Raw genomic sequence first — 224,944 nt, forward strand, 5'->3', positions numbered from 1 at the left:
ACACAACATTGCAGTTTTTTGTTTGTTTTGTTTACAATTCTTATGTTTTTTGTCTTGGATGTTGTCTGCTTTATTGTCTATGACAGACAAACAATTTTGGACATTGGTTCTGCAATTGCACACCGTAAACCAGTCTTCAAATTCCTCAATGCCGACCTGCTGTTTACAAACACGGCAGCGGAGCCCTTTGTCTGGGCAGCCCGGCCGCGGAAACGCAGAAGGAAAAGGGAAAGGAGAGCCGGCGTTCTCATCAGAGTAAGACATCGCGCAAATTGACCTATGCTACCCACTATTCTACTGGCAAATGTTCAGTTTCTGGACAACAAGCTCTGGGAGCTGAGAGCGCGGATCTCTTTCCAACAAGAGATGAGGGACTGCTGCATTATCTGCCTTACAGAAACTTGGATGTCTGCTGTGATTCCAGATTCAGCCATCGAACCCACTGGGTTCTCCATGCACCGAGCAGACAGAGCAAAAGACCTCTCAGGTAAAAGCAGAGGTGGTGGTGTATGTTTTATGATCAACAAATCCTGGTGTGATCAGAGGAATGTACATTCTATCAAGCCTTTCTGCTCTCCTGATCTGGAATTTCTCATGCTTCTGTGTCGACCATTCTGGCTACCGAAGGAATTCACAGCGGTCATTATCACTGCTGTGTAAATCCCGCCACAAGCCGACACAGACCGGGAACTCAAGGAACTGTATGGAAGTATAAGTGAGCAGGAAACTGTGCACCCTGAGGCCGCATTCATTGTGACCGGGGACTTTAACAAAGCCAATTTCAAATGAGTCGCACCAAAATACCACCAACACATCAGTTTCAACACACGAGGGGACCGGGTTTTGGACCATTGCTACTCTCCCTTCCGGGATGGCTACAAATCCCTCCCCCACCCACCATTTGGCAAATCAGACCACTCTTCCATTTTGCTTGTGCCTGCTTACAGGCAAAAACTGAAACAGGAAGCACCCACCCTCAGAATGATCCAGTGCTGGTCGGACCAATCAGATTCTACGCTACAAGACTGTTTTAATCACGTGGACTGGGAGATGTTCCGGTCCACCTCTGATGACAACATCGAGGTTTACGCTGATAGTGTAACGTGTTTCATCAGAATGTGCATAGAGGACGTTGTTCCGACCAAAACAATACGGATCTACCCCAACCAGAAGCCATAAATAAATAGCGATGTTCGCGCGGCACTTGATGTGCGGACCTCCGCTTTTAATTCCAGGAACGCGGAGGAGCATAAACAAGCCAGTTATGCACTCCGCAAAACTATCAGAGCAGCCAAATGCCAGTACAGGGACAAGATTGAAGGACAGTTTAACACCACCAACTCTAGAAGAATATGGCAGGGAATTAATATCATCACGGACATTAAAGGGAATAAAAACTCCGCCATGAACACTGCTGCCTCTCTCCTGGATGAGCTAAATACTTTTTATGCTTGTTTCGAGGGAAATAACACTGCTCTCGTGGAGAGAGTTCTCGTGGCCAAAGCGACAGAGGTTAGTTCACTCTCCGTCTCTGTAGCGGATGTAACCCGAATATCTGTAAAGCCGTGGGTCCAGACGGCATTCCCGCATCATCAGAGCGTGCGCGAACCAACTGGCTGGTGTTTTTACGAACATTTTCAACCTTTCCCTCTCCTTGTCTGTGGTCCCCACATGCTTTAAAACATCCACCATTGTGCCTGTACCAAAGCAATTCAAAATCACTTGCTTAAATGACTGGCGTCCTGTTGCTCTGACCCCCATCATCAGCAAATGCTTTGAGAGAGTAATCAGAGATTTCATCTGCTCTGTGCTGCCTCCCTCACTGGACCCATTGCAGTTTGCTTACCGCAACAACCACTCCACTGATGATACCATTGCATCTACACTACACACTGCTCTCTCCCACCTGGAAAAAAGGAACACTTATGTGAGAATGCTGTTTGTAGACTACAGCTCAGCATTCAACACCATAGTGCCCTCCAAGCTTGATGTGAAACTCCGGGCTCTGGGCTTAAACAGCTCACTGTGTAGCTGGATCCTGGACTTCCTGTCAAGCAGACACCAGGTGGTTGTAATGGACAGCAACATCTCCTCATCACTGACCCTCAACACTGGAGCCCCACAGGGCTGTGTTCTCAGCCCACTCCTGTATTCCCTGTACACACATGATTGTGTAGCAACACACAGCTCCAATGCCATCAAGTTTGCTGATGATACGACGGTGATAAGTCTGATCACTGACAATGATGAAATGGCCTACAGAGAGGAGGTGCACACTCTGACATGCTGGTGTCAGGAGCACAACCTCTCCCTCAATGTCAGCAAGACAAAGGAGCTTGTGGTGGACTTCAGGAGAAAAGACAGAGAACACAGTCCCATCACCATCAATGGAGCACCGGTGGAGAGAGTCAGCAGCTTCAAGTTCCTCGGTCCACATCACTGAGGAACTCACATGGTCCGTCCACACTGAGGCCGTTGTGAAGAAGGCTCATCAGTGCCTCTTCTTCCTGAGACGGCTGAGGAAGTTTGGAATGAACCGCCACATCCTCACACAGTTCTACACCAGCACTGTATAGAGCATCCTGACTGGCTGCATCACTGCCTGGTACGGCAATAGCACCGCCCATAACCGCAAAGCTCTGCAAAGGGTGGTGCGAATTGCCAGATACATCATTGGAGGTGAGCTTCCCTCCCTCCAGGACATATATACAAGGCGGTGTGTGAAAAAAGCTCGGAGGATCATCAGAGACTCCAGCCACCCGAGCCATGGGCTGCTCTCACTGCTACCATCAGGCAGGCAGTATCGCAGCCTCAGGACCCGCACCAGCCAACTTCATGACAGCTTCTTGCCCCCAAGTAATCTTACTTTTGAACTCTTGATCTCTCACGATCAACATACATCAGCACTGCACTTTATTAATCTTATTATCTCACACTGGACTGTCATAAATTATATTCTCTCTTAACAACACACTGGCAACTGACTATCAACTGACAGCCTACAAACCTACTGTATATTTTATATATACTATATATACTATTTTTATTGTATAATGTGTATTCTATATTGTGTGTATGTGTATTCTATTTTGTGTGTATTGTATACTGTACATTGTATATTATTATTTGTATATTGTGTTGTGTGTAATTATGTGTATATTATATATGTAAATTGTGATGTGTAAATCTGATGTTTATTGTAAATTGGTATATGTCTCATCACTGTCATGACTGCTATATTGCTCAGAACTGCACTCAAGATTTTCACCCACTATTGCACTTGTGTATATGGTTGTGTGACAGTACAAGTGATTTTGATTTTATTTTAAAGGTTAACATGAATGACAGATGCTTACATTGTAAAACCATGCAAGCTTTTATCATGGGTTTAAGCTCTGAGGCATTTATAACACTATTTCATTCATGATATCTTTTGGAAAGATTTAGCATTTTAATGTGGGTATGACATTGTGGAGGCAGAGGCGTGGTCAAGCGCCAAGGGAGATCGCCCTGGAGATCGCCATGGAGTCATGGAGTCCTCTCTGCAGGCTGAAATCGTAAAGACACTCGCTGGCATCCACCAAATGCAACATCAGGCCCTCCTGGAGCTGCAGTTGGAACAGGAGCAACGGTTCCGACAGGTGATCCAGAGCTTGCTGCCACAGGGGGTACTCCAGCAGCGACCACAACCACTCCCGCCATTCCCCAGATCATGCTAGCAAACATGTTAGTCCCTGCCTCACCAATCTGCTGATTTTGGGTATGAATTGGCCAGCATTTCAGACATTACTGAGGGGAATGTGTGCAGATAGGTCCTGCAATAGTGGAATTTGGTGTGGGATTCATGCAGTGCTGGTTAGGGAGGCATTGCCTGAGCCATCGACGTCAGCTCTACATCAGGGAAACCCGGAGGGAAGTGAGTGTTCCGCCCATCCAGCCCTCTGGGGAATCTCCATGGGGGATTTCCCTCTGGAGCAGACAAGAGATGAGACTCTCAGGCTCGCCTTTGACCAAGTGAGAGTAATTGATGGTCAGCAGCTTCAGCCAGGCATTGCACTCTCCTATCCCTACTTTTCAATTATTAAAGACAGGTTGTATCAGGTGATGCATGACACCCAAACAAAAGAAGATACAGCACAGTTGTTAATTCTGGTCTTCCTGGTCTTCCAGGTGGCTCATTATAATCAGATGGCTACTTTTATTGGCCAGGCATTCACGGGGATGTACATAGGTGGTGTGGAACATGTCGCGAATGTCAGTTGTTGAATCAACAGGTCACCCCAAAAGCGCCATTGCGCCCTCTTCCATTGATCAAGGTTCCCTTTGAAAGAATTGGCATGGACCTTGTCGGGCCATTAGAACAGATGGCATGGGGGGCATTGCTTTGTATTAGTCTTTGTGGATTATGCAATGCAATACCTTGATGCAGTGCCCCTGCGCAACATGTCAGCACGCAGTGTTGTGGAGGCACTCTTCAAAATTATCTACCGAGTTGGGATCCTGAAAGAGATCCTAACTGATCAGGGCACCTCGTTTATGTCACATACACTCCACAAACTTTATGAACTATTGGGGATTAAGTCAATCCACACCAGTGTTTACCATCCTCAGAAGGATGGCCTGGTCGAACAATTTAATCTGACCCTTAAAAACATGGTTAGGAAGTTCATACACGAAGATGCGTGAAATTGGGATAAGTGGCTATAACCCCTGTTATTTGTTGTACAAGAGGTCCTGCAAGCCTCCATGGGGTTTTCTCCTTTGAATTACTCTATGGCCATAAGCCTCGGGCATCTTAGATGTTCTGAGGAAAAATTGGGAGGAGGGACCTTCAGAGAGTAAGAATTAAATTCAATATGTTCTGGACCTGAGAGCAAAACTCCACACATTGGGGCAACTAACATAGGAGAATTTGCTCCAGGCCCAGGAAAGGCAATCCCAGCTGTACAACAGGAGCACTCCGCTACAAGAATTCTCACAGGGAGATAAGGTCCTCATGTTATTACCCACATCAAGCTCTAAAATTTTAGCCAAGTGGCAAGGGCCCTTTGAGGTCACACAGCGAGTAGGGGAAGTCGACTATGAGGTAAAACGAACAGATCTCTTAAAACCATGGAGAGAAGTGGTACCCCTATCTTTGGCGATGGTCATTCCAGAGAGGGTAGAGCTAGGACTGGAGGTGGACTTAAAAACCACCCTGGTCCCCTGTGGAGACCACCTTTCACCATCCCAAGTCAATGAGGTTGCCAGGTTGCAAAAGGAATTTTCTGACGTGTTTTTGCCTCTACTCGGTCTTACCAACCTCATAGAACACCACATTGAGATGACCCTGGGAGTGGTGGTACGTTCCCACCCCTATCGGTTACCGGAACACAAGAAAAAAGTGATCTGGGAAGAACTTGCAGCCATGCTCGATATGGGGGTAATCGAGGAGTCCCACAGTGACTGGTCCAGCCCAGTGTCTTGGTCCATAAGGCCAACAGATCGGTCCTGTTTTGTGTGGACTATAGAAAAGTTAATGCGGTGTCTAAATTTGACGTGTACCCAATGCCTCGCATTGACAAAATGCTTGATCGGTTAGGTGCGGCTTCCTTTTATTCGACACTGGATTTAACAAAGGGATATTGGCAAATCCCCTTGACTCCCATATCCCGAGAAAAAGCAGCCTTTTCCACACCCATTTGTTACCCTTCCTATTGCTTTGTTTGGGGCCCCGGCTACGTTTCAGCAACTCAATGACAAAATTCTCCGCCTACACACCGCATATGCTGCTGCCTATCTGGATGATATTATTATTTATAGTAATGATTGGCAGCGGCATATCCAGCATCTGAGAGCCGTCCTGAGATCACTGAGATAGGTGGGACTCACAGCAAATCTAAGGAAGTGTGCAATTGGATGGGTGGAAGTACGGTATCTGGGTTTCCACTTGGGTCATGGACAAGTGCATCCCCAAATTGATAAGACAGCAGCCATTGCGGCTTGTCCGAGACCCAAGACCAAAAAGGAGGTGAGACAGTTGCTGGGGCTGGCTGGCTATTATCGCAGGTTTGTACCTACCCTAACTAATTTAAATGTCACCAGCCCGCTGACTGATCTCACTAAAATGGGAACACCAGATCAAGTACAGTGGATGCTCCAAAGAGCCATGTGCACAGAGCCTAAGCTAGGTAAGTGTGCCTTGGCCTGCTTCGCCAGATGGCGTAACGCTAATGAACTACTGCAAATCTCAATGTGTGTCTGGGCCAGCTTGGCCGAATGGCTTAAGCAGCCAGTGATCTGACTCATAATGTGTACCTGGACCAGGAAAGACCAGAGCTTATTTAACTAATGACTTAGCCTAGCTATTTGTGAATTTATTTAAACTAATGACCTAAGACAGTGATGTGTGCCAATGCCTGATTTTGCTATGGATTACCTTGATAAAGATGCCCTTCTATGTGTCATGGCCAAAATCAGACCTTACCGTGCAAGATGATAGAAGAAAAAGCCCTAGCAACCACCTGAGCAAATAGCATTTTCCAAACAAAACAAAAAACTCGGTGACTTGCAAACTGAGCAAATTTAATTGATAGGCAAAAGAGAGTATGCAACTTGATATGCTACCCGATTACACGTCAAAGGACCTATCAGCTTACACCATGTGAGCCGATTGGCCTAACATACCACATGTAAGTGAGACGATTGGCTTACAGACAAGAAGTTCAACTAAACGTGACTAAATTTAAAAGGTTAAAACTTTCAAATATGTAATGAACATTATTTCATTAAAGGATCCAGATGAACACTGATCTTGACTTATTAACTGATCAGTATAGGTTATTAAAAAGGATTAATTTCAAATAATTATGTCAGTCCCAATAAGACTTTTGCTTTAAATACATATAATCCCTTTCATGACAGATTAAAGAATTAGTACCATATAAAAAGCAAAAACTAGTAGTTCCCTATCTGTCACTCACTCGATGTTGTTTCGATGTAGTGACACTAGGGGTCACTCTTGGGAGCCCGAAACACCTCTGGTCTTTGAAAAAAGGCCAATGAAAATTGGCGAGTGGTATTTGCATACCACTCCCCCAAACATACAGGTATAAAAGGAGCTGGTATGCAACCACTCATTCAGATTTTCTCTTCAGAGCCAAACAGTCGATGCTCACTGAGCTGAATTCTTACGGATGTTCATACACCTCTGCTGGATCTGACGGCGCATTTCAGTGGTTTCTCCCCCTCTGCACTGGTACACTGCAGAGAACGCCCCTGGGCGCTTCGGCAGAAATAAAAGAGTATATTCTAAAAGAGTATATTTCTCTAAAAGAGTGGCACATACGGAATGTCTTTTTAAAGATGCCCTTCCGTTTGTGTGTTATTCCTGGTTGCGGTCGTTATTTCTCACCTTCTGACATTCACAATCGCTGTCTTTCGTGTCTGGGCGCTACCCACACAGAGACAGCGTTCGTGGATGGATCATGTACTCATTGCAAGAACATGACCATGGCAACTTTGCGGTCGTGGCTTGCCTCGGTCCTTCTACCTACGGGTATGAGGCCAGCGCGGCTAGCACTGGGGGCGATTTGGGGACCCCAATGGGACCACCTCTGCTGGGTATCCCCCCACGGACCTCCCATTCCCCAGCACGCTCGTCTGCCCCGATTGGGCTTCCGGATGAGTCCGCCGGCTCATCTCACAGTGAGTTCGACCTCTTGTTCGGAGCCCGCGAAGGTGATGAGTTCTCGAGCGCAGCATCGGTGAGCGGGCTCGTCCAGTCGGACACGGAAGCCTCAGCTGGTCTCCCCCCTCAGGAACGGTCGCCCAGTCACAGGCTGACGCGGAGATGACGGACATGCTTTCCTGGGCAGCCGCAAGCGTCAGGCTAGAGTGGAACCCTCCGCTCTCCCCTGAACCCTCACGGCTCGATGATTGGTTCCTGGGCTCGTGGCACCGCTCACAGCCACACCCTGCCCCAGTTCCTTTCTTCCCAGAAGTGCACGAGGAGCTGACAAGGTCGTGGGAGGTACCTTTTACTGCCCGGTCCCGATCTTTCAGCTCCCCTGCCCTCACTACCCTCGATGGTGGGGTGGCCAAGGGCTATTCAGCGATCCCCCCGGTGGATAAGGCACTCGCGGTGCAGGGGTGGTCACAAGGAGCCAGGTAAGTGCTTCGATGTCCCTGAACTCAGCACGGCCACGGCACGACGTGGCACCCCAGGCTTCGCCCTGCCGCGAGGCCCCACCCGCCGGTTCGTCCGACGAGATTGTCCCCTTGGTCCCCCTTGCCCGGAGCTTGGACGTGTGGCTTGCGCTTTCCAACCCGTCGCAATGGCTGGTTCGGACCGTCCGACTCGGCTACAAGATTCAGTTCGCCAGGCATCCGCCCAGGTTCAGCGGCATCCACTTCACCTCGGTGAAGGTAGAGAACGCCGCTACCTTGCACGTGGAAATCGCTACCCTCCTACGGAAGGGTGCGATGGAGCCTGTCCCTTCGGCCGAGATGAAGAAGGGGTTTTTACAGCCCCTACTTCATTGTACCGAAGAAAGGCGGTGGGTTGCGGCCAATCTTGGACCTGCGAATACTGAACCAGGCTTTACACAGTCTCCCGTTCAAGATGCTGACGTAAAATCGCATTCTAGCGAGCGTCCGGCATCAAGATTGGTTCGCGGCAGTAGACCTGAAAGACGTGTACTTCCACATCTCGATTCTACCTCAACACAGACCCTTCCTGCAGTTTGCATTCGAGAGTCAGGCGTATCAGTACAAGGTCCTCCCTTTCGGCCTGTCCTTGTCCACTTGCGTTTTACAAAGGTCGCAGAGGCAGCCCTTGCCCCTTTAAGGGAAGTGGGCATTCGCATCCTCAACTATCTCGATGACTGGCTAATCCTAGCTCACTCTCGGGATGTGTTGTTTGTGCACAGGGACCTGGTGCTCTCGCACCTCAGCAACTAGGGCTTCGGGTCAACTGGGAAAAGAGTAAGCTCCTCCCGGTTCCGAGCATCTCTTTTCTCGGCTTGGAGTTGGACTCACGAACTCACAAACAAGCGCACACAGTCGGTGCTGACCTGTTTGAAGGCATTCAGACAGAAGACAGTGGTTCCACTGAAACTGTTTCAGAGGCTCCTGGGGCATATGGCATCCTCAGCGGTGGCCACTCCGCTCAGGTTGATGCATATAAGACTTCTTCAGCACTGGCTCCAGACTCGAGTCCTGAGATGGGCATGGCACCACGGGACACATTGCGTAGCCATCACGCCGGTCTGTCGCCGCCTCTTCAGCCCTTGGACCGACCTCACATTTCTACGGGCAGGCGTTCCCCTAGAGCAGATCTCCAGGCGCGTCGTGGTTATGACAGATGCCTCCAAAACGGGCTGGGGTGCTGTATGCAAGGGGCACGCAGCCGCCGGCTCCTGGACGGGCCCGCGGCTGCGTTGGCACATCAACTGCCTCAAGTTGTTGGCAATTCTGCTCGCCCTGTGGAGGTTTCGGCCGTTGATCCAGGGCAAGCATGTGTTAGTTCGGACAGACAACACGGCAACGGTGGCATACATCAACCGTCAAGGCGGTTTACACTCCCGTTGTATGTCACAACTCACCCGCCGTCTCCTCCTCTGGAGTCAGCAGCACCTCAGCGGACGCGCTGTCATGACAGGTTACCCTCAGGGGAGAGTGGAGACTCCACCCTCAGGTGGTCTAGCTGATTTAGAGTCGATTTGGGCAAGCACAGGTAGACCTGTTCGCTTCCCGAGAATCCTCCCACTGCCCGCTCTGGTACGCCCTGACCGAGGCACCTCTCGGTATAGATGCGTTGGCACACAGCTGGCCCCCTGGACTATGCAAATATGCATTTCCCCCAGTGAGCCTACTTGCACAGACCCTGTGCAAGGTCAGGGAGGAAGAGGAGCAGGTCGTCCTGGTAGCACCCTACTGGCCCACCCAGACGTGGTTCTTGGACCTCACGTTCCCCATGGTGGTAAACATGATCACTCAGGCTAGGGCCCCCTCTACGAGGCACCTGTATGCCTTGAAGTGGCGTCAGTGTTCTTCCCGATGCGAAGACCCCCAGAGATGCACAGTCGGGTCAGTGCTTTCCTTCCTGCAGGAGAGGTTGGAAGGGTGGCTGTCCCCCTCCACCTTGAAGGTGTATGTGGTCGCTATAGTGGCACACCACGACACAGTGGACAGTAAGTCCTTAGGGAAGCATGACCTGATCATCAGGTTCCTGAGAGGCGCTAGGAGGTTGAATCCCTCCAGACCGTGCCTCATTCCCTCATGGGACCTCTCTGTAGTTCTTCAGGGTCTACAGGGAGCCCCCTTTGAGCCCCTGCAATCAGCTGAGCTTAAGGCACTCTCTTTAAAGACTGCCCTCCTGACTGCGCTCACTTCCATCAAGAGGGTAGGAGACCTGCAAGCGTTCTCTGTCAGCAAAACGTGCCTGGAGTTCGGTCCGGGCTACTCTCACGTGATCCTGAGACCCCGACCGGGCTATGTGCCCAAAGTTCCCACGACCCCATTTAGGGATCAGGTGGTGAACCTGCAAGCGCTGCCCCAGGAGGAGGCAGACCCAGCCCTGATGTTGCTGTGTCCGGTGCATGCTTTACGTATCTATTTGGATCACACGCAGAGCTTTAGAGTCTCTGAGCAGCTCTTTGTCTGCTTTGGTGGACAGCGGAAAGGAAGCACTGTCTCCAAGCAGAGGATCGCCCACTGGGTCATTGACTCCATAGAAATGGCATATCACGCTCAGGACGTGCCGCCCCGGCAGGGCTACAAGCCTATTCTACTAGGAGTGTGGCGGCCTCCTGGGCCTTGACCAGTGGTGCCTCTCTAACAGACATTTGCAGAGCAGCGGGCTGGGCAACACTCAACACCTTTGCAAGGTTCTACAATCTCCGGGTGGAGCTGGTTTTGTCCCGTGTAGTGGCAGGCACAAGTAGGTAAGTCCGGGACAGCTGGCCGGGTGTATTGTTTGCACATAGCGCCTTTCACCTCCCCTAAGCTGAAGACGTGCACTGTTGACTCCCAATCGTGTTCACAAACTGTGTTCCCTGGATGACTTCCTCCGAGCCCTGTGGCAGACGAGTTTGTGGAGAAACTCGCTGCCGGCTCAGTACATGTGCTAACTAAGCCCTGTACTGGGGTAGGTGCTCCACATGTGTTGGTTCCCCACAGGTAACCCCATGCGACGTATATCTTCCACTAATTAGTTTCCCTGTTGGTAAACTGCGTCTTCCTTGAGCAGAGGCCCCTCTGCCCCAGTTACCATGTTTGAGGAAACTCCTCCCCCGTAGGGTAGGACCTACGATGGGACTTCTCCACATGACATACTTACGAGAAGGCTTGGCAAGACCATGTGACATATTTCCACTCAAAATACCCCCCCTCTCTGGGTGGGGTGTGGTCTCCGTGGTGTCTTCCCCTTGGGAGTGACACCCCCCCCCCCCCCAACTAGAACCTGGTGGCCCCAGTCAGTTAACAAATTTCACTCTTTTTTGACAAGGAAAAAAAAGAGGATAAGAGGCCACGACCGGGCTAGCCTGTCTCTATCTTTTGGGCAGTCGAATTGTCCCCGAAGGGCCGTTCGACACTCATAACAGTGTTGGGGGAGGTTACGTGTCGGCCTGGTGCACTGGCTACGTAGCACACAGTGGTCTGCCAGTCACACACCGCCAGTTCACGTAACACAGTTCAGCCAGTTGTGGCGTTTCGTATAGGGACCCCTAATGTCACTACATCGACACAACGTCGAGTGAGTGACAGATAGGGAACGTCCTGGTTACTTTCGTAACCTCCGTTCCCTGATGGAGGGAACGAGAGGTTGTGTCCCTCCTGCCACAACGCTGGACTACCCACTGAAATGGCCGGGACCTTGTGTCAGCTCCTCAGCACAAAATCTGAATGAGTGGTTGCAAACCAGCTCCTTTTATACCCGTATGTTTGGGGGAGTGGTATGCAAATACCACTTGCCAATTTTCATTGGCCTTTTTTCAAAGACCAGAGGTGTTTCGGGCTCCCAAGAGTGACCCCTAGTGTCACTACATCGACACAACATCTAATTCCCTCCATCAGGGAATGGAGGTTACGAAAGTAACCAGGATGTTTTTTGTACCTAAAAAAGTACAAAAGCAAATATTATTATTTTGAGGTGTGTTTTTATTTTAGATATAGTGGGTTATAATCATTTTGTTACAATTGCCCCCAACCACTGCTAAGGAACAAGGCAATTGTAACACTCTAACTTCTTGTAATATAGTTATTACAATATTATAATCTATTATTTCTCAATTTAAATATTTTATGGTATTATCACTATTGACATACATGTATGTTTCTTACACCAAGAGTTGGCAGACATTTGTAGTCATCTGTGAGATTTGAAGGAAAATGTGAAAATAAACTTATGTTTAAAATGTTTAAATATTTATAACTGCCTTGCCATGATCCATTTAGGTTTGATCTTTTTGTATAACACACAGTTGGATGCCCACATTACCAGCTGCTTTTATGTATTACTATCCAATCAAATGTAATAAAAAAAAAAACTACAAGCTAAGATTTGTCCTCAAATACCTTCAGCCTCTCTAAATCTATTTCCACAGGAAGTGTTGACATGCTTTCTAAACATTACAATTTCATATAAAACATTCTTAATTATACATATCAGTATTATTAATCAATACTAATTCCATTCCAAAATGACTGATATTTATCAGTTACATAACATCCACAGCTGCTGGGAGGCTGCATTACTGAGATTGACTTTACTGTTTTTATACTTTATAATGGAGTTCCAGAGACTCCAATGATGTAATATAAAAATATTAATAGTAATTTAGAAATTTACTTACGGCCGGAATTATTGAAGCTGTTTTACTGCAAAGCAGATATGCACTTTTTATATTGGTATTTTACTGGTATCCCCTCTAGTAAAATTTCTAATTGGGGTCAATTAGATCGCACCAAAAATATTCTGTGGGGAAAAAATTATTGTAAAAATTTAAATAAAGTAAAATAAATTAAAATGTAATAAAGAAATTAAACTGAATTGAACTGAATTTAATAAAATAAATAAAAGTACTGAAAAAAAAACTGAATATTATCATGTGAAAAGCCTTTACATCCATGTTTTAAATCAGTGTCTCTGAGACCAGAAACATAAGTAATGCAACATTTTTCATGGAGGACTTTTGACATGTGTTATTAAAGCAGAAGTATGTAACTTTTTCAGTGTTAAAATACTTTCTCCTATCCCAGCTTAATATGTAGAAATAGCTGTAAGTAAGCTATTCATAGGTTAATTTTCTTGAAAACTGTAAACACTGTGTTTCTGTGGCGCTATGATGGGCTGGTTTGAGTATCTCCTGGGATTTTCACACACAACAGTCTCTAGAATTTACTCCGAATGGTGCCAAAAACAAAAAACATCCAGTGAGTGGCAGTTCTGCAAATGGAAACGCCTTGTTGATGAGAGAGGTCAACAGAGAATGGTCAGAGTGTTTCGAACTGACAAAGTCTACGGTAACTCAGATAACTGCTCTGTTCAATTGTGGTGAGAAGAATATAATCTCAGAATGCTATTCTGAGATGTGGGTTGGCACTGTTTTGGCAGCACAAGGGGGACCTACACAATATTAGGCAGGTGGTTTAATGTTGTGGCTGATCGGTGTATATAGTATGTAGTATATATACATTTATAGGCTACGCTATACAAAGTATTTATTAGTCTGTGCTTACCGAAATTCTAATCACTGTTCCCAGTGGCCGAAGCTGGAACTGTTTTTGAACGTATGGGAGCTCCAGTTTCAGGATGAAATGTCCACAGAGTGGCACCAAAAGCAAGCTGTATTTTTAGTTGTAAAAGATGTAATATAGTTAATAAGAATGCATATTTAAATAACTTTATCCCCTAACCGTCAGTGGAGTGTCATTTTAGGGCAAAAATACAATCTCCGAATCATGCTCACCATTGTTTTTGTTAATGCGATTACTTCCTGGTTATAATGGCCCTTATCAGTAATTTGGCAGAATGGGGTTAATTTTAGGATCATGAATTTTCAGAAGCAAACATAATTTTTGGCTAGAAATTACTCTTAGACAATAAAATTTGTATAAAATTACCTTTAAAAAATATATATCTAGTTATCAGAAATGACTGGAAGAGTCATTGAAATTATTTGGTCAAAAATATTGGTACAAAAACAGAAAAAACAATTCCCTGATTCCCAACCACATTCATCCTGCACACTTCTATTTAACGTGGTTAATTACATCAGGGTTAATGGCAGATAATAAACTGCTTCATGATCAGGAGCACTGTGGTGGGAAGCTTTGAAGATACTGCTCTCCCTGAGGAATGGAACTGCAAGCTCCACATTTTTCTCTCTCTGGGTGAGGATGAGCTTTATTGCATGTTTAGGACACTCAGGAATGAAACATGGCTCAATTTCTTTTTGTCCAGTCAGCACTATTCAAAACCACTGCAGAAAAAGACGCTTTATCCCATGACATTTTTGATCATCTCTTACAGACCCTAAAGGGGATGTGGGAGTGGAAGTCATAGCATGTTAAAGACTAAATATTACTAGCTGATTCTATCAGTGCTGCAACTTTAATATAAAAGCAAGAAATGCGGGATATTAACTGCAGTCTTACATCAATTTCATTATATGTTTGCTGTATCATAAGCATTTCAGTGGTGTATGAAAAAAATCTACTTATAAATGCATTCATTCCATAAAGAGGACAAGATTTCTGGTGAATCACAGTTGAATTACCTGTACTGAATACTGATACTTTACTGGACCAATACTGAAGTATATACTCTTTAATATACTCTGCAAGTGAAATGGTATACTCTTTTTAAGTGCATTTGGCAGACACTTTTTTCCGAAGCAACTTACAGTGCAGTCAAGCCATGCTACAGTACAAGTCTTATGTCTTCTGAAGTCATATGATAGCTTTGTGTGCAAAATAAACTGAAATGTAAGTTGTCATTCACTGAATATCATCAGATGATATTCAAGTTAGTGAACCGAATCTGTCTGATTTGTGAACAAATAATTCAAAACAATTTTGTGAACTAGATTCACTGGTTCATCAAATAGATGCAACTCAAAGGAACGATCTGTGGCAGGTTTACGATTTCTGAGGCCCCAAGCAACCGACCAACCCGGGGGCCCCATTTTGAATATGTTACTTAAAAAATTACATAAACTTTATTTTAAATCATAATTTTAAATTCATCCTAACAGCCATTGTAGCAAGTACATTCAAAATGTTTAATGAAATAAAATTCTAGTTTAAGATAATTAATGCATGTTTCCAGTTTTTTCGACAATACAGTGATTAAAAAAAAAGCACATATATTTTTACAAAACACTTTTTTTTATGAACAGGGTGTTCAAAATCTACTACTTCACTCACTAACATTTTGGAATTCAGTTGATATTTATTATTATTATAACCTAACAATTATTAATTGTTGTCCAGTTTTTCATAATAATACAGATTGATACAGTATTATTATTACTTTGATGATTTGTTGTATACAATAGTAATATATTTGTCTTATATACTTTTCTTTCACCTGGGTCTTATATTCTAATGCTGCAGTGTATTGTTCATCATGTTGAAAATTGGCTGTATTATATGTAAGCATTGTAGGCAATATTCATAACAGTAACCAGACATAGTAAACATACAAGGCATGGCAGCCTCACAGCACACTAGAGCAGAAGGGGGAAAAAAACATTGCCGTTTATCACGCGCTGAAACTTTGCTTAGTGCAGAATAATCTGGAATAATGTTAAACATTGTAACAGTCACCTCTTTGCAACCTGAACTTTTTTAAAACGTTAAATCTTTGTGACTCATACACTAAAAACAGTCTAGATGCAGCGAAGTGAATGAAACAGAACGCAGGTGTCTCGACGTGTGTTTTTGAGACCTGAAGTTATTTTTAACTTGACGGTGTATAAAAATGTGCCGGTCCTGTGTGAGACACTGAAGAAACAGCGAGACACAGTACAGCAGACAAGGACATTTGTCCAGCGTTTGTGTACATAGAAAAACAATGGAAAATCAGAGCAGACGCGTGCAAAAACTAATTCGGTGTGAACAAACAAGTTCGGAAGTCCTGTATATTTTTTCATAAATTACAAATCCGAATCCAAGGTCCTACTTGAAAAACTGACCCGAACCTGGCCTACCTCTAACGTGAACCACTCTAAGAACGCTGACAACAGCTTATTCGTGCATGAACGACATGCCACCCCTCAATCGGTTTTTGCGGAGCTTTCCTACCGGGGCGGGGGCCCCCCAACGTCCGGGGCCCCACGCAAATGCGTGGTTTGCATAGTGGTTAAAACCGCTACTGGGAACAATTCATTCTCAAACTCTCTAACTCGCTCGGTTCAGCTGCTGTTGATGAAAATTGTGCAGTTTTGCTTAGCAGAAATACAAATGTTTGCTTTTGCCTCACATGTTTAAACCTTCATACACTAAAAAAAAACCAATAGCTCTTTGGCTGAACTCGAGTCAGTCGTGGACAGTAGTTCCACGTGTTATTTATTTAATAAGATATCAACACTCAGCATACAAAATTTAATGATGGTGACAATTAACAAACACTGTAAAAAAAAAACAACATATGATCATTGAGATTCTACAACACAGCACTGCTACACTACAGTAATTTCTTGGTCCTGTTCACTGTAAATTCACAGTATACAGTCGTCTTTTAATTGTAATAAATTGTAGAAATACTACTGTAAAATATACTGTGAAAGTCAGGCAACTAGTAGTCAGGAATTTACTGGCTAATGTGTGTTCTCAAGTTGATTGACAGGCGATGTCTGTATCTAAAAGGTGATTGGCTCTTTTACCTGTAAGGTAGGTCTTCCTTTCTACATCCATTGACCGTTGGGCATTCCAGTTTCTTACATTCATTTTAATAGAAGTGGTCAGTCTCTGCTAAATAGTCTCTGACATACTACAGATTGTTTTATAACTATGCTATGGATAGCACATCATTTGCTTAATGAGTTAGCAATCAATTTCAAATGTGACATCTACCTGTCCTCATCGTTAGCTCATGCTCCACTCTTCACCATAACAGTAACCCCCAAAACTGAATAGAATCTCTTCTAAATCTCAACATAAAACAATGAACACTAACAAATATCCCCTTTATATTCATCTTCCACAAAAACACAAATTTTAACATTTACTCTCCCTATCGAGTTCCATGCAAAGCATGTCGGGAAATGGAAACCCCCTGCCCAGTTTAATCAATGTTACATTAAAGGTGCACTCAGTAATTTTTTTCCTCATTAAAAAAGTTTAACTCCTAAAGACATTAATTGTAATTTTTGTAATATATGTAGGAAATCATGACCACTCACATTAAAATGAAGACTCCAGTCATATCATTAACCTTATAAAAGCTGTTTTATTCTACATGGAGAGGGTCCACACATGGGGGCGCCATGTTAGAATCACATGACCAGCCGAATATTACTCGCTTATTCTCAGTAACCGTCCTGTTATTTGACACTTTCACTCATTAATCATGGCTGACTGTGAATACAAAATTTCTACAATGGCATCTGAAACTGAAAACTATTGACTTTAAATTATGCTACATCCAAACCTCTAGGTGTCAGTGTCCAAAGTCCAAGATGTCACAAAGACAAAAGTTCTCCTTTAACACCACAAAAAGTATTCATCTACAGTAGTCCCTACTTAAATGGATTAAGTAAACTTCCATTTTACAAATTTAAATATACTGTAGTGAGAACGCAATGAAATTAAGTTGTGACAAAATGTTCTAGAATTGTGTTGCTTTAGTTCATTTTAATTAAGTAAATTGAAGAAGCAGCAAAAAAAAAAAGTTAATTTATAAAATTACAACTGCTCGTTGTTAGTTCTTTTAATTTTAAAAAGACTTCATAAATTGAAATTTCCATTTACCAAGATTAATAAGTGCTGTAAAAGGATTGTTTATTTTTACTTGATTAATGTTAATTAATGTTGTTAACTAATGTTAACAAATGCAACCTTTTAGTAAATTGTTACCGAATTGTTAATGGAATCGTTAAAGAACCAGAATTGCAAAGTGGAATCGGAATTGGAAGCAGAATCATTACATTCCTTACGATTCCCACCTCTAATCATAAATAGGCTCAGAATGTTTAAGGCATGTACTGTATAAAGGTCTGAGCTATGACATTAATTAACTGAAGAGAGCAAGAAAATGTTTTACGTGAAAACAAAGAAAAGACCAAAGAGATAGCTCATAAAGAAGCAGAAAGTTTCTTTTAGGGGTAGGGTTAGGGTTTAGGTTCTGCATTACATTCAAATTCAGCATTACAAGAAAGATTTGAGTTAACCAATAATAAATCATTGACAAAAAGGACAAAACAATATCTGGGCAGATGAATCAGTGCATTGAGACTCATGTCAGTTTTAATAAAACTCTTATAGTTTATTGTTTATATAAAATGGCTAATTAGAAATTTGTTTTCTGGCTAATTTGAAAGATTGCCATATATGGTGGAATTTTGTTATCATTTCAGTTTATCTGGAGTCTGATCATGACTTAAATAACTCAAATATCAAGTTATCAAATTAATCATGCACCAGTCCTGTTGCATTAATAACATAATTCTTTATACATAAAATTACATATAGAGTCATGAGTCTTAAATGCCTTTATGCTATAGTTACAGTCTTGCATTTGCGCAACTGGGATGCATGTAGGGCCAACTCACTTTACTTCTTGTACGAAGGCTTTCAGGTGTAAAATGGATCAAATTCTCTGGAAAGCTGCATATTGAGTGAAAAAAGAAAAGATAAAAAAGAACCAGAGAGAAAATCACTGTTGTGCTTTTATCTGCTCATTAATGGTAGCTTTTCAAGGTTGGTCAAATCACGTCTGCTGTATTGATCTTTGTGGATCACAGCAACAGATATCTGTATTAATTTGTCCATATCTCACTGACACAGATTGCAACTTTGTGAAATATGTGGACCGAAAAGAGAAAGACTAAGAAACAACACAAAGCCAACTTGACACAAACAATTAGAGAGAGGCGACCCAACCCGAACGCCGACTGAACATAACAGCAACACACATTTGGAATGCTCTACTTAAGAGGTGAAGCTAATACATGATAGAGGTTTAGCAGAGGCAAATAACTGCAGCTGGATAGCAGTGTAGAAAACACTGTCAGAGATTTAGTGTGGCCGAAGAATGTTCAAGAACTGTTACCAGAACTGAACTTAATGAAAATAATTTGGTTCCAGTTTTTTTTTTTTTTTCTTTAATGCAACTGAATTCCTAACTGTATTCATGATCTAGTGAGAGATCCATACTGTTTTAGCACTTCCTTGCACAATATTGGTCATCTTTTGCATTAAAACACAAGTTTTGATGGGGAATTTCTCTTCCATATGCTGTAATCACAATAAACACCTTATGCCTGGTGACCTCTCCCCATCTAAATATCCTGGAATTTCAGGGAACAAAACTCACACTTTGAGTTGAGCAGTGGAGTTGTTTGCACTCCGCAAGCTGTCTGCCATGACCATCTATAATCTCTGTGATTTGTTAATCCCTTTTTCCTCTTTTCTCTGTCTCCCACTCATGCTGCATTCTTTGTGCTATAAGAGGTCAAGATTTAAGCATCCAAGTGATTAGCCCTCCATACGCTGCCGATGAACTCTTAAACCCGTGAACTCTTGAACTTGGACTCATTTGATCAAACAGTTACACCCAGTCAGTGCCACTCAGGGTCGGTCCTGGGCGCTGTTTCAAAACAAGGGCTGAGACTGAGGTAAATTAATTCACATCTGAGAGTAGACTTTTGGTGCCTGATCATGTACTGTATTCTCTCAGGAGGGAGCATATACAGTATGTGTTTGTCATGCATATGTTTTTCATGGTCACAAATCAGAATCAGAATCAGAATGAGCTTTATTTCCAAGTATGCTTACACATACAAGAATTTGTCTTGGTGACAGGAGCTTCCAGTACATAACAATACAAAACAGCAACAAGACTTTAAAAAAAGAATTATAAATTGAATAAAAAAAAAAAATATATAAGAAAATAAGTATATATAGAATACACAATAGACAATATATATATATACACACACACACACACACACACACATACATACACAATATATATATATATATATATATACACACACACACACACACACACACACACACACACACACATTTATATATATATATATATATATATATATATATATATATATATAAATATGTATACATATACATACATATACATACATATATACACATACACACATATATACATACATACATATACACACATACACACACATACACACACACACATATATATATATATATATATACACGCACACATACATACATACACACATACACATACATAGTGCAAATCTAAATTGAGATCGATGACAGTGGTGTCGTCTGCAAACTTCAGGAGCTTGACAGAGGGGTCCTTGGCGATGCAGTTGTTGGTGTAGAGGGAGAAGAGTAGTGGGGAGAGCACACATCCCTGGGGGGCACCAGTGCTGATTGTATAGGTGCTGGAAGTGAATTTCCCCTGTCTCACAAGCTGTTGCCTGTCTGTCAGAAAGCTGGTAATCCATTGACAGATAGACGTGGGAACAGAGAGTTGGTGTAATTTAGTCCGGAGTATAGCTGGGATGATGGTGTTGAAAGCCGAACTGAACTCCACAAAAAGGATTCTTGCATATGTCCCTGGTCTGTCCAGATGTTGCAGGATATGATGCAATCCCATGTTGACTGCATCATCCACAGACCTGTTTGCTCGATAAGCAAATTGAAGGGGATCTAGAAAGGGTCCAGTGATGTCCTTCAGGTGGGCCAACACCAGTCTCTCAAATGACCACAGACGTCAGGGCAACAGGTCTGTAGTCATTAAGTCCTGTGATTTTTGGTTTCTTTGGGATGGGGATGATAGTGGAGCGTTTGAAGCAACATGGGACTTCACACTACTCCAGTGATCTATTGAAGATCTGAGTGAAGATGGGGGCCAGCTGGTTAGCACAGGATTTAAGACATGCAGGTGAAACGCCATCTGGGCCTTGTGCTTTCCTTATCTTTGTTTACGAAAGACACGGCACACATCATCTTCACAGATCTTAAGTGCAGGTTGAGTAGCAGGAGGAGGTAGGAGGAGGGGGGTTGCAGGAGGTGTTGGTGTTTATGTGAAGTGAAGGTCAGAGCGGGTGTGGGGTGTGAGATTGGGACTTTCAAATCTACAGTAGAACACATTCAGGTCGTCAGCCAGTTGTTGGTCCACCACAGGGTTGGGGGCAGGAGTCCTGTAGTTAGTAAGTTGTTTCATGCCACTCCACACTGATGCAGGGTCGTTAGCTGAAAACTTGTCTGATTTCCTTATTCAGTGTGTTCCTGGCCTGATTGTACAAGACTTTATCCCCACCGCTGTAAGCATCCTCTTTGGCCTAACGAAGCTGCTTCAGTTCCGCTGTAAACCATGGTTTATCGTTGTTAAATGTTAAAAAAGTCCTAGTAGGGATGCACATATCCTCACAGAAACTGATATATGATGTAACAGTATCTGTGAGCTCGTCCAGATTGGTGTCTGCAGCCTCAAAAACACTTCTATCAGTGCAGTCAAAGCAGGCTTGTGGTTCCAGCTCTGCTTCATTGGTCCATCCCTTTACAGTCCTTACTACAGGCTTAGCAGATTTTAGTTTATGTCTGTAGTTTGGAAGAAGATGAAACAGACAGTGATCAGAGAGTCCCAAATCTGATTTAGGGACAGAGCGATATGCATTCTTTAATGTTGTGTAGCAATGATCCAGTATATTTCTGTCTCTGGTTGGACATGTAATGTGCTGTTTGTATTTGGGCAGTTCACTTGTGAGGTTTGCTTTGTTAAAATTCCCAAGAATAATAATAACTGAGTCCGGGTATTGTTGTTCCATGTCTGTGATTTGATCAGCTAGCTGTTGCAGCGCGGCATTCAAACACGTGTTTGGCGCGATGTAAACACTCACCAGAATAAATGAGGAAAACTCCCGCGGCGATTAGTAAGTCTTACAGTTAATAAAGAGCGCTTCCAAATTAGGACAGCACATCTTCTTTAACGTTGTTACATCTGTACACCAACTTTCATTGATGTAAAAGCATGTTCCACTGCCTCTCGTTTTCCCCATTAACTCCGCAATGCGATCTGCTCTGAACAGCTGAAAGCCCGGCAGATGTAATGCGCTGTCCGGAATGGCTTCACTCAGCCAGGTTTCTGTGAAGCACAAGGCAGCAGAGGTTGAAAAGTCTTTGTTTGTGCGGGTGAGGAGATGTAGTTCATCCGTTTTGTTAGTAAGAGAGCTAAGATTCTCTAGATGAATGCTTGGCAGCGCTGTTCGAAAGCCACGCCGACGGAGCATTGACAAACAAACAAAAACAACAAAACAATAGGAGTGCTCCACACCGAGGCTGCCATCCGCGGCACCATCATGATGTATCTGAATGTAAATGAAAACGACAATTAGGGATAGTTCACCCCAAAATGAAAACTTGTCATTTATTCACTATCATGTTGTTCCAACCCCATATGACTTTTACTCTCCCATGGAACACAAAAGGAGACGAAAGTCATACAGGTTTCAAATTTCGTATTTAAGCACCAAACATGGAAATTGCCCATATTTCTATTATACAGATTTTTTTACACTGTCAGCCAAAATCGAGATTTCCCCTGGGTCTTTTTTGGCCCACATATGCATTTAAGGGGGGTTAGGTTGCATGTGCGTTCTAGGGTTAAGCTTGAAAACAATCCCTTAGAAAAGAATCAGGTTGTTTTAACAATAAAAAAGGGCATTATGGGATAAGTATCTTGGTTTTTACGAATCTATTCAGACAGTTTACATCAAAAGTCTTCTATAGTTACCATAAAGCTTAATATAGATTTACTCATTAAAACTATAAAGAGTTATGTTGCCAGAACGTAAGATAAAACTTAAAAGTAAACAGAGGCTTCTATCAAGCAAGTACTATGATAAAACCTCAGTTGAAAGGTCTTTATCTTATGCCGAGTGTAATATCTCTGCCATGCATACATTAGCAATCAGTATGACAGCATGATAGAAAGGCAAGGCTATTTTTTATACTGGCTCTCATGGATGGCTGATTGCCAAGTGTTGGCCAACTTATGCTATACAGCCAAAAAGTTACCCTTCAACCCTTCCAACAACCTCTGAATTCATATGATCACACCAGTGTTTTAATCAGTGCTTGAAAAAGACCAGAGTGCTTACATAAGATGGTAGAGAGAAGTAAATAAGAAAGAGTGAAAAAATTTAATCAATTTTTAAAGATCTATGAAGATAAGACATTCTGCGCATAATCCACAATAACATAGGATTCCAAAGGTATTCAGTTGATGCATGAATCAGTCTTGTTAGTGCTTGCAAATGCACTTTGTGCACAAAGTTGTTGATTTTTTTGTCTTATTTTGGTTCTACAAAAATATGACAACATGACTGTGACAGATCACTAGCTCTCTTGGAGGAAGCATGGACAGGGTAAACGGTCCAATGTAAGTCTTTATTTGACGCAATTATTTGTACAGTTCGCATAGTGTATGTGACATAAACGTAGTGCCCTGATCAATCAAGATTTCTTTTGGAATCCCCACTCAGGAGATAATTCTGAAGAGTGCTTCCGTAACACTTCACGATGAAATATTGCGCAGAGGCACTGCTTCTGGATACCATAGCGTAGTCCACCAGAGCCAACACAAAGTGATGCCCACATGCCATCCACTCTAATGGCCCTACGACATCCAAACCAATTATTTCGAAGGGGACCTCGATCAATGGAAGGGGGTGCATGGCGCTTTTGGGGTGGGGGGATTCACCAGCTGACATCCACAACATGCCGCACACCACCTGCAAACATCCCCGTGAATGCCCGGCCAATAGAAACGGGCCATCAGATGGTTCAGTGTTTTTCCTGCCCTAAGTGAACCGCCATCGGATTATAATGAAATAACATTTCCTGACAGTTCTTCAGTACTAACAACTGGGTTGTATCCTCCTTTGTCTGAGTGTCCTGCGTCACTCGATACAACCGTTCCTTGATAATCTAAAAATACGGATATGCGAGTGCAATGTCTGGTTGGAGGCATGGACCATCAATCACTCCCACTTGGTCGAAGGCGTGCCTAAGGGTATCGTCTCACGTCTGTTCCAGAGGAAAATCCCCTGCAGGGAATCCTTTAAGGGCTGGGGGAGCCGAGACTTCCCCCTCCCTTACGTCCTCCTGACCTAAGACTGACGTAGATGGCTCTGGCACCGCCTCCCCAGCTAGCGAATCACACACCACACACCGATACATTTTGTTGCAGGACCCATCCACACATGTTCCCCTCAATAAAGTTGTAAATTCCAGCCAATTCGTACCCAAGATTAGTGGATGAGAGAGGCGGGGACAAACCGCAGCCTCGACACTATGCTTTTGTCCCCGAAATTGAAAAGTGTCCTTAACTAAAGGGTAATTTTGAATATCCCCATGCACACACCTTACCTTCACCTGTCGGCTTGTATTGAAAGCCTCGGATTGAACCAAGCTTTGGTGAATGGAGGTTTAATTACATCCTGAATCCACCAAGGCTTGGTATGTACCCCCCTTAATACTCACAGGTATCTGGTATGCTCCTGCTCGATCAGGGGTGGCCTATGGCACGTCGGGGATCCGGACAAATGTCTCCACCTCCAACGTGGAGTATCGGTCCTGGAAGTGTGTTTGGGTCATAATTCCCTGTTTCCAAGAAATAGGAACAGGACAGGGAGAAGGGGAGGGGGAGGAAGGAGAGAGAGAGGGAGAGAAAGAAGGAGAGGGCTCACCGGCCTCCGAATATGCCGGCATATGGTCCTCAGCCAGCTGGACCGCCTCATCCAGCAATACCGATCAGTGGCACTGGACCCACTCCGCTGTCCCTTTTGGTAGCCGCATGATGAACTGCTCCAGTACCACCAGATCGAGTACCTCCTCGGCGTCACGATCTTCAGCCAGCAGCCACCTATGGCAGGTGTCATGGAGCTGTCGAGTGAATGCGAATGGGCAGCCGAGCTCGCCAAGTGTCAGTGAGCGAAAGAGTTGCCGATGTTGCTCTGGGCTTCAGCCAAGGTTGGACGCAGGAAGTTGTTGGGCCACGAGGTAGGCTTCCCCAGACAACAGCAGCAGGAAGCGGTCTGCTCGAAGAGCTCAAAGAATGCCTCTGGGTCATTCTGAGGTCCCATCTTCACCAGTGTGACATGTGGCACAGCCATAGGTGGGTCCAGGGTCACGGTTGAAGACATTTCCTGTTGTACCAAGCTCCGTAGCACCTGGCGGTCCTCAGCTTGAGCCTGGAAGAATGCCAGGAACCGCTGCTCCTGTTCAATATGCAGCTCACATAGAGACTGATGTTGCGCTTGGTGGATGCTGGCGAGGGTCTTGAATACTTCGGCCAGCAGCGAGGACTCCATGACGGCGTTCACTTCCTCCTAATCTCAGGTTTCGGCACGCACACTATTATTACCAACGTAAGTCTTTATTTTACACACTTTTCAGTGCAACACAAAAGGTTTGCTTTTCTGCACAATAGATGTACACGCACACACGAACACTGTTGCGTGCATCTCTTTCTCTCACCTCCGGCGGTCTGGACTGCCATTTTATCGCTCTCCAGCTTCACTGCAATGCAAAACAGCTGTTAGAGATAATTTTCCACAGGTGTCAATCCTTACCGCTCTTCCTCTCCCGGCCTCGCTCTCCACAGACGTTGCCCATCTCCACAAAGACATTGAGAGATACTCTTTTGGGAGGGAAAAGAGAACAAAATATAATGCATTATTTGCAAAAAGCTGTGTCTTATCTATTTATGTTGGGCTGTTTTCCCTACAAAACTATAACCATTAATCCTTCAAAAGGAATGTCAGAAGATTGGTAAGGAAGCAGCCATACATAAAGATGATCTGACAGGAGTAGGACAAGGTTATTTAAAACGAAGAAATAAAAGGTCTCCCATGCCCACATGTTCAGCATATCAAATCATTCAAGGAAAAGCAATTCTTTGAATGCTTATGTGTAAAGCATAGCCATGCATTTCTAGTTCTATTGCTTCTAAATGCATATGGTACAGAATCAGTGTTACTATACAGACATCTTGGTTGTTTGTAAGGCTTCACAATATATCCTCTGTGTATGATGTGACAATGTCTCTGTGGAATGAATACATCAAACCTCCATGAGAAAAGATAAGGAGGCATGCAGAGGGGTATTAAAAATTATGGATGTGGTTGAGGTAAATAATGAAAGAAGGATGGGTTAGTATCAATTGGATAGGTTGGAAACAGACTGTACTGTATAAAGAGGGGATTTCTCACTACTTCTAATGGAATTGATCAGTGTAGTCTTGTAGCATGGCTGTGTGTGTCTGTAATTCAAGGGCAATTCTCAAAGAAGCAACTTCCACGTATACACTCTCAGTTAACCTAAAAAGTGTGCTTCATGTGGTAACATCTAATTAACTGGATTTATTAAATTAAATATTTTGACTGAACTTACCTGACAAAAATGTTTACACCAATTAAATAATTATTATGGGTTAGATCAAGTAGAAATCAATCCTTGAGGTAACAACTGCAGGTTACCACTTCTTTCAGTGTACACTGAAAAAATGTCAACCTAAAATTGTGCTTCAAGTGGGAACATCTAAATTAACTGGTTTTATTTAGGGATGTCCTGATACTGGTATCGGAATCTGGTCTGATACTGTGCTCATGTACTTGTAATCATGCTTGTAAAAATTCTCAGTTCGCAAAAACTGATACATGTGACATACGAATGTCATTCCGTAAACATTCAGTGCACAAATTAAAATCACGTTATGTCATGTTATGTTTGGATTTAAATAAGCAGATACTTAAGAGCCTATGATTGGATCATTATTGCAGTGATTAATATGTTTCAGCTGGCAACAATTCTTTTAACCCTAACGGATACAGTGTGTAGCTTCTCATTTCTTAAACAACCATGTCGGAAGACGTATCCCGTGGTCGTGGAAAAGATGTTACTGTGTTTCAGAATGGGCAAATTATTGGCCTGCAACAAACAAAGAAAACAACTAAGGAGATTGCTGAAATCACTGGAATTGGGTAAAGAACTGTCCAACGCATTATTAAAACCTGGAAGGATAGTGGTGAACCATCAGGTTCACGGAAGAAATGTGGTCAGAATTTTCTTTATTGAATTATCGTGATTGGAGATCACTAAAACATCACATCGTAAAAAATCAACAGTAGTACTCAATGCAATGAGAACCTACAGGATTGGGACTAAACAGCTGTGTGGCCACAAGAAAGCCACTTGTTAGTGAGGCTAATCAGAAAAAACTACTTCAATTTGCTAGGGAGCATTAAGATTGGATTGTGGAGCAATGGAAAAAGGTCATGTGGTCTGATGAATCCAGATTTACCCTATACCAAAGCGATGGGCGCGTCAGGGTAAGAAGGGAAGCGTATGAAGTGATGCACCGGTCATGCACAGTGCCCACTGTACAAGCCTCTGGAGGCAGTGTTATGATCTGGGGTTGCTTCAATTGGTCAGGTCTAGGTTCAGCAACATTATGCAGCAATAAAATGAAGTCAGCTGAATACCTGAATGTACTGAATGACCAGGTTATCCCATCAATGGATTTTTTCTTCCCTGATGGCACGAACATATTCCAGGACGACAATGCCAAGATTCATTGGGCTCAAATTGTGAAAGAGTGGTTCAGGGAGCATGAGGAATCATTTTCACACATGAATTGGCCACCACAGAGTCCTGACCTTAACGCCATTTAAAGTCTTTGGGATGTGCTGGAGAAGACTTTACAGAGTGGTTTGACTCTCCCATCATCAATACAAGATCTCAGCAAAAAATCAGTGCAACTCTGGGTGGAAATAAATGTTGTGATGTTGCATGAGGTTATCGAAACAATATCATGATGAATGTGCACCGTAATCAAAGCTAAAGGCAGTCCAATGAAATATTAGAGTGTGCGACTTTTTTTTTTTTTTTTTGGCCATGCAGTGTACCTGAATATTTAATTAAATAGCAGAATTTTGTGGTTTAATAATCACTTGAGTCACGTATTATATGGTTTTCTGGATTGAGAAGCTACCATCATAAAAACATAGAAACACTTCAAAATAAAAGCTCTGCCAAAATAAAAGCTCGATTTAAAGGAAAAATGTATGACAGAAATAGATCATTACTGTATAGTTATGTAATATTCACTGTAATACTATTATTAATAATAATAATAATAAATCAATAGTAATTGTATTATATTTAAGCTATATCTCACAGTGCTGCTCTGTTATGCAGCACTTTATTTGACAAAATATAACTCCAGTGTTGTATTTTGGACTGTGCTGTGAGGTTCTGTATAAAAGCTCTTCATTTGATAAAAATAATTAATTTTAATACAAATGAATGGTTGTATTTTCATTTTATTAAAGTTTTAATGAATGCATTTATTAAAGCATAATTTTGATGGTAAAATTTAAATAAACTGTTGATATGGAATTAAGTATAAAAAAAAGAAAAACAAGAAACAGGTATCAGTACTCGTTCTCAAAAAAATTTTATCTGGATATTCCTAGTTTTATTGAAATCAAAGACATTATTTAACATCACTGAATTAACCTGAATACAGTAGGTTACTGTAACTAAACTAGGTTTTAAAGGTTAGATCAGGTAGCTCTTTAAGGTTACAATTGCAGGTTACTATTTTTTATAGTGTAGGCCTACATAGTGAACATCATTAATACACATTATCTTTGGTACAGGGCTTGGTGGAAATAATAGGCCTCATTCATGTAACACAAGCAACAAATTTCAGTGTAAATTGCTTTTTTTACAAACAGTTTACAACCATTCTGTTTTTATGAATGATTACATAGGAATTTGTTCTGCTCGAGGTCCATGAATGAGTCCCAGTGTGTATATGGCGCAGAATATTTTTTAATTTTTTATTTTCTTCATTATTATTGTCATGTTTGACAAAGTTTGTAATAATGTTCCACCCTTTGGAAAGAAGTATCCTGTAGGAAAAAAATTTTTTTTCCACGAGCACAATAAAGGCTCAACCAATTATTAAGCACTGACCATGTTTCAAAACAGAGCCAACTGTCTTTTGACCCAGAGAGGAAGTTTGTTTAACAGCATGAATATATACAATATGAGACTTTGAGAACAACTCTGAAAAGGCCTTGATTACACACACACACACACACACACACACACATACACTGTATATACACACACTGAAATCAGTAACCTAGTGGTCATTATCCTCTCATGTCATCTCCAGTAATTAGAACCCTCTTAAAGTGTCCCTTTGACAAACTCCTCCAGTTATAGGGCTTTTCTAAACCTCTCTTTCCCACATTAATTACCACTGGTATACAATTAGTAACCCACCTTCCATTCCAGTGATTCCCAATCCCAATCTATTTCCGATTCTAAATGCTTCATCGGAGCCCACAGGAATTGTGGCTTATCGAGGAGTTGCCTGGATAATGAAGGGAGGAGGCTGTATTAGTTTGCTGATGAGGTATTAGTGGTATCAGGATCTCTTTATCGCTCTCACACTCACATCCACAATTACTGCCTCTTTCTTGTGCTTTATTCCTCACCATATACTGTATTTGCACTGCAACTTGCTCAATACTAATATGTTTTCTAAAGTATATTGGAATGGTAAGGCCAAGAGCACTGTGTTAACCTACTGATGTTTGCTGGGTAGCATATGGACTAGTTATCATCACCATATAGCTAATTAGCCGTTTTTCCACTATTGGGCCAGTATGAGCCAGGGCTATCAACTGGCCAGCCGGGACCAATAGCCTCGGACCTGGAGTTGCGAGACCAAAAATGTATCTGCATTCCCAACATCGGGCCAATAGCCCTGCAGCATTGCCCTGAACCTGCCCTTAACACACCTCCCTGGTGCTAACGTCACACATTCCGCTTATTTCATAAGCAAAAGGGAAGCTCAAGCTGAGGTATCATGTTGTCTAGTTATCTAGAGTATTGAGTTTATATAATTTGTAAACATTAGCTAGCTAGCAAGATAAGTTAGTGTTGACAACTCACCGACTGTAACTGCACACCGTCCATGATCTCGAACTATGGAAAGTAATTTTTTGGGCACTGCTTTGTCCATTGTGCGTTTTAACGGATTTATACTGTACCCGCAATTATTGGGAATATTTTGCCAAACCTCTACCGTTGTGCGCTGGATACAAAACCTGTCAAATTCGACGAAACTCTGCATTTGATACTGACATTGCCTCACTCCCCAGTTGGCCTTGTTTGGCCCAAGGCTGTTGAAGCCCCGGAAGTGACAATGGGAACTCAACTGGCCCAGGCATGCACTAGCACGCCTAGTGACATGCACAGGCCTTAGCAGGAAAGGGACAGAAGGATAAATAAGGGCACTGATTTTTTTTTCTTTGAATGAATAGTAATTATAAATACTTAACTAATTTCTTTGCTTTTTGAGTATTTAACCATTTTCTTGTATATATAGTATATACTATACATAATGTTTTCCATTTCTGCTTTATCACAAATAATAACCTATTCTGTTATATTTCTCACAAAAAGCACCATGGTAATACTTGTTTATTTATTTATTTTCAGACATGGTCTGTGATAACCCCATGTTTATGACTTGTGTCATAGTAAAACCATGGTATTTTTTAAGGTACCTTGGAGTACCATGACAGTATCATGAAATATGAACATGATCAATCATTCAGTAACATGGCATTACCCTGGTAACGTGGTGCACTGTGTGAGGCGATCGAATGTGTACCGCAAATACTACAGGGTCCTTGAATAACGTATAACATGCGAGTAAGGCCAGCTGGTGACCCCCTAGGGTATGATGTTGCCCCCCTAGGGAGTTGGTGCCCTATGCAGACTGCATAATATGCGTATAGGGAGCTGCGGTACTCTGGTAGCCTAATGGTATTTTTCTGAAAGTGATTAGTCTAATGGCTTATTAGTTTCAACAAATCCAAACCTGAACCTGACAGCTCCTTCAGTTTATGTCAATATTCTATATAAGACTAATTTAATTTATATCACTGAAACTGACACGACCGCTCCCATTATAATTAATAAATCTGTCTGCACTAGTGGTACTCGAAGTCGGAAATGCGGCAGCAATCAAGTATTATTCTTTTGATGAACTTACCGCACAATACATGGAGTGGACTTTTTATCTGACCTGTTACTCATCTGAGGTAATAGCACTTTGATGTTCTGGGGCGAATTCAAAACTGCATTTTTTGCTTCTTTGAAGGGCACTCCTGCAGGAGGGGATGCCACTCGAAAGCTCATTCATAACGAAAGTGAGAAAATGAAACTTTTCTCGGAGGGCCCATACACAAGACTGTTAGCAAAGGGTACATTCGTACAGTAATGCCATGTTTCCTTCAGAGTACCCACTTCAAGGGCTCTGTAGTTCAGAGTGAGTATAGGGCATAGGGAGGATCACTTTCAGTTAGAATCTGCCCCCGATCTGCTGTAGCGCACACTCTTAAAGGCACCTCCGCTTAATTTTCTTTAACACGTATACGATTTACAAAAAAATCTCATAATAACACATTATTACTGTTATTGTGAGATTATGACAAGATTTTAATTTTGTTTTATTGAACTATTTTAATTCTCCCCATTTTCTGGATGACCAAAAGGGCACCTTTAGATTTGTGAATGAAAGGGGCTTGCACCCCTGCTGCCCCCGTTCTGTGCACGTCAGTGAGCACGCCCTAATTTGGCCCGATAGTGGAAAAGCGGCTATTGTGTGGGTGCAGCCTTATGCTTGCAAATGCATTTCTCAGTAACTTATATCTGCTAATGTTTTCTTTTCTGTATAACTGAATTCCATATGAATCTGTCTTTATAACATGTAAGCCCACACTCATTACACACTGTCAGCAACACCAGTAGCTATCAATGGGCACAGGATAAGCCTTTTTATTGGCCTTCCAATGGCTGCTTCCTTAGTGACTTTATTGGAGATTCATTTGTTGGGCTGTCTGCAAATGTTTCAAGCAACAGCTCATTTCAATGGATAAAAAAGGAGTCTGGGTGGCTTTTATTGCAACCCACAGATTGCAATAGTACATAATTTACCTGATGAAAGCAGAGTGGACAAGAAGGACATTCTTTCTAATCATGCCTTAGACTGAGTTTAGAAATAATTAATACATAATAAACAACTTTGTTTGCCTTTATAAAGTCAGTAGTACCCAAACCTAAATGAGCATTGAAAATTGTTGTTGAAAAAATGCTTTTTTTTTTTTTTTTTTTTTCTGAATGTGAAGCTTATATCTACAAACGTGGGTGACAATTAATGTTTTTGGAGAGGGAGGAAAAACTGCAGAGTACAAAGTGCTTTTCTATACATAAAAAGCAAAAATCACTAAAAGGTCCAAGGGTGAGGAGAGAAAAAGGTAAAGAGAAGAGGCAAAAGAGAGAACATATTGTTATTTCCAACAGACCGGGGTCATATTTCATTTGTAAGCACCCACTTTTACACCTACATGTGCATACACAACTATATGAGCTCACATTGCAGTAAACACACATATTCAGATAGTTGTGTAAAAGGTACAAGTGTACCTGTACTTTGCAAAAAATAAGCCTCTAGGAGAGTGTCTGTTGTTGACATCATGTAATTTCCTACCAAATTATTGTTCATTGAGAGCGTTACCTATATAAAAGTACATAGACGCTATAGATACACACTCACACATATATGAAATTGCTCATAGCACTTCAGCTTTTTTGAGGCCTCTTTGGCTCATATCTGCACTAGGTATTTGTGTAGTGCTGCTGTCCTTTGAACCACATACGGATGTCTTGGCCCTGAAAGGACCTTTCAAGGTAATTGGCTTTAGGTTCACCACTTTGGGGGAAGGCGAATATAAGTATGAAATACATACACAAGTAATATACTTTAGCATAAATTAACTCCTAAATGCATTCAGAGTTCTTTAGTGTGGTAATTTTCCATAATAAAACAAAACATTTGAAGAACTTTAATCTACTGGAAAAACTCTTCTAAAACTTTCTCTAAATCATTTTGAACTAATCTATTTAATTTCATTAGTGCTACTAACTCCTTTGCTTTGTTGTCTTTGTATTATAATCACCAAGATTCTCTTAAAATCTGCAGGTATAATTCAGGTAAATCCTATTTCAATTACGATACGTCAAAAGATAGTTCTGTAAGTACTTAGAGAAATCAGCAGGTCTAATCTCTAATATAAATGTAATCCTGCTTTGCCTATAATAATACATCCACTACAATCTCAGGCTTTTAAGTATTAGGTTTTGGACTGAAATGAAACAGTGTTTGTTAATGCAATCAGCGAGTATCTCTTATTACCTAGGCAACTGGCCTTTTATGTATCAGGTGACATTATCTTAAGCCAAAGGATGGCACTGTATCAAAAGAAGAAAGCCTCAGGACAATCCATAGTGATTTTTTTATATATATATATATATATATATATATATATATATATATATATATATATATATATATATATATATACTGTATATACAAAAACCTTTCCAAATGATTTAATTTCTTATGTCTTAAAATTAAATGATCAGTTGGCTTGAAGTGAGGTGAAGTGATGGTAACATTACAAACACTTTCCAGCCTGATCAAAGGTTATAAAATGCAGATCTGACTGAAAGAACTTTTCACCATTTCCTGGAAAGGCAGGCAAACATAATGACTTATTCAACATCAGGACATCTGAACCAGCACGATCCTGTTCAAATAATAAGAACAAGAGGCAGAACAAATACAAAATGTCAAAAGAAAAAGAAAAAATGTGAACAGAATGACAAAAGAAGAGAATACAGCAGGGAGTGAAGATGTTTTTGGGTTTGTCAAAATAAAGTGGAAAAGAGAATAGTAGAAATGATGGATACTGAGGGTCATAGATCAGATACTTGGGGAGCACATTGTGAGCTTAAAGAAAGTTGTGAGACTGACAGGCAGGTAAAGTTAAAAGCTACACATACACATAGACGTTAAAGCAAAGACTACAGAGGTTATACATTTTTATAAATCACAATTTTATCTATCTATATTTGGTTCATCATCTATTCAAAGATGAATTTGAAGTCAGTTTTGTGATTGAAAGCAGATGAATGCTCATGTTGTTTAAAAGGACAGTGGTGGAGTGGTGGTGGCATAGTGGGCTTAAGCACATAATTTGTAATCAGAAGGTTGCTGGTTCAATTCCCACAGCCATCACCATTGTCCCTGTAATAAGTGCACTGTAAGTTGCTTTGCATAAAAGTGTCTGCTAAATGCATAAATGCAAAGGGACAGTTCAAATGAAAATTCTCTCATCATTTACTCACTTTCATGCCATCCCAGATGTGTATGACTTTCTTTCTTCTGCAGAACACAAACAAAGATTTTTAGAAGAATATTTCAGGCCTCGTTCAGTCCTGAAATATACAATGCAAGTGAATGGTGACCAGAACTTTCAAGCTCCAAAAATCACATAAAGGCAGCATACAAGTAATCCATATGTAATCCAGTGGTATAATATATGTCTTCTGAAGCGATGCAATCACTTTGGGTGAGAAACAGATCAATATTTCAATACTTTGTTACTATAAATCTCCACTTTCACTTGCACATTCTTTTTACATTCTGAAAGTGAGTGGAGATTTGTAGTACAGAAGGTCTTAAATATTGATCTGTTTCTCTCCCAAAGTGATTGTATCACTTCAGAAGAAATATATTAAACCACTAGAGTCATATGGATTACTTTTTTGCTGCCTTTATGTGATTTTTGGAGCTTGAAAGGTCTGGTCACAATTCACTTGCATTGAAAGGACCTACAGAGTTGAGATATTCTTCTAAAAATCTTTGTTTGTGTTCAGCAGAAGAAAGAAAGTCATACACATGTAAGATGTCATGAGTGTGTGTAAATGAGGGAATTTTCATTTTTGGGTGAACTATCCCTTTAATTGAGAACAGTAATGTATCCTCATCTATAGGGGGCGATGTTGGGCGGATGAGCTCAAACTATCATTAATTGCTGCAGGTGAGGTAAGTCATGCGGTTCTTTGTTAGCGTTACTTAAGCAAAATACTGTTAAACAAAAACAAAAGAATTAACAATGTGAAATATTAGTCGATTTTCCTGAACATTAACTTTATATTCATGTTGATATTTAGCCTTGTTTTTTTCCATATAAACTTTAAATGCTGTATCACCATTGTTTTCTGAAGCCTCTTAACATTATTGAGTGTACCCGAGAAGATTTTGGGGAAATTATTATTATTATTATTATTTCTTCCAGTCCTAAATCTCCATAATGGACGACAGCACTTAAAGGAAGTCGCAGCCTTGTAACAGCCAAGAAACCAGGCGAACAGATGTTTCGCGTCATAGATGTAATGACCAATCAGTATCCAGAACCTGAACTATCCGTTTTATAATATTTTATTCGCGTTATCAATAATACAGTATTATCAAGCATTCAACGGGTGAGTGAATGTTTGTGACTATAACTTTTAATAAGCCTTTGTTGATGTGCAGTAATTGTGTGCGTGCATAACCTCTCTCACGCGCTTCAGATGCTCATGAGCTCATAAGTCTGGTGAGTGATGCCACCTGTGTGGTCGGTTTAAAAAAAAACGCGCTTTTTGTCGATATGTCAGTTTTAATTTAATTGAGTAAGGAGACAGCAACAGTAAGCCTACTTATACATTATGTTGGGGTACCAAAAGCACGTTCTGATTCCATTTGGGGTAACTTATGTGTGCCATGAAACCCAAAATGCTGTCTGTTTAGGCAACTCGCTAGGTTTAATGGATGCAGCCTCTTAACTGACAGTGACGTCTTTTCTCTCCGTGTCATTTTTGTAATGCAGATATTGTGCAATGGAGAAAAGGAGTGAAGAATGGAAGCAAGAGATATGGAGATGCTTGCAATAATTGTAGCTACAGGGGCAAAGTTTGATGAATAGTGAGGGTGCCAGAGTATTCTGCAAGGACACTCAGCTATAGAGAGGGATAATTAAATTTTTGGGGTGGAGGAGAGAATGGGATTTTAGGGCCTGGTCTTGTTCATGCTTGGAGAGAGAAAGCTCATTGTCAGGATTTCAGTAATAATAAGCTTGTTCTCAAGAGTTGTTGCCTTAAATACATTGGGCATTGTTTATGAAATACAAGTAGAATGATTTTCTGTGAAAACGTGCACACATTTATTCGCATTTAATTCAATGGGACAGTGTAGGTAGAAAATGAATTTATGCACAATTTATACAGAGATTTGTTCAGCTCGTGTTGCATGAATGAAGCCCATAGAATTGTCCGTATTAGTAATGAGTGTATTGTTGTATCTCAAGACTTCTGATAATTTCCTTTAATGAACTGGACATTTTTTATTTTCATTGAAAGATGTGCACTGACTCTTTTTTTTATTTTTTTATTTTTAAGAGTTTGTGTCTGTGTGAGTATCGTGTAATTTTAGGCTGACTCACTTGGAGATTGACGTTGAAGTCTAGGGGTGGGCGATATGACCAAAATCTTATCACAATATGAGTAATTTTATATCATGATAACAATATATATATATATATATATATATATATATATATATATATATATATATAGATCACGATATAGTATTGTTTTTTTCTGGAAAACCAATAAAAATCAGTTAACATAAATAACCATTTTGTAATGCCTAGTTTTGGAAAATCTACTTCCCCTTTTATAATTTTCTCATTATTTACAACTTGACAGTCAAAGTAAAAAAATAACATAAACACCAAGCAGCCATCACACCGCTCAGGAAGGAGATGTATTCTGTCTCCTAGAGATGAATTGGTGCGAAAAGTGCAAATCAATCCCAGAACAACAGCAAAGGACCTTGTGAAGATGCTGGAGGAAACAGGTAGACAAGTATCTATATCCACAGTAAAACGAGTCCTATATCAACATAACCTGAAAGGCTGCTCAGCAAGGAAGAAGCCACTGCTCCAAAACTGCCATAAAAAAGCCAGACTACAGTTTGCAAGTGCACATGGGGACAAAGATCTAACTTTTTGGAGAAATGTCCTCTTGTCTAATGAAACAAAAATTTAACTTTTTGGCCATAATGACCATCGTTATGTTTGGAGTAAAAGGGGTGAGGCTTTCAAGCCGAAGAACACAATCCCAACCATGAAGCATGGGGGTGGCAGCATCATGTTGTGGGGGTGCTTTGCAGCAGGAGGGATTAATGCACTTCACAAAATAGATGGCATCACGAGGAAGGAAAATTATGTGGATATATTGAAGCAAAATCTCAAGATATCAGCCAGGAAGTTAAAGTTTGGTTGCAAATGGGTCTTCCAAATGGACAATGACCCAAGCATACCTCCAAAGTTGTGGCAAAATGGCTTAAGGACAACAAAGTCAAGGTATTGGAGTGGCCATCACAAAGCCCTGACCTCAATCCGATAGAAAATTTGTGGGCAGAACTGAAAAAGCATGTGAGTTACACCAGTTCTGTCTGGAGGAATGGGCCAAAATTCCAGCAACTTATTGTAAGAAGCTTGTGGAAGGCTACCCAAAATGTTTGACCCAAGTTAAACAATATAAAGGCAATGCTACCAAATACTAACAAAGTGTATGTAAACTGACCCACTGGGAATGTGATGAAAGAAATAAAAGCTGAAATAAATAATTCTCTCCACTATTATTCTGACACTTCACATTCTTAAAATAGTGATCCTAACTGAACTAAGACAGGGAATGTGTTCTACGATTAAATGTCAGGAATTGTGAAAAACTGAGTTTAAATGTATTTGGCTAAGGTGTATAAACTTCTGACTTCAAATGTATATTGTCATATCACCCAGCCCTATTGAAGTCTCAAAGCTACTATCTTAATAAACCGTACACACTTTAATTTTGATTTAATAAAAGACACATCTATTTCTTCTTTAGGTTACCTCCTGATGGTGGGGCAGTAAACTGATCCTAAGAAACATGGACCTGGCCAGTGGAAATACCTCCAGTGAAACTGCCCATGCTTTCCAGCCCAAACGCCCTGCGGTAAGACCTTTCACTTCACAAAACACAATTCACTATATCATATGAGGTTAGAACAGAACAGATGTCCAAAACCTACAGAAGTTTTAGATTAGATGCAAGTAACTTCAGGCTAAGACTGCTATCTCTAAATCTACAGAGGTTAAAGTTAAAATTGTTCTGAAGACAGAGTGTTTTCTTCATCTTGGCAGTGTCTTGGAATTAACTAAAGCTGTACTTCATCTCATCAATAATCTTGTATTTTTCAGACCATGTAAGTCATTTTTAGACTCCATTGTCAATTTAAAGGAATATTCCGGGTTTAATACAAATTAAGCAAAATCGACAGCATTTGTAGTAGGGCTGAACGATTAACCGAAATAAAATCGAAATCGCAATATGACCCAATGCGATTTTCAAACCATGAGGGCTGCGATTTAATTAAATAAATAAACAATCTCAATGTGCTGCCCACTTTGCTGTGCCTATGTGCACGGCTCTTTTGTCTGTAGTGTGTAGTACTTTCTTAAATACAATGGGACCATTGTATTACACATGTGGTTTCAGAGTGGTTCTGTGCTCCATACACACAAACTCAATCTATCTGGTGCCCTGAGTGACAGATGTGCTCTGAGTTCAGTTAGGTCTGCTATTGTGATTTGAGCGCATTATTTAAAGCACCCCAGATTTACTTTAATTGCACATTTGTGTAATTTCACATACTTCTATGTTTGGCCACTACAATTTACTGTACGCATTTAAAATAATCCCATGAGAGTGGGTTTTTGTTGACAACAAGGCAGATGAGAGCATTTCACTGCATTAAAAGGCTGTTGTCAACTCAATTTCGAACAGCAGAAACTTCCGTCCCTTCAGTTTTCAAAATAAAAGCTTCTGCCGAAATTGGTTTGAAAAAAGGCTTGAGGGTTTACTGGGACTGCATAGTAAGTTAAGAAATTATAAAATAAATAAATTATAATAGTAATAATGATAAATATTATTATACACTAATATATTTCTATAATGATTTCTTAACATTATTATTATTGCAATAATATTATATTCAAGTTGACTGGGTTTCAAAAAAATAATGATGAAAAGTGAACGATTAGTAAATTGGACAAATTTTTTTTTTTTTTTTTTACAAAGTAGACAGATGCAATGTGATGCTTTCCTCCACCCCCTCTGTTTCACTCATTTATTTATTAAGTTTGGTTCTTTTTAGAGGACTCAAGTGTGAACACCCTTTCTTGAACAGTATTTCTAGTTGGCAGTAAAGCATGGGCAAAACATGGTTTAATTTTGGTTAAAAGGAATCGCACGTGTTCTTTGTTTTATGTTTATCATATCGCAGTTCAAATCGCAATAGTAATTTTCTTCAAAATAATCCCAATTACATTTTTTGTCCAAATCATTCAGCCCTAATTTGTAGGATAAAAGCAATTTTGAAATGTCCCTCCTTAAAAAAAATAAAAAATCTGTTACAGTAAGGCACTTACAATGAAAGTGAATGGGGCCAATCTTTGGAGGGTCTAAAGGCAGAAATGTGAAGTATATCATTTTATAAAAGCACTTGTGTATTATTTAAGCTGTAATGTTGTTATGAAACCCCCGTAGTTCAGCACCAATCATTCACACCTCAGTCTGAAAAAAGACTAATGGAACTGTCGTGAGCACAGATAAAAATGTGGGCAGTTACGGGGAGGGAAGGGGGACGACAGGAGGTGGTCAAGAGCTACTTCTAAAACATACATAACAGAGATGGCTGAACCTTAAAGCATGAGTGTATATGAAAACAAAAGTGTTTTGGGGATCTTTGCTCATTATCAATTATGGGAGTGAAAACGATAGAACAGTTTGCAAATCTGCAAAAAGATTTTGAATGGTTTGTTGAAACTTTTGAGAATGAAGTGAGAACAGCAGTCAGTGCAGACATTACCATCAGAACCAGCACTTCGCATTACACACTGTTTTTCAAAAGTATAGCCAAAATACTTAAGCATAATACGTGTTAACATGACTATAGTGTGAATAAATCGTTTACTATCCTTGTCTGTGTAAAGTTATCCAGTATTTTAACTCCATTGTCATGATGTCGTAATGCTGGTAAACCATGTGGGCGTAAATCCCAGAAACTTTTGCGCATTGTAAAGCAGGTTTCTCAACCACTGGGTCACCACCCAAAAGTGGGTCGTGGATCATTGTCTGCTGGATTGCGATATTTTATCTGTCACGAGTACAAATTACCAATCAGAAGGATAGAACTGTACATTTGCAATGTTTGGGGCTACAGTGACCTCTATTGTCGAATCCTGTTCAGGTTTATGTAAAACGACCGTAAGAGGCTGCATTTCTCTGACATTATTAGATGTCCAGTCCCAATAATCCATCAATGCTACGAATCGTTCGTTTTAGACAAGGTCTCTTTACATACGTTGCATGCACTAACTCAATGCATTACCATGCTAGACTGAATGCAATCCAATCCCTGGACATAATCATTTCAGAGTGGCAGTCCCAAGTAGGGTTGCTACCTATCTTGTAAAATACGGGATTGTCCCATATTTAAAGATGAAATGATGCGGCCCGTATAAAATCAGTACGGGATACGATTTGTCCCGTATTTAAGCTGGTCCGACAGCATCACAGCGAAATCATTCAAGATTATTAATTTAACATTGATATTCATTGTAAATTTTACCTACAGTGGTAAGGGACTATCTGAAAAGTCCTCAAATTGTGCTAAAACATGCTAAAACTGTGAAGGGTGTGGTAAGGGACCATCTGAAAACTTCATCCAGCAGCACCAAAGCTACAAAAACTGGGCTATAGATATTAAGCCGCTATATTATATGCATATTATATTATATGCCTCACTGTAACGCAGATTTTTGCTTTTTTAAAAGAATAGGAGGGACAAGTACAAATTCAGTTTTGTGGTAATCAACATTATGCCACAAATGCTGTTGACTGGGCTTAACATGTATTGAACCTGGAATGTTCCTTTAATTAGACCGGACAGTATCAGGACAGTGTGAATACATAGATGGCATAATATCTGCAAACATTACATTCATATCTTTGCTCTTCCCACCTCTCTCCATCTACATTCTAGAACATAATTAAATTCATAACTCAGACCAGGTGCAGACAATTATTCTTAAGCGCCAACCCATCTTCTCCCAGCTGTTGTTGGCAGTGTTGGTTTACCCACTAAGAGCTGCTGACTTCCTCTTAGCCTAAAGAATACTTATATGGAGATTAACTCGGATTCAGTCTACTTCAGGCTTCTTGATTCACAGTTCCACAGAAGCTCCTTTCCCGGAAACGCTGATGAAAATGACCTCAAATGTATTCCATTTTTGATTGGTTCATTAGTGTCTCCGTATCAGGTTTTATCTGTGTTCATGATGATGGTGATTATCCCAATCAAATTCAGAGCACAGCACTAGGTAAGCATAAGGTAACATGCGCTGCCATTAATGAATGCATATACACGACTGTATCATCGAAAACACTTATCTCGTGGAGCATTTGTGAGCTCAAAACGTTTACTTTTTTTTATAATCGGCACAAGACATAAATGTACTCACCTGGTCAGAAGTAAGGTTTTAAACACTTTCTCCATGAAGTAATAACCTTGGATGGTGGATCTACTAAATACTGAATTACATGGAAATTCACGTAGCTTTCTGAGCAAGGATTCAACAAGCAATTTCCCCCTTTTTTTCACACTCTATTAAGGTTGGAGAGAAAATGTTCTGCATGGTGCCATAACAAATCCTTGCTAATACAAGCATGTGTATAACTGCGCAGACAGAATACAGAATTTTTTTCATCCAAACTGAGTCCTCTAAAGTTCGATTTCTAAAATGTAAACAATCTCTTTTTTTTTTTTTTGTCCTACCCCTGATGAGTTTTTGAATAATTTTAAAAACTCACATTTAGTTAGTTTGAATTATTTAATCACTCTCTCTCTCTCTCTCTCTCTCTAATATTTCTTCTTAACCCTTAAAACCAAAGCATTTGATTCACATCTGGTCTGAAATTTGAGTAGAGCTGGAATGAATTTTAATAAAAATATTACAGCCTAGTACAATTCCTCTGCTTGTTAGACTATAATCTTGTGCTTTTATTACACTTGACCAAAGGAGCCCAAGCAGAGACTATTTAGTAGAGATGGGAGACTTCTATTCAAATGAATGGAAGAAATTGGAATGCCCAACCAAGGAGCTCTTGAGCCCAATGGTCAACCAACGGATGTAGAAAGGAAGTCCTACCTTGCAGGTTAAAGAGCCAATCACCTTTTAGATAGACATCGCCTGTCAATCAACTTGAGAACGCGCATGCACATTAGCTACACAAACTGGGACAATTGCGCTTTTTTTGCATAATATGAAGTAAAGAAACACCATTTATGATACCAGTTTTGTCAGATTTTACTGCTGATTTAAAATATGCTCTTCGATCGTAATCTTGAGCAACCATTTTTGAGATTTCAGAGTTCCTCTATTCAAGTAGATAGGAGCTGCACTGGCATGACTGAAAATAGCCTCCCGAGAGCATTCCAAAGATGTCCGACAGTTGACTGACTTGCTAGAAAGACTTTGCCCAAGCTAATGAAACATTATCAGCAGAAATTATTTTCCATTGAAAAGGAGATTCAATTAATTAATCTGGTTGCTGGAGCCCCCTATCTATTATGCAGCCTTATTTAATAATTGATTACTCTAAGTGATATTTCCCACACAGATGATTAGAGACTTTGTAATAGCATCCGTTGTCGAGACACCTTTAAATTATAAATCAATTCTGCTGTCTCCAGCCTTGTCTCGTATCTGTCTGCTAAAATGTTATGATTGTTATCAATTTGAATTTATGTCTTCAGTGGAAATCTATCAGGAGACGTTTGGTTCAGTGCAACGCCTTTGTCACAAAGGCCCAAATTGCTTGTGATTCAATTGCAATACTATTGTAGTAACCACTCATGAATAGATTTCATATATCCCTCCCCTCCCTGTGCAGTTTGAACTCAAAGGCCTTTGATGTAGGAAAATGTGAAACAAATTGAGGGATGATAGAAGAGAGAAAATTTAAACTTGTTACATTCCTAGCATGGAGAAAAAGGGCCTCGCTATTGGCTGGAGTATTGTTTCTTATCTCAGCTTGAAATATGTGGGAAAAGTGCTGACACTTTTATCACGCTCTGTGTAGGTTTCAAATCATCTGTTTATTCTTTCCTTTGTGTTCTGGCAAACCCTTTTATATGTATCTCTGTGTGTTTGTGTGTGTGTTTTCTTTGATAGCTGTCCTGGGGTGTGAAAATCAGGAGGAAGTTGAAAAGTGTGGCTCCTTTCATGGGCAGGTTCAGACCGCTGGTTGGACAGTGCTGTCACCAATGCACCCCAGAGAGTCTGGTGAGAAAACGAGAGGGATGAAAGGATTAATTGAAAATAATAAAAGGAAAAACAGGGAGAGCTAGATGGGGAAGTACACAGGTTTACGCTCACCTGAAAACCCAGACATTGCTTTCACAAACCCATAACATGAGGGACGATCAAAGGGATTTCAGACCGCATGTGAACATGTGATTTACGGTAGGAATAGCAAGAAAAAGGGATTAGGAGTGAGAGAAAAATAATGAACACTCAAGAGCATACTTTCCCCTGTGCTATGAAGAGCTTTTCAGAAAACTGCAGACGACTAAGCTTGTTTCCAGCAGCACTGGTCCCAGCAGACAGACTGTGCTAAGAGCTGGGGTGCAGGGCTAATGGAGCAGTAATCACAGCATTATTGGATCGAATACCCTCCTGAATTGATCTATTAATCTAAACAATCTCAGACCAGCCACCTAGATAAAATACATAACTGTCCTGTATTGGAGTTTTTATTAAAAGTAATTTAAAAACATGTACATGCATGTTTTGTTTTTTTACCGCCATGGCAAATAAATCGGTAACAATTTACAATAAGGTTCCATTTGTTAATATGAACTAATAATGAACAATACTTTTACAGCATTTATTAATCTAGGTTAATGTTAATTTTAACAGTGCATTCATAAAGTATTCAGACCTATTCATTTTTTCACATTTTGTTATGCTGCGGCCTTATGTAAAATGCTTTAAATTATTAAAAACATTCCACATAAATTTCACACTCCATACCGCATAATGACAAAGTGAAAAACAGATTTTTGATAACTTTGCAAATTTATTAAAAAGAAAAAACTATGACACTTGAAATTTTGTTCAACTCTGTGAATGTCCTTGAATGGCCTAGCTAGAGCCCAGACTTTAATCCAATTGAACATCTCTGGTGAGACCTGAAAATGGCTGTCCACCGATGGTCCACATTCAACCTGACAGAGCTGGAGAGGATCTGCAGATAAGAATGGCAGAAAATCCCCAAATCCAGGTGTGCAAAGCTTGTCGCATCATACCCTAAAAGACTTGAGGCTGTAATCGCTGCCAAAGATGCTTCAACTAAGTACTGAGTTAAGGGTCTGAATACTTATGTCAATGTGATATTTCAGTTTTTTCTTCTTAAAAGTTAAAATGATCAAAGTTATCAAAAATCTGTTATTTTGCTTTGTCATTATGAGGTATGGAGTATACATTGATGTGAAAAAAATAATTTAAAACATTTTAGCATAAGGCTGCAACATAAATGTGAAAAAATGAAGGGGTCTGAAAACTTCATGAATGCACTGTATACTAATACATTTTTAAAATCAAAAGTTGTAGATGTTAACATTAATGCACTATGAACTAATAATGAACAATTGTATTTTTGTTAACTAACGGTAACAAAAATGAATAAATGCTTTAAACAATAACATGCAGTATATTGTTCATTGTTAGTTCATGATACCTTATGCATTAATTTGAACAATTGGAACCTTATTTTAAAGTGGTACCAATAAATCTATAGTATACTATTCACAGAATCCAGAGGCGTAGCAACAATTATAATTACACTTATTTATTTATTTTTAGAAAATTCAACAGTAATCCAAGTTTTAAGGAGATAAACATTAATAAAATAAAATAAAAAAACCATGCCATAACCATTTAAGCTCTGATTGTCCCTCAGAAATAAAGAAAAAAAAAATCAAAATATTAATAACTACAGTATTGACCAACAAAAAAATAGGTATTGTTTTTAAGCTTTGAAGCTGTACTTTACAGTTTATGTAGGCATTATGACCAAAACTGAACAAGTGTTTTGAAATTTTGCAAACAAATCTGAAGTGTTCCATTTTGATAATTTATTAAAAATGTTGCACTGTACATATTATTGTAATCAGTAAAAACATCAAGCTCAATATACCCATGTTTCAAGTGTTGTTGGAAAGCTCTCAAAGAGTAGAATACAACCAGCCTATTTGTTTTACTGAAAAATATAGCAAGTAATAGCTAAGTATATGTCTTTGACATACATGTTACATGTAAACAGGTGTTGCTTTTAATCCTCGTTTTTGCTTATAACTTCATGAAAAATAAACCAAACATATAATATCACAAAACATTACTTAGGGGAGGGGATTCCCATTAAGACGAGCCCACACACAGCGTTATCGGATGCAAAGATCATTCGATAATCCGCACAAAGCACAATGTGCACACAGCACATAATGTGCTATCTGGGTAAAAACACATTAGCTTTCCTGGATCAGACGACTATATCAGAAATGATTTAGTACGTTGTCCAGCATCATGAAACACTAAACCAATCATATTGGGATTCAGATTGCTGAAACCAGAGGTGGAAGTCATCCAAATATGGGCAGAGAGGATCGTTCACTCCAATTACATATGGCCACCAGGAGATGGCGCCAAGAACATGACACAGACTCATGATGACTCAAACGATACAAAATGGAACTGAATGAAATCTCGTTACTCATGCCTGCATGCTTTGGAGAGAGATCATATCTTTAGTCATTGTTGTATTTGCATGTGTAATTAGTACTTATGCACAGTTATTATGTTTTATTTTTTTGGAGTGGCTTTTGGACACATGGAGTAATGCTATAACTTTTGATTTTTTTGTCGTATCAACACAAAATTTTACTCCGTTACGGGTGTCATGATTGGGAACAAAATAGAAGCATTTTTTCTGAGCTTTACACCCTGAGAGATATAATGTCAAATCAGAAAAAAAGGGAATTTATCACAATCTTTGTAATTAACCCCCTTTTGACCCTCTTTGGTTTTTTGTAGTTATAAGCCTTTAATTTTGAGCATGCCACTGAAACAGGAAATCTTTAAAAACAGCTTTAGAGCTAAAAGGGTTGAGCACAATGAAAATCCTGTCATTTACTCACTCTCTTGTTGTTCCAAACCCGTGTGATTTTGTTTCTTCCATGGATCACAAAGGATATGTTAAACAGAATGTAAGCGGGGCTCTTTTGTCAGGGCAAACATAAAAAAAACACACCAAAAAAGTACCATAAAAGCAGTCCTTATAGGAATATGATATAAAAAATTACGTCGTTATTCACTGAAAATCTTGCCCCCTGCCATAACTTTTCCTGTCTCATTTGCACATATTCAAACTTGCTGCAATGAGAGTGGTCATGAAACACACAATCAGTGGCTTCTGGCATCATTAACGTAAAACCTGTCGTCTTTACATGGAATATTTAAACGTACGTGACCACGAATTAGGTTTGAGAAATATTGCTGAGGGGGTAAATTGTCAGATTTATGCAAAAATGTTAGGTCTGTTCCATACATAACATACATTTTCATTTTGGGGGAAAACTAACCATTTAATTTTAAGTTGTCCCTACATCACTGCACAGAACAGATTTTACAACTGTTATATCGTTTTGCAAAGTTATTCATTTGTTTAGGTTTTTAAATTGCTTGTGATCTTTGTTGAATCTGCGAAGGCGGTGATTTTGTTACATATTATTCATGGTTGACCTAAATGGCGGCAAAGCATTAGAATGACAGCCAAGAAATCCACATCATTAATTCTCACAACCTATATATTCCTATACAGCCCTCTCAAATATGTCACTTTTAGCTACTTTATGGAAATGAATTGTGCAAAGCTTATGCAGTGGCTTGGAAAAGACAAATTGTATGGTAGTTAACCAACCCTGTCACAGAGTTTAAAGATCCTTTTGCCTGTTTTTCTTTACCAAGATCATAACCAAAAAAAAAAAAAAAAACAAACACAAAAATCATGCTGAAGAAGTGGTGCAGTGGTTATAGCACATGCCACAGAAACATAGAGCAGTGCATATTAGAGTGATGCAGTTTTCTGTCCAGACATTTCCCCCTCTCACTCTCAATAATTTCATGCCACTTTCCAGATAAAAAGGAGCCGAAGGAAATAAAAAAAAGTCTCCAGAACTAGTGTTTTTAGTTTTGTATTTTATCAGTTACCAACTGAAGTGCATGTCAACATATTTTGAGAAACATTTTATTCTGAAGTATTTTTATTTAGTGTGCCACGACTATGATTTATAGTGGAATTAATAATGTACTATTTTGAACTTTGAAAGCTTTCCATAAAGTGTGTTATTATCTCAGTCTATATAGGGCATCAAAACAGACTCTCTGAACTTTCTGATGGAGGCTGGTTAGAGCACTCTCCATTGGATTGATCAAATATCCTCTTGCCACTCAGGGTCTGAAGTTGCTGCGAAACACTCCTCCGCTAGGCTTTCAGAATTTGACGTGTGTGAACGAGAGACACACCAGGTAAGCACATGTCCTTCACTCAACTCCTGCCCTCCCCATCCCAGCCAGTAAAATAAAATGCATCTCAAAACTCCAGCTGAAAACTACTCGAGTGTAATTACTGTTTGTATTTCTACCTCACAATCCTGGTACTTCAGGTGCAAAATAAAAAACACTAGATTACACTGGGGTATTTTTTGCATTTTTTTTTTTTTTAAAGCACATGATGTAGAGCACAGTTCCCTGCCATGTACGTTTGCTTTTGTGAATGGTCTTTGAATCGCATCAATAAGAGATCCTGGCGTGCAAATACAGTGTTGCCCTGAACAAAGGTCTCACATGAAGCTGTGTTTCTAACATTCTAGAAAACACTTTATTAGGGCAAATAAATGGGATTTGGCTCTCACACATCTAAACACACAAATGGCAATCTCAGTGAGCACCCAGTTTGTCTTCTCAATCACACCCACTTCAAAAAGCTTTAGAAGCTGGGCACTACCATTCCTGCCAAGGCATTTGATTTGTCCTGATTTAAAGGAATAGTTCACCTAAAAATACAAATTGTATCATCATTAACAACCCTCATGTGGTTCCAAACCCATATGGCTTTCTTATATGGAACACAAAAGGAGATGTTAGGCAGGATATTCGGTCTCAATCAACTTTAACTTTCAGTGCTTTTTTTTCTCCATACAATGAAAGTGAATGGTGACTGAGGCTAACATTCTGCCTAACATCTCCTTTTGTGTACAAGGAAGAAAAAAGTAATAAAGGTTTGGAACAATATGAGGGTTGAGTAAATCATGACAGAATTTAGGTGAATAACCCCTTTAAGAATGAATGGGCCCAAACCATTGTTGGAAGCGAATAAACATTTCACAGACCGATTATGTCACCTATTGTTTATTAGTTAGTGATTATTTCAATTGTGCCAAGGTAAGAGAGACAATATATGTCTACCTAATTGTTCCTTTTTATTTTACTAATTGGGTAAAAGTCACAGAGCATACACATGTGTACTCATTTGTGTGTGTTTTCAGGTACCGTGGCTGGTTAGTAAGGAGGGTTTGCTGTGTGCTGTTTGTATGGGGTCGTGAAGTTCAGCCCAGCCCTGCTGGGGAGAGACTGCACAGAGTTCACAACAGTGAGAGGTACGGCTCACTCGAGCACTCTTCACTGATTAGATGACATGCCACGTGTCACTGAAGCTTGGCAAGAAACATGCTACTCTTTGCCCCATATCAGGGTTTTGCACCATACAGAATTTAATATAGAATGCCAGTTCAGTTCCAATTCAATTGAGGATGCAAAAAGGAAGAAGAATTGTAAATTTAATTTGAAAATAAGTAATAAAATGGAAAGAAATGAATATAACTGGTGTAAGTGTAGTTGTAATGATACATTTAATTATTCATTATGAATGCCCCATAAACATGCATTATCACACAAGGAACATGGTGTTTCCAGATTTCCAGAAACATTAAATGTAATTAATCTGTGTTTGAAATGTCACCTATAGGAAATTTTAATTGCTTTATTTGTGTTTCTTTATATTTAATAAATTAACTTTCTTTTTTGGACCATGGTGGAATGCATTAATTTACTAAATATATAAGCAATAGATTCAAATGAAAGGCCATATATACACGCACTTATCACTTTATTAGGAACACTATGGTCCTAGTAAAGTTCCCGACGTGGTCTTCTACTGTTGTAGCCCATCCACCTCAAGGTTCGATGTGTTGTGCATTCTGAGATGCTATTCTGCTCGCTACAATTGTACAGAGTGGTTATCTGAGTTGGAGAACAAGGTGTTTCTGTCTGCAGAACCGCCCCTACTGGATGTTTTTTTACACCATTCTGAATAAACTCGAGAGATGGTTTTGTGTGAAAATCCCAGGAGATCAGCAGTTACAGAAATACTCAAACCAGCCCGTCCTGCACCAACACTCAACAACAACCATGCCACGGTCGATATCACATTTGCCATGGTTGAATTTTTTTTCCCCCATTATGATGGTTGATGTGAACATTAACTGAAGCTCCTGACCCGTATCTATGTGATTTTATGCACTGCTGCCACACGCATTGCTGATTAGATAATCACATGAATAATTAAGTGTACAGGTGTTCCTGACATATACACAACCCCAATTCCAAAAAAGTTGGGACAAAAATGAGTGATTTGTGAATTATGTTCACCCTTTCCTATATTGAAAGCACTACAACTACACATCATATGATGTTTTTCCTTGTTTATCCTTTTCCCTGTTTTCTTTTTTAAATGTACAGTCATTTCAAAAAGTTGGGACAGTTGAGTGTTTACCACTGTGAAACATCATCATTTCTTTTAATAACACTTATTAAGCATTTGGCCACTGAAGACACAAGCTTGTTAAAGGTGCAGTATGTAAGATTCAGAAACCCTTGTTATTAATGACACCTGTGGCCGTTAAGTGAACTGCAGCCTGTTGCGTGATCGCGCGCACACATTCCATAGGGACGCGAGTGAGCATGACCAAAACAAAGAGACTGAACGTGATTCACCGGCATCATGATGAAAGATAAGATGGCATAATTACAATTACACAGTTATGATTGTTTTACTACAAACTTTGAGATTGTATATTATATACTCCAGTGCTGGAACAGGGCTAAAACAAAGTGTGGATATAGGTCTGACTATGTGAGACTGAGTTTGAAGTAATCACTTTTCTTTGCATGATACATTGACTGCATTTATCCGATAGCCTATGTCAGCGTTAGCTAGCTAGCCAGCTTTATCAATAGCTGTTAGCTAAATTTGGTGGATGATGACAGTAGCTGTTTATAAAATAGACTGTACATTATAAATATGTTGACACAATTCAGTACTGATGTGATTCCATCACAACTGTCATTTTGATATATCGATGCGCTATTGTTTTATAACAACAGAATGTATATATTTTCTGTATAACCAAGTTACGTTACACTAATGAATGGAGCTTTTTGCATTATCTTGAACATTGTCTAGTATTCATTTCTTGTGTTATTGTAGTTTACCTTGCTGAATAATAACAGATTAACATTATGTCTGTTACTGTGAATCAGCATACCTGATTTTTAGTATAAAGAGAAGATCGTTGAAATGATTTGAAAGTTACAAAGCAAGGTAGCTTGCCATTCGTCAGCGTTAGCAGGCAAGATCAAGTTAGCTAAAATTACACAGATCAATCCTTATGGCGCTATATTTCACATGCTTTGCAGTTATGTAAGCTTACCTGTCCAATAAGAAGAACATCAGTTCTGATCCCCAAAACTGAATGAAGGTCCCTCCAGGAATCAAATGTCCTGACGATGCTCACTCTAGTTTTCTCTCGACCACGATCACGTTCCCGCTTAGCCAGACGGGATTCAGTACATTTTTTTTTTTTTTTTTTTTTTTTTTGCTTACTCAGAGTTTGTGTAGGAGTTGGTGTTGTGTTTGGAGCTGGCCGTTTGCTGGATTCCATCTCTAAGATAACGTTACCTAGTGTTGCAGACTGTCTGTTGACACTGTTGAATAGCGGAAGCACTGAGGCAAGGCTCTCTAGAGCGCGCAAAACATCACATCCTTTTTCCCGGCAAAAGTGACCCGCTCCTTTCGCATGAAAATCAGTCTACAGGCTTTAATAGGCAACCTAGGAAGTCCGGGAAGGGCTCGTTTTTTAAGTTGCGTTACAAGCCGTTCACACATTGGCAAAAAAAAAAAAGACGAATATTACATGAAAAATGTTACATATTGCACCTTTAAGTTTAGAAAGTGGAATTTCCCCCCAATAATCCATTATGTAGGTCTTTAGCTGCACAATTGTACGGGGTCTTCGTTTCCATATGGTGTGCTTCATAATGTGCCACACATTTTCATTTGGAGACAGGTCAGGACTGCAGGCAGGCCAATCTAGCACCCACACTCTCTGCTAGCACAGCCATGCACTTGTAATCAAGGCAGTATGTGGTTTGAAGTTGTCCTGCTGGAAAATGCAGGGATGTCCCTGGAAAAGACAGTGCTGGATGGCAGTATATGTTGCTCCAAAATGTTTACATATCTGTCTGCATTCATGGTGTTCTCACAGATGTGTAAGTTACCCATGCCATGGGCACTGACACACCCCTGGCCCATACAGACACTGGCTTTTGGACCTGATGCTGATAACAGCTTGGATGGCCCTTTTCCTCTTTAGCCCAGATAACTTTGGCTTTGTTTTTCAAAAACTTTTTGAAATGTGGACTCTTCAGACCAAAAAACACAGTTCCACTGTTCTACTTTCCATCTAAGATGAGACCGAGCCCAGAGAAGTCGGCAGCGTTTACGGACAGTGTTGATGTAGGACTTCTGATTTGCATAGTAAAGTCTTAACTTGCATCTGTGGATGCAGAGGTGAGTGGTGTTGACTAACAAAGGTTTACTAAAGTTATCCCAAGCCAATATTCATGATATCCATTACAGATGAATGACTTTTAAGACAGTGACGTCTGAGGGATTAGAGATCACGCGCATTCAGAAATTCTTGAATGATCCTTGCTCTTGAAGGCCTAGGCTGTTTTTGGAGGCTCCTTATACAGTATACAGTATTATGACACGATTGCCTCACCTGTTTAACATCTCCTGTTTCACATCGCCTTATTTCAACTCATCAAATTGTTATTAGTCTTAAATTGCCCCGTCTCAACTTTTGGAGTGTGTTGCAATCATCTGATTTGAAATTACATTTTCAAAAAACTGTGAAATTCTCAAGGTAAAACATCATATTATGTGTAGTTGTGCTTTCAATATAGCAAAGGGTGAATATAATTTACAAATCACTCCTTTTTGTTTTTATTAGCATTTTTCTTACTGTCCCAACTTTTTTGGAATTGGGGTTGTTTGTGTGTGTGTGTGTGTGTGTGTGTGTGTATATATATATATATATATAATATATTTATATATATACACACACACAGACAGACAGATATATACATACATATATCCAAAAACTTTGTGGTGGAAATTTTGTGGTGCTTATTTGATGGCTGTGTTAATTACTTTGACATTATTAAAGTTAGATTAGAGAACTGTGTCTAATGTGTTGGACTAATGAAATTCCTCAGTTGTGTGGGTTGAATTGGAATTTTAGAAAAGTCAGTAAATTTGTCTTTGCAATTTGAATTCCTATTCAGTAGTGGGTTGTGGCTAATTTAATTAAAATTCCAACTTATCAAATGAAAGGGAGCCAAAGCTTAAACTCTGCCCCAAATGCCATGATAACATTCCTCTTATCCTGGTCACCTTGGTCCAACCCTTCTGCCACACCTTCCCTCCAGTCACCTAACTCAATTTTGTGCTCTAACATTTAAATAATCTTTTATAGTCCCAAACAATTTAAGGGGTTTTTACTTCGGAGGCTTTGTGTTTGTGTGGTGTTTATGTGATGATCCATCACACATAATATCCTCTTTGTTTACATAGCGGTCTGTTGTCCTGTGACTCTGTGTGTGTATGTTTTATCCAGAGTGAGGCAGGCTCTTATGACGGCATGTTCCCCAGATGAAGCCAAAGCAACGGAACCGGTGATGCCTGTGGTCAGACGTCATTTTGGCAGACTGCTGGCCCTCACTGAAACCTTCATCTCTCCCACCCTAGTCCGGTCAGAAATTCTGAAATTTCATTCTGGAGAAATGTTTTTGTTCCTTTTTAAGATCAAAAGACATCTCAGCTGCTTTTCCAAGTAACTGGGCTTCCGGTCAAATGTTTGGATACACTTGACTTGTTTCTCATGATCCTAAAAACTTTTTGATCTAAATGCTTGTGCTGAAATGCTTACAAATCAGTTTCTGTAGAATTTTCATTTTATTTTATTTTTTTTTTTACAAAACTTCAATGCTCTTTACTCATTCAAACAACAGAAATAAATATTCATAAAATACCAAACCCAGATTCTGTTTCTCAAAGTAAATAAAATGGAAAAAAATAAGTAATAACAAGGAATAAGTAGGTGTGTCCAAACTTCTGACTCGTTGTGTATGTGGGTGATTCACATGACATATCAAGCAGTGACAGCTGTGTCCTGCGGTTTGACATCCTATACTTCAGTATCAAACTATATATAAAATAATAATAATCATTATTATGCATGTGCATTTTTAGGACCTCATATTAATTAAGAGACTGTGTGAAATATTTACATGTTAAAACAATTCACACTGCTGGACTATTTATGTAAACTGCAATAAAGCTAAAAGGTGATTAAAGTTTTCACTTGTAAAAGTGCCTAAAATATACCCTTTTTATATACCCATTTATATTTACATATATACATATACACACATAATAATCATACTCACTTAAAAACTATACTACAATACTCTCTCCACATCCCACCCGAGAGCCCCCCAAAAATTCCAAATACCTGCCCCATTTGTGGACAAACAAATCTAAATCACCCCGTCTACCCAATGACACCTCCTCATAAGCCGCTACCCTCCCCATCTCCGTGCAACACTCCGGATATGGGGGCGCACCAGCTGACCTCCAACCCCTCAAAATAACCTGCCTGGCGATCATTACACAGGTCAAAACCCAGTTCTCAATATGGCCATCTCCCACATTGATGACCATCCCATCGCCCAGAACACAAAGTCTGGGGCGAAACGAAACCCGAGTGCCCACCATGTCGCACACAAAATTCTGAACCTTCGACCAGAATTTCTGGATCTTGACACACCACCAAAAAACGTGGGCCATGTCTCCATCCTCCGATTGGCATCTCCAGCAGGAGGGTGTGTCTTGAAGACTAAGCCTATACAGTCTAGAGGGGGTCCAATAAAATCTATGCAAAATTTTGAATTGTATAAGACGCACCCTTGCATCTCTAGATGCAGACTTGATGTTTTTAAGAATCTTAGCCCACACTCCTCCCTCCCAATGCCAAGTTGAAATCTTTCTCCCATACTCTCTTGAGAGAAGTTAAGGCTCCGTCCCCCAGACTCTGAATTAACAGGGAGTAGTACATTGATGCCTCATGACCTTTTCCAAAAGCCACAATCACCTCTCCCAAAACATCTGCCTCCTTAGGGCGGTGTGTGCTACTCCCAAAAATAGTACAAAGTAGGTGGCGCAGTTGTAAATACCTATAAAACTGAGGTCTGCGGATCCCAAAATGTTGGACCAAGTTTTCAAACGATCTCAACACTCCACTTTCATATAGGCCACCAAATTTAGCAACCCCCCTCACAATCCACTCTGGCCAGCAGAAAGGGGACTTGCCAATACACAATCTTAGGTTCGGCCATATGCTCGAGGCAACATTTAAATAAGTGTCCAGTTTAAACAATCTGGACACTTTAGTCCATACCGAGTGTAAATGCGAAATAACGGGGTGTAACTTAACTTTTCCATTAGTTTGATAGAGAGGCTTTGTAATGGCGAAATAGGAGCAAGAACTGCCTGTTCAATAACAAACCAGGGAGGGGCTCTCTCAGGTGGAAGAGACAAATGAGCCAAATGTCTGAGACTGAACACATAGTAATAAAACAAATTTTGGGTAGGCCTAGCCCACCTGTGTCTATCGGCCTGTGTAACTTATTAAAATGCAATCTGAGACGTTTACCAGTCCTTCATTTGGAATTCGCTATGCTATCAAATTGCTTGAAATAAGAGAGGGGGACATCTACAGGGAGAGACTGTAGCAGGTAGTTAAATTTTGGAATACAATTCATTTTAATAACATTAACCTTTCCAATCATTGATAGATGTAATGAAGCCCACCTGCCCACATCGCTCGAAAAACTTTTTATTAATGGGTCAAAATTAACACTAACTAGATCAGGCAAATTTGCTGGGAATAAAATCCCCAAATACTTAATGCCCTGTTTGGGCCACTGGAAGGCGCCCGGCTGGAAAACCGTCACTGGACATTATGCTGTCAGAGCCAAAGATTCAGATTTAGACCAACTGACTTTGTATCCTGAGAACTTGGAAAAGGAATTAATAATTCTGTGGAGGAAAGGCATAGATCTAGTAGGTTCAGAGAAAATATCATCTGCGTAAAGCAGAAGCTTATGCGCCACACCTCCTGCCACCACCCCTGGAAAATCATCCTCCTATCGCGGCTGCTGATGGTTCCAGGGCAAGACGGAACAATAATGGGGAAAGAGGGCAACCCTGCCGGGTGCCCCTATCCAGAGTAAAATAATCTGAAATTAATCCATTTGTTTGTACCGCTACTACAGGGTGTCTATAAAGTAACTTAATCTACCAATAAATGTACTCCCGAACCCAAAATTTCCCAAATCTTAAAAAGATAATCCCATTCTACCATATCAAATGCCTTTTCAGCGTCAGGTAAGATGGCAGCGACCGGAGACTGATCATTCGCTGCTGACCACGTGATATTGATGAGATTCCTAATGTTATCAGAAGAGCTGTGGCCCCGAATAAACCCCACCTGATCTATATGTATAAGAGATGTTAATACCTTACTTAATCGGTTAGTCGATTATAAACGTCTAACAAAAGTGGAGCCAGTTCTGTAGCATAGGATCTAAAAAAATTATGCGGCAAAACCATCTGGCCCCGGAGCCTTGCCAGTAGGTAGGGCCTTAATTACTTCGTCAAGCTCCTCCAAGGTTATCTCAGAATCAAGAGTTTTTTGCTCAGTCTTCAGTTTAAGAAGATCTAATGGTTCCACAAAGTTTCTAATATCTTCATCAGTAGACGAAGACGTGGAACTATAAAGATCAAGATAGAATTCTTTAAAGGCATTATTAATATCAATGGCTGAGGTAAATATTTCACCACCAGCAGATTTCACTGAGGGAATGATAGAAAGAGACTCTCTCTGCTTTATATATGTAGCCAAAAGCTTCCCTGCTTTGTCACCCGACTCAAAGAATGACTGTCTTGCCCTGAATAACCAAAACTCCACTTTCTGCAACAAAATAGTATTATATCTATATTTCAACCGGGTCAATTCTCTGAGGCCATCAGATGACATACGTCGCTTCAGCTCTGCCTCTGCGCTTTTAATATTTCCTTCCAACTCCACGAGTTCTCGTGCTTTGGATTTTTTGATGAATGAGGCATACTGTATGATCCGACCCCTACGAACTGCCTTAATGCCTCCCAAGCCACGCCCACAGAGGATACTGAGTACCAGTTGGTCTCCATATAAACACTGATTTCAGTCTTTAACATTTGTTGGAAATCAGGATTTTGCAAAAGGGATACATTAAAGCACCAACTATATGATTTCTTTTTCTCTATATGTGGCAACATCTCTAAGCTCACCAGGGCGTGATCTGAGACTAAGATGTTTCCAACTGAGCAATCAACAACAGATGAAATGAGGGATTTGGATATTAAAAAAAAAATCTATTCTAGAATAAATCTTAAGGACTGATGAAAAAAAATGTATAGTCTCTATCAGATGGGTTCAAAAGTTGCCAGGTATCTGCAAGACCAAGATTTTTACACATCCTGTGAAGCGTCAATGTTGCTCTAGGGGGTTTACACACTTTTGCTTCACTGTGATCAAGGACTGAGTCTCCTCCCAATATTATATCATGAGTGGTGCCAGCGGCTTGCAACATCCCTTAAAGATCTATAAAAAAAGCCCTGATCATCAGCGTTAGGTGCATAAATATTAGCCAAAATCAGACTTTGCCCCTGAATTTCTGCTAAAACAATAATTACTCTTCCTAATTTATCTTTAATCTGTTTGAGACATTTGAATTGTAGATGTTTATTAATCAATATAATGACGCCCTTGCTCTTACTTGAGCCAGCACTAAAGAAAACATGTCCACACCATATCTTCCCAAATTTTTCAGCTTCCTGCGGGGAAAGATGCGTTTCTTGAAGAAACACTATATCATATTTCTTATGTTTAAGAAAAGAAATGACCTTCCTTCTTTTTGTGGGGTGCCCCAACCCATTCACATTCCATGTGGATTGAGATAGTACACTCATATTAACATTTGACATTTTGATATAATAGAAAACATTTATTGGGTGCCAAAATAAAAGTATATCCCATGATTTACACAGTCTGCCAACTTTATAAAAGACATCCTTTCTGTGGGCATGTAGATATTTTGCGGTCATCCGTAGTGTCTATTCTCAATCTGCCCAGGAACTTAATTGTAAAAGTGATCTTCCGTCAATGCAAAAGTTTCTTTAAGGAAAAGTGTTAATCCACAAAACAAACTCCAGCCTATTAGATTTAACACAACTTCTTTAGGTTCGTCATACTCAATTTAATAAGGTTTTATTCAATTAATTTTATTATGTTGGCCCAACTTTATTTATTTTAGCAGTCATTATTAGTACATGCCAGGTAAGCGAGTGTAAGACTGTGAAACTGTTGCACTGTCAATTTAATTGCAACTGCTTATAGAGCTTAGTAGCTCTCAAATCAAATATTGCTTGACAATAAAAGTCCATTCTCAAGCTGAGCACAAGCTCCTATCTTCACCACAATACTAACCCCCAGAACACTAGAATAACAGACACACTTTTTAAATACCAATATAACTGGAGATTAAGCAATAACCAATCTCTTCAAATTCTCATCTTGCTCAAAAATGCATAAAATAACACTTAATTTCAACACTTATTCTCCCTATCCAGTCCAATGCAAAGCATGCTGGGAAATGGAAATTCCCTGCCCACTTTCATCAGTGCTATAAAATTATTAATGTACAGAAGTCCAAACTCAAATGGATTAAGTAAACTTAAATTTTACAAATGAAAATGGATAGAACGCAATAAAACCACAACAAAATGTTCTAGAATTGCTGCTTTTGTTCATTTTAATTAGATTAATATTCCAGGTTCAATACAAGTTAAGCTAAATCGACAGCATTTCTGGCATAATGTTGCTTACCACAAAAATTAATTTAGACCCGTTCCTCCTTTTCTTAAAAAAAAAAAAAAAAAAAAAAAAAAGCAAAAATTCTTGGTTACAGTGAGACACTTATAATGGAAGTGAATGGGGGCCAATTTTGTAATGTTAAAATACTCACTGTTTCAAAAGTATAGCCACAAGACATAAACAATATGTGTGTTAACATGATTTTAGTGTGATAAAATCACTTACAAACCTTTTCTGTGTAAAGTTATAGACAATTTTACATTACCATGTCGATGTAATGTCAACAAACCCTAAAATGACTAAAAATTACGATTTAAACAACTTTACAGCTCAAATAATACACAAGTTTTCACAGAGGAATTAATGCAAGTGCTTTTACAAAATTATAAGCTTTAAATTTCTGTTTGAACCCTCCAAAAATTGGCCATATTCACTTCCATTGTAAGTGCCTCACTGCAACCCAGATTTGTGCTTTTTTTTTTTTTTTTTTTTTTTAAGAAAAGGAGGAATGGGTCAATTTTTTTGTGGTAATCAACGTTATGACAGAAATGCTGTCGATTTACCTTAACTTGTATTGAATCTGGAATATTCCTTAAGTAAACTGATCAAAGATCAAAATATTTTTTTTTTTTTTTTTTTTTTTTTGCGTGTTCTCTCAAATATATACGGTCATGAAAATGGCATGTATAATAATTAATACAAAAATTAGAAAGTGTTTTTTGAAGTAGTTATAAAGTGGCTTGTCACAGTACAGTACACTGCACATCTACACAGATAAACTGGTTTCTCACCAAACATCCTTTCCCTCTTTCTCTCAGGCTGGTGAGCTGGGTATTGCTGAAGTTCTTGAGTTTAATGTTCTGTAGTGTGCAGGTTAACCTCAATCAGCTGGCAGCTTTACACCGTGCCACACGACTGGTAACAAAAAAATGCCCTTTTTTACTCCCATCACTCTCTCCATCACCTTCCTCATTCCTTCGCCCCATTCTATCACACCATTTTTTCACCTTGTTGTCTTCTCCGTGTGTGCCCCAGCCTTTATGCATTCATTGCCTTCATTCTTTATATATCTTATTGGCTTTTGCAGACTTTCTTCTTTTGCTGCTATTTCCCTTCATCTCACATATTTTCACAATTGCAGTGCTTTTCTGACACAAACTCAATTATTCTTGATTTCTCTCTTTAATGTTGTGAATTAAACACATGAAGCTGAATGCATGAAGGCTGCTCTCTATTTCAGAATGGTCTTTTTGTGTCTCTTTCTCCCTCCCTTTCTCTCATCCCTTTCTTTCTTTTATCCTGTTTACACATTCGTTTTTATTGCAGTCAGGTTTTTCACCCCAGGCTTTTGGTCACACATAACCCTTTATATGCCTGTTAAAGCACAGTCTTGATAAGCTTTTTGTACCATATGATATTTTTTGGGGTTGTTTCGTCTGTGTGATTCCTCAATTTAGTGCAAATGGAATCATGAAACACAACATCAGAGAACAGATTTTCAGACATCATAAGAACATTTAATCTGCAGTCTGATTTTAAAACCATGTTATGCAACAGTTCTGAAAATATTGAGCTCACCTGCAGTTCAGAAACTTGCCATCCACTTGAACCACACCTGAACACATTGTACACTGATGGACTCCTGAACCACACAATCTAACTCCACAAAAAGACAATGTGGAAAAAAAACTCAATAAATACACTGCAAAAAATCTTTGATCAGTGTCTTTGCCTTGGTAAAATATCCAAAGCCTAAAACAAGATGAATGTAACTGAGAAGCCAAATTGGATAAGAAATTAAGAGCATTTCTTGATTTCAGAGAAAGTATGTTGAATTGTGGTAAACAAACATATGAGCTTGGGCAGTGAAATCAACCAAAATATGGCCATTTTTAAATTACAGTATCTGCATTAACTGATAACTATGCCCGATTGTTTGATTTCATGAAAATCTACCAAAAGATTTGTTAATGAATAATGGACAATTTCTATTTTGAAATATTATTATATCATTTTGTGTGTGTGTGTGTGTGTGTGTGTGTAAAAAAGAGGGGTTGTTGTTTAAATTAAACAATTTTGTGGACAACTCATTTGCTGTTATTTAATTATATTTTATATATAACGGCTTTATATTGGTCATCAGCCACCCTGCTCTCTAGATTTCGGTATCACCAGTAGCTAAAAAATAATATGGGTTGCCTACTAATCTTTTTTTATTTTTTTATTTATAAGAGTATTTTGTTTTGTTCCATTGCCAGATTCCCCCCGCTTGTTACCACAAACCTCACAGCATTTAATATTTAATTTTTTTATTTTTTGGCAGGATAGACTCGGGAGTCATGGTATACATAATTTATGATTGTTTTGCTTTCTCAGTTTTTTGGGTTGAATATTTGCTCAGAGTTTAGATGGAAAATATAGTTTTTACCATAATGTGGCTGCCTACACAACTGGGTCTGAATGTGTTATATAAAGAGGCACCAGCAACTGTATTTGATCGCAGAAGTTCAGGGATATTACACAGTCTGCAGTGTGAGAGCCATTCTCTGAAGTACAAAAACAGTTCATTTACGGGTTCATTTTCAAGTGTGCACTTAACACTGAACTGTATTTCTCCCTGCACTGAAGTGTCCTCTAATTTTGTGTCTGCGTGTTGCAGAAAGCTCCGCTGGTCTACGTGTGTGTTCGGCAGAGCGCCGTTGATCATGCTTTGATTTGTCTGACTCTGTTCTGCCACAACTTGAGGGTTCCTTATACTCTCTACCCATCTAAGGTCCGACAAACCTGGCTAAGGTAAATACACATACACTGTAAACACATGCATAGTTTGCTTGGAAACCTTTTTTGGGTCGGCACCGCATATGGCTGGATGATATATTGGAAGTTCATGATATATTTACAATGATTTTGCTGGAAATATAAAATTTTGCAACAATGTTAGTATTGTGATATGATTATTGCGCTGTTGTGTCCAATTTTAGTGTGTCCTTTGACTAGTTTAATGACCCGTTCCTCATCTCGTGATTGGCGAGTATGTGATTGTAATGACAGACATTTAAATAGAGTCTCTCATTTTAGGTGCACTCAGTGATTTTTTTTGTTTGTTTTGATAATTGCTGATCATTCGCCATTGATGAAACGCCTTATGTTATCAGAAGAGCTACAGCCCTGAATAAACCCCACCTGATCTATATGCATAAGAGATGTCATAACTTAATCGGTTAGCCAAAATTTTTGACACAATTTTTACGTCTAGCTGGATCAGGGAAATTGGACGGTAACTTTTAAACAAATATAATTCTTTCTTATGTAAATTTTGTGGAAAACAGTGTAGAAAACATGCTCTTATTTTTAACTTGATATTATTTTATTTTTTTTATTTTTTTAACTATGTTTGCATTAAACATTTTTTATCTAATTGGCTTTTCTAAATGGATTTTTGGTCAAAATTATGAGTCCTTTGAAAAGCATTCTGAGGTGATATTCTTCTCACCACAATTGTACAGAGCAGTTATCTGAGTTACTGTAGACTTTGTCAATTCGAACCAGTCTGGCCATTCTCTGTTGACCTCTCTCATCAACAAGGCGTTTCCATCCACAGAACTGCTGCTCGCTGGATGTTTTTTGTTTTTGGCACCACTCTGAGTAAATTCTAGAGACTGTTGTATGTGAAAATCCCAGGAGATCAGTAGTTACAGAAATACTCAAACCAGCCCGTCTGACACCAACAATCATCCATGCGATTATCTAATCAGCCAATCGTATGGTAGCAGTGCAGTGCATGCAGTCATGCCGATACGGGTCAGGAGCTTCAGTTAATGTTCACATCAACCATCAGAATGGGGAAAAAATAAGGATCTCAGTGATTTGGACCATGGCGTGAGTATCGGTGCCAGATGGGCTGGTTTGAATATTTCTGTAACTGCTGATCTCCTGGGATTTTCACACACAACAGTCTCTAGAATTTTCTTGCATTTACATGCCTGTTAAATGTTTTCCATATAGTAGACTCATAAACAGAGATGTTAACCAGTTCCATTGATTCCTTCAAGTCTTAAGGTCACTCTAGGGTTCTTTTTTGCCTCATTGAGCATTCTGAGGTTTGCCCTTTGAGTCATCTTGGCTGGATGGCCATTTCTAAGAAAGTAGCCACAGTACTAAATCATCTCCATTTATAGAAAATGTGTCTAACTGTGGACAGATGAATATCTAAGCTCTTCGAGATAACTTTTTAACCCTTTCCAGCTTGATCATAGGTCTTCTGAGATATCTTTTTTTTGTGAGGCATGGTCCACGTCAGCAGGTGCTTATTGTGAATAGCAAACTCAAAATGTTTGAGTGCTTTTTATAAGTCAAAGTAGCTCTAACCCACACCTCCATTCTTGTTTCATTAATTGGATTCCAGGTTTGCCAACTCCTGACTCTAATTGGCTTTTTTTTTTTCTTTTTTTTTTTTTTCATCTTTAGACTAGGGTTACACTTACTGTTAATGTATAATGGGATGTGTTCAATAAAGACATGAAAGATTATAATTGTTTGTGTATTGTTAGCTTAAGCACATTGTGCTTTGTCTATACTTTGGACTTTAATGAAGATGAGATCACATTTTATTAGTAATTAATGCAGAAAACCTGGTAATTCCAAAGGGTTCACATACTTTTCCTTGCCACTGTATATATATGTGTGTGTGTGTGTATGTGTGTGTGTGTGTGTATATATATATATATATATATATATATATATATATATATATATATATATATATATATATATATATATATATATATTAGACAACTGACTAATATACACTACCGGTAAAAAGTTTTGGAACACTTACTCATTCTTTATAATAAATTTTTTCACATTTTAGAATAATAGTAAAGTCATCAAAACTATGGAATAACATAAATTAGGAACTATGGGAATTATGTTTTGACTAAACAAAATCCAAAATAAATCAAAACTGTGTTATATTTTAGCATCTTCAAAGTAGTCACCCTTTGTCTAGATTTTGCAGACATGTACTCTTGACATTTTCTCAACCAACTTCTTGAGGTATCACCCTGGGATGCTTTTTAAACAGTATTGAAGGAGTTCCCATCAATGTTGGGCACTTAGTGGCTGCTTTTCTTTATTATTTGGTCCATTATTCCATTTTTATTATTTTTTTAATAAATTAAAAATAAATTAATATGGTGGCACAATTATATTTTTGTCTACAAAAATAATTTCAAACATTTAAGCCTTCAGATCAAAAGATTTTTAAGATCATGGAAACATTTCAATCAAGTGTTTCAAAACTTTTGACCGGTTGTGTGTGTGTGTGTGTGTGTGTGTGTGTGTGTGTGTGTGTGTGTGTATATATATATATATATACACACACACACTCACACACTGCGTGCACAATTATTAGGCAAATTGTATTCCTCAGGATTAATTTTATTGTTGAACAAACACAATGCTCTCAGTCAATCCAAAATGTTATTGAACCTCAAACTTGAATGTTTAACAAAGAAAAAGTGAGTTTTGTCTTTCTCAGGGGAATATAAAAGTGTGCACAATTATTAGGCAACTAAATTACAAAAATAATTTCTCCCAACTCAATTGTTTATTCTCAATTTTTAGAGTAGGTGCAACAAATAAGTAACACAAAATTATAATTGAATAACGTTTTTGGCCTTTCAAAAATATTCAGTGACCAATATAGCCACCCTTCTTTCAATAACTGCCGTGAGCCTTCCATCCATGGAGTCTGTCAGTTTCTTGATCTGTTCACGATCAACTTTCGCTGAAGCAGCAACCACAGCCTCCCAAATGCTGTTCAAAGAGGTGTATTGTCTTCCCTCACTGTAAATCTCATGTTTGAGAAGGGCCCACAAGTTCTCAATAGGATTTAAGTCAGGTAAGGAAGGGGGCCAAGTCATTATTTGGGCATCTTTGAGGCCCTTGCTGGCTAGCCAAGCAGTGGAGTACTTGGATGATGTGATGGAGCTTTGTCCTACATAAAGATCATGGCCTTCTTGAATGCTGAGGACTTCTTCCTGTACCACTGCTTGAAGAAAGTACTTTCCAGAAACTGGCAGTAGATTTGAGAGTTGAGTTTCAGTCCATCTTCAACTCTAAAACATCCAACTACCTCATCCTTAATGATAGCATCCCACACCATAACCCCTCCTCCACCTTGCTGGCACCTGACTCGAAGTGGTGCCCTGTGTCCATTAGTGATCCAGCCATAGGCCCATCCATCTGGTCCATCAAGAGTCTCTCTCATTTCATCTGTCCATAAAACCTTTGAAAAATCTGTCTTCAGGTATTTCTTTGTCTAATCTTGATGCTTCAACTTGTGAATCTTATTCAGTGGTGGTCGTGTTTCAGCCTTCTTGACCGTGGCCATGTCTCTGAGCACTTGGTACCTTGTACTTCTGGACACTCCAGGTAGATTGCAGTTCTGGAATATGGTGGCACTGGAGGATAATGGGTTCCTGGTAGCTTCACGTTTAATTCTTTTGCAGTTAATTTGCGCTTTTTCTTCTCTGTGTTTTTTGCACCCCAGCTGACAAAACGTTTGATTGTCTGATGGTCACGCCTCAATAGTTTAGCTATTTCAAGACTGTTTCATCCATCTGAAAGGCATTTTACAATTTTTTATTTTTCAGTGTCAGTTAAATCTCTTTTTTTGACCCATTTTACCTGAGGTAATAAAGCTGCCTAATAATTATGCACACCTTGATATAAGGTGTTAGTCACTTTCGCCACACCCTCCCTCATTACACAAATACATATTATCTGAAAATGATTGAATACAATAAGCATTCAAGTTTATATGGTTTGGAGTTGGAAAATGTGCATGAAAATAATAAGATCAGAATATTCACTTGCCTAATAATTGTGCACGCTATGTATGTGTGTGTGTGTGTGTGTGTGTGTATATATATATATATATATATTATACACAAATATTGTCAAAAGCCTGAATTAATTTTTTATATTTATTTATTTAGCTATATCACCCAGCGCTTTTACTGCATACCCCCACAGTTACACCTCATGTCCCAGCCCACTTTCTACCAGTTTAATTTAACAGTGTAGCTTTGTTTTTGTCAACCATACTGGTAAAGTTAAAAAGAGCAATTTTACTCATTAGTTTGCACAGATAGTTTCCTCCTGTAGGTCATGGGAGACTTGGATTCAGCTCCAAGCAAAGGAAAGTTTGCGCTTTGTTTGTAAGGTTACAACAGTAATTACTCAATAGCTGTTTATTTAAATATCTGTGTCAGTAATTATGTATTTATGATATGCATCAAGCTCATTGTTTAAGTATGTGTGATCATGTGTCACTGGATACAGAGTGCACATGAATACAAATTTAATAATAATATATAATGAGATTTATTTTTTGTACAGTTAAAGGTGCACTAAATATTTTTTTTCCTCATTAAAAAGGTTTTACACACAGAAATGAATAGTATTTTTTAAATGGTGTTATGAGACTTCAGTCACATCAGTGACCTATAAACAGCTGTATTATTCTGCATGGAGCGGGTTGCCTCATGGGAACTGACATATTAAGATCAGCTGCCAAGTACTACTGTTTATCTTTTTTATTAATGCATATTTATCTCAATAAACCATGTTAAAAGACGCTTATGGCATAAATTAAACATGACTGACTATTAAGCCCAAGACCACTGTCGTAGTGGCCAGCAAAACATATATATATAAAAAAATAATAATAAATGCACCTTTTAATGTTTATATTTTATTTGCTGAAAATAAAAATCTATAGTATTTTCATTTTTTTTTTTTTTCTGGAACAATGCAAATTTTAAATGTCATTTCACCATTTACGTATTTAAAAGGTGCATACAAATTGGAAAACAGGAGTTTTGTTGCTCTTTTGAGTAGGGATGCACCGATCCGATACCTGGATCGGTATCGGCTTCGATACTGAAGCTTTTAGACGGATCGGGTATCGGTCCGACGAGCCCGATCCAAATCCGATACTGTGTGTTAGTCATGTTTGTTACTGTCAAGCTCGAAAAATGACAAAAGAACCATAAAAGCACCATTAAAGTAGTTCATATGACTCGTGCATTTTATTCAAAGCCACTTGAAGACGTGCGATAGCTCTGTGAATCACAACAGGCTGTGTTTAATAAGTAAATATATAGTATGCACAACTCACGCACAGGCTGTTGATGCACTTACGGCTATTTTTAGCCTTCACAGCGGTGCGCAATATTTAAGCGCTGCTCAAGAACAGCATCTCAGATGTAAATGCTCAATAGTTCGGTTCACTTATAATATGCAGGTGCATTTTACCAGAATTTGAATAAGAAGTGAATTAAACTACTGTGAACTTGCCTACAAACAGACACATACAGGACTTCCTGGAGAGTTTTGAAATATGTCAAAATAAAAGCGTGAGGGTTTAAAAAGTGCATGATTTAAATATATTACTGATGTAATTAAAATTAAAAGTTAAATATTAATTAAAAAAAATCGTATTATTATTATTGTCATCATTAGTATATGTTTACAATTTATAACAGTATTTAAGTTGAATGGGTTCCAAAAAATTGTGTGAATTAAAAGTGGAAAGATGTCTTACAACTAAATTGAACAACAAAGAGATCTGAATCCTTTAAAGTCCAGATGCAAGTTGAAACATTTTTGAGAAAAAAAAAAAAAAAAGGCAAAAAGAAAACACTGGTTTCTTTTCTACTGAAAACTTGAAGACTGGAATTACTGTTAATTTTGCTGCTGCATTATCCAGTATACTAGTTAATAATAAAGTGTTTCTTAATAAGCAATACATGTATATTGAAATAATGTGGAGTTAGAGGTTTGTGATTCTTTACATATTAAAGAGTACTCCCAATTAGTTCCACACAATCATGTAAAGATATTCTAAACTGATTATGCAAAAAAACAACAAAATTGGGATCGGCTTGGGATCGGTATCGGCCGATACTGAGATTTCCAATATCGGAATCGGATCGGAAGAGAAAAAATGGTATCGGTGCATCCCTACTTTTGAGAATAAAATGTTTGATGTACTGTGTAGACAAACAACAATCACAATGCAAAGCTCCTCCTCCAGTCCAAAAAGACCATTTATGGAAACTAAGTTACATAAATGGATCATTCAGAAATAGTTACAGTATTGACTTCAGAACCATTAGCATATGACGGTCCTCATTTACGTATCAACATATTTATCTAGACATTCATGAGGCCATTCACATAAATGGAGAAATCTTAAAGATACAGGAGCAAAAACAGTCCGCTAAAGGAATAGTTCACTAAAAAATTTAAATTCTGACCTTATTGACTCACCCTCATGTCATTTCACCCTCATGTCATTTCAAAAGGAGATGAAAAAAGGTGCAAAAGAACATTCTGCATAACATATCCTTTTATGTTCCACGGAAAAGAGTAATCATACAGGTTGTGAACAGCATGACGGTGAGTACATAATAACAGGATTTTTCTTTTTTGAGTGAACTATCCAAGGGACTATCCAATTAAGGTGCAAGCAGCCATGACTAACATTATAAGTGGACTTCAGGGGAAAAAATGACATGCTACAGAAGTGTATGATATGTGCCCTTTTGGTCTCGATTACGTTCCTATTTTATTTGTTAGATAAATAATGTTGATGAATGTGGCATCAGTCACTGTTAATTGAAAGCATTCCATGGTCTCCTCTCCTCAGGGTAATTCTTCAGAGGCTGGGTGTCATCTTGCTTCCAGAAGATATGGGCTCAGAGCAGGAAGCTGAGATGGACAGTCTCTATTCTCCAGTCATGACCTCTGTAAGTGTGCATCTCTGCTTGAATTGCTCTGATGCAGCATATGATAAGTGAAACAGACTGTCGCCTCAGGCGCTGAGCTGCTGTGTCCAGCACAGCTTGCACTTAAGATCTTTGCAGTATTTGGTTTTGAGTCCCATTGATACCGGTGTAAGCTGGGGCATCTCAAAAAAGATGTGTTTTTAGAGCAGGCAGGGCTGCATTAGTAACCCTTTTTGATGGACAAGTGGTTCCCATGATGATGGGGCGACTGCAGATGTTTCAGGAGGAGGTAGCATGATCCTCTGAACCCATTACTCCGCCTCACTGATGCTTGAAACAGGATATTAAATGCCTTCATCTTCCTGATTTACTGTCAGAATCATACTATTTTCAGAATCTCTTGGAGGAATGTCTTATGAGCAGTTTTACATTTACATGAGCTTATACTTCTCAGGATGGATTTGGAGAGATTTTGTGTAGGAGAGGGGGAGAGAGTTAAAGGAATAGTTCACCCCTCAAAATTGAAAATTCTGTTATTTACTCACCCTCATGACATTCAAAGGTCTGGAGAAAAAACAAAAACTCTCATGACGTTTCCAAATCCATATGACTTTCTTTTTTTTTTTTGATATTTTAAAGAATGTTCACACTGCTGTTTTCTGTACAATGACAATCATAAATTCTCACTCTGTTGTATCGATTCATATAACACATTTTTATTAATATATTTGTCTATTCATATCATGTCCAACAGTTCAATAATAAAGAAGCAGGTCTTCTAAATAAGTGTAAAGTTTGAGACTGGAGTTTCCAACGTAGCCTCATGACAACTCATTATAATTCGTACAAGATGGCGAAATCTTAAGATATCGTACAACTTCGCTCATACGAAAAGGTAGGACTTTAATTACCATACAGATCAACTAATCAGTGCACAGAATTTCAAATCGATACAATACAGGCACTAACTTTAAGACAGCCTCCTTTCCAACATTTTATTTCAAGAAATTAAACGTCTGTGAAAAATGTGGTTACTTATTCCTTTTTTTTTTATTAAATAAAAATGACTGATGAATGTCAGTAATTTGTAATCTGCTTCCCTCGTCTCATTCCAAACTAGATGTTTTATTTCTTCCAAGGTTCACAAAAGTTATTTTCCCATTAAAATCATGGTTCTGTTTGGGTAAGGAGTTGCACTTTATGGTTAGGTTTAGGTTTGGGGTTTAACATAGGAAAAATCGTTAAAACATTAATCATTGGTTCGTTTAGGTTTCTCTATGGGATTAAATGTCATACATGTTTGTACCAACTCAGTTTATGACTTATGATTGCAACCATACTATTATTATGATTTGTCATCAGACCGTGTTTTTCAGTGCGGTCCGAGACGATTCTAGGAAGCATGAGAGATTTTGAACCTGAACCCACACGATTCTGCCGATATCCAGCCCTAGTCATTGAGAAAAAAAATATGGCAACCAGTCTCAATTTAAGGACAAATTTGTTCAATTAAGTCCAACAAACGCAGAAATAACATTGCTTTCGACACGTATACCCAAGTTCAATAAGTTTAGCTGACAATAAATAGTGTTTTCCTGTTATAGAAAATAATGTGTTTGGAACAAGATAATTGTAGTTAAGGAGACTTCCATCTCCACTATAGATAATGTTCCACTATAGTTAATGACTTTAAAAAGCAGTTTATGTGATCTCTTTACTGCCTTAACAGACTTGCAGTAAACTTAAAGTTTCCACTTCACAGAAGTTCACAAAGTTTCCAAAGGAAAATCCCCTAAATAGACAATCCTATGCAGTTATTGTGCATTATGTTGTCAACTAGTAAGTTCTATGGAGCAATCCAACATCTTGATGAAAGGATTACTTAACAATATTTACATATCATAAATACATTCATATTAAATAAGAAAATATTCCTTGTCAAATTATCAAGCTGTGATGGCACACTTGAGTCTTCCTCAGTGATCAAACTGAGCATGATCAAAAGCCTGTAAGTTCTACCTTCAAGACCAAACTTAACATTGTATGATCTCACTATTAAAATTTGAAGTTAAAGGCAATCTCAACTTTTTCTGCATTTAATAGTTCAATCAACTTTTAAAATAGAGTTTGTCTGACAAAATGGAAGTTGGACATTTTACAGTGTAGTGACCAAATGACTTCTAAAAAGGACAAAAACAAAACACAAGTTTGAATATGTGCACACCCAAATGAGATTTTAGAACTACGGTGGAAGGGAACATTAATTAATGAAGACCGAATTTTCATTTTTGTGTGAACTAATTCTTTAAAGTCATGCTGTAGATGTGACTGAAAATTAATTTTGCTTGGCTTTTACTTGCTTCATCATCTTGCACCTCTGCTCGAATAAAGAATGTTTGTGAATGTTTAAGTTTCTCTCTCTAGTTTAGCATTTCTGTGCGCAGATGATTTTCTGCTTTGCAATGCGCCTGTCTGTCTTAAGTTTTATCATTCTGGTTCTAGAGGCTCAGCTCTGTATGAATGGATTTTTAGTCCTTTGCATGTTGAAAGCTTTGTACAAGCATTAGAATCTTACCGTTTGAATCCACAGAAGTGCCGACTTTGCCACTTCCTCATGCTGTGGCACTCTCTCCTCTCCACGCAGACACTTCTCTCTAACACGCACACCAAGCTAACAATTCACTTTTCATAGAGCTCATTTTACAGCTTAGTTCTTAGTTAAGTTTTCTTTTTCTCCATATCTCATCCTCATAAAAATGTCCACACATCAGCCTCTACTATCTGTTTAAATAATTAAAAAATGTAAATAATTTTTCACTTTTTCCCACTACACAGTTCATTGGTGAGCTGTTACGAGAGGGTGCTTGTCTCAGCGTGGGCATCTCCATGTACAAAGGTGACGGCGGGCAATGGCTGGCACGTGTACGTCAGGCCATCACTGATGGTCAAGTGCCTGATGTTAGCATCGTACCAGTGGGCATATCTTATGATTGCCTGCCACAGCACTTTATACATCCACAGGTGACGATCTTAATATTAACAACACACTCCAGAAAGACCCCATAATGACCCCTATCAAGCCACAGTCACCATCTGCATGGAAGGCCATAAACCAAACCAATAAAGTTACAGACACACGCACATTTACCTCATAATGGCAAACATGATAATAGTGCTTATATAAACACAATCATAATAGCTTGTAATCTAATTAGTGATGCTTGTTAGTGAGGCAAGCATCACAATTACTGTTGCTCATACTTGGAGTTAAGGAAAATTAAACTTCACTGTTTGTGCTACGGACAAGAATGATCAAGTTGTGATTTCGAAGTGATCTGACTCATTATTTTTACCTCGTGGAAGATATAACTGGTTTGGTTTGGTGGTTTTAATATGCAGATATTGAGAAGTGTTTTCTAACTGAGGAATGGTGAAGACAAGTCTAAAATATAAGAAGAAAAAGAGACTGTATGTGCATCCACCTTGAATAGATGCCAGTTATTATAGTGATTACGGCTACTCATTTCTCCTCTAATGGCTCTTTACTATTAGAGCATTGTGAAGATGAGAATAGTTTTCTCTGAATTAGATCCAAGTCATTTCGTCTGCTTGTGTGTGTAAGCGTTTGAATGTGTGGATGATATTTGTGCGAATCATTTGTTTGTGTGATCTCAAGGCTGGCATGATGTCTGCTCTGTGGTTTGTGGTCGCCCTGCTAAAGGGTGATCACAGAGGAAGTGTTAGGATCCATTTCTCACAAGCCTTCTCTCTAAAGGTATGACTCACACACAAAGAATTTCACTCAGTATCTCTCTCTTATGCATTCACACACAAAAATGTCACAAAAAATTTAACAAATATAAAAGTATGTTTAAGCTCATACTTAAAGTTGAAGTGTGTAATTTATATGATGCTAGAATCAACAAATGAAATTGTAAAAATTATGACAACAGGTCAACTAAAAACTTTCATTGGATGGACAAACCGATAGACCTGCCCCAAACTCATGCCTTTGGTTGACACCAATGTTGCTGTGTCGGGGCTGGTCGGGATACTCAAAGAAACAAAGCAATGTTTTGGTAGCACCACAGAGTTTATACTTTATAAATGGCTTACTTGCAGATGTCTCTGCACATTAAGCTGCAATAGTAGCAAGTTTGTAACATAGAAAAAATCACACAATTCACTTTTAAGCTTAAGTATGGGACACCATGAAGAAAGTTTTTAGACTCTCTTTTTCCTCTTTCCTCTCAGGAGATGTGTGAGAGTGGAAAATGTCGTGTGGATGGAGGGCGCCCCCTACAGGACCTGCTGTTGTCTGCCATACTGCACGGCAGGTCTCTGGCTCTCTACAGTCTCTCTATTCCTTTCTCCCATCTTCAGCGTCCCATCCTCCTCTTCGTCCATCTCTCATCCTATCTGTCTGCCCATATGATCAGAGAAGAAAAACCTACGAGATTTGCTTTGATTAATTCATTATATGGCTACAGTACTCCATCCTTTTAATATAGATTTTTCCCAATTTTGTCTTGTCATTCATGAAGTTTCATGTTTTTCTGTACCTCCTCATTTCAGTTCTTCTTCACCTACATGTTATTAATCAGAGGTGCCAAACTGGTAGGTAAAAAACAAGAAAAAGAACAAGAAGAGCCAATAGTGAAGGAATGATTCTGGTCTGTAGAGGATAGCAGTGTATCTCAGATTTTTATCACATTGCAAACCAAACTTTTTTAAATCCGATCTTTAGGCCAGAATGTTCACACTGTCATCAAGTAATTGCAAAGAACAGGACATCCTGTCGATCACTTGGCTTCTATTCTTACCGCACCAACTCTCATTGGTACAAAATCATGCTTCTCAAAACTGTACATTTAAAGGGGTTATGACGTGAGGAATACAATTTTCCTTGATCTTTTGACATGTTAGTGGTCACTGTACTATAAAAACATACTGTAAGTTTCAGAACTCAAAATGTCTTCCTCACTGCAAAAAGAGCATTTGTTGAAACCAAGCTGCCAAAATGACTCGTTCTCTACTTCCTCCACATTGTGATGTCACTCTGTGGTAGACGTGCATCTGACCGCCTCCACAACAACACATCAACGCCTACTTTACCTTATCACTTCTGTAGTATGCCCAGTAGTGGTGAGCAGTGAGATGGCAAGTAGAGAGAGCAGGTCAGTCAAGAGCAGAGAGCCAATCATAACAGTGGGCATTTACTGTCAAGTCTTAAAGGAGAAGCAACACCAAAACCGAATGTTTCTGACAGAGGGTCAGAATGAGGGTGGAAAATTATCATGTTTAACAAAAATATGACTGTTTTTTGTCCAAAAAACTTTACTTGTATTATAAGTGAACCTCGAGGAACATATTAAAATAATTTTAAAAGGCGTCATGACCCTTTCAAAGCTGAAATGTGTAATTTCTGCTCCACTGGCATCACCAAATGGAATTGCAGATATTTTATTTTATTTTTCTAAAGCTATATACATTTGCTATTGACCAAACAAACAGATAGTCCCGCCCTAAACCTGCATTATTAGTCGAGCCAATGTTGTCCGTTTGTGTATAATGTTACATACACTTCACATCGCAAATGACTGTAATAAAGTACTTGAAATTAAATCTTACCGTTCAGTCTGAAACACATTTTCAAGAATATTTGTCGGTTGGATCAGGTTATTCAAATTTAAATGGGATTTCATGTGTCTTTTTGCTGTTGAAACTGATTTGAGTTGGGAATGGCAAAAAATCGGATTTTTGTTTCCTGTCTGACTCTGAAAAAGCCTCAGTGCACACATCCGATTCAACAAATCACTTTCTAAAACTTCCTCTCTGACTCTGGCGTCCGCCAGCACAGAGACTCCAGTTTGCTGAATCAGACCTCCAGAGCCACTCCCTTCATTTTCTGCAAGGCATAAAACGTTTATGCATTGCGCTCGGCACTCCAGTTTTTACCATCTTCAAGTTCTCGTTAGAAGTCAGTCATCCAGAAATATCTGGCTCTTAATGAGCTGGAGTATCCTGGAAAATCTACAAAGAGCTCATCATCTGTTCTTCGGTTTCTTCTGTGAGCACTATCATGAAAACTTAGCCCTATGGGGCTCAGCTGGCATTGGCATTCACAGTTGGTAATAAGGTATTGTTGGAAAGCCTTTTATTCTACACATTAGGGAGAACAAGCTTTTGGCTGAAAACTCAGGCTAGCCAGTCGCAGGAGGTTTGCAGAAGGTTGTAATGAAAATTTCATGCCGAGATCAAGGCCATGTGTGTTTCAGAGGAAAAAAAAGTTGGTGCATATCTCAGCATGCAACCTGTTAGTGTGCCAGTATGTATTTATTACACAAGGCATGTTGTAATAAGTTGTGATTTATTACATCAGGATGGACTCCATCTTTGGCCAGAAGGATGTTTCCTGGCTCCTCCCACCTGCAGTCATGCCTGAAATGCCCCCTGCGGAGAGACAGCAGACCATTGCACTTACACTTCATTTGATGTACTGTGAGTCCATCTAAAACTCACAAGATCCTACAGATAATTCTCTTGTTCTCACCTTAGTCCTTATTCTATACATGAGGCTAACCTTGTTTTTATTATTTTTAATATTTTAGCCTCAACTAGCAATATGGCCGTCATGTCTACCAGTCTGGTGTCCTGTCTGCTGCTTCACAAACATCGCAAGGTGTGTTTCAAAAGCCAACACCTCTCGTGTATGACTTCACAACATCTCACTTTATTTGTTAGTGGTTGACCAATATGGGATTTTGGACTATACAGATGTTTATAGAGAGCCGTGTGGCCAATGAAAATGGCCACTGGGAGTTCTTCCACTTCTGTCAAGCAGGTCTATTAGGCTGGTAATTAAAAAATGGCTAAACATTGGTAGATATGTCGATCTATCATTGTTATATTTAAGCAATTAGGTACAAGAGGCTATACTGTATTATTTCATATAATTTCTGCGATACTAGCGCCACCGTAATTAAAACGGAATTGCAAAAATAATGTTTTCAAAACATGTCCCTCATCTGCAGTTGTTCAGATAGTCTAAGCGGGTCACTCAAAACAGAGTTTTTATTGCACCACAGAGACGCAGAGTTTACAGTTTTTGAAAAAATGTACCTATGAATGGCTTACTTATATTTGTCTGCATAATTAAGCTGGTATCTGATTTTTGGTGAACTATCTGACCTAGATAATTTAATCGTAACTTGGCTTCGTCCAGCATGTTTTCACATTTATTGGACTACAGCTTGACTCAGCCTTGTGTGCATGCCACGAAAGACATGTGACACACAGCATGTATTAAACATAACATATTTGTGGCCTTACTTTAAATATTTGATTATGCATTGGGTCATGCACACTTAGACAGATGAACACTGCAGCTCTAATACACGAAATGTACTGAGTGTGAACAGAAAATGGACTGACACTGTGTAACAGATAATGTGGATCAAAAAGATATACTTTTAAAGAAGACTTAAGTGTGAAAACATCCTAATAGTATGTTAATTAATATATATGAGTCATCCACTGGTTGTAGATTATTCATAGACGCAGTAAAAAACTGTTCTGCTTTTCTTTCAGTGATTTGCCAAACTAAAACCTAATCTTCTCTCTTTCCCTTTCTCTTTCTGTAAGGGTGTGCGTGTGTCTGTGTTGTGCAGGGACATCTGTTGGCTTTTGGAGGAGGTGTTGTTCAGAAACACTGATGTGGGTTTCGGTGGTTCTCTGGTCGGACTGGTGCATCACACGCTCGCTCTGCTCTGCCCACATCTGCTCCTGGCTGCAGCTCCACCCACTAGAGAACCTGTTATTGCACCGCGGCCAGACTGGAACTCTCTGGTTACACTGAGCCAACATTGCAATCTGCTCACTCATGTCTTCATACACGAGGCTGTGGGAGGTGGGAGAGCATGTGTGTGTTTGTGTTGGGGATGGGTTTGGATGCAAGGGAAGTTGGTGTTGGTGGTGGTGTTTTTGGGTTGAGTCACGTTTGAACCACAGCAGAGTTTATTGACTTTGCTAATGTGTGTTATGTGCAAATGTGCCATATGTGTGTGTGTTTGTGTGAAGCGTGTGCCATCTCTGCCATGCTGAGTGAGGTTGTAGGTTGTGGAGGGGGTGGAGACCTGGAGTTTGATGTTGTTCTGGGACAGGAGGAACTGACGGAAAAATGTCTCCAACTCACACATTTATTGTCAGCTGGATACATACCAGTGAGTCCCTAAAACACACACATACAGATGTAGATATCTCACTATGAAATGTATTTATTTTAGTGCTGTCAGTCAATTTTTAATCACATAATTTTTTTGTAGTTAATCGCAGATTTTGAAAGTGTTGAAATTTTACACTATATATACTTTTCCTGTCAAAATGCATTTATTTACATATTGGGAAAGAAAGCAAAACAATATGTAACAATATAATGCTTTATTAACATTTTCCAAAGAAAGCCTTCTGCAGTATAAATATAGAAATGCACTAAAATAGCACCAATTCAAGTAACATTAAACGTTTCCCAAAGTCTAACTGGGAGTTTGACTAATTGAAAGAACTAGTCCCCACATAGGTTGCTTATTTATTGCAATGCAGGTGCTGATCTAGAATTTGTTTCATGGGGTGGCATGCTGACTATGAGGGGTAGCAACACCAAAGCAAGTGCCCGTGCTTGGTTTTAATGCATTAAGGTACCAACTTCATTGCAACAAGTACTAGTTCATTAAATAGAGTCACTATCAAATTACAGATGCTCATGAATTTACGATACAACTGCATTTCCACAGGAAACACACAGTAACCATTTTGCTACTGATTTGCCAACATTAAAAAAAATCCTTTTTGCATAACAATAAAAAATAAGTAACAAAAATCTCCAGAGCACCAAAATATTGTCATCAGCAATTTTCTAAATGTTCCTTAGCTTGACATTTAGAACTGGCAGTCTGGACTAAACGACTCTTCCTTGTGCAGGCCAATTGTTTTTATTGTGTTAAGTGTACCCATGGATGGAGAGTGCATGCATATCCCATGTTATTCTCATGAATATTAATTATGTTATGCAGAGTAAAATATTCTTTTAAATGACCTGTTTTGATCAACAGTCATTCTTAATGACCGATTCAAGCACCCAAATAAATATATCATATAATATGGTAATTTCATCTCTACATCTGCCACTATCAGTCTTGGGATTTTGTTAGTCAGTAGATGAATTCATAGATCAGCAGTTTGATTAAGAACATGACTGATTGATCTAGTGGTTACTTTTTGCCTCTAGTTTGTAGTGGTTCAGTGTTCTAATTTGCCCAAATATAACTTCTTATTTTAATAAACCAAGGTTGCATTTGTATGTCAGTGGATGGGTGTTACACTTTAAAAATAAAATACAATAAAAGATGCGGGGAGACGAGAGTAGAAGAAACACGGACACATTTATTGATTGCTCTGTATATGAAAAAACAGCGAACTCCGAAATTTAGACAGCGACAACAACAACCACAAACTCTCCGCGCCAGCAGCGGTAACCCGGAAAAAAGTCAATGTGAGTCACCTGAGCACCTGTGAACGAGATGACACAGTTCACGAACACCCGCCTGCCATTGCACAACCCAGCCATGAAACACTTTTTCATGTGTTTATATAGGGAGGAAACAATCAGCACCTGAGAGCAATTAAGAGAGAGGGAGAGAAAGAGAAAAAGACAACACACTCTCTACATACACACAATTAATATGGCAAAGAAGGCCATCACAATGGGGGACACAGAAAAGAGTGGAAAAACTGCTAAAACTAACTACACTGATAACAGCCGCAACAAACACTTGCCGGATTGCCTGTCAAAACACAAACAGATGAAATAGAAACTCCTACTCCAGAACTGGAGATGTTTCAACGGGATTATACACATACCTCACAAAAGCTATTTCAAAAAGTGGTGAGGACACATCTCACCCATATCAACCCATAACTGACAGCAGTGTATCTAACAATAATTCAGTGAATACTTGGAAACAACTGAGAAATTAATCTTTTACCTCTTTTTTTCCATGTATTTCTCCATGTGGTCACTGTTGTGGTTGTTGAGAAAATAAACTCAAAAAAACTCAACTGGCAAAAACCCAATCACTGTACACGCACTGCAGTAGCAAGTACGCGATTGGTCCAGTGCTGTGATTGGCTGCTGCTGTAATCAATCATGCGATTGGCTGTTGTGACTGGCTACTCTAATTTGAGTCTGGTATGGGTCTGTGTAGTTATTTGTGCGTTCGGTGAGAGTTGAGGCAGTTCAACATGAATAAAACCCTACACAATGCCAACATCAACTATAATATATTTATATTTAATACATTTGGATACTTATGCTGGGGTGGCAGATGGGGTGGCAATGTTTTTTCTTTGCCACCCCATCTGCCACAAAAAAACATTGCCACCCCAGTAGATCCGCCCCTGATGCAATGGGCATTAAATCTCTTAAACTCTCATCTTCCACAATATTAATCTGCTGGTAGACTGTGGCTATCCACTTTCCTGCAACAGTCGTGAAGCCGCGATCATGATTCGCATCAGAGCATCAACGCAAGCGTTGAACGTCACTTTGAACTCCACATGAAAAGCACTTGTAGAAAAAAACGTCTCGTTCTCGTTCATTCTGACAGCTCTAATTAATTTATTTTACACTTGACTGGTTTAATGAATCTAACGTTAATTCCACATGTTTTTTTTATTTTTATTTGAATGCAAACAATACTTAGTACAATACAAAAAATCAATAATAGTGCAAGGAACAGCAATGTTATGTAAACATTTAACAAAACTGTAGTGAGATAATTAGTACATCTTCATGCACAACAAAATGCTGATAACTCAAAAATAAGCATATTAAAAAAAATTAGACAATGCAAGAAAATCATGTTCACTTGAGATTTTAAGTCATCAGTAGCTGGGTTTCCATTCAACTGTTTTTATGCAAATTCGGAAATTGTGCTCAAGAAAACATGAATGAAAACACTTGTTATGCAGTTTATTCGCTTAAACGATGGCGTGTTAAGACCATTTGTTAAGCACGATGACAATGTGCTTGTTTTCAGAAATGCGCATAAAAAAAATTTCAACATTCGGATGGAAACCTAGCTAGTGTTTCCTCTAGATTTGACGTCAAAACATAGTCAGGCATGTGCACAACATTTGCACACATTGAGTAAGTCAGTAAGAACGCCAATAAGGGTGTTTACATTCAATGCAAAATCAGGGAATAGAACTGTTCAGCCGTGGCGTCAATTTGTAGGTGAACCCGGAAGTCTAATTCAGCATGGGTTCTTGAGATTTCCTGTGGGTTAATGGGGTTTTTCAACTTATGAGTAGAATAAGGACTGTGGTAAACATTACTTGACGAAACGTGGACATTTTACTTTACAACTTGAATTTCACACTTTCATACCTCAAACGTGAATTTTGAATCCATGGCGAATTATCTTCCGGGCTCTCTCCTTTTGGGCTACATCCTGAATAGCTCTATAGGGAAAAATCTACATGTGCCGTTTTTGCAGTGTATGACCTTACCTCAATAAAAACATTAAGATGTTTACTTGACCTTACACATTGGGATATTAAACATAATCAGTGTAATATTGTGCATGTAAAAAGGCTCATTCATACACTATGTGGTGTATGGAAAAGAGTACATCGACAGTTGATTATCAGTGATTGCCTGCCAGCGTTCAACAATACTAGGTTCAAACTCAATATGACATTTATAATCACACTGATGCTGGTGGTGATTCAGCCTTCTCACTCTTCAATCAGTCTGAACAAAGTTCATTTATTTTTTCGTAAATTCTTCTAATTTGTCTCTCTCTCCCAATCGATCAGTTGCTCTCCATCTGTTCCATTTATTTTCCTTTCATGATGTCTCTTAAATCTAATTTCCCGTTCAAGGGTTCTTCAGTGGTGGGAATAGCATGTGTAATTATTGCCGGCACATTTTACACTTGCGTCAGCAAATAAACACTTGGCTGTGAAATGTCAACGAACAAAAACACTACACAACAGCTGAGTGGAACTAATTATGTTCTCTTGCTTTCTTTCTATCTGCACTATCTCTCTGTCTCTTTCTCAGCCATGTCAGACAGCTCATAGCTTTGCTCTTGATGTTGTGGATAGTATGGTGCGCTGTGGGGTTCTCATTATGGAGGAGGTAAGACATCCGCATTAACAAACAAAGCACTCATCCTCTGATCACACTCATTCTTCACACTTGTGGCATTTTTTAAATCCTCATCAGTGGTAGATCGAAATGGGTTTTTCAGTGGCCGTTGGTAAGATGTAGATCAGGGGTGCCAATCCTGCTCCTGGAGATCTACCTTCCTGCAGAGTTGAATTCCAGGCACCACTCTAACACACCTGCTTTTTATTTTGTGAACTCAAACATGGATATATGTGCATGTTGTGCATGAGCAACAGTTGCTAATAGATCGCAACAGTGCCCATCCACCTTTTTTAGCTGTCTTAGTTCCAGAAGTATTTTTCCATTCGATCATTCCATACGGATTTCATAAAATCCTTAATTAAAGAGCTCAAAGTCATGAACAAATCAACCAGTTCTGAGGTGAATCACAACATTACAAACTTTGATTTGAAGCTAAAAAAAGTATTTGAAAATCAGACAAAAAGACAAAGGTACAAGACTTAAAGGGATAGTTGTCATCAAGTTTTCTCATCATTTAGTCACCCTCATGCCATCCCAGATATGTATGACTTTCTTCTGCTGAACACAAATGAAGATTTTAGAAGAATACTTCAGCTCTGTTAGTCCTTACTATGTAAGTGAATGGGTATTAAAATTGTTAAGCTCCAAAAGGACATAAAGGCAGCATAAAAATAATCTATACAACTCCAATGGTTAAATCCATGTATTCAGAAGCAATATGATAGGTGTGGGTGAGAAACAGATCAAAGTCTTTTTAAGTCCTTTTTTTACTATCAATCACCACTTTTACTTTCACATTCTTCTTTTTTTTTTTTTTTTTTTTTGCCGATTTGCATTCTTCGTACATATTGCCACCTATTGAGCAGGGAGAATTTTTGGAAAATCAAACTTAAATATTTATCTGTTTCTTACCTACAGCTATCATATAACTTCTGAAGACATGGATTAAACCACTTTTATGCTGCCTTTATGTGATTTTTGGAGCTTCAAAATGTTGGTACCCATTCACTTGCATTGTAAGGACCTAAAGAGCTGAAATATTCTTCTAAAAATCTTTATTTGTGTTCAGCAGAAGAAAGTCATACACATCTGGGATGGCATGAGGGTGAGTAAATGATGAGAGAATTTTCATTTTTGAGTGAAATTCACCTTTCATGTCTTTCATGAGGGCATGAACTTCAATCTCATGAATCATTGCAAATGATGTAATCGAATGAAAAACAACTGAAAAATATTGATTGCTATTGATTTAAAGTTGCTGCTTAAGTAGAGACAGTATCTTTTAATATCATTGCAAAATATTCATAAATACACTTAATATATACGCACACTAAAGTGGGTGCTTACTGCTGAGTAGAAATAACATGGACTCAACAGAAGCATACATCATCAGTTAACAATCTCTGAGCTCATGGTTGGTCTGTCTTTAATTGTTTATTAGATATCATTAAAAATCTATTCCACTATGGAGAAAATGAATGGGATTTTTACTTCTGGAACACGACTGTTGCACACCATTGCAGTGATACTTATGATGTTCATGGGCCATCATAGAGCACACGCTGATTACGTGAAGCTTAAACCGGTTGGACTAATGATCATAAATGCTACGGGTAGGATAGAGGTCATAAACCATCCATAATATATTTTTTAACTCACATAATATTCATATCACTAATAACATGGCATGAGATTTTGTTTTTAGTTTATGTAGGCCATCATATACAGTTGAGCTCAAAAGTTTGCATACCCTGGCAGAAATTGTGAAATTTTGGCATTGATTTTGAAAATATGACTGATCATGCAAAAAAAAAAAAAAAAAAAACTGTCTTTTATTTAAGGATAGTGATCATATGAAGCCATTTATTATCACAGTTGTTTGGCTCCTTTTTAAATCATAATAATAACAGAAATCACCCAAATGGACCTGATCAAAAGTTTACACACCATTAAATGTTTGGCCTGGTTACAGACACGCAAGGTGACACACACAGGTTTAAATGGCAATTAAAGGTTAATTTCCCACACCTGTGCTTTTAAAATTGCAATTAGTGTCTGTGTATAAATAGTCAATGAGTTTGTTAGCTCTCACGTGGATGCACTGAGCAGGTTAGATACTGAGCCATGGGGAGCAGAAAAGAACTGTCAAAAGACCTGCGTAACAAGGTAATGGAACTTTATAAAGATGGAAAAGGATATAAAAAGATATCCAAAGCCTTGAAAATGCCAGTCAGTACTGTTCAATCACTTGTTAAGAAGTGGAAAATTCGGGGATCTCTTGATACCAAGCCAAGGTCAGGTAGATCAAGAAGATTTCAGCCACAACTGCCAGAATAATTGTTCAGGATACAAAGAAAAACCCACAGGTAACCTCAGGAGAAATACAGGCTGCTCTGGAAAAAGACGGTGTGGTTGTTTCAAGGAGCACAATATGACGATACTTGAACAAAAATGAGCTGCATGGTCGAGTTGCCAGAAAGAAGCCAATGCCACAAAAAGCCCGGTTACAATATGCCCGACAACACCTTGACATGCCTCACAGCTTCTGGCACACTGTAATTTGGAGTGACGAAACCAAAATAGAGCTTTATGGTCACAAACATAAGCGCAATGTTTGGAGAGGGGTCAACAAGTATTGTGCTCCTTGAAACAACTACTGTCTTTTTCCAGAGCAGCTGGAAGGCCTACAGTATTAAATTGTTTTTATATTGTCAAATAATTGCAAATTCATTATCTGATAATAGAATATACCAACAACACACACTATAAACTGGTGCAAGTATATAATTAACTATTTATAATGAGTTAAGAACCCGAAGAGCTTGATTGGCTGGAATTGAACTCTGCAGGAAGGCAAATCTCCATGAACAGCATCGAGCCCCCCCGTTCAAGAGAACAGGGTGTCCTATGTTTGCTGTCATTACATTTTATAAAAAGAATATAATACATTTTAATGATAGCAAGTGAGACATGCGTAAGACTGCTAAAAATACATTTATTTTACACAGTATCTACTCAAAATTATTTACTCAAGTTTATTGCACAGATAATGGGCATTATATACTGTATATTGGTCTATCACTAATCCTTATAAAAGATTAAAGGACCAAAAAGTAAATTCACTAAGAAATGGCCAAAAATGCAGTTTTTACACCTATTGCCCAAAAATCCATCAGGCCCTCAGTCTGAATCTAATAGCGGAAAATGGGGTGTCATAATCGGCGCTCTGATTGTTCTGTCCCTGTCCATTTGTGTTCAAGTGCCTCCATAGTTTTCAGCTGAATGAGTCTGAACACAAACACCCACAGAGGTGAAAGTTGGCTGATTTGTTTAATCAATTTCTGTGATGGTGTTCGGAGCCAGCTATTTTTGTTTCTCTGTGGTTAAAGGTCATTTCAGCCTCAAACTGATTATTTGCCACTTGTTTGTGCTTGTCTGTAGAGATGTGAACTTGTTTGTGTGTGTAGGTTCAAAGAGATACACCAGTGTGTGACTTCATGAAGAGGCAAGGTGTGTTATCATGGGCTACTTCAGACAACCCTGACCAGAGCAGCGATTCAGACTGTGAGGAAACAGATATGCGCTCTTTTAAGGTACATCCACTCACACAAATCTTTAAAGGAAGAGTTCACCTGAACATGAAAATTCGGTAATTTATTTATTTGTTCACCCTCATTATGTTCCAAACCTGCATACTGTAATTTTTTCTGTGGAACAGAAAAGCTGAAATTTTTTGAGTCTATACGTAGCTCTTGCCATGACAAGGGGCTGTGAAGCTTGAAAAAGGACAAAAAACACCATAATGGTATTAAAGGTAATATAAACTATACAATAGCTTTGTGTGTGAAACAGACCATAAATGAAGGTGCTATTCACTGATTTTCTTCTCTTTGCCGAAGCTGTGGTTAAGTAAATGACAGAACTTTCATTTTTGGGTGAACTAATCCTTTAATGAAACATGAAAAACGAGTGTCTGACTGTCAACATGCCCGAGCATAAAGTTCCATTTAAATATTCTGAGGTTTTGGGATTTGAATATCATTGGGTTTACAATAATATATATTCAGATTGAAAGAACACACGAAATGTTTGGACATACTATTAAAGGACCTAATGTTCCAGTGAGATGAAAACATCTCACAAACACTAACACATACACCTCATTTATCATTTACACATAGAGGCAGACAAAAACAGCCTTATAACTAAGACAGACAGTTCAAAGATGCTGCTCTTTAGTCTAGCTCAGTCTGCGGCTTGGCATTTCCCAGTATCTGTGCAATGAATCCAGCACAAAGAGAAAAACAGTAGAAGGGAAAGTCAATAGCATGTGTTTGGAGGAGAGAAGCTGACATCTGTGAAACTGAGGTGGATTGGTCTCTTCTATCACATCAGAACATGAACTGATCATTTCTACAGCTGAAAGTGTCTGGTTTAGAAATTTGTGTGTTTTCTTGTTTTTTGTTTATTCTTATTGAACTGTTTGGCTCATTTAATTTCATTTTAGAGTTTTTGAATGTTGATTTCTTTTCTTTGAACTATCGTCTAGAAAGAAACCCTTACCTTAAAGGAGTCGTTTACCCAAAAATGATAATTCTCTAATTATTTGCTCACCCTTATGCTGTCTCAAACTCATATGATTTACTTTCTTCTGTGGAATACAAATTAAAATATTTTCATAGATGTATAATGCATTTAGATCCATACAATGTAAATCAATAGAGTCCAAAACTTTCAAGTTATATATGCAGCATAAAGGTAATCCATACGACTTCAGTGCCAAACGATCAATTTTGGGTGAGAAACGGACCAAAATGTAAACCCTTTTCACTATAAATCTTGGTCTCATTGGTGCGTTCATGAGAGAAGCTCGATTACACTTCCTTGTGCTTGACACATGCGCAGAGTAATTTAATAACTAGATTTTTACATTTTTCTGAAGAAAATGTCAGTGTAGTTGCCAGCAGTGTTGGGTGTAATTGGATTAAAAAGTAATTAGCTACTACTACTTCTAATCAGATTACAGTGTCTGATTTTAAATGAAAGTAATAACTTTTAAGTACATTACTTGGGATCAGAGGTTGCGCTAGACAAAATCTTTATCCATCATTTTGACGAGCTGAGTTGTAAAATTTCCGTCTTGGTTTATTTTTACCCGTCAGAGTCTACAACATTCAGAGGCGTAGAATCCATTATAATGGCATATACATGACAGTGGATAGGCTTAAATGCTAGATTTTTTTTTTGTTCTACCTGTCAATCAGCCACCGCGCTAAAACAAGATTTTTATACTATTCCGGTTATGTGCGGCTTTAAAAGGAAACAAACGTCCGAATGGAAAATTTGAAAATGCACATACATACATAAAATGTCACAGATGAGAACCACACACATCTCTGAGGCTCTGATGCAGGTACTTGACAAAAATAACTGACAAGTTTGCTCTAAATGTCATGTTTGTGCTTAGATTAAAAATTCAAGTTAGCAGAAACAATGTGCCGCTTTTTTTTGCGCTTTCATTTTGATATCATGCTTTGCTCTTAATTATAATAAAATAAAACACTAATCCTGCAGTAACACACTGATGTAATGATTGATGTATGCAGTCATTAATTCAGAGTCACTGTCCTCGAAATCCGAACACAGTTGGTCAAAAGAGACACACATTGCAGAAGCTAATGTATGCAATGCACCATATAATGTATGGTGATGATGCTTCTAAATGCACATCTTAATACCAGGCAATAAACGGGCGCACACACAGTGGAGTGTACATGAAAGAGTTAGTGAAGTCAAAACTTATGCTCTAGGCTAAAATGATCTTCTTTTCTTATCTGTCAAAATGACGGACAGCATTTGGAATTATCCGTCAATGTTTAAAATATTCGGTAAATGACGGAGAATTTTCGGTTAACGCAACCCCTGCTTGGGATACAAATATAAAAACAAATATGATTTATGTGTAATACAATAAAAATGTGTGCGTAAACGAACAAAGAGAAAACAGACATTTTAAATTTGTTGAGTGGAAAACAAAACAAAAAATGTTTGATGAGAAAAGTAATTAGTAATGTGATTACTTTTCAATGAAGTAATCAGTAAAGTAATTTGATTATAATTTTTGAGTAGTAGTTTGTAATTTGTATTTTTTGTAACTTACCCAACACTGGTTGCCAGGGCATTGCTAGGTCATTGCTTACTGACCCAAGTCAACAGAACCCACCCCAAAGTCTCTATCCCTGCATCTGAATATGCATACTTCCCTAATATATACTGTGGTATGCCAAAAGTTTAGTATTTCAAATACCTGGATGACTGGTCTGCATATACAGTATATTACTGGGGTCACTCCTTTAATGTAAATCTATGGGATTTTTTTGTCCGTTTTATTACCTGCCTCAAAAACATAAGCCTGATTGCTTGGAAAAGTATAAGCTCAACTCTACTCGATCCACTCGATTTGAATCATTCATGTCTGTGGCACAAACAGTGCGGGACAAATTTTGTGCCCAAGTTTAATACTTAGGGTTAGAGTTTGGTTAAATTCCCCAGCCCAGCCTGATCTCATTAAAATGACATGACTATGGCTACATTTTTGTAAGATTATATCACGTGGTTCGTTACACGTATCGCTGCATTTCCGAGGTGAAATGTCCACTGAGTGGCGCTAAAAGCGAGTTAAATTTTCTCCCAAACAAATGAGACATGCAAGGTTAACGCTCCATGGAGTTTTTAATGAACAAAACTGACCTCCCTAACCTAAACCTAAAACCTAGCCGTTAGTGTCAGAGTAGTCTCAGCCTTTGACGGCACGCCCATGGACCGCCCGCAGTCCGTTCTCTAACTGTCTGTTGCTTATAGCACACAAAACTGGAAAACGCTTTCTTGATCAACTCAGAGCAAATCTGATTGGCTGGTTCGATGGAACTTCCGCAAGTCGACGGACACAGGACGTTTTATCAGTCCACCTGGAAGCCAAGTTATGTTCACAAGGTTGATAGAATGAGCGCTTTTAAGGACAAAATAATCACAGAATTTGCCCAAGTTTGCCAGGTTAGTGACATCAAATCTTCTAAAGATATTCAGAGTTTTGTTTCAGGCACATAGCAATAAATCAAGCAGATATCCACAAGCATTTTCTGCTTTGTTTACTTAGTTATGTCTGTGAAATTCTCTATAATGAAGTTTTCTGTGCTGTACCTAGACTCTCTACACATTTTCTGCTCTTCTCCCGTGTGTTTTCTGTGCAATCACAGTCGCAGAGGCTCGTGCACAATTAAATAATTCATTTATTTCCCCATGCTGGTCTTTTATTATGGTATGTTACATCCAATAACCCTGCCCCTAAACACCTCATAATGACAGTTATTGGTCACGTTACATGTCATTTAAATGGCTTTTCCTGTCTAAATGGGTGTTCCTTGGCCAATTAAAGCTGCTATATAGCCTAGACATATGCTGTAGTCAGAGAAAGCAAGTGTGAGATAAATAAATGCAATTGCTGAAGCAACCACATCATTTTGTGGTGCTTCTATGACACTTTTGTCTCACATGTCGACCCGCATGCACTTTAGGACTTGTACCCTGGTCAGATGTTGGTAAAGTAACGTGATACTATGAGACCAGGTTGCGTAACCCTTATTATGAGTAATAGTGATGCAGTATAATATCAGGAAATATCAGGACACAGTGCAGGTTTACTCACCGTCCTCTATCCTTCTGCTCTCCTTTCTCTAACTCTCCCTCTCTCTACTTTCTAGTTGAGTCAGCCATCTCAGTGCCCAGAACTGCTGTTATTTCTCTGTAGTTTACTGAGTGTCCAGCTGAGAGCTCTGTGCTGGGCTTTTGAAAGCCTTCATTACCTCCCCTTACCTATCACAGGTTAGTACACACACATACAAAGTCTGACCTCTCTCCAAACAATGCCATTGCTATGTGTGATGGGTTAGTGTGCCTTGGCAGCATAACTGTCACTATTCACACAGTGTTAATTGATTGTTTATCTTAGAGACAGACTGCGTGAGTCAACTTCATGCACACTTGAAGAACCGAGCTACGCTGGACAAAGTGCACCACGGTAGGAGACACAAACACACGTTTTCTTTCTCTACACACTACCATGAAACTAAAAGTTTAGCTAAGTGCACCTCTTTAAGATAAAACATTGCTTGTCAAACCAGTTTTGAGCTTCTCTATCTTTGATAGAGCATAAATAAACTGGTTTTAACCTTGAAACATGGCCTATATAGATACTGACAGCTACTTATGCATTGTCTTTAATGTATTATTAATCCAGTAGTTGGTTTTTAACTGACTATCAAATCATAGCTCTGCTATAAGTCTGTAGCCTTGATGTTAGAAAGTTTAAGGTTTAATGCTCTGCAGATCACATTGTGCACAAGGATTATTAAATAATACTTCAAGACAAAAGCACTATTAAGCAGAGCTATCTTGTCATTTTATGAATGTTCTTTAGAGAGCTCATCTATTGACTTGGTGAGAATGGCGCTTCGTACTTTCATTGATCTCGGGGTAAGAGAATCCCAGCTAACACAAAACATCTTGATTTACTATATTTACACTCAGTGGCCTTTTTACCAGCCTATTGCACACACCTACAGAAAGCTACACATAACACTGCAAGTCTGGATGATTGGAACACTGTAAAGTGTAAACAAAATGTAGCAGGTGGCAAAATAAAAGACAATAAATTTGGCTCTGGTGCTAAAGATTGTGTCTCTGTGGGGGTTTTTTCACTACAGGTGTTGATTGGCCTTTAGGTATTAAACATTGCATCTGCGTTTCTTTACTGCAGGTGTTGACTGAGGACAGGCAGAGAGAAGCTGTGTATCTAGACATCAGTCCGCTTTTTTCTCAGGGTGGGAACAAAGAGAAACTGTTGCAGTTTTTTTCACAGTTCATGTATAACTGAAAGAGAAAAGTAAAACGAGCGGAGAGAGAAGTCGATCTCAGCTGGGAATGATAACAGCACAACCAGAGGCACTTCTCAACTTGTTCTGTTCTTAAGTGTTATATAAATCATTCATTTACCATAATTTTGAATACTTTTGTGTTTATACTTTGTCTAATACACTTGGTTTCTGCAGTGATGTTAAGGTTGCTTTTTTGAAGTTAATTGTTCTTAATAGCCCAGATTTGGTTGAATAATGACTATTTGAAAAATAATATGTTGGATAATGTTCTGTTTTAAAGAAGAGCATATAAAATGAGCAGGATTTGTGTTAGGTCAAAAAAAGATGTTCTTTAGTTTTATTGAAATAGTTGTTTTATTAGAACTGCTTTTTGTTGAACTGAAATGTATACAGTATGTAATTGGCTCAGTACAGTACACATGTTTCTGATAATCGACCTGGTTGCAATGTTTCTGTCATGGTTTGATTTATAGATTATGCAGTGGTGAAAATGAGTCCTCATATGCACAGTAAACAGTGTGTATTTTCTTCATATAATTTCTTTCTATCTATGCATGTTTCTGCTTCCTCAAGCACAAATATGCTCACACAAATACTATTCATTTAAACACTTTAAAGCAATAGTTCACCCAAAAATGACATTTACTCACCCTTATATTGTTCCAAACTTGTATGACCTTTCTTCCTTCCTTATAGGGTATGGCATTTTCATTTTTAGGTGAACTGTCTCTTTAACTTCTATTCCAGCAGGTCTGAAGCTGTAAATTTTATTTAAGAATAATTTTAGGTGGTTTCGTGTATATTAAATTAACTATTGATGAGTAATAATTATGATGGATGCTACGGAGACACAGGCAGTGTGAGGGGCGACTGAACTGTTATTCACCGAAAATGACTTCAGCTCTACATATACCCGGCCCTTGACAATCTCATATATAAACAACCGTCCTTGCATCATGATAACAGTTCTACATGTACATTTACACAGGAAGATCATTTTAATACTGAGTAACACAACTGAGGGGCCATGGACATCTGACATCTGAAACAAAAAGGCTAACAGACGGCTGGTGTCTGTAGCACAGAAGTGCTGAATAAGCTCTAAAAAGAATCGACCCATAGACTCGCCACACACACAGCTATCAATAACTTGGAGAGTGCAGAGATCCCTTTAGATCAAAGTGAAGGGGCAAGAGCAGGACCGAGGGATGGGGGAAGAATAGGTGATTAACAAAAGACAAGATGAGTTAGTACTATTATTTTTCTATCCATCCATTGCACTCAGGGTAGTCATTTTTAACACTCTTCCCCTAAGAACATAAGTATTGTCTCTCAGTTTAATTTAGTATTGTAAGCAGTCAGTGTAATTCCTATATTGGATGAATTGATTCACACAAAAATGTTCATTTACTACTCATTACTTTATTTAGAATCCTGTATGACTTGAATCTTTCTAATAGGAGAATGTCCAAGCTGATACAAAGTTAATCTAAAAAGACTCTCAAACAAGATTTTCCTCACACAAAGCTATCATATGGCTTCAGAAGGTTTGGTATATAGTGCAAAAATCATATAGACTACTTTTAGGATGCATTTGTGTTCCTTTTGAAGCTTGACAACCCCTAGTCACCATCCCATTTCATTGTATGGAAGAGAGCAGTGCAGACATTCTGCTAAACATCTCCTGTGATTATCCATGGATGAAATAAAGTCATGCAGGTTTGGAAAGACATGAGGGCAAATAAATAATGTTAGATTTTTAATTTTTGGGTGGACTATTAACATTGTCAAATACTTATAATTATATACAGTAGCTACTGTATACAAGTAAACAATGCCATCTACTGGAGGCTTGAGTTGCATTCTGTCCCTGTGTGTGTGGAAAAAAAACTGATGAAAACAAGCTTTACATTCACAAGAAATTAAACTCCTTAAAGACTTTTGTGCCAGATTCAGAAAAAATATGGATGTTCTTGTTTTAGGAGTCCATAGCATCCTGTTTTACATTTAAAAATGCAGCTAATTTCTTAAAATGCATACAGTATTTCCATATTCACAATGTAAAAAAATAATTACAGATATTGAATATGGCACTTGGGTCAATGTTGAGCATTTAACTTGGTGCTCTTCCTAAACCACTGTGTTCCGTATGGATCCTATCTGATCAATCTGACACTCCACAACATCTCCCCTCTGAAACAAATAAAATAAAATAAAAACTTTATTATAGCATACTGACTTTCAATAAATATCACAATAATACAAAAGAATAGTGATAGACAAATATATCGGTCAGGCCGATTAATTGGCTGATATTTGTCCATTTTGCATATATTGGCATCGGCCGATAACCGTGTTCGCTTGGCCGATAAACAGTGTTTCCCTCATGTCAGTTCCAAAATGTTCTAATAGATTTGTCAATAAATAGTCAACACTTTGTTTTCAAGGTTTTTTCTTTTCAAGTTTAAGCAAATTTGAGTAAATGTTGCATAAAATAAGTGCGTTTTACTTTAGAAATTTTGTGTACATCTGATTTGCTGTTGTTACTATCAGTACTATGTTTATCAGCTTTTATATCGGCCATTGAAAAACCTGTATCGGTTGACCACTACAAAATAATACATTTAATGTGTTTAAAACAGTTTTCCATATTTTTTTAAATTATTAATTAAATTGATCATTATCAATTAAATCATAAATAATTTTCCCATGACATTTTCAGCCACTTGTACCAGATAATGATTTTTATAACTCGTTTTTTAGAGAGCACTCAAAACGAGTAAATTACAGCTGATTTAAATATTTTAGTTGAGCATAAATAGAAAACACTTTATTACTTTTTAAAATGTTATTATTCTATGATTGTGGGAACCCTGTTCAAATAGTATTTGGTAAACTTGAATACTGAATTTTTAAATAGTGAGTTTGTGACAATTTGATTACTTAAATTATTTGTTTAGACACAGAATTAAAGGTGCACTCAGTTACTTTTTTGTTTGTGTCAGCTTGGATGCAGCATCATTCAAAACCAAGAGTTTTCAGTTTCAGATGCCATTGTAGAAATTCACTATCCACAGTCAGCCATGATTCTTTTAATCCAAAAGTGAAAGTGTCAAATAACAGGATGGTTACTGAGATTAAGCGAGTAGTATGTGGCTGGTCATGTGATTCTAACATGGCAGCCTCCGCGTAGAATAAAATGGCTTTTATAAGGTTTATGACTGGAATCTACATCTTATGTGGGTGGTTATGATTTTTACATGTTTATAAATGACAATTCATGTCTTTAGGAGTACTTTTTAATGAGGAAACAATAACTGAGTGCACCTATGCTATACAAATGAATGTGTATAGTGTACATATCCAAATTTTTTGAAATAGTGTATCCACTAGCAGCATATTTAACGTCTCAGACAATGGAAACCGATAGTGCTTTTACCCAGTGGAGCATTTTTTGCTTGCTAACCCCAAAGGACCACATAAATGAGCCAACACATTTTTAAATCAATCGTGTGTCTAAAAATGCAACAGTTTTTAAACAAAACTAACACTTCCGTGTTGTGTAAATTGCATTTATAATTACACATGTGTAGTGCCAAAGTCTTTTTCTAACAAGCAAATATTTGGTGTAAATGACGTGTGGCATGGTGGCTGCTTTCCTCTTGGGCACGTCTGCTGCCCGCTGAATGAATATCAGTTCTTGCATCAATATTTTTATTTTTTTATTGAAACCATTATTGTAAGTTCCAGAGAGTAGAGTTAGAGCTGCTGTGCTCCAATTATTTATTTATTTCAATATAAAAAATATTGTTGGATGCATAAATGCTATTAAAATAAAATAAGGAGAATTGAGGCTAAAAAGTAGTTTGATGAAAACAAACCGCTGAATTAGATGGAAAACAATACAGCAATGATTGCATCATTGAACTTATTTGTTTGGCTTTAAGGTTGGTTGGCTTTGTTTTCCCTCTCTAAATCAGCTTGCACTAGTGTCAATTCAGTCAAAAAGAATGAGAAACCTTAGACATTGTACCCTTTTTTTCTTGTAATGGTGCCTCTTTCAAATCCTCAGTTTTGTGTGAAAACTGGCATTACCGCAGCATCAATATTGTCACTCAAATTGGTCTTCTTTTACGTATGATTCAGGATTACAGCTATTCTCTTTGTTTCATCAGTTACCCTGCTCTGACTGTTTGAACAAAAGGGAACGGGTGGCACAGGAGCCACACGTTACCAGTGCAGCAAAACAAAGATTTCAGAAAAGGGTGTTAAAAGATTGCCAGGTGCAGTGATTGTAGATTGTGACGTTGACCCAGCAACATTGAAATATACATGCCATTTTCCTCACCTTTAAAAACACAGGTGGATTTCTGAACACCCCTACACCTGGAGGTGTTCCAGTCAAAAACACATCACCAGGACAAAGAGTTACAAACCTGTAGGAAAAACAGGATTAAGTCGTCGAGAAGCAAAATTAAACACTTAATGATGGCATGCCCAATTGAATTACAAATTAAGTACTATCAAAATACTTTATAAGGTATAAATGTTCAGCGTGAGACAGATTAATCCTGTCACAAAGAATAAACTGAACCCAGGATAGCCCACAAAACAACCTGTTGCAAACAGTATCACACATACAGTGCATCCGGAAAGTATTCACAGCACTTCACTTTTTCCACATTTTGTTATGTTACAGCTTTATTCCAAAATGGATTAAATTCATTATTTTCCTCAAAATTCTACAAACAGTACCCCATAATGACAACGTGAAAGAAGTTTGTTTGAAATCTTTGCAAATTTATTAAAAATAAAAACCGAAAAAATAAATCATATGTACATAAGTATTCACAGCCTTTGCTCAATACTTTGTTGAAGCACCTTTGGCACCAATTACAGCCTCAAGTCTTTTTGAGTGTGATGCTACAAGCTTGGCACACCTATTTTTGGGCAGTTTCTCCCATTCTTCTTTGCAGGACCTCTCAAGCTCTATCAGGTTGGATGGGGAGCATCGGTGCACAGCCATTTTCAGATCTCTCCAGAGATGTTCAATCGGGTTCAAGTCTGGGCTCTGGCAGGGCCACTCAAGGACATTCACAGAGTTGTCCCGGAGCCACTCCTTTGTTATCTTGGCTGTGTGCTTAGGGTCGTTGTGCTGTTGGAAGATGAACCTTCACCCCAGTCTGAGGTCCAGAGCACTCTGGAGCAGGTTTTCATCAAGGATGTCTCTGTACATCTTTCCCTCGATCCTGACTAATCTCCCAGTTCCTGCCGCTGAAAAACATCCCCACCATGCTTCACTGTAGGGATGGTATTGGCCAGGTGATGAGCGGTGCCTGGTTTCCTCCAGACATGACGCTTGCCATTCAGGCCAAAGAGTTCAATCTTTGTTTCTTATGGTCTGAGAGTCCTTCAGGTGCCTTTTGGCAAACTCCAGGCGGGCTGTCATGTGCCTTTTACTGAGGAGTGGCTTCCGTCTGGCCACTCTACCATACAGGCCTGATTGGTGGAGTGCTGCAGAGATGGTTGTTCTTCTGGAAGGTTCTCCTCTCTCCACAGAGAAATGCTGGAGCTCTGTCAGAGTGACCATCGGGTTCTTGGTCCCCTCCCTGACTAAGGCTCTTCTCCCCCGATCGCTCAGTTTGGCCAGGCGGCCAGCTCTAGGAAGAGTCCTGGTGGTTCCAAACTTCTTCCATTTACGGATGATGGAGGCCACTGTGCTCATTGGGACCTTCAATGCTGCAGAAATTTTTCTGTACCCTTCCTTAGATCTGTGCCTCGATACAATCCTGTCTCGGAGGTCTACAGACAATTCCTTGGACTTCATGACTTGGTTTGTGCTCTGACATGCACTGTTAACTGTGGGACCTTATATAGACAGGTGTGTGCCTTTCCAGATCATGTCCAATCAACTGAATTTACCACAGGTGGACTCCAATCAAGTTGTAGAAACATCTCAAGGATGATCAGTGGAAACAGGATGCACCTGAGCTCAATTTTGAGTGTCATGGCAAGGGCTGTGAATACTTATGTACATGTGATTTTTTTCGTTTTTAATACATTTGCAAAGATTTCAAACAAACTTCTTTCACGTTGTCACTATGGGGTATTGTTTGTAGAATTTTGAGGAAAATAATGAATTTATTCCATTTTGGAATAAGGCTGTACATAACAAAATGTGGAAAAAGTGAAGCGCTGTGAATACTTTCCGAATGCACTGTATAAACAGAAATGGGCATTTCATACAAGTTTATAGGCCTGCGTATGTCATGCATTTTTTTCTGGTCACTACTAAAATTTCTTTTGATGGTTTTGTGCAAAACAGGCCTATACAAAAATTTAAACCAGAGTGAGTTTGCTTACTGTGAGACCCAAGCCACCAGTTTCTCTGTCTGAAAGATCATTTGATTGGTGTTACTGTCTTGAACAACGGCTCCATTCACCAGGCAACGGATCCCCAGGTTATGAACGTCTGCTTGAACAAATATCACACTAGTCATTGTTGATTACTTATTCAACATGAAAATCATTAAAAAAAATAGTTTACCCAAAAATGAACATTCTCTCATCATTTACTCACCCTCATGCCTGTTTATGACTTACTTTCTTCTGTAGAACACAAAGATTTTTTGAAGAATATCTCAGCTCTTTAGGTCCTATAATGTAAGTGAATGCGGACCAAAATGTTGAAGCTCCAAAAAGCACGTAAATGCAGCATTAAGTAATCCATATGACTCCAGTGGTTTAATCCATGTCTTCAGAAGCAATCTACTCAGTTTTGGGTGAGAACAGACCAAATTATAACTCCTTTATCACTTTAAAAATCAGCAGTCTCCTTGGCGATCATGACTTCAAGCTCGACAAGACTTCCTAGTGCCATCTGGCGCTCTGCGCATGCGTCAAGCACTAGAAAGTGTAATCGAGCTCGAAATCCTGATTGTGCCTGGAGACTGCAATGTCAAGATGGACAGTGAAAAGGGGGGCCTGGGTAGCTCAGCGAGTATTGACGCTGATTACCACCCCTGGAGTCACGGGTTTGAATCCAGGGTGTGCTAACTGACTCCAGCCACGTCTCCTAAGCAACCAAACTGGCCCGGTTGCTAGGGAGGGTAGAGTCACATGGGGTAACCTCCTTGTGGTCGCGATTAGTGGAGCTCGCTTTCAATGGGGTGCGTGGTGAGTTGTGCGTGAATCGCGAAGAATAGCATGAGCCTCCACATGCTGGGAGTCTCCGCGGTGTCATACAAAATGAGCCATGTGATAAGATGCGCGGTTTGATTGTCTCAGAAGTGGAGGCAACTGAGACTTGGCCTCCACCACCCGGATTGAGGTGAGTAACTGCACCACCACGAGGACCTACTAAGCAGGGGGAATTGGGCATTCCAAATTGGGGAGAAAAGGGGATAAAAAATACAATAAAATAAAAAGATGGACAGTGAAAAAGGAGATATATTTTGGTCTGTTGTCACCCAAAACCAACTGGATCGCTTCAAAAACATGGATTAAACCACTGGAGTCATAAGAATTCCTTTTATGCTGCCTTTGTGTGCATTTTGGAGCTTCAAATTCTGGTCACCATTCACTTGCATTGTATTGTATTGACCTACAGAGCGATATTCTTCTAAAAATCTTTGTGTTCAGCAGAAGAAAAAAGTCAGAGAATTTTCATTTTCGGGTGAACTATCTGTATACTTTCCTCTAACTTTAAATGTGTCCTGCAAAAAAAAAACCCACCTCCATTGACAATTATGACTTTTTATATGGTTAACTTTTAAATACCATTCAGTGCTGCAGTGGTAACAAGCGCTGGCCCGAGTGGACAGAACGTATCAAACGTTTTTCCCAGCAGCCACTGCTTTCCATTGCGCTTCATCTGCCAATCACGGGCGCTGACATCATTAGCTACAGTGAATCCTGCAACATAAGACAAGGCCTCCTCTTCCTGAGAACAAAAAAATAAAAGTTATTTGACATTCGTCAGGACATTAATTTGTGGAGAACTTTCCAACTGCCAAGAGGCTGATAAAGACATCTCTTCATTTACTTTACGACCTGTTATATTGCATTTTGACTGCTCACATTTATCAACTGTCAAAAAAGCCATAAAGTGTTTGTCTCATGCCTTAGGCTCTCAGACAAAATGTATCACATCATGTTTATTTTTTTTATTTGTTGCATTGTCTGGAGTATACAAAATAACCTCACCAATCACATACTTGTTGTGGTAAATGTGACCATAGCACAGACAATTTCCTATCTTAACATAGATATGTCAACAGATGGAAATGATTTATATTCCTCTACCTTAATATGCTTCCCTTTTCGGCCAATCACAAAAGCCAGCTCCACCTCCCAGTCCACTTCCTGTAAATTCACAAACTCGTTTGAGCTGTCGCTACATCCACCTGTAGCTATAAATCACATGCTTCACACATTAATTAAATAACAATGCTACCTGTCTACATTTAGCAGAATTTCAAATATTACATTTTAATAAATCAACTGTATTTTTAACCTCCTTTAGAATTTGGTCATTGTTGACCTAAATACATTTTCCTCATTTAATAAAAATGGTTTCCTTTATCTGAGCAGTACAAGACTTGGTGACTTTTCCTCCATGACTGTCTGTGTTACTGCCATCTGAACATTTAAAAAAAAAAAAAAAAAATCAAGGCTTGATTCGATAAGTCTAAGTGGTCGTAAAAAAAACAAAAAGTGACACCTTTGGGATTCGTGGTCAAAACTGACGACCATTGAAAATGAATGGGAAAGACCAAAAAAAAAAAAAGAGACATTTTTTTCTTATCTGTCAAATACAATCAATAAATCAGTCATGATGCAGAAAAAACAGACAGAAATTGCAGGGTAAGACTCTAAAACATCCTCAGTGCAAAACATACAAACCCACACACACAAATGAACTGGTGAGACTATAACAGAGAGCTTTTTTTTCTTTTCTTTTTTTTTTTTTTTACATTTGTCATCAAAAAAATAATAATAAATCAGTCACAATGCTAAACACACACTTAGAAATGAAGGGGTGAGTCGATAAACACTGCAGATCTCCTGGGATTTTCACACACAACAGTCTCTAGAATTTACTCCGAATGGTGCCAAAAACAAAAAACATCCAGTGAACGGCAGTTCTGTGGATGGAAATGATGTCAACAGAGAATGGCCAGACTGGTTCAAACTGACAAAGTCTACGGTAACTCAGATAACCTCTCTGTATAACTGTGGAATGCTATTCTGAGATGAGGTTTGGTGCTGTTTTAGCGGCACGAGGGGGACCTTCACAATATTAGGCAGGTGGTTTTAATGTTGTGGCTGATTGGTGTTTATCCAAATGCATATCTTGTGATTAAATATAAAATTAGGTTACAAGACATCAGACTACACAGTAGGTGGCTACAGCCATCTACTGGCTGTTACTGGCAAGACATGGTTTTCAAGTCATGTTATTTATATTTTGTTCTCCAGATAGCAGCAATCTGCCTCCAATTTATGTCATGTTCTCATATTTAATTCATATTTCAACTTATAGAAGTGTAGGTTTTGAAATTGTTTCTTTCTTATTTGTATATGCAAATTAATGGTAAAATGTTGAAACTGTTGAAATGTATATAATATCAAAATTGCATAAAAAATGCATAGTTTTATTGTTCTTATTTCACGAAAGAAGTAATGATATCATTATCATCATTAAAAAAGGGTTACACATCTGACTCTTCCAGTCAAAAATGACTGTGAATACCAAAGGGAGGTGCCATTTTCAAAACCTTAGGAGGGTTAAGAGACATATTGGCACAAAACAGTCAGCTGACTTTTTTGGAACCCTAACAAAAATAGGCATATGACAGATTAAAGCTAACTGAGTTTTATGGGGAAGTCTGTCAGTTAAGAAGCAATTAACTGTTATTCTATAGTAACTAGTGTAATTAAGCCTGTTTACATGCACACCAATAATATCATGATAAATCCCAAAAACCAGCTTATTTAAAAAAATCAGATAAAGAAACCCATATTTACATGAGATTTGAAATAATTAAAGTTGAAATAATTAAAGTTATTCTCTGATTTTGACGTGAATCTGTGAACAGGCATGTGCACAACACATACATTCACTGGTTTAGCCGGTAAGAAAGGCAAAAATCTACCTGTGTCGATTGGTTTATTCTTACGCCATCTATGACTTTACACCAATAAAGGAAAGCCTTTCAATGCGTTCACATTGTTGGCTTATAAAGCATAATTGGTGCAAGAACGTGCATATAAACACGGTCATGGTTCGCTTAAAATGAGATCACCTGCTTGTTTTAAACCATAAAAAAACCGAGCTCACCTTACTCTCTTCTGGTAGAATGATATCATTACACGGGCCAGTAATGGTGGAGGGGAACTTGCTGAAAATGATGGGCTCCTTAGGAATTGGGGCGTTCTGCTCTAGGCAGTGATCTCTATAATTCATACCAACACATATCACTTTCTCCGGGCCAGTGACTGGAGATAGCAGCCTGATATCTGACCGCGGCACCACACACTGACCACTGGACAGAGCCCTAAGAGAGAGACAGAAATACGATAAGTAAATGTCTTTTATGTCTGTACAAAACTTTAAAGCTCCAAAAAGCATATAAAGGCAGCATAAACGTAATCCATAAGACTCCAGTGGTTTAATCCATGTCTTCTGAAGCAATCCAATCGATTTAGATTGCTTCAGAAGACATGGATTAAACCACTGGATTCTTTTGAATTACTTTTTGCTGCCTTTATATGCTTTTTGGAGCTTCAAATTTTTGGTCACCATTCACTTGCATTAAATGGACCTACAGACCTGAGAAGCAAGAAGGTCATACACATCTGGGATGGCATTAGGGTGAGTAAATGATGAGAGAATTTAAATTTTTGGGTTAATTATCCACACACAAAGCTATCGTATATCATCAGAAGACTTGGGATACGGTGGACAAACTGTATGAACTAATTGTATGAAACTTACTGTATATGGTGCTTTTTTGTCATTATGTGGAAAAGAGTGATCAGAATATTCTTTGAAAATCATACAGTTTTGGAACGACATGAGCATAAGTAAATAATGACAGATTTTTCATTTCTGGGTCAATTATTCCTTTAATACTGACACAAAGGCAAGCTCCAGTGTTGAAACTCGAGGTGATAACTGTCCCCTTTCAAACTGACTGAAATGAAGCAATATATTCACTAGTGCTAACTATTATTTGGCATGTGATTGTAAAGTATGTGTTTTATCACATATTTGTCCAGTTTTGGTGGTTTCTTGCAGTGTGCGTTCTTGTACCTTTGAGCACAATCCATTCCCTTCTGTCCCATCTCTAGAAACTCTCTCATAGTGGAAGGCATCGAGGGGTCAAAAGCTTTCAGATCAACGACCCTTTTACCTTCTGCCTGCTCCACCCCGACTCTGACCCTCCCCTCATCTCCTCCATGGCAGAACTGGACCAGTCTCATAGCGGCTGAGCTCGCGGTGCCTCTGAATGTGCCTGCAGAGAATATGGCATTGAGTCGCCTCAAACTGAGCAGCAATCTCATCTATTCAAACATGGAGGAAAGGAGAGAGAGGAAAAGAGGACAGAAAAGTGGAAAACATAAGCAGTGACATATGTGCAGGGTTACAGCACCCTTCTGGAAAAACAGCCTAAACCGGCCCCTAAGGTCCCAAGCTTGAAGACCAGCCAATGCTTTTTAGGCTGGTCTGTTTTAATGGTTTTAGAGGGGGTTTGGCACTTTTTAGCTGGTCCTGCTAGGAGAACAGCGTGGCCAGCTAAACAGCAGCTGGACCAGCTAAGACCAGCAAACCACCTTGGGCTGGTTTGAACAGTTTTTTGTTTTGTTGTTACTTTTTTTTTTTTTTTTCGGCAGGACAGAGGAAAAGAAAATAAATAAGTGTAGGAAGCAAACACAATTTTATCCAATTAAGATGTATTATTTACAGCTCAATTATTAGGCTAAATAAGAACCACAGTCCCAAGCTTCAGCAGGTTTTATGGTTAGGTAATAAACAGTCAGCATTAGCACAGTAATGGATTACATAGTTCAAGCTATTAATCACTAGAAATAAAGATATCAGATCATTGCTTGTTTGAAAGATTTAGATAAGAGGTCACTTATTTACCCAGCTTTCAGTTATAGTCCTACCTGTTCTAGGTGCAAAAACACGAAAGTTTGAACATGCACGTTAAAAATGTATTCTAAAATAGCACACACACGCACACACAAAACGAGCTATCTAAAGAGGAAAGTGTCACTCACTGCAACAGTGTCAATATGAATCGACTAAATATTACACAATCTTTGTACTTTGGTCCAAGCTCAGCTCACGCTCTCTGTCGACTCTGTCATGTGACTTCCGGTTTTGTGTTTTGTAGTTCAAAGAATGGCTGCACAAATACAATACAACCATACAAACTTCAGGTAAATAATGAAATGTGTATATATATAAATATACAACTAAAAGTGAGCAAAGCCGATAGTATCACAACTTTTATGCATATTGTATCGTCGCACATTTAGAAAAACTACAACTCCGAATCATGTGATCCACTGGTCATGTGATTTGTCTCTTGAAATCTGTCAGCTGACGGGCGGCAAGTCTTGTCGGCTTCACTTCTTCAAGACGACGAGCGGACATTTACAATGTCTGTCAGGTAAGAGGATTACTTGCAATATCATGTTTAAAATGAGTTACCATTACCACTTTGGCCCATTCCTTTTTGTTTGGTGTATGTGTTTAGTACAGACACTGTGTTATCTCTGAGCTTTTGTGCAGCTGCAATGAGTTTAAAGTAATAGCTAAAAGCTAAAAGTAATGACAGATACATAAAATGTTGATTAATAAAATAGGTCACTTTTCCTACATTAAAATATTGATCTGTGGAGTTTTAAGCATTTTTGTTTGTTCATTTTTTCCCGTTTCTGGGCGCGCTCGTGTAAATGATATTTGGTTGCAGTGTTGCACTTTGTTCCAAACTATCCATTGTTTATCTATAAGAAAGGAGATAGTGGAATTATTATATATCGGTAGAAATAAGAAAACTAAATAAAATTAAGTATAATATGATACTGAAAAGACACTACAAGTTCTCATTTTACTTTCCTTTCATTTTCTTTAATTTCTTTATTTTATTTGCCATGTCAGCAACCAGGAATTGTCTTTGCTGGAATTGTCTGAATGACATTTTGGATGATTTTGATTTGCCATTTAATAGACAAAACTATGCACTGCTCATTCAAAAGAACTGCCCAACCTCCTTTCAAACTGCATGACATTTAACAACAATAAAGTATATTGAGTCCACCCAAATGTCAAAGATGATCATAATTACTGAGACCAGCTGTAATTACCCATGCAAAACATGAGATTTTATTTTGTACTCTAAGATAAGATCATCTCAAGGCCTTCAGCAAGATAACGAGTTTTGCTTAACACAATATTTAAGTGTGTAAAACTTAAAATGATGCTTTAATGATCTCTTCCTCACAGTATCCAGCCTGTCCAGTGGACCACTGACTGCAAGGATCAAACGTGAGAAAACCACAGTAGTTTATTCTATTTTATCATCACTGCTATTATCTCAGTTGGCCAAGCAACACATGGACTTTACAACCTGCTATCAGATCTCTTACTGTGCTGACATGAGAAAAAGTACAGATTACTGTCTTAAGTTTGAGGCCTTTATAAGTTCAGTAAGAAAGGTGACAAATTCAATGGAAAGTCATTAATTCTGTCATTATTTCATCATGTCGTTTCAAACCTTTATTACTTACTTTTTCTTTTCCATGGAGCACAAAAGGTGAAGTTTTGAATAATAAAGACCTTTGGGATAGTTCACCCAAAAATGAAAATTCTCTCATCATTTACTCACCCTCATGCCATCCCAGATGTGCATGACTGTATTTCTTCTGCAGAACACAAATGAAGATTTTTAGAAGAATATCTCAGCTCTGTTGGTCCTCAGAATGCAAGTGAATGGTGACCAACACTTTGTAGTTCCAAAAAAAAAAAAAAAAAAAAAAAAAAAAAAAAAAGGCAGTATAAAAGTAATCCAGAAGACACCAGTGGTTAAATCTGTATCTACAGAAGCGTTCCAATCGGTTTTGGGTGAGAACGGACCAAAATGTTTCTCCTTTTTCACTGTACATCTTGACATTGCAGTCTCTAGGCACAATCATGATTTCAGTCTCGATTAGACCTCCTAGAGCTTGATGCATGCGCAGAGTGCTAGATGGCACTAGGAAGTCTAATCGAGCTTGAAATCATGATCGCCAAAGAGACTGCTGATGTCAAGATGATGTGAAAATTTAGTTCAGAAGACATGGATTTAACCACTGGAGTCTTATGGATTTTATGCTGCCTTTATGTGATTTTTGGAGCTTCAAAGTTCTGGCCACTTCCATTGTATGGACCTACAGAGCTGAAATATTCTTCTAAAAATCTTAATTTGTGTTCAGCAGGAGCAAGAAAGTCATACACATCTGGTATGGCATGAGGGTGAGTAAATGATGAGAGAATTTTCATTTTTGGGTGAACTATCCCTTATAAGTTCAGTCTGTATCTTACACAGAGCTATCAGAGGACTTGGAATATAGTGTATATGTAACTTTAATGCTACTTTTATGGTGCTTTTTTTGTCATTTTAGGGCTTGACAGCCTTAGCACTCATTCACTTTCACTATATGGGGAAAAAAATAGTAAGGATATTCTTTAAAAAAAAAATAAAAAAATGGAAATGTTCCCCAGAAGAAATTCATATGGCTCTGGAATGATAAAATGATGACAGAATTTTCATTTTTGGGTGAACTATTCCTTTAAAGGTAAGTTATCACAGCACTGTTTGTATGGATGTAGTACATGTCTATTAAAGTGAAAGATGATTTAAATATTATGAAGATTGATTTGGATTATTTCTCAAATTTATTTATTTTTTTTTACAGTTTTGATGGCATTATCTTGGTAGCCCAATGTTGTGAGCAGCTCCCTGATGTGCTGGAGTGTTTAAAAGCACCCTTGCAGGACTACAGTGCAGTGAGTTCACACACAAATGTACACACACACTTTAACAACATAGATTTTTATGTTTATTGATTTATTACATCTGTCACTCATTCAGGTGGACAGTGGCATAGGGGAAGAAGTCGTGGTTGTTAAGGTTCCTGGTCTCCCTGGAAACAGATTGGTGTTTGCCTCCACTGGTCCAGTGAATCGGGACTATGATGATGTCAGACGATTCAGCGATGCTGGTGCTAATGGCATTAAGAGGTGCCTATGCAAACATAATACGTTCAGAATGAGGCTCTGATTTGTTATGAATTTTATATCCTGTGAAAAGAACATGGTGTTCTAACTGTACGTAGCCTGCTGTGCTTTTAAAACTCATTTCCCTCTTTGAAGTGCAGTTTTTCCTCATCTGGCAGATTCACTTCTTAGATCTTCTTTTTCCTTGCCGTAGGGCTCTGAAAGCTGGCATGCAGTGCCCTCTGCTGGTTTGCCCCCAACACAACAGCTATGCAAGAAACACCTTAGCGGCCATACTGGGAGCCCTGCAAGCTCTCTATGTGGTGAGATGCTTTTTTTAAATGATTATTATCTAAGCATCATTTTAGCAAACCCTCATTCAGTTGTTGCTCCATTATGGTATGGAATGCCCACTTTTTCAATTCAATCAATCCTGATAAATAAAATCAAGTCCCGCCCTATACGTTTTGTTTGTTTTTTTCTCATTGAATATCCTGTTTCTCTTGGAAATATAATAGATTACAGATATAAAATGGCTTGAGGATGCTGTTTAATGTTGACTTTAACTGTACAATAATTTTTTGTATTGCTTATATACAGTGCCTTGAAAAAGTACTTCGCTCTTCACAATTTTCGTTGTCAGATTCCAAATTTAGAATATATTAAAGTATAACTTTTTCTTCAGCTGTTACACAGTATTGTATATCATGACAAAAAAATTAAACTAAAATTGAGAATAAAAAGTGTATTCATTAATTGGTTTTCAATTACTTCATGATCATAAATAGTAGAGGTCGACCGATAGTGGTGGGAAAGGCCGATAACCAATTAAGCAGTTGATAGTTTTTAAAATCGATATATAGAATGTAAAAAAAGAAAAAAATCTTTCTTTACCATGGTTGGAAAAGACCCAGATGCAGTTGTTTATTATTTTTTTCAACCAAAATCCCAATAACAACCAGAAAAAAAGGAAGATTTAGTGCATAACGCAGGACTATTAAGTATAAACAAGGCCAAAACACACCGGGGACTCTTATTTTAAAATGACGAAATTATGTCATTGACATCGATAACCGATAATTCCAAAAAAGCAACTATCGGCACCGATATATCGGTCTAACTCTAATAAATACTGTACCTTCTCTCTCTATAAGATCAAATTGTATGGTTGGATTTTCCTTTGAACAAAAAAAAAAATTAAGACAAAAGAGCTTGCAAAACAAATTAGGGATATAATTGTGGAGAAGCACAAATCTGGGGATGGATACGAGGCCATTTCAAAAGCAATGAACATACTTCAGAGCTCAGTACAGTCCATCATACAGAAGTGGAGGAAATATGGAACTACAGCCCAAGTTTTGTTTCAGCAGGACAATGACCCAAAGCACAAAGCTAGAGCAACACTAGAGTGGCTTAAATTTAAGAAAATGTATGTCCTTGATTGTCCCAGTTGGACTCCTGACCTCAACCTTATTGAACATCTGTGAAGAGACCTCAAAATTGCTGTCCATTGCCGATCCCCAACTAACTTAGTACAGCTTGAGCAATTTTGCGAGGAATGGGATAATATTGCTCCATCACATTGTGCAAAGTTGATAGAGACTTATCCAAAAAGACTGATGGCTATAATAGTTGTAAAAGGTGGTTTAACCAAGTATTAAAGTAGGGAGATGAGTACTTTTTTCTTCTCAAAATTCTAGTTTTAGGTTTAATGTTTTTAATTTTGAGAGATTTGTACATTTTACCAGCTGGGGGAAAAAGTCTACTTGATGAATTCTAAATTTGGAATCTGACAAATAATTGTGAAAAATGCACTGGGGGCTGAGTACTTTTTCAAGGCTCAGTATTTCAAAATGCTTACATTTTTAAAAATGTTCCTGCCTAGCCACCTCCTTTACAGAAATCTTGCAGAACTAATGTTTTTTTTTTTATTTATTTATTTCTACTTCTCTGCCTCTCTACTCTATAACTAGAGACTTTAATAGCTGGAAATACCAAAACAATGTTACTCAGTTATTTCTCTCTCTACAGCCTTTAGAGGTGAGGGAACTGAAATCGACCCTCCATAAGGTGGCCATGCTGGGCATCTGGGTGGAAGATAAGTCAAAGGGAGCAGACATTACTGAGCTGGCCACTGCCCTGGAGAGTGGCAGGTAAGAGTCTGCGTGTGTGAGGCCCCTTCATTCTGGGGTCCTAACTCACAGTCCCCATGATGAAAACAGCTTAATAAGTGAACTAAATAAGGCCTTAACATCCATAAACTTCAAATGGGGACATGTCTCCCCCATCATTTAGATTATTGTTCAGCTGATATATTTGTTTCAATGGTTAATTCTCATATTATTATTATTTGGTTTCCTTTGCAGTACATAGCTATAGTAACGTAGCAACTCAGGGGCACCACAGGGTGTCTGCTTAAAGACAGCATTAAGATTTTGTATTATAGACTAGGTGATTATCACTTCAACTGATATACAAACACTTTTGTACATACAGAAACACAGATTTAAGAGAATTTAAATGTTTGTTCTTATTGATGAATCCTTGTGTATTTATAGTACTAGTAGTAATAATAAGGTATGTGGAATAATTCACACAGATTTGGAGAACATCCACTGTGTGCAATAAGCAGCTTTACAAAGTTTATTATGTTGACTTGATGAAGCCAACATAGTTATTTTTCAATATCCCTAAACCGAGACCAAAATTTCTAACACTAACACCTCCTAGCGCTTTCAAGCTACATTCATCAAACTAGGCACAGTCCTTCAGACTGTGAACGAAGTCGCATTTCCTTGAACCATCTTTAGCTTTAAGGTGCGCATTCGTCGTGGCACTGTTTCAACAACCTTATGCAACGTAACAACTTATTTCCGTCCAGAGTTGCATTCATTTCTTTGCATTGGTATTGATGACGGGAGAGTCGAACCACTCCGTAAAGTGTTCTCCAGCACATCCCAAAGACTTTCAATGGGGTTAAAGTCAGGAATTTGTGGTGGCCAGTTCATGTGTGAAAATTATTCCACATGCTCCCTGAACCACTCTTTCACAATTTGAGCCTGATGAATCTTGGCATTGTCGTCCTGGAATATGTTCGTGCCGTCAGGGAAGAAAAAAAATCCATTGATGGGATAACCTGGTCATTCAGTACATTCAGGTATTCAGCTGACTTCATTTTATTGCTGCATAATGTTGCTGAGCCTAGACCTGACCAACTGAAGCTACATGAGATTATAACACTGCCTCCGCTTGTACAGTTGGCACTGTGCATGACGGGTGCATCGCTTCATATGCTTCCCTTCTTACCCTGATGCACCCATTGCTTTGGTATAGGTTAAATCTGGACTCATCAGACCGCATGACCTTTTTCCATTGCTCCACAGCCCAATCTTTATACTCCCTAGCATACTGAAGTCGTTTTTTTCTGATTAGCCTCACTAACAAGTGGCTTTCTTGTGACCACACAGCTGTTTAGTCCCAATCCTGTAAGATCTCGTCACATTGTGCATGTGAAAATGCTATTACTTTCATTATTAAATAAAGCCGTGAGTTCTACTGTTTTTTTTTTGTTGTTGTTTAACCATGTGACTTCAAGTGTTTGTGATCTCTGATCACGATCATTCAATAATTTTTTCTGACCACAATTCTTCCGCGAATCTGACGGTTCACCACTATCCTTCCAGGTTTTAATAATGTGTTGGACAGTTCTTAACCCAATTCCAGTGATTTTAGAAATCTCCTTAGTTTTCTTTGCCTGATGCAGGCCAATAATTTGCCCCATCTGAAACACCATAACATCTTGTCCACAACCATGGGATACGTCTTCCGGCATGGTTGTTTAAGAAATGAGAAGCTACACACTGTATCAGTTAGGGTTCAAAGAATTGTTGTCAGCTGAAACATATTAATCACTGCAATAATGATCCAATCATAGGCTCTCAAGTATCTGCCTATTAAATCCAAATAGCTGGTTGTTTGTCTAACTGTAATTCCTGTATATCTGTCAAAATTCAAAATTTTAAAACTACTTTAAACATTCAGACAAGCCTTTGTCAAGCCAACATAGGTAAAGTCTGTCAAGACACATTTCTATCTAGTTGTTTATGGTATACAATTTGTTTCTCTTGTAGGTTCGTATATCGGGATATTGGTGGCTCTGACCCAGAGCGTATGGCTGCCCCCCGTGTAGCCGATTATGTTCAAACAGTCTTCAAGGACAGTCCTGTAAAAGTGAGTCTTTACTTCCGCAACAGTGTATGAGCAAACATGCTATACTGTAAATATAGTCACGTCTAAAGGGTGTTGTAATGAGTGCCTGCAGCCCCTTTAGCCATGACCGTATTCACAATATAGCATTGCCTTGAGTGTCTTACTGCTTTTCTAAACTAGTTACTGCATAATAAAAATATCAAGGGAACAAATTTTCATTAAAAGTTATTTTAAGTGCCATTCTTCCACAATAATATATAGTCACTTACCTAGCACTAACGTTAGTAGTTCAAATCACAGCTGTTACTGCATCATGTGTTTATTGAGCAGTCAGAACTTTTAAAGCTATAGCTCACCTCAGTAAAAAGTGTGCATTCTTTATTAATCTCGATCTCTTTCTCAGGTGACAGTCGTGAGCGATTTGAATACTCTGGAGAAAGAGTATCCCTGTTTGGCTGCAGTAAACCGCTGTGCTAACAGTAAGAGGATAGTTTAATCTGATATCACAGAGACAATTTTAGGCTGCTGTTACATCATATTTGGATCAGAATTGGAGTCTAGACCAGTGGTTCCTAACCCTGTTCCTGGAGGCCTCCCAACACTACACATTTTGGATATCTTCCTAATCAAACACACCTGATTCAGCTCATCAGCTTGTTAGTGGAGACTCCAAGACCTGAATTCGGTGTGTCAGAAAAGGGAGATATACAAAATGTGCAGTGTTGTGGGGCCTCCAGGAACAGGTTTGGGAACCACTGGTCTAGATTTCTCATTCATTTCAAATGCTCAAGTTTTCACCTCTTCCAGTGTTGCCAATTTTTTCAAAACAGAAATTCCACATAGGCCATATTTATGTGGTTTTGAGAGATCTCAAGATTAAACATCAAGACTCCAACTCTGGTTGGGATTAGTGATTTGTGTTATGTAATGTGTGCATCAGTGATGCTTTAAAAGGGACATATTTCTGCCTCAGCTGTGCCACGTCATCAGGCCAGAGTGATCAAGCTGCTGTACTGTGGGGAAGGACCCATTCAACAGACTCTTATGGTGGTCGGCAAGGTGAGTTTGAGGCCAACTGTATTTGTACAGCCATGGAGTAGTTTCTTGTATACAAGAACATTGGGTCTGATTCTTGAACTGTTTACATGCACATATTTTTGCATAAAACATGTGTGCTAATGTTTTGCACAGAAATCATAATTTAAGTTCGCACTTAGATTTTTTTCTAAAGTTAGGATAAAATATAATTCCAACTCAAACTATACATGCACAAAAATGACACCTTGTGGCTCTAGAAATATGGAATGTGTTAAACAGAAGTGACCATACAGGGTCATATTTACCTGTTGCGTGACAAATTTTTCTGTGCACAACAGAACTCTTGCATGCAATTATTAGTGATTTTGACCAATTGAATCCTGTTGCAGGGAATTACATATGACACTGGTGGAGCTGACATCAAGGCTGGTGGAATCATGGCTGGAATGCACAGAGATAAATGTGGATCTGCTGCTGTTGCTGGCTTCTTCCAGGTATTGATGATCACATGCACTGCCACTTACATGCCTAAATTTCTAATATTCACTTGATTATTAGAGTCTAACATCAGTGTTTGTACTGTATATTTCTTAGATCCTAGCCAAACTAAAGCCCAAACACCTCAAGGTTGTGGGTGCAATGGCAATGGTGCGGAACAGTGTTGGTTCTGGTAAGTGTGTGTCGATCAATGGCGTAGATTTTGGTTGGATTTGTGTCCAAATATGGGTCTGGGGTGAGGGCCCCTCTTTGCAGGGCTCTAGACTGTGACTAAAATGGTCACAAACACGACCAAAAATAATTGATTGCGACAATAAATTAAAATCTAGTCGCCATTGGCGACAGTTGGGTTGTATGCGTTCATGTGCGGTTTTGTCAGATATCATCTTGTGAGTTATTGAATACATCTTTAGAGCGTGCACCACCAGTGTGTCTCGAGCCACTTTTCACCCATTCTGTTGTGATGAGCTCACTGCATGCAACAACAAATCCAGTGTGAGAGAGTCGTGACCAAATTACTCTTTTGAACATGAATCATCTGAAAATAACTGAAGGTTTGAATCAGTCACTTTCTCCGCTAATCATCCATCAGTGTGTTCACAACTGGGAGTGCAGACATTACAAAACAGGAGTCCCATGTGTAATTAAAAGTCCTGCACCACTTTTATACATGTATGAGATCCAGCTTTTGACACTTAGAACAATTGAGGGACTCTTACACAACTATTACGCAAAGTGCAAACATTCATTGATGCTCAAGAAGGTAACACACTACTATATGCATACTGTGCTTTATGTAAATATCTGCTTATGTAGATTCTGAAGGGCAGTACTAAATAAATAAAAAAATCTTTTATCTCTTATATTTGTATAAATTATGAAAGGGGTGTGAACATTGAAACAAAATAGGAATGCAAACTTGCATATCTTCTCATATATGCGTTTATTATACCCCCCATTAATGGGTTAGCAGCTGTCTTTTCTTCTGCTTTGTATCTTGTTTCTGAACAACAATCTAAATTGTGCATTTATGTGATTTGGTGACTAAAAACAGCCATTTGGCTCCTTAAAGGAATAGATCACCCGAAAATTTGCTGATAATTTACTCACCCTCAGGCCATCCAAGATGTATCTGAGTTTCTTTCTTCATCAAAACAGAATTTAAGATTTTTAGGATTTCATTTCAGGCCGCCTCCTTTAAACAATGCAAGTGAATGTCCTCCATTTTTTGATGGTCCAAAATGCATATTTAGGTGCATCAAAATAATCCACACAACTCCAGTCGACAAATGAAGTTCTTCTGAGACCAAACGATTGATTATTTTTAGAAACAAAACAATACTTAAACTTTTTAACTACAAATGTTCGCTTCCGTACATCTCTGTGACGCGCACTCATGAGAGGGATGACGTAAGCTTGTTGGTAAGGTGACGTTTCACTTGGAGGAGTCAGGAAACATTCAGAAAAAGCATTAGGTTTAATGATTCAGAAAAACATTCACTCTTTCAGAAAATGACAATTCTTACCTTCTCATCTGAAATGTCTGCTTTCCTCACCCTTAAAAAAAAAAAAATAACTGATAATTTCTATGGGCCCCTTTTAACATCTTCACTGACTCCACACATAACTCATCTGATGTATGTATTTCATGTTTTCTAAATTCATACAAAAATAACTGATAATTGCAAGGATTCATACCTGTTAATGGAAATCCGCCTCAGCATTATCTATAAAAGCATTTTTAAAAATCCTCATCCAGTAATAATAAACGACTGTGATTGGCCCATCCTAGCCAGCGCTGAGAAAAGTAATAGGTACCATGTCTACGGTAGAGGGGGGTTGCACAACACTAGTTGGGCAATGGGGGGGCTTCAGTTTTTTATCTGATTATGACAGACTCAGTCACGCAATTGCAAGGTATTTCATACTAAATTATTTTCAGCATTCATAAAAATAAAAAATAAATATATATATATATATATATATATATATATATATATATATATATATATATATATATATATATATATATATATATATATATATATAAACAAGGACAGATACATGATTGGGGGGTGTGCCCACCCCCAGTTCTATGCCAGTGGTGTTGATCTGTTTGTGTGTTTGTTTCTGTGAGTAATTTTATTTTTTTGTACCCTTTGGCAGATTGTTATGTAGCAGATGAATTGGTGGTGTCGCGTGCCGGTCACAGAATCAGAGTTGGGAACACTGATGCTGAAGGAAGAATGGTCATGGTTGACTTGCTGTGTGAGATGAAGGAGCAGGTAAACACCAGCATACTGTATACACTCTGTCCATTGTAAATATGTTGCTTTATGATATTATCGTACTGTTTACTGAATATTGCACAGTAAATACTGTATACTGCTTTTTTTTTTTTTAAATAGCATGAAGCAGTATGTGACTATAAACATTTTAAATAGTAAAATGCAGCATTGTTGTCATTGTCAACGAGTGAGTGGTGACTAATTATCAGTTTAGAAATAATTCTGCATTCTAAATTTAAGTTTGAGTGAAATGTCTTTTATCAGTCCAGGAAGGAAGATGTTAATGCAACATGTTCATTTTACCTGTATACACATACTCTAATATTTCGTTGGACTGCCTTTAGCTTTGATTACGGTGTGTATTTCTCGTGGCATTTGTTCGACAACCTTATGCAAACCTAAATATCAAAACATTGTTTTCCATCCAGAGTTGCATTAATTTTTGCCTGAGATCTTGTACTGATGATGGGAGAGTTGAACCACTCCATAAAGTCTTCTCCAGCACATCCCAAAGACTTTCAATAGGGTTAAGGTCAGGACTCTGTGGTGGCCAATTCATGTGTAAAAATTATTCCACATGCTCCCTGATCCACTCTTTCACAATTTGAGCCCAATGAATCTTGGCATTGTCGTCCTGGAATATGTTCGTGCCGTCAGGGAAGAAAAAAAATCCATTGATGGGATAACCTGGTCATTCAGTACATTCAGGTATTCAGCTGACTTCATTTTACTGCTGCATAATGTTGCTGAGCCTAGACCTGACCAATTCAAGCTACACGAGATCATAACACTGCCTCCAGAGGCTTGGACAGTGGGCACTATGCATGACGGGTGCATCACTTCATACGCTTCCCTTCTTACCCTGACGCACCCATCGCTTTGGAATAGGGTAAATCTGGACTCCTCAGACCACATGACCTTTTTCCATTGCTCCACAGTCCAATCTTAATGCTCCCTAGCAAATTGAAGTTGTTTTTTTCTGATTATCCTCACTAACATGTGGCTTTCTTATGGCCACACAGCTGTTTACTCCCAATCCTGTAAATTCTCATCGCATTGTGCGTGTGGAAATGCTATTACTTTCACTGTTAAACATACAGTTGAAGTCAGAAGTTTACCTACACCTTAGCCAAATACATTCAAACTCAGTTTTTCCAAGTCCTGACATTTAATCTTAGAAAAAATTGCCTGTCTTAGGTCAGTTAGGATCACTACTTTATTTTAAGAATGTGAAATGTCAGGATAATAGTTGAGGGGATGATATATTTTAGCTTTTATTTCTTTCATCACATTCCCAGTGGGTCAGAAGTTTACATGCACTTTGTTATTATTTGGTAGCATTGCCTTTAAATTGTTTAACTTGGGTCAAACTTTTTGGGTAGCCTTCCACAAGCTTCTCACAATAAGTTGCTGGAATTTTGGCCCATTCCTCCAGACAGAACTGGTGTAACTAAGTCAGGTTTGTAGGCCTCCTTGCTTGCACACGCTTTTTCAGTTCTGCCCAGAAATCTACTATTGGATTCAGGTCAGGGCTTTGTGATGGCCACTCCAATACCTTGACTTTGTTGTCCTTAAGCCATTTTGCCACAACTTGGGAGGTATGTTTGGGGTCATTGTCCATTTGGAAGACCCATTTGCGACCAAGCTTTAACTTCATGGCTGATGTCTTGATGTTGCTTCAATATATCCACATTTCCTTCATGATGCCATCTATGATGCGATTGATTTGCACTTTTCGCAACAAACTACGTTCATCTCTAGGAGACAGAATGCATCTCTTTCCTGAGCGGTATGATGGCTGCGTGGTCCCATGGTGTTTATACAGTGGTGTGAAAGTGTTTGCCCCCTTCCTGATTTCTTATTTTTTTTGCATGTTTGTCACACTTAAATGTTTTAGATCATCAAACAAGTTTAAATATTAGTCAAAGATAACACAAGTAAACACAAAATGCAGTTTTTAAATGAAGGTTGTTATTATTAAGGGAAAACAAAATCTAAACCTACTTGGCCCTGTGTGAAAAAGTGATTGCCCCACCTGTTAAAACATAACTTAACTGTGGTTTCACACCTGAGTTCAATTTCTCTAGCCACACCCAGGCCTGATTACTGCCACACCTGTTCTCAATCAAGGCTTCCAAAGCAACCAGTTGGCCCGGTTGCTACAGTGGGTAGCAGGGTCCAAAATTAACACCTGCCAAGCACCAAATTCGGGTAGATTTTCTATTTCACAATGTCATGCGCCACTCTGGCGGGCACTTCCCCTCTATATCAGTTTGTTTCAGGTTGTAAAATTTATGTTCCAGTTTTGTCCTCAAGGGTGCTCTGTATGCCTGTAGTAAGGTTGCAGGCGTTTACAAAGAACGTCTCTTAGCTAGTCCTGCTGCTCATCCAATGTCTCAGTTAGCAGTAGGGATACCGTGCTCATGTACTTGTATGTGTGGACCCGGTGTTGTGCTGACTTTGACTGCTCTTACGAGCTCCTTGGCTCACACTCAAATGCTCTGTTTGTAGCATATTACTGTGAGCAGAGCGCTAATTCAGTTCATGCAGACTACATATTTAAATAGCAGCCATTTTCAGTTTAATAATCACTCTGAGTTATGTAACGACTGGCTTTTCTGGAGGTGAAAACTTCAGTTAAAACAAACAGAAACGGAAGGGGCTTCCACTGTAATACTACTACTTTTAATAATAATAAATCAATAGTAATTGTCTAATTTAAGCAGTATCTCTCACTTATGATGCTCTGTTATGCAGCACATTATTTGACAAAATAACTCATGTTGTATCTTGGATTGTGCTGTGAGGTTATGAATAAAAGCACTTAATTTGAAAAAATAATATACATATTACATAATATACAATATTATGTTGAGAATTAATTGTTCTATTTTCATTTGATTAAAGTTTTAATTCATTTATGTAGACAATTTTGATGATAAAATTGAAAAAATATTGACATGGGTTTCAGAAAAAATTTTAACACAAACAGTTATCAGCATCAGTGAGTACTGAAAAGTACTCGTTCCCTTACGACTCGTGACTCAATGTCATGTGTAATTTAGCTGATGCTATGGGGAGTGTCCTTCTAAACGACCTAGTTGTAACCCTTCTACAATAACGGCAATTCTAATATTGGCTATGGTGTTTGAGCCCCACCCTTTTAGGTGCAAAGCTGTCTGGTATAAAAGTGGGCGCGCACACACCATTCCTCCGGATTTTCTTCCTTCAAGACAGCGTTTCATCTCTCGTCTAGAAGCCCTTCTTCGGCATCGACATACATGAGTCAGTGGGCGGGATCTTCATGGCAACAAGACTCTCCGCTCCCCTGCAGTGTTCCACCGAACATTTACTCTGCCTCCCCACTTCACTGGTGAACGGGCTGCTTCAGCATCCTGAATCCCCGAAGCGATTTGGCAGGAGGTGTGTGTGTGTGTGTGTGTGTGTGTGTATAACTAAAAGAGTCGCTTACATGTTTGCATCTTGTGCGAGGGAGACCAGCATGAGATCTGCATTAGCTGTCTGGGCCGTGCCCACGCAGAGTCAGCTCTCATGGAGACAGACTGCCCTCACTGTTAGGGCATGAGTCTCAAGAAGCTTCGCTTGCGCATCGCCCTCGTTATCGTTATTGAATGATAAAAATGTCCTAGTAGGGATGCGCATATCCTCACAGAAACTGATATATGATGTCACAGTATCTGTGAGCTTGTCCAGGTCTGTGGCTGCAGCCTCAAACACTCCAATCAGTGCAGTCAAAGCAGGCTTGTAGTTCCAGCTCTGCTTCATTGGTCCATCCCTTTACAGTCCTTATTACAGGCTTAGCTGATTTTAGTTTCTGCTTGTAGGTCGGGAGAAGATGAACCAGACAGTGATCAGAGAGTCCAATATATTTCTTTCTCTGGTGGGGCATGTGATGTGTTGTTTGTATTTTGGCAGTTCACATGTAAGGTTAGCTTTATTAAATCTCCCAGAATAATAAGAGAGTCTGGGTGTTGTTGCGCCGTGCCTGTGACGTGATCATCCAGATGTTGCAACGCTGCGTAAGAATAAACAAGGGAAAACTCCCATGGCGAGTAGAAAGGCTTAGAGTTGATGAAGAGCACCTCTAAATTAGAATAGCACATCTTCAACGCTGTTACATCTGTACACCAACTTTCATTTATGTAAAAGCATGTTCCACCGCCTCTCATTTTCCCCGATAACTCTGTGATCTGCTCTGAACAGCTGAAAGCCCAGCAGACGTAACGCGCTGTCCGGGATGGCTTCATTCAACCAGGTTTCCATGAAACACAGAGCAGCAGAGTTAGAAAAGTTCTTATTTGTCTGAGTGAGCAGAAGCACTTCGTCCGTTTTGTTGGCGAGGGAGCGGACATTCGCCAGATGAATACTCTGCAGTGGAGTCCTAAAGTCGCGTTGACGAAGCTTCACAAGCGTGCCAGCTCTCTTCCCTCGCGTACGTCTTTTGGAACGCTTGTAGAGCACCGCTGCACCTCCAACTAAGATGTCTAATAAAATGTCAGAATAATCAAACTTTGGCAGGTATGCTCTGCCAAATATTCAGCAGTAACAAAAACGCTAGAGGGCTCTACACCGAAGCAGCCATCTGAGGCGCCATCTTTTTATCTTATCTTCCTCTGAAGCGCACATTCTATCAGCCAGAATCAAGACTTCAGGATCAGGATCAAAAGTTCCTCTGATTCACGATGACAATCCAAGCAGCCTATCCAGGCCATTTAAACTGTCAGGAGATTGCTGCTGCTCATGCTGGATCCGCATGAGCGCGTGAGTGCAATCAAAGACTTTCTAGCAAGTCAGTCCACTGTCGGCCATGTTTGGAACACTCTCGGGAGGCTATTTCCAGTCATGAAAGTGCAGCTACTCCTATCTACTTGAAATCTCCAAAACGGTTGGTTAAGATTACGATCAAAGATCATATTTCAAATCAGCAGTAAAATCTGACAACACTGGTATCATAAATGGTGGTGCTTTACCTAAGATTATGCTAAAAAATGCAATTTTCCCAGCTTTTATAGCTAATGCGCATGCACGTTCTAGAGTTGATTGACAGGCGATGTCTGTATCTAAAAGGTGATTGGCTCTTTTTCTTGTAAGGTGGGACTTCTATCTACATCCGTTGACTGTTGGTTGCAGTTGTGCGTTCTAATTTCTCCCATTCATTTTAATAGAATTGGCCCATCTCTGCTAAATAGTCTCTGGTGCAACTTCAAGGTAAAAGCGCTTCACGTGTGCTATAAGTAAATGTCTTATTCATTATACACCATATGTACAATTGGTTTGATTCTGTAATTTTTGAGCAAATGTGATTTTGCTAATGTGGACATGCCATCTATGGTTGCTGGACTACTGTGTGTGTACTATTGTTTTTTTTTTGTTTTTGTTTTTTTCCTTCCTAATATATTAACAATTTCTTAATTTGCAAATAAATTACTAAAATTTGATGACTAAACAGAAATCAGAAGAAACTGCTATCTAGCATTTAAAATACTATATATATATATTTTTTTTTTTAGACAAAGTTAAAGTTTTGTGTGAAATATTGTGCTAAATAAGAGTTTTTTTATTTATTTATTTTTTATTTACTATAATAAATTGTGTTATATTGGCACTGTATCGGCCTATCAGCCACCCTGCTCTTTGGATATCGGCATCGGTCTACCACTACTCCAATGTCTCCAGCTGGCCTCTTTGGCGGCTCTGTGGATAAATTTGCTGAGCGCTATGTCACAACTCTGCAACACTTGCAAGCTATGAGACATTTTATGCCAAAATGGAGTAATACTTCTTCACAACTGGCTTGCTCCCGATCTGTCTCGGCCGGCTAGCCTGCTGCCTCAGCGAGTCGCCGCCGAGCCACTGGTAAACCATGCAAGCTGTGGCCGAAACGATAGCAGCCGATGGGGAAACTAGCCCAATCAGAGGCTCTAATATGCCAGCACCAGGACTTATTGCTTCATCTAAACAGCTTGGGCCTCAAAGTCAACTGGGCGAAGAGCATGCTCTTCCCCCCAGCCAACAAATCTCTTTTCTGGGAGTCCGTCTCGACTCCATGAGCGAGCGAGCGTGCGCATCTCGCGAGCGCGTTCAGGCCATTCTCCAGTGTCTGTCTCAGTTCAAACTGGAGAGAACACTTCCACTGAGGCCGTTTCAAAAAGCATTGGGGCTTATGGGGGCGGCATCCGCTATCATCATTCCATTAGGTCTTTTACACATGAGACCTTCAGTGCTGGCTCAAGCACCATGTGCCATGACATGCTTGGCACCAAGGGCGCATGCGGATCACTATATCTTGCCACTGTATAGCTGCTCTAGCACCTTAGAAAGCTCCTGCCTTTTATCAGTGAGGTGTCATGCTGGGGCAGATTTTCAGGTGGAAAGTGGTGACTATGGACACTTTCAACACAGGTTGGGGGGTGGTGTATGACAGATGCCTGGCTTTCAGCACCTGGACAGGTGTGAGGAGGGCGTGGCGCATCAACCGCCTGGAGCTGTCGGCTGTTTTCCTAGCCTTGCAGGTTTTTCAGTCCGAAATAGCGAACTGTCATGTTCTGATTCACTCAGACAACACGACAGTTGTGGCATATATAAACCGCCAAGGCGGAATTCATTCACTGCCATTGAGACTGGCACGTCACCACCTCCTGTGGAGCGAGTGTCATCTCCTCTACCTGCGAGCGACATATGTCCCAGGCCGTCTGAATTATGGTGTGGACCTACTGTCACGCCAAGGGGCGACACAGGGCTAATGGTGTCTTCATCCTTAGACTGTCCTGAGGATTTGGGATATATTCGGCAAAGCGGAGATCGATCTATTTGCCTCTGTGGAGAACACCCACTGTCCCCTCTGGTAATCCAAGTCCCAAGCCCTGCTGGGAGTGGAATAATGGCCCACAAATGGCCTGCGAAACGCAAATATGCATTTCCCCTGGTGTGCCTCCTTCACTCTGTCATATGCAAAGTCAGAGAGGACAAGGAAACGATTCTATTGGTTGCACCGAAGTGGCCCAATCAGTCATGCCGTCCAAAATTTCTGGAAGCCTTGCCATGGGACATTCCACTGAGGAGGGATCTCCTCTCCTAGGTGCAGGGCATAATCTGGCATTCCCAGCCCAAGCTGTGGAACCTGCATGTGTGGCCCCTGAACACGGAGTTCGCTAAATACGCCAGAACTGCTGCAGTTCAGTTGAACACCATTTTACAGGCCAGAGCGCCGTCCACGAGACGCATTTACGGACTCAAATGGAATGTGTTCACTGATTGGTGCTTTTCACATACCGAAATGAACTGCACTATACCTGAAATTCTTACATTTCTTCAAGAGCGATTTAGACGCAGGGCTCACTCCATCAACGCTCAAAGTTTATGTGGCAACTTTATCTGTATTACGCATCTGAAGCCGGCGCCTCTATATGCAAACATCATAAAGTTCCTTAAGGGTGCGAGGTGGCTAAATCCCCCTTGCCCGGCTACAGTCCCGACTTGGGACCTAACTTCGGTCCTAAAAGCACTCGCGGGGCCCCCCTTCGAGCCTCTAGACTCTGTAGAATTGCATGTGCTTTCTATTAAGACCGCATTACTGCTGGCTCTGGCCTCAGTAAAACGGGTCGGTGATTTACAAGCACTGTCAGTCGACAATTCACGTCTGGAGTTTAGTCCAGGCCTTTCAAAAGCAAATGGCTGTTTCATTTGGAATGCTGCATGCTAGGTAGGACGTGTCCTTTGAAACCTGCAGTATACCGAGTGTCCTCCTTTAAACAAGTCTCGTTTAAACGAGACGGCCTTCATAGGACAAACGGAAATGGAACGTATCATGTTTGCTATGACAGCACACCACTCTTTAACAAGCGGGAGCGCTTTGAGTGAGAAGGGAACAAAGTCCCTCTGGAAGGGAATGTATGAGGTACATTTTAGGAGAGTTATGATGTAAAGAGAAAAGAAAACAGATTTTACAGGTGTACTTTAGTCTAATACTTCTAATTATACATATACTCTGCACCCAACTACTGAGGTACTTCAACTTGGGAATTAACATTCCTTGCGTTTGAACATCATATTTACGGGCAAATTGGCGTCTTTATTTTTTTAGACATTTCCGTTGAAGCAAAGAATTGTGGATTGTGAGTGCCCACGAAGGATACACCTCATACATTCTCCGAATTCCTGTGAAAGAAGGTCGCATTCGAAGGCTGCATTCGAAGTGTCCTACACGCTTTTATGAAATGAGACCGCCTCTGACGTATGCGGCCGACAAATGTGACCTCCGGAGGACGCATCCTTCCAGACGAGACGCAGCCACTGTCAAACCCAGAAAAAGCTATGTGCCTAAGGTTCTAACCATGCCCTTCAGAGCGCAGGTGGTTCAAATGAGGAACAATCCTTGCGTTTTTTTTTTTTTTTATTCCCTGTGTGAGCACTACCCACATATGTTGAGCGCACCCGTCAGTTCAGACTGTCTGACCAGCTATTTGTGTGCTATGGAGGACATACGAAAGGAATGTCTGTCTCCAAGGAAAGACTTTTTTCACTGGATCGTTTGTGATCACCCTGGCTTACACCCTGGTGCCCTGGGTACGATTTGCCCAATTGGTGTTAAAGCACTCTCAACTAGAGACAGGACATCTTCATGGGCATGGACGAACGGCGTGTCCTTACAAGAATTGCAAGCAGGATGGCCTTCTCAAAACGCATTCACAGGGTTTTACAACCTAGATGTAATATCTCTCTCATCGCAAGTCCTCTTTTTATGAACAGGCTTTCCATCATTTCACACAACCGCCTGCATTCGGACCATTGTGTTCCCAAAGTCACAAGCACTTAATTTTAAATAAAACTTCCTTCCCAACTGGGTTCGTGATGGGGTTAATTCATACTATGACTATATTTCATATATCCATTCTGAGTGTTCCCTTTCTGGCCCACCGTGAGGGTCATTCACTTGCGGCATACTCATGATGGTCGCTGTCCCGCAGGACTGCGGCGTCATGTTTTCCTCTCTGGGAAGGTTATGTCGTGTAGTCTGGCATGATGGTACTCTGTTCCCCAAAGCATCAGCTTAGTAATGCAATGTCAAGCGTAACGAGTCGTAAGGGAACGTCTCGGTTATGTAACTTTGGTTCCCTGAGACGAAGGGAACGAGACATTGCATAAGCTGGCTGCACTACAAGACTCTGAGTTCTTTGAGGTGCGAACCGTGCACTCTTTGTTCCTCAGTAAGAAAATTCTGAGGAATGGTGTTTGCGGGCCCACTTTTATACCAGACAGCTTCGCGCCTAAAAGGGCGGGGCTGAAATACCATAGTCAATATTGGAATTGCCGTTATTGTAGAAGGGTTTCAACTAGGTCATTTAGAAGGGCACTCCCCATAGCGTCAGCTTAATGATGCAATGTCTCGTTCCCCTCGTCTCAGGGAACCGAGGTTGTGTTCATAACAGAGACGTTCTCCAAAAAATGGTATTGGGTCATCCCTAGTTGGCAGTAAATCTATAAGCCGACTCTCTTTAGTGAATTAAAGACTTATGTATCAGTTGGAGCTGACTGAATTGATTGACTCACTCCAAATAAACCAAGAACTGTTACTGTGTTATGTATATTTAAAGGTGCACTCAGTAATTTTTCCTCATTAAAAAAGTTTTAACTCCTAAAGACATGAATTGTAATTTTGCAATATATGTAGGAGATCATGACCGCTCACATTAAAATGAAGACCCCAGTCATATCATTAACCTTATAAAAGCTGTTTTATTCTACATGGAGAGGGTCCGCACATGGGGGCTGCCATGTTAGAATCACATGACCAGCCAAATATTACTCGCTTAATCTCAGTAACTGTCCTGTTATTTGACACTTTCACTCATTGATTAAAGTAATCATTGCTGACTGTGACTACTAAATTTCTCCAAGGCATCTGAAACTGAAAACTATTGATTTAAAATGATCTGCATCCAAACCGCTAGGTGTCAGTCAGTAATGTGGGAGGTTGTGCTGTAGTAAGCACACCGCTTACATCTCTGCGCTCTTAAAGGCGGCACCGCTTAAAAAGTCACCTTTTAGATTTGTGTACGAATGGGGCAGGGGCTTACGCCCCTGTAGCCCCCGTTCTGTGCACATCAGTGGTGTCAGTGTAAGTCCAAGATGAAACGAAGACAAAAGTTACTTTGTGTGCACCTTTTAAAGCTCATAAGACTAATGAGAGTTACAAACTGGTTGTTCATATGACAACATGTAGTTTAAAATACAAATTTTGTTTTGTTGTATTAAGTGAATAATCTGAAAAAGAATTCTAAATGGACTATCTGGCAAATAAATATTTAATAAATTCTTTAAAAAACAGTTCCCTTTTATACATGCTAACAGTATTGTTTATTTTTCTCTCGTGTCTGTAAAATCCACTTTAATAAAGTGCAATTAAATAAATTAATTTTAAAAAATTGGCCAGTAAGAAATCTCACTGGCTGGTAAATTTTTGTCATCTACCAGCCACCTTGGCTGGTGGGCTAAAAAGTTAATTTTGGACCCTGGTGGGTAGAGTCGCATGGGTTACCTTCCTCATGGTCGCTATAAGGTGGTTCTTGCTCTCGGCGGGGTGCGTGGTAAGTTGTGCGTGGATGCCGCGGTGAATAGCATGAGCCTCCACACGCTCTACGTCTCTGTGGCAGTGCGCTCAAGTCATGTGACAAGATGCTCTGGCTGATTGTCTCAGAAGCGGAGGCAACTGAGATTTGTCCTCTGCCACCCGGATCAAGGCGAGTCACTGCACATCTATGAGGAATAGAGTGCATTGGGAATTGGGTATGCCAAACTGTGAGAAATGGGGATAAAAAAAAAATTGTAGGTAACATCTAATTAAGATCATATCCAAAGTGTGCATTTTTCTCCTAGGCATTAAGGGAAGTGTCTCCCCAACTTTTCACAATCGCCACTCTGACTGGACATGCCATCAGAGCCGTGGGACCAAACTACTCGGTGAGTACTTGAACGCACTCCTAGATAACTTGTGAGGGTAGGGTAAAACATGTAAAATTGCCACATATCTGTCTCTCTCTCTCCATTTTTCACTGTAGATCATAATGGATAATGGTGCTGCTCGCCACTTCGGGAACGCTCTGCAGTGGCAGAAAGGTATGTTTTTGTTTTGTTTGCTTGTTTTTGCTTCCATGAATGTGGCTTTAGTTTACAGAAATGTGTGTGTGTGTGTGTGTGTGACAGCGGGAGAAGTTCTTGGAGATATGTTTGAAGTGTCCACTATTCGTCGAGAGGATTACGAGTTCCACAAAGGGAAGTCTGAGTACGAGGAGATCCTGCAGTCAAATAACCTACCCTCTTCTGCCACACCACGCGGACACCAGACGCCTGCCGCCTTCCTTATCATGGCCTCTGGACTAGACAAGGTAGACACACACACAAACTTACCAATGTCTTCTCTTTCAATAATAGTTTACAGAATGGAGAACTATGAGAAAACACACCCTTTTGTCCTTCTGAATGCAGTTATTTTGTCCATGGAATACAAAAGATACATTTTGAAGAACATCCATGCTCCTCTTTTCCATCCATACAATGTCAGTTGATAGTGACCATGATTGTCAATCTCCTAAAAGGACAACAAAACATAAAAATATAATAGAGTGCATGCAGCAAGTCTTCTGAAGCTATATACCTTTGTAGTTGACTAGTCTGTGTAGCCTCATCTATGAACTGTCAAAATTTCTCCTTTTGTGTTCAGTGGAAAAATTAATGGTATATGGTAAATAATGATAGAATTTTCAGTTTTGGGTAGATTATTCCTTTTAAGTTGTTAACTACCCATATCTTTGCCCTTTAGCATGGACTGGACTCTGACAACCCTCTGCCTTATTCCCATATCGATATTGCTGGATCCAGTGGCCCCTTCCCTGGAGTCCCAACAGGTGCTCCTATCCTTGCCATGGCGACAAAGTACCTGCAGCTCTAAATATCCATCCAATATGTATTTTCTGTTTTGGTGTTATACCAGTTCTCTGATTAATGACTTTCATTTCAGTCTTAAATCTGCTACATCTAATACACCATGTTGATGTAAGACAGACAAATAGTGGCATTTGCTAGTTATATCCATCTTTGTTAATTGTCCATTTTCACCGTCCAGCTTTTCATCACCCTGATAACTTTTCATACATGCAAAAATAAATCTTTTCAAATCCTGGAAAACTTCTACACGCCTCTGTAACACAGACACCCATCTAATCCATTTTTTTGTCCTGTGCAGACCCTCTAAATCAGCACGATTACCAAAGTGTTTATTTCCCTTTTCTTAATCTGTAGCTTTACAATTTTCTCACATGTACTGATATTAAAGAGAGACTGAGTAGCAGGAACTTTATCTAGCAATATTGATGTGAGAAATAATACATATGTTAAACCCATTCATTTTATACAAGTATAGTCCAGAATTTGACAGACATTTTGGCAAACAAAATTAACATGATGCATTCTTCTGTTTCCAAATGTAGCAACTGTTTAGTCCAGTTGCTTTGTAGCCACCATAGAGGAAACCCTAACCCAGACTTGATCTCTTTCAGAGTTTCCAACTGATAATTTGGGCTTTGTGGTGCTGTTCATGTGCTCTCAGCTCATAAATGCAATAATTCTGACATGACATTGTTAAACATTCCCATGGAGGGAATGGTCCCAACCCAGTCTTTGGAAATACACACCACAAAAATTACCTGGTGCACTCGGAAAAAAATTAATAGTTGTAGTAGTCAGAAAAAACATCTAGATCACTAAAAACATTTGCTTGAACACAAATAAATGAAACTATACTCAATCTGGTGAAAGCATCTTATGTATCTACAACAAACTTAAAGGTGCACTCAGTAATTTTTTTCCTCCTAAAGAAATTAATAGTAATTTTGAAGCAGATGACTAAAATCATGACCACTCATGAGGAATCCAGTCATATCAGTAACCTTATAAAAGTGGTTTTATTTTACATGGAGGGGTCTCCTCATGGCAGCTGCCATGTTAGAATCACATGACCAGCCAGATAGGCTTCTCAATCTCAGTAACCACCCTGTTATTGGACACTTTCAAGAATTAATCATGGCTGACTGTGAATAGTGAATTTCTACATGGCATTGGTAACTGAAAAATATGGTGTATGAATGATGCTGCATCCACTTCATTAGGGGTCAGTGTCCAAACAAATTTGTATGTTCTTGAATGCACTCCTAGATAACTTCTGAGAGGTAAAACATGTTACATCACCACATATCTGTTCCACTCAATTCCAAGACAGCATAAAAAAATCAATAAAAAAAATTACTGAGCATCTTTAAGACTATTGCTGATCTGGACTTTCAGAACATCAAAATAGGTATGTTCTAATTTACAAGTTTTAATTATGCATTTTTAATGAAATCATTTAAATGTAAACCATTATTGAATGCAATCAAGACTGTAATGCAATGCCATTTAATTACAATCAGAAAATAGTTAATTTAAAAAAATGGTTGAATTTAAAATTCAACAAATATGCTACGTAAATGTGTACAGAAATGTGAATTGTAAAAATACATCTTAACAAAAAAAAAAAGACCCAACACAATGCCAGTGCATAATCCTTTATTCATTCCAAATTATTCTGTATGCAGGTTCTGAAATCACAGATTTCTTCAGATTTCAAAAAAGAAAATAAAGAAAAAATAAACCCTCAACCTATTTTACAAAGCCTTTTCTTTGTCTTTACATTCTCTTATTCACTCAACCATAGCAAGCACTGGACTCAGCACCTCTTTAATTTTTGAACACTATAGAACATTATGGAACTGTCTCATAGTTGGAGGCTCTAATACAGTCAAATGCTTAAAGGCCCACTAAGTATTCAGCTATTGTAATTTACCGATCAAGACTTTCATGTTGGGCAGATGGTAATTGCTGGTAAGAGTCAGCTGAATTCAGTGTGACAGAGAATAATAGAGCAGAGTTTGTGAAGCAGCAGCAGGAAGAAAACTCAAGACAAATGTAACAACCAAGCATGAATGTGTTAAAATCAGCATACTTTTATGTGCATGTGAATAAAGCAATAATAGATCAAATCCATATAAATCCTGTCACAGGTTCTTAATTAGCATATTCTCCTAGTTTTAAATCATTTGCAAATTTTTGTCAGCCAACTAACAATCCTTTATTCCCATATTGAAAGCACCAATGTTTGGGTTGTAGTATCTGAAAGAGTCTCAAGATATATGTTTAAAGTGTGAGTGTGGAGGGGGATGTCTTTGCAGCTGGCTGACTGCTCTCTCAAAACCCCCCAAAAGTACATCATAGCAAACCAAAACCAACAACCATTCCCATGTTTTCTCCATCCACATTCCAGAAAGTGTTATCTAATGGAATTTGGGCACAAAAACTACAGTGCCATGTCAATTGTTACTAGATGTAGAGCTCTTTAAATGATTACTTGGACAGTTAGGACAACTGTGGGGATTGATCTCTAATACTGAGTCTATTACGTGCATCATCACTATTGCCATTGAATTTAGCAACTTCTTGAAGGTTACTGAACCTGAAAAGAGGGGAAAGGAGCTGCTATTGACTTTATTAACAGTAGCACCATCCTTTATTTTTATTTTTTTAAGGGAATAGCAACGAGGCTGTGAGAAATACTTACGTCTCTTCAATGGGTTGTACTGTTGTTTACAGTGTTTTGGATCATTCCACTGATGAACGAATGAAACACACATCTTTCCAAAAACTTGTCAAAAACGTTCAGAAAACATGAATTGCTGAGAAATTAGATATGATCTAGGAGCTTTATACAGATTTATACACTGGATGCTGTTAAAGAGACTTTAAGTCTATCCCCTCACAGCCTCGTTTTCATATACGTCAAATCAAATATGGTGCTACTGTGAATAAGGTCTATGAAGGGACATAATGAAACAAGAATCAGTTGGGAAGGAATATGGAAGGTGACAGGAGTGAAGGGTGAACTTCAGTGCCGTTTACTTTGTATGAACCATAGAGGTGCTGAACAGAAGCTTCTGCTTTTTCTTTTTCTTCTTCCCCCCTTTCTCCTCTAAAAAGAAAGATAATAAATACTGTTAAAAACCAAATATTAATATTATATATATATATATATATATAAACATGCTGGCTTTGGTTTTGTTCCTTGTTTCCATTTTTGCAGCAAGACAATGCACTACATTGCGTTTTATGACATTGTATTGTACACTCTGCCTTAAAGCAAGCAAGGTAGGAATCATTTTAATGAATGAAGTCATTCGGACACTGTTATTTCAATGAACTAGCTAAAAACAAAAAGATTTACCCTTTTGAATCATCACCCAAGTGTTCCCTGAAACGTGCATGCTACATTTCATCAGCTCACAAAACACATATGGAGGTGGTCAAAAATGCATGTGACCACATCGCATTTGAGGTGCAAACACGAATCCGTCCTGAAGGTGTCCCAGACGGCCACAAAAGAGCCACCCCTCACACATTAATCAACCTCTGCGCTATAAGTGTTTTCAATATTGCCGGTTATGTGCTGCTAAAACGAAATAATGGTCCAATCTGAAAATGTGAAAAAGTGGATACATACACTAGCACGATAACATCACAGATCTTCTTCAGTGTCAACATGAAGTGATGCAGATGAGAAGCACACACACACACACACACACACACACCAACTAATACAGGTACTCCACTTAACAGATAATTTTGCTTTAAATGTTGTGTTTGTGCTTGGACTGCATCTGGGAGAAAAAGCACAGGTTTTGTTTGCGCTTTCTTTTCCACGGTTTATCATGAATTAACACACTGACAAAGTGGTTGATGTATGTCATCATGAAATCAAAGACCCTCCCCTCGAAATCTGAAAACAAGTAGTCACAGGAGACACATTTATGCAACCAGTAAACAGGGATGCATCTCGCCTGACCACACGTGATCAGATCACCCAAGACGCATCTTAATACCAGGTGTAAACAGGGTCGAAAACTGTAAAAACTGCCTTATTGGCGTTGTAAAACTTTGTTTTGAGCGACCTCTTCAGCCAGACATGGCTATCACTGACACAACCAATAGCACGAGCTGGGGGTAGGGCTATCTGTTTGTTCGAGTAACAGCAGGGGGAACTGTTCAAAAAGGTGATAAAACAATATTTGGTGACGCTAGTGGTGCAGGAATTGCACAACTCTGCTTTAATTGTGTAAATAATGGAAAGCTAGTTTTAAAAGTAGCTTCCCTAAAACGGCACAACAGACACATTGAGCAGGATAGTGTGGGAGCCTCACCGGGGACGGGTAAAGGGTGCGCTGGTGTCTGATTTCCATGGTCCAGCTGTGACAAAGCCTCCTCAAAAGCCTGACTGAAAGAGTTCTGGAAACTGGGTACCGGGACCCGATCAGAACCGTCACTCTCTCCATCACTGTCTGCTGATGGAGGGGCCAGGAACATCTCTGCACACATTTGAGGAAAACACAGGTCAAATCTATGCAAAGCGAAGATATTTCGATTTAGCCAACAGGAAATAAAGTCTAACAGCCAATAAATTACTTATTAGAATGACAGGTGGCTCACCTTTTTTTGTGGTGGTTTTAGGCCCAGCATCCACACGGGCTTTCCCATCTTTCAGCATCTACCAGAGAAGTCACAAGTCATGTTACATGCTTTTGATAATCAAACCTCTCAAAAATACCACTAATTGTTCAAGGTTTAACCAGACACACAACTACAAGTGGGTCCACCCCAAAGTTATCATGATTTTGCATAGTTTTTTCTTTTCTTTTTTTTTCACATTTGTTTTCAGACCAGCATGTGAAGATAACTACAATGAGTTCAATGGCTACTAATTTGATGTTGTTGTTGTTGTTTTTTGTTTTGTTTTTTTTAAATAAACCTTGCTAAAAAAAAAAAAACAAACAAAAAAAAAAAACACAACAAGTTATCTTCAGTTTACAATTTTTTTTTTTTTTTAAATCAACAGTGTTTGTCTAGGTCTTAGTATACAATAATCACCTGGTCCACCCAGTGGTAGGTCGAGTATGTAACAGCTAGCACTCACACCAACCCAATAAGTGCAAAATTTTGTATTTGAAATATCACTGAGCATCTAATTTTTACATTAGTCTGAAGGCCCACCCAAATTGCAAACATCAATAGTGCCTCTGGGTGTTCCAGAGTCCATGTTTAAGCTATTTCTGAGAGAATGAAAGGCAAACCTGAGCAAAGGACATGCAGTGAGAGTCCTCTTCCACCACACTGGCAACACTGAGGGAGGGACTGTGCTCACTCAGATAAGGGAACATAATTCCTTCTGGAATAAAATAAATAATTTAAATAATAAAATAAATAACTAATTACTGAGAGCAGTGAAAGGGAGTGTGCTTGTGTTACCTGAGGAAGGGCTGCTGCTTAGAGGAGAGGGGGGTCCCAGCAGGAACTCCGGGGGCTGCAATATTGGGCTGTACTGCGGTGGCGATCCAAAAGCAGGAAACTGCTGGAGGTTCTCAAGCCCAATGTGCACCTCTGGATCTAACATACAGACAAAAACACACCTCTCTCATTACTGAGCCAATAGAGAGCTAAAGAAAAAAAAAATGCCCATATTTACTAGTGCAAAAGAAAGGACAGTTTTGCTCAACTCTTTCAGAAACACAGGACCAAGTTCATTAATGTTCTACTCTCAAACATTTTAAGCATTTTCCCCAATTTCCACAGAAATACAATAAGTCAAGGGGAGCTTAATTCTCACATTTGCCCTGTTTCCTGTTTTCCTCCATTTCAATCCTCTTCTCTCTTCTCTTTTCATCCCTCACTTTCTTCTGCCTCAGACGCTTCCGCTTCTCCAAGTCATCTGCCAAAATGAGAAAATGTTTGTTAAAAAAAATTTCAAACATTTGTCCATCATATTTTACCAGTTGGGTTTAATGAGGGGGTTGAATTAGAATCATGTTTCTTAATGTACCTGAGAAACTGTCCAGGGTCTCTTTTGAGAGAACCGGTGGCTGAAGATGAAGCTCACAGAGGCTGAACTCACACGTGAGTGGTAGGTGAGAGAGGTAACGATGCCGGCGACGAATATCCTACAAATAAATACAAATAGTTTCTTGATGGCAGGCATTACTGAACAAGTTTAAAACCCAATCTGACAAGATGGCGGAAAGTGCGTGTCATGGTTCGGCTGCTCCTGGTTTTAGCCGGCCTTGAATAAAACCTACGCCTTAATGATTTTCTTAACTTCCTCGTGGTTAAAATAAAAACAGAGTCAGGACCAAATAGTCCTAGTAGCCTTGAGCACCTTTGACTCTTTGAGTCTTTTCAAGTTTTGAGTCTTCAAAAAGGATGTTATTTGAACTTTGCCCTGATACTAAGCAACGGTGCGTGGCCTGTAAAGGCCAGAAGGTTGTCAATAATATTAAATGTTGCCTAAAACTGTTAAGAGTGTGTGGAAAACATCCCCTGATTTGCCTCCCACTACCTGGATGAGCTGCCACCCATGACGTTTGAAAACGTGGATGTCTCAAACCTGCTCTGCAAGATGGAGCGTCTGCACAGTGAGGTGTGCACGCTAAGACATGCAGTAAAACTTCAGGTGGATATCGGTGAGGACCTGCGTACTGTTACTCCGACCATTGATAGCGGAGTTGCTGTTATGGAGCGGCAGTTTGAGCCGAGTCGTGGCAGAAGGCATAGCCTGGATACATTGAGTGATGCTGGAAACGTCTCCCTGAGATGACTTAGGAGTTTGAGTGCCAGCTCGGCAAACCTGGATTGGGCCAAGCTCATATACGAGGATGTCTTAACATACTATAGGAAAACTGATGCCCTCTTGAATTATGTTTTTTACCCAGAGGCGCAATGGTGTGTTCTGATGTAAATTGTAATGACATTTCTCACCGTAAAGCCCTCTGTGCCATGTATGATTGTATTGTGGAAGCTGTGTATGAGGCCAGTAGACCATACTTTACTTGCTCTAATAAAGCATACAACATCAAGCCAGGTTGGAAAAAGTATGTGTCTGCATATCGTGCAGAAGCTAAGGAGGCATTTAAGGCATGGGTTTTGGTAGGTAGGCCCAGACAGGGGCCTGTCCTAGATTATAAGAAGTTCACCAATGGTAGGTATAAATATGCGGTTCGTTATGTTTGCAAACACAAACAAGTTATGAGAGCAGACTCTATGGCTGAAAAACTACTCTGTAACAATGTCATTGACTTTTGGAAGGAGGTGAGAGCTCTAAACAGGAGCAATACATTGTTACCATGCACTATAGAGGGAGTTTCTGGAGCTGATAATATAGCAGAGTTGTGGAGCCAACATTACTCTGCTTTATTTAACTGTGTTAAAAGTGACCCCTATAAAGTGGATAATGTTGCCAACAGTGATACAGTGGGTATTACAAACAATGAGGTCTATCAAGCAATAACACAGCTATCTGATAGAAAAGCAAGTGGCTTAGATCAAATCACTGCTGAACACCAAGTTTGCGAGCCCAAAGGTTGCAGTTCTTCTTGCCATTTGTTTTACTGGATTTATGACCCATGCACTGTTGCCAGAGTCTATTTTATCAGTTGCTCTCATGCCTGTCATCAAGAATAATTATAGACTAATTACATTAGCCAGTGTGTTATCTAAAGTTCTGGAAAGGATTTTATTAGATCGCTTGTGTATATATTGGAACCACAGACAACCAGTTTGGTTTTAAGGCCAAGCATGGTACTGATTTATGTATCTATGCCTTGGATGTAGTAGTTGAAATGTATAGAAGGCAAAACTCCTCTGTTGTAATCGGCTTTATTGACGCTTCTAAGGCTTTTGATAGATTTAATCACCAAAAACTGTTTTTGAAATTGAGTCAAAGGGGCATGCCTGACAGCATGATAAGAATCCTGGCATCCTATGCCAATCAGAGTATGAAGGTCAAATGGGGTAATAGAGTCTCCGGTGGGGGGGGGTTACTCTCACCAGCCCTATTTAACATGTACATGAATGACCTGTCTGGACAACTAAGAGGCTACAAAACTGGCTGTATGATTGTTAACAACCTAATGAATCATCTTATGTATGGCGATGATCTGGCTATTTTTTCTCCAAGTAGTGCTGGCTTTCAACAGCTGCTGAATATTTGTTCTGATTATGGGGTCAAACATGATGTGCAATACAATGCTAAAAGATTGTTGCCATAACATGTAGAACAAAAGGGGATAAGGACCTCAGTTTTCCAGATTTTTATTTGTCAGGGCAAGTACTGTGTGTTTCTGGAGCACTCCATTACTGATCAAAATGTATGATGACGATGAGATGTATAAACAGCATCGTATGTTATATGCTCAAGCTAATATGTTGGCAAGAAAATTCTACATGTGTTCAGATCATGTTAAGATAAGTCTCTTTAGAGCATATTGCACTCCTCTCTACACTGCTCCCTTGTGGGCCAAGTTTAAAAATGTGAGACTACACAAGCTTCAGGTTGCCTATAATGACTGCATGCGGATCTTGCTTAAAAAAAGCTAGGTGGTGTAGTGCAAGTGACTTGTTTTGTAATGCAAGGGTCAACACTTTCCAGGCTCCATTGAGAAATCTGATGTATAAATTTATCTGTCAACTGGATAATTCTCAGAACACCATTATTATGCTGCCATCAAATCCAAGGCTTAGTGTCGTACGATACCAGTCACTTCTATGGAAACACTGGTATAACTGTCTTTTACAAAAATTGGCAATGACTTTTTTTCTATTTTTATTGTATGTATTGTATTTAGTCTGTGTGTTATAATGGTGTATCTTTGCTAATGGATGAGTTTGACAATAAAGTTGAACTGAACCAATCCTGTGAGTAGCACACCAAAGTACAAGATATGCATTTATCTATAATACTAGGAGACTAGTGGGAGTATTAATTTAGTAAATGTTTGTTTACCTCAGTGACAGTCTGTCCATCAATCTCCACTACAGTAGCAGTTATAGACTGGGGGCTGTTCTCCAGGCTTCCATACTCTCTCTGCAGACAGCGCACGTTCACTGGGTGCAGAAACATCTGCTGACCGTCCTCAGCTGCATGTGCACAAGAGAGTGATACATTACAGTCATATACAGAGAGCTGTTATATGCTATGTACAAAATAATAGTTTCATATGGGCAGACACACACCTTGGTAGAAGTAGTAATATGGGCCATAATGAGAGTTCTGCTGTGGGCCCGTCTCATTCTGACTGGCCTGAGGGTTGTCTTCCACAGGTTTGTCCTCCACTGGTCCTTCAGGAATCTCTTCAGCCACCTCAGGAACATTGTGAGCAGGCATCTCTTCCACCGGCTCCTCGTGGAGGTCCTGAATCTCATCATCAAATGCAGAGGCATACTGTAGGATGGGCTGGGGTAGGACACAATGCGTTAAATCAAATTATGCTCAGTGATATTTACTGCAGTGATCCTCAACTGCTTCTGGACCCAGATTTAACATTTGACAAAGTGGCGACCAAACACAGTGCCAACATTTTTATTTTGGTCCAATTGTTTAATTGGAATGTAATACTACTACCAAGAAATGCATAGATTCTTAGCAATTTGCAAATGTTTTACCCTGACACAGGCGGAAAATTAAACTGACAATTTTTACATTTTATAAAAAACACAAGCTAACATAGCCATAGTGCAAATCAATGGGACTTTTGTGGAATTGCCTTCATTTTGCTCAATGTATCAAAGTTAAATTTGCAATTTATTTATTTTGTGTTCACAACCGCATTAGCACAACTAATTTAGTTTAATCAAACAAAATATGGTCAATTTTTTTCAACAAGATCCTTTTATAATATAGGTTGAGGGATAATGTATTAAGCATTGAAACAATCATAATCATCATAAACTGTAGTAGAGGTGTACTAATGGAAGGAAAGTTGTTTGTACTCACCTTGGAGTTAGTGAAGCTCTTGACTGAAATCACCTCTGGAGAAGAGTGCTCAGTAAGAGACAGTTTTTTCACGTCTACCTCATCAACAGAGCCACCATTCTTACGGCGACACTTCAGACCCTCCTCTCGCTCCTGTGGATTTATGGATTAAATGAAGTTTATATTGTTAGGTTTACAAATTTGCGTGCAATGTTGGGGAGTAACTAACTAAAAGTGACAACTTTGTTGAGTAACATAGCTACTGAACTTAAAGCTTTTTACCAAAGTGTAGCTTCTCCAGTTAGAGCTTTCTTTTTTCCTTCTCAAACGCTACACTGTTTATATATAGTCTCATTGTATGTTTCATTCCAGTTTTATAAAACATGCTCATAAAACATAAAATGTAAATAAAACCTCAGTTTTCTTAGTTTGTACTAAAGATAATCTAATTGAGATTCTTTAAGTTTTGTGCCCTATAACTACTGCTCTGATTTTGTACTTAATTTAATAACCTAGTAGCTTAATAGCACAACTACTTTTTTCCAAAATAGTATCTTAACTGTTTAACTAACATGAATTTTGAGTAGCTTGTAGCCCAGCAAAGTTTCAAAGTTCATTTTCCCATACTGGTTGCATAGTGTGAACGCATGTGTACCTGCAGCTGCAGTAAGGCGCTTTGTATGAAACAGGCCTGTGGGTCGTCTTTCTCTTGGTTGAGTTGGGTTTGCAGAGCCATCCTCTCCTCAGCCAGAAAACCCAAAACCTGCTCCTGAGACGCCAACAGCAGCTTAGAGTAGGAGCTCAAATGCACATCTGCAGCAAATGAAAGAAAACATTGGTCAAATGTGAAATTTAAAAATACACTCAAATGAATACCAGCAAAGATGCTTCTCATATCTGAAATTGTGCATCCTTGTTTCCTTTCCTCATTTCCTAGCTCTGCCTTCTAAGGAAACAAGGAAAGGATGAAAGAAAACAAGGGAGGAATTAAAGCAAGAATTTGTAAAATGGAATGTCTTGCTCACTCACGCGTCACTTCAGAGCACCGTCCCTGCACAGCTGCATTACCTCAGAGCGCTTGCCGTTATGTTGTCGAAACTTGATTCATTTATATTTTTTTTTAATAAAACCTAAATTATTTTACAATTAACGTTTATTTAAACTGCAAAGGACACATTGCGTCAGATGTGAAGGTGGAGGAGAATTTATGCATGCTTCAGGTGCTTCGACCAAAAAGTCTTCCGCAAAGGATCCACCTGTGCTTCCTCGCTTAAGCGTCCTCTGTAACCTTCCTCCGTTGTCGCAGCGCATTTAGAGATTTTAATACGTCCTTTATGATGGCGGACTTTGATCGGTTTCCGAGTCATGGGCTCGAGGATGAAAAAGAGGATGCACATTTTAGAAATAAGAAGCACCCCAGAGTGTCAAAGAAATCCCACCTCCAAAATGTATGGGCTCCTCCACTTTAATCCATTGAGAGCTGGGAAGAGCCACCAGCGATCCTTTCTCTCTCCGCATCAGACGCATGGTGATGACATCACCGGTCACGTACTGACGGGTCTCCATGGCAACCACACTGAAAGATGACAAGGTAGGGTTCATTTACAACATTGAGGTCATAACTTCCTAAAATAACGTCACATGAGTAACAAATAAAATTAGGCAGTCGACATGATATTTTTACTGTCCCTTCATAAAAAGAGACTTAAAAAATAGGGGTCCATTATCTTAAAAATTGACACATCTAAATATGATTCAGAGGAAAAATATAGTAGTTCATTTAAAATTGGCTCCAAAGTTTCCTTGAATAAAAGGGTTTACAAAGCTTAATTTTTACAAACATTATGGTTTATAGATGTGTTGGATAATAAATTGACCAGTAGATCCTACATCAATCAGTGGCCTACGACACAATACAATCCATTAAATCAACCAAAATGAAACATTAGTAAGCATTATAATTAGGTGATTTCAGTACAAACCTCTTGAGGTCAACACTGTGCACGGCCTCATAACAAATGGGGCACTTGGACCAATTCTTCTCACTCAAAGAGAGGTAGTGCAGCATACACGGCCAACAGTAGATGTGGCCGCAGCGTGTCATGTGGGCCGCCACGGGGGGATACAGGCAGATTGGACATGATGGCACCTCATGACTGTAGATGCGCTGTGCCGATGAGACGGATAGAATGTCATGAAGAAACACATTTCGATCTGGTGTATGCAACCGTTTTAAGATGAGTCATTGAAAGTCCCCCTTTTTTTTTTTTTTTTTTTTTTACTGTGCAGTCTGAACTGGGGGGGGGAACAAAGACTCCTCACCACTTGCTGCACATACTCCCAGTCCACCAGAGTGTCTGGATCAGTGAAGTGGGCCTGATAGTCCTGATCATCAATTACCACAAACTGGCAACTGGTGGATAAAACATATACATTTAAGAACCAAACTGACTGCATATATATTACACATTTTGTTAAAAGAAATGTATACTTTAACATCAGTACTACAAAACTACCAGGCCTCATCATGATGCATCACATTATGTCAATCCATTGGCACCGGGAAAGACATTAACCTAAAATATCACTATAATAGTAAAAATTGTACCCACTTGGCCTGTAGGAAAAGCTCTTTGTTGAAGGGCTTGTGTTTGTGACCCCACTTGTTGCGGCGACCCCAGCAGGAATGGCCATCGCCTCCAAAGCCAAAATGGCTTCCTCGTGGCTCAAACGTGAAGTTGAGCAGGTGGTTCAGACTTATCTTTTTGGGTCCAGCAAACTGAGCCGGGCTAAACTCTGCCCGGCGGTTCTCTTCTACCTAATGACAAGAGTTACAGTGCTTAAAGTTAATTCTTGATACAGCAAACAACTATGGGCATGTATTTTTAAAGGAATAGTTGACCCAAAAATGAAAATTCTCTCATTATTCACTTACCCTGATGCCATCCCAAATGTGTATGACTGTCCTTCTTCAGCAGAACACAAATGAAGATTTTTAGAAGATGAGCTCTGTCAGGTCCTTATAATGAAATTACACGGGTGCCAGCACTTTGACGGCCCAAAAGTCATATTTAGGCAGCAATAAAGTAATCCACACGACTAGTCGATCAACGAATGTCTTATGAAGCAAATCAATATGTTTTGTGTAAAAAATAAATCAATAATTAAAACATTATTAACTTTTACAAAGTACTTCCTGCCAGCAGCAGACGCATCACGTAGCTGTCGTGTGACGGAAGCGCATCAGCGAGTTCACCCGAGAATTCAGGAGCAGTGCTTATTTACAACAGAAGAACGAACGTCACGAGAGTGTTCATCCATTTCAAACTGCATCAGAGCCCTGGATGGAAGTGCCGATTTGAAGTTAATAACATTAATTACCGTTTCTTACAGAAACCTATCGATTTGTTTCAGAAGACATTCACTGATCGACTGGAGTAACATGGATTACTTTATTGCTGCCTAAATGTGACTTTTGGACCGTCAAAGTGCTGGCACCTGTGTACTTACATTATAAGGACCTGACAGAGCTCTATTTTCTTCTTAAAATCTTCATTTGTGTACTGCTGAAGAAAGACAGTCATGGGGGCCTGGGTAGCTCAGCGAGTACTGACGCTGACTACCACCCCTGGAGTTGCAAGTTCGAATCCAGGGCGTGCTGAGTGACTCCAGCAAGGTCTCCGAAGCAACCAAATAGGCCCGGTTGCTAGGGAGGGTAAAGTCACATGAGGTAACCTCCTTATGGTCGCAATTAGTGGTTCTCGTGCTCAATGGGGCGCGTGGTAAGTTGTGCGTGGATAGTGGAGAGTAGCATGAGCCTCCACATGCGCAGTCTCCGCGGTGTCATGCACAACGAGCCATGTGATAAGATGCATGGATTGACGGTCTCAGAAGCGGAGGCAACTGAGACTTGTCCTCCACCACCCGGATTGGGGTGAGTAACCGTGCCACCGCGAGGACCTACTAAGTAGTGGAAATTGGGCATTCCAAATTGGTCGAAAAGTAACTTAAAAATACATTTAAAAACAATAAGACATCTGGGATGGTATCAGGATAAAGAGAATAATGAGAGAATTTAAATTTTGGGGTGAACTATTCCTTTAATTAGTTTAAAATATGGAAACATAAAAAATAGCCATTTATGGAAAAACAAATGAATCATTTTGCTCAAATCGATTTATAAACAAACCTCTTCTCTTCTCCCACCACCAGCGAGTCCATACTGTCGACCCCCACCGCCACCTCTCTGAGGGGGTCTCTTGTCAAAATTCTTGCTTTTGTGTGGCTGGGAACGCCGTGGGCCTGGACAGCTCTCAGCCTTGGGAAAAGTGGGCTCACGCTTGCGGCTATAGCGCTTTGAGCCCCCATTATTCTTGCCATCTAAACAAGAGGAAAAAAGACTTGTCAATATGCATAAAATCTATAGCACATCGTTTTACTTGTCAACATAAAATAGATGCAGGCCTAGTTCCCAAGATGGTTGAGGGAGAACCCTGTTTATTACAATTAATATTGTTAATAAAATGTTATTGAACTAAACAATAATAGTCGAGAATTTTATTTTTGTTGTCCCTCCTTAAGGTAAAATATGATCTGACATGTGACTCAAGTTGTTACGCATGAACTGTGAATGTTGTTAGCATTCATGCTCATGCCAATTTTCTTTTTTTTTTTTTTTGAGAAGCACTTTCACAATTTTGCCATAATTTGCACAGGCCAAACTTAAATCAGTCACATGTTTTACTTTGAAGTATTTCAGGGAGGACCACATGATAAAGAGCAAGGGGTGTAAACACAGCTTATCAACCAGAAGCAGAGACTCCATATGGTTCATGGGCCTACATCAAAACATTATTCATCAAAACTACACCGATTAGACACAACATTAAAACCACCTGCCTAATATCGTGTAGGTCCCCCTCGTGCCACCAAAACAGCGCCAACCCGCATCTCAGAATAGCCTCAGAATTATATTCTTCTCACCACAATTGTACAGAGCGGTTATCGGAGTTAACGTAGACTTTGTCAGTTCGAACAAGTCTGGCCATTCTCTGTTGACCTCTCTCATCAACAAGGTGTTTCTATCCACAGAACTGCTGCTCACTTGATGTTTTTTGTTTTTGGCACCATTAGGAGTAAATTCTAGAGACTGTTGTGTGTGGAAAATTCCAGGAGATCTGCAGTTACAAAAATACTCAAACCAGCCTGTCAGGCACCAACAAACATCCATGCGATTATCTAATCAGCCAATCATGTGGCAGCAGTGCAGTGCATAAAATCATGCATATACAGGTCAGGAGCTTCAGTTAATGTTCATGTCAACCATCAGAATGAGGGAAAAAAATTGATCTCAGTGATTTGGACCGTTTCATGTTTGTTGGTGCCAGATGCGCTGGTTTGAGTATTTCTGTAACTGCTGATCTCCTGGGATTTTCACATACAACAGTCTCTAGAGTTTACTCAGAATGGTGCCAAAAACAAAAAACATCCAGTGAGCGGCAGTTCTGTGGATGGAAACACCTTGTTGATGAGAGAGGTCAACAGAGAATGGCCAGACTGGTTCGAACTGATAAAGTCTACGGTAACTCAGATAACCACTCTGTACAATTGTGGTGAGAAGAATATAATCTCAGAACGCTATTCTGAGATGCGAGTTGGTGCTGTTTTGGCGGCACGAGGGGGGCCTACACAACATTAGGCAGGTGGTTTTAATGTTGTGGCTGATCGGTGTAAAACAAGGGCGATATAGTACACAATTTAAGCGGTTATCTACAATGATATTACGCTTATATGTTCATAGCTTTCTTAGGCCCCTCCAAAAGCAACATGGCATTAAACTACTAATTTCTTTTTTTTTTTTATCTAGTCACATGGCAGCCTGCTGACAAGAATAGATCCTGACCATGATTCTGATACATATATGTGCTAAAACAAAAATGGGAGCAGGGAAACAAATGTATTCCTTTTGGAAATCAATAAAGATTTAGGGGAATTCAGTTTTATTTACTATCGGTCTACCTATATAGAAAGTTGACACACCAGCCAAGTTTTGATATTAGAAATGGGTTGTAAAGTTGTAAGTCCAGTCAGGCCAAGAGGGAAATGTGGAATGGGCCTAAAAGGTTTAATCTGACATTAATGACAATATTAGGCTAATAGTTGAATATGTATTTTGTATATATGTTATTTTGAGTTGATTGCGATTTAATACTGGTATTGTTCGATTTTCCACATTAATAATGCACGTAGCAGGCCAAACAAACTAGCTGGAGCAGTGTCATATCAGCAGACACAAACAAAACTACGCCATAACAATGACATATTTTCTCCTAGCACGGGGCAGCTCAAATTTGACCATAACAAGCGTGTGTTTGTGTCCATAAGGTGCTGATCATGTACCTGTTTTTGTTTTAGAGTCCGCAGGAGTCGGGCCTGTCGAGCCGGAGCGGGGCGGGATCTTCGTATTGCTACTGCTGTTGTTGGTATTTGGATTTTTCTCCATGTTGAGGCCGAACTGTGGGAAGAGAGCCTCCGAGCTCTCTAGCATTAAACGGGGCAAAAGGGAATAACAACGGGTTGTTGCAAACGCGGGTCAGGCGACAGAGGCCCTTATTCATTTCTGTCAAACGCGGAGACCCCATTACGGCGACATCTTGACCACAAACAACCCGAGAGAAAAACAAGAGACACAATCCGAATGTCTCAGTAAAAGAACTTGTGCTAACACACACACAAAAAAAAACAGTTGCCCAAAAAACGGGGCCTCGCCCCTTGAAAAGCGTAGTTTTTCCTTAGCGTGGGAAGTGTAGCGCCCCACAAGGCATTAACCGCTCTCCAAAAGTGGAAAACGGATGATTTAATGGGTTTTCACCCAAATTATACTCGCGCAAAATAAAGTCACACTTACGGCGACGGGTCGCCAATTCGGGAACCCTAAACACCCGGATGTGGGTTATAAGGCTCGCAGGGCATACAAAGTGCGCATGCGTGGATATAACGATTTCTGATTGGTGTATTTCACTGCGCGTTGTGTTGTAATGTATGTGGAAGTCATGATCTTCTGGCAAAGGACGTGTTTCTGATCTTTTTTTTTTTTTTTTTTTTTTTTTTTTGAATAATAATGATAAAGTAAAAAACGTTCATTGATATCATGCCTTTGACTAATATCGTGCGTTTTATTAAGCTGACCGAATAAGAACTATAAACACCAATGGAGTCAGTACAAAAGTTTTCAAACAACATAAACACTTTCGTGATAAACATTTAATCTGTACATGGTAAGAGTATATATTAGCAGTAATGTATCACACTACACTGCGTGTTTTATTTTGTGATGTGAACAGATAGAAGCAGCAATAGTTTTAGTCAGTACAAGTGTTCAACAACAACAACAACAAAAAAACACCTGTACAAAACGGCCAGAGTACATATATTAGCAGTAATGTATCAGAATATACTAGATTTACAAATTACTTTCAGAACCAACTGAATAATGTTCAGAAACGAAATACAATACATTTTGCTTTCATTATCAAAATTGTATCCATATTAACCATTTACTTAAAGGGATAGTTCACCCAAAAATGAAAATTCTGTCATCATTTACTCACCACCTTCCTGTTTGACTTTTTCTGTGGAACATTAAAGGATGCCGAATGCTTGCTTCTATCACCATTCAATTTCATTGTATGAAAAAAGTTGCAATGAAAGTCAATAGTGACATTCAGCCATTTTATGTGTGTCACGGAAGAAAGTCATATGGGTTTGAGTAAATGACAATAAAATAAAATCTTGGGGTGAACTGTAACATTTAAAAAGATCAGTGATCTTTTTAAGTGATCTCACTGATCACTTCATGGTTACATGATGCTTTCAAGACTTCAAGATGTCACCATCTTCATCTATAAATCAGGCACAAAGTTTGTTTAGGTTAGGGTCCCTTCATCATCATTATCATCACTCCCTTCTTCATCAGCTTTTCCCCCTCTGACAGTACTCAGGGAACAACTCAGGATTGCTCTCCTAACCTCTAGTCTTTCATCTATGTTAGAGAGAGAAAGAGAGAACCATCAGTAGTTATATGTTTTATAATAACCATACAAGCACCACCTGACGAGTTGCCCTGTAACCCTATTATAATTCTACATACATCAGTAATTATAAATAGAACATGGAAATAACATGTATTCTTTGACAATTTCAGTATTTGACATGTCCAGAACTGTACAGCTTACCACCTGGGGGTACTGTTTTCCAAGAAGAAATACTGTGCATTGCTTTTGCTTATAAATAAGGGTCGACTGTAATGGAACAGATAAGCAGAAAGGCAGGAAAACAGAATTTACCATCTGTTTTTTTTTTTTTTTTTTTTTGTACTGAGCAAGAAACTTCTGACATGTTCTAATTGTTCCTGTGGACATGGACAAGAAAGGACATAGACGCTGTATGAAAAAAGATAGTGAGTGGGGTTCAATGTACTCTTAAGCAGCCACCTCAAAGTCTAACACATAAAATGTTCAGTGAATGTACCGGTACTACTCTAGCCTGCAATAGCATTCACCCAAGGTCAACTGGACTTTATCTTTCTATATACAGCTGTTGATGCATTACTTTTAATGTTGCAGCAATATAAGCAGTCTAAAATGTGCAAACAGTCCAGCCAGAAGTTCTGAAAGGGATAGTTCACCCAAAAATGAAAATTCTCTCATCATTTACTCACCCTCATGACATCTCAGATGTGTATGACTTTATTTCTTCTGCAGAACACAAATGAAGATTTTTAGAAATGTACCTTTAGTAAGGCCTGGGTAGCTCAGCGAGTAAAGACGCTGACTACCACACCTGGAGTCGCAAGTTTGAATCCAGGGCATGATGAGTGACTCCAGTCAGGCTTCCTAAGCAACCAATTGCCCAGTTGCTAGGGAGTGTAGAGTCACGTTGGGTTAACCTCCTCATGGTCGCTATAATGTGGTTCTCGCTCTCAGTGGGGCGCGTGGTGAGTTGTGTGTGGATGCCACAGAGAATAGCGTGAAGCCTCCACACACACTAGGTCTCCACAGTAACGCACTCAACAAGCCACGGTCTCAGACACAGAGGCAACTGAGACTCATCCTCCGCCACCCGGATTGAGGCGTGTCACTACACCACCATGAGGACCTAGAGCGCACTGGGAATTGGGCATACCAAATTAGGGAGAAATTGGAATTACTTCCAAAAAAAAAAGTATCTTTAGCTACATCTATAATATCTGGAGCTTTACTATAAATTCTCCATGTCCAGTAGGGGGTAATATGCACAAAGAATGCAAATCTCCAAAAACAAAAGAAGAATATGAAATTGTAAAAGTGGAGATTTATAGTAAAAAAAAAAGGACTTAAATATTTATTTGTTTCTCACCCACACCTATAATATATCGCTTCTGAAGATATGGATTTAGCCACTGGAGTCATATGTATTACTTCTAAGCTGCTTTTTTTATGCTTTTTGGACCTTCATAGTTTTGGCCACCATTCACTTGCATTGTATGGACCTACAGAGCTGAGATATTCATCTACAAATCTCCGTTTGTTTTCAGCACAAGAAAGTAAGTCATACACATCTGGGATAGCATGAGGGTGAGTAAACGATGAGAGAATTTTCATTTTAGGGTGAACTATCCCTTGAAGTTGGACCAGTATTTCATCCACATCTCTCTTACCTCCTACATGTAAGCAGCATGGCACCTTCGGGCCTCAATGTAGGTGATGAAAGGAAGAGCAGCATTGTGCCAGCACTGTTGACTGAAAGAGGGCGCTAGATAACAGTTTAAATTTAGCTGACTTAAAGGAATATTCCGGGTTCAATACAAGTTAAACTCAATCTACAGCATTTGTGGCATAATGTTGATTACCACAACAAATAATTTATACTCGTTAGACTAAAATTCTTAAAATAAATAAATAAATAAAAAGCTAAAATCTGGGTTCCAATGAGGCATTTACAATGGAAGTGAATGGGACCGATCCATCAACATTAAAATATTCACTGTTTCAAAAGTATTGCCACAAAATGTAAACGATATGCTTGTAAAATTTTAGTGTGATACAATTGCTTGCGAACCTTTTCTGTGTAAAGTTATATCCATTTACAACTACGTAGCCATAACGACATTCACCATAAACACTAAAACCCTAAAACGACCGTAAAAACGATGATTTAAACAACTTTACAGCTCAAATAAAACACGAGTTTTAACAGAAGAATTAATGTAAGGGCTTTTATAAAATTATAAGCTTCACATTTCTGCGTTTAAACCCTCCAAAAATTTGCCCCCATTCACTTCCATTGTAAATGCCTCACTGTAACCCTCTGATGTTTGCTTTTTTCCAAGAAATGGAGGGACTAGTCGACATTTGTATATGTTATGTGTGTGTGTATATATATATATATATATATATATATATATATATATATATATATATATATATATATATATATATATATATTAGTAATCAACATTATGCCACAAATGCTGTCGATTAAGCTTAACTAGTATTGAACCCGGAATATTCCTTTAATGAAAGAGTAAATGAACATTTTTTTTTTTTTATCATTGTAAAATACACAGTAATTATTTAAGAATGACGATACCTCATTATTATTAGTAAGAATTCAAACAAAATCGGCCATAAAATTATGCATCAAACATTACCCATGAAATTGACATATGTATTGTATTATTCTATAACTTTTTGTTACAGAAATACTATTACACTGCTCAGTGCTCAGTTTTATAAGTCCCTGGAAAGTTACCAAGAAGCGCACAAAGCAACATTAATGTCCCTGTGGTACAGAAGTTGTGCCAGTGATTCCCCGCCTTCCATTGGCACTGACCTTGTGTTCCAAACGGGATAAATCAGTCTGCGAAGGGCACGTTGAAGCGATTTTCCAGCATGGCTATCATGATTGTTCTCCTTTCGAACAGAATTTCCAATAAAATTTTTCTTAAAAGGTGAGTTCCGAATAAACGTTATTTTTAAGCCCTACACCTTTCAGCCTTCCAAAGCTCTCACATTGGATGGTAAAGTCTTCGAAGGGAATAGGGCGTAGGGATGATCACTTTTGAATGGAACGCACCCTGGATGTCAAAGATGGTGAAGGTGGGTGTGTGCGCGCGTGATCTCAGATCTGTGCAGAGCGAAGCGTGAGTTGCTTCAAAGTTGCGCGTCATAACATACACAACTCTGCATGGCACCACCCTAAAATCATGGAATCGTAAACCTGTATTCTTGTGGATTCAGGCTGACAATACCAGGCTGAGGATACAGGTGCATTCAGACTCACCAAATCGTATCATCAGGTGGAAGACGTCCAAAAAAACGGACTTTCACAAGTCAAATGAAAAATGTGGATCTACGCAAGTATTTTCACATATGTGCTTCTTTTGGCGAAGGATGCAATAGCTATTAATAAGGTAAGATGTTTGGATATGTTTAAAAATATATGTATTTCAGGAGGGTGATCATTGCGTGCGGGTGCATTTAGCTTAATTTTACGCACAGATTATGCACATCACAGATGTGCAATAAACATGATTATTTTGAGATTTCATTTAATTTGGTTCGGATTGGTTTGAACAAGTGCATTTAGTAGCTGATTTATAGCCTACTAGATTGTTTTGTTTTCAATACTGGAATGCAATTTGCCTGTTTGCGCATGATGATTTTTTGGCATAGTTTAATGTTGCACATTAAAATTCGAACCAAATTAAAAAAGAACAAACCAAAAAATCTTGATTTTGTGAGAGTACTGGGTGGAAGTGCCTGTATTTGTAGCATTCGTGAGATTTGGAAATTAAGTTCATGTGGGGATTGTGAAATGTAATCAGCGTTTATGAAATGTGAACTTCATGAGGATAAACTCTCTTATTAAAGGATCTAGGAACATGAAACCAGATTTAAATTATTTTGTTTATGGTCTTGTAAAGTATGTTTATTTTTCTTTCCCACAGCATTTTAATTAGTGGTTTATACACAAATTATACACAAAATTAATTAGAAGGTCTATTCATAAAGACACAATAAGATAAATATTATGTGGCTGATGATAAGAGTAAAGAAATACTGGACAAAAAAATCTCATATGAGACCAGTTCGGGTTTTCATGAGGTTTCAGTGACAGATTATTCTTAATAAGTAAAATAAAAAATAACATTTAATAATTCAACTTCCTCAAACAATCCCCCCAGGAGGACAATGCAGCATATTTTGGCACAAATGCCCTGGCCTAAATTACTCCTGGCACTGCCAGAACATTCCCAGCTTGAATCCTAGAGATGGCATGGGAGTATAATTTAACTGGCATTGAAGACCCTTGACCTTACTCCAAATCCAGTCTAGCTCATTTGGGCTAACAAAGTGAGAGCCAACAACAAAATTAAGAAAGCAGAATACTTTAATGGTTTGCAGCCAAAAAAAAAAAAAAAAAAAAAAGGCACAATACACTTTTTAAACCTTACTCAATTGTTATAATTGAAAAAGTAACTGAAGTTAAGAGCCCTGTCAATGCTCAATGCACTCATTTCCCCTAACTTCTTTGTGCATTCATTTAGGTCTGATATCCCTTCTCCTTTTTAGAGTTAGATGATTAGCAATGTCAGGTAGGGGAGAGTAAAAATATATATTTCCTGATGCATTGCAATCTTCATTTGAACAATCTTGAAATTGATTCTTAAATCCTAAGATCGATCTTTTACTCTATGCACAACCCTCCACTAAAATGAGAGGAAATCACTCACATTTGCAATCAAATTCCGCTAATGTGACTAAAATGTATATATTTAGCCACTGGCTGGTAAATGTTTAGATTTCACTCACCAGTGATTGTGTAGTATAGTGGTGAAGTACTCAGCAGTGAGATCCTTTCACTGTGTGTTGAGAGTAAAAGTTGTTCCGTATAATGTGTGTCCAAAGACGAGATCCACGCAACCCATTTGTCATTGAATAACAACAAATACAACAAAAAATAAACATTTAATCCTGATCATGCATGGCACAAATGAGATAAAGCCATTCTAGTCCTTTCTCATTAACATGCGCTCATTTACAGATGCTCTTTACAGAAATGCCAGTTTTGTTAAAGAGACAGTACCTCTTTTAATGTTCAACAAATCAATGTAAATACTTGTAAACAGGGTTGGGAGGGTTGCTTTTAAAAATTATTCCACTACAGATTACATAATACATGCTGTAAAATGTAATTTGTGACATATTCCGTTAGATTACTCAAGGTCAGTAACGTATTCTAAATACTTTGGATCACTTCAACACTGGAAGATTTTTTCACTTGTTTTGACTATAAACAAGTTAATAACAAGTGAAAAAAATCTGCCAGTACATTAAGACAAAATACACTTATATTACAAAATACATACTCTGAAAAAGGCCAACATATCTTATGCAGTGTTGCTTCTAAAACAAGATAAATCAAATTGATCTTGTTTTAGGGATTTTTAGATATTTTTACAGAGAAACAAAACAAAAATTCTAATCAATAATACGATTTTTGTCCTAATATCAAAGGTCTTTCTAGAGAAAGAAAAATTATGATCTAACGTGGATTTTCTTAATAGAAAATATATGATTGTGCCTGGTAACAGGTGAATGTAAAATGACCAGATACAGCATTTTACCTTAGCATAAAGCTACATGTTCACACAACAATTTACACAAGGTTTATTTCTATTTCGGCTGCTCCAAACTTACTTCAAACTTACTTCTCTGTCTGCTCGTATGAATGTAACACATCATAAGAATGTGTTTCACTGCTGTTTAAGTGCACTTTGGATTGCATCATTTATATGTATAAATGTTTTCCATCTGAAAGGATTAAATATCAAATGGAACAAATGACAATAAAATGCAAATAATCTCTTCAGTAATCAAAATACTTTTTGAAATGTAACTGTATTCTAATTACCAATTATTTCAATTGTAACTGTAGTGGAGTACAGTTACTTATAGTTTGTATTTTAAATACGTATTCCTGTTACATGTATTCTGTTACTCCCCAAACTTGCTTGTAAATAATACAAATTATGCAATTATACAATAAACATGTAACATAAAATAATAAATTAAATATATCTTATTTATTGATTGAATACATGGATTTGTTCATTTTTAAATAGCCAAAATGTGACCAAAACATTAAAATATTCACTGTTTCAAAAGTATTGCAAACAATATGCTTGTAAAATTTTAGTGTGATACAATTGCTTGCGAACCTTTTCTGTGTAAAGTTATATCCATTTACAACTACGTAGCCATAACGACATTCACCATAAACACTAAAACCCTAAAACGACCGTAAAAACAATGATTTAAACAACTTTACAGCTCAAATAAAACACGAGTTTTAACAGAAGAATTAATGTAAGGGCTTTTATAAAATTATAAGCTTCACATTTCTGCGTTTAAACCCTCCAAAAATTGGCCCCCATTCACTTCCATTGTAAATGCCTCACTGTAACCCCGATTTTTACTTTTTTCAAGAAAAAGAGGGACAACGTTATTCCACAAATGCTGTCGATTGAGCTTAACTGGTATTAAACCCAGAATATTCCTTTAATGAAAGAGGTTGTGTTCGACTGCCCATGTTAGAAGGTCCCCTGTATAATTAAAAGCATTAGCTGGGAGAGAATTTATTTCATACTGTATGTAAGCTAAAGGAACATTATAACTGAAATTTATCCATTTGAATATCAAATCGAATCGAAATTGGAAACGAATCAGGAAATCTTTATAAATACCCAGCCCTAATATCAAGCTGTGCTAACTGATGCTGCTGATTTAACCAGAGACAGATTTCCCTCAGTAAAGTTTTTGGACAGGCAGCAAGACAGAAAACCATGACATTTGTTCCAAAACTAACTCCCTGATTGGGTGTGTGAGTGTGTTTTGGGCTTGGTGCCAAGTTTAGTAACTGGAGTAGAGTTCTGCTGGGGTTAAAAACAATGTCTGCTTACACAGCTGTAGCACTTAAGAGCACCCTCTCTGTCCCACAGAAATATGCCCTACCCTCTTATGGCTGGGTGTGTGTGTGTGTGTGTGTGTGTGTGTGGGCGGGTTTGGGTGGTTTACATGGACATTTTTTTAGGTTACAAACTGGTAATTACAAGGGTATTATGCTATAAATATGGTTTATGAGGACATTTCTAGTGTCCCCATAAATTAAATCGCTTAAAAAACATACGAAACGATGTTTTATTGAAAATGTAAAAATACAGAAAGTTTTTTGTGAGGGTTAGGGTTAGGGGATAGAATCTATAGTTCGTACAGTATAAAAATCATTATGTCTATGGAGAGTCCTCATAAGGATAGCCACACCAACGTGTGTGTGTGTGTGTGTGTGTGTATATGTGTGAGAGCGAGAGACTTGTCTCATTGTAACTGATAGTCACTGACTTGATAACCCTAACTAATTGTGTTGTTGTGAAAGTCTTTGTTGTTAGTTTAATATGTGAAGAGGTGAGAAAGTTACAAAAAGTATAGTTAGAGTTGTGAAAACAAAACCCTATTACTAATGTGGGATAATTAGCTAAAAATCATTTGAAAACTAAATTGATTTTTTTTTTTTTTTAAATCTCCCAGACCAATATATTTGTTTTTAGGCATTTGTGTTGCATATTAAAAACAATGATCACATGATTAAATCTGCAATGGCTGTATATATATATAATATTATCAGCACTACTTGATCAAAAGTCAAGGTAGGTCTTGGAAATAGATGCAAGACAGTGGAGGTATTTTGGATGGGGTGTGTAAACTATCCCAAAGTACCCATGAGTGATCACAAGAAGAGCGGAGAGAATAAGAAAGATTGAGGGATGTACTGACATTGGGTTGAGAACAAGGACAGAGAAAGGTTAGCTGGAGTGTTTTGTTAATATCAGACATTATTGGTTGTAGTTGCTTTGGGCATTACCTCACACACTGCCAATCAAGACTGAAACAGTTCCTGTTTATAAAACAGTTATAACACTTCTAACATATGATTTATAGTCTGAATAACAAGGAACATCTGTGTCCCATATAAAGCATCACAACTTTGACCAAACAGTCACGGTAATGATGGCCATCATAGCTGCTGTCCAAAACTTTAAGGGCAATCACATTTTTATCCAGACCAGACATTGAGCCTCAAAAAGCCACATCAGTGCCAATATTATTTTATATAGAGACTTACATAAGAGTTGATCCTTGACCTTGCTATATATAGGGAATGAACAGGAAATACATTGATTATGTGGTGGGAAAAATCTGGCCCTTTGGTGGCTCATGTATTGGCAACTACTGACCATTCAGCACTATTATAACCTTTGGTATACCATAGCAGATGATGTTTAGTTAATGTTTATTTGCCAGCATGAACCTGGGCCATTTGCAGCTGCTTTGGGTATAATTTTGGGGTTTCTCAACATTAGTTTTCAAGTACTCTGCTGTCAAATAAAAAAATATTACATATTATATTACATTATATTACATATTTTTTTGCATCCATTTTGAAAAGATGGCTTTATAGCTATCAAATCACTGATGTGTGGTATCATTATGTTAGATATAACATGATCTTGTGGGATATCAATGCATTGGTTCAGAATTTTTATGCCCCTTGATTTTGCCCCGCTGTGGCGAATTTCTGATAAGCACAACCATTTTGATTTCCGGCAAGCAAGCTACTTCAATTGCAAAGGAGAATGTGACCCCCCCGCCCCCCCCCCCCCCCCCCCCCACACACACACACACAACTGTTTTGGTCTCAGTAGTGTTAGGGTTTGGTTTAGGTTTAGGGTTAGGAGTATTGTAGGGCTGGGTATTGATAAAGATTTTTCTATTCGATTCCAGTTCACAAGCTCTCGATTCGATTTTGATTTGATTCTACAGTATATCGATTTATATGGGTATATTTCAGTTTTAATGTTCCTTTTGCCTACATATGAAACAAATTCTCTCCCAGCTAATGCTGTTGATTATACAGGGGATCTAACTAGGTGCATAACAAAAATATTCCAACCTTTTTTACTTACGACAATTTTGCTCGCTTTTGGCGCCCCCCGCTGGACATTTCACTGGGAAACTGCAGCAAAATGTATAATGAAGTACCTAAACTTTTTTGCAAAAATGTCGCCATGGTCACCCAATGTTCATGAGATCAGGCTGTTATATTTAGTACAAAAGCACTGGACGCTTTACTGTTTGTGTCACTCCGCTTGTATGTGTTTGCAGCATTCTAAAAAGGCTTTCAGTAAGAGCATTGCTCTATGACACACAACGGGTGATCCTGCTTTGGCTTTGAAACCGTTTTGATTTGCAGAGCAAAAAATAGACAAAATAACTGGCCGCATTGTGTCTGAAATGTACGTTTCTCAATATCATATAACTGTGGTTTATAGAACTGTTGTCTAAAATAATTTTATGCTTTTGTGCTGAATTTTAGCATAGCATTCTTGCTCATGCATTGATAATTGAAGAAATCATAGTATCTGAGATACTGAGTTTCATTTTGTTTTGGGTGAACCATCTGTTTGACATCTTCAGCCAAAACGTCTCACTGTCATCTCTTGGCTATGGTGAGAAGACAAAGAGATTGAGGTTGAGAGAGTGCTGTGACACATAAACAAGCTCAGCTGGAATGTGGATGTGTGTCCCCAAAATCAACACGTTTACTAAGCTAGATTTGGGCTAATTGACATGTCTGTCCTAATGGCATGTGTGTGTGTCCAGTTGAAACAGAGTAATGGAGAGGTCTAGCTGTGTCTTCAGATCTAGATCCATTACTTTGTCTTTGTCTAAATGTGATGACTACAATTGATTCGCTTAAAGAGTTCACCCAAAAATTAAAATTCTGTCATCATTTAGCATTATGTTGTTCTAAACCCCATATGACTTTCTTTCTCCCATGGAACACAAAAGGAGATGTGAGACAGAATGTTAGCCTCAGTCACATTTACTTTCATTGGATATATATTTAATTTTAACACAATTGGTCTGTTTTGTTAACACTGATATGTCTTGTTAGGAAAAGTGCTTAAGTTGATGTATTATTTGTTTCCCTCTAGATTGTAATATTTTGTCTTGCAGATTTCTGAAGGCACACTTGATATGAACTGTGCACATCAAAGAGATTAATCTTTGAAATTTCAGAATGCTCTACACAGTTTCTCATGTTGTTTTTAGTGTGGGATGGGATCATCTTGAAATTCTAGCCAGAAACTTACTTTAGTGTCATTTCAAAGCCTTAGATTAAAAAAAGAAGAGTTTTCCATTGACAAGACCTCAGTGAAAGAGAGAACTGACTCATAACATACTTCACCAGGCATTAGGTTATTGGGGTTTCAGGAAAGCAGCCAATGTTGACAACTGCTGCTGCCAACTATTTTTGGAAGAACAATTATCTTATCTTAGCATAGCAGCCCATTCCCTTTTTGGTCATTTGTGAGGTATACTGGTACAGTAAGGCCAAATGTCAGTATAACAGGTTTAGATAACAAATGCATTTGTTTGCATGACTTCTAACCATTGGAATGCCATTTGTTTAACCGATAAGACCTAAAACTGAAATGTGTAATTTCTGTGCCATTCGCGTCACCAACCGGAATTGCATGTTATCAAACAAGTTTCCCAACCACTCACTATATCTGCCTTTGGTTGACAAAACAGAGAGTCTCACACTAAATTCACACCATTGGTTGAGTCAATGGTGCTATGTTGAGCAGGGGTACGTTTTCCAAAAGCATCGTTTGCCAACTATGGTCGCAAGTTCCATCGTTACCAACATTATTAAACCAAAACCGTAGTTCCAACGAACATTCATGCAAACATCATTGCAAAGATGTGTGGTTGGAACTACAGCTCTCCACCTGTAGAGAAAGAAGCATAGCTCCTTTTTATTTTGCTGTGATGACATCATTTGACTTCGCCATGGCTTCTATATATTTATTCCATATATATCTTACATTCTTCCAAGACTTTGACCACATTTACATGCACTTCAGAAAGCAGCTTACTCTGGAGTTTTGCAGAAAGGGCTGTTCTGAAATGCCATGTATACTTGAATATTGCCATTTAAGGGATTAAAAGCTGTTAAGAGAAAGTGCTTTAAAACAGTTTCTGTCATAGATAATGGCTTCTGTGTCTATGTCAACACAAGTGAAGTTCTCATATGGTTTTGAAGAGTGTGCATGTGCGTATGTGCTCAAATGCATCGGGAAAATCCCGAAGTCTGATGTAGCGGTAAAACCCACCATAGCAGCACAATGCATCTGTTTTATTGCACAGTGCATGCCGCTTTCGTGTCTTCAGCAGCTTTTTCTTGCATTTAACGCATTATGGTGAACATGTAAATAAGCTATTTAAATTTGATATATATTTAATCTCCACAGAAATTATTACTCCACCCCCTGCGTAATTATTAATAATTAATTGTTGAACCAACGTGGTTCGAACGATGGATGTGTGACATAGTTACTACGGTTTCGGGAAACAGACTAGCTAGTTAATTTGTCCAACGATGCATAGTACTATGGTGGTTATGGGAAACGCACCCCAGGTTGGGATGCTTAAACAAACAGAGCAATGTTTGATAGCGCCACAGTGTTTAGGGTTTCCTGTGGAATTAACCTCCAAATGGCTTAATTATAGTCGACCGCATATTAAGCTTGAAAATGGTATTGTAACATTGCAAAAAAATAAATGCATGCAAAGCCTATAAATCTATTTGATAAGAATAGATGTTTAAATTTCTGCTGCTTATCTATGATTCATTTTGTCATGGTCATTTTGCATCTTTGAATTCAAGATTGCACTTAAAGACTCACCCTCATTAAATGGTGCACCAATAGATATATTGCATATATGCATGTTTTAGGAAATCATTCTGAATGAAGTTCTCTGGAGTATACAAAGAACTGAGTATGCGCTAATGTGTGATGCAGACACCAAAATGACCATAACACACACTCTTTCATTCCAGTTTACAAGGGGTCTTATTGTCAAAGCCCACTAGGCCATAGGCTGTGAGTGTGTGATTATGTTTGCAAGTGTTATAGCACTTTTCACCTAATTAACTTATTTAAACAATTGGAACCATTCTGTGGTATTTTCAACAGAGAATGCAATTTGCAAAGTTTAGCAGAAAACTGACAGACTAAATCTAAATTAGTCCCTAAATCTGACTTGCCTATTAGTCTAAGCGTACACAAAAGAACAGCATGGCTTTATTAAATCTTTTCACTTCAAGCTGACAGTAGCCCCATTTTTTATGGCACCCTCTGTGCATTAATCCATGGTTGTCATGGAACTACATGATTAGCCTAAAGTAGCCTCCTGAAGGATTTAAAATCTAACCCCTTTTAATAAGAGTTTTTGACCTGTCAATCCAGTTTATATATAATTAACTTATTGGCTTGACATTTGAACTGCAGACACTTTTTTGGTCTGGTATTAAGATTTCTTGCCTATACAAAATATAAAGTGATAGCATCATTTCTCAAAATGTAAATAACAACAGATTGCATTTATCCAAAGCGTCCTTTATTGCATATGCATTTATACAATGTGACCTGCAGTGCAAGGTATGCATGTTTTTAGTAAGTGTGTTCTCTGGGAACCTAACCATGACTTTGGCATTGCTAGCACCATGCTCTTCCAGTTACAGGAACAGTAGCTATGACCATAAAGACGTGCGTTCACTGAGTGTACTACGTGGCAGTTGCGAGATCAGACAAATGGATGTCTCAAAGAGCACCGAGACAGATAACTGGTTCTTAAAATGGAGAATTTCTGCAGTGTTGAATTCTTTCACTGCCTGTAAGCAGTTCCACATGTGCCGTGGCAGGGCCTTTATAGAGATCTCTAAATCTCAGAAAAGATAGATGACATCTCTTTGGGAAAACAGTCTGAGGACTGCACAAGGACTGCTGTTGTCGATCAAATGCTGTAGGTTATGTTGTCCAAGTTAAATTTATGCAGAGTTATTGCCTCTATTCACCAGGGTTGGGAAAAATTCAGAATATTTTAACTGGTTCCCCTTTAACTGTTTAATTTGGAACTGTAATTGAATTGGCCACACCCCGTGGCCATCAAGGAAATGACACAACAAAACTGTCCATGAGGGCCTAAGATTGTATAGATAATGGTCTTCAGTATACTACATTGGCAAGTTGTTTTGGTAGTCTAATTGAGAATAAAGCAGCAGATCTGTGCATCATTACTTTTTCCTTAATCTGATGCCGTCATTTCACATTGGTCTGTTCTGTGAGTTTTGCTCCTGTGGCTCCACATATTCTTTGAGCTTACCGCTACTGTTCATGGAGCACAGTTTATTTGTGCTGTCAGTGTCAGGCAGGTATTACAAAAGCAAAGATCTCTTCAGCTTTGAAGCACATATGGCAGACAACACGAAGACCATAGCACCATATATGGGCAACCTCCATATTTAACAACACCTGGCTTTTATGAAGCTCGTATCAGTCCAATTATTGCTTTACGACAAAAGTGCATCTTTGTAAATAATATTCACATGTAGCTTATTGGAAGCAGAGAGAACATCATGAAAGGTCATAATAGAGAAAATGAGAAACATTACATTACAGCCTACATAGGCAGCCGCCTTCTGAAGCCCAAAGGATACTTCGGTTTTGATGTGAACGCTTAGCATCTGCGTACAGTCAAACGTGAGCCTGTCAAAGTATACCTCATTTGACTGTTCGCACATACACAGGCCATTGGTGCATGCATGTTCTGACTGCTATGAGATACTGGACTATTTCTCTTCAGGAGTTTAGACCCATAAAGGTGTCTTTATATTTCTTCAGACTCGAGTTATACAAATGCAGGTATCTCCTGATCAGAGGTAGGTAGAGTAGCCAAAAACATAACTCAAGCAAAAGTAAAATTACTTAAAAAAATATTTACTCAAGTAGAAGTAAAATTACTCATGTTAATAATTACTTAAGAGTAATAAAGTATCCAATTGAAAGAATACTCAAGTAGCGAGTAACTAGTTACTTCCACATATAACATAATAGACGTTTACTCCCCAATATTGTTACATAGTACACATTTAACATGTATTACATATTATTATTATTATTATTATATTGGAAATTCATAATTCACCATCATGTTATTCCAAATCATATGACTTTCTTCCATGCACCACAGTTAAGGAGATGTTAGACAGAATGTTAGCCTTAGTCACCATTTACTTTCACTGCATGTTTTTTTCCTCTCCATATTTTAAAAGGGAATTGTGACTGAGACTGTCAGTCTCTAACATTCTGTCTAACATCTTTCGGGTTCCACAAAATAAAGACAGTCACATGGGTTTGGAACAACATGTCTACCTGCCAGGAAGCCAAGAATTTAGAAGTGGCACAAGGAATAAGTACTAGGACCCAGTCGGCCAGGTGGAACTCATGTGCTTGGATGCAGCAGTCGTACACATGCTGCTGGGCATGTTGGGCCTCTCCAAGGTGTTCACGAACCATGGGCATTACTCGAGCTATCCTTTCCCTCATCTCCCGCACATGCTCTATGACTGTTCGGTGAGGAGAAGGTTGGGATTCCCTGGCTTCTCGGGCAATGTCCAATAACCCCTTGGTTGGCGTCCGAACAGTAATTCAAATGGGGTAAAACCTGTTGAGGCTTGCGGCACTTCCTGGATGCCGAATAGCAAGTACGGGAGCATGAGGTCCCAGTCGCACCCATCCTTGGTTACCATCCATCTCAGCATTCGCTTCAGTATCTGACTGAACCTTTCCACTAGTCCATCCATCTGGGGGTGGTATACCGAGGTGTGGAGCTGTTTTACCTGCAGCAACTTGCACAGGTCCGCCACCAGCCGAGAAATAAAGGGGGTGCCCTGGTCATTCAAAATCTCCTTGGGGATTCCAACCTGGTTGAACAACAGAAAGAGTTCCTTGGCGATTTTGTTAGAGGTTGCCTTCCTTAATGGCACTGCATCTGGATACCGGGTCGCGTAATCCACAATGACTAGAATATGTTCATAGCCCCGGGCAGACTTTGGCAGCAGTCCCACCAGATCCATCCCGATGCACTCGAAGGGCACCTCGATGATGGGCAACAGTTTGAGAGGGCTGGGGGGAGGAAGCTGTGGTGTCATCCGCTGACACCCCACACAGCTTTAGCAGAATCGCCTCACCTCTGCATTTAGTCCAGGCCAGTGGAATTGATCCGGTATACACTGAGTGGTGTTATCAACTCCCAGATGAATGGCCATTGAGTGCGAGTAGGCCAGCTCGATTACCACCTATGTCTTTGTGTGTGGAACCACTAGTAGTTGTTTTTCCTCCCCCAGCCTGTGGGCAACACAGTAAAGCAGACCGTTAACTACTATGAAATGTGGAGAGGGAAGGGGGGTGGGTGATGAACTTCTCCATTCACTACTCTGACCAGTACCCAGAAATTCTGTAAATGGTCATCTTGTTGTTCTCTGACAAATGAGCCCCCTTCTGTCACCTGTTGGAACAGATCAGAGTAAACATTAGGTGGAGGATTTGTCAACTCACCATCCCTCTCGCTGTCCATAGCAAACAGAACCGGCTGCCTTGGGGATCTTATGACCGGCCCCCTGCGATGTGCACCACAGCGGCTGGCAGGCTGGACGGTGTGGGTCAGTAGCTGTTTGAACCCTGGCCAATCCCTTCCCAGCAGCAGTGGTACTGGCAGATCCCTTATGATTCCTACTTCTATGGGCCAGGCTCCCAGCCCCGCCATGATAGTGACTGACTGGGCCGGGATGTAAAGGGTATCACAATGAACACAGGTAATGGGAATCATTGATTTACAGATGGTCTGGGGCGAGACAATCTGGGGCTAAACCAGGCTCACGGAACTCCCAGAATCCAGCAAGGCTTTCACTCGATGACCCTCAAACTTCTCTTCTGGTGCAACCTGGGGCACTGGCCGATGGACAATACAGACTGCCAGCTAAACTCGGGCTTCGGGAGGATTTGGGTCCGTAGGCATTGTTTCCTCATGTACAGCAGGAGTTATCGGTCTGTTTACTGTTCGCAGGATGTCCTCTAGCAGTCGCCTCATGGCTAGTGCCCTCAGAGTAAACACACCAGCTCTCTCAACCATCCTGGGCTTGCACCACCTCCGCCAGCTCCATGGCTTCTACCAGGGCAGTGAGGGTCTCTGGGTTTCTCATTTCCTCCGCTCTATGATGTACCCGTGGCAGGGACTGCAAGAGTTTATCTACGACCACTTTCTTTGCTATTTAGACAGTGGTGGGTTGTCTACCTGTGCCAGGCGAGATAACTGGGCTGCCTGCACAGCAACGGAGACATGAGCGTTATACGACCATTCAAGGAAGCGCTGACCCGCACACACCGGTGAAAGCCCCACCCATGCCAGGATATCCTGCTTGAGTGCACCATAGTTATCAGTATTGATAACTACAGGGACAATTACCCTGTAAGAAAGGGAGCAAGTATTCATGTCCACTCACCCTCGTCCACCACTTCAAACGTATGTTAATATGCTTCCACATCATCCTATTCTGTTAGCTTAGTGATGAGCTGATTAGCTCTGGCACGGGGGGTCAGGGATTGGGACACGGGGCTCTGCCTCCAATCGCAGCTGCTCCAGCTCACGAGATTAGGGGGTGATGATCTTCCGTGGTGTGCTTTGAGGGCTATGAATTAGCTGTGCTCGTTCTCTGGAGTGAGGTGAGTTCACCAGTGCTTGATCCAGAAACGTAATTTCTTCCCACAGTGCATGTGTGTGTTGGTTCGCATGCTGATCGGGATATCCGTCACTCGAACCTGAGGGAGGGAGACACAGCATTAGGCGAGTGGAGATTCATAGCTCACCTTCCCTCACTCTGGTGCCGCTTATATTTCCATCTGCTTATTAGTTTCAGGTCCTCCCAATCAGCATGCTCCCTCAGATGCTGATTGAATAATGATCTCCAATTCCGGGGCGACACTGATCGGCGCAAGGGATGCTCGCCACAGGGGTGTAAAACTGCTCCTATCCCTCATGAAACAGTATTGTGTGTGAGGACTCTGGTAGGGATGTTCAAATAGTGGACAAATGTTAAAGGGACTGGTAGAGTTTCACTGCAGTGGGTTCTTCACAGTGGCAATGTCTGATAACTTCCAGAGCATCAGGATTCAAACCAAGAGGTCCAGCCTGTTAAGCAGTTCAAGGTACATTAGCAGTTTATTCTTTGTCAAATACTAAAGTGTAGAAAGGCTTTAAACTAATGATTTAAGAGGGACATGAAAGGGTTCAACTGGTTTTGTTCTTCTATTATAGGAATTCAACTTTATGGCTTTTACTACTTTTTATTGTGTAGAAACAGATATGACATGAAATCAGGAGGAGAGAGAAGGAATGGGATGGTAAAGGGATGGACTCAAACCATCCATCCAAGAGTATTTGGGCTCAACGTGTCAGAGTCTATGCACTTACCACACTGGGCAACAGTTCTGACATGATACAAATTTTTATGATATATGATTAAATAAATATACTGTTCCAATTAACCCATGTGTTAAATATTTCCACAAATATTTCCTGAAATTCCAATGAATGTTTTCATATGCAAATTGGCTTTGTGGCAAACTGCTTCCTGCAAATTTGCTGCATGTAAACAAGTTTGCAAGGGGTGCTATTTCTTTAGAGCCTTGGTATGACATGGTTGCTGGGCATTTGGATTATTTAGTGCAAGTTTTGTAGATTTCCTTTACTTAATCTGTTTACTTAATCTCTCCACTCACTCTCTTTCTCTCAGATTTTCGGTGAGACTGAGCCAGTCAGGATGACTTCTGAGGGCTCAGACTGCCGCTGTAAGTGTGTGATGCGGCCGTTGAGCATTGAGGCATGTGCGAGGCTCCGTGACGGAAGCTTGCGAGTGGATGACTTTTACACTGTGGAGACGGTGAGCTCAGGCTCTGACTGTAAATGTTCCTGCACGGCTCCTCCCTCCTCACTGAACCCATGTGAAAATGAATGGAGAACAGAAAAACTGAGGAAACAGGCTCCTGAACTACTCAAGGTAAAAACTACTACTCAAGGTTTTCCTTCTCAGATCAGAGACATTTGACTTGTTCTCTAATGTACAGATGTTACACAGTAGTATACAGTGTTGCAACCTGATGTCCCATTCCTAAACCTGATCAAATAGTGTAAGACCTTACCCTACCCAGAGCATAAACATAACTATGATATTAATGTTAAAAGCCCTGCTGTTTAATACAGAAGAAAATGACACTTCCGGGTTTCGAATGTGTGTTTGTGAAGCATATGTGATTAGTTGATGTATGAAGGCCTATTCACACCAAGACCGAATTTTCGGTCAAATTTGCAGTAAATAAATAAAATAAAAGCTGTAAACCCATTCTTTCTTTTTTAGAATATTTATGTAATATGCTGATACCATATCATATAATATACCTGTTTGTTTTTTTTGTTTTTTGTCTTAATGTACATTATTTTTATATTTATTTTTTACTGTGCCTATTATATTATCCAGGCATTAAAAATAGCAGTGAGGTTTGGTAATTCACTTATCTACATTCGCAGTTTGGACTAAGCTCGTAGAAAAATATTGCATAAAAATACTTTTTACATGCAATACTTTACTACATGTGTAGACAAACAAATTGCCTAACCCCACTGCTATTTTTATTGCAAGGATAAAATAACAAAGTATTCCGGTAAGGGTGCTCTTTTTCTCACCATTCACAAGAAACCCTGAATTCAATACAAATATTCAATAATTAAAGAAAGAATAGACCAGGGGGCCTAGGTAGCTCAGTGAGCAAAGATGCTGATTACCACCCCTGGAGTTCGCGAGTTCGAATCCCAGGGCGTGCTGAGTGACTCCAGCGAGGTCTCCTAAGCAACCAAATTGGCCCGGTTGCTAGGGAGGGTAGAGTCATTTGGGGTAACCTCCTCGTGGTCGCTATAATGTGGTTCATTCTCGGTGGGGCGCGTGTTGAGTTGTGCATGGATGCCGCGGTGGATGGCATGAAGCCTCCATACGTACTATGTCCCCGTTGTAACACGCTCAACAAGCCACTTGATAAGATGCGTGGATTGACAGTCTCAGACACGGAGGCAACTGAGATTTGTCCTCCGCCATAGTGAGGCGAGTCACTATGCCACCACGAGGATTTAGAGTGCGTTGGAAATTGGGCATTCCAAATTGGGGAGAAAAAGGTAGAAAAAAAAAGAATAGACCATGTGAGGCTGTGACATCTTTTATATTATTTTAAATGTTATGCGTCATAAATTATGCTATACCTTTTTTACTTAATGTGCATTGTCAAGTGTATTTGTTTCACTGCACCTTGCATTATATTATCCATGCATTTAAAAAAGAGAAGCTGAGTTCGGGAGTTCGTTTGGAATGTACTCCTTGCAAAATACATGCAGAAGTAGAGACAGAAGGACATGGGATGTATGCAGCGATGCTCTTTTCTCTTCTCACTCACATAAAAAAACACAGGATTCTATTTTCCTCTAAATGCATCAAAAACATGGAAAGAACAGAATGAAAGAACAGAGTGAAAAAACAGAATGAAATAACATAAACAGTTATGCTAAATTAGTTTTTAACTAATTGGTCTAATTAGTCTTAACTGTGTTAAATATATTAAACTCATGCACTGACACCTGAATGCTTAGAGCCATGCACCAGAATAAATGTTTGGAGAACAGCGCCACCTACTGTACAGGGGTGAAATTATTTTTCATTTTTCTTTGTTTCAGTCTTGGTGTGAATAGACCTTTCGTCAGAAGTTCATATTGCAAATTCGTCATGAATTTGGAGTGAATAGGCCTTAAGTCATATGTTTTCGAACAAATGAAGTTGTACGAATTCACCACCTCGTGGTATTGTGACGAATTCTTATGACACCGTGTTGGTTTTTAAGTCGCTCTTAAAAATGTATGAATGTCACTGCATTCTATAACAAAATATCAAGCCAAGTGGCCTTTATTTTAAAGAAAGTTGCACAAGCACACTTTACAAAAAAAATCAATCCACAAAAAGAGGTTTGTTAGGTTTCAAAAACACTTACATAGGTAATGTGATAAACAACACATGTAGTTACTCTGCTAGGATACCTGTGTGAACTCGAGGAGAAATTACCTTGACCTTGAGAAATGGCTTGGTTAATTTTGTGTAAAAGTCATTGTTTGCAGATGCCACTTCCTTGGACTTTTTGTAATCTAATGCAATGACATCTATACATTTTTAAATGTTAGTTAAATCTCTAGAAGTCTCCAAATACTAAATACTAAATACATATTTAAGGGTCCCTGTATGTCGTTGAGAGCTTACTTTTAAAGGGATGTTTTAGGGTAAAAAACAAGTTGAGCTCTCTACTTAGGGATGACTCAAAAATATTTTCTGTGGTGATCACCGCCTGGTATGGCAACAGCACCACCCTCAACCGCAAAGCTCTGCAAAGGGTGTTGCAAACTGCCAGACACATCATCGGAGGTGAGCTTCCTTCCCTCCAGGACATCTATACCAGGCAGTGTGTGAAAAAAGCTCGGAGGATCATCAGAGACTCCAGCCACCCGAGCCATGGTCTGTTCTCACTGCTACCATCAGGCAGGTGGTATCACAGCATCAGGACCCGCACCAGCTGACTTCATGACAGCTTCTTCCCCCAAGCAATCAGACTTTTGAACTCGTGATTGATCACGATACATATATCAGCACCGAATGTCAACACAACACTTAATATTTATTTCCACTAATTACATGTATTTTTATTGTATACAGTCTTCTTATTTTGTGTATACTGTATATTGTATATTATTTTTATTGTATATAGTCTTATTTTGTGTATACTGTATATTGTATATTATTAGGTGTATATTGTGTTGTGTAACAGATGTGTAAACTGTGTTATGTGTAAATTAGATGTTTATTGTAATTGTCATACTGCTATGTTGCTTGGAACCGAACCCAAGACTTTCACCCACTGTTGCACTTGTGTATATGGTTGAGTGACAATAAAGGGATTTGATTTGATTTGTTTGGCAGCATGTCACATATACTGTTGATTTTCACAGAAAAGAATTTCGACTCATCCCTTAATTGGTAAAAAAAACAAAATAAAAATACATTGACAGAAACGCATGCTGTTCCAAACCTCTTTTACTTGCATTTGAACATTCCTTTATACGTGACAGCTGATTGGAGAGTATCAAAGTTTAATTAGTGTTCAGTTATTACATACTTATAGCAAGAAAACGGTGCAGTCCATTTATCCAAAACTTCATTTAGTGAAACGTCATATGTTCAAGAGTCATGCAGATATACAGTACTGTGCAAAAGTGTTAGGCACATAAGATGTTTCACAAAAGCATTTGTCTTAAGATGGTTATTTATATCTTCAGCTTTAGCGTGTCAATATGAAATATAAACGTTAGACTCCCAAACATTACTTTTGCAAATAGAAAAGATTAGAATAGAAGAACAGGGAGCCCTGCAACAGATGTCATGGCCCCCACAAAGCCCCCCACTGAACATCATGTCAGACAGAGATTACATAAAAGCCTAAATAGATAGAAGAACTGTGGTGAATTCTCCAAGAAGCTTGGAACATCCTATCTGCCAACAACCAAGAAAAACTGTGCCCGGGTGTACCTAGGAGAATTGGTGCTGTTTTAAAGGCAAAGGTGGTTACACTGAATATTCATTTAGCTTTTTTATGTTTACTGGACTTTGTATGACATTAAGTGATAAATGAAAACTATTTATGTCATTATTTTTGAAGACATCCTCACTATGCAACATTTTTCACAAATGCCTAAAACTTTTGCACAGTACTGTATTTTACTTTATGTGGACAGTGTGCTATTACAAAGTAGACACAGATGCAAATATTTTATGTTGAAGAAAACATACAGAGACCCAACAGGTCTGAGTTACATCAATTTCCTCCAGGTTTTAAGTTTCAATCTACAGCGGACAGTATCTACAGGACATATTTCATGAAGCACTGCTGGATACGTATTAAGTGTCTTAGTAACCTATGGCAGATTTTCAAACAAGCATCATTAATTATACTGTGTTTGTGTCTAGCTCCATTCTATGGTGGATCTGCTGGAAGGAACGTTGTATAGTATGGATCTAATGAAGGTCCATGCTTACATGAACAAGGTTGTGGCTCAGATGAACACACTGGAAGAGGTAGATCTTCCACCTGATTGGAACTTCATGTTTATTAAACCTTCAATAAACCACAAGCAATAAGCAATAAGTATGTCACCATTTTAATTATCTTTTTCAGACCATAAAGACAAACCTCACTCGGGAGAATGACTATGTAAGGGACAGTGTTGTGAATCTGTCTAATCAGCTGAAGCGGTATGAGAACTACTCTGACATCATGGTCAGCATCAAGAAAGAGATCTCCAGCCTTGGACTACAGCTATTGCAGAAAGATGCAGCCTCTGACAATAAAGCACAAGTAACATGCTAGATTAAACAGATTTTCAAAATTTTCTGCTGAAAAAATGCCAGCTTAAACCAGCCTAAAGGCCCTTGCATACTTCATTCTAAATCGAAGAAAACACGGGTGTGATGTTATTTAGAACTAAATCTGGCAAAACGAAGGTGTTTTTGAGTTCATTCCGGAGGTTCGAACAGCTCATCAGCACAAACTTTCAGAAAAACTTTGGACCAGCTGCTGAACACCTTCTTACTGCCATTGGTCCAAGTCCATTGTGACCTGGAGCTCCACCTACTTTGAGGCCAACAGATTTTTTCAGTTATATTGTTCAGTCAATTACAATCTGTCAACATGAACACACCTGGGTGCAGATTTATTAGCGAACTGGTGCAAACTTACCTACATCTGTACAGTCGTTTGCGTAGCCATAGAGATATTTTCCAAGAACATGTCATGCGATTTTTTTGTTTTTTGTTTAATTAGACTGCAAAAGGAATCAAATCTACTCAAATACTCTCAAGTGCCCATTCACTCTGTTGTTTGAAATGCTGCTTCACTCATGTGCTGACTGCAGCTGAAAGCCATTCACACAACTGCCTCTCTAATCATCATTCTTTTGTCTGTATTCTATCCATTAACACTGTAAGTGTAATCAGTGCGTATAACAAATTCATGTGTTAGTGACATGAATGTAGAATGTAAACATGACAAATTAATCATTATCTGCTGCATTTATATTACTTTAAATCTTCATCGAGTGGTTAAAACAGTGAATTTTACTCCTAGATTGAGGCACATTGATAACACATTTTAATGTTTTAATTAATGTTGTGTTTTTCATGTAGTCCTGTGCGTCCTCATATTTAATGTACCTCTAAACACCTCCCACAGCAGTGTGGTCAGTGTCTGAATGTTCATAAACAGTATACCTTTTCTCAGCTGTTTCTTTTTGGCTCTGAACAAAGAACGAAGAAGAACTTCTTAGTGAGTATAAGTTAAGATGGCTTGCTGGTCTTAGCTGCTCTACCAACCGGGCCAGTTGGCTAATTTTAGAGGGGTTTTGGGCACTTCAGCTGGTCAGGCTGGAAGACCAGCAAGACCAGGGCTGCATTTCCCAAAAGCATCGCAAGCTTAAGGTGATCTTAGAGACCACTGGCGTACTTACGATGCTTTTCAGAAATGCAGTCCAGATGAAGATCAGTTTGACCTGGCTGGGAGACCATCTTAAATCAGCTAAAACCAGATAAACCAGCGAAGACCAGCAAATCATCGTAGGCTGGTTTGAGCTGATTTTTCAGCAGGGATAATGCCAAACACACACATACACACACACACACACACACACACTCGCAATAACATAAACAAGATCAGCCTTGTAATCCAAAACTTTATGATTCCAGGGCACAGAGAGTAAAAAGTCCAAAGAGGTCATAAAACCACCCAACAAGAAACCCCCAGCTGCCAAACCTCCACCCAAACAGCCTAAAGACAAACCTGTCAAGTCCAAGAAAGACACTCCAGCCAAGCCACCTAAACCTGCAAAGCCCGACCCCACCACCAAAACCAAGACCTTGGGCCAGACTGGAGTCATCAGGGGCATCACCTACTACAAAGCATCTAAGACGGAGGACTCTGATTCACATTCAGCTGGGAGAGGAGAGAGGGGTATGGAGACCTCTATGTCATTCAGTACATGCACAGCACATCTGTGTTCAATTCACGTTCTAAAAGGTGTCAGGATCCTGTCACCTTTGTCAGTCATGTTTATTGTGGTGTCAGGATCCTGACACTTATGTTTTGTGTCTCTGTGTGAGTGCACGGCTTTGGTTGTTTTCCTTGCCGTGTGCTCTTCTGTCTAGTCTGTGTTCCATGTTCAGAGAATGGTGTCTGGATCCTGACTCTTCAGTCAGGTTTGGTCTTGTTTCTGAGTCGGGATCCAGACACTCATACTATATGTCTTGTCTTTGTGAGCGCATGGCTTCATGTTCGGTTCTGGTTCTCTTGCCATGCGCTCGTGTCTGGTCTTGTCTTTTGTTGGAGCACATGGCTAATGATGCCTTTGTTGCCATGTGCTCTATTGTCTTGTCATTGTGTTTGTTTCATGTGCACTCTTGTCAGTTTGTCTTGTTTGTTAGAACATGGCTTCGTGTTTGTCTTGCCATGTGCTTCCCCGATTCTGCCTCCACATTCCCTCACTACCCTCCCTTGTTTAGTCCTTGTTTATGTAATTAGTTTCACCTGCTCCTCATGTGTCTTGCTGCCTATATATTGTGCCTTCTTTCCTCATGTCCCTGCCAGATTGTTTTGTACTATTGTGTATGTACTAGGGATGCACCGATCCGATACCTGGATCGGTATCGGCTCCGTTACTGAAGTTTTAGATGGATCGGGTATCAGTCCGATAAGCCCGATCCAAATCCGATATTGTGTGTTAGTCATGTTCGTCACTCCAAAATGACATAAAAGAACCATAAAAACACCATTAAAGTAGTTCATATGACTCATTTGCATTTTATTCAAAGCCACTCGAAGATGTGTGATAGCTATGTGAATCACAAAAGGCTGTGTTTAATAAGTAAATATATAGTATGCACATGCAGCGCCAGCGCGTTAGTGAATGGCGCTGCTCTGTTGACACACACACACACATAAGCACACAAACCACTAGCACTCGCAGCTATTTTTAGCCTTCACGCGTATGCAATATTTGAGCGCTACTCATGAACAGCATCTCAGATGTAGATGCTCAATAGTTCGGTTCACTTATAATATGCATTTAGAATGGCACCGGAGGAGCATTTTCCCAGAATTTGAATAAGAAGCTAATTAAACTACTGTAAACTTGCCTACAAACAGACACATACAGGACTTTCTGGAGAGTTCAGAATGTAAAAATAAAAGCCAGATGGTTTTAAAGATAAAGGTGCATGATTGAGATATATTATTATTATTATCATCATTTGTTTACAAATTACAACAATATTTAAGTTGAATGGGTTCCAAAAAATAACTGTGTGAATAAAAAGCGAACTGATATCATACAACTAAATTGAAAAAAAATTGTTTTTTTGAAAAAAAAAAACAAAAAAAAAACGCCTTCTTTTCTACTGATGACTTATACTGGAATTACTGTTAATTTTGCTGCTACATGATCCAGTATACTAGTTAACAATATTTAAATAATGTTTAGTTAGAGGTTTGTGTTTCTTTACATATTAAAGAGCACACTCAATTAGTTCCACACAATAATGTAAAGATATTCTAAACTGATTATGCAACAAAACAACACTGGTATCGGATCAGTATCGGCCGATACTGAGATTTCCGGTAATCGGAATCTGATCGGAAGAGAAAAAGTGGTATCGGTGCATCCCTAGTGTGTACTGCCTATGAGTTGCCTTGTTTTGTTCCAGTCATCCAGTCAGTCTTGTCTTGATTTTGCTTTAGTTTCTCCCTCGTGAGAGTTTTTGTTTGCTTTTAGTTCTTTTTAATAAAAGCCCTTATACTTGCCTTCTGCGTTTGGGTCCTTCCTCAACAAACCTTAACAAAAGGCCTTTTTAGTATAATTGTATTAGAAACAAAAGTCTGATAAAATGCCAGAAAATGTCTACCTGCACAGACTAATTCCAAATAATTAGTGATGCTTGCTATTGCTCATATTTAGGGTTAGGGATTCGAAAATAAATCCTAACTCTAAATATGAAACTTTTGCCCCGTACTGTTGCTCATCCTGCTTCATTTGTGCCATGTACATGAATGATGCCTCAAATCATGTGGTTTGTTGAGGTTTGTTATTACATTTGTAAGTGATTGGCTTTTCGAGTTTTGCCTGGCTGACGATAAAACCGGCAAAAAAATTCCACTGACTTACACTGAAGAAATATCTCGGACCAGAATATCATAAAGACTTAGAGTGGGCTCTTGGGCCAGTAAGCAACCACCTAGAACACCCTAGCATCCTCATAGCAGCACACTAAAAAAACACTCAGAATACCTTAGCAAATACTAGGCAAAGCCATGGCAACCTAGGGTTGCCACCCTTCCCAAAAATATGGATCGTCCCCTATTTAAAGATGAAATGATGCTTTCCAAATCAATACGGGATGCGATTTGTCCCGTTTTTAAGCTTGTCCAATGGTTTCATGGTGAAATCTTTAAAGATTATTGATTTAACCTTAATAGTCATTGTAAATTTTGCCTACGTGGGTAAGGGACCATCTGAAAAGTCCACACATTGTGCAAAAACATGCTAAAACTGCAGAATGTGTGGTAGGAGACCATCTGAAAAGTCCACACATTGTGCAAAAACATGCTAAAACTGCAGAATGTGTGGTAGGGGACCATCTGAAAACATCAGTTAGCACCACCCTTTTTACATCTTCAAAAGTGGCAACCCAATGGCAACCACAGACAACACCCTGGCATTGTAGTGGTGACTTTTGATGGGGAACCACCACACACACTTTCCAAACATAACAATCTCGGTTAACTTGTTATTTTTGGTTTTATAGTCCATTACTTTTAAGTAATGGACAGCTGGGTTTTTGAGATATAAGGGCAGGTTGTGTGCACCTGTATCTTTGTGATCCAAGGCTCTAAGAAAATGCTCTGGTGCACCTCTTGTGTTATATTTCGTATTACATGCTGAAGTCACCACAGGTCACACATACAGTAGTAAAATGTTACAGGAGGTATAGGAGCCAAAAGTTGAGAGAAACATTTTATTGTTTATATTTCACAAGCCCCCTGCTAAAGACCTCTTGTAAGACTGCATCTCCAACATATCATCTATAAAATCCCTACATAATCCCTTTAATCTCATAATTTATTCCTTGTTAAAATACTTTGGCAATTGTGAGCACCAGAATAGCCCATGTTTAGGAAAAGGTATTCCCATCTTGTGAATCTTGACCTGAAATCTGTAGGTGGTGTACTGAGGGAATTCTGTAATAGACTATGAATATGGATTTGTTTTGGTGTTTGGGGGCATGAATAAGTTTTTTAGCTCTGGTCACAAATAAATATTTTTAGAAATGTTAAAGTTAGTTTATTTAACCCTTTAAGGCCTGTTTAACCCTTTAAAAACTATCAAAATATCAATAACTAAACACACAATGTAATCGGATGCATTCGATAATCTACATGAAGCACAATGTGCACACAGCACATAATGTGCTATCTGGCTAAAAACATGTTAACTTTCCTGGATCAGATAACTTCATCTGAAATTATGTAGTATGTTGTCCAGCATCATGGAATGCTAAACCAATCGTATTAAGATTCAGATTACTGCAACCAGAAGTGAAAGTCATCCATATATGGGCAGAGAGGATTGTTCACTCTAATAACATACACTACTGGTCAAAAGTTTTGAAACACTTATTCTTTATTATAATTTTTTTTTTTTTTTTTTTTCACATTTTAGAATAATAGTAAAGTCTTCAAAACTATGGAATAACATAAATGGAACTGTGGGAATTATGTTGTGACTAAAAAATATCTAAAATAAATCAAAACTGTGTTATATTTTAGCATCTTCAAAGTAGTCACCTTTTGCCTAGAATTTGCAGACATGTACTCTTGACATTTTCTCAACCAGCTTCTTGAGGTATCACCCTGGGATGCTTTTTAAACAGTATTGAAGGAGTTCCCATCTATGTTGGGCACTTATTGGCTGCTTTTCTTTATTATTTGGTCCAAGTCATCAATTTCAAAAACTTTCTTTTTTGTAATTAAATTTTAGTTTTATAATTAAATAAATTAATATGTTGGCACAATTATATTTTTGTCTACAAAACTAATTTCAAACATTTAAGCATATGCCTTCAGATCAAAAGATTTTTAAGATCATAAGAATCATTTCAGTCATGTGTTTCAAAACTTTTGACCGGTAGTGTATGGCTGCCAGGAGGACTCAATGATTGCTCAAATGACACAGAATGGAACTGAATGAGATCTCGTTACTTATGCCTGCATGCTTTAGAGAGAGAGCATACCTGTAGTCATTGTTGTATTTGAATGTGTAATTAGTTCTTATTTACAATTATTACGTTTAATTTGTTTGGAGAGGCTTTTGGACACTTGGAGACGTTTTTGGACATATGGATTTTGGACTAGGATAAATTATTTTTGCAATGCTATAAATTTTGATTGCTTTGTCGTATCAACACAAAATTGTACTCAGTTACAGATGACATGATTGGGAACAAGTTTTTCGGAACTACTTTATTTACATCCTGAGATATTTAATGTCAAATCAGAAAAATCAGACAAAAATAGAGTACATTTTTTTTACAAAAATGTAAAAGTTTCCTTTAAAATAATATCAAACAATGGACCCTCTTTTTTTTTTTCTTTTTTTTTTTTTTAAAGAGTTATAAGCCTTTAATTTTGAGCATGCCACTGAAACAGGAAATCTTTAAAAACACCTTCAGAGCTAAAAGGGATAAAAAATGAAACTTATGTCACCATGTACTCACCCTCATATTATTACAAACCTGTATGACTTTCATTCTTTTATTTAATGGAACAAAAATGAGAAATTTTAAAGAATGTTCTGGTTGCTCTTTTCCATGCAATTAACAACTTTAATTTCAAACTATTCCTCACACAAAGTTAGTGAATGACTTCGAAAGATGTATAGTGCACAAGTTGTATGGACCACTTTTATGATAATTTTATGGTGCTTTTGCATGCAGAACATTCTTCTAAAAATCTCTTTTTGTGTTCCACAGACCATAAGTACTTCTCTGTATTTCTATGAATTCTGACTGCAATCTCAGCAAGAAGTCTCTTAAGGGATGCAATCATTTCCATAGCTTGTCCAGAAACAAATATAAAAAGATAGCATGCAGGAATGAGAAAATAATCTCATAAAGTTTGTTGAGGTGTCCAAAACTATTACAGTGATGGTCCTGTGTCCTTGTATGACAGATACAGATGATGGAGTGATATATTTATGTCTGGCCCACTCTCCTATGCTGATGTCTACATGTTTAATGTTCCAGACAGTCCCACAGTGCAGGAAGAGCAGGCTCAGATTAAGCTCTCTCTTTGGACATTGTCTTAAGGAGATCTGTTGAACATGGCACGAGATGAAATGGGGTCTGTTTAGGAATGTTGAATCCAAACATTGTAGGAAGTTACTTCGAGTGCAACATCTCATCAATAATTATTTTTATGTGAGGCAGAGGAAAATGAAATGCCTTGGGTAAAACTTTGGGCGAAGGTTTGTAATCGGCCTATCAAACCCTCCCTGTCTTCTGCTTTTTCAGAAAACCCTGCCAAAACCCATGCTGTCCACCAAAGCGAGGAAAAAAGGAGTCCAGAGCTTGTCTTGGAAGCCTCTGAAATAACTTCAACTGTACCGCCAATATCAACCACCACCACAACCACGCTCATTGCTATGACAACAACAAGCACCACACAAGCAATCACCAGTGATGAAGCGCACATGACGAACTCCACCCTGTCCTCACCAGCACCAGAGAAAGCATCGGTCACAGAAACTACAGGACTTAACGCCAAAGAAGGAAAACCCAATGTAGGAAAGTTACAATTACACAAAGCAGGTAGAATTGCTTCAGCCATTTCTCATAACTTTCCCTGCTAAACCAGCCTAAAGTGGTTTTCTGGTCTTAGCTGGTTTAGGCCAGCCTGGCCAAGTTGGTTGCCCAAAACCCCTCTTAAACCATCAAAACAGACCAGCCTAACCAGCTCGGCCAATTTGGTAGGCCAATTTGTTAGCTAACCACATTGGATTGGTTTAATCTGTTTGTTTTTTTCCCAGCTGGGTTTCTCTTCTACTATTCTGAATACATATATCCATCTTTTACACACAGGACATACAGTAAGTTAATTAAAAATGAACCCTTTTCTTCTTTGAACAGGTAAATCTCTAGACTGTGAGGGCACCATAGCATCAGTGGAGATGCCAGAGAAACATCACAGTTATGGACGGAATGAGGGAGCCTGGATGAAAGACCCAGTGGCAAAGGACAACAAGATCTATGTGACCAACTACTACTATGGCAACAACCTGGTGGAGTTTCGTAACCTGGAGAATTTCAAACAAGGTAGGAACACAGTAAAAACAAGGAGTGGGAATTCACTAAGAATTAATTGTACCTGGTAAAAGCACAGTTTATTTGCACACACTGTTTTAGCGGCCGATTCGCTAAAGGATTTATGCAGTTCAGGCAACAGCGCAAATGCACCTGTAAAAAATGCTTAATGCAATATTCACACCACAATTCTGATCTGAATGCTATATACGCTTTTTAAATATCTTTATTAATCCTAGGTCGCTGGAGCAACCTCTACAAGCTTCCCTACAACTGGATAGGAACTGGCCATGTGGTCTACAATGGTGCCTTCTATTACAACAGAGCCTTCACCAAAAACATCATCAAATACGACTTGCGAATGCGCTATGTGGCAGCCTGGACTCTTCTTCATGATGCAGTCTATGAAGACACCACACCCTGGAAATGGCGAGGCCATTCAGACATCGATTTCGCCGTTGACGAGAGCGGTCTCTGGGTGATTTACCCAGCACTGGATTACGACTACTCACAACACGAAGTCATTGTCATCAGCAAGCTGGATCCAGGCGATCTCTCCTTGAGGAAGGAGACCACATGGAGGACTGGGCTGAAGCGCAACTCGTATGGAAACTGCTTTATTGTGTGTGGCGTGCTGTATGCCATTGACGTCTATAACCAGAAAGAGGGCGAGGTTTCATATGCCTACGACATGCACACAAACACAGATGCTGCCCCTCGTTTGCCTTTCACAAATGTGTATGCCTTTGTGACGCAAGTAGACTATAATCCCAAAGAGAAGATGCTGTATGCCTGGGACAATGGCCATCAGCTTACCTACAATATACACTTCGTAGGCCAGTGAAGTTTCATGTCTAAAATCTGATACTTTTTAACCCACAAGTGTTTGTGGGCAAGTGGGGCATCAGACATTAATCAGACAAGGTGCATAGGAAAAAACAAGAGCGGTACATATTGAATTCCTTCTGCTAAAGGGGATATGTGTAACATACTTTCTCTTATCCCAGTTAAATCTGCAGTGTCAACTATAAGTAAGCCATTTGTAGGCAGATTTCCCTGAAAGTGTAAATACTGTGGATCTGTGACACTGTCAAAACATTATTTGGAGTGGGACCAGTGGCAGATGGGTGGAGTGTTTAGGAAACCTGTTTGAAAATGAGTTGGTTAGTTGGTTGAAAATTGGTGACACTAGTGGTGCAGAAATTACACACTTCACACTTTAGGTTGAGTGCTTACAGATTGGAAATATATTTTTCCCCTGAACAAAAATTAATTTAGGGAGATGGATGCTCTTTTTATGTAGCTCATAATTAGGGCCCGAAACTTTGTACAGTTTAGCAATTTGAAGTTATAAACAATCATTGCATGTGGTAAAACAAGGGTAGCCATTTTATACAGCTTTATACAGTAATGCTTTTTTTTATTTGAGGTTTAATTTGACGACTGCATGTTTTAGTAATTTCATTTAACAACAACAACAGAACATATTTTTTGACATGGTCATTTTAAATGGGATTTAAAATTTTATGTAAATGTCTTTATTTTTAGTTATTCACTTTGTAAAACTTGACATTTTCACTGTAAATATTTCCAAGAATTGATACCAAGTTATGTTATTCATATTATAAGTCTCAGATTTATCAACCCCTGATATTTAAGATCTCCTGGATGAGTTACATTTCCTGTTTTTTATGTTACATTTATGTGCAAAATTACAATTTGTATAGAGTTGCTAAAATAAACTCACTCCTAAATTATGTTGTGTCAGGAGTCTTTCTTTTTGTGTTGATCTTGTCATCACTATTAGTATTGCTATTCCTATTAAATTTTGATGTTTAACACCATAGCATCATGGCAGGGGTATTATTTATTTGACTTGTTACTAATTTGCTGTGTGAATTTACTAATGCACAACATAACATCGTATGTACCTATATACAGTATGCTGTATTCCAGTGGTCCACAATTGGTTGTGCTCAGAACCCAGATTTAAATTGAGCATCTAGTGGTGATCAAACACAGTACCAAAATTATTGTTGTTGTTGTTTTTGGACACAAGTAAATAAAAATGTACATAAAATATTACTACATGTTTTAATTAATCTATTACTTGTAATTTATCAATCTTTCTATGAAAAACTTTTGTAAAAACTAAACAGACTTGTTTTTATAGTTTGATTGTTTTAAATTTTTTTATGTATCTTGAATTTTGATTGTATCAGTGTTTCCCCTGGGATTTTTTCAGCAGCATTGTTATGCGTGCGTCCACGAGCACGCAACACCGAACACATATTAACGCACGTTGATGGAGGAATAACTTAAAGGTGCACTCAGTAACTTTTGTCTTTGTGTCATCTTGGACTTACACTGACACCTAGCGGCTTGGATGCAGCATTATTTAAAATCAATAGTTTTCAGTTTCAGATGCCATTGTAGAAATGTATTATTCACAGTCAGCCATGATTACTTTAATCAATTAAGTGAAAGTGTCAAATAACAGGATGGTTACTGAGATTAAGCGAGTTGTATTCGGCTGGTCAAAAAGTGCATCTTTAAAACAGGGGTGTGAAACTTAATTTCAGCTTGGGCCACATCAGGGTTTATTTGTGCCCTTAAAAGACTGGTTGAAAATTTGGCACCAGCACATGCTTTGGTAGCACCCACGCAATTACCAATAAAATTATGTTATGTGCATTTAAGTACAATTTAAGTACAATACTGTACATTCTATGTATACTATATATACTTTTTTATATATTTTTAAAAAATTTTTTATTGAATAATGTGTATCTATATAGTGCGTATTGTATACTGTACAGTGTATGTTATTATTTGTATATTGTTGAGTGTAATTATGTGTACATCAGATGTTTAAATTGTGTTGTGTTAATTTGATGTTATTGTAAATTGGTACTGTCTCATCACTGTCACAACTTCTATGTTGATCGGAACTGCACCCAAGAATTTCACACACCATTGCACTTGTGTATATGGCTGTGTGACAATAAAGTGATTTGATTTGATTTGATTTGAAATGCACATTTGACAGTAAAGCATTGATTTTGAAGTTGGGATGCAGATGAAAATTATGATATTAAAGGAATAGTTCACCCAAAAATGAAAATTTGCTGATAATTTATTCACCCTCAGGCAATCCAAGATGTATCCGAGTTTCTTTCTTCATCAAAACAGAATTTTAAGATTTTTAGTATTTCATTTTAGACTTCCTCCTTTAAACAATGCAAGTGAATGTACTCCATTTTTTGACAGTCCAAAATGCATATTTAGGGTGCATCAAAATAATCCACATGACTCCAGTCGATAAATAAAGTTCTTCTGAACCCAACCGATTGAATATTTTTAGAAACAAAACAATACTTATATACTTTCCAACTACAAATGTTCACTTCTGTACATCTCTGTGACATGCGCTCATGAGAAGAATGATGTAAGCTCATTGGTAAGGTCACGCATCACGTGGAGGAGGAGGCAGGAAGCGCGTCATTGTTTACAAGAGGAGCAGTGCTGTACAAAAGTTTAATTGTCTTTGCTGTAGATTTGTATTTGTATATGTGTATTGTTCAAAATGGACGTTTGGTGTGTATCCTGGATGCTTCAACCTTCAGAAACCCCAAAGAAAATGCACGGCAGAAAAAATATAAACTTTTCATCGATTGCCTGTACATGATCATGATCGATTGAAGCTTTGGCTTATCGCACTGAACCTGGATATCAGTACACCCCTACATTCTCTTAAATATTGGAGGTGTGCAGTGAACATTTTACCCCTGAGGATTTCAGACCATTGAAAGAAACAAAGCGTCGATATCTGAATTCATCGGCTGTGCCCGTGCTGTTTTTCCAGCGAACTCAGGTATGTGTGAAAACTTTGTCATTGTTATGCCTCCCTCGGGCTCTGCACCTCCCTTAGTGCTCCGCTCCTCATCACCCGATTTCTAATTCACCGCACCTGCACTCAATTCACTCACTCATCACTGCCTGCATAAATAACTCACCTTCACGCCACTTCACTGTCTCACTGTGTAAACCCTGTGAATCTCAGTAAACGCTCTCACACTTGCTTTCACTAACTACGACTTGTGTGGCTTGAATTCCTGACAGTCATATAGCCTGTATATTTCTGCTAAAGAAAAAGCACAAGTAGATAATGCAACGGCATTGCTCCGAAATAAAGGATGGTTATTTACTGCAGTAATGTTTTTTTTTTTTATTATTATTATTTGGAAATTATTTTTTTTTATTTTATATTGTTTTGAAATTGTTTTGGACTGTTTTGGTTTGTGAACGGCACTTGGTCTGTGCAAGTTTCTCTTGTAAACAATGACGCGCTACCTGCCTCCTCCTCCACGTGACGCGTCACCTTACCAACAAGCTTACGTCATCCCTTTCATGAGCGTGCGTCACAGAGATGTACGGAAGTGAACATTTGTAGTTAAAAAGTATATAAGTATTGTTTTGTTTCTAAAAATAATCAATCGTTTGGGTTCAGAAGAACTTTATTTGTTGACTAGAGTCATGTGGATTATTTTGATACACCCTAAATATGCATTTTGGACCGTCAAAAAAATGGAGTACATTCACTTGCATTGTTTAAAGGAGGAGGTCTGAAATGAAATCCTAAAAATCTTAAATTCTGTTTTGATGAAGAAAGAAACGTCATGGTTACTTTCGTAACCTCCGTTCCCTGATGGAAGGAACGAGACATTGTGTCGATGCAGTGACACTAGGGGTCACTCTTGGGAGCCCCAAACACCTCTGCTTTTTTGAAAAAAGGCCAATGAGAATTGGCGAGTGGAATTCGCATGCCACTCCCCCAGACATATGGGTATAAAAGGAGCTGGTATGCAACCACTCATTCAGGTTTTGTGCTGAGAATCCGAGACCAGGTCCCGGCCATTTCAGCGGGTAGTTCAGCATTGTGGCAAGAGGGACACAACGTCTCATTCCCTCCATCAGGGAACGGAGGTTACGCAAGTAACCAGGACATTCCCTATCTGTCACTCACTCAACGTTGTGTCGATGTAGTGACATTAGGGGTCCCTATACAAAACGCCACAACTATCTGAACTGTGTTACTTGAACTGGCAGTGTGTGACAGGCATACCGCTGTGTGCCTCATAGCCAGTGCACCAGGCCTTCACGTAACCTCCCCAACTCTCTTATGAGCATTGAACAGTCCATCAGGAACAAGTCGACTGCCCAACTATAGGGATAGGCTAGCCCAGCCGAGGCCTCTTTCCCTCTCTTTTCTCCCCAAAAAGTGTGGAATTTGTTAAATGACTGGGAGCCATAAGTGTCTGCGTAGGGGGGTATCCCTCCCAAGGGGAAGACACCGCGGAGACCACACCCCATCCAAAAAGGGGTGGGGGGTGGTTTGAGTGGAATACGTCACATGGTCTTACCAAGTCTTGGTGGAAGTATGTCATGTGTGAACACGACTGGGAGTCAAGAGCGCATGTCTTCACCTCAAGGGAGGGGAAAGGCACTATGCGCAAGTGGAACACCCGGCCAGCTGTCCCAGAACTTACCTGCATGCCAATACACGGGATGAGACCGGCTCAACCTGGAGATTGTAGAACCTCGCAAAGGTGTTGGGTGTTGCCCAGCCCCCTGCTCTGCAGATGTCTGCCAAAGAGGCACCACTGGCCAGGGCCCAGGAGGCCGCCACACTCCTGGTAGAGTGGGCTCGTAACCCCGCAGGGGGTGGCACGTCCTGAGCCTGATATGCCATCGTGATGGTGTCAATGACCCAGTGGGCGATCCTCTGTTTGGAGACAGCGCTTCCTTTCTGCTGTCCACCAAAGCAGACAAAGAGCTCCACTCTCCCCTGAGGGTAACCTGACGTGACAGCACATCCGCTGCGGTGTTGAGGTCGAATGGGTTGTGAGTGGCTCGTAGTGACTTGAGGTGCTGCTGACTCCAGAGGAGGAGACGGCGGGCGAGTTGTGACATGCAACGGGAGCATAGACCGCCTTGATGGTTGATGTATGCTATCGTCGCTGTGTTGTCTGTCCTGACCAACACGTGCTTGCCCTGGATCAATGGCCAGAACCACCGCAGGGTGAGCAGTACTGCCAACAACTCTAGGCAGTTGATGTGCCAATGCAGCCGCGGGCCAGTCCCGTTGCATCCGGCACCCCAGCCCATCTTTGAGGCATCTGTTGTAACCACGACGCGCCTGGAGACATGCTTTAGGGGAACCCCTGCCCGTAGAAATGCAAGGTTGGTCCAAGGGCTGAAGAGACGGCGACAGATCAGCGTGATGATCACGCGATGTGTCCCACGGCACCATGCCCATCTCGGGACTCGAGTCTGTAGCCAGTGCTGAAGCGGTCTCATATGCATCAACCCGAGTGGTGTGGCCGCCGCTGAGGATGCCATATGCCCCAGGAGCCTCTGAAAAAGTTTCAGTGGAACCGCTGTCCTCCGTCTGAATGCCTTCAGACAGTTCAACACCAACTGTGCATTCTCGTTTGTGAGGCACGCTGTCATCGAGACTGAGTCCAACTCCAAACCGAGAAAAGAGATGCTCTGAACCGGGAAGAGCTTGCTCTTTTCCCAGTTGACCCAAAGCCCCAGTCGGCTGAGGTGCTGGAGCACGAGGTCCCTGTGTGTGCACAGCAACTCTCGAGAGTGAGCTAGGATTAGCCAGTCGTCGAGATAGTTGAGGATGCGGACGGCCACTTCCCTTAGTGGGGCAAGGGCTACCTCTGGGACCTTCGTGAAGATGTGAGGGGACAAGGACAGGCTGAAGGGGAGGACCTTGTACTGGTACGCCTGGCCTTCGAAGGCAAACCACAGGAAGGGTCTGTGTCGAGGTAAGACCAAGACATGGCAGTACGTGTCCTTCAGGTCTACCGCCGCAAACCAATCTTGATGCCGGATGCTCATTAGGGTGCGTTTTTGCATCAGCATCTTGGACGGGAGTCTGTGCAAAGCCCGGTTCACTTTCTTCGGTACGAAGAAGTAAGGGAACACTTTCTTCATCTCGGCTGGAGGGACAGGCTCTATCGCACCCTTGCGCGAATGGTAGCGATCTCCACATGCAAGGTAGCGGCGTTCTTGCCCTTCACCGAGGTGAAGCAGACACCGCTGAACCTGGGCACTTCGAAGCCTTCCTCGGGTTCTTAGCTGCCGGCCGCGAGACGGGTGGCGTCTGCTTCCTGCGGAGGGCTCCACGCCGGAGCCGGGCCACGGGGGCGGGCTGCAGCGGAGCCGGTGTTGTTGCTGCTGGAGGACACCCTTGGCGACAAGCAGACAGGGTGCAGGGTCTTAAGCCACGCCGGGGCAGGATATGTTGTAAGGCCTCCATCTGCTTCTTCACTACCGAGAACTGGCCAACCTGGGAAATGGGGTGTCAAGGAACTGTGCCTTGTTCGCCTCTCCCATCTCGACCAAGTTGAGCCAAAGGTGGCTCTCTTGGACCACCAGGGTGGACATCGCCTGCCCGAGAGACCGTGCCGTGACCTTCATCAAGAGAGCGAGGTTGGTCGCCGAGCGCAGTTCCTGCATCAATACCGGGTCAGAACTACCCTCGTGCAGTTCTTTTAGTGCCTTGGCTTGGTGTTCTTGCAGGAGAGCCATGGCGTGCAGGGCTGAGGCGGCTTGTCCAGCGGCACCACAGGCCACAGTTGTCAGGGACAACATAAACCTACAAGCCCTGGACGGGAGCTTCGGGCACCCGCACCAGGTGGTGGCGCTCTGCGGACACAAGTGCACCGCGAGCGCCTTATCCACCTGGGGGATCACCGAATACCCCCTGGCTGCTCCACCATCGAGGGTAGTGAAGGCAGGGGAGCTGAAAGACCGGGACCATGCAGTAAAAGGTGCCTCCCACGATCTTGTCAGCTCCTCATGCACTTCCGGGAAGAAAGGAACAGGGGCAGGGCATGGCTGTGGGCGGCACCCCGAGCCCAGGAACCAATCGTCGAGCCACAAGGGTTCAGGGGAGAGTGGAGGGTTCCACTCTAGCCCGATGCTCGCGGCTGCCCGGGAAAGCATGTCCATCATTTCCGCATCGGCGTGAGACTGGGCGACCGTTCCCAAAGGAGGAAGCCCAGCCGAAGCCTCTGCGTCAGACTGGACGAGCCCGCTCTCCGATGCTGCGCTCGATAACTTATCATCTTCCCGAGCTCCGAACGAGAAGTTGAACTTGCGCTGAGACGAGCCGGTGGTCTCGTGCAAGAGCCCGATCGGGGCAAGCGAGCGTGCTGGGGAATGGGAGGTCCATGGGGAGATACCCGGCGGAGGTGGTCCCATTGATGTCCCCAAATCACCTCCAGTGCTAACCGACGCGGCCTCAAACCTGTAGGTAGAAGGACCTTTTCTTACGAAAGCAAGCTGCAACGTTGCCATGGTCATGTTCTCGCAATGAGGACATGACTCATCCACGAATGATGTCTCCGCATGGGCAGTACCCTGACACGTAAGACAGCGATCGTGGCCATCAGAAACGGAGAGATAACGACCGCAACCAGGAATAACACACAAACGGAAAGGCATCTTTAAAAAGACGTTCTGTGTGTGCCGCTCTTTTTGTGAATGAAAACTATGGTTTCTATATAAAGGACTATGGCATTTTTGTAATGAAAAACAGCAGTCTATATACATTTAGAAACATTTTCTGCCACAACTACCTTAGTTAATACAGTTAGTGTTACTACAGTAAATCCATGGTAAATGTTTATAAGTGTTTGTCTCCTGTTTTCTTTGTCAGTGCCGTTTAGAATGAGGGGACTATTTGTTTTAAACTAGTTTCATCACTGAGACATTTGGAGTTCTGCAACAGACAATACTGTGTTGCATTTAAACTGGTTTCACAGACTCCGCCATGCATCTCACTGGTTCACAAGCGCATTTAAAATAGTCTGTTGAGACCTGTCAGCAAACAAACGCATATGCCCTTTGCTCGCGCACTCTTTCCATTCTTCTGTGTGATAATTGATTTGGGTAGCGTCTAGCGCTGTTGATAATGATCTGCATGTTACATAAGTTAACACACCTGCTATGGCTCAAGCTGCTCTATCCATTGAGCCGTGTTGATAAATGATCCGTGTATGATCCCCTGCCATCCTACGTTTTTAGAAATTATCTTGTGGGCCACATGAAATGAAGTGAGTTTGACACGTGTGTTATGTGGTGACGTCACTGAGTATGTGCGTGTATTATGTGTGTATGTGGTGGGGTCTCTTTCGCAGTGTAGAAGGCGCACAACTGACGGTGCGTTACGTTGTGACAAGAATATTAAATTAACCTTGTTAAATTTAATAGCGGCACACAATTATAGCACCGCTGCAAAATGCATGTAGGGGAAACACTGTATCATGCTCTGGGCAGCCATTAATTAACTGCATAAAACATTATGGTCAGCATAAACCACGTTTATCCTCTTTTCATCTTGTGTTAAATGTGGACTGGGTCTTATGTTCTTTTACCTTGCATAGATTTGTTCATGATTTGCAACGATGAGGGCATGTCATGTAACCTGCTCATGTTGGCATCTGCCTACTTTTGACTAGCTTAGTGACAGATGAATTTTCACCAAAATATGGGTGTTTGATTGGACTCACACCCTTTAAAGACACAAACAACAACAAAGCAGTGGTGAATTCTCAGGGCCAGCAAAGCCTTCTCTGCTGGCCTAACATGCCAAATAAATAAATATTTTTCATCCTTTCATTCTCATTTGAAAGGATCATCATGATGGCGCTGCGGATATTCGACAGCATATACCAGACAATCTTTTCCTGGTTTTTGAATATTCAGATGTTTTGCTGGACAATTTAGTTGGAGGCGCGGCTGTGTTGTTCAAGAGACGCAGGCGAGGGAGATGAGCAGGTGCGCTGGTCAGGCTCCGTCGGCAAGGTTTTCGAACATCGCTGCCGCGTATTCATCTAGCGAATCTCCGCTCTCTTCCTAACAAAACGGACGAACTACATCTCCTCACCCACACAAACAAGGACTTTTCAACCTCTGTTGCCTTGTGCTTCACAGAAACCTGGCTGAGTGAAGCCATTCCGGACAGCGCGTTACATCTACTGGGCTTCCAGCTGTTCAGAGCAGATCGCATCGCGGAGTTAACAGGGAAAATGAGAGGCGGTGGAACATGCTTTTACATCAATAAAAGTTGGTGTACAGATGTAACAACATTAAAGAAGATGTGCTGTCCTAATTTGGAAGTGCTCTTTATTAACTGTAAGCCTTTCTACTCGCTGCAGGAGTTTTCCTTGTTTATTCTGTTGAGTGTTTACATCGTGCCAAACGTGTGTTTGAATGCCGCGCTGCAACAGATGGCTGATCAGATCACAGGCACAGAACAACACTATCTGGACTCAGTTATTATTATTCTTGGGGATTTTAACAAAGCAAACCTCACACATGAACTGCCCAAATACAAACAGCACATACATGCCCAACCAGAGACCGAAATATACTGATCACTGCTACACAACACTAAAGGATGCAAATCGCTCTGTCCCTAGAGCAGATTTGGGACTCTCTGATCACTGTCTGGTTCATCTTCTTCCAAACTACAGACAGAAACTAAAATCTGCTAAGACTGTAGTAAGGTCTGTAAAGAGATGGACCAATGAAGCAGAGCTGGAACTACAAGCCTGCTTTGACTGCACTGATTAGAGTGTTTTTGAGGCTGCAGACACCAATCTGGATGAGCTCACAGATACTGTTACATCATATATCAGTTTCTGTGAGGATATGTGCATCCCTACTAGGACTTATTTAACGTTTAACAACAACAAACCATGGTTTACAGCAGAACCCAGGCAGCTTTGTCAGGCCAAAGAGGATGCTTACAGAGTTGGGAATAAAGTCTTGTGCAATCAGGCCAGGAACACACTGAATAAGGAAATCAGAGTGGCTAAAAAAAGATACTCTGAGAAGCTGAAAAACAAGTTTTCAGCTAACGACTCTGCATCAGTGTGGAGTGGCATGAAACAACTTACGAATTACAGGACTCCTACCCCCAACCCTGTGGTGGACCAACAACTGGCTGATGACCTGAATTTGTTCTACTGTAGATTTGAAAGGCCCAAACTCACACCCCACACCCACTCTTGACCTTCACTTCACACAAACAACAACACCTCCTGCAGCCCCCCTCCTCCCTTCTCCTGCTACTCAACCTGCACTTAAGATCTGTGAAGATGATGTGTGCCGTGTCTTTCGAAAATAAAATTTAAGGAAAGCACAAGGCCCAGACGGCCTTTCACCTGCATGTCTTAAATCCTGTGCTAACCAGCTGGCCCCCATCTTCACACAGATTTTCAATAGATCACTGGAGCAGTGTGAAGTTTCCTGCTGCTTCAAACCCTCAATCATCATTCCTGTCCCAATGAAACAAAAAATCACAGTACTTAATGACTACAGACCTGTTGCCCTGACGTCTGTGGTCATGATGTCATTTGAGAGACTGGTGTTGGCCCACCTGAAGGACATCAATGGACCCTTTCTTTTTTTATATTTTTTTTTATTAACATTTTTTATTGATTCCAAGACAGACCAAAATAAATTTAACCACAAAATTATACATTAGGAATCAACTTAAAACCCTTTATAACCCCCCCACCCCCGCCCCCCGCACACACAAATATAAAATAACTAAATACTCACATATAAAAAGACACACAAATAGTACATAAAAAAGACAAATTTCAACATCTATAAAAAAATAAAAAAAAAATAAAAAAAAATGTGTCTCCCTCCACTGCCCCACACTAGGACCTCTCCAAATGAGACAAATAACTGCCCCATTTTCTGCCATAACTCGACAGGTTCCCCAGCCATCTGGAGTCATCTCCTCGAAAGCTGCCACTTTACCCAACTCGGTACACCACTCACGAAATGAGGGTGCATCAGTTGACTTCCAACCCCTAAGGATTAGCTGTCTGCCACTGGTTAGGACCCAGCTTTTCATATATTTATCTCCTATATTCAGGACCCCTCCATCACCCAAAATACAAAGTCTGGGGCAAAATGAAAACTGAGTGTCCAGTACGTCACACACAAAATGCTGGATCCTCAACCAAAATTCCTGAATCTTAATATAACCCCAAAAAGCAAGGGTTATGTCCCCGTCTTCTGACTGGCATCGCCAGCAGGTGGGTGAGTCTTTAAGACCAATCCTGTACAATCTAGAGGGGATCCAGTAGAACCGATGCAAAATCTTAAATTGCATCAGACGGATCCTTGCATCTCTAGATGCAGACCTGATGCTTTTTAGGATCCTAGCCCACTCTTCCTCCTCCAATAACAAATTTAAATCTTCCTCCCATAATCTTTTGAGAAAATTTAAAGCTCCGTCCCCCAGACTCTGAATTAACGGAGTAATACACTGATGCCTCAAGACCCTTCCCAAAAGCAGCAATCACCACTTCCAGAGTATCTGCTGCTCTAGGGGGGTGTATGCTACTCCCAAAAACAGAGCAGAGCAGAGCAGGTGGCGCAGCTGTAAATACTTATAAAATTGAGATCTGGGAATCCCAAAATGTTGAATCAAATTTTCAAAAGATCTCAATACTCCACTCTCATATAGGTCACCAAGTGTATTAACCCCCCTCACAACCCAATCTGACCAACGGAAAGGGGACTTATTAATACATATTTTAGGGTTCAGTATATGCTCATATGCTCGAGGCTACGTTTAAATAAATATCAGAATTAAACACTCTTTTCCGTGTTAAATTAAACTCCACTTTCCGGAATTAAAACTCCACTTTCCGTGACAAAATAGCATAATATCTATATTTCAGTTGGGTCAATTCTCTGAGGCCATCAGATGACATACGGCGCTTCAGCTTAGCCTTGGCACTTTTAATATTTCCTTCCAACTCCACAAGTTCTTGTGCTTTGGATTTTTTAATGAATGAGGCATACTGTATGATCCGACCCCTAAGAACAGCCTTAAGTGCCTCCCAAGCCACGCCCACAGAGGATACTGAGGACCAGTTGGTCTCCATATAAACATTGATTTCAGTCTTTAACATTTGTTGGAAATCAGGATTTTGCAAAAGGGACACATTAAGGCACCAACTATATGATTTCTTTTACTCTGTATATGGCAACACCTCTAAACTCACCAGAGCGTGATCTGAGACTAAGATATTTCCAATTGAGCAATCAACAACAGATGAAATGAGGGACTTGGACACCAAAAAAAAAAATCTATTCTAGAATAAATCTTATGAACTGATGAAAAAAATTTATAGTCCCTACCAGATGGGTTCAAAAGTCTCCAAATATCTGTAAGACCAAGATTTTTACACATCCTGTGAAGCGTCCATGTTGCTCTAGGGGGTTTACACACTTTTGCTTCACAATGATCAAGGACTGAGTCCATCAAAAGATTAAAGTCTCCTCCCAATATTATATCATGAGGGGTGCCAGCAGCTTGCAACATCCCTTCAAGATCTATAAAAAAGCCCTGATCATCAGCATTAGGTGCGTAAATATTAGCCAAAATCAACCTTTGCCCTTGAATTTCGGCTAAAACAATAATGACTCTCCCTAATTTATCATTAAACTGTTTGAGACATTTGAACTGTGGATGTTTATTTACCAATATAATGACTCCCTTGTTCTTACTTGAGTCAACACTAAAAAAAACATGTCCACCCCATATCTTCCCAAATTTTTCAGCTTCCTGCGGGGAGAGATGTGTTTCTTGAGGAAACACTATATCATATTTCTTACGTTTAAAAAAGTAATAACCTTCCTTCTTTTTATGGGGTGCCCCAACCCATTCACATTCCACGTGGAGAGAGACAATCCACTCATATTAACATTTGACATTTTGACATATTAGAAAAAATAGACTGTGTGTCAAAAACAAAGTTATACAGACCACATTCCCCATTAGTGAAACAATCAAACCCCGAACTTCCCCCCGAACAAAACAAACCGAAAAAATAAAAACGTGCACATGAACCCCGCGCACGAAAGTGCCAACCGGCGACAATCCCTCAAAACTCAAAAGGTCCATGAACACCCACGAGCCCCCGTGACAACTTTGCCATCGGATTGCACAATTTTGCCTCACAAATTTGTGAGGCAAATTACATAACAGAAAATACTTTGTAAAATAAACCCAGCAAATAGGAAGAATGAACACAAAGTACGTGTAGATTCATTCACAGAACTGTCTCAAAGGTGTGATCTTCCACAAAACAAATTCCAGCTGAAATAAAACCGTTCAGATTCCTTGGAGAGACAAACGAATGTTCCGTGAGCCGGCTGTTATGAGTTCAGCGGATGACGTAATCATTCAATGTCCTGTAAAAAAACTCAAAACAAACTACAGCCAGTAGGAGGAATAAGCACGAAGAACGAACAGATTAATCCACAGCTGTTCCAAATGAGTGATATTCAATAGAACAAGCTCCAGCCGCTAGGCGGAACCAATGCAAAAAGAAACAAAACCGGCATCCCAGTTCCCCGGATGATCGAGTCAATTCACTTAGAGGCTGCATAAACGTATATTCCATGACTTACACAATCTGTCAACTTTATAAAAATCATCCTTTGTGTGAGCATGTAGATATTTTCAGTCATCCGTAGTGTCCATTCTCAATCTGTCCGGGAACTTCAATGCAAAAGTAATCTTTCATCAATGCAAAAGTTTCTTTAAGGAAAAGTGTTATTCACAAAACAAGCTCCAGCCGCTCGGCGGAGCCAACGCAGTTTACTCAGACATTGATTCTATAAAAGACATTACCAGATTTGGACATGTAAATACTTTGCGACCGTCCTTCGTTTCTATTCTCAGTTTGGCCGGGAACATCAGAGCAAACGAGATCTTTTTCTGATGTAAGAGTTTCTTGCATTCCTTGAACCGATCGCATTTCTCTCTTGTCGAGTTCGCAAAGTCCGGGAACAAGAAAATATTATGGTTCTTCCAAGAAAGCTTCCCTTTGCTCCTCGCCTGGCACAAAACCAGATCTTTATCAGATGATCTCAGAAATCTGGCCAGGATTGATCGGGGCCTATCTCCCTCAGCAAATCTGTGAGCTGGGACTCTGTGAGCTCGCTCGATTTCCAGCTTGTGGCCTGTTATGTCGAGCAGACTCGGGAAAATCTCGTCTAGGAATTTCACCATATCTCTGCCCTCCTCATGCTCAGGAATTCCAACAATTCGAACGTTATTCCTGCGGCTTCTATTCTCAAGATCTTCAAGCTTTTCAAGGAGATGTTCCAAATCAACGTTTGTCGCGGGTGGATTAGCGGTTTATTCCCTCTCCAAAAATTCCAGAAATTCGATTCATTTCTCAACATCTGACACTCTTGTAACTATCTCAGAGAATTTTATTTCCATCGCCGTAATCGATCGACGTATTACAATGAGATCCTCCAAGTCAGCAAGAACCTTCATCAACATCACCGACATGTTGGACAACTGATGCTGGATCACCTCTCACGCCGCCGCGCCATCCAAAACGAGTCCCTGGTCTGTAGGCCTGTCGGGGCTTTCATCCTGAACACGTAAGTGTCTTTTAATGTCTCCAGAGCCCGAGGATTTTGACTTCTTTGCCATGTTTTACCTCAAAGAGCAAATGTGTAACTGGGTGTATCAAATTTCACCAAATTATAACATGAAAATAATAAAAAATTTAGCAAAGTGCGCAGAGCTCGTCGCTCACACGTCTGCTTCTTGCATGGCATCACGTGACCTCACTGGACCCTTTCTTGATCCCCTTCAATTTGCTTATCGAGCAAACAGGTCTGTGGATGATGCAGTCCTGCAACATCTGGACAGACCAGAGACATATGCAAGGATCCTTTATGTGGACTTCAGTTCGGCTTTCAACACCATCATCCCAGCTATTCTCTGGACTAAATTACACCAACTCTCTGTTCCAACATCTATCTGTCAGTGGATTACCAGCTTTCTGACGGACAGGTAGCAGCTTGTGAGACAGGGGAAATTCACTTCCAGCACCTGTACAATCAGCACTGGTGCCCCCCAGGGATGTGTGCTCTCCCCACTACTTTTCTCCCTCTACACCGACGACTGCATCGCCAAGGACCCCTCTGTCAAGCTCCTGAAGTTTGCAGAAGACACCACTATCATCAGCCTCATCTAAGATGACAATGAGTCTGCATACAGAAGGGAGGTTAAACAGCTGTCTGTCTGGAGCAGTCAAAACAACCTTGAGCTGAAAACACGCTCAAAACGGTGGAGATGATTGTGGACTTTAGGAGGAACACCCCAACACTGTCCCCCTCACCATTCTAAACAGCACTGTGGCAGCAGTGGAGTCATTCAGGTTCCTGGGCACTACCATGTCACAGGATCTGAATTGGGAGACACACATTGACTCCAACCTGCCACAGGCGCTGCTGATACAGTTTTAGTCAGCAGTCATTGAGTCTCTGCACTTCAATATCTGTCTGGTTTGGTTCAGCTACGAAATCGGATATCAGAAGACTACAAAGGACAGTTTGGACTGCTGAGAGGATTATTGGTTGCCCCCTGCTCTCCCTTCAAAAACTATACACTTCCAGAGTGAGGAAAAAGGCTGAAAAAATCACTCTGGACCCCACTCACCCTGCCCACTACCTTTTTGAACTGTTGCCTTCTGGCCGCATATATATATATATATATATATATATATATATATATATATATATATATATATATATATTGTCTATTGTGTATTCTTTATATACTTTATTTTCTTTTCAATATTTATTTATTTATTATTACATTTTCTAATATTTTTTAAAAGTCTTGTTGCTGTTTTGTATTGTTGTGTACTGGAAGCTCCTGTCACCAAGACAAATTCCTTGTATGTGTAAGCATACTTGGCAATAAAGCTCATTCTGATTCTGATTCTGATTCAGTCACCTTTTTGCCTATTTTTAATCGCTTTCCACTCTTAATTAATCTACAAACAAATAGAGTAAAACGAAAAGTTTATCCAGTCAGAATTTATTCCTTAATACTTACAAGCAAAGCATGACAGCTGTTTCACAAATCGCATGCCCGAAGCAGTGCGTGAGTCTGAGCTCCACCCCGTCAGGCCTTCAGAATTTCTTCAGAATCCCTCAACAGTGCAAATGAATGGGCAACTAAAGTCAGATTGTCAGATTCATCAGTCAATCAGATTGATTTATTTGTTCTTGGTGGGTGTGATCTTTAGGATATGTCCCAGTTGAGGCATTCTAGCTAGCCTTGAGAGATGCAATCACGCTTTAAGTGATGTACATAATTTGAAAGCGAAGAGCACGAGATCTTGCTGTTGAGTTGGCTGTCATCACTACTGGTATTGCTGTTGAGAAAGAGATCCTTATGGATTTACAAACACGAGATGTTCTGCATGACTGTGTGATTGCTTAATTTGCTTAAACAAGAAAGGAGGACTGATTTTCACTTCAAGTAAATTGGTAAGTGCTTTTTGCATTGTTATAGCAACATCAGGAGTTTTCAAAGTGTAAATTAGGCTGCTTGAGCATTCAGTGTCGGATCAAGTTTTGAAAAGTAGCGCTGCATTCCATTCAACTCGGAAAGTCAGATTTTACAACTTCCTACTAGGAAAAGTGCAATGGAATCATCTTGAAGTCAGAATTACAACTTGCATGTTCGTGCAGAAATTCTCAACTCTGATTTCGCCGAGATGAAGGGGCATGATGTCACACAAACATGTCAACACTCAGGGAGATATACAAAGTAAATGATAAACATTCACTTTATTAAGTAATATTGATAAATGAGTTTGTTTCCACATTACATGATATTAAAGCTTGTTTAACAAACGCCTGCAGAAACAGGTGTATAAAACATTATAATCTCTTTTGAGAATCGTACACCTGAAGCAAAAATACTAGCACTGCAGCATTGTTTATCAGTTGGGTTGCTAGGAGACATCTCTAATGAGAGTCAAACCCCTGCTAAGCTAACGGGAGTGTTGCAGTTTTGTTTCCTTAAACATCATCTTCCGAATATCGGGGAATGGAATGTATTTATGGTTGGAGATATCAAGTAGGAATATCCCACATCCAACTTGAATGGAATGCAGCATAACCATGTACCCTAACGAAACAAAATTTATTGCAAGCAACATTTAAATCGCAAATATTATTAGATAGATTTTTCCAGGTATTATAGACCTCCTTGGTAGATTCATATGAAAAATTATGATTTTTGAATATCTGTTCGGGAAATGTTCATTTCACAAAACAGTCATACTGCAGTTAAAATTAGGCTTGCTTGAGCAATAAGTGTCGTTTCAAGTTCTGGCATTCGAGCGTGGATGTGTTTTTAAAATGTCAATTTGTATTACTAGTTAGCTGTGACATAATGCATGATTCCCAAAGGCATAGGGTGTCTTATTCATTGTGAAACTGTGTTTTCTTAATGGCATGAATCACACTGAAGGCCTAGACTTAAAATGCACGGCCCGCCACTGTGTTTAAGACTATTTATTTCACTATCCTAACACAATTATATGGTTAGTTTTATTACAGTATAGATCTTTTATTTGATATACAATTTTATCATGTGGTACAACAGTACACATACAGTTTGCAACCATAAATGGTCTAGATACATACATTTTGGCATTTTACATTGTGGGAAATAGCCTAAGCTCAGGCTGTAAACCGTACATGTTGATTAATTTAACGTCATCTGTGCTGAGTTTCATTTTAATTTAGTATAAGTATTAAGAGAAAGTATTTTAAGTAAGATGTTGAATACAGTGGATATTATTGTATGCACTTTTTTCTTTTTTCTAAGTCACTTTCTTTCTGTCTGAACAAGAAAAAGGAAACAGATTAAGTGTTTCAGTGAAGTCATTTGTGCATTTGGGAGGTCTGGGTGTGGTGATAGTTGATTGACACATTTGGTGCAGGGGCGGATTGGCCATAGGGAGAACCGGGACTGCGGCACCACGATATGCAGAAGTGGACAGGGAAATCTGTGCACCCCCCAGGAACTGGATAGAGGTTCTGTTTCATAGAGGGTTTTCTTCTGAGTTAACCCTCAAGACACTGATCTAAACCACTCACTTATTGCCTATGAGCCAAAACTTTGCACAGCAGAATTAAAAGCCAACATGTTTGGTTGGTTACTATCCTCCGATTTCTACCCCAGTCCCTGGGGCAGGCTCTTGTGTTGTCACAAGCTCCATGTGACAGAGAATCAGAGAGAAAGTGGGGGGAGCAACATTATCACACAGGAAGTTGACATGTTGCTACCGAATGTTCCAATACCCCGACATCAGCCCCATTCTATGAGTTACTGACAAGCACCGTCTCCCATCAGACATTTTTACATCAGTTCAAATGGGTTTACCTTCTCCTGTCACGCAACCAACAGCATGTTGCATTATCAGCGTGTGAGACCTGGGTTCTTGCTCCACGATGAATCCAGGAAGTAATCACATTCATACAATAAGTGTCCAGCATGATTTTAGGGTTCCATTTTCCCTCTAAGAATATATTTTTAGTCCACTGACGGTTAGGTGTAGGGTTGGGTTATGGGGGTAACGTTTATAAAATATGCATTCCTTTTCAACTGTATTATATCACTGTGGACATTTTATTTGGATACTAGAGCTCACATGTGCCCTTACATCCAAAAACACTTCCTGCTTCGGACTGTGCTTTGAATTTTGGTAATCACAGACCAAGTGTAGCTCATTAAATTTCAGCCTACTGTTTCCAAATTAACTAGTGTGACAGACCTCTGATCTCAGCAAATTTGTTCAGCCAAAATCTAGTTGTTTGGAGTTAGCTTTATCATCACTGTCTTAGCCCCTGCTGGTAGATGCAGGAACTACACCATTATAATGGCAAAAAGATATTTTTTCCATTGACTGCAATTTAAAAGTTATCATATATTCTGACTAAATATTTATTTTCCAAGCAACACATAAATTGTGAGAATTTCATTATCTTATTGTAGAGTTTGGCTTTTAAAATCATGAAATGTTGTTTTAATTTTCCCTATCTACTGCCTCTGACAAGTGATCAGTCACATAATGTGTTGTCCATGACTGAGCGCCCGTAAAACAAAGATGGCAGCATCCAGGTCATGTATTTCTGGGCGGTCACGCGCTAACTGAGCAACCACCATTTAGATAAATGGGAATGCTAATGGATAACTCTCTCCAGGTATTATACACCTCCTTGAATACACCAAATTTATTTGTGAGTATCTCAGTACAGCTCAAATCACACAGCAGGACATGGAGAGTATATTTATTTTAATTTTAGTAAGAATTTGTTTACTGCAAAAGTCACACTTGGATATCTTAATTTCCTACTTAATAAGGACCCCAAGACAACATGACCTCACGCTTCACCCAAATAAAAGCTGCAGGTTATCATATTTTGTGCAAGATGTCATTAATATGATTAAACTGAATAGACAAATGAGGCATAGCACGTAAGTGTTGTGCAGCTCTAGTGTCCCAGGCCCCCTAAAGTTCTTCTTGGCTCCTCTACAAGTTGCTTTGTGTGTCATAAAGTCTGCTCAGTGCTCACCCTTTCCAATACACACCCTACTCCAAATCACAGTGCTGGGACCTTTGTAGTCATCTATTCCTTTAGAAGACATAAAGAAACAATGTTTTTGAAGCCATTGTACAACTAGTCTCAGAGGTACAAGGACAAGTTGATGACTGAATGATTGACAGTTCCAAAAATCTGTGCATGACTATTCACTCTGCGACTTCAATGAATTGGACAGAAATATTTTTTCCAAAAAGGGGATATCCATTCGCCAGCAGAGGCTTTGACCTTAAAGGCTCCATGAAATTGATTTAACAAGTGCAGTTTTCTGCTCTGTGTTGATGTAGTTCCTACTGAAATAGGAAGTTTGGGCAGAACATATTGAAGGGCTCATCCCTTCTTTTAAAATATCCAATAGGCTTTAGTTTTGTCACAGCCATGAACTATTATTTGCTACTTCCTGGTCGGTTGTATTCTCATTCTAGAGAGAATTCGACTGGACAACAATCTGTGTAGTGCAGCATGATTCATCAATATTTTTGGTCCGTTTGTCTGGAAAAGAAACATAGTATATTTTAAAAGCATAAATCTGCTATAAGGGGAACTTTGTCAAAGTTTAGGAGTACACTAGCATAGAGATGACCTCAAAGCTAACTACGGTGACCAGACATCCAGATAAAACTGGTAAAGTCCTGATTTTATGAGCCGTGTCCCATGTCCTGATGGAGGTACTGTGGGGATGCCTTTTGTCCCATTAAATGTTTTACGAAACTGACATTGCTGTGCTTCGTGCTTAGATTTTTGTCATGGTCATCTAGTCACCCTAAAGCTAACACAAATGGACTATAAGTCACATTCTGATTTCACAGAGTCAAGTCAACATGAAAAGTCATTTGCAACTCATTTTACCACTGTAATGTGACACTCAGAAAAAATATTGGACCGAACTTGGATTGATTGTGTAGAGAAAATTGGGTCAATTTTGATAATAACTAAATTACATTTTTTGATTGGATTTTATTAAGGCTGTTTCTCCCAGCAGTCTTTGGTTTAATGCTCTGAGAATGCAGTTAAGGTTTACAAAACAAATATTAAAGGCTGACCACAAGGGGATTAAAACTCATTATGACAACATTACTGTGAGAAACCCTCCCAGAAGCCCTACACTTATGCAAGACAGAGCAAATAAGCATTGATTTGGCAATCAAATTTGCAAATGTCTGGCATGTTTAGGAATTACAGTATTCGGAACTTGCTTAAGAGCAGCACTTCATTCCACTCTGGTAACCAATCAAAACATAACAAGAAAATGTGTGTGGTTTATAACAGGCTTTTCTCAAACTTTCTCATATTTTCAGTTAATTAAAAGTGTCTTTGCTTTTAAAAAAAAGAATTAACAAGGCTTGGCTCTTTCAGTTATAGAAGAATTAATTGACTGACTCTTTTACATTTGTCCTGTCGTGTGATACAAGCATTTGTCTAACAGGATGTGACTGGAAGAATTAACAACCCTAATCAAAAAAGAAGTAGTCCTCGTGACATAATAACACACACAAACACACACACACACACACACAGAGAGAGAGAGAGAGAGAGAGAGAGAGAGAGAGAGAGAGAGAGAGAGGGAGAGTGAAAAGGCACCGTGGGAAGCTATTGCAAAACACAATGCAGTCTTTAGAACTGATGGAGTAAAATGTGAAGAATCAGAGGAATTCAGAGGTCCCACTCATGGTGATGAATAAGAGGTTATGTTCTGGTTTTTCCTCTTGCTAAGGAGCTGAATGCATAAGAATTGCATGTCCTGCAGTGGTGTATGAAATCCATATGAAATCCATATGGGATGCCGTTTATCCCATATTTTAGCATTACACACACAAACTGGTGAGATTGTTAGACAAATCAAGAAAAAAAGACCTGAAACACAGGCACCTTTCACGTTAAGTTGTGCAAGATATGAGCTGTTGCTTTACATGGACACTTGACAGAAGTGGCTGGGAAAGATCAGTGACAATCAGCGCATGTTTTCTGTTGTGTTTTCTGTCAGAAGAAGAAGAATTTTGTCAAAAATATAGAATCTGACTGCATGTTAATTGTTTTCCACCATTGTGAATTTAAAACACCAGTAAATGCACCTATTCATGACATCGCATTACATTTTATTGCATATGTCACTGCTCATTCTGGAAGAGAGAGAGACTCTAAAGTATCTCTCTATATGATGGTAAGAAAAACTGCAGCACTTTTAATACAAAAGAACTGTACACTAGTACAGGTTTAGTTAAAATGCTTAACATGATTTTCTTACACTTCCTTAGGGATAAACATTATTTAGTTCCAAACAATGACACAAATCCAAGGAAAAACATTTTCTCCATAACATTTTCATGTTAAGTCTTTTCTCTCCCTTTCTGTCTTCTTCCTTGCTGCTGAATAGAAGAATGTTTCATTTTAAGTGTAGTAGAGACCGTTCGCACTGAACGCGAATTGCGTCCGTCCACTCTGTTTTTCAATTAAAACAAGCTATAGATGGACCTCTTTAATCATTGTGCAGTGTCTCGCGCAGGAGTGCCTGTATATACAGTATACTGTATGTACAGAGATGCAGTACCGCCAATCCTTAGACAAAGATTATGCATGCGTAGGGCACTAATCCCAAAAAAGTCCACTGGCTGCCCTTCCTCGCGGTCAAGGAACACTCCCCCAGTCTGATGATTGCCTCTCTCAGTCTATGTCTAGGATTGGTAGCTGGATTGCTGTCTGATTGGGTATGCATATTCCATTTACACATGGCCGAATAACTTTTCTCTGTAATCTAATCTACAATTCCTGTTCTGTATGCAAATATAACAGGGTTAACTTCCATGATGATGCTTATGCCAGGCAGTGAAATTTTGCTGCACTTGATATGGCTCTTAAAAGTAAAAAACGGAGGCAGCTGTAATTGCTTAGATTATAAAATGAGCACACAAATCTGTGGGCCCATTTGTGTGCTGTTGTAGTTCCATTTGGTAAGAGCACAGTTTACGTATTTGGCCTGACTCTGAGCAACTAGATGCATTTTACAATTGGCTGAATCAAAGACTGTTTAGCCCAAGATGGAGCACTTGTATTAAAATGAATGAGAGAAATTAGAGTACCCAATATGGCAGATGTAGAAATGGAAGTCCCACCTTACAAGTAAAAGAGACAATCACCTTTTAGAAACAGACATCGCTTGTCAGTCAACTCGAGAATGTGCATGTGCATTAGCTAGACCAGCTGGGAAAATAGCGTTTTAGCGTGATCTGAGGTAAAGAAGCACAATTTAAGAAACCAGAGTTGCTAGATTTTACTGCTGATTCAAAATATATTCTTTGATCGTAATCTTGACCAACCGTTTTGGAGATATCAGTCTTTCCCTATTCAGGTAGATAGGAGCTGTACTATTATACAGCTTGTTTTCATTGAAAATTGATGACCAGGAACGTTCCAAAGATGGATGCCATGTTGTATGCGTCTCAAACCACCTTCTGACTGATCAGTGTTTTGCTATCTGCTCCAAACGCATTTTGTCAGGCATTTAAACTGGGTCTTTATGTGATCAGTGAAAAAGTGACTAAGTGTAATACCTCAGGATTCTCTTTAAACTGTTGCTCTGCCAGTACAGTAATCAACATGAAAGAAAAAACTGGCCATAGAAGAAGCCAGTTTATGCTAATATTCACTATAGTACCCCTTATGGCCATGCTGTGTTTGCAATGCGAATCGGTTGCGGTCATTTTGCTGACACATTTTGGAACGCAGCAATGCACAAAATTGAGCTTGCATAGATAGAAGCGTTTGTGTTTACGTACTTGCATAGAGTATGTTTCAGGCCTTTCTCTGACCCTGACAAGAAATATGACCCTCCCAAGAATGCTGTTTGTTAAAAGATAGCTGCATCATTCGTATTTTCAAATCTGAACCTGGGGCGGGTGATTAATGATAGCTCAGAAATGTTCGCTTCTGGGATCGTGATTTGATTGTTCCCCTAGAAAGAGCAACAGTCTCTTCAAATGGCCCTTGGTGTAACACTTTTCACCCATAGTGCCGAGAGTCTGAGCCTAGACAGGACACTGACTTCAATGCCAGACTCCCAAATTCCAATTTGTCTTAATTTAGAGCAAATGTCATCCATGTGCAGAGAGTCCAGAGAGAGAATAATGACCTATGTTGTGACAGAAAAAGCTCATATTCTGACCATGATGTAATATATAAACTACAGCCACAAGGGCTAGCCATGGTGTTGGGAGTTCACAAGAAAAAGAAGCAGTCAAATGTCTTCAAAGTGTCACACTAAAAGAAAAAGAAAATGACAGGGAGGTTGAAGCTAAGGACATATATCTTAACATGTTGGACCACAAGGGACACATTTGATACATAATATCATTACCTCACTCAGTAAATCAATGTTAGAAAGCAATAGGACAAATTTCCCATAGTTAGTACAATGATATGTAGTTATATAGAGGTCAGACAAGTCACACATTTTGAAAACAGAAAATTATAAATTGTTTTTAGTGACATTTTCTTGGTAAAAGACATTTGAATCTATTAATGTGAAATGTCCAACCAAATGAACTGGGCTGTGTTTCCCAAAAGCATCGCAAGCTTAAGTTAATCGTAGAGAACATTGGTGCAGATGGTTTCTATGATCTACTTAGGCTTACGATGCTTTTAGGAGACGCAGCCAAGATTAGTACAGTTAAAGTAATATTTTACCCCAAAATTTAAATTGTGGCACTATTTATTAGCTTTATGGGACATAAGAGAGCTATTAACCACTGTGACTGGATCAGTGAGTGTGTTGAACTCCGGAACCCTCAGTCCAGTTAGTGAAAGAATCATTCAGACCGATTTAAATGATTTGTTGAAAAGTTCTAACTCAGAAGAGCGATTCATTCAAAAACTGATCATGGCTATTTGTGCCACGGAAAAAAAACAGGGTGGATGTCAAGATTTTCTGTGAAAAACGATTTAAATTTCAGTCTGTTTCTCTCACAATATCATATAGGAAATATAGCGCATGAGTTGTATGGCATCATTTTTTAATGATACTTTTATTTTGTTTTGTTTTTTTTCTTTCATTTTATAGCTTGACAGCCCCAGTCCTCATTCACTTTCGTTGTATGGTAAAGCACAGCCATGCTATTCATAAAAAAAATCACCTTTTCAGTTCCACAGGTTTGGAACGAAATGGCAAATTGCACATGTGATGTGTACTGAAAAGGTTAAGAAAAACGGTAACACTTTATTATGAAAGTACATGAATAATCATGTATTAATACCTGAATTAATAGTTACTTCTGCATAAATTAATGATGAGTTAAGGAATAGACTAATCAGGAACTAATGAAGAGCTAACCTTAACTACAACATGACTCCTTAATTACATGTTAGAGTTGAAAGTTAATGCATTAATTAACATTAGGCAATCAACTAAATCAAACAGCCTTTATAAGAATGAATGTGAAGTACTTCAAATTTGAATTAAACATTCATATTTAATGTTGTCATTATTAAAATCTTTTATACTTTTAGCTGTGTGCAGTTTCACCACAAAACGTCATTGAATGGCACTGTATAATTCCGCAATTTTTTAAATGGACATGAAAAACTTAGATTAACACAAAAATAATAATGATCAACAATAATTTGTTCTGAAACCCATTTTACATTATTCTCCATCCTTTTTATTTCATACTCAACCTACCACTCAATTCGCTCTTCATCCAGACCATAGAAACTTTCTATGGTCTGGAAACTCAGTTACTTTCTGAGTTTGATAAGTTCTCAAAATCAAAATTCACAATGATGATAATGATTAAATTATCATCATCTTCATCATCATCATCATCATCATCGTTGTTAATAATAGTTATTTGTTTTGTGTATTTTTCTGTGGACATTTGTGCAGGTAAACATTCGATCATTTATTGTGTGAACTTCATCCATTTCAAGTGCAGATAGTTTGCACAATTTCTGCCCTCAACTACAGTATGTGGAGACCTTGTTTCTGATGGGGCACTTATAAGTGGCGCTCTCCAGGTTTTGGCTGGCTGCTTGCCACAATTTTCTATGGTAATGCTGACATTTTTAATCTAAAATTATTGGCTGTTTTGTTGGACTGAATTAAGGACCGAAGTCAGATTGTTCATAATATAAATTTTGACGACATTATGTGCAGTATTAATTTTGTTATTTGTATTGAACGTATTAAGTGCTAACATTAGCATTTTTAGCATTTCTGATTTGACATCAGGAAATATTGAGAGAGACAAAACACACCTTATAAATCATTTAAAAGTGTCTTGTGTGTCTTAACAGGTATTTCTGGATTTACTTTTGAGTCTGTATATGTTTCAAAAGAGATTTCATTCATTTAAAGCATATTGGTGGAAGATTTACACTTGACTTTCTGAATTGTTTTTTTTCTTCACATTAAAGGTGTTTTTCCCTTTAAATGTTGTGTTTTTTTATTGTCATCTATGCTGGTGGATTTGTATTTCAATTAAGCAGATCTTTAAAAAAACTTGGTCTTTATTTCACTGGTTTAAAAGGATCACCTCAGTGCATGTGTATCATTACTAACTCATTATTAACGACCCATGAACCCATAACTTGTTAATGCATCATCATGTCATGACTTTACTTGGTGGTGCACATCATTATTAACTCGTTGTTAACTACTCATGAACTATCATCAACTGATGACTTGTTAATGCATCATCATGTCATGACTTTACTTGGTGGGACACATCATTATAAACTTACTATCAACTACATATGTACTACACTAGTATTCATCCCAGTTAAATCACATAGTTTAGCATCATTTGGTTTGACATGAGGTGAACGCTGAGATGCGGACATGGCCTGCGTATGGATGACGATTGACCTGAGTGGTAGGACAGACAGTGGAAGAGCGAGTATGAAGGGAAAGGAATGGAGAATCACACAGAATGGGTTGAGATCAATTATATTTATTAAAAATTGGTGGCAATCATTACAGGAAAAGTTCACTCAAAATTGAAAATTCTCTCATCATTTACTCACACAAGTAACAAGTAACTATTAATTCAAGTATTTATTCATGATTATTCATGTACTGTTATTATAAAGTGTTACCAGAAAAACCTACAAACACAAGGAGTCTAGATTGTGTCCAGACACACTGATAGATGACACACAAGAGAAGGAACACAAAAGACATAAAACTTAATGATGCAAAAATAGTTTTTATTGATTCAGCAGTGTGGGCAATGATGCTTAAAAGACCAAATAAGCAATAAAAAAGAGGTGACTGGGTTACACAGCTGCTCTGTTTAACACAATGGCTAGGCAAAGGGCCAAGAAAAATACACCCTTAGCACGCACAAACACACTCTCAATCACCCACCCGTCCGCACAAGCACACACACATAAAACACTTTTGCTGTCAAATGCCAGAGTAATCAACTATCACATGCTATCCACACTGAGTTCAGGATCATTGAAGACAACGTATTGCTGTAAATAAAACCTTGTGATTCAAGTCATTCAGCTGTTAAAGTATCTCTTTCAACACCCAAAGATGCGACGGGGTCAGACAACTCCAAGCACAATAAACACAAGGTAAAGAGGTAATATATTTTAATCAATGTTTCGGAGAAGCTAGCTGGTACAATAATCAGTGCGGCTGACATCTAAGTGTTCCTGTAGTAAACTGGTTGGGCATGGTGCTAACAATGCTGAGATTGTGGGTTTGATTCCCACAGACCACATACAGTGGCCCTAAAAATGATTTGGACACTTAGCCACACTTAAAAATGTGTGATTATCATTGCATTAGATAGCAAAATATAAAATCAAGTAGAAATTTATTTTAAAGAAAGATAGCACAAGCACATCTTTCAAGCAAAACATTCCACAAAAAGAAGTTTGATAGGTTTTAAACGAAGTTAGTTCTAAGAGTTCTATCACCATGTGCTTGCAGGCACCACTTTGATATGTTTTTAATAAAACAACATATGCAAAACAGTTCCTTTCCTTTAAAATTGAGGTAAAAATATTGTTCTTAAAAATGATAAATGATCCATCAGAGATCAGCTAAAAATCAGCCAGAACAGGGCAATTGTGACACTAAATGGAAATATGAATAATTCTGCTGCTGAAAATACAAAATTATGTTAGATGCATATGCTGCTTACACACAGTCACTGATTACATACATTTGTTGTTGTTGTTGTGAAACATACATTAGTTTCACTTCAGTTTTCGCAGTTTCAACCAAACTCATCGTACAATACCTGTGGCTTCTAGTGTGCAGTTGTATTTTAGAGCTCTTTATGCGCAATTAAGTGAATTCCATTTGAATGCCTGCATTACGCAGCCGTAACAGAAGCTAAAATAATTTTAAAAATATACACTGATGGCCAAAAGTTTGGAATAATGTACAGATTTTGCTCTTATGGACGGAAACTGGTACTTTTATTCACCAAAGTGGCATTCAACTGATCACAATGTATAGTCAGGACATTAATAACATGACAAATTACTATTACAAATTGAAAAATGTAAACTTCTTCAAAGAGTTCTCATAAAAAAATCCTCCACGTGCAGCAATGACAGCTTTGCAGATCCTTGGCATTCTAGTTGTCAGTTTGTACAGACACTCAGGTGACATTTCACCCCACACTTCCTGTAGCACTTGCCATAGATGTGGCTGTCTTGTCGGGCACTTCTCACGCACCTTACAGTCTAGCTGATCCCACAAAAGCTCAATGGGGTTAAGATCCATAACACTCTTTTCCAATAATGTGGTGTCCAATGTCTGTGAGTCTTTGTCCAATTTAACCTTTTCTTTTTATTTTCTGTTTCAAAAGTGGCTTTTTCTTTGCAATTGTTCCCATAAGGCCTGCACCCCTGAGTCTTCACTTTACTGTTGTACATGAAACTGGTGTTGAGCAGGTAGAATTCAATGAAGCTCTCAGCTTAGGACATGTTAGGCATCTATTTCTCAAACTAGAGACTCTGATGTACTTATTCTCTTGTTTATTTGTACATCTGGGCCTTCAACATCTCTTTCTGTCCTTGTTAGAGCCAGCTGTCCTTTGTCTTTGAAGACTGTAGTGTACACCTTTGTATGAAATCTTCAGTTTTTTGGCAATTTCAAGCATTGTATAGCCTTCATTCCTCAAAACAATGATTGACTGACAAGTTTCTAGAGAAAGCTGTGTCTTTGTTTGCCATTTTTGACCTAATATTGATCTTAAGACTTGCCAGTCTATTACATACTGTGGCAACTCAAAAACAAACACAAAGACAATGTTATTTAATGAACCAAATATCTTTCAACTGTGTTTGAAAAAATGGAAAGTGATTTTCTAGATCCAAATTAGCAATTTAGCATGATTATTCAAGAATAAGGTGTTGGATTGATAGCTGCTGGAAATGGGGCCTGTCTAGATTTGATCAAAAATGACTTTTTTCAAATAGTGATGGTGCTGTTTTTTACATCAATAATGTCCTGACTATACTTTGTGATCAGTTGAATGGCACTTTGGTGAATTAAAGTACCAATTTCCTTGGGAATCAGCAAAACCTGTACATTATTCCAAACTCTTGGCCTCCAGTGTATATTAAAAAACGTCCATTCTGCATGATGCACATTGTCACAGTTTTTTACCTTGATGTATCGTGCCATGATTAACCATTATACCTCTAGTCATTAGTTTAAATAAATCCCCACATGTCACTTGGCAAGTAAACTCAGGGCTTTCCTGGTCCAGATACACATTATGAGTCAGGTCACTAGCTGTTTAAGCCATTTGGCCAAGCTGGCCCAGACACATATAGAGATTTAGTACATTTGAGTTACGCTATCCAGGCAAGCTGGCCCATACACACATAAAGATTTAGTACATTAGCATTACACCATTCAGCCAAGCTGGCCCAGGCACACATAGATATTTTAGTACATTAGCATTCCGCCATTCAGCCAAGCTGGCCAGGCACATTTAACCAGCATACATTCTGTGCACATGGCTCCTCGGAGCAGCAGCAGTACACAAGTCTTGGCGGTAGTTCTGCATTGTTGGGGGTTTGTGTTTTTGTATGCAGCATGTCTTGTGTTTTTCTAATTGTGAAGCAGCATCAGCATGTCCACATGCTAACACAGTATGTATATGTTCTAGCAGTAGCAGCAGAAGCATAACAGGTCTAGCCTGCCAAGACCAAATCCTTTCAATTTGTCATACCCACATTTACATGCTAAATAATTAAGAGAGTTGCCATGACTGAAATGACTAAGTTCAGGCATGTAACTCTACATGGCATGAGCGGATAGGTTCTTTGAACTTTTCATCTTTTAGTCAATTGACTCGCTCACATGTGATGTGTTCAGCCAATCTGCTTGCATGTTGTGAGCTGATAGGTCCTTAGACTTGTAATCTGTTAGCCAATCAACTTGAGTTCTCTTTCATTGTCCAGATTTTCTCTGAAAGCCTCCACCCAGCTACAGGACATGGGATTGCATGTATTTCTAATTGTGCTGCAGCAGTATGTTCTACATACTCAAAGCAGCATGTATTGTGTTTGTCAAATTGTACAGCAGTAGCAGCATGTCCACATACTAATAACCACATTAACATGCTAAATCATTACGACAGTTGTCATGACTGAACTACTGTAATCTGATTGTGCACATTTAAAAATGAAATGTTATCTAATTACAAGATTTATTTATTTTTTTAATCTGATTAATTAATACAGATTACATGTAGTCTGTTACAACCCAGAAGTGGAAATGTAAACATTATTAAGTGTGATTTATGTGTCCAAATACTTTCACAAGTAGTTTTAAATTAAAACAACTGATAAATGAAAATGGATTAAATGTGGTATTTTATGTTAATACGATAACATAAATTCACAACCCCAAAACACATAAGCACACAAACTAGACTTTTATCTGAAATACACACTCTCATGTGGTATGACATCATGCCGAGCAGTGAGTGAGGGGTATTTCCCCAGTAGTGAGCACATTTGGCTGTGACAGTACATGTTTGATCCCTGTTCATCTCCCTTAAACTCACTTTCACTGCCCAGGCTATGAAGTCACAGGAAAGCAGATTCCACTCACAAAAGACCATCAACACAAATGACATCGAGTGCAAATGCACAAAGCTCCGGTCCAGCCTGTATGAAAGAAAATTCACAAATGAAATCTCCTTAATATCTCATATATATATATATATATATATTCATACAGCCCTGGATAGTTTGTGTTTAGTATAATAGAAAAGTGTTGCTATCAGTGGGCCTCCAGAGATTTTAATATTACAGTTATTTGACTAGGAAATCCTTGGACTTAGTGCCAGTTTAAAAAGTGTTAAAAGATCTTCTTTCTTTTGTTGCAAGAGATTCCAGTTGCCTGGAAGCCATGTGTAATCGGAATCATGTCAAAATGTATCTTTGCTCTAAGCAATGGGAATATATTAATGAAAATATGGTTGTCAACAACAGCCATCCCCAAGTGCACACGCTCTGCCATAAAACAAAAATCATTTCTTGGAATCTTTTGCACATTCTCTTGTGCACCACAAATTTCTGATACAAAGCATCCATTATTCACTCATACTAAAAATGAATGTGCATTTCTTGACAGCTTTTTAAAGGAAGAATTACATTTCTTTAGTAATAAATCTAATGCATTTTAGACCAAAGTTTTATTGCACCTATTTTTGCTCAAGTATTATTACATCTATTTTGGCTTTTTCACACCTAGCAACTCACACGTTCTTTCACTAAGGACTAATTTCCCGTCAAGGTCAGGGTGCACATATAACATTTCACAAAAACACTAATCATTTGTTTCCTGTCCAAGCCTTGTTCCTGTCCAGACCCAAGGTGAGGAAACACCACAGCAACCTGAACTCATAACATGCACGTACATTTATTATTTTAAGTAATGCCTTTAAGAATTGCTCAGAAACCTCTGATTACATCACCCAATACCCCAGGTGATTCCAATACTGTCTGTTCAAGGCAGAGGCCTTACATAAATGAAACCCTTAATCTGGTCCACCATGTTTTTCAAAATGACATATGTGAACAACTATTTTCTGACTTAAGCTTTTATTTATTTATTTTGGTATGTGATGAATTACATCCTTTTTAAATTGGAGAGACCGGGACTAGTTGTCACATGCGTAAAAGACCAAAACAATGATTCAATATTTTTGTATGTTACCTTGAAAATTTTTGCTGTTTCATAAATTGTTTTGTGTTTCATAATTGACTTGATGTTTGATGTGTGCTGAAAAGCCTAAATGAGCTCTTTAATGACAGTTGTGATAAGTTAAGTAAGTCTAAGATAAGATAAAACTATTTTTTCCTCGGCAAAAACTTCTGGAAATATTCAATGGCTTTGTGTGGCCAAGACGTAAAGGTAAATTCTAATACAGACTTTCAAAAATAAGCCTACCCTGAGAAATATTCACTTAAAGCTGATGTGACTCATTTTTTTTCGATGTTAAAATACTCCTATCCCATCTTAAAAGAATATTCCAGGTTCAATAAAAGGTCAGCTCAATCGACAGCATTTGTGGCATCATTTTGATTACCACAAAAAAATTATTTCGACTCGTCCCTCGTTTTGGAGGGTTTACAGGTAGAAATGTGAAGCTTATAATTTTATAAAAGCACATACATTAATTCTTCTATTAAAACTCATGTATTATTTGAGCTGTAAAGTTGTTTAAATCGTAATTTTTACAGTCATTTTAGAATTTTAAGGTTTGTTGATATTACATCGTATGGCAATAAAGTTGTAAAACTGGCCACAACTTTACACAGAAAAGGTTGGTAAGTGATTTTATTACACTACAATCATGTTTACATGCATATTGTTTATGTCTTGTGGCTATACTTTTGAAATAGTGAGTATTTTAATGTTTATGGATTGGCCCCCATTCACTTTCATTGTAAGTGCCTCACTGGAACCCGGATTGTTGCTTTTTTTTTTTTTTTAGAAAAGGAGGGTCAAGTCGAAATAAATGTTTCTGGTAATCAATATTATGCCACAAATGCTTTCGATTGAGCTTAACTTGTATTGAACCTGGAATAGTCCTTTAAAATGTAGAAATAACTAGAGACAGACATGAGTATAGATTGATTTCCTTGAAAACTGCAATCACTTTGGCTTTGAAGCGCTTTCCAAAATCGCTCTGCTTGTTTGTGCAACCCATCTAGCTTCACACAGCAACACTGACTCGACCAATGGTGTAAGTTTGGGGCAGGACTATCTGTTTTTTCAACCAATGGCAGAAGGAGGGTGTATTCGGAAATCTGTTTGTAAACAACATTTATTTTTTGCAATTCTGTTGGTGATGCTAGTGGCACAGAAATTACACACTTCAGCTTTAAATTAAATCTGTGATAACTAGACTTCCCTACATATAAGCTTATCATTTTACTCCTATTCACATAATGTATAAAATCTGATCTTAGGGCCAACATTCTGATAAAGTCTAATACAACTACTTTAATACATTAACCAAACCAGCCTGCATTAATCAAACTGGCTCAAACACACAGAGCATAATATTACATTTCTCTCTATGACATACTGAGATTTGCTGTGAGTAATATAACTGGATTTATTGCCTTATGAGTCTGAGAGCACATGTAGCCAGGCATCTGAAAAATTCTCTCTTTAATGCAAGAATGATAAATTGCCCACAGATGTTGGAGCGGGATCCGGTATGACATGCGTTGTACTTGCCTCCAGAAAACAGGTGATGCCACATGTTGTGAAATCAGATCACCCTGCATCTCCGATGGTTGTGAATTGCAACCAACTGCTATGCCTCAATTTGCACACTCAATTGACTTCGAAGACAATGATATTGAGACATTGCGCCAATGCAAACAAATGGTAAAAAGAAAGGTTGAGAAAAGTAAACTGTACTATAACCCAGACTTTTATTGGTTTAATATGAGAAGTTTGATGTTTGTCCGCTGGTGTCTAGAGGGGAGAAAAGAAAACAATATCTAACCACCATGCCAAAACTCAGGTTAACTGTCATATGAAAAGGCCAAAATGTTGTGATTTTGGGATGTAGTGTTTTCCCTGAATTTAGACATACATTTTTCAATTAATTATGAGTGGTTATATTTCATTGTAAAAACATTGTGTTTAAAAATGCACTCTTTATTAATTTTTGTTTATATTGCACTGGATGATATGGCAATAGTCTTAAACTTATACTGATATCTAGTGGCGTGGATGCAGCATCATGCAAAAGAAAATGTTTTTAGTTGCAGATGTCATATTAGAAATGTGCTATTCACAGACAAACATAGTTAGAATCTGATAATATGGGGTTTACAGAGATAAAGTGAGTCATTTTTGGCTGGTCAAGCGGTCTTAACATGGTGGCCACCATGAGGTGAGCCGCTCAATGTAAAATAAAGCATCTTTCATTATGTTACTGATATGACTGGAGTCTTTATCTCATCTGAGTCTTAAATTGTAAGCATTTTCAAAGGTACTATTAATTTCTTTAGTGGTGCAATTTCGTAGTGAAAAAATGCTGAGTGCACCATTAAAGGGATAGTTCAACCAAAAATGAAATTTCTCTCATCATTTACTCACCTTAATGCCATCTCAGATGTGTATGACTTTCTTTCTCCTGCTGAACACATATGAAGATTTTTAGAAGAATTTCTCAGCTCTGTAGGTCCATACAATGCAAGTGAATGGTGACCAGAACTTTGAAGATCCAAAAAGCCTATAAAGGCAGCATAAAAGTAATCAATAGGACTCCAGTGGTTAAATCCATATTTTTCAGAAGCGATATAACAGGTGTGGGTGAGCAGCAGATTAATATTTATTTTTTTGCTATAAATTCTCCTCCCAGCCCAGTAGGTGGCGATATGCACGAAGATTGTGAATCAGCAAAACAAAAGAAGAACAATGTGAAAATGGAGATTTATAGCAAAAAAGGACTTAAATATTGATCTGTTTCTAACTTACATCTATCATATCATGCATTTAACCACTGGAGTCATTTGGATTACTTTTATCCTGCCTTTATATGCTTTTTGGACCTTCAAAATTCTAGCCACCATTCACTTGCACTGCATTATGGACCTACAGAGCTGAGATATTTTTCAGCTGAAGAAAGACATACACATCTGGGATGGCATGAGGGTCAGGAAATGATGAGAGAATTTTCATTTTTGGCTGAATTATCCCTTTAAAAAAATCAAACTGCCTAACCAATTACATCAAACACAATATAATTCACACAGCTTGTCAACTTCATTTGCAAACACAGTTTTATAGTTCAAAGTTATATAGAGCTTTTACCTCTGTTTCACTAATACACCTTTCCTCACAAGGCTGATTTGAAATTTAATATAGTGATGGTCCACATATGCTGGGTAGAAGGATAAAGAGTCAATATAAAATTGGATTTACTGGTGTCCTCCACAGACCAGATGTTGGCAGAGCACAGTTCCTTTTTACTTGTAAAAGGCGAGTGGGAAGACAAGAAGCTGGGGCGATTTCCTAGATGCTCGCTCCATGGAATTGCCTGTTTGGTTTTTATGAAGGAAATAGCAGCATCTCTAAATCCAGGTGCACCATAGAGAGTGAATACATTATATAAGCCTTCTGTTTATTTTATTATTCAAAACAATGAAACTTAAAGGAATAGTTCACCCAAAAATGAATATTCAGTCATAAATTACTCATCCTCATGTCATTTCAAACCCATATGACTTTCTTCATAATTCAGAACGCAATAGTAGAATTTTTAATAAATATGCCACTCCATCTTTTCAACACAATGGCAGTTGATATTGCCTCATTTAACAGAGCATCCAAAATTAGTTCTTATGACTTGTGTGTCATACTTCAAGTCTTCTGAATGCATATATAGGTTTTGGTGAGAAACAATACAAAATTTGGTTTATTTTTCAGTGAAAATCTTGAGGTCCGGTGCACTTTCATAAGCGGTTAGGAGATGCTCGTTCACAGTGGCATGCAAGTACTTGGGTTGTTTTTAGCACCAAAACTTATTGTATGCCTTCAGAAGACTTGGCATATGACACATGTGTCACCAACTGCTTTTATGGTACTTTTGAGTCCTTTTTTTAGGCTTTAAAGTGAGTCTCTATCAACTGTCATAGTATTAAAAATGACGGATATTCATAAAAATTTCTCCTTTTGTGTGCCGTATAAGAAAGAAGGTTATAATGGTTTAGAACGACATAAGGGTGAGTAAATTATCAATATCTTGTCATTTTTGGGTGAACTACTCCCTGAAGCCAAGGAAGTCTTTTTGAATGAAAACACTAGTTGAACCACGGGAATAAACTATTACTTTTTCATGTTTGTCTTTTCCATTGTTTGTCTTAACAGGAGCAAAGGCGTCATCAAGCTATAAAATCAAGTTTTTCTTTGAATACATCTGTTTTGTTTTTTTTTGTTTTTTTGTAATTTATGGCCTCCCAATTGAAGCAATTATGAATTTTTCTTTTTAGGAGGCAACGCCTCAAGGTTGCTGAGAAGATTAATGTGTACAAGCATTAACTCTAAACAATGTGACAATTTGAAATATGTGCAGCGCCTTTTCTGTTTATTAAATAAGTTCCACTTAGCCAAAGAAGACTACTTCATCTTTAGTGCCTCAAACGAAAAAGAAAGTGTTTAAGTGTTTAAATGCATCTGCCATAATAAATGTCATATGTCTGAAAGCAGGGCTAGTAGTGATCCAAAGGATGTTAAATATACAAAATGAATTACTGAATGTCAGTTGGCTGATGAGCAACATTATCTTGAACATCAAAGCAGGAGCAGGAGGAGAGAAACATGGCTTTACCTTTTCTTTTTAAGATCTGATAACATTGAATCAGTGGGATTAAAGAATTAAGATTTTTATACCATATCAAAGGAATGAACCAGACACAAACAATACACTAAATAAATCAACCTGGGTGAGAAGCAGATCAATATTTAAATAAATTATTACCATAAATCTCCACTTTAACTTTCACTTTCAAAATGTGAAAGAATGTGAAAGTAAAAGTGGAGATTTCCAGTAAAAAAAAAAAGAACTTAACACTTGTGCGACCTTCGGGGCATTTTTTGTCTTTTTCATTTTTGTTTTTTAGATCATTTTGGCTGTGTTAATGCCAACGGCATACATTTTGCCAAAGGTGTGTATTTTTTGGGGAATTTTGATATTCCAACCTCAGTTCCTATAATAAATCTATAATACACTGTGTACACAAAATAGTTACACTCAGCACCTTAAGGACAAAAATGTCCCCACTGAAATCCATTAAAACTGCAATATTTGATCCTAGTGCCATTAAATATAAAATCATGAATTCTATGATATTATGCTTTCATTCTGGAGCCCTGGCTTCAAAATTTAAATGTTTAATATTTTCCACCAGATGGTGCTATTTTTCCAATGTTTAGCCTATGGAGCAAATACAAGCTTTTTTCCTATTTTCTGTTTGCTGTATTATAGAGCACTGCAGGCCAATTGAATAAATGATGCAGCTAAAATTGTGTGGGTGTGTTGGTGTGGATGTCAGAGTGTGTTTTGTGTGTGTGCATTGAGAAATTTGTGTGTGTGTGTGTGTGGGGGGGGGGGGGGGCAGGTTTAAGTGGTTTATGAGGACATTTTTTAGGTTGCAAACTGATTATTACAAGGGTATTATGCTATAAATGTGGTTTATGAGGACATTTCTAGTGTCCCCATAATTCAAATAGCTTAAAAAACATACTAAACGATGTTTTATTGAAAATGTAAAAATGCAGAAAGTTTTTTGTGAGGGTTAGGTTTAGGGGTAGGGTTAGGGTTAGGGGATAGAATCTATAGTTTGTACAGTATAAAAATCATTATGTCTATGGAGAGTCCTCATAATGATAGCTGCACCAACATGTGTGTGTGTGTGTGTGTGTGTGTGTGTGTGTGTGTGTGTGTGTGTGTGTGTGTGTGTGTAAAAAAAACAACAGTGGCATTATGTGAACAAACTGGCATTTATAAGGTTAAAATCCTGAAAATGAATTTATATTTGGTATTTATGATCAAGACTGATGTTGGTTAAAAAAATTAACTAATTGAAAGTGGAAAATAATATTAATATATAATATTATTATGGCAGTTTTTTGACGCAGACATTTTGTCCTCTAAGGACCTCTGAGTAACTTTTTAAAATTGATGCACAAGGGATAAATATTGATCCGTTTCTCACCCACACTTCTGAAGATATGGGTTTAACCACTGGAGTCATATGGATTACTTTTATGCTGCTTTTAAGTGATTTTTGGAACTTCAAATGTTTGGTCACCATTCACTTGCATTGTTAGGACCAAAAGAGCTGAGACATCTAAAAATCTTCATTTGTGTTCTGCAAAAGAAAGAAAGTCATGCACATCTGGGATGGCATGAGGATGAGTAAATTATTTGTAAATTTTCTTTTTTGGGTGAACTATCCCTTTATTGAATTTAATGGGTCATATGTGGTTTATATATGTTCCTTTAATCATTTAACCAGGCATTTTTAAATCTTATGGGTTTTACACACTTGCAATTGTTAATACGTGGTCATATTTAACTTTCGGTTAACATGATCCTGCACTTCAACTTAATAAAATTGAAAACTTAAAGGAATAGTTCACCCAGAAATGAAAATTCTGTCATTATTTACTTGTACCAATATGTCCCTCCAAACCAGTATGGCTTTTTTTTCTTCCATGGAACACAAATGGTGAATTTATTAACACTTTGTTAGTGTGAAGTGTGACAAGCCTTTTATATGGCTTATAAACTCCTTTCTGAGCTTGAGCAAGATTGGAGGTAGAATCTACTATGCATTAACTGTGGGAGGTCAGTTAAGGGAGCCTGGTGACTAATGTGCTTTACTTCTTAAATTCAGTGTTAAAAAATGAAATGAACATTCAAATGTATATCTTAAGACCCAGGCTGTAATATGTTTCTTTTGAACCTCATTAATTTCTACAGCACAGAACCGTTTGTTCGATGTGATACTGAAGTCGATAAAATCAGTGTTCATTGCATTCCTTACCCCAAGACTTCACTTAGTGAATCCATCACCTGCTGTCTGCTTTGATCCTTCTAAAATATCTAGAGCAAGAATGGTAACGTGGCTGACATAGTGAGAATCAACTGTCCACAATTGGGTTCTGCTTGAGATTATCCAATGCAGGCACATCACCGAGCAAATTGGATTAAATAAAAATGTGCTTGGTTGAATCACACAGTGGGCTGTTGGTATCTGTTTTCATTGCCAGAGGACAGTTTCAATGCAGCATGGTTCTGCTAATACATCTGATAGCATGTTTATATAGCAACAAGGCACTTTGCTCCATATGTGAAAATCAACAGATGTTTGAACAAAGGAGAAAGTTCTTGGATGTTCAGCAAATGCTGGACTCCCATTTGCCTCTCGATGAAATGGTAAGTCCATGGGATCCTGTGCAATTCATATACCTACGTTGGTGTTGGCTAATGTTGTGAATCCTGTCATTATATGAAGAGCAAGAAAGATATTGGGACTGAAAGGAAAATATAAAGTAGCCTATTCACCTTTTGTTGCTATCTAAAGACCTTTTTTTGTTTGTTTTAAATTGAATGCATTCATCCTCCATTTCTGTAATGTGTAATCTTTTTGTGTTAGAATATTTTCACTTGTCTTAGCTTAATGTGTAGAGACTACTATAAGTAAGCCATTCGGAGGTTGATATGCCTGAAAAGTGTAAAACTATGTCTCAAAAGATTGCTCAGTTTGTTTGAGCATCCTGACCAGCTCAACCAATGGCATGAGTTTGGGCTGGGATCTGCTTGTTTGACCAATGACAGAGAGTAGGAGTGTTTGGGAAACCTGTTTGAAAATGTTTTTTTATTTTTTGCCATTCCGTCTGGTGTCGTTTGTTGCACAGAAACTACACAATTCACCTTTTAATTAATCAGACTGATCTCACTATAAATTCTGCCACAGTACGTCAAAAGTTCTGCTGCTGAAATCGGTCAGTGTTTACTAAAATTCAAATTACTGCCCCCAGTTGCCGAAGCTGGAAGTGTGGCTGAAGATATGGGCAGGTGTGAGCTCCGTTTTCCGGGTCAAATGAAACTGAGCTGTATTTTTAGTAGAGCTGTCAAAACAGAGTTGGAGTCATTACACTGACACACACTTCACAAACACAAACACAAACACACACACACATACACATGTTGGTGCCGCTATCCTTATGAGGACTTTCCATAGACCTAATGATTTTTATACTTTACGAACTATAGATTCTATCCCCTAACCCTAACCCTAAACCTAACCTTTACAAAAAACTTTCTGCATTTTTACATTTTCAAAAAAAAACAAAAAAAAAAAAAAAAAAAAAAACATTGTTTAGTATGTTTTTTAAGCGATTTGAATTATGGGGACATTAGAAATTTCCTTGTAAATCACATTTATAGCATAATACCCTTGTAATTACCAGTTTGTAACCTAAAAAAAATGTCCTCATAAACCACCCAAACCCATACACACACAGACACACACAACAGCGCTTTAGAGTCAGTGATAAAATTATGGGGAAAGGAGTTCTTTACACCATTTGATGTACAAAACAAGCCCAGGTGGGATTTGTTATAGAAATAAAGTATTTTCCAGCCGATGTAAGATGTATTTTAATTACCACAGAAGCACGTCAAGTCTTAACTAACACCAAAGCGCAGAATGAGATGTTTATGTCTGCAAGCGCTTGTGGAATTCATGTGGAATTCAAAATGCGCTTGATGCTGGCACTGACGCCCTGACGCAAATCATGAACGCGGCTTCACGATTGCTGTAGCAAAGCGGATAGCCACAGTTCACCATCAGATTAATATTGTGGAGGATGAGTTTAAGAGATTTAATGCCCATTGCAATGAATATGCAACCTATGGGGAGACTAGTTCTTTCAGTTAGTCAACCTCCAACATTGACTTTGGGAAATGTTTAATGTTACTTTAATTGGTGCTATTTGTGCATTTCTATCTTTATACTGTGGAAGGCTTTATTTGAAACCTGTTAATAAAGCATTATATTGTTACAAATTGTTTTGTTTTCTTTACTAAGATGAGATGCATTTTGACAGGAAAAGAAGGATACGTGGTGTCAAACTTTCAAAATTTGTGATTAATTGCTATTAACTACAAAAAAAAAAAAAAAAAAAAAAAAAAGGATTAATCACAATTAAAAATGTTAATCGACTGACAGCACAAATTTTTGTTGTAAATTATGCAATACAGTTAACAGGAATGCATATTTTATCAACCATACACCCTAACCCAAAGCACAAATCTAACTGTCAGTGGAGTAAAATTTAAATTTTAGAGGGAAAATTTGACCACCAAATCACACACACCATTGTTTATGTGAACATAATTGTTAGTAACCTGGCAGAATGGGGTTGATTTCATGCTGACGTAATAGTTCCCCCCAAAATTAAAATTCTGTCATAATTTACTCACCCTTATGTTGTACCAACCCTTTATGATCTTTCTTCTGTGGGACAGAAAAAGAGATGATACACAGAATGTTAGTCTTTCAATTTCATTGTATGGAAAAACAACGTAAGACTCCTTTTGTATTCCATGAAAGAAAAAAAGCATATCTGTTTTGTAAAACATGAGGGTAAGTCAAAGACTACAGAGCTTTCATTTTTGGGTGAACTATCCCTTTAAAAGTATAAAGACCAGCTATTTCAGAGTAACATTGAATTAAACATCTTCTTTTTGATAAAACACACCAGACAGTGCAATTGTATTATGCTTGCAAGTTGAAATGCAAAAAATTATCAATTCCGCATGATTTGCAAGCATACTCTCAAAGGAGATGACATCATTCATTTGTACTTCAAGGTAATGTACGTATGTTGAATTGACATAGGTCAGCAGCCCCAGAGGATTACCAGGGATTGCACTGGCCAGTGTGTTGACAGACAGATAGGGCACATTTGGTGAGTAGACTAAATGATCCTCAGGGATACAAGAGGCTTGTGATAAAGTTTCAAATGAAGGTTGAGACTTTATACTATCAGACCAATTTCTCACAATTGTAATAGTTGGAGAAAGCATTATTTTTATTAAAATCAAGGGTACATGCTATTGCAGTGAATACATATAGTCATAAATCTGAAGTGTGCTAGGAGGCATCATCATGGCCTAATTGTTTAACAGTGGATGGAAGACTATGGGGAAGGAATGGGCAGAATGTTAATCCATCTGCAATGTATTTCACCATCCATGGTTGGTGTTATCGTAGTAAGCTGTACTTTAGTAAGTAAGAATGCTCAAAGGTGGGCTCAAAGATCAGTCATTTGATGTACACTATGCACACATGTATGCATGCACACACATTGTCTGGAAAACTTTATTTTTTGAAATAATGGAAACCTTGAGCATTCTGATTTGAAATGGTGCCACGGTTAAACTCTGAAACACATAATTACATAGAGCTCATGCAAGGTTTTGTTGTTGTATCCACTGACGACATAATGGGTCTTGCTCATTCACCTTTGCCATCACACTATAAACAAACCCCAAACCAAAGCTGGAAGTTCCCATAGAAACTTCAAAGATGGTCAAACCTTCAACAAAGAAACATCTATACTTTTGAAGTGGAGTTAAATAAACACTTAGTAAAAACAGAAGAACCAACAGAGTCCTGGAACGTAACTTTACTGTCAGGTAAGAGAACAACCTTCTTTAACAAAACATGTACTGATGAAAATGTATATGAGTTCAACTGAAGCCTTTAAGGGAATCTTTCCACACGTATTCCCAAGGAACAGGGTTTCACAAACATTCCCTTTTTAGGGTTGGGCTAAATAAAAAAAGACTAGCTGTAAGAATCTCTTTGATTGGCGGATGTTTTAAGGATTTACAGATGTTTTATATTTCGTGGGAGCATGGAAATGGTGAAAGGAGGAACTTTGGGGCCCTTCGCCATATACTTTTGCCTTTTCTGAACATTACAGACAAGGTACAATGTTAAACTTAGTTTCTGCTTAGTTTTGTGTGCTGCTGATGTAAACAACGTAATTCAGGAGATCATTTAAAAGCAACTCTCAATTTAGCATGGATTTTGTATGAATGCTGCAAGGTAAACATTTAGACAGTATGTGATGAGCTTGTGAAACCATATGGGTGGGTGCACGCATACGTATGCCATGGAAAACACAAAAAGCAGCCCATAAGCTTTTACTTTAGGAAAGTGGTTGTGTAACATATCATAATTTCTGGCTGAAATCAGGTTTCACAAGATATGCTTGTCTTAAATGATTCTCAATGTATTATTTAAAGAATTGCCGTTAAAATAAACCCATACATAGTGTGTGTGCTAATTAAAGCACTAATGATGAACTCTTGATTGCTGATACAGTTAATCAAGTGATCCATTCGCCACACATAAGCCTTTTCATCATTTGATTGTAGGTTAATCTGACTGTTCAAAATAATAAAACATCAAAACACTGAACAAGAGTGCTGGATGCAGAGAGCACATGGGTTACATGCAAGCAACAGATACAGCTATGATCTGCATTCCCTGAAAGAGTCATATTGGCACAGTGTTATCGGTCATTGCACATGTTACAGCATAATAAATGTATGATCTCTCCTTCCCTCTCTCTTTCTTTCTTTTTACATTTGCTTGGTAAAAGTTATAAGCAATCAATTCATGTTCAGCGAAGTGGCCCATCTTAACCCATGAACAGAAATGGGCACAGTCATGCGATGCATTTCTGTCCCTTGAGAGGTTTCAGAGAGCACACAGGATCCAGTAGAAAAGCAGGCTCAATGGCATGGAACTCCAAAGTGAAACAAAGACAGCAGGTCCAAGTCACAAACCAGATATGGGTCCCTCCTCTTAAAACATCTCCTATACATAAAGATGGATCATCTTCTCCAAACATTGGTGCCAATAGAAACAGCATCCTCCAGGGGAGGTCCCTAAAAGATTCAAGAAACATCTCTGAAGAAACCTCCAAGAAATCATTCACAGCCAAAAAGTCTCTGCTCATAGGTAATGATCTACCAAAGCTTCTGTCGTACATGATCAATATGGGTAGCAAAGTTTAAGACATATTCAAATACTGCATTACACATGTGTTTTCTAATTCTGAACACAGATGCATACATATGGTCAAGTAATATATAATATGATATGATATGATATGATATGATATAATATAATATAATATAATATAATATAATATAATATAATATAATATAATATAATATAATAATCACAACTGTGCTATTCAGACTGGCAGCACAATTGCAAGTGTTTGCTCTTATACAACAGTTCAGCGAACATCCAGAATAATACCCAGAGAATACCCACAGTGTACAGAGCTGTAATCTGTCAAGAGGACTACTTTAAAGTCCTTAAACATAAAATAGTTTTGATTTGTTTAGTATTTTTGGTCACTTCATAACTCCCATTCCTTTTGTGTTATTTCATAGTTTTACTTCACTGTTATTCTAAATATGTTAAATAGTAATAATTAAGAATGAGTTGGTGTGTCCAAACTTTTGACTGGTTGTCTTGCCTAATAATTATTGCTGGTCGGGGCCACAGTTAAAGCAGTTTCAACCTTATTAATCAAGATCTATGTTTATGTTATCCCAGCATGTGGAGTGCGTTGTGTACTGTCACCAAGACCCTCCAACTGCAGCATATCATCACTCAAAGATGAAAAAGATAGACCTCATTCCACTCCATCAAGATCAGAGAAATGCAATACAGGGAGAGTTGAGAGAGAGCTGGAGAGATGGGGTGCATACACTGGGAAAAAAATAGCAGAGGAGAGAGAGAGAGCGAGGAGCAGTATAAAAAGAAAGAGAGTAATGTTGAATTCAACACACAGGCCTGCCACTGTTCCACTGGAGAATCGGATGGGACGCAGAGCACTAAGCACAGGTACCACAATGACAGGGTAAATCATGGTGTATTTCTATATGGGAGCTGTATCATTTCTGAGCTCTTTTATTTTATCACATCTCCCAATGTGAAAACATATTACACTTTTTTAGCCTTAACCTCCTGAGACCCGAGTGTGACTGCTGTGTGCATTTTCTATTTACCTTTTTGACTTGTAGCTAGTAGCAGCTAATATACTTTAAAAATAAAGTAATTCAAAATAACTAACATGTTTTTTCAACTTTTGAGAGCATAATGTCCCACAATACACGTATGTGTACATCATATTTATCAGCACACTGATGCTCGAAAAATGAATGAATTTTATAAAGCGCCATATCAAATGAAACTAGAGACACTACTTTTTACACCCAAACAGGTTTCAATAAAAAAACATAAAGATATTTCTTACTAGAGGCACTTTTGCTGGCTCTGCACGTGTAGAAGCGCTTCACGGAAATGGACGCCATGCTGTTGCGTCATGTGACTAGTGCGCTAGAAGTTAAACCCTGAAATAACTGTCTAGAGTCTTGTGAACAGTATTCAGTTGGTTTAAATGAATTCAAATTATGCATTGCATATAGCAAAGCCAAAATACAATGTCCACGCATTTGGACAAGGGGTCGCACGAGGTAAAAGGGACAGTTCACCCCAAAATTACATTTTGTCATCATTTACACACCCATGTGACTTTCTTTCTTCTGTGTAACACAAAAGGAGATATTAGGCAGAATGTTAGGGACTGATATCCTCAGTCACCATGTAAAAAAGAGCAGCATTGTCAAAATTCTACAAAACGTCTCCTTTTGAATTCCAAGGAAGAAAGAAATTTATATGGGTTTGGGACAATATCAGAGTGAGTAAATTACAACATTATTACATTTTTTTTTTTGCAAACTAAACATTTCAATCAAAATATGTAGGCTCCAACGTAATTGGTCACCTGACCAAACAGTGCTTGTCATCAGCCATTTAGCTTTGCCTGGTGTCTGGCTTAGCTTTGGCAGCTCTGCAATTTCAAAGCAACAGGTGTCATTGACATGACCTTTCATTTAAAGACTTGTTATGTCTTGTTATGTTACATTATACTATTTCTACATACATATGGCCTCTCTGTTGAAGTGCTGAAATGCTTACAATACACTACATAACAACCTTATTAAGAGAATGAAATGTTCTGTTGGTGACATGACTATATTTCTACATGTTCGATATGTGTAGTTGATCTAATATGGTCTCAACAGCTATCATAAGGAATTAAAATTTTACTTCAAATTCATTCAAACAGTGCAAATCTCACACAATCCTTCTCATTCATTTAATTATTTATGGAGAACCTCCCACATGCAAGATTCTCTGGAGAAGAAAAGATCATCAAAGTGTCCTCCAATATGGACCTCAATACTTTAATGACAAAAGTCCCAATCTAACTCCATCTCTACATCTCTTCCTCCCTTCTTCATACCAGCCAGAGGAGCAGGGAGAGGACACAGAAGAGCGACAGGATAATAGGTAAAGTTTACTAAACTAACTAACTAACTTACTAACTAACTAACTACATTGTAAAAAGTGGTAACCTCCAATTATTACCATAAGGAGCTATTTCTAACTGATCTAACCATTACTGTTAGTTTTGTGGGTGTAACCTAATGTGGTCAGGTTGATTCAGTTATGTTGAATAGTATTTTTTGACTTCAATCAAACCAGTTAATTTAGATGTTACTATGTGCAGCATGATTTTTAGGTTAACATTTTTCATTGTAGCTAAATAAACTATCTATTTAACACTGTTGATAAAAGACGATGCTAAAAAGAGGACAACCCGATTGCAGTACATTCAGATAGTCAAAACAGAGGTATTAAAATGGGTTCAGAAGATGTGCATATAGTAAAAAAGAAAACTCACATCACTCACTGAGTATTATACTTACGTATATTGCTTAATTATAATAAAGCCCTTATCCAGCACAAGGGGAAACCAGCTAGCAAAGAAATAAATGGCTAGCATATTGGAATGATAAAACTGAGGGACTTTTGTGCATTGAGAATAAAGGCAATTAATGAGTGATGTCCTGAGCCCTCTGTGCCCTTAAGCAGTATTCAGTTACAAATTGTATGCTGTGTGGTTAGTGTCTAGCATTCAGCTGGCAACAGTATGATGTTCTCACCTCCATGGAAACTCAAAATACTGCCATAGAGGCCATGCACAAATACTGTTGCCTAGAGTGGCAATAAACTTATGTTCATAGATGAAGAACTTTAAAAAGTGAATATGGGCAGTTATTACCTCATGGAGCTCTTTCTAGCTTATCTGACCCTTAACAATGTCTTTAAGTGTTTTCATAGGTTGATTTAGTCAAATAATATATTTGATTTGAATAATACCAGCTAATTTAGATGTTACCACATGAAGGACATTTTTAGGTTATGTTACAAAAATATTATATATTGTAGATTTTTACCCAACTCAGGTTTGTGTGGATGTGATCCAAACTAATATTACTGAGATGTAGTAAAGGATTTTGAACTGATATGCAGTAAGCAGTAATAACTGTAATTAACAAGGATTTACTGATGCTATAACTGTAATTATAAAGCTATTTTAGAGAGCAAATGGCACATAAGCTTTCCAGGCCAATAGGAATTTTAAAAGGCATGACTGAAGAAAACCAAGTACATATTTTCACAATTTCTCATGATTACCCTGTTCATTGCATTTGAAAGAGGGAATTCATGTTTTCAGTATTTCTGTATCTTAGCAGCTGTAATACAGCTGCAGGTCAGGCTGCAAATATTCATTTCACATTTATTTGAGAGTTCCACTCTTGTTCCAGGCTAGAAAATCTCTGTTTTTGTACATGAGTCTCCAAGGTGCAGCAATCAAGGGGGCAGTTCTGCATAGCGTAGCCTTAGGATGTAACCACTCTTTATGAGTTTTGAACATCTGAAGCCATATACTTTTTAAAAGTAATAAGTTGTTAGATTATTTTGCCCTCCAGACAAACAGTCTTTGAATCTGCTAATAAATATTTAACTTTATTGTCCATGTACGTAACAAGGTACTTGGCAAGAGTTTTGTTTTGTACAAGTTTAACTATAAAAGGAAAGTTCTTAATAAAAAACTTGGTGTTGGTTTGACAAAGCCTTTAATGAGAATTGATATTGGTATGAATATTTACAGTAAAAAAAGAAAAGTTTTGAAAACCTTGAAGGTAGCTTTATTTGTTAGACAGACAGAAAGACAGAAAGACAGACAGATAGATAGACAGAGACAGACAGACAGGCAGACAGATGGACAGACAGACGGACGGATGGACGGACCGACCGACCGACGAACAGTTGTTTCAAAATGAAATGTTGGTCTCAGATTAGGTATTTTGAAAAAAACGTTTGTACAATAACAGACTTTGTCAAGCCAATACGAAAATATGTGGTGTAAAAAGCCGACTGAAAGCAGAGTTTTTTACTGTAAGTGTTGACAATTTGTTTTCCTTAAAAGCTCAGAGGAACACGAGAAGCAAACCATCACAGAGAAGCATGTCAGAGATCATGACATCACCATGGAGAGCCTAAAACAACACAACGCTGTCAACAAAATACATGGCAATCAACAAAATGATTCTGCAGATGGCAAACAATATGATATCACGGACACCAGGCAGTATGATATTCCAGTTGGCAAAATACAACCTGACATGACTGATGCACAAGTTATTACAGAAGACAAATTTGAGAATATCATCACAGAAGATAAATATCCACAGAACGTCACGGATGACAACAGACAACATGAGGTCATAGAAGACAGCAGCATGCAGGGAAATCAACGTGACATAAATGATGCTGACACATCTTACAATATCACAGAGGACAAACAACACCATGACATCTTAAGCACCAGATTAACTGCTTATAATAGAAGTGCATATTTAAGAGTGGACAAAACCTCTGATGGCAAACTCGTGGGTAAAACACACTATCCAACCACAGCTACAGCTCTGACATTTCCCTCCACCCTGATAGTCAGAAACCCCTCTCCCACTATTAGTGTTTTGCCATCCTTTTATGGAACGTCATTTGGCTATCGCATCAGAACTTTCAATACTTCTAAGCCCTGCCATTCAAAAATTAGGACCAGAAATGTCTGTAATAACAATAGATTTAGTAGCCCGATGAAAGACATGCGACATATGATTGAAATAAAAGGAAATCCTTGCCTATTAAAAACAAAGGCTGAAGCGGTAATCAGCCCCCACCCCAAAATAATAAGCACTTTGAGGGGGGCTCAGACTCATTAAATTAAAACCACCAAAACGTTTTTGTGGGGACCACAGGGGCCCCAAGAAGCTAAGACAGTGTGTGAGCTAGAGACTCATGTGAACAGGTGGAGAAGCTTAGATTAGTTCTGAAAGCAATGTGAGAGCACAATTGTGTGTGGCCTTTCAGTCCTACCCAATGCAGTTTTAATACTCTTTATGTTTTAAAAAGAGGATTGATTGATTGATTGATTGATTGTGTTTAACAAAATCTTCAACAAAAACAACAAAACAAAAAACTTCTTATGGCTTTGAGAAGAAGGTCTTTAACATAATTGGGAACAACAGCTGCTATGTTCTCATTCACTTTAGTCAAGCAAAGAAGAATAATACATTTTTAGATTCTCAAATACCCTCTGGACTTTCTTATAGTGGCTGACCCTTCAGCTGTGTTGACGCGGATCATTATGATTAACTGAAAAGCACCTGGTTTTGGTGCTTTTTGTGTGACATAAAACTAGATCATTTATAAAATGTAACTCCATCCAAAAAACATGTCTGGTGAATGTCTTTTACACTAGTGGAATGACATTACACAAGACTTTTCAGGGTTGAAGAAAAAAGTACACCTATGCAAACTAACAGCTGTTGATTTTAAATCAGGAAAGAAAATAATAATATTAATAATAATAATTTTAATGGACATTCTAACTTTATAAGACCTAAGAAAATGTGTGATAGAAAGAGAGAGAGAGAGAGACAAAATCATTACAATTGTAAATTTATGAGGCATCAAAGAACACAGCAGCAAATATTTATTTCAGAGGTCAAAGTTCTCAAATTTAGGGTCATTCTTTAAAGTTGTACACTGTATATGTTTCATTTTGTAGTCATATATGCAACTGAACATCTATATACTCAAACTGTATGTATTGACTTGACAAAAATGAATTATTTATATTCTGAACATGTTCAAAGTGTGCCTGGAACATGAGACTCTCATTAATGCCATACATTACACACTATCTGATTAAATGAACACTAAATTTATAGAAGCAGCAGGGTTTTGTGGAATGCCTAGAGGACTGAATCTCCCAGCACTCATTCAGACTCAGAGTAAATATTTGTATTGCCCTTAAAATGGAAGAGAGGATGTCAGCCGGGTATTGATAATGCCTTTCTATACACATCACTCTGCTGCAAGGCACAGTCAGAATTCTTTTTTTATTAGCAATGAAAATACAACCAAAACATACATGCAAACACTAAGAAAGTACATTCATGACATGGAAATCCTGGATGGAATGGGAAGAGACTAGGTCAGACACTCCCATTGATCTAAACAGGGGGGTTGTGTGGAAAAATGTGCATGCTATTAAAAAAAGATGCAAGTGCAGCGTCTCATATAGATTAACGTTAACATTTGTTCTAATTTGCAACAGTTTCAATTAATTTAATCTTTTATAATAAGGTTGTAATTTCAGTTAACAATGACAAGAAAACAATGTGTCATCAAGATGCATGTCAAAAAATAAAATAAAATAAAATAAAATAATAATTTTGTAAACAAATAAAACTAATTTGTTGAAGATGGTGTACTGGTTTGGCCCCCTGAATTAATATTAATACACTCAATACATGAGCAATAGTACTGTATGAAAACATCTGCTGCCCCCTAGTGGCTTTTTTCCTGCTTTTAGGTAGGTATGTATGAAAGAACTGCCTTGAGTGACCTGTGTTTTGACTTGGGGGG

General features: G+C 39.0%; 5 protein-coding genes across 10 annotated transcripts; 3 read left to right on the plus strand and 2 right to left on the minus strand.

Moving 5' to 3' along the window:
- Positions 1–38,127: 38,127 nt before the first annotated feature.
- Positions 38,128–90,944, plus strand: LOC127414665 (glycerol-3-phosphate acyltransferase 2, mitochondrial-like). Its single transcript, XM_051652863.1, has 21 exons — positions 38,128–38,193; positions 43,476–43,586; positions 47,815–47,888; positions 48,908–49,018; positions 53,381–53,515; positions 59,560–59,659; positions 61,401–61,534; positions 68,460–68,559; positions 71,374–71,559; positions 72,215–72,313; positions 72,793–72,875; positions 74,921–75,039; positions 75,150–75,220; positions 76,183–76,447; positions 76,618–76,760; positions 80,663–80,740; positions 84,220–84,345; positions 88,513–88,633; positions 88,761–88,829; positions 89,229–89,284; positions 89,568–90,944. The coding sequence occupies exons 1-21, from the start codon at positions 38,128–38,130 to the stop codon at positions 89,682–89,684; spliced, it is 2,364 nt and encodes a 787-aa protein (XP_051508823.1). The 3' UTR covers positions 89,685–90,944.
- Positions 90,945–91,087: 143 nt separating this feature from the next.
- Positions 91,088–102,078, minus strand: LOC127415102 (fumarylacetoacetate hydrolase domain-containing protein 2-like). Of its 5 annotated transcripts, none has more exons than XM_051653660.1 (8): positions 101,974–102,078; positions 101,003–101,204; positions 100,028–100,244; positions 97,990–98,049; positions 97,465–97,627; positions 96,049–96,157; positions 94,034–94,121; positions 91,088–91,878 (listed from the first exon to the last, which is right to left on the minus strand). In XM_051653660.1, the coding sequence occupies exons 2-8, from the start codon at positions 101,170–101,172 to the stop codon at positions 91,816–91,818; spliced, it is 870 nt and encodes a 289-aa protein (XP_051509620.1). In that variant the 5' UTR covers positions 101,173–101,204; positions 101,974–102,078; the 3' UTR covers positions 91,088–91,815. The 5 variants fall into 5 exon arrangements, with proteins under 5 accessions (XP_051509620.1, XP_051509617.1, XP_051509619.1 ...); XM_051653657.1 differs by having other exon boundaries at positions 101,003–101,253; positions 101,974–102,073; XM_051653659.1 differs by having other exon boundaries at positions 101,860–102,013.
- A 212-nt stretch (positions 102,079–102,290) lies between these two features.
- Positions 102,291–126,701, plus strand: zgc:152830 (uncharacterized protein LOC767682 homolog). The gene is made up of 16 exons (XM_051653649.1): positions 102,291–102,368; positions 103,205–103,246; positions 104,656–104,746; positions 104,832–104,980; positions 105,171–105,279; positions 106,988–107,109; positions 109,087–109,186; positions 109,569–109,644; positions 110,139–110,224; positions 110,593–110,697; positions 110,798–110,873; positions 112,868–112,986; positions 123,886–123,969; positions 124,068–124,125; positions 124,213–124,394; positions 124,829–126,701. The coding sequence occupies exons 1-16, from the start codon at positions 102,358–102,360 to the stop codon at positions 124,955–124,957; spliced, it is 1,539 nt and encodes a 512-aa protein (XP_051509609.1). The 5' UTR covers positions 102,291–102,357; the 3' UTR covers positions 124,958–126,701.
- On the minus strand, positions 126,595–141,838 carry LOC127415090 (RING finger protein 10-like). Of its 2 annotated transcripts, none has more exons than XM_051653639.1 (17): positions 141,287–141,838; positions 139,077–139,267; positions 137,500–137,705; positions 137,210–137,300; positions 136,870–137,054; positions 136,327–136,463; positions 135,543–135,700; positions 134,909–135,040; positions 134,149–134,368; positions 133,919–134,052; positions 130,964–131,081; positions 130,751–130,852; positions 130,393–130,530; positions 130,218–130,309; positions 129,577–129,634; positions 129,291–129,455; positions 126,595–128,065 (listed from the first exon to the last, which is right to left on the minus strand). In XM_051653639.1, exons 1-17 carry the CDS (start codon positions 141,432–141,434, stop codon positions 127,992–127,994), a joined length of 2,349 nt encoding a protein of 782 aa, XP_051509599.1. In that variant the 5' UTR covers positions 141,435–141,838; the 3' UTR covers positions 126,595–127,991. The 2 variants fall into 2 exon arrangements, with proteins under 2 accessions (XP_051509599.1, XP_051509598.1); XM_051653638.1 differs by having other exon boundaries at positions 130,218–130,312; positions 141,287–141,837.
- A 4,216-nt stretch (positions 141,839–146,054) lies between these two features.
- olfml2a (olfactomedin-like 2A) lies at positions 146,055–175,194 on the plus strand. Its single transcript, XM_051653644.1, has 8 exons — positions 146,055–146,339; positions 160,691–160,954; positions 165,005–165,112; positions 165,213–165,392; positions 166,775–167,039; positions 172,649–172,945; positions 173,264–173,449; positions 173,677–175,194. The coding sequence occupies exons 1-8, from the start codon at positions 146,271–146,273 to the stop codon at positions 174,279–174,281; spliced, it is 1,974 nt and encodes a 657-aa protein (XP_051509604.1). The 5' UTR covers positions 146,055–146,270; the 3' UTR covers positions 174,282–175,194.
- The last annotated feature ends 49,750 nt before the right edge of the window (positions 175,195–224,944 follow it).

This window comes from Myxocyprinus asiaticus, chromosome 24 (assembly GCF_019703515.2).
Source record: "Myxocyprinus asiaticus isolate MX2 ecotype Aquarium Trade chromosome 24, UBuf_Myxa_2, whole genome shotgun sequence".
NCBI classification, from domain to species: domain Eukaryota; kingdom Metazoa; phylum Chordata; class Actinopteri; order Cypriniformes; family Catostomidae; genus Myxocyprinus; species Myxocyprinus asiaticus.

Bases quoted from the DNA above. Each gene is read 5' to 3' on its own strand.
- LOC127414665 (XM_051652863.1), top strand. From the start codon at position 38,128: ATGGACCTGGCCAGTGGAAATACCTCCAGTGAAACTGCCCATGCTTTC. The intron at 47,889-48,907 runs GTAAGCACATGT...GTGTGTTTTCAG, and splicing joins GTGAACGAGAGACACACCAG to GTACCGTGGCTGGTTAGTAA. The intron at 88,634-88,760 runs GTTAGTACACAC...TGTTTATCTTAG, and splicing joins CCTCCCCTTACCTATCACAG to AGACAGACTGCGTGAGTCAA.
- LOC127415102 (XM_051653657.1), bottom strand. From the start codon at position 101,253: ATGAGATTGCTGCTCAGTTTGAGGCGACTCAATGCCATATTCTCTGCA. The intron at 100,245-101,002 runs GTACAAGAACGC...TCTCTCTCTTAG, and splicing joins GGAATGGATTGTGCTCAAAG to GGCTCTGTCCAGTGGTCAGT. The intron at 91,879-94,033 runs GTGAGGAAAATG...TATTTGTTTCAG, and splicing joins ATCCACCTGTGTTTTTAAAG to AGGGGAGATGTTGTGGAGTG.
- zgc:152830 (XM_051653649.1), top strand. The intron at 105,280-106,987 runs GTGAGATGCTTT...CTCTCTCTACAG, and splicing joins CCCTGCAAGCTCTCTATGTG to CCTTTAGAGGTGAGGGAACT. The intron at 110,225-110,592 runs GTGAGTTTGAGG...ATCCTGTTGCAG, and splicing joins CTCTTATGGTGGTCGGCAAG to GGAATTACATATGACACTGG.
- LOC127415090 (XM_051653638.1), bottom strand. From the start codon at position 141,434: ATGCTAGAGAGCTCGGAGGCTCTCTTCCCACAGTTCGGCCTCAACATG. The intron at 136,464-136,869 runs GTTTGTACTGAA...GTCATCTTTCAG, and splicing joins CACAGTGTTGACCTCAAGAG to TGTGGTTGCCATGGAGACCC. The intron at 129,635-130,217 runs GTTTGCCTTTCA...CTTCTCTGGTAG, and splicing joins ACTGCATGTCCTTTGCTCAG to ATGCTGAAAGATGGGAAAGC.
- olfml2a (XM_051653644.1), top strand. From the start codon at position 146,271: ATGTGGATCTACGCAAGTATTTTCACATATGTGCTTCTTTTGGCGAAG. The intron at 146,340-160,690 runs GTAAGATGTTTG...TCTTTCTCTCAG, and splicing joins ATGCAATAGCTATTAATAAG to ATTTTCGGTGAGACTGAGCC. The intron at 172,946-173,263 runs GTAGAATTGCTT...TTCTTTGAACAG, and splicing joins GTTACAATTACACAAAGCAG to GTAAATCTCTAGACTGTGAG.